Source organism: Pinus tabuliformis, chromosome 6 (assembly GCF_031772625.1).
Source record: "Pinus tabuliformis cultivar Carrire ecotype Pingquan chromosome 6, CPIR1, whole genome shotgun sequence".
Lineage (NCBI taxonomy): Eukaryota > Viridiplantae > Streptophyta > Pinopsida > Pinales > Pinaceae > Pinus > Pinus tabuliformis.
In genome coordinates this window covers 558,679,307-558,967,664 of record NC_142292.1, presented here as the reverse complement: position 1 = coordinate 558,967,664, position 288,358 = coordinate 558,679,307, and the positions used below count along the sequence as shown (strand labels likewise).

The following is a 288,358-nucleotide window of genomic DNA, read 5'->3' as shown; positions in this document are numbered from 1 at the left end:
GTCAGAATCAATTCACAACTTATGGTACACCATTTGAATAAAATCTATTCAGTTAGAAGTCTAACTTTATTACACATGTTTTTAAGGGTTCACCTCTTAGAATGACATTTTGATTATATCCACTATCAACATGTTCCTAGGAATCTTAATACATTAACAAATGCATTAGCCAATTATGTACTGGACAGATATTTGCAACACATGAAAATACACAAACCATCATAATATATTATGGAAGAGAGTAGAATAAAATAGAAGAAATTCATAGGTAGAAAATTGTATATAATGTTTGGTTTTAAAAAAACCATGTCCAAGACACATATGGCCACACGACTTATAATATCGAAATACATGTAGACAAAATATGGTTGAAAAGCTTCCCAAACGACTAGTCCCTATGATTTTCTCAATAGCATATAATCACTCAACCAAATTTATAGAGCAAATGACTGATATGCTTTGGAACTCCTATGGTGTATCTTTGCAAACAGATGGGGACCTTGTTAATCCGAGTGTCTAATATACCACGGTTCAAACCTTCAATATGATGCTTGAACTCGGTGAGTATCTATGTAGTGTCAAGATCAACCATCTCCTCCTCTACCCCTGCAACCTTAGCCTGTACAAGGTGTGGTTGTGCTCATCGATAAATAATCAACTTGCCTAATAGTCACAAAGGTCTAACATCTATTGAAGAAAATGTAACTAGGTTCGGTCTTCATAAATGTACTTTTGATATTTGTATTTATTTAAGAAGATAAATATTATTTTTATAATATATGTCAATGAGTTTCTTGCTCATTGAAGTAGGTCTAGCACATGTTAAAGTGATATAGGTAAATCAAAAGGTCAAAAGAATTATGTTAAAGACCTTAAGGGTATGTTACATTATGTATAAGGGTCAAAGAAGTAACCTTCAAGGAAATTCAAGTCCCCTCCTATGCAAAGGCAGCATCAAAGAGTCTCCTTCAAGCATGTGAGACCACCAAAGAAACCATCTGAAGTAAGCATAAAAAGTCGGCCTAAAAACAGTCTACAAGTCGGCCTTCTAGTCAGCCTAAAAGGAGGGACAGTCCTCTATAAATAGAGGTTGTCCACTCCATTACAACGTCAACCAAGCATCTCTAAAATCTGCGAAGAGAAGAGGCTAGAGAAAGGGTAACAAAGGATGAAGAAGAGGTCTCCTAGGGCAGCGAAGGAAGGAGGAGAAAAGCTGAAGTGAAAAGGACTGTTTCTAGCACACGTGCAAAGAGAGGGTGGTCAAATTTGCGGGTATGACAGCGGGGATAAACAGTCCATAAACTAGTGTTGATTGGGTTTGAAACTAGGCCTACAAGGCCTCCCAAGTCAAGTGAATAAGCCTATCTCTCTAACGAAGGAAAAGGACCCTAAATCTCTAGGGTACCTCTCACACGTGCGAGAATTAGGGCTACAGTGTTTTCACACAAAGGAAGAGAGAAGTGTCAGAAGAAGGAAGAAGTGATAGGGAACGAAGTGCCGGAAGGAGGTGAACAAAGTACCAGCAAAACACAGTGCAGAGAAAAGGAAGGACTTGACTTGTGCTTGGATAATCTTCTATTCAAGGGTCTAGGGTTTGGCATTGATCAAGAAAATAAGCTTCAATAAGAGAAAAATTACTTAAGGGTTTTCCTCTCAAGAGAAGAGAGGTTTTGGCCCTGGCAGAGAAACAAAATCTTGTGTTCTTATTTTATGTTTTTGATAACAGTTTTATGAAGTACACACACATGCATTAATAAAAATAAGAAGAAGATTAAGCTAACAAGAAATTCGAAAAATACTCCACAATTTTTTATCAAGCAAAGAATAATCACACTACACCTAATTGCCCAAGATTCTTCAACATGGTATCAAAGCTAAGGTGACACATCAAGGAAAGGGTAACTCAAGAACACTCATCAAGGAAAGGCATCTACAAGGTTGAAGCATCAAGCCAAATCTACTCAAGGAAAAGAAGGCCTACCATCTATCATTCATCAAGGAAGACAACATAGCAAGAAGAAGATCCTTACACAAAGGCACCTACAAAGAAGAGCAGATCAAAGAGAAACCTACATCATCTACAAGTTACCAAGCCAATATCCTCATCAAGCAAGTCTACTTGGAGAAGGAAACTTGAGAACATCAAGATCCTAGGAAGGAAACCCATCAAGTCTTCAAGGAGAAAGCAAATCCACTATATCTCAAAATCTATTAAGTATATGTCCCCTTCTGAATATACATCAATATATTTTTGCAAGGAAAGCAACAAATTGGTAGGTACCAATAACTTTCTTGCATGGAAGAAGATGACTAATTTAATTCTCAAAGAGAATGAACTTCTAGAACATGTCAAAGGGAATATCACTCTCCTTGCTAAGGAACAAAGGGCCAAGCCTTAGCCAAGTACAACAAGGATGAGAAAAGAGCTCAAAGGATTCTAATAGAATCTATCAAGGACTCTCTCATTCCTTATGTCTCCAAAGTTGAAACATCAAGAGAAATTTATGATAAGCTGGAGAAATGATATCTCTAAGAAATGAATTGTAGAAGATGAAGATATCCAAGGAAGGAATAGCTCCCTACTTCACAAAGATATCTAAGATGAGTGATCAACTTCAAGAGCTTGGGGAAGTCATGTATGACATCGAAATGACAACTGTAGTACTCAATGCTCTACCTGAGGATTGGGGAAACTTCACATCAAGAATATATGCCAAGAAGGAAGAAAACACACTCAGTGAAATGTGGTCTCTATGCAAGACAGAGGAAACCAGACTTAAAGAAAAGGAAGTTGTGGGATCAAAAGAGAAATCATTTTCTACCATGACCAAGAGAAAGAGAAAATTTGGAAATTTGGTCCACAAAGAACAAACAACAAAGACATGTCCAAAATCCAATGCTATGGACGCCAAGAATATGGACACTACAAAAGAAATTGTCCTAAGCTAAAGAAGGACAACAACAACAAAAGAAAGAGGGAAGAAGCTCACATTACTCAAGAGGTGAAAGAAGAATAAAAGAAGCAAAAGAAAGAAGATCCTCTGTATCTCTACTATGACTAAGTCAAACTCTTTACTTCAAGTCTTCTTTCAAAGTTTTGAGTAGGATATGAGCATGTAGGAATAAAATAAAATTGCATGGCCAGAAACATCTTCTAGAATCTAGAAGCATGAAGTACATAGAGTTCTAGATACCCATGAAGAAGTAGCATTTACAATGAGAACAAAATACATGGTTAGAAATATCTTCTAGAATATAGGATCATGGTAGATATATCTCAAAATATTCATGTAGAAGGATCATACCTAGTATAGTACCTCAGCCACGATGAAATAAAATTGATCATGATTAAGAATCTTAGAAGACCTCCATCATCAAAAGAAAAGGAACATTTGCAAGGCAAGGAATAGATCCTATGATCGAATCTTCAAAATAAGGTTCATGAACCAAAGTAGATGTCTCATCGAGAATCCCATTCATGGGATTCAAGAAAAGGATGATATGCAAGCAAGCTAAGATGAAGCAAGAAGGGCCACACCAAGGACAACCAAATGAAGCTAAGATGATCAAAGAAGAATCAAGATGAGGTATGTATGCATCCAATTTTAGTCATGTTATCATTTGTATATTATTGAGTCATGGGAATAGTTCCATAACATGATCAAGTAGGAAAGAATCTCTTTCACCAATGGCATGCTCGAAGGCATGTACTACAACGCAATAAAGGTCAACAAAAGGCTATGCTCACATAAGGAGTATAAGATTGTTGACTAAGAAGCATGAAGAAATGTTGATAGTCCAGGAAGAAAGCAATGAATAAGTGCTCTCACAAGGAGCATAAGGTGGTTGACCAATTTATCCAAAGAGAAGAAAATGAAGAAATAGATCAAGCATGTGAAGAACACCATGATCACCGAGAATCACTATCTGACAAGATACTTTGAATATATCTCTCGAAAGAAGGCATGGCAACTCTGACAAAGGAAGGAAGGACCCTTGACACCTATGAAGGCCTTGGAGATATGAAAGATGAAGATAACTAATTCTACTCTATGAATATGTCATGATGAAGAAGCCATCTAGCAAAAGCACCATTTAATGTTGAAGAAATATTAGGATGAAGTCATGATGGGCTACTAGGTCGAAGCATGTAAACAAGAAAGTACGACGAAGCATCCATGAGAAGAGTATTCCGAAGAATGGACAGATGACAAAGGAGTATCCAGATGACAAGAAAACCACTTTCCACGAAGGAAGCAATGACATAACAAACCAGGAAATAAAGTGATCAATGGATGGTACCCTACCTAGAATAATTTCAAACAAAGACTTCATGACATCAAATAAAGGAAGGAGATCAAGCATCTAAAGGACACACAAAGAAGAAGTTGTTGATGAATGAAAGAGTCCCTAGTTAAGAGGGAGCTCTAACAAGTCCTTGCTCAAGAGGGAATTTTGGATCACCCCTGATTACAAAGGAATGACAATTGTGTTTTTCCATTTGGACCAAGACTAACATCCGTAAGTCTAGATGAAGGCCATGAATGGAAATGTGGACACAAGATAGACACAACATTATTGTCTTCACTTGGGAAGAAAGAATGGGAGGATTCGGTAATCATCTGGCATCCAATACTCTTTGAGTATGTGTAGGGCATCCAAGATAAGATTAGGCAAGAGGACTGATATTCTTTGAGGGCTAGGAACCCAAGACAAGAATAGTCCTAGAAGGTCATACTCAGTGAACACCCGGCTGGGTATGTACCTTGAGAGACAATGACTAAGGTGTCTATAAGTCACTGGTCTCACCAACATTGTGCTTTGTTTTATTATGAGATAGAGTTGTTAGTCAAGGCCTTGTTGTGGAAACAATGTTGGTTATTATGATGCTATAATAGATGGATTGTAAATCTGGTTTCTCTTATGTGAATTCTTCAAGATTGAAACATAGCCAAACACCTTGTAATGTTGTATATTCACCTCCCTAGTTAAGAGGGAGTGTTGAAGAATATGTAACTAGGCTTGGTATTCATAAATGTACTTTTGATATTTGTATTTATTCAAGAAAAGAAATATTATTTTTATAATATATTTCAATGAATTTCTTGCTCGTTGAGGTAGGTCTAGCACATGTTAAAGTGTTATAGGTAAATCAAAAGGTCAAAAAAATTATGTTAAATACCTTAAGGGTATGTTACATTATGTATAAGAGTCAAAGAAGTAACCTCCAAGCAAATTCAAGTCCCATCCTATGCAAAGGCACCATCAAGGAGTCTCCTTCAAGCATGTGAGACCACCAAAGAAACCATCCGAAGTAAGCAGAACAAGTCGGCCTGCAAACAATCTACAAGTCAGCCTAAAAGGGGGGACAGTCCTCTATAAATAGAGGTTGTCCACTCCATTACAACATCAACCAAGGAGCTCTGAAATCTGCGAAGAGAAGAGGCTAGGGAAAGGGTAATGAAGGATGAAGAAGAGGTCTCCTAGGTTAGCGAAGGAAGGAGGAGAAAAGCTAAAGTGAAAAATATTGTTTCTAGGGATATTCACACGTGCAAAGAAAGGGTGGTCAAATTTACATGTATGACAGCAGGGACTAATAGTCCATAAAATAGAGTTGATTGGGTTTGTAATATCCCTCCCCTTAATAATAAATAATAAATAATAAAATAATAATAAATAATAAATAATAAATCACTTAAATAATAAAAATAATAAATCATAAATGATATTAAAAATATATACAAAATAATAAATAAATAAATAATAATAATAATAATAATAATAATGGTTATTCTCTAAATAAGAATAAATAGAAATAAAACAAGAAAAACAGGAAAAAGAAGAAAATAAAACAAGAAAGCTAAAGAAAAGAAAAGAAATAAAACAAGAAAACTAAAAAATCAAAAGAAAAGTAAAGAAAGCTAAAAATCAAAGTCGCATGTAGACACATGGAGTGTGTGCATGTGGTTCCCCATCCAATGTTTGCTCTATTTATTAGAGGGTGAGGAGGATGGAAGGCATTCCATCTTTCCGAGTTTCTATCTTTCATTCTCTTGGGAGAATGATGTTCTAAGACTTAGGAGTCACTGGTAGTAGTATGTTGATTGAGGGCTCGAGGGTGGCCAGTTGTAGCAAATCCTTGCACAATTGAACCTATGGTTGGGTGGAGATTCGTCCCCAAAACCTTGTTGTCATCTGGCAGAATTTGATCACAGGTAATATAGGTATGTGTTTATTTGTTTGATTATGATTTTATTTAAGAAATTGACTTTATATTTACTTTGTACTGTTACATATGGTATTGGAGCAGGTTCAACCCTTAGGGCCTATGGCCATCTAAAATTTTTATTTTGTCAGGATATTTAACTTGACTTGTTTTTGAAGGTAATACAGGATGCTTACTTTTGGAAGGCCGCATATTATTTACATTTTTAACCCAATGTGCACTAGATGATACGAAAATCATTCTTGGTTTAAGGCTTCTCACTATTCATTGTGATTATTCTAATGTTCTCTTAATCTTTACTGGTTTGTTTTTTTTTTTTGAAAAGCTTTAGTACATTCAGTGCTCACATTATCTGAAAGGTGAACTAATCACATTAAATATATAAATCTTGCCGAGTTTTCTTCTCAGATTTCAATGCATAAGAGACATAATTTCTCCTTATGTTGTTTTTTTTTACCGATTGCAATTTATGGACAATAAAGATAGCAGGGGTCGCATCACCGAGTGGTGATCATCGATTCTGTCCAATAAATACTAGTTCTCTGTTCTTTAACTTTTCACCAACTACCACTGGTTGGTCTCAAATAACCATCAACATTGATACAAATCCATTACTATTTTATCTTGTCATTCAAATAATGTGTAGCTAATTTCAAAGGTATGTGATTGTCCTCTTCTCTGTCTAACTTTTGAGCCAATGCACGTCCCTGATTTGTGGGATTATGACATGTATCTGATGTACTAAACACATGCATTGAGCTGTCAAAGCTAAAGCAACAAAAATGGTATCGATATTAGCAACCAGACCAAAATTTTTATTTTAATCTATACGTTCTTTTGGAGTGAATTCCTTAGCTACCAATCATGTCTTGCTTTTATCATCACTTACATAAGCATTTTATTTTCTTTGAAATCCCCACTTGCATCCTATTACTTATTTCCTTGCAGGAAATTATGTTGACTCTCAAGTCTGATTCTTCCAAATAAATTATATTTCTTATTCCATGGACTCGTACGATTTTGAATTGCCTTGCTTCCTTGAAGCTTGCCGTTCTTTTAAATTTGATACTGTAATCGTGAAAGTATAGTTTCCATTGCTAAACTTTGAGAAGATATAGAGGAATGGATTTTGCCTTTGTTTGCTATAGATCTATGAGAAGAAAGTCGGAACTGTTCTAGGCGATGCACATGGCGCCTTTCGTGGATTTGAATATCTTTGAAAGAATTTCAGCCACTTTGACTGTGGATTTGAATCGATTATTCTTAAATTTATCCAGAGGGCGATTTAAGCCGTTTTAAATGGCGGATTTCTGTTACATAGTAGCAATGTCTTCCCAGGGGAATTGCCAACCATTTCCTTTCTTAAGTTTGTTTTTCAGCATGCAAATGGCATCTAAGTTTCCTTCTCTTGAAATGTTGTGTGGTCTGCCAGTTTTAATAATAATAGCCATTGTATAACAAAGATATTAAATAGATTAATACTTTGATCCTTAAACTTTCCAGAATGACCACCATTTCGAACTTGACCCTGCAGTCAGGTGTTTAATCTGTCAGCCATTGTCTCCTGACTGGACAAGACACTTTGCATCGATGCAAAGTGTTTGAGGCATTGCATATGGACAGTATCAAGCTTCATTAAGACTGGGGGTCTCTGGATTCCCGATTCACCTGTTTGAAAGTATACTTGCTAAATATATTTTTTATTGTATATAAATTTAACACTGTAAAACTCATTTTTTTAAATCTCACTAGTTTTTGGTTTCTGCTTCTACTTTTCTACGGCCTTTTCTCGGTACTGTTAATCTCATCGTTCATAGAAATTAAAGGTTTGGATATTTCTAGCAGAAAAGAATAAATTCTTTACAAACTATTTAGTATGTAGAATATGGTACTAATGCAATTGCTAGCTCTGGCACTATCGAATAGTGAGCGAAAACGAAGCCGATCAATTAACCTTCGTGAGGTGGCCCGATGCGATGAATAATGATGTGCTTGAATTCGTCAGCGGGGGTGCAGATTTCTTGACATTATTGTCGAATGGAACAATGGAATTCGCCAGAATGCGCATAGCCATGGCCGCAAGCTTACAATCTAATTGAATAAATGTTGATTGGGGGTTGGGTTTCTGTACACATGCAAGCAATTTTATGTCTTATCCAAGAAATTAATATGGCTAAATGTATTGTAATTTAAGGGATTTGATATGGTGTTGCCTTCGTGGGTGCACTTGCAGGCAGGCCATATAATTAATAAAATGATTTTATTTTGTGTTGGGGAGGGATAACCTTCCCAGTCATCCGATCCGGTTTTGGGTCAGGTGGCGGTGTCTCTTCTTGTTATGGTGTGGAATATTTCTTTGATGGTTTGATTTCACAAATTTTCTTAGAATAGTCATAAGAATCTCAAGATACACTTGTTTAAAAATTTATTTTAAAATAGTACATTTATTTTTTTTACATAAGTAATGATTGCATAAACAGATACTTAACACAACATTTCAATTTATCTTTATCATTAAAGTCATGAATCTGTAGAATTAATATTATTGTGACATATAATGTTTCTTTCCAAAATTCAGTACCTTCTTAACACAATAATGCCACCAATATTCTTAAGCTTTACTCATTCGAATTTTGTTTTATTTTACATTGATTCAATTCTCTAAGTTTTATTCTGACAATATTATTTCTTTCTAACTCATGTTTCTATACTACGAAATTTGTGATAATTTATGGTTTAAGTATTGTAATTCAATTGAGTAACTAAATGTATATTTTAAATTTGGACATATTCTAAATTTATTGTAGCTTTTGGCATATGAGTAAGAAAGTAATGTATAATTTAACTGAATATCACAGGGTAGATCATGGCTCCTAAACGTCGAAGACAAACTTGAAACAAACCTGAGGTAGAAACACCACCTCCCACCACTTCAGAGATAGGAACCTTGGCTGAGCAAGCTATATTACATTCCCTTGGGGAAATGACAAATATCTTTAAAGATTGGGTCTCAAGCCAAGGACGAGATCAAGAAAATGTGCAAAGGGAATTGGAACAAAAACAGAGACAAGACCTAAATTCTCAATTCAATGTCAAAGATGGACAAGAAACACTTGATATTATGAAAGAAGCCAAAAAATCCAAATTACCAGAGTTTACGGGTCTAGAAGGGGGTTCAAAAGCAGAAGCATGGGTAATGGGTGTCAAAAGAGCACTTAGTTTTAAGGCGTACACTTCTAGGGAAAAGGCCCAGATATCAATGAGTCTACTAAAAGGAGATCCCTTATTATGGTGGGTAAATGGAGAAACGAAGATGCAAGTCACCCCAGTGCATGTTACTTGGGAAATGTTTAAGGAAGACTTATGAACTAGGTACCTATCAGAAGAGTACAAACACCAACAAGTAGGCACTTTCCATGAAGTACGACATAATGGTAGATCTATCGAGGACTATGAAGCTGATTTTATTCGTTAGTCCATCACGTGGATTATATGGCTGATGATAAATGTCAAGCTGAAAGATTCTTGCATGGACTCAACCCCTTATTCTGAGCAGAAGTCGCCATGTGGAAACCCACCACTATGGCAACAACCACTAGTTTAGCCAAACAAGTCCTGAGGAAGATAAATATGAAGAAACAAATGGTGGTTGATGAAAATTCAGGAAAGGAACATTCCACAATGAGGCTAAATAAACCTGGGGGGCAGCCATATAGATTCCAGGGAAGACAAAACACTATTTCTCGAATCGCTAGCGCAACTTCTCGACCACCTCCAGGAGGATGTAAGGGTCAACCTTACTTGAATAGTGGGTGGGGTAGAAGATTTGGTGGCCAAGGACAAGTACAATGTAAGAAGCAGGAACAAGTAGAATGTTGGCAATGTAAAGGTCCACATTATAGAAAATATTGTCCAAGCTATCAAACAATAATTAAACAACAAGAATACAAAGCAAAAGGAGGAATACCACAAAACCCACATTGAATTCATGCAGCCACCAACCATCGCCAGGCTGAGCACCAAGCCACTGTAGTAGAGTCTGCAGGTATGATCAATAACATCCCTCTATCTGTGTTAATATATCCAGGTGCCACTGATAGTTTTATTTCACCTTCAACAATAATTAGATGTGGATTGACAACTCATGAGCAAAGTAACTTTAGAATGGTAGAAATGGCATAAGGCTCTCAACAATCAATAGTGTCAATGGTAAGATATTGTAGTGTTAACATTGGGGGGTGTGATACCAAGATGAACCTATATAGTACGACTCTAGGGACGTATGACTTAATTGTGGGATTGGATTGGCTTGAATTCCATCAAGCTATACTGGATTGTTATAATAAGACAGTTCTCATAAAATTTAACAAGGAGAAACCAAAGTAATAAAATGGATTAGACGTGATGTTACGTTGCACCTCATATCAGCCAAGAAAGTTAATAAGTGTATGAGGAAAGGGTGCAAGATTTATGCAGTAGAAATGATTCCTACCAATGAGAAGTCCTCGGATAAGTTGCACCCACTACTTTCTGAATTTGCAGATGTATTCCCTCTAGAGCTACTAGGTTTGCCTCCAGTTCGAGAAATTGATTTCTCCATAACTTTGAAACTAGAAGTGGAACCCATATCCAAAACACCTTATCAAATGACTGTTCCAGAGCTTAATGAATTGAGTATACAGCTCAAAGAACTTCTTGATCAAGGTTTTATATGACCCAGTGTGTCACCTTGGGGTGCACCAGTGATCTTTGTAAAGAAGAAGGATGGAACTCTTAGGTTATGTATTGATTACCGAGATCTAAACAAGGCCACCATTCAGAATAGGTACCCCATGCCTCGAATAGATGACCTCTTTGACCAACTAAAAGGAGCTTCAATATTCTCCAAGATAGACTTACGGTCAGGTTATCATCAACTAAGAATCAAGGAGGAAGACATACCTAAGACGGCATTCAGAACGCGATATGGACACTATGAGTTTATTGTTATGCCATTTGGTTTGACTAATGCCCCAACAACCTTCATGAACTTGATGAACAATGTCTTCCAAAAATATCTGGACCACTTTGTCCAAGTGTTCTTGGATGACATCCTCATTTATTCCCGTAATGAGAAAGAGCATCTAGAACACTTGAGGTTGGTACTACAATGCCTTAGAGAACATAAGCTATATGGAAAACTTTCTAAATGTTCCTTCTTTGAGAAAGAAATTCAATATCTAGGCCATACCATTAGTGGGAAAGGCATTGCAGTTGATTACAGTAAGATTGAAACTATAATGACTTGGCCCACTCCTCGGAATGTCAAGGAAGTACGCAGCTTTATGGGGTTGGAAGGCTACTATAGAAGATTTGTAGAAAGGTTCTCGCAGATATCTAATCCCATCACCAACCTCCAAAGGAAACGGGTTAAGTTTGAATGGACAAGTGAGTGTGAGAAAGCATTTAATGAGCTAAAACATCAACTAACAACTGCTCCAATATTAAAAGTACCCGACATGGACGAGGAATTTCTTGTATGCACGGGTGCATCAGAAGAAGGATTAGGTGAAGTCTTGATGCAAGATGAAGGGGTTATCACTTATGCTTCACGAAAACTCAAGAACCATGAAATCAATTACGTGACTCATGATCTGGAATTAGCAGCGGTTGTAATGGCCTTGAAATTGTGGAGACATTCTCTAATGGGGCATCAATTTGAATTAAGAGCAGATCATAAAAGTCTCGAGCATATCTTCACACAAAAGACCCTTAATGCTCGATAACAATGCTGGAGTGAGCTATTTAGTGATTATGATTTCAAGATATCCTATATAAAGGGAAAGGAGAATAAAGTTGCAGATGCTTTAAGCAGGAGACCTAGACTTCATTCAATATCATCATTAAAGATAGACTTGAGAAGCCGGATTCTAAATCACCTAGTAGGGGACCCGCATTACCAGCAAATAAAATTTGCCTTACAACAAGAGGTACCTGTGGTGACCAAGTGGGAGGAACACACCTTAGAAAATGATGGATTGCTATGATATAAGGGTAGGATTTACGTCCCAGAAGATGATGATCTTCGGAATTTAATAATGAAGGAAGCCCATCAAGCTCCATATGCTGCACATCCAGGAGTCTAGAAAATGTATGTCGACTTAAAACAACTATTTTTCTGGACAAGAATGAAAAAGGATATAACAAAGTTTGTGGCCCGATGTTTAGAATGTCAACAAGTTAAGGTTGAACATTGTCACCCAGCAAGACTTTTACAACTCCATGATATACCGAAAACTAAATGGGAAGTTGTTTCAATGGATTTTGTTGGAGGCTTAACTATGACATCCCAAAGACATGATTGCATTATGGTTGTGGTAGATAAATTAACTAAGAGTGCTCACTTCATTCCAGTCAAGACCACCTTTGAAGCATCAGCTATCACTCAAATTTTCCTAAAAGAAACAATTCGCCTTCATGGAGTGCCATGAAAAATAATATTTGACAGAGACGCACGTTTTACTTCCAGATATTGGAAAAGTCTATCACAATCTATGGGAACACAACTAAATTTCAGTACAACATATCATCCACAAACAGATGGTCAAACAGAAAGAGTAAACCAAGTGTTGGAGGTCATGCTAAGAATGCATGTCATGGACCAACAAAACCAATGGGAGAAATACCTTCCCTTAGTGGAGTTTGCATAGAACAATAGTTACCACAATTCAATACAGGCAGCTCCCTTCGAAACCTTCTATGGAAGACCATGTCGTACTCCATTAAGTTGGGATCGATTAGAGGATCAAGTTATGTTGGGACCTGAAATGCTCCAAGAAATGGAAGAACAAATGGCCACAATTAAACAGAGACTAAAAGAAGCCAGGGATCGCCAGAAAAGTTATGTTGATGCAAAGAGAATTGATCGAAACTTTGAGGAAGGAAGTCAAGTTTTTATTAGAATCAAACCCTTTAAAATTCCCTTTAGGATGGGTAAGGGAACAAAGCTATTGCCTAGATTTGTTGGGCCATTCACGATCCTAGAGAGGATTGGACCAGTTGCTTACAAGCTCGAGCTGCCATTCCATCTAAGAAGGATGCATAATGTGTTTCATGTTTCTATGCTTAGAAAATATGTACCTGACCTGTCCCATGTTTTGAAATTTGAAAAATTGCAGGTTTCCAAGGAAGGAGTCCTTCAGGTCGAACCATTCTATACACTGGACCGTCGAGTTTGTCGATTCGAGAACCGTGAGTTTGAGCAAGTCAAGGTCCAATGGGACCAATATAGCCCAGGGTTAGCTACCTGAGAAGATGCAAATGTTATGTTTAAAGACATTCCTTATTTACTTCATTAAAATATGTGGTAATGCTTATTTAGTTAAGACAGATACTTTTTAGTCTAATTGACTGATATGATATAATGATGCACATGTGGTTCTTATAGTGATAATGTATCCTTATGATTTTCTTAGGATTTATGATGCTACAATATGAGGTTTATTGACATGTGGTTCATCTATTATGTAATATCTTTGATGCAATATGTTCATATCATAAATTAAGATGATGAAGCATGTAATAGTTGCATACAAATGACATGCATGAGCACGCAGTTTATCATTTTGTGATTAACAATGATGAATGTTCTCATGATGACATGTAAGACTTGGAATGTGGATTATTTTCTATGATACTATGATGGTATAGCTAATGCATTGCTGCATGTTGAGATGTAATGATCGACAGGACTCCACATTGGGCCGTGAGGGCCGGTTTATTTGGTGATCTCGTGCAAGCCCATACGCATGAGGGAGAATAAGTAACACCATATGGGCTAGGGACAGAAATCAATCAACACTACATATGCCAGTGGTTCCTTTGTCTTGTGTATAGCTCTTGATGGATAGCTCTTTAAGGGCTATGGGACCATCTTGAGGAGGCCATGTGCCTGATGTTCTAGGCTAGGTGCCTGTTATTGGATTGGGATGCCGAAGTCTAGAAGGGATGTAAAGGACTTCGATGCCTAGGGCTATGCGCCTTAGTAGTTGTGGAGGGAGTGGCCCAGCCTTGCGAGATGCCCGGAGTCATTGAGTACTGTACCGGATGCCTGCCTTGGGGCAGATGATGTTTGAGTCAGGGGCCAGCCTTGGACTAGGATACAACCCAGGTCAGGCTTATTCCTGGTGTCGAAAGTGGGAAAAAGGACAGAGATTCCTTGAGATTTCCCGGGGTGTTGGGGACTTTCGATGCCTGCTGGTTATACTAGTTCAGTAGAGGGTGTTGGCAACATGCAGTAAATAAAAATAAATAATAAATAATAATAAAAACATAACTTCGGGATGAAGTTCCTTAAAGTGGGAGAGTATGTAATATCCCTCCCCTTAATAATAAATAACAAATAATAAAGATAATAAATAATAAATAAATAAAAACATAAATTCGGGACGAAGTTCCTTAAAATGGGAGAGTATGTAATATCCCTCCCCTTAATAATAAATAATAAATCACTTAAATAATAAAAATAATAAATCATAAATGATATTAAAAATATACACAAAATAATAAATAAATAAAAATAATAATAATAATAATAAATGGTTATTCTCTAAATAAGAATAAATAGAAATAAAACAAGAAAAATAGGAAAAAGAAGAAAATAAAACAAGAAAGCTAAAGAAAAGAAAAGAAATAAAACAAAAAAACTGAAAAATCAAAAGAAAAGTAAAGAAAGCTAAAAATCAAAGTCGCATGTAGACACATGGAGTGTGTGCATGTGGTTCTCCATCCAATGTTTGCTCTATTTATTAGAGGGTGAGGAGGATGGAAGACATTCCATCTTTTCGAGTTTCTATCTTTCATTCTCTTGGGAGAATGGTGTTCTAAGACTTAAGAGTCACTGGTGGTAGTACGTTGATTGAGGGCTCGGAGGTGGCCAGTTGTAGAAAATCCTTGCACAATTGAGCCTACGGTTGGGTGGAGAGTTGTCCCCAAAACCTTGTTGTCATCTAGTAGACTTCGATCACAAGTAATATAGGTATGTGCTTATTTGTTTGATTATGATTTTAATTAAGAAATTAATTTTATATTTACTTTGTACTGTTACATGGTTTGAAACTAGGCCTACAAGGCCTCCCAAGTCAAGCGAAGAAGCTTATCTCTCTAGCGAAGGAAAAGGACCCTAACTCACTAGGGTACCTCTCACACGTGTGAGAATTAGGTTGCAGTATTGTCACACTAAGGAAGAGCAAAGTGCCTGAAGAAGGATGAAGTGTCGAGGAACGAAATGTCAGAAGGAGGTGAACAAAGTACTAGGAAAACATAGTGCAGAGAAAAGGAAGGACTTGACTTATGCTTGGATAATATTCTAGTCAAAGGTCTAGGGTTTGGCATTGATCAAGAAAAGAAGATTCAATAAGAGAAAACTTACTGAAGTGTTTTCCTCTCAAGAGAAGATAGGTTTTGGCCCTGGAAGAGATCCAACATCTTGTGTTCTTGTTTTATGTTTTTGATAGAAGTTTGATGAAGTACACACACATGCATTAATAAAAATAAGAAGAAGATTAAGCTAACAAGAAATTCAAAAAAGACTCCACAAATTGTTATCAAGCAAAGAAGAATCACACTACACCTAATTTCCCAAGATTCTTTGACAACTTCTGCATGGAAAAACCAATAGATAGTCTCTGATACATAAAAAACATAAAAAATTGTAAAACCCAAAATACCAAAATTACTCAAAATTACTTTGTTTTACCTGCATCATTTTATTGATGGCCTTCGGTTAAGACAAGCTCCGGCTTTTCGCGGAAATCAACTCTAAAATATGGGTAGTCATTGATCATAATTAGATGCTTCCAGTGTTCCACAAAGACTCCGGGATGGGGAGACGTACAAGAGGACATGTGGGAGTACCGTCAAATTTTAGAAATTTAGGGGGGATAGGGGGGACGTCTCGGTATATAATTTTTTTTTTCTTTTTAAGATATATATATATATATATATATATATATATATATATATATATATTTCAAATTCATATTCGATAATGAAAGAATAAATAGAATGATACATACATAATTGAATTAAAATATTGAAATACATTGATCCATGCTCATCATCCTTACTAATACAAACATGATTCATCCATAAACCATGAGATTCAATAATGAAATACTCTAATCCATATTCATTATTCATTATTCACCATTCTAGAATCTACATTGATTTAAAAATTAAATTCATCATTCATCATTCATCATTCTAGATTCTAAATTTATTTAAAATTAAAACTCATCATTTATCATTCTAGAATCTAATTACTAATAAGCTAAATAGACTATACTAGATACTGAAATCTAAAGACCGAAATAGTAAATTGATATAACTAAAACTCAAAAACAATGGAGTGATGAGTCTAAAAGTCACTCTAAAGTACACAAAGGGCTTGGTGCTCTTGATTAAATACTAATTCCATACCCTTGTACATGACAAAATGCAATGGAAACATTGAAATCCATTGAATCCTGAATTCCTGAAAAGCTGTTAAGTCTGTTGGATTTTGAGCGAGATCTAAAATTATACTTTCTCCATATGAAATCCAATGAGGTCGGAACCACTCTCAAACATCCCGAGTCATTTCATGGTAATGTTAAAAATTTAAGTAAAAGGATGAAAATGAAAGATAAAGGAGAATGTCACTTTTACTTAAATTTTTAACATTACCATGAATTGCATAGCATTAGTAGGGAAATATGGTAAAATACTAGGTTTTCCCTGTCATAAATCATTGTTGACAAGCAAATTTAAGGGGGGACGCATAGCCCATTTTGAGGGGGGGTTGCCCAGGATTCCCCCTTTTGGGGAGTCGCATCCCCCATACTAGGGAAACATCCCCCCCGTGTCTCCCCGCGTCTCCCCAAAAGGGGGACGTGGGGAAACATTTCCCCAGACATCCCCCCATCCCGGGTGCATGGGGTGCGAAGGGTGCGTGCACCCAACCCTGGGGGACGCATCCCCGTGGAACATGATTCATACAAGGCACTATAGGTCTAAAAAATTCACACGATATCTGTTGAGGATGAATTAATGGTATCCCCTCTTAAGAAAAGGATACAATGATAGAACCATATCCGAATTTCTTCAGTCGTCCTATATTTGCCCGATTGATTTATTCCTTTAGGTTGAATAAAACCCCTTCACACTAGTTAAATACTATAGGCTCCAAGCACTCTAATGTGTATTGCATCTGGGTCTTGGTGTCTAAATGTAAAGCAGCACTGCCAACCAGACGGGTTATAGTCAAAAGGATTGTCCTAAGAGGAAGATGTACAACATCCTTTATCTCAAGTTTCCCATCCTTGGTTATTTCAACATGAGGTCAACAATCAACAACAATGTAATCCTTAAATGTATACCCACCTCTCCTGAATCCAAATAGTGAAATGGGAGCTCCTCTCTATGACAAAATTTTCAAAAAATAGATGTCTACAACATCTATTGTGACAATATGTACCCCAAACCTAAAGTATTATCCCTGTGTGTCCCAACATCTAACAAAATACTCCAATAAATCTAACAAGGCCTTCATGTGCAGAATCATGAAAAACTTGAGAAGCCCACAATTTCCCAAGGCCTGAACTGTTGTTGGGTCATTAGCGACAACCATGTCTTGAGATTCATGCTCTCTTTCTCTCCATGTTAAATCCATTCTAATCTAGTAGATATCTGCAAAATAACATGGAATAACATATAGAATCAGCAATTTGAATTTTTTTAGGAGAAGTCACTTAAAATCAAATTATCTAAATTTTTGTTGCACCCATTGCACTACCTCTTCTTAGACAGAGAGACCCATCGCACTCACTCCCAATGGTGAGTGCACTAGGTTGCCTTTCTCAATGTTAATTTTATTAACCCATCACACCTCAATGAAGAGAAAAGATAGATCTCTTACTTGGAACTAACAGTACTGGAAATGGTCCATCAAATTGGTCGCAATCAGCTGCTGAATATTGAAGGTAAAAAACCCACTCAGAGCTCACTCAACTTGGAAAAAAATGAAAATCATAAGAAATGAATCACATTTTCACTTTTTATGGTCAAAATTAGTCATTATTTTAGTATTTTTTAATATTTTGACCTAATTTTTACCACGTATCATGTATTTTTAAAATTTTTGTGTTGTTCTAAGCAGTTTAAAAGCTAATTGGAGGATGCAATGTATATTATAAGTTAAATACAAATCATTTTTATGAATGAGTACACTTTTATCGCTTTTTCGGGCTCGTTAAACTTACAAAAAAGGAACCCCCTAGAGTCCTCTTTGAGCTCTTTTTAGACTCCCAAACATGAAAAGATTGTCGAGCACTTGTCTTTTGAAAATCATTAAAGTAAATGAAAAGATGTCTGCCCAGTTGAAGTTTAACCCTTTTCTAGACTGGGATGGACTATTTACGAAAAACGAATACTTTAGTCAAACATGGTTCAAAGGTTCTCTTGGGTATTATTTTACGCCTTTTCGGGCCCAAGAGACTAAATTTACAAAAATGAATCTCTTGGAGTTTTCTTTTTCACCTCTTTTTCAAAATCTCTAAACATGAAAAAAAGTTGAGTTATGCCTTTGCTGGACTTGTAAAATTGTTAAACAATGTTGGACTCGTCAAGCATGATGAGACCGAACCACTCCTTCTCAGGGTTCGTTAAAAATACTCAGAGGGATTCATCTGAAGGATGAACTTATAGATCAAGCATATGTTATCCTCCTCAAGCTTGTCAAAAATAAAGAGGTACTGGCCAGAAATGGTTGGGAAATTGGGAAAATAAGGAATTTACCTATTAATAGCAACGAGTTTCTCTTGAACATGATACTCTTTCACTTCATCTCCATGACTACTTTGGGTTGGGGATATTATTTCCTCATTATTGATCACACCTTCATCATAGGTCTTTGAGTTAATGTTATCAACTCCATTCAGTGTCACTGATATGTTCAAGAGAAATTCCACCCTCAGTTGACATCTGCTACAATACCTTAAGCCTTACTTCATGTCTGCCTCTCCTGAACTAGCTTTACATCATCACATTCTGTCTCAAATATTGATACATGTTTCATGTCATTAATGGGGGAATACATTAAGGCACTCCCGCGATGGGTCACTTTCTGTCGACATCAACACATTATCCAGGAAGTTGATTTAGAAACTCCCTTCATTGCCTTGGAGCTTGCATACCTCAATGGAAAGTTTCCTTGTTTTCAACCACAGGTTTTCATCCCTAGCCTTCAACCAGAAGATTATATGTGATGTTTGACTTCAGCTCTTTTATTCACATCGCATAGATTTTACTCTATTTCCTTGAGTATCATTATCATTATCAAAGGTTCTTCTCGCGTCCGTTAACGACTTACATCATTGGTCAGTAATCAGATGGTGTCTACCATGTTCGACTGCAACACATTTATTCACATGTTTAGGCTCATACTATCGAGTGATGAGAAAGAAGACCCCAGATCTGGTTTCATCCATCCAGGCTGCAATTTCATGATTCATATCAAATCACAAAGTATGATGGCTATGATCATTCAGAAAGTCATCCAAGCATGGGTCCACCATTCATCAGTGGAAAAGACTTTTTTTGTCATTGTAATTGTAATATTGGCTTATATCCTAAGTATGCATTAGATAAATTTTGAGGTCTAAAATGGGCCTCCTAAGGAATATTATAAAATAATAGTGGAAATTATAAAATAAGATTAGAACACCTCATCAAGTTTTGGAGGGAAAAAGGAAAAAACTACATTTTCAACGCATATTTTCAACTTATCTCCCTATGGTTTTACTAAAATTTTGAGTGGGAGAACTCGTTGGATGGAGAATTTAATTTTGCATCCATGGAGTACCCATGTTGCATACTTTTGATGCACCCTGCTATTATACTACACGAAAAAATGTGAAATACATGAAAAAACGTGATTGCAATCACATGTTTTCATGTATTTTACATTTTTTGTGTTGTAGGGTCCATCAAAAGTATGCAGCATGGGTACTCCTTGGATGGAAAATTAAATCATACATCCAACGAGTTCTACCACTCGAAATTTGAGTAAAATCGTAGGGATATTGAAAATACGAGCTGAAAAAAGTAGTTATTTATTTATTTATTTATTTATTTATCTTTATTTTTATTTTTTACTCCAAAAATGGTGAATCATCCCCCATGGTTGACATTATCATATTGAATCCTATTAGATCTTATAAAGTTTATTTTTATTGTACATTTTTATTTTGAGGCCCATTTTTTTACCTCAAAATTTCTCTAAGGGGTATACCTACCTCAGCAATGATATCATGATGATTATGTATTGTAACAGATGATTATCTTAGCCAATGTTTTCTTGATCCAAACTTGTTTCAAGGTAAATCAGTTCAGTCCTCAGCCACTGCTTCTGACTTTGTACTTTAGGGGGCAATCTGTAACAAGTAATTTTGTAACATCTTCTCAAGTAATTTTGAAGTCATCCCTTTGCACAGCCTTAAGAATTATCTCTCCAAAAAGTCATATAATCTTGGGTTGATCAACTTAAAAACCTCATTTTTGGACCCATTACACTTGTCTTCTAGGAAACCTCCACCATTTCATGTAGAATAGTTGAGCAACTACGTTGTCCAGTGCATGTTTCTGTTGTTTCAGGTGCTATGGTTCTAGAATTTTGGGAAAAATAAAACATAATTATGAATCTTCTCATTCTAGAAGCTTCTAAGGTGGTTTTAACCATTTACTATTGATTGAGATCTCAAATTCCTACTCTAGAGGTATTATCTCTTATCCCTATAGCTTATCCCCCCTCATATGTTGATCTAAATCCTAGATTAGTATCCTAAATTACCCTATTTACCTTATAAATTCACTGCCTCCCATAGAGTCTAGGTTGGCTTTTGGAGAATCTTAGCTATGCCCTGATACTACTACCTTTTATCTAAGGATCGATTATCATCCTTGAGTTGTGATTGACGACTTTCTTTGTGGCTAACGAAGGACAATTTTAGCAGGAAACATTTACATAGTCAAGATCTGTAAAAAGGTTGTGTTGTCACTGTGACTATGACCCTCCAAAATTTTTACCTAAGTCAATTTTTGAGCCTAAATGAACTGTTGTTTCAAGCCCCTTAGTTTCATCGCGTTGTTTTTTTATTATTATTACGTTTTCTCATAGTGTTGCATCCTCCTAAGTCAAGGTTTCCTAAGCGTCATCATCTAACCTTTAGAAGCGCTTGTGTTATCTTGTTCATCGTTAGGTGGACTCATGAATTTTCTTGACTTAGAAACTAGCCTTTTCACCATGCACACACACAAAAATAAATCAAAAGCACAAAAAATCAAACAAAAGCAAGAAAATCACCCTTAAAGGCAAAAGACGAAGACTTGCTCTTGTGTTGAGTGCACTCATTCGGGATGAAAAAGTGCACCCTCCTGGAGTACATTTCTTCATGCTTAGAAAGTTCACCCTCCTTGAGCACATTCCTTCAACACAAAGACATGCACCCTTTTAGAGTGCATGCATGAGCTCCCTTGTTGCATGTGGGCGCACTCCTAGAAAATAGGATCCCACTTAACTTCTTAATTAACTCATTCAATTATTGACAAGTGGCGAGCATGCATGAAATGAATTTTCACATAATCTCTTTTAAATTAAACCAACTAATCATTCATTCTCATAATTTCTCATCTGGGTTGTGTGCACATCTGTGGATCAAGAAACTCTTTGTCAATCTGCGTTACAAGTAAGTTTTGCATGTTGAATCTATTGATTTCCTTTCATGATTTTGTTGTCAATTTTGCTTTCCTTGTTGGCGTTTTTTTGTTTTTCAGTTTATTTACTGTTTTTTTGTTCAATCTTACAACTACGTGTTAATTTGTTGTCGTATACTGAAACTTTGCATGTTCTTTGGATCTTTACATTCTAATCATGATTGTGACAACATCCCTAAAAGATTGTAGATATTTATTCTTCTCATTTCTATCATGAAATATTGTTTCTAGACTTGTCTCTGAGCTTTTTTGTGATAGAGTGCACTTCTGGATCCCGAAACCCGACTAACTCAAAAATTGTGCCCAGAAAAGTCAAATTGTTTTCTTGAGCACACTCCTTCGTCATGAAGAACTGCACCCTCCTTGAGTGCATGAGTGCACCCTGAAGGCTTCAATGTGTTCCCTTCATCTCTTCAACATGCGCCAATGCACCCTAGTTTTCCTTAAGCACATGAGTGCACCTTGAAGTCTTGAAGGCCCGAAGCTTCATTCCTTTGTCTCTTCGAAGTGTGCCCTTTCGTCCTTTTTGTCTCCTTGAGCAAATGAGTGCACCTTAAAGGCCTAAATGCCCGAAGACTCATTCCTTCGTCTCTTTGGAGTGCGTCCTTGCACCCTTGATGTTCCTTCTATTTCTTGAGTGCATGAGCGCACTTCAAATCCCTGAATAACCCTTGAACTCCCTTTGTGCTTTGAAAGTGTGCCCTCCCTATTTGCATGTAGATTTCCTACCCATGAAAGTAGTTATGATTCGTTATTGATAGGATTGCATGTTCAGTTAAATTTGATGGTTCTTTGAATATGATTTTCAAAGATGTTACTGCAACAGAAAGAACATATTATAAATCTAATCTTGTCAGCATGAGTGTGCTTCCACAAATAGGTGTTCGATTTACGAGTATTGTCGCACTTTCATCATTTGTTCAAGCCATGCCTCATGCTACATGTAAATTGGCCTCCAAAGAAGCCTCAAAAGAAAGCACTAAGGAAGCAATTGAAGTGACAAAGCTAACCATTCCCATCTATGCAGATACATAGTGCTTCATTGGTAAGTCTATAGAAGTCACATGGAAAAGCATAAAAGACACCTTCATGCAAAAACAATTATCTGAAAACTTGGAAGACTAATGGAAGTATACATAAATATCAAGTGGTCCATGATACACATGATTTCATGTAGATTCCTATTCATCATGTTGTCACATTTTTAGTCTATAATTTTTTAAAGCACTGACAACAGGAGTGTCAACATTATTGTATTTTTGAAAATTTTAAAAATGCACTGATAGAGCACACGTCTACATATGAACAATCATTATCAAACAAGTGTTGAGGAGTCAGATGGTGAGGACACATGATCCATTGTTGAATTCTTCCGCTGAGAGGTAATGTGGGTTAAAAGATCATGATTACGTGTAATTTTTTTTTTCAAATCAGTTGTCAGTTCTTTACAATTATGTACCACTCGACATGCCCTGGAGTAATTTACCTCATATGGTAAGACCCGTATAACCCATGATTGAGTTGTTATATTTCATGTGCTAAATGAATGCGATTGTTAAATTGTCCCTCGAAACCAAGGATCAAATCACAATCCTATTTCCTATGCTTTTGCTTGGCAATAAGAAACATGGGAAGGAGCAGAAAATTAAACAGGAATGAGCCTAGGGCTTCCGACCTTCTCAAGATTTATCTAGAAATTCAACACCAATTTTGGGAAGCAAGCTGAGAGAAATTTTACAGTCGTTGTGCAGGTTACCCTGATGAATTTTCTAGAGTGTTTGCTAAAGGTTTGTTGGTGGAGTTCCATTTCAGGTCACAGAGGAGCTAATTCCTAAAGTCACGGGTTTTCCTGCAGGTGGAGAGAGAGATTGTAGGATCCATGTTTTGGTTCACATTGATGTACCCTTTTTTCTAAAAGATGAATTTAAGGAGATGAATTAGTGTTCAGGGGTTCAAAGGTCCTACTTAAAGGATGAGTGACATTGTCTCCTACATATTACTCAGTCATACTTCACCTACGAAGCTACAATCATGTCAACCTTTATCATTTCCGATTTTTGGCTCATATAGCATGTCAGTTGAGAATCAATACTCCCTATTTTCTGTTGGAAAGTCTGGAACATATGTCTACTAGAGTCAGAGCAAGAACATATGCATCCTCCCAATTTATACATCATACGGGTCTAATAAAATTGTTAATTGAAAGACAGTTAAGGAGAGCTGGAAGGACCTGGGAACACTTTTTGTTTTGGGGAGGGTTTGAACTTCAACCTACAAAACCAAAAAGGGGTAGGAAGAAGGGTAGTAAAAAGAAAGTTAAACAACCACACAATCCTGAGAAGGGTAACTCATATGTATAGACAAGGAACCAACAAAAGGTGGAACCAGATCCTCTTTTGGTTCCTGAATTACCCGGGGTTTATACCAAGAGAAGTGATAGGCTAAGAAAAATAGAGGACGCTCCTCCTCTCATTGTCCCCTACCTGTAGAAAAATAAGTTAGTAAGCAAACAGAGAAATCCAAGGGAAAAATGATTGAGCCCAAAGAAGAGCAAAAACTAATAGATAAGGAACCCGCCTTGGCAGAGATGTTTAAGGATAGAAAAAGACCCCACACTAGGCCATGCAAGAAGCTGAAACTAAATGTCAAGTTGAAACAAAATCTTGGGTTAGCAACGGAGATCATAGATGTAGATAAAACTCCTCAATAGGAACTAATCATAAATCAAGAGAAGGCCACAAGCTCAAAGAGACCAAAGAAAACCAAAGAGTCAAAGAAAGGGATCATTGTCTAGGTTCAGAGGAGTAAGAGACAGAGGAGGACAAATGTTGACATATTGTTGGTGGTAGCTAGTACACTTAGCTAGTTTATTTTTGACCACACAGTTTTGATTGCCCACTATTAAAGTGAAATTTTGATCTTCAAGCTGATAACCCGTCTATCATAATTTCACATTGTTTAAAGTAGAAGAGCACTAGCATTTTTATTGTCAGTGCATTCTTGGCAATCAGTTCTATAAAATCGTTGACAACCAGCCCTTCAGCAATATTGTTTATATTCTGGATTCAAAAGGATAATAGTGATATTGTCATCACTATCATATCAGGAATCCTTAAGGGAGGAAGTATGCAACAGGGGATATTTTTGGACGAATGATGAGGCACGAGTTCCAGCAAATTAGACGATGGATCAGTGATCCGTTTTTGACCTAGTTTTATATCCATTTTTAAATCATGTTGTTATATTTAGATACATATAGGTTTGAAGAAATGTATTATGTACATGTGTTTGACATGTACACTTTCCTTTTTAGAAGATTGTAATTAAGTAGATGCTAGAAACCTATTGTAAGTTGTAATCTTTCTATAAAGACAATATATATAGAATGAAGAAGGGTTGGAATCATTTGAAAGAAAGCCTTCTTATGTACTATGTGTTTATGTAATCAACTAATATTGCAACAGTTTATGTGAGCAATTTGTAGAAATTCTTGTGTTTGCAATTCCCTCTATGTTTCTAAGTTTCATATCCTCTTCAATATTTGAATATCAGGTTCTTGAATTGGAATTCATATCTTTGTGCTCGAAATTCTTTTATTCATATATGTATTACTTTTTTTCACCTAAAGATCACATTAATTTCTTTACTATTCTTCGATTGAGTTAGACTCCATGCCCAACGGTAAAGTCTTTCTACAGAAAAACCAAACTTAGTTTCTTTCTCAATTAACTTGGTCATAGAACATATTACAAACCTTCTACCATTGTGACCTTGGGTGGCTGAGTTTAGGGAGAGATCCCTCTCAATATTAAACAACCATCTTTAAACCTCAAAGAAGCTTGAGGTTACCTTAGGTTTTTTCCCCATAGCCAGGGTTTTCTCTAAGTGACAATATTTTGGTGTTGTTGTCGTGGAATGAAAGATACTTTCTCCCCGAACAACTTGATTTCTAAAATTAAATCTTTGAGTAAACAAGGACTTGAATATCAATTTGGATGCAATATTATTACTTTTACGACTCCACTTTGAAATTTAACGTGATCCTATTAACGAAGTTCTGGCTCATAGAGGGGTTTACACTCAGAGGAACCCTGATCCAAATCCACTAGATATTTTTTCAAGTCCAGAGAGGTTGTTCAGGAGAAGAATAAAATCTCCAAAAAAATTAGGTATGGTTCATTTAGAGAGGTCATATTCATTAACTAAAAAGTTTGAATCTATTGATGATATACAATTTGACACCAAATTTGAAAGACTATTTATATCTAAGTCCAAAAGCAATCTTTTAGATATTGTATTTGATGAGACTGAATTTGAAACTTTTATTTCTAGTTTTGTTAGTCAAGAATTAGATTTGTTGCCACCATATCAAGAAATTTGGTTTCAATTTCAAAAGTTTTAAAAGATAGTTCATGAAATTCATATAGCTACAGCCAAGTCCCCAACTTTTCCATTTTTTATCCCATCATTCTTTGCCTCAACTAGTCCTTTGGTTTCTATGGGATTTCATACTCCTATCTCATTAACTATCAAAACAAAGACTTCATTACCATTAGCATTTGATTTCCAAATCCATATTGTCGGTTCAGCCTCATCTCACACAACTATGGGTTCTAAATACACCCCTCTTGATCTCCCAACCTCGCTACATGATATTCCTTTGAACTACGTACAACATTTACTTAAATTTGATGGTACAAGACCCCTCACAACTCAACAACATGTAGACAAGCTAAATGATTTCATTGATCTAGAGGAGGTAGATCATGAGGATGTTAAGCTTAGAATTTTTGCACAAAGTCTATTAAGGGAGGTTAAGAAATGGTTCAGAGCTTTACCAGTAGCAAGCATTTCTAATTTCCAACAGTTTGAAAAACTTTTCCTCACTAGGTGGGAAGTGAAGAAAAATCCTTTGTAAATATTAGCAGAATATGAGCATCTGAAAAGGAAACCAAGGGAGACAGTTCAAGAATTTATAATAAGGTTCAATAGAGTTTAAAATTCGATCCCTGCGAAAATAAACCCCCTGGTTTAGCTCTACTACACTATCCCGATGGTTTTGATGTTGAACTAGCCTATCAGCTCAGAGAGAGGAATCTTGGTACTTTGGAGGTGATGCAGAACAATGCTATAGGAGTAGAAGCAAATATGATGGCTAAGAAAGAAAAGTTGAAGATTGAGAGAAGAGTAGAGTTCAAGGAGGAATCATCTTCTTCACTGGACATGAAATTTGATGTGATGTTAAAAACAAAGGAAAATCTAGTTGACCAAGTAACCCCTCCAGGGAGTGACAATTAACCTCAGGTGCAGAACTTGAATTTTAGGAGACCACAAGGCCCTCAAAACTACCTAAGAGAACAAAAATGTCCTCAAGATCAACAAGTTGTTTGGCCTCCTTTTCCAGAAAGCTATGTTGATGAACATGTCACTGAAGAAACATATTAGCAGATTGGTTGTTTTGATGACAAGGAAGCATAAGTGTTTGTTACCAAGGAAGAGCATGATAATTTTGTCGGGTCCTTAGGAGAAAAAGATAAAATTCATATATGTGATTCAGAAGTTTACTAGTAGGGTTATAATAATGCAGTAGCATATTTTCAAAAGAAATATAATCTCAGAGGTCGAACTATCCCAATTAGAGCTCCACCACAAAAAAGAACAACATGAGAGAAACAAGTTGAACCAAGAAAGGAGATACTTAAAAGACTAGAGGAGCCTAAAAAGGATGTTCCAAAAAGAACAGAAGAAACCAATAAGGAGGTGAAAGAGATAGAGAAAACACAATCAACATTCAATTTGGAGAGTGAAATTGGTAAACTAAAAATTCCTATCCCCTTTGTTGAACTTTTGAGAAATGAACAGTATAGGAAACAATTTTTTTCAATAGTTAAAAATTCAGAAAATAATCAAGTAAATATCAATTCACAATATTCTTTCAATTTGGATGATGATGCTCTTGAGTTTGCATTTGGCCCACATATAACTAGTATAAATGATGATGTCCCTCATTCTATGTTAGCCTAAGTATTCACAACATTATCCTTCATAATGTTATGTTGGATTCTGGAGCTTCGCAAAGTGTGATGCCTAAGGAAGGAAGGTTGAGTGTTTAGGGTTAATAAAATATCTAGTGGTAACCTTGGCACAAATACCTACGTAAAGAGTGATGATGGACATAGTGACAACAAATATTCCAACAAGATTCGGTATGTTATTTTCCCAGTCTTAGTCAACCAGGCTAGGGGGAACACTGCAAATGGACATGTCTTATACATCAATTCCACTATTTGGTGAATTAAAGAGGTTATACAGAGAATTCCAAATGGCTTATATGGTCAGCAGTCGAGATAAACTAAATAAGAATCCCATTTATGCAGTGGATACATAGGTTGGAACTCATATTTTCTTTAATGACTAGTGTTTTGATGGAGAAGTGTCATAACATGTTGAAGGTAGTTTTCAATACGAATAATTTCAGGAAACTTCAGATGAAAGTGTATGGAATTTAAATTTTGATGGTTCAACTTGTGTGAAAGGTTTCAGAGTAGGAATTTGGATCATTCCACGAGACCTCACTAGTCAGCTACATTCTTTCAAGCTATATTTTGACTGAACAAATAATGTTGCAGAATGTTAGAGTCGGTCTGGTCAGTCCTCTGTCAGAGATCAAAACTCTTTATGCATTTCATTTTTAGGAGTCCCGCTCCATTCACTCAGCTGCATTCCGCTAGGGGCATGCCATAATCTGACGGAATAAAGGTCATTGCTAGTCATTTCCCTCCATGACCGGCTCCTGCTGGCTTAGGTCTTTTGTCAATGATCAGCAAAGTCCATGACAGTCAAGGTCTGGTCCTTTAATGGAAAAAAGTCATTTTCGATCATTAGGTCTAGGGATTAATCAATTTGGTCTTTAAATATGTCCAGTAAAGCCATGCAGGCCAGAGTGAGGCCCTTACAAAGTAATGATTCAGAGAGTTTCATCGTCATATTGATAAACTTCGACTGTTCTTCAAAACTTTGTTTTGAAGAAAAGTCAAACAGTGTCATTTGTGATAAAAAAATTCAAAAGGTCGCCAATTGATTTCTTCATATGCAGGCATGGTTTCCGTGGCCAAATGTCCTGTCGTGCAATCCCTGCAAAAAGTGCCGAAAATTTCATCATTTGAGCTAAAATTTCAAAGGGAAAGTGAAAATCAGTGTTGCTTTAAGTCAGTGAAAAAGTGTCAAAACATAACATTAGAAAAATGGGTTTTTGGAGAAGAAAAAATTTAACCCATGACTTCCAAGTCTTTATATACAAGTTTCCACCAAAATCAAAGTCATTGTGCAAATTAAGTGCATAGGGAAACATTGCAAAGTGTTTGAGTGTGCATCGTGAGTGTTTGCAGCAAGGTTGGAGGTAGTTTTCAGGGCGCGACGCATATACACAGGGGTGTGGCACACACAGAGGGCGCAGCGCACACAGAGCCACCCCTCAGTTCAAATTTTAAACGCGCGCGGTGCACACCCAGGGCACAGCGCACTGGGTTTTGCGCACGGTGCACACCCACAAAGGGCCAGAACCATGCCAAATTTCCTCAAACTTCTTGGGAAGCCCCTCAAATCGACAGGTAGGCTCTAAATCTCGATGGCTCATGTATTTTTGTGAAGGTTATGGTGGTCCATGGCTAGTTATAGTGGCAACTAAAATTCATAAAACTAACCACTAGAAAACACCAAATCCATTGTTGCTAGGGTAGCATAGTTGTGGTATTGAGGCCAAGGTTCCATTTTCACCCACCATTTTTCCCTCACCTACCATTTTTCCCTATCCTCCCTTTCTCATTTTTCCTATTATCCCTATCCTAAAACACTACCAAACCCTATTCTCTTTCCCCTCCTCTTATTTGTCAATATAAACCCCAAAACCCTACCCTATCAAAATCCCCAAACCCCCTACATATCCCTAAACAAACTTCTTCCCATAACCACTATTCCCTTTTGTTTCATTGTTCCCCTTGGTGGCAGATATCACAAAAGCACCCTGCTTCACACCATCATCAAAGGGCAGCCTAAATACAGTACACACAGCAGTCATGGTGTCATAGCATTCATCAGAGTATGAGATGGAAACACAAAGTGATTTATCCTCAGAAGAACAGGCTCCCAGGAGACATCACAAAAGTGGAAAACATGTTAAGGATGAGTCAAACACCCTCACAGAATTGCAGGCATGCCCTCTTGCTATGTCATGTTTCCAGCATCTACCATGTTTTGAGTTTTGTCAAAGAGTGGCTAATGTTCGAGTTCATCATGAGTTGGCCCATCTTTTTGTGCTTCACCTACATGGAGATCATTCTATCTTGGCCGGGGTCACCTTCACACTGACACCCAAAATTGTCTCATTAGCAACCGGTATACCGAATGTTGGAGAACCATGGCACAAGAAACAGAAAGTTGAGCGGCGGCATTATGAGCCTTACATTAAGGCCAGTTGCTTGAGGCACCTCACAAGAGTCTTTCCATTCAGATATTTGAAATATGAATATGCTCCACTCATGAAGTTGATCATGAAGTACTTCAGCTGTGAGGGGAGGTTCTCTCGTCTATATGCCTATCACATCAGGTTGCTCATGCACTTTACCAGGGTATGGATGATGAACATCCCATTTTTCATTTACATGAACATAGAGAGGATGAACACCTTCATGTAGCACAAGACCCCTCAGTAGCAACTTAACAGTGTTTATCACTTTTCTCTTATTAGGATTTTGGTGGATCATCAGCTGGGATTGCAGGGCATTGCTTGGGAGGACTTCATCTCCCATGACTTCTTCAGCACTTCACAGGTATTATCAGAGGTTAAGCAAGAGGGTGAACCTTCTCATCGGTATGAGCGCCATGAGACTGCTAGTGTGCCGGTTTTCATTACATATCAGAAAGGCACCCGACGTTTGTTTGCAGCGGCAAAGCGAGTGTTATCTCCACCCGGGGTGGAAGGGGCCTCGCTTCCTCCATCAGCATCACAGGAACAGGACAAAGGCAAGGAGCCAATGCAGGATGAGGGGCCTTCAGGTGAGCCATCAGGTGAACGAGAGACCGAATTTGTTCTCCTTCATGATGATGAGACAGATACAGAACCGACAAGTGCACAGCTCAAAGAGATCATCCAAGAGCAGCAATCAGAGATCGAAGCCTTATCCCTTGACTTGGAGAGGGCTAAGTGGAACATGAAATATCTGGAGCAGAGGAACAAATAGCTTGAGGATCAGCAAGCGATCATGGAGCTACAAAACATTCGTGAGCATTGCCAAGATGCACAAAGGAGAAGAGTTGAGCTCACGTCATTGGAGCAAGAGATCAATGAGGATCGGGAGGCCAATCTTGAGAGAGTTAACATGCACTTGGAGAGGCTGCTGGACAAGGCCGACAAGGACCATGCATTGTTGAGACACATGGCTTTCCACTACATGGCGCGAAACAAAGTATGCAAGGCTCGGATCAGGAATTTGAAGGCGAAATTAAGGAAGGCAATCAAGAAGCAAAAGAGGCAAAGGGAGCTCGATAGACTTCAGATATTGGCCAAAGCCTCTTTGGCCCAGCATAGCACCTCATAAAGGATCTCCAGCCCAAATTTCAAGAACTTTGGGGCAATTTTGGTCACATGGCAAATTTTTGGTCACAACATAGGTTTTTTCTCCCTGTGTGGCGCAGCGCTTAGGATTGGGAGCTCCAAATCACAAATGGTTTGAATTTTTGGATTTAGCATGCAAAATCATGACTACTGGTGCTTGGACAAGAAATTTTGGCATGATTTGAGTCTCCAGGAGGTCAAAAACACTCAAACAAATGACCTCTCTGCCCCTATTTGGACACACAGGAAGCATTCTTGGGAGAATGAAGATTTGGAGGGTCAAATGAGCACCAAATTCAGAAATTCCACTTGGGTTGGAAAGTAGACAGGCCAGGATTTCTAGCAAGCACACTTGGGCACAATTTTGACTCCTGTAGGTACCTCAAAACAGCCTCCAAAGTGGCGCGGCACATATAGAATTTAGCGCGGCGCATATAGGGAAAAAGACCAATTTCACCTCCATTTTGCGAAATTTCGATTCACGACTTTTCACAAGTGGGCCCTCTCATCTACACTTCACTTTTTTGGCACCTAAGGTGGAATTTAAAGTATTTTCACTCCATATTGGCTTCTATCCAAGTGGCAAAGGAACGCAAACAGTGACCCAAGCCATTTGTCATGTTTGTAACGATGCACCTATAGCTAATGATTGGCTTTCCACCTCCATTTTGTAATGATTCGAGTAACTCCCCAACCCTCGGGCGTTCTATATCTTCATGGCACATTCTATATATTGTATGCAAACTATTTGCAAAGGGTTGGTTGGCTTGTAACTTCTGGGAGACTGTGGGAAAGAAACTATGTTTCTTCTTTGTATATTTTGACAGAGGATTAATGAAAGGTAGCGGCTCTGTTTCATGAGATTCATGTGGTTGTGAGTGTAGAAAATGTGTCTCTTATGTTTCATATGTATTATGTTATGTTTCACAGTTCATTTCATATTCATTTCCAGTGAAATTTTCTAAGTCATATAAGGTAGAATTCATTTATATTGCTCTGCCTGTGGGAAAATTTCATGTTCAGTGTTTTTCTTCCGTTGAAAAGGATTCATGTACTTATGCCCTTTTCACTCTCCTAAGCAATCTCTCCATTCCACGTTATTTCGAACTAAATTGCTATACTTTCTGCCGGTCTTTCCTCACGAAATAATCTGTGCCTTTGTATTAAATTCTCTGTTCATTGCTGTCCGTTGGTCCCATACCATCCCAGAAACTCAGTCATTCATAAAAAATTGTTTCTTGTATCCATATTCACTTACTATCCTAAGATCAATATTTCACTGTAAGTCATCTCAGACCGTTTCGTTTATCTATGCACTGAGCGTGACTCGAAGAGAGCCCTCTCCTGTTCTAGTAGGGCTAGCTACCAGACTGAGCGTGGTTTGTGATTACCCTGAATTTTGCCTTCCTTCAGCCTAAGGCAAATTTAGGTGCTAACATAGTGGCGACTCCACTGGGGACGAAATTAATCCCCTTACTTCTTGATAATTCTAAGCTTTCAGATGATAAGTTTAGGATTTGATAGGCTGAGTAAGTTGTTCATGTCCTTCTGATTTTTTCGAAAATAGCACGCTGGCTTCAAGACGATATACCAAAGCCAATCCAGATCCGGATCCTCCTCATATTTACAAAAACCCCAACTTGATTCCAAGACTCCTTCGTCAAGAGAGCACTATAACTCCCGTGTTCAAATCCCATTCCTGTCCTGACATTTTTGAGTATCTTGAAGAGCTTGAGTTTGATGAGCAGTTTGAACTATCGTTGTTCGAGACCAAATCCGAAAGGGCTGTTGACTATACTGTCCTCGATCCAAAATTTTTTGTAGACCTAGAAACCAAAAGGGCTAACCGGTCAATTGATAATTATATTGTGAGATAGCTTCAAAATCCAATTGCTAGCCCCTTACAAACTGTGCACACTCCTCCAAAACCTCCAAGGCCAAATCCACCAAGAGTGATGGCTGCCCGTTTTGCACCCCTGGTTCTGCCTCAAGTTCTAGATGATATGCCCGCAAATTATCAAAGAAAAATCCCATTTTTTATGGCACTCCTAACAGCATTACTGCTCAGCAACATGTGGACAGAATGGCAGATTTCTATGAGCTTCATGAGATCAATGCGGAGAATGTGGCAATGAGACTCTTTGTACAGACATTTGCAGGTGATGTGAGGAAATGGTTCAGAGGTTTGTCGACGGAAAGTATCGCTACCTTGGCCGACCTACAAAGACAATTTTTAAACCGATGGGAAGTGAAAAAGAATCCTCTTCAAATTTTGGCTGAATATGAGCAAATCAAACGAAACGCTGGTGAGTCGATCCAAGACTATTGCGTTAGATTCAATTCAGTTTATAACGAAATTCCAGATCATCTAAGGCCACCTGTGGAACTAGCCATGGTGAAATTCCCGGATGGTTTTGGTGCTGACATGGCTTATCAATTAAGAGAGAGAGAACCGGCCACAATCGAAGACATGCAGAAGATAGCGGTTAGCGTTGAAGCAAATCTATTGTCCAAAAGAGCTAGAGCGAAAGCAGAAAAGAAGGTCACAGTCAAGGAAGAGTTTTCCTCGATGGATCAATTACTAAAGAAAGTAGAGAAGATGCTTGAAAGGGTGAAACTTGAAAAACCGGAGCCACAAGTTAGAAATCCTAACTTTCGTGGTCAGCAACAACCACAATATAGAATAAGACAGAGAGATCAGCGAGCCCAAGAGCAGATAGCACAATAACCAGTACAAACAACTTTGCAGCAAAATTTTGTGCATGGACCGGAATCAGATGAGGATGGGAATGTAATAGGTGAAGAAAACCACCTCTTTAATCCAAATGATTTGCCTATTTATCTCACTGAGGAGGAGGAGTATGCAGAAAGTTCGGCTGTACACAAAGATGTAGACTTCATTCTAGCAAACGACACCGTCTTGGAGGAAGAATCAGATGAGTACCAAAGAGGCTACATGAATGCTCTGTCCGCCCAGCAGCAGCGATATTCACTTAGAAACAGAGATGTGTCGGTCAAAACAATTCAGAAAAGGAAGGATGTTGAAGTTACACAAAGGAAAGGAAAGGAGGTGGTTGGTCCGGAGAGCAGAAAATCACCATCAGCGGAACAATAACAACAGCAAGTTGCATCGAAAGAAAAGGAAAAAAAAGAAATCCCAGTCAAAGAGGTAGAAAATATTCCGGCTTTTAATTTAGAGAACGAGATTTCTAAATTGAAAGTATCCATTCCCTTGACTGAAATAATGAGGAACAGCAGTTATAGAGGGCAAGTATCTAAAATGTTGAATTTGGACCCAATGTCCGACATGGTGAATGTTGAGGACGATCAACCTGAAATGAATTTTTGTCCAGCATCGAATGGTGAGTCTCCTGATAGTGATGTGCCACCCTTTTATATCAGTTTAAGGTTGCATGATTTTGTGTTACATAATGCCATGTTCGATTCCGGAGCTTCTCACAATCTCATGCCCAAGGCTATCATGGATAAGCTTGGTCTGGACATCACCCGGCAATACCATGATCTCTATTCGTTTGATTCCAACAGAGTAAGATGTATAGGACTCATCAAAGACTTGGTTGTGAGTCTGGATCAGCTCCCAATGAAGAATGTTTTGATGGATGTTGTTGTAGCAGATATTCCTCCCAGGTTTGGCATGCTTCTTTCCAGGTCTTGGGTAGCGAAATTGAAAGGGACACTACAACTAGATTTCTCCTATGCAACGATTCCGGTGTTTGGACAAATGAGGAAATTGTATCGGGAACAAAAAATGAAATACATGATCACAAGCAAGGAGAAACCAATAAATCATCCAATTAACTATGTACATACAGATTTAGAGTCTTTTGTTTTGTATTCAGATAGTTTCAATGATATAGATAGTCAGTTAGTTGAAGCAGATGATATTCCGGAAATAACAGAAAATTTCAGAGAAATTTTAAAGAAAGAAGGACAAGAACAGCAGAACACTATTGGGCAATCAGCTGAAAGTAATGGACAGCAAGCAGACAAGGCACAACAAACAGATTTCTAGCACTTGCAAGAGGAGGAAGAAGGTTTGTGGACCATGGATTTCGATGGAGCAGTGGGAAATGATGGCGTTGGAATTGGAATTTGGGTACGCAGTCCTTTCTCTGCCCCGAACAAAGTGCCTAGTAACGTGCGGGTATGCTCTTACAAGTTGGCTTTTGAGTGTTCAAACAATGAAGCTGAGTATGAAGCTCTGATTGCTGGCCTAAAGATTCTAAGAAAGTTGAATGCTAAGAGGATTTCAGTATATGGCGACTCTGAATTGGTAATTAAGCAGGTCGGAGGCGAGTATCGAGCAAAGCATCCTAGGATGCGGGCTTACCGTAATGCAATTCTAGACATCCTAAAATTATTTTCAGAATACACCTTGACATGCATGCCTCGTATACAAAATAGTATTGCTGACGCTCTTGCCAAGGTAGCAAGTAGTTTGAAGATCCCAATGAACTCTAGCAATAAATGTGAAATCCATGTCAAGCATCGTCCGACTGTCCCAGACAATCAGAGATATTGGCAAGTGTTCCAAGATGATAAGGAGATTGATGATTTTCTGCAAAACAAAGGCAAGTTCAAAGAGACCTCAATTGATGTATAAAATTACGATGGTAAAGGTAATGGTACAGATGAGGTGCAGATCAATGAAATGGATGTGTTGCAGCTGAAAAATAATGTTATTCCTAAAGGCTTAATACCTTTAGAAGAACTTTTTGATCAAGATGATGTAGCCCGCAAGCCAACATTGCAGCCAACAAAGAAGGGTGTAGAAGAGGTCAACATCGGAACAGCTGCTAATCCTAAGTTGGTAAAATTGTCCAAAACATTGCCGCCAAAGATCAAGGACAAATACATCAATTTTCTAGCTTCATTTGCAGATTTGTTTGCTTGGGACTATTCTGACTTAAGGACATATGATACCAATATAATTCAGCACACTATACCCATCAAGCCCAATCAAAAACCATTCAGACAGAAGTTGAGAAGGCTAAATCCAAAGTTGCTGCCATCTATTGAAAAGGAGATAAACAGGTTGTACAAATCAGGGATCATTGTTCCCATCAGATTTTTAGATTGGATCTCTAATTTGGTGCCCATACGAAAGAAGACAGGTGAGATTTGCTTATGCATTGATTTTAGAAATCTCAATAAAGTTTCGTTGAAAGATAATTATCCACTGCCCAAAATGGACCATATACTTCAGCGAGTAGTGGGAGCATCTCGTATGTCACTACTTGATGGTTATTCCGGATATAACCAAGTTTCTTTCCATGAAGATGATCGAGACAAGACAGCGTTCACCACTCCATGGGGAACCTTTCATTACGCTAAAATTCCTTTTGGTTTAAAGAATGCGGGTGCCACATTTCAGCGTGCAATGGACTTGGCTTTTGCAAATGAGAAGGATGTCTTTTTGGTTTTGTACCTGGACGATTTGATGGTGTTTTCCAAATCTGATGAAGAGCACATGTACCATCTAAAAACTATCTTTCAAAAGTGCAGAAAATATGGCTTGTCGCTGAATCCGAAAAAGAGCTTGTTCGCCATGGAGGAAGGCAAATTACTCGGGCACATTATCTCAAAAGATGGCATTCGTATTGACCCAGCACGTGTGCAAGCAATTCAGCAAATCAATCTGCCCGGAATAAGAAAGAGATACAATCTTTCAATGGTAAAATGAATTTTCTACGCCGCTTTGTACCTAATCTTGCTGAGCACCTAAGAGAGATGACAAACATGCTTAAGAAGGACAGCCAAGTGAAGTGGACGGAGGAGGCTGTAAAATCTTTCAATTTAGTCAAATTGGCTCTTTCTTCAGCTCCCATTCTAGTCAGCCCGGACTACACTCAGGATTTCATATTGTTTTCATTTTCTTCGGAGCACATTATGGCAGTTGTATTATTGCAGAAAAGAGATGATCATGAAAGACCCATTGCATTCTTCAACAGAGCTATAAGAGATGCAGCCTTAAAATACAACATCATTGAGAAGCAAGCCCTTGCACTTGTGAAGGCATTGAAAGATTTCCGGGTATATATTCTACATTCTCATATTTTGGCCTATGTTCCTAACGTTGTTGTCAAAGATGTTTTAGTGCAGACCGATCTGGAAGGAAGACGAGGCAAATGGGTTGCAGCCTTGCTGGAATATGATGTGGAAATAAAGCCCACGAAGCTGGTTAAAGGACAGGGATTAGCAAAGTTAATGGCCGAATCAAACTTGCACGCCTTGGACATAAATCTGATCGCTGCTATGTCCGATGAGAATGAGGAAGGATCATCAATTCAGGTATCTAAAATGTTTGCTCTCTCTCCGTGGTATTCAGATATCATATATGTGCTTAAAAATTTGTCACCACCGCCCGGCATGACTAGAAACAAAGCTAGAACTCTCAAACTAAAGGCTGCCAAGTTTTGCATTCTAAATTCTGCACTTTATTGGAAAGATCCCGGTGGTGTTCTTTTGAATTGTTTGGTGGAAGAAGAAGCAAAGCAGGTCATGGAGGACTGCCACCAAGGAGACTGTGGTGGTCACCTTTTTTGGAAGTCAACAGCAAATAAAATTCTGAGAGCAGGATACTATTGGCCAACATTGTTTGCAGATGTATATAAGTTTGTCAAGCGTTGTCATAAGTGTTAGATTTTCGAAGGAAAGCAGAAGTTACAGCCTTTGCCACTTAAGCCTATTGAGGTGAGTGCTCCTTTCCAGCAATGGGGATTGGATTTCATTGGTGAAATTCATCCCGCTTCTTCCAGTCAGCATAGATGGATCCTCATAGCGACAGATTATTTCACGAAATGGATCGAGGCAATTCCCACCAGGCAAGCTACTGATGCGGTAATCATTTCATTCCTTGAAAATAACATCTTGTCTCGCTTTGGTTGCCCGAATAAGTTAATCACTGATAACGCAGCAGCTTTCAAATCAAAAAGGATGGTAGAGTTTTGTCATAAATATCACATCATTTTGGGTCACTCAACTGCCTATCATCCGCAAGGCAATGGATTGGCAGAGTCTTCGAACAAATCATTGGTCAACATCATCAAGAAGCTGCTGGAAATAAATAAGAAAAGCTGGCATAAGAGGTTGGTCAATGCACTTTGGGAAGATTGGGTCAATCAGAAGAAATCCATTGGTACATCACCGTTCAAGCTTGTTTATGGAGTTGATACAGTATTTCCTACCTCTCTCGCTACCCCGGTAGTCAAACTTCTTCAGGAGGCTCGCAGTGAAGAAGATCCCATGCAAAGAAGGTTGAATCAAATGGTCCACTTGCAACAAACCAGAGAAGAAGTTTTCAAGAACACATCCAAATTGCAGGAGAAGATCAAGAAAATTTATGACAGAAAAGCAAAGGCGGATAAATTTCAGTTGGATGATGTGGTGCTGAAGTGGGATGCAAGGAATGAGGAAAAAGGTAAGCACGGTAAGTTCAAGAATCTTTGGAAAGGTCCTTTCAAGATTGCAGCATATCAGGGTCAAAATGCCTTTCTTCTGAGGGAAATGAACGGGGAAGATTGTCCAGGAGGGCCGATCAATGGCCGGCTGCTCAAGCAGTACCATTTCTGAGTATATTAACGTCGCTTCCACTATCATTGTAAATACCATTTTTATTTCAGTTTGGTTTCAGTTTGTCAAGTTAGTCTTCAAGTCATTTCAATGTCAAGTTTGAGTCAATTTTTTGGTCATTTTAGTTTCATAAATGAGTCAGAGTCCTGTGTTGTTTGTCGAAAAAATGACTCCATAGTCCAATGGATGAAGGCACTATCTAGCTCTTCCAGAGATCTGTTGTTCTTGGCACCTCCAAGGAGCTACCATCCCCCATTGGAGCCAATGTTAGAGTGGGTCTGGTCAGTCCTCCGTCAGAGATCAAAACTCTTTATGCATTTCATTTTTAGGAGTCCTGCTCCATTCACTCAGCTGCATTCCGCTAGGGGCATGCCATATTCTGACGGAAAAAGTCATTGCTAGTCATTTCCCCCCATGACTGGCTCCTGCTGGCTTAGGTCTTTTGTCAATGATCACCAAAGTCCATGAGAGTCAAGGTCTGGTCCTTTAATGGACAAAAGTCATTTTCGATCATCAAGTCTAGGGATTAATCAATTTGGTCTTTAAATATGTCCAGTAAAGCCATGCAGGCCAGAGTGAGGCCCTTACAAAGTAATGATTCAGAGAGTTTCATCGTCATATTGATAAACTTCGACTGTTCTTCAAAACTCCGTTTTGAAGAAAAGTCAAACAGTGTCATTTGTGATAAAAATTTCAAAAGGTCGCCAATTTATTTCTTCAGATGTAGGCATGGTTTCCATGGCCAAATGTCCTATCGTGAAATCCCTGCAAAAAGTGCCAAAAATTTCATCATTTGAGCTAAAACTTCAAAGGGAAAGTGAAAATCAGTGTTGCTTTAAGTCAGTGAAAAAGTGTCAAAACATAACATTAGAAAAATGGGTTTTTGGAGAAGAAAAAATTTAACCCATGACTTCCAAGTCTTTATATACAAGTTTCCACCAAAATCAAAGTCATTGTGCAACTCAAGTGCATAGGGAAACATTGCAAAGTGTTTGAGTGTGCATCGTGCGTGTTTGGAGCAAGGTTGGAGGCAGTTTTCAGGGCGCAGCGCATATACACAGGGGCGCGGCACACACAGAGGGAACGGCACACGCAAAGCCACCCCTCAGTTCAAATTTTCAACAGGTGCAGCGCACACCCAAGGCGCGGCGCACTGGGTTTTGTGCGCGGCGCACACCCACAAAGGGCCAGAACCGTGCCAAATTTCCTCAAACTTCTTGTGAAGCCCCTCAAATAGATAGGTAAGCTATAAATCTTGATGGCTCATGTATTTTTGCGAAGGTTATGGTGGTCCATGGCTAGTTATAGTGGCAACTAAAATTCATAAAACCAACCACTAGAAAACACCAAAGCCATTGTTGCTAGGGTAGCATAGTTGTGGTATTGAGGCCAAGGTTCCATTTTCACCCAGCATTTTTCCCTCATCTACCATTTTTCCCTATCCTCCCTTTCTCATTTTTCCTATTATCCCTACCCTAAAACACTACCAAACCCTATTCTCTTTCCCCTCCTCTTATTTTTCAATATAAACCCCAAAACCCTACCCTATCAAAATCCCCAAACCCCCCTACATATCCCTAAACAAACTTCTCCCCATAACCCCTATTCCCATCACATTACTCCCCTCCTAATACTCCCTTTTGTTTCATTGTTCCCCTTGGTGGAAGATATCACAAAAGTACCCTGCTTCACACCATCATCAAAGGGCAACCTAAATACAATACACACAGTAGTCATGGCATCACAACATTCATCAGAGTATGAGATGGAAACACAAAGTGATTCATCCTCAGAAGAACAGGCTCCCAGGAGACATCACAAAAGTGGAAAACATGTTAGGGATGAGCCAAACACCCTCACAGAATTGCAGGCATGCCCTCTTGCTATGTCATGTTTCCAGCATCTATCATGTTTTGAGTTTTGTCAAAGAGTGGCTAATGTTCGAGTTCATCATGAGTTGGCCCGTCTTTTTGTGCTTCACCTACATGGAGATGATTCTATCTTGGCCGGGGTCACCTTCACACTAACACCCGAAACTGTCTCATTAGCAACCGGTATACCGAATGTTGGAGAAACATGGCACAAGAAACAGAAAGTTGATCGGCAACATTATGAGCCTTATATTAAGGCCAGTTGCTCGAGGCACCTCACAACAACATTTCCATTCAGATATTTGAAAGATGAATATGCTCCACTCATGAAGTTGATCATGAAGTACTTCAGCTGTGAGGGGAGGTTCTCTCGTCTATATGCCTATCACATCAGGTTGCTCATGCACTTTACCAGGGTACAGATGATGAACATCCCATTTTTCATTTACAGGAACATAGAGAGGATGAACACCTTCATGCAGCACAAGACCCCTCAGCAGCAACTTAACAGTGTTTATCACTTTGCTCTTATTAGGATTTTGGTGGATCATCAGCTGGGATTGCAGGGCATTGCTTGGGAGGACTTCATCTCCCGTGACTTCTTCAGCACTTCACAGGTATTATCAGAGGTTAAGAAAGAGGGTGAACCTTCTCATCGTTATGAGCACCATGAGACTGCTAGTGTTCCGGTTTTCATTACATATCAGAAAGGCACCAGACGTTTGTTTGCAGCAGCAAAGCGAGTGTTATCTCCACCCGAGGTGGAAAGGGCCTCGCTTCCTCCATCAACATCACAGGAATAGGACAAAGGAAAGGATCCAATGCAGGATGAGGGGCCGTCAGGTGAGCCATCAGGTGAATGAGAGACCAAATTTTTTCTCCTTCATGATGATGAGACAGACACAGAACCGACAAGTGCATAGCTCAAAGAGATCATCCAAGAGCAGCAATCAGAGATCGAAGACTTATCCCTTGACTTGGAGAGGGCTGAGTGAAACATGAAATATCTGGAGCAGAGGAACAAATAGCTTGAGGATCAGCAAGCGATCAAGGAGCTACAAAACATTCGTGAGCATCGCCAAGATGCACAAAGGAGAAGAGTTGAGCTCACGTCATTGGAGCAAGAGATCAATGAGGATCAGGAGGCCAATCTTGAGAGAGTTAACATGCACTTGGAGAGGTTGCTGGACAAGGCCGACAAGGACCATGCATTGCTGAGACACATGGCTTTCCACTACATGGCGCGAAACAAAGTATGCAAGGCCCGAATTAGGAATTTGAAGGCGAAATTGAGGAAGGCAATCAAGAAGAAAAAGAGGCAAAGGGAGCTCGATCAACTTCAGATATTGGCCGAAGCCTCTTTGGCCCAGCATAGCACCTCATAGAGGATCTCCAGCCCAAATTTCAAGAAATTTGGGGCAATTTTGGTCACATGGCAAATTTTTGGTCACAACACAGGTTTTTTCTCCCTGTGGCGCCAAGCTTAGGATTGGGAGCTCCAAATCACAAATGGTTTGCATTTTTGGATTCATCATGCAAAATCACGACTACTGGTGCTTGGACAAGAAATTTGGGCATGATTTGAGTCTCCAGGAGGTCAAAAACACTCAAAAAATGACCTCTCTGCCCCTATTTGGACACACAGGAATTAGTCTTGGGAGAATGAAGATTTGGAGGGGCAAATGAGCACCAAAATCAGAAATTCCACTTGGGTTGGAAAGTAGACAGGCCAAGCTTTCCAACAAGCACACTTGGGCACAATTTTGACTCCTGTAGGTACCTCAAAACAGCCTCCAAAGTGGCGCGGCACATATAGGGAAAAAGACCAATTTCACCTTCGTTTCGCGAAATTTCGATTCACGACTTTTCACAAGCAGGCCCTCTCATCTACACTTCACTTTTTCAGCACCTAAGGCAGAATTTAAAGTATTTTCACTCCAGATTGGCTTCTATCCAAGTGGAAAAGGAGGGCAAACAATCACCCAAGCCATTTGTCATGTTTGTAACGCTGCACCTGTAGCTAATGGTTGGATTTCCACCTCCATTTTGTAATGATTCGAGTAACTCCCCAACCCTTGCGCGTTCTATATCTTCATGGCACATTCTATATATTGTATGCAAACTATTTGCAAGGGGTTGGTTGGCTTGTAACTTCTGGGAGACTGTGGGAAAGAAATTCTGTTTCTTCTTTGTATATTTTGACAGAGGATTAATGAAAGGCAGCAGCTCTGTTTCATGAGATTCATGTGATTGTGAGTGTAGCAAATGTGTCTCTTATGTTTCATATTTATTTCGTTATGTTTCACAGTTCATTTCATATTCATTTCCAGTGAAATTTTCTAAGTTAGATAAGGTAGAATTCATTTATATTGCTCTGCCTGTGGGAAAATTTCATGTTCAGTGTTTTTCTTCCGTTGAAAAGGATTCATGTACTTATGCCCTTTTCACTCTCCTAAGCAATCTCTCCATTCCGCATTATTTCGAACTAAATTTCTATACTTTCCGCCAGTCTTGCCTCATGAAATAATCTGTGCCTTTGTATTAAATTCTCTGTTCATTGTTGTCCGTTGGTCCCATACCATCCCAGAAACTCAGTCATTCATAAAAAATTGTTTCTTGTATCCATATTCACTTACTAGCCTAAGATCAATATTTCACTGTAAGTCATCTCAGACTGTTTCGTTTATCTATTCACTAAGCGTGACTCGGAGAGAGCCCTCTCCTGTTCTGGTAGGGCTAGCTACCAGACTGAGCGTGGTTTGTGGTTACCCTGAATTTTGCCTTCCTTCAGCCTAAGGCAGATTTAGGTGCTAACACAGAATACGAAGCTCTAATCATTGGGTTGAATTTTTTAAGAGAACATAAGGCGAAGAGAGTTCGTATTTTTGGAGATTCAGAGGTTGTTGTTAAATAGGTCAAAGTCATATATCAAACTAGACACCCAAGGATGAGGGATTATCGAAATGAGGTATGGGACATGTTTGCTAATTTCTTTTTGAAAGCCTGAAATTTCTCTTATTTCTAGAGAAGAGAATGAAATTGAAGATTCTTTAGCCATTGCTGCCAGCGCCTTTAGAATTACCATTTACCCAAACATAAAATATGAAATTAATGTGAGACACAAACCTTCTATCCTGGAAAATACTAAACATTGGCAAGTTTTTGAGGATGATCAGAAAATTAGAAGATTTCTAGAGAGGACTAATGAATTTATTAATACTCCAATTGATAAAGATGATGATGAAACCACAGCAAAAAAATCCAGAGGCAACAACCTGCTTAAATGCCATCGCTGGACAGGATATCATTCAACTCAATAATAACATAATCCATAGGGGTTTAGTTCCTTTAGAAAAAAAAATGACTCAAATGATGTGTCTATCAAACCTATAATTTTTCCAAGTGATGGAGAAATAGAGGATTATAATTTAGGGAAAGAACACAATCCAAAAGTAGTCAAGGTTTCTAATACTTTGAAAATAGAACAAAAGCAACAATATGTAGATTTGTTGAAGGAATTTTTAGATGTATTTTCTTGGAGATATGAGGATCTAAAATTTTATGATAAGATTGTCATTCAGCACACCATTCCACTCAAAGAAAATGAAAATCCCTTCAAGCAGAAATTAAGAAGAACCAACCCTAAGTTTATGCCATTAATTGAAAGGAAGTTAAAAGATTCTTAGCCATGAAGATCATTATCCCTTTAAGATTTTCAAATTGGATAGCTAATTTGGTCCTAGTAAGGAAAAAAAGTGGGGAATCAGGCTCTGCGTAGATTTCAGGAATCTAAACAAATTTTCTTTGAAGGATAATTATCCTTTACCCAAGATGGATCACATTTTGCAGAAAGTGGTTGGGTCTGAAATAATTTCTATGCTTGATGGATTCTCTGGATATAATCAGATACTGGTAAATCTGAAAGATCAAGACAAAATTACCTTCACTACACCGTGGGGTACATTCATGTACTCAAAGATGCCCTTTGGGCTCATGAATGTCGGGGCCACTTTCCAACGAGCAATGGATATAACATTTGTTGATGAAAGAGATAAGTTTGTTGTAATATACTTAGATGATATTACAGTTTTTCAAAGTCTGAGTCTTCTCATTTAAAGCATTTGAGAATAGTCTTCACAAAATGCAGAAAATTTGGAGTTTCATTAAATCCGAAGAAGTCTCATTTTTCCATGAATGAAGGGAAGTTACTAGGCCATATATTGTCAAAGGAAGGTATTAAAATTGATCCTAGCAGAGTAACAACTATACAGAATACTTAACAACCAAGAAACAAGAAAGAAGTGCATTCATTCCTAGGTAAGGTAATTTTTTTATGCAGTTTCATTCCTAATTTTGCCAAGATTCTGAAAGTTATCACAAGCATGTTGAAGAAAGGCATTGAGATTAAATGGACTGATTAGGTTAAAGAATATTTTAATGACATCAAGAAAGCTCTGGGCCAAGCTCCTTTTCTCACTAGTCCTCATTTTTCTAAAAAAAATGTGATATTCTCTTTTGCGTCCGAGCACACCATCTCGAGTGTCTTGCTTCAGAAAAATGCAGAAGGCCATGAACATCCCATTTCTTTTTTCAGCAGAGCATTGAGAGATTCTGAACTCAAATATGATATAACGAATAAACATGCATATGCATTGATAAAATCACTCAAGGATTTCAGAGTTTTTGTACTTCATTCTCATATAATTTCCTAGGTACTAGATGGTGTAGTAAAAAGTATTTTAATCCAGCCTGACAGTGCTAGTACGAGGGGAAAGTGGATTATCAAAATGCTGGAATTTGATCTAGAAATCAAGCCCAACAACTAATAAAGGGACAAGGCTTAGCTAGACTAATGACTAAAGCAAATCTCAGGACTTTTGGGATCAATCTGACTATGGAATTATCAAACAAAACAGAGGATGAAATAATTGTACTAGTGGATGATTGTTTTAAATCTTTTTCATGGTATACTGATATTGTTTATACTCTGCAAAAAGTGTGGGCTCCACCAGGAATAAATAAAACTTGGGTTAGGTTCCCAAAACTTAAATCTGCTAAATATTGTATGCTAGATGGTTATTTGTTCTAGAAAGAACCACGAGGTATTTTACTGAATTTTTTACTTGAAAATGAAGCCAAGAAGATGATGAAAGAATTCCATGAGGGGGCATGTGGCGGTCACAATTATTGGAAAGCCACTGTGGACAAAATATTGAGAGAAGGGTTTTATTGGCCTACTGTTTTTTCTGATGTTCATAAGGAAGTTGTAACATGTCATAAATGTAAACTATTTGAAGGAAAATCTAAGTTGATGTCTCTACCCTTAAATTATTTCTATAGAAGCATCATTTCAGCAATGGGCCTTGACGTTATAGGCGAGATTCATCCAGCATATTCAGTGCAACATAAATGGATATTGATAGGGACTGACTATTTTACCAAATGGATTGAGGCTCTCCCAAGCAGGAAATCTATTGATCTTATTGTTATACCACTTTCAGAAAATATTCTTTCCAGATTTGGTAGTGCAAAAAGAATCATCACTGATAATGCTCAATGTTTTAAATCCAAAAGACTGATAAAATTTTGTGATGAATATAATATAAATCTTAGTCACTCTATAGCCTATTACCCTCAATGTAGTGGACTAGTTGATTCATCAAACAAGAGCTTAATCGAAATCATCAAGAAATTGTTAGAGGATAATAAAAAAGCTTGACATACAAAGGTTAATTTTTCCTTGTGGGTAGATAGGGTCAATTTCCTTGTGGGTAGATAGGGTCAATTTCCTTGTGGATAGATAGGGTCAATAAAAAGAGATCAATTAGTACCACTCATTTTCAGTGAGTATATCGTGTTGATGCAGCTTTCCCAATTTCAATTTGGATACCAGTTATGAGGTACATACACCAGCTAGGAGAGGAATTGAATCTTCTTCAAAGAAGAATTAGTCAAATGATAGAGGTGCCGGAAAACAGAGAAAAATTATATGCACAATCTCAAGATCTCCAAGAAAATATGAAGAAGGTATTTTAAAAAAAGACAAAAGAAGATGATTTTAAATGCCTAGACCTAGTTTTGAAATGGGATGCACACAATGAGGAGAAAGGTAAACATGGGAAGTTCGATCATATTTGGAAGGGCCCTTATCAAATTGCAACTTAACGTGGCAAGAATGCTTTTATTCTGAATGATTTAAAAGGATATCTATTGCTTCGAGGTATAGTCAACGGGTTGTTTTTGAAACACTATATTTCTTGACAAAATCGCATTCCACTGTGCCATTGTATATATCCATGTTATTTGAAAACTTGTAAGTGTGGATAAACATTTTGAAGGACTTGAAGCCCAAGGAGAAGGCCCTAAGGTTCTGATAAGTGGTTATCAGATAATAAAATTGTTTTACCTTAGCTATTTTATTTTTCAATTCCAAAAGAGTTTATAAATAATAGTTTTGAAAAATGGTTTTCTTATTGAATAAGAGTCAGTCAAAAGTATTTCTTTAAAGAAAACTCATTGTAATAAATAGGAATCTGGTCTATGGGGTTCTTGTTGCCATCCATGATCGAAAACATCCCCGTGGAGCCAGTTTTTATCAAATTTTTAGTCTAGAAATTTTAAAGCACTAACAATGGGAGTGTCACGCAAATTTGTAATAAACACGGTCAAATCCCTGAAAATAGGAGTCTCAGCGTTATTGTATTTTTGAAAATTTTAAAAATGCACTAACATTCAGGACATCAGCGCCAAAAGGAGAAATTCAATTTTTTTGTCTTATATCCAAATTGCATTGACAGAACACACATAAGAAAATGAACAATCATTATCAAATAAGTGTTGAGGAATCAGATGGTGAGGTCACGTGATCAATTGCTGAATTTTGCCGCCGAGAGGTAATGTGGGTTAAAATATCATGATTGTGTGTAAGATTTTTTTTTAAATTAGTTGTCAGTTCGTTATAATTATGTACCACTCAACACGCCCTGGAGTAATTTACCTCATATGGTAAGACCCGTATAACCCATGATTGAGCTATTAGATTTCCTATGCTAAATGAGGATGGGTTGTTAAATTATTCCCGGAAACCAAGGATCAAATCGCAATCTCGTTTCCTGTGATTTTGCTTAGTGGTGAGGAACATGGGAAGGAGAAAAAACTTGAACAGGAGCGAGTCTAAGACACCCAACCAACTTGAGATTTATCTAAAAATTTAGCAGCAATTTTGGGAAGTAGGTTGTGAGCAATTTTTCATTCGTTGTGCAGGTTACCATGATGAAGTTGCTAGAGCATTTGTTGAAGGTTTCGATGGTCATCAGGTGACTGTTAGGGGAGTTTCATTTCAAGCCACAAAGGAGCTAATCATTGAAGTCATAGGTTTTCCTGCATATGGAGAGAGAGATTTAAGGAGCCATGTTTTGGTTGTCATTGATGTACCCTTATTGATTATGGAAAGATGAATACTAAGTTAACCCCAAGGTTTTGTGGGCCATTTGAGATTGATGATCAGGCAACTCACGTGGCTTATATACTTGCTCTACATTCTTCTTACAATGTGTTTTGTGATTCAATTTTGAGAAAATGTGTGCATGATGCTTCACATGCAATTGATTGTTTTTATTTGTAGGTACAAGATGAGGGTGTGATACAAATGAAGATGGTACAAATCCTATACCATATTAATCTATAAAATCATACCATGGATCAAATTAAAGTTCAAATGGGATATATAGGATGAGGAAAAATCAACTTGGGAAGATAAGGAAATGATGATAAGGGCACATGAAAACCTCTTTAGTTTACTCCTAGATGATGCTCTTTTAAGGGAAGAGTATGTAATATCCCCATGTTGACTAAGTTGGTTAATGGTTCTTTGTGATAATGCATAGATAGATATATTGTTGATTGTAGTGCACTATTAATTTGCATCGATGCATGATCCATGCTACTAAAAGAAAAAATAGGCTTTATAGACACATGCAGGATCTCTCTCTCGAGGTAGTGTTTTTATACTTATGTTGTCTACCCTTCTTTGTTTTGTTACCCTAGAATATCATGTACCTTTTTGGTAGTTCACTCCTTTGAGTTGATCTTAGTAACTAAGTCAATATCCTTGAGTTAATGTTATTTATTTATTATTAAAAACCTTTTACTTAATCAAATCCTTAAACAAAGTATAAATATTGTTGTTTTATCATTGTTGACAAAGTTAAAGACAATCTCTCCCTTCTTTTGTGTTTATTCGTATTCCATTTTTTTGGAGGTCTTGGTTATCTAAAGTGATGGGCACCTAAACTACCATATTTTTGCACCCATCCTTTGACTTTTTTAATCACTTTTGACCATCACCTGAGCCATCCTTTTTGTCTAAACCTATGCATAATTATCTATTTTTCTTAAGGTATGATTTTTCTTAGTTCATGTCATTTTAATGGATTATGCTAGTGTAATTCAAGGAAAAACTAAAACCTTTACACTTATTAATGAAGAGGCATTGAGAATTGGTGCAAATAAGGTTAAAAGTGTTTTCATATTTGTTGAAACATTGGCTGCATTGTTGCGAAACCATTTTACATTGTTGTGACATTGGGCACAATATTGCAATGCCAATTGAGCTACAACAACACTAGTTTTGTTTCTGCGACACCATTGTTGCAACACCAACCATGTTATTGCAACACCATTCTACATTGTTATGACACCTTTCTATGATGTTGTGACACTAACGGGATTTTTTTTCAACGTTGATGGTTTACAGTTGTTGTGACACAAATTGTTAATTGTTGCTGCAAATTCGAATACAGTGGATTCACATTGTTATTTTATGTTTCCATTACACTAGTTGGGACAATGATGGATGCACCAAAAATACTAATCAAGTAACATAGTGGACAATGGGAGAGGATAACAATGCAGTGATCCAACTCACTCAATGAAAACTACCCTTGTGAACACAAAGGTCAAATTGGAGTAAACGCCAAAGACCATATCTATACTCTCGCCAAGCTTAGTCTATCTCTTAAGAGCAACACGAGGATCTCAGATCCTCATGGTTGTTATCAACTCTTTCTTGCTCAGAATAAGAAATGTAATGTGTATAAATACTACTATTCAATTTGAGTGAGGGGACAATTGGAATCATTGTGAATCAATGGTTAAGGAATCGTATTCAAAACTCTATTTCTTTAATAGAAGGCATTAATTTGGTTCTTGTAGCATTTTCCTTCATGAAAGAAGAATTGAATTCAGATTTTGATTGATAGTTTTATCCTAGTACTTTGTGAGTATTGCGGCATTGTAATATAGGCATGGTTTTTAAAATTGATTTAGATGTCACTAATTATCTATTGTTGAAACAATAGATTTAACACTATTTCAATGTACAATTCCTATGCAATTGATTGTTGTTCATTTATTTCTACAATATTAACACATTGCTAACGTTTGTGTGTGTGTGTTCATATTGTTTCTCATATGATTTGGTTTATTACAGTTGTGTTGAAGATTGATTATATGCAAATTTCTCCATTTGTTCACCATAAGATTGAGCATGGAAAGACTATATTCTGATATAGTCACCGCTTAGATCTGCAACATAGTTAGATTCCATTTTATGAAATTTTTGTTTCATCAAATAGGGTGTTGGGACTCAAAAATGTCATATTTTCATCCACCTTTTTCTTCATTATTCCTTACATTTCATCATCCCATTAACCTTTTATCATATCATTTTCATAAATACATTTGGGTTTCACCTTCTTATTTTCCATTTTATTCATTTTTGTATTACAAGTGAATTTATGATTAAATATTAGAAATTATACATATTTTTATATATATCTCAAGAATATGTGAGTTTTGTGATGTGTAGGAAATATGTGAAGAATTAATATCTCCTCCACCATATTAAGGAGATAATTATGCAAGCCAATTCCTAAGGAGAAAATCATGGAGGATTTGGTTGACATATCCTATCCAATTCCTAAGGAGAAAATCATGGAGGATTTGGTTGGCATGTCTTATCCAAGATATGTGAGAGATTTATGGAGGATTCAAAGGGATCATATTTTGTAATAATGGGTAAGTAGTTAAAAATGCTTGAGAGATTTGTGGGATCATATCTTGTAATAATGGGAAATTAGTTGAGAGTGCTTGAGAGAATATTGGATATGTAATTATGAGAAGGTTATCTTCCTCATGTATATAAGAGAGTGCTCTCTCTTCATTTTAATAAGGAATAAGGAATAATGAATAATGAAAGGGAATTCTTAGTTTTTCATCTTTTATTGTTATGCTTTCATGATTTGTAATTTGATTCTTGTAATATAATTTGAGATAATTTTATTGTTGTGAGCTCACATATGTTGTTTGTCATTCAATTCTTCACATGTTGTATTGCTTTTCCTTTATGCAATTTCCTGCTTTCATAGTTAATGTTTCAATGCCTTCTTAGATTAATTTGATTTCAGTAATTTAGATTAGATTAGATTAGTTCCACTTCAGTCCTGCATATATAGTGCATGTGTCTCGTAAGTCTACGGACCTCGGATTGACAAATTAAATAGTTGGGCAAGTACTACAACAGAATTAAACGAACATAGTTTCACCCAACATTTTGGCGTCGTTGCCGGGGAGGCACGATGGATTGAAGTTTAGTTTGATTTTTCATGCAAGTGTGTTTAGACATGTTCCTAACTCCGAGGTGTTAAGGTGGTAAGACGTGGGGAACAGCCTACGCATCACATTCGAGATACCGTAATGGGCTCGACCTCTTATGGATCAGGGCATGTAGGGTGTGTTTACATTTATGCAAGTGTGAATTTCAATTTCTGCAAGTGTGTTTGATTTTCGCAACTGTGAAGAGTGTTTGATGAATTCATGGTTCATGGTTGTAATTGAAGAATTCAATTACTAAATTAATGAGCAGTCCTTGTAAGAGGGTTTAATTGAGTATTGAATTCAAGATTATTTCTGTGGTCCTTTTGTTTTTAATTCAATTTTTAGTGTGCTGATTTTCTTTTTTGTTTTTAGAATCTCTTTCAACATGATTTAACAATGAGTTTCAGCTTGGAACTACTCACTCAGATCCTAGCAGAAGTCGGGATCTCTTCTTCCCTGGAAGAGGAGATCTTGACAAGAATTAAAGGTTCAACTACTCCCCAAGAAATAAACAAAGATTCAACATCTGAAGAATCCTTTGTATCTCATGGTGAACAATCATTCGAACAGGAGATCGAGGAAGAAGAACAGCAGATCGGAGAAGAAGAACAGGAGTTACAACATGATCTGAGTGAGACAAATTGTGCTTATCAAAGCTTTATCGAACAATGGTTCCAGGTAAGTACTAGATTAGATTCATCTTTTTATTTTTTAGTTGATTTGCAGTTACAACAACTAGACTCATCCACTCTCGAATATTTTCATTTTTCATTTGAAAAATTGCTACTGAATCTATTGTTGTTACTGCTACGTGAGTGGCTTCATTGGAAGTTTAACTACACGTAACTAATTTGTAAATTCTAATTAGTATAGAGTAGGTAGGCTTTCATTTTGAGTTTTCAGTTTTGCTTTTACCTAGAATAAGTATGCTCTCCTCCTGCGTCTTTGTACGATCTCGAGGATTAGAAAATAGGAATGATTTAGACTAATTTCAAGAATAAATTCATGTTTTGCAATATGCTTCATCACAAACATCTTTCAATATGCAAATCATTATGTCCATTTGTTAAAAAAAAAAAATAGTTTCTTTCTCAATTTTAGTTTTTCATTGATTAAAAAAAAAAATTTAAATTTAAAAACTAACCATTTTTGTTTTTGTAAAGATAGGGTTATTTTCATTTTATTTTTTTTAGACTTTTAATAATCAAAAAAAAAAAAAAAAAAATTGATTTTGAACTTCAGGGTGATCTGTTGCAAGGGACTGAGGGCCTGAGGGTTCTTCATTGAGTCCTAGTGTTGAACCGCCAATTCAGTAGTTGGTTTACGTCTTTACAGAGAAAGCAGCGAGATAAGTCCTACCCCCCCTTGCTTGGGGTTACGCTTTCCCTTCAAGATCTGAAGCTTTACCACTAGACTGAGCAGCTCCGGAATCGAGACTCATACCGCAAATAAATAGGGAAAGAACCAGAACCAGAATCAGTCCGTCCTCGGCTCCCCCACCTACCCCCAGTATTCCTCTCTCTCTCGTTACGCTCCAAACATCCCTCAAGTGGGTAACCGATTGCGCATCTCGGTTTTTGGATACGTTCAGCCCGCCTTTCACCTTATACATAGGCTGCCCATATACGTGCCCATCTCGTCCACTGAGTCCGCTGACTCCCGGGAGAGGGGAGCGCAGCCCTCGGCCTTTCAAACGACCACACTCACCAAATCAGGATCGAAAGGCAGAATTCCCTAAATCGAAAATAAAAAAATCAAACACCCATGCAATTTATGGATTCGCCTTCCTAAATTGAGAATAAATGATTATGATGTTGCTTATTAAAAATATCCCTTCCTTGCTGGCTACGAGTTTTTCTCCATCGCTTCTAAGCATTCTTATCATGAGATATACACAAATCCAGTAATCAAACTACCATAGCATGCTCTGTGATCTGATATGAACTGACTGAAGAAGTGTGTAAGCAGATCATTGGGAATGAAGCGAGAAGCAAGGAAGGCAGAGGCGCTATCAAAAAGGAGTCCAGATGCTTTACGCTCAAGTCCTAAAAGCTGGAACGTGAGTCACTATAGAACCCATACCAAACGCCTTCGTCATCCATTTGGGAGATCAGGTGCAGGTTGTGAGCATTGGGAGATTCCAGAGTGTTGTGCATCGAGCAGTAACCCACTCTTCCTCTGCGCGTATATCCATTCCTACGTTCCATCCCCCTTCCATGGATTCCTTCGTTGCTCCTGCAGCGCCCTTGATTGATGATAAGCATCCCGCTCTGTACCGAGGATACAAGTATGGGGACTTCTACGAAGCTTGGTCGAACAAGCCACCAATGGGTAAGGTTCTGTTGGATCACCTCAAGATTGAATATCCAAAGAAAGCTCGTTGAGTTGATTTCTGGTCTGCGCAGGATAGTTACACAACCGGTAGTTTTCGTCTCCAAGCCCTTGGTCATTTTTTTATTAGGGTAGGTTTTTGATTATTTTTGTTTTTCATCAATAAATAACACAATCGACATAAATAATAAATTAACCACTTTTGTTTTTTAATTTGTTATTTATTAACATATGATATTAAATATATATATATATATATATATATATATATAGATATATATATATATATATCAAATAAAATTTCCCTCATTCATTCATCAACTCACTACTTGTTCCCTACCAAATACAATGCCTTTTCGAATGATTTCAATCAATTTTCCTGCAAACAAATAAAAACATTTTGAACAAGTATTGCACAATCAATGAGTACAGTGCATGGGGACATGCAATATTTCTAGTTGGGGGGGAAATCAAAGTATGTTGGATTTTTTTGTGAATTTGTGGGCAAGAGTTAGGATGCACATACTAACAAGTGAAATGAGATTGGTGTTATGTGTAGGTCAATGAGAAGCTTATGCAGAAAGCTCAACATTCCAATGCAACACCCTTTTCATCCACAATTAGTGTAACTTCGAAAAATAATTAAAAAAAATGGACATTTCATAAATTCTTGAAAATGCGCTAATTTGTTTTTGAGTCACTTCATACAGGAATGATCGATGGAGATGGCACACAAAGGTGACAATTTTTATGCAGGAATGGTGCTAAAAGTTGAATACAATCTAATGCAAAAGTGATTTTTCGAAATCACAATGAAACATGCATCATTGGACGCTTGAAGGAACTAATTCTTCACTGAACATATCATGACATTTTCCACTACACAAATATCCTTTTGCGTCATGACTACTCACCTTTTTTTTTCTTCCAAACGCCTAGACCATCCCTATGTTGCAGCCCATCTTCCATTTCCTTATCTTTCACGACTTCATGCACGCCTATTTTTCTGAATCGCATACATCCCTTTATCCTTTTTAGTTTATTTTTGCCTTCTAGTTTTCCTTCTGAATAAAACTCATTCCCTTTCCATGATTACATTGCGTTGTTTTCCTCGCCATGATGATCCACACTGCTTGACCGTGAGTTCCTTCCATTTATAGTCCTACCAAATATTTTTGTACAAACTCGCGTTGACTGATGTGGGATTCCTTAAGGTCCACCTTTCAACAAGTCTTGCCCCATCGACATCAGCACCTTATCTAGGAAATAGACTAGAGTTCCTTTTGAGTACCTAGAGGCTTGCATGCCTTAATGGCAAGTTCTCTCGCTGGCGATCATGGGAATACATCAATGTCCCTTGATCTTCAGATCTTACAAGTGGCTCGACCTCGACACATCCATTCGCACTTCGCAAGATGTACTTTGGTACCTTGGCACCCATTGACATCAATGGTGAGTTGCCTCGCATTGGTTAACGGCATACATCAATGGCCGGTAATCCAATGATTTCTATTCATGCTCGACATCGACACATTCATTCGCATGTTTAGAATTGTACCATCGAGTTCGTAGCGGGTGAAGACTATACACTTTTTCATGACTCCCTTAGCAGTTATAGCAGTATGCATTCTGATCTATGAGAGTACCACAGCTCCACTTTCAGCATTTATCTTTTCCATGATTCAGCATCAGCAGTTCAGATTCCTTCATTTCCCAGGATCCATTAACCACAACATCAGTCACATTTTCCTGATCCAGCAGCAACAGCAGCTACATTCCTATTGCATAGTTCATCATTCTTGAGTAAGTAGAGGTATGTTGTTTTCTAATCTTTAATCATGCAATTCCTTATATGCTAACTTGAATATTTTGGAAAATTCCCTCACCATGCTACATTTCCTTTCATGAGCCATGTCAAGTTGCATGCGGACATGTAACCAATTCAGTTGAGGGAGGAAGAACTATATTCACTACCATGATTCCATTTCTTCACCACTATCACTCCATTTTTCTCATTTACCATTCACCAACATTTATTTCCCAATGATACTTTGTTGCACTTTGCTTCATACGCAATATTGGCATGCTTCATTAATATTACAAAAGGGATTTCTTATGCACATCATGATTTCCAGTGAGTGTTTACATTATTATTGAAGAAAAGAGAACAGAAAACGAAATGAATGTTGTTAACACAAGAACCAACCATAAGAAAATGTAAATTGTTACTCATGTCTTTCACATATCCTGGAAACATTCATTATTAAAAGACATCATCATGTAAATCCAAAGTTCAAAATTCCAAACGTTCTTAAAGAGACCCATGCATGGTTGCATGAGGACATGCAACAATTTCAGTTGGGGAGGATGTTGGGACTCAAAAATGTCATATTTTCATCCACCTTTTTCTTCACTATTCCTTACATTTCATCATCCCATTAACCTTTTATCATATCATTTTCATAAATACATTTGGGTTTCACCTTCTTATTTTCCATTTTATTCATTTTTGTATTACAAGTGAATTTATGATTAAATATTAGAAAATATACATATTTTTATATATATCTCAAGAATATGTGAGTTTTGTGATGTGTAGGAAATATGTGAAGAATTAATATCTCCTCCACCATAGTAAGGAGATAATTATGCAAGTCTATTCCTAAGGAGAAAATCATGGAGGATTTGGTTGGCATATCATATCCAATTCCTAAGGAGAAAATCATGGAGGATTTGATTGGCATGTCTTATCCAAGATATGTGAGAGATTTATGGATGATTCAAAGGGATCATATTTTGTAATAATGGGAAAGTAGTTAAAAATGCTTGAGAGATTTGTGGGATCATATCTTGTAATAATGGGAAATTAGTTGAGAGTGCTTGAGAGAATATTGGATATGTAATTATGAGAAGGTTATCTTCCTCATGTATATAAGAGAGTGCTCTCTCTTCATTTTAATAAGGAATAGTGAATAATGAATAATGAAATGGAATTCTTAGTTTTTCATCTTTTATTGTTATGCTTTCATGATTTGTAATTTGATTCTTGTAATATAATTTGAGATAATTTTATTGTTGTGAGCTCACATATATTGTTTTTTATTCAATTCTTCACATGTTGTATTGCTTTTCCTTTATGCAATTTCCTGCTTTCATAGTTAATGTTTCAATGCCTTCTTAGATTAATTTGATTTCAGTAATTTAGATTAGATTAGATTAGTTCCACTTCAGTCCTGCATATATAGTGCATGTGTCTCGTAAGTCTACGGACCTCAGATTGACAAATTAAATAGTTGGGCAAGTACTACAACAGAATTAAACGAACATAGTTTCACCCAACACAGGGTAACAACACATTACTTCTAGGAAAATTGAAGATAGATTAGTTTGTTGGTTTTCTTTTCATTCAATTGGGGTAGAAACTCCTTGCCTCTAGGTTAGTTGAATGTACTTTAGACTGTTGATATTTCCTTTTATTCAACTGGAGTAAGAATTCCTTTCTTCCAGGCTAGTTGTATCTAGTTTAGTTTGTTTTTATTTCTTTTGCTTCAAATAGGCTAACAACGCCTTGCTTCTAGGCCTAGCTGAAGTAGTTTTCCTTGCTTGTAGCAAATTTATGTTTTTTTAGCCTTAGTATCAGTGACCTTGTTAGAATATCTTGTAACCATTATATTGTGTTTTTTCATTCTTATTGCAACTTCAAAACTAGAGCAGTATAGATACATATTGTTTTGGTACAGACAGTTCATGACAATTCACAAGTATAATATGAATCCTTCATTTGACAAGTAAAGGAATGATCTTTCTAGTTGTCTTTTGAAAAAATTAAAAGGTAATTAAAGGCTTGTAAATTTTGGTTATGTTGTCTAGGCACTGTTAACAGTGCAATCTTTTTTTGTTGTTTATAGTCTTTAGTAGCACATTTTGACAGTTTTTTTTACCTATGTTTTTCGTTGGTGTGTTTACTCCATGTTTGCATTCAATTTTTTCCAATTAGGATGTTTTTCAAAGATTATGAAAAGAAATAGAGACCCAAAAGGTTGATTTAATGGCTTTGTGAAAAAACCCCCCACAAACTAACATTGCAAGGAAATTAACTCAAGGTGGGGGATCTAGCTAGCCAAGTTACTAGATGTTAACGACCAACTCTCCAGCCAAAAGAAAGCTAGAACCTTCTTTTGTAGAATCAAACCATGCAATCAAATCCACTAGAGTTGAATCCTCAGTGCATGTAGATGTATTGTTTCCTAGAGATTCTGAGGAAAATGGACAATTGAGCTACAATTTTGAGCCACTAAGTAGTTATGCTTCTACCACTCCACCATAACAAGAAGACAAATTCCTATGGAACAGAGAAGAAATGGAAAAGGGTGAAGTCATTTATGAGGTGAAAAAGGAATTTTTTCTTTGACTTCCCAATTAGGGAGACAGATGGGCTAACTCAAATGAAGAATATTTCACACCCCGCTCTACCAAATTTTCATGGCTTGGCCATCGAGGACCTAGATACATTTTTGTTTGAATTTGACATCCTTTATAGGAGGTATGATTATTTCTATGATGCCCATAAACTAAATTTTTTTCCTTCAACTCTAAATAATTCTTCTCTTCGATGCGTTATGGGGCTTGGTGGGGACTATATCAACACATGGGCTCAAATGAAATAAAATTTCCTCAAAAAGTACCAGTACTATTGCAAAGATAAATAAAAAAGAGAGGAAACCTTCAAGATGGTGCAGAAAGAAGATGAGAGTTTGGAATATTATGTGGAGCACTTCAGCTACAATATACAAAGGTCAATACAAGGTGAACTAGGAAGATATACAGTATGAATCTTGCTATTAGAAGGAATCGGGAATGGTTGGACTAACATCCTTAATCTAATGAGTGGAGGTGATATATACCAACATGACTATGAAGTCATTTGCGACTTATGCCGGAGGTATTCCATAGGGACTTCATGGTCAACAAAAGGGCCAAGAGGCATATTGTCAAGGACTAATAAGACATAGTGGAGGAGTCATTTGAGCTGAAATCAAGAATTTATTGGAGAATTCCAAAGTAGATATACTTAGTTCGCTAATCTCCCAATTAGATACAATGCAATTGAAAATGAAAGGAGAAGAGGTAGAACTATCTTTAGCTATTTTTCCCAAGATGCAGAAAGAAGCACCCATTAAAGGAGTGTCCTCTCATTCATATCGAAGTCTATGGGATTTGTGAAGAAAAACACTCCACTAGTTAGTGCCCTTTCTTATTTGGCCTAAAAGCGGTATATTAAGAAACAAATAGATAATTTGATCAATTGTGCCTTATCACACAAAAGCGAATATGGAAACTTATGACAAAACGTATGTCTTCTAACCAATATCATTATTTAAATCCTTATTATATTAATGTTATATGCAATATCCTCCTCAACAATGGTATCCACCTAATCCTTCTAATCCACAATGAATGCTCCCCCACCCCATCATTCCCATACAATCCATGAAAACAAGGATAGAGTAGCCTACCTTTTTGGGAACCTCAAAAATCATTACTCCAATAACCTACAACACCCCAACCACAAATACAACTCCAACAACCTAATGCACCTCCCCCTCGACCTCAACTCCCTACACAACCAATCCCTAACCCCAATAATAAATTAGAACAACAATAATATGTTGTTGGGATTCCATTTTACACCACATAATCTATCTATTTCCTAGAATGCCAAGAGATACTCTTAAAATTTAGGAATACCATAAGTCAAAAAACCTCTCTAGTAACCATAGAAGACTATGACGAAGAGGCTCCAAATGAAGACCCTGCAGTTGAACAACACCCCACTTCTCCTTTGAAAGACCAAAACAAAAATGAGGGACAGGGTCCACCTTTCCCGTAAATATTAAACATAAGCAACCTTTTGGAAATACTGAGAGGGGGGTGAATCAATATTTCACTTTCTCTTGTAATTTAGTATCAAAAGAATTAACCAATAACATCACATCAAAATAACTTGAGATATACATAAATAACTTATTTATATTACAAGGGAAGCTACAAATTTTGGTTTTACCAACTACAGCCAAAAGGGCTACAACCCCAGGTTTACTAGCTCCCACTAGAAGGAGGTGACAACCTCCTTAAAGAAGCTAAAACATCCTTGCTTAGCACCACCCTGCCACCCTATAGAATAAAAGATAAAACAAAAACCTCTTGAGCTCTTGTACTAGGGATAATGACGAAAATATAATATCTTTAACTCATTGTTATATCTTTAGGTTTGTTTCTTTGTCATGTTTTCAATCTGTGAATACCTTCAAGAGTACATAGTTCAAAGAGAAAGTCTATTTCATACCTCAACACAAGAGTCATGTTACTCTTCCTTGATTTTTCCTCACAACTTCTCCAATATTTTCTCCAAAACTTTTTCAAGCCTAGTTCAAGAATTTTGCTTCAAGACTTTCTCAAAACTTCATCAAGATCCTTGAAACTCTATTAGATTTGTGCTCAGCATTAGTCAACTTAAAATATGCCTTAGAACTTCAGATATCTACCTTAGGGAACTATCTTGAAAGAATGTCGATATTAGTCTCAGGTTAAGATCAGTTTTTTCCTTAAACTTTGCCTTGGATTGGCCTCTAAATCAGCCTCAAATTAGTCTCTATATCATATTTTTCTTGGGTTTCAATCTGCCTCAGGTCTCAAATAAGCCTCTTAAGGCACCTTAGAATAAGAGTTGAACTAGGCCTCAGGGAGGCTAAAACCGCTGCCATAGAAGGGCCACAAAGGAACCTCATAATTTCCCTAAATAGGCCTGAAATATGCCTCGGGTATAGGTCCAAAAAGGACCTCAACAACTTACATTGGGCCTTAGATCCATGTTTTAATAGGCCTTAGGTTAAGGCCAAATTAGGGCCTCATTCAAACTCAGAAAAGGGCCTCAGAACTTAGACTATCTCAGAGCTTGGACTACCTTTAATTCACCTTTAAATTAGTCATTAAAAAATAATGAATAACGCCTTAAAAAATACAAAATAAACCAAGTGAATAGCCACATATGATGAACCAAAACAAAGATCAATTTAACCCTAATCAGTCCTCTTCATGACCCTTTCGCTCCTTGTTTTGAGTCTTGGTCTACTTCAGAATCAGTCCTGCGTCAAATTCTTTAAGTTTATGCTAAAAATGCCCACAACTAGGGCATATTTATATTGATTGAAGAGGCCTATTATGGGGCCAACTTGATCCTAGATGTGTCTCAAATTTTAGGTTGACCAAACTTCATATGGTCACATTTAAAAATTAATTTTGTCTCAACCGTGAGGAGTTAGAAGGAAATCCATATCTCGTTATAAAGATCTCAATGAGAAGTATAAGACAGTGTAATCAATTCTTGTGTTTTCCTTGATCCAATCCACCAAAATATTGATTTACTTCTAGGGATGCTTATGGCACTTTGACATCATTAACAACTTTCTTCCAGCCATCTCCCCCTTTGCCATTAATGTCAACACTCATGATCCCCCTATCATCATGCCCCCCATATCTCCTTGCTTCACTTCCTTTCTCTCCATGTTGCACTTCCTTCTCTCTCACTCTTTGACATCAACGGAAAAGGGTGAATTATTTATTTAGGGTTTCTCCCCCTAAACATATGGCACTCAACAGGACAGTATGTATATATTGTTTGGTTTTCTTGTGGTTGTTGCAACCAATCTTCCTGAATCTTCTCCTTTGATTTCACACTTCCAAGAGTCAAACAAGAAATTATACCCCTAATCACAAATTTTTCTGACACTAAGAAGATTGTTCTTCAAATCCTTAACTAGAAAAACATTATGTGCTTTCATATGTTCGCTTTCAAGACTTACTACACCTTTTTCAAGTATATTAATAAAGGATTTATCTCGAAATGCAACACTGGAAATTTTTCCTTTTAGGCTAACAAATTTGTTTTGATCTCATGTCATATGTGTCAAGCATCCACTATCTATGTACCTTTCATCTTCTTCACCTTCAATGATCAATGTTGGATTGCAATCTTCCTTCTTTTTCCTTTCTCATTTGATAGCTAGCTTCTTTGTCTTTATGGTTGGAGCATTTTCAATCCTACAATCATGTGCCATATGACCAATATTACTGCACCTGTGGCATGCAATGTTCTGACTCACTAGTGGTTCAAATTGATTGTAGTTTTTGTGGTAGATCCATGAAAATTTCCTGATCTAAGCTCATTTCTTGCAAATCTGTAATTATTCCTGCTTCTTACATAATTTTATCGTGTATTTATTTTACAATGGATTGCTTTATGGCAAAAATTTCCACAAGAGTAACAATGACCAAAAAAAATGTTTTCATGCCTAGGATAGTACGATGATCTTTTGAAATTATTTTTTTTAGAGGAGGTTCAATCCATTGTTGATCAGCAGACCTTCTTGAAGTAGCAACATTTCTAGAATCCATTGAGTTTCTTCCTTCGGAGACTTGGAGCTTGTGTCTTATTTGCTTGAAGATGCACCTTCATAGCTAAAACATGTTTTATTTCCTAGAGATATTTGACAGCTAAGAATGTTATCCAACACTAGTGACTTGTTTAGTTTCTTATTGAGCTTATCAACTTTAGCTATAAATGACACTTCTTCAAGCTTCTTACAATCTTCTTCTTTCTTCTTCATTTGGATATTCATTACTTCCTCAATTATTTTTGCTTCTTCAAGTTGGACTTTTAAGGCGATATTTTCTTTATCATGCTTCTCAAGTAATCTTTTCAATTCTCTATTTTTGTTTCTAAGCCTAGCATTTTCCATTTCATTATTCTTCCATTTTTCTTTAAGATATTCATCTTATTGTTCAGACTTCGAATCATTTATGATTCCCCATAAAGGATCTATTTTTATATTTGGTTCTTCTTCATCCTCTTTTTCATCATGATCATTCTCTTTATTTTCTTGGGTTATGAAGAGAAATTCTCTTGCATCGCCTTCTTCTGCGCGACTACTATCTTCTTTAGAATAGTTTTCTTCTTATGGGACCTTTTCTTTTTCCGAAAAGGACATTTCTTAACATAATGACCTATTTTGTCAAAATTGAAACATTTAAAAGGTAACTTACCTTTGTATTTTTTGGTTCCTCTTTTAAGCTTCGTAGTGAAATTTTCTTCTTATACATTTGATTCATCTCTGTGTGTCTTCTAGCCTAATTTCCTTGTTTCTTGTCTTCTTTGTCACTTTAAATGTTGCTTCTCTATTTGATTGTCTATCTTTTGTATCTATTCTCATTTTGTATGATGTAAGAATGTTATGTAATTCTTCATTGTCATCATGGTCAAGTCCTTGGTTTCTTCTATAGTAGATACCTTGGCATCATATCTCAAGGGAAGTGATCTCAGTACCTTTGGTATGATCAAGGAATCTTTAATTTCTTCTAATCCTCTGATGGAGTTGACAACTCCATATACTCTAAGTAAGTCACAATATCTTCTTTTTCATCCATTTTCATATTTTCAATTTGAGCTCTATACTTTAGAAATTTGACTTTCTTGACCTTATCATCACCTTCATAAAGATTTTTAAGTTTATCCTAAACATATTTGGTTGTGGTGCAATTCATTACCTTGGTCTTAACAATTCTTGAAAATCCACTTGTGATGGAATGAAGAACTTTTGAATTTCAATCGAAGAACTTATTCTCATCAGGATCAGTTGGAGGAATTTTAGGAACTTTGTAGCCATTTATGATGGAGATCCAAACATCCACCCCCATAGCCTTCAAGTAGGTTTCCATGCAACTACTCCATAATTAATAATCAATTCCATCAAACATCGGAATTTTCCTTGAATATATGCCTTCCGTATGATCCATGCTTGTTTATGATCTTCCTTCCAATAATTATATTATTAGAGGGCAAACCCACTCTGATGCCGATTGTTGGAAATACTGAGAGGGGGAATGAATTAGTATTTCACGTTTTCTTACAATTTGGTATCAAAAGCATTAACCGATAACATCACATCAAAGGAACACAAGATGTATATAAACAAATTATTTGTTTACAAGGGAAGATATAACTTCTAGATTTACTAGCTACAACCAGAAGGGACACAACCCCAGGTTTACCAACTCCCACTGGAAGGAGGCGACAACCTCTGGAAGGAAGCTACAACTACATTGCCTAGCACCACCCTACCAACCTATAGAACAAAATATATAATAAAAAAAACATATTGGGTTCTCGTACTAGGGATAATGATCCAAACACAATACCTTTCAATCATTGTTATATCTTTAGGTCTCCTTCTTTGTCGTGTTTGAAATATGTGAAGAGCTTCAAGAGTACATAGTTCAAAGAGAAATTCTATTTCATACCTCAAAACAAGAGTTCCAGTACTCTGCCTTGATCCTTCCTCACATCTTCTCCAAGATTTTCTCCAAAACTTTATCAAGCCTACTTCAAGACTTGCTCAAAACTTCATCAAGATCCTTGAAACTGTAATATATTTGTACTCAGCATTAGTCAACCTGAAAATATGCCTTAGAACTTTGGATAGCTACCTTAGGGAATTGTCTTGAAAGGAGGTTGAAATTTATCTCAGGTTCGGATCAATTTCTACCTTAGACTTTGCCTTGGATTGGTCTCCATATTAGCCTCAAATCAGTCTCAATATTGGATTTTTCTTGGGTTTCAATCTACCTTGGGTCTCAAATATTCCTCTTAAGGTGCCTTAGAAGAAGAGTCGAACTAGGCCTCAAGCAGGCCGAAATAGTGACCACAGAAGGGTCGCAAAGGGGACTCATACTTGCCCTAAATAGGCCTAAAATCTACCTCAAGTACAAGTCTGAAATGGGCCTCAAGTAGCTTGAATTAGACCTTAGGTGCAGGATTGAATGGGCCTCAGGGCGGGCCAAATTAGGGCCTCGATCAAACTTGGACAAAGGCCTCAGGACTTAGAATATCTCAAATCTCGAACTACCTTTAATTCACCTTTATATCAGTCATTAAAAAACAATGATAAATGCTTCAGAAAAGACAAAATCACCTCAATGAATAGCCATAGATGATGAACCAAAACAAAGATAAATTTAACCATAAACATTGCTCTCTGTGACCCCTTCACTACTCCTTTTGAGTCTTGGCCTACTTCAGAATTGTCTTTCCTAACATGCTCTAAGTTGATGCTAAAAATTCCCACAACTAGGGCATATTTGTATTGATCGAAGAGACTTATTATGTGGCCAACTTGATCCTATATGTGTGTAAACTTTTCAGGTTGGCCAAACTTCATATGGTCACATTCAAAAATTAATTTATCCTCGACTGTGAAGAGTTAGAAGGCAAGCCATAGCTCATTGGAAAGGTATTGATGAGTACTACAAGATAGTGTGATCCATTCTTGTGTCTGTGTTTCATTCAATCTAACAAAATCTTGATTTACTATCGGGGCTGCTTGTGGGACTTTGACATCAATGAAAACTTTCTTCCAACACAACCCTCCTACTCAACCATAATTTGACTTTCTATGGGAACTTAAAAATGTGTGTGTTTGAGTACCCCTTTTCTAATCCATCAAATATGTCCTAGTGTTGTAGCTGCTACAACCCCCCCTCCCCCCCAAAACAAATTTTCCATGCTTTGATTTTGGAGCCTCCCTTTGGTCATAAGAACTGTCGTTTCAAGTTGTGTCAAATTTTCTTCTTGAAGTACTAAGTTTCACAACCACTCACTCTCTCATGCTAAGCTTGTGATATATTAATTTTGAATTCCTTTAAATAGCTACTAAACACTCCATGACGACACTTAGTCCTTGTCGATAGTAGTTTCATAGATTCTAAATATAGACAAAGCATTTTGTGAAAACAAGCTAAGATATGCCTTGATAACATTGACTGCATGCCTTGATCTGAGGGATTGGCCACCCACCTATCCCATTTGGACCCCCACAACTGTCTCTTTCAGCTTTTCAGTTTCCTTAATTATAGCGCAGTTTACTATTTTTAGCAGTTTTTCGGGTCCTAAACTTCCGGAGCCGTTTTGAGGCCCTAAACGACGTTTTTTGGGAAATCTACCTCCGCAATTTTTTAGATAAAAAATCATCTTTTCCGTCGTATTCCTCGGAGAGATCTTTCCAACGGGCTATCATGCGCGTCAAACGGAGATCGTATGCCAAAGTTACGACCCCGAGAAGTTGATGTACCAATTTACCCAAACGGGGCCCATAGTTTGGCGTTTCATCTTCTAGGGTTAGGTTTTGGAATGTTAAGGGTTTTCCATTGTTTCTCAATAATAAATAGGCCTTCGAGCCTCATTGTAAAGACAGTTCGAAACAGTTCAGAGGCATGTAGCCGACACATCTCTTCTCAGAGATAAGCTACCATCACCCTAGCTGGGTTATTTCTATTTGTAAGCATATTTCAGTATTCTCCATTAATGAAATGAAGTATTATTTCCGTTGCATCTCTGTTTTTATGGTTATCGCATCTCTGTATTTATGGTTATCTCTGTAATCTATTGCGTTCCTGCTTAAATCCGGATCAGTGGTATCAGAGTTGTCTGCTTTTTCTCTGTTTTTCTTTGCATGTCCCCAACGAGGTCGGGATATAAGGAGTTAGGGCTTGAATTGGTCGAACCTTTGCAAGGCCAACCTCACAAATCTCGACGACCTCCCATGGCGGATGAGAAGAAAGACGAGGGGGCAGGAGATCCTATCAGAATCTTGCTCGAAGAAGCCCTCGAGCCGCAAAGGAACGCGATGATGGATAGCTTTGCGCAGATCCTTCATTGGCTACCCAGAGGCGACGCATCGGCTTCCAACAGCTACTCTGGAAACACCACACCGTTTAAGGTACAAGTTAATTTTGAAATCCCCATCTTCGAGGGTCAAATAGACACAGATGCCGTAGATAAATGGTTAAATCTGCTAGATGGGTATTTTTCTGTTCATGAATTTTCAAGTCGGGAAAAGATTGTTTTCGCTCTTCTCAAAGCAGCCCCCCACGTCAAGGACTGGTGGGAAACATACTGCGAGTAGAAGGATGAAAGTACAGGCTCACTGTTTTCAGCCGCCCCCACTTGGAATGACTTCCGGCATGCCATCAAGGAGCAGTACTACCCTGTCAAAAGCTATGAGGACAAATACATCAAATGGACCACACTGCTGCAAGGACGAGACCAAGATGTACCAAAGTTCACAAATATTTTTCATACCCTTCGCACATAGTTGGGTATCAAAGATTCTGAGTTGCATCTGGTACTCAAATACCGCGGCTACTTACACAGATACATCCAGGAAGAGATGGAGTTCTTAAACATCTCCTCACTCGGCACAGCATACCAATACGCTGTAAAAATCGAGCAAAAGTTCAAACAGAAGAAGTGAGACTTTGGATCTGCAAATTCGAAGCCCAAAGGACACAGCCAAGGCGGGGTGACCCAAGACAACCCCTCTAAGCTGTAAGAAAAGAACAACACCACAAAGCCGAAGAAGGACACAGGAAAGTGGTGTGATTTCCACAAGAGTCCCACTCATAACACAAGTGAGTGTCGGACCAAGCAGTCGCTGGTGGCCGAGTTGAAGGCTTCCGAATCAGATGCATGTTCTGACTCTGAGCCGGAACCCGACAAGGGGGATGGCAAAGGGAAGCAAATCATTGATGCGGATCCTAGTGCCACTGTTGCCACTGCCAAGATCCAGAAGAATGAGCCCGAAGAGCCAGAGGAGGGGGAACGTCTTTTCCACTCACAGATGTGGGTGAAGGGTTCGCCGCTGCAATTCATTGTCGATAGTGGCAGCCAAAAGAACCTCGTTTCAGCAGAGGTCGTGAAGCGATTGGGCCTACCAACTATGCCACACCCACAACCGTACAGTATCAGGTGGCTTCACGAAGTACGAGATCTCAAAGTTCACCAGCAGTGTCGCCTTCCCTATAGCATCAAGCCCTTCAAAGATGAGGTATTGTGTGATGTTACACCTCTTGATGTTTGTGATGTACTATTAGGCCAGCCATACTTATGGAGGCGACATGCTGTGTATGAGTCAAGGCCTCGCGCTGTCATTATTTCTTTGGATAATTCATTATACAGGATACCAGAGGTAGCTCCACCTACCACCACCTCTTTGATCACTGCTAAGAAAGGCAGCAAGCTCATCTCACAGACTAGGAAATTAATTTTCTTTCTGGTTCGCTCCCAAAGTAAGGGGAAGATCGTTGCTACATCCATGACCCCCGCAAAGGGTTCCTCCACGCAGCAGCAGCAACATAGGGATACAGTCATGACAGAACACAGGAACAACTTCTCCTTACCCAGAGGGGTACCACACAAGTTTTAGGTGGGCGAAAAAGTTTGGTTACATCTGCAGAGAGAACACCTTACCAGAACCCATCAGAAACTCAGACCGCTTCGACATGGTCCTTACACCAGTGACAAGGCTGTGGGCAACAATGTTTTGAAGCACAACATTCCTCCATTCCTTCGCTTGCACCGATTGTTCAATGTGGACCATCGCCGACCATGCTTCCCACCATTTCTGGACACATCAGAGATTGCAGAACAGCTCACTGGAGACCCAGCTCAGCAAAAGCTTCCTCATCTCAAGGAGGAACTCAACGCAATGGGGACCACTGCTTCCTAAGGGGGGAGGAATGATCCAGGTGTATGTTGGTGGCCACCCACCTATCCCATTTGGACCCCCACAACTGTCTCTTTCAGTTTTTCAGTTTCGTTAATTATAGCGCAGTTTACTATTTTTAGCAGTTTTTCGGGTCCTAAACTTCCGGAGCCGTTTTGAGGCCCTAAACGACGGTTTTTGGGAAATCTACCTCCGCAATTTTTTAGATAAAAAATCATCTTTTTCGTCGTAGTCCTCGGAGAGATCTTTCCAATGGGCTATCATGCGCGTCAAACGGAGATCGTATGCCAAAGTTACGACCCCGGGAAGTTGATGTACCAATTTACCCAAACGGGGCCCATAGTTTGGCGTTTCATCTTCTAGGGTTAGGTTTTGGAATGTTAAGGGTTTTCCATTCTTTCTCAATAATAAATATGCCTTCGAGCCTCATTGTAAAGACAGTTCAAAATAGTTCAGAGGCATGTAGCCGACACATCTCTTCTCAAAGATAAGCTACCATCGCCCTAGCCGGGTTATTTCTATTTGTAAGCATATTTTAGTATTCTCCATTAATAAAATGAAGTATTATTTCCGCTGCATCTCTATTTTTATGGTTATCGCATCTCTATATTTATGGTTATCTTTGTAATCTATTGCGTTCCTGCTTAAATCTGGATCATTGTGGGACTTTGACATTAATGAAAATCTTCTTCCAACACAACCCTCCTACTCAACCATAATTTGATTTTCTAGGGGAACTTAAAAATGTGTGTGTTTGAGTACCCCTTTTCTAAGCCATCAAATATGTCCTAGTGCTGTAGCTGCTACAACCCCCCCCCCCCAAAACAAATTTTCCATGCTTTGATTTTGGAGCCTCCCTTTGGTCATAAGAACTGTCGTTTCAAGTTATGTCAAATTTTCTTCTTGAAGTACTAAGTGTCACAACCACTCGCTCTCTCATGCTAAGCTTGTGATATATTAATTTTGAATTCCTTTAAATAGCTACTAAACACTCCATGACGACACTTAGTCCTTGTCGATAGTAGTTTCATAATTTCTAAATATAGACAAAGCATTTTGTGAAAGCAAGCTACGATATGCCTTGATAACATTGACTGCATGCCTTGATCTGAGGGATTGTGCAATCCTTTGTGACAATCAACTATGCAACTCCTTATCGAAGTGAACTACGCATCCCCTTGAGACAGGCACTTGCGCAATCAGTTGTAAAAGAAAATTGCACACTTCCTTGTGGCAGTAACTGTGGACTTCACTGAGACAGCTAATTGCGCAATCCCTTGAGCCAGTGAGTTGTGCAGTCCCTTGAGCTAGTGAGCTACGTAGACCCTGAAGATATTCAATTGTGCATTCCTTGAAAATAGGAAGTGTACATTTCCCAAAGATAGCCATGTGCACTTCTAGTTGGCATTGTGGCACATGTTTCCAAAATGATTACCTTACATGTGTTTCTCAATTAAGAATAGCTCCTTGATTTTAGGCATGCACGCCCAAAACCCTAACCCTAGCTTCGTGAGTTCTCACCTATATAATAATCCATCCTAGACCTCATTCTCACACTTATCTTCAGAGATCTACTCATTCTCGTGAGCATAAGGATATTTTGGTCTCAATTGCACTTCTTTTTTGGGTAAGTTTCTTAACTATCGCTTTTTGTTGCTTTTGCTTTCGCTTTTGTCACTTTTTCTTTCACAAGTATCATTTTTTCCTACTTTCCATATAACAAGTATTGTTTTTCTATTATTAGCTTATGCATGTGTCACTCTAGTCTTTTCCACTTCTTTTCTAGTGTTGCTTCACATTCCTTGTGTTTTCTCCTGCCAACAATAATTGTTGTTGGGTGTATTTATGCATGCATGTCATTTTCCATTCATTATCTTTCTTGCTAGATATGAATACTTATTTGAATGAATCTCGAGCCAATCCACATCATTCCTCCCTTCAATCAGCAGATCTTGAACCTTGTCTTCTATCGTAGAAAACCGCGTAGATCCTAGAGCCTCCTTCTCTCTCCAACTACACATTGAGCAATTTCAGTGAGCAAACGTTCACTCTTGTCCTCTGTAACTGCACACTGAGCAATCCATGGGCCCAGTTGTGCATTCCATAATCCCAGCTAGCAATGAGACCCCTGTTAGGATATTCCGACACATAGGATATAGTTAAGTTCAACTTGGTCTAGTATAGAGTTAGGTTAGAGTTAGGTAAAGTGTGTTTCTTTACCGTTGTACATTTTGTAACTTACAATCCGACGGTCACGATATGTAGTGATCCGACGGTTCACTCTCACCTCGGTATTACCGACACTTGATCCGTGGCTTGACACCCGATTGGTCCATGAGTTCTATTTAAAGCGCATGAGTGGCTCATTGATTCTGGAGCCTCTTGTCACATGGCCAAAAACCAAGCCATGTTTTCTTCTTTAAATGATTGTAACACCAAAAATATATATGTTGGTGATGATAGATCTCTTAATGTTGTAGGGACTGGAACTGTTCATCTAGACAATGGTCAGTTCAATGATGTATTATGTGTTCCAAACTTATCCTGCAACCTTCTATCTGTCTATCAGATAACTCATTCAGGTGAAGGTAAAATTGTTGAATTTTCACCTCATGATGTTGTAATCAAGGATCTAAAAGATCCTAAACAGATTCTAGCTACTGGTCTTGCTGATGATTCCAAAAGGTTGTATAAGTTTCACAACTTTGGGTCATCCCATCTTCCCTCAGTATTTGTTGCTCATAATGATGAAGTGAGCAAACTTTGGCATGAGCGGTATGGTCACTTAAACTATCGCTCCCTTCAGCATCTATGTAAAGAAAACATGGTGACAGGTCTTCCTATGGTATCTTGCAAAGATGGTGTTTGTTCCGGATGTGTACTTGGAAAACATCATCGGGACAGTTTTGACAAACGTGCCTCTTGGCACGCCTCAGCCCCTTTACAGCTTGTGCACAGTGATTTATGTGGTCCTCTTCCTGTTGCTTCATTCTCTGGCTGCAAGTACTTCTTAACTTTCATTGATGATTTCTCCAGACGCACTTGGGTATACTTCTTAAAACTCAAGAGCGAAGTATTTACCACCTTTTTGGCCTTCAAAGCATTCGTTGAAAAACAATCTGGACATCAAATTCTTAAGCTAAGAACTGATAATGGTGGAGAATATGTTAAAAATGCATTCATCAACTTTTGCACCGAAAATGGAATTCAAATGCAACATACTGTTCCATACACTCCACAACAAAATGGTGTAGCTGAAAGGAAAAATCGCACCTTAAAGGAAATGGCTAATTGTATGCTGCAATCTAAAGGACTCAGTCTTAGTTTTTGGGCCGAAGCAATTAATTGTGCAAATTATATAATCAATCGCACTCCTACTAAGGTTCTAGAGAATATCACTCCAGAAGAAGCCTGGAGTTCCATTAAACCAGATGTAAGTCACTTTCGTGTGTTTGGAAGTGAAGCATGGGCCCATATTCCAGATGAAAAGCATAAAGCCTTAGAACCTAAGAGTGAGAAATGTACTTTTGTTGGATATTCTGAAGATGTAAAAGGCTATAGACTTATTCCATTTAAGTCCAAAAATGTTATCATTAGAAGAGATGTAAAATTTGATGAAAATAAATCGGCCTGCGAGCCTAGTCCGGCGGATGTGCCACCTCTTCCTATCTCTTCTATCTTTGAAAACATTTCTTCTTCTGATGATGAAAGCGAGGATGATAATCCTTCCCCACCTTCTCAGGATCCTCAACTTCCAAGATGGGTCCGTGCTACTCGGGATGCAGCAGGTGATCTTGCCGGTGATCCTACAGATCAGCGACGTACACGTTCTCAGTTTGAAAGAGCCTCTTCTTTACTGGCTCAAGCTCCAGTAAATCATGATCCTGACACTTTTGCAGAAGCTTCAGGCCATCCACATTGGGAAACAGCTATGAATGAAGAATATCATTCATTGATGACAAATGATACATGGGATCTTGTTCCTCTACCAAAGGGACGCAAACTTGTTAGATGCAAATGGGTTTACAGAACCAAGTATGGACCAGATGGGAAAGTTGATAAACATAAAGCTCGTCTAGTTGCTAAGGGCTTTTCACAGGTTGAAGGCATTGACTACACTGAAACCTTCTCTCCAGTTGCCAAAATGAACTCTATCCGCCTTGTTCTTTCCCTTGCTGCCTCTTTAAAATGGGAAGTCCATCAAATGGATGTCAAATCTGCCTTCTTGCATGGTGACTTGCAGGAAGAAATCTATATGGAACAACCCATTGGCTTCATACAAACAGACTCCAGCCTCGTTTGTCGACTTAAGAAATCCCTTTATGGCCTCAAGCAAGCTCCTCGAGCTTGGTATGCCAAAATGGATAGCTTTCTTTTAGAATCTGGCTTTTCTAGGTGTCATTCTGACAATACTGTCTACACCAAGAAAGTGGGCAACTCTCTCATCATCCTTGTTCTTTATGTTGATGATCTTATTCTTACTGGTAGTGATCCCAACCTTATAAACCATGTGAAGTCCAGCCTTAAAAAGAAATTTGAAATGACAGACTTAGGACACTTACACTATTTTCTCGGTCTTCAAGTCTTGCAATCCCAAGAGGGTATTTTCCTTTCCCAGTCCAAGTATGCTTGTGATATTCTTCGTCATTTTCACATGGAAGACTGTAAGCCAGCCACTTCTCCCTTTCAGTCTGGAGTCAAACTTTCAGTCTCTTGTACTTCTCCTGAAGTTGATGCTACCTTATACCATCAACTTGTCGGAAAACTCTTGTATTTAACCCATACTCGTCCTGATCTTTCCTTTGCTGTTGGCCTTGTTGCTCGTTTTATGCAAAACCCCCGTGAAAGTCATTGGAAAGCAGCTAAAAGAATACTTCGTTATGTTCGAGGTACAGTACAGTTTGGGATTCATTACAGTGCCAAAGCAGCTCCTCTGTTAGTTGGTTTCACTGATTCTGATTGGGCTGGTGACCTTGATGATCGGAAGTCTACTGCCGGTTATGTCTTCACTCTTGGTTCAGGACCTATTACATGGGCTTGTAAGAAACAGGCTGCCATTTCTCTTTCATCAGCAGAAGCAGAGTATCGTGGTGCCGTGGAAGCTAGTAAGGAAGCCTTGTGGCTTCGTCAGATCCTATCAGAGTTTGGCTTTGAGCAGCAGCATCCAACCACACTTTGGTGTGATAATCAAAGTGCCATTCAGCTATGCAAAGATCCAGTCCAGCATCAGCGCAGCAAACACATTGAACTACACATGCACTTCATCAGAAAGCTCATTCATGACCATGTTCTTGAAGTGCAATATTGTCCAACAGATGATCAGGTTGCAGACATCTTCACAAAGGCTCTCACAGAGGCGAAGTTCACTAAACTTCGATATATGCTTGGAGTTCAGGAAGTTGTCACTAAGGGGGGATAGGCTCTAGTGCCTTCTTCCTTCTCCTATTGTGTCATATTTGTAAATCCTTCAATCCTATCCCAAGTTGTTCTTAAGGGGGGATGTTAGGATATTCCGACACATAGGATATAGTTAAGTTCAACTTGGTCTAGTATAGAGTTAGGTTAGAGTTAGGTAAAGTGTGTTTCTTTACCGTTGTACATTTTGTAACTTACAATCCGACGGTCACGATATGTAGTGATCCGACGGTTCACTCTCACCTCGGTATTACCGACACTTGATCCGTGGCTTGACACCCGATTGGTCCATGAGTTCTATTTAAAGCGCATGGAGGGTCATTGTTCGGGTAATCTGTGCATGAGAGAAGCTTATGTAAATTTTCATTCTTTGATTAATAAATTGTCTGTACCCACGTTGGGACAGGCCGTGGACTGTTTCCCTCCTTGCACTCTGAGGGTTTTAACCACGTCAAAAATACTGGTGTATTGATTTGAGATCTGGTTGTGAGCGGTGTCCTCTTGGTATTCTTTCTGAGGAACTTACCCTGTAAATTCCTACAACCCCTCCTGCCCACCATCACTACAAATTGCTCAGTAAGAAGCCTCTCTCTCCAGCAACAATTGTGCATTGTGTAGTCTTAGTTCGCAGTCTCTCTCCTTTGTTGTCAAGCCTTGCACAATACCCTCTCAGACACTGCATAGTGTGCATTTCCAGTGACCAGTAGAGTCACTATGCCTCTCTTGTGCTCAAGAATTATGAAATCCCCCTCTCAATTGTTGTCTTCTGCTACTAATTGATTGGTAGAATAGTTGATCTTTTGTGGAACTAACTTCTTGTTGCCATGAGTGCATATGTCTCGCCAGGTACTTCTGATCTATATCACATCAGTCGTTCATCATCCACCAGCACCATGCCTCTAGATAAAAAGAAAGGAACATCAAAGGAGGTTGCAAATAGAAGTACTAAGGATGCCATGGATACCTTGACTGGAGCACCCGTCTTGTCAGACACTCAATGCATTATTGACAAAGATTCTTTTGTTACATGGTTGACAATCAAAGATGTATTCAACACAAAGGAGTTCCAAAGGATCTCGAAGATAGGGAATTCTATGAGAATATCAAGTAATCAGGGTTCCACAAAGTTGCTTATAGGTATCTTGCACTACCTTGTGTTGATGCCAGCAAATGGATACTGCAAAGTCTAGACACTAAGAACATGGTGCTCAATAATGTTAGTGGGTAACAATGTGTCTCTTACCAGCCACATGACTTTCACTTGTACTACAAGTTACCCAAGCCTAAGAAGCACTTGAATTTCTAATTTTATGGAACTTGGGGTTATTTGAATACCATAGAAGTGATAAAGTTATGGTGGCGGGAACCACCTAAGTTTCGCCAGAAGCCAGATGGTATCTATAGGACTAAGTCTCTCAGAACAGTTTATTAGTACCTGATGGCTATGGGTTGCAGGATATATGGGCCAAAGAACACTGAAATTTTTTACAAAGGTTGGATATTCATGTTGTATCCCCTTGTCACTGAAGGGAAAGTATTCAATTGAGAAAATATGTTATCCTAACAGCTGAAGGTCAATTTGAATAAGGTGAAAGAACCACCACAGGGAAAGCAACCACAGTTCTACATGTTTGCCTACTTATTGGATGGCATTTGTGTCTACCATGTGTTCCCGGATCAAGACTGGAAGTGGACCCCAAGAGAAATCCCTATCAATGTACATTGTAGAGTAATGTCAGAATACAGTTACAGAGTTGTTTAGGAAAATCTTGTTGAGCACTTCTTCATGGTACTTTATCAAATGGTCTTTGAAGAAGAAGCCCCTTGTATGCCCCATGAGGCTAGGAAACTAGTTGCAGAGATATCAAATTGGTTTGCTTCGCCTCAAGGCACATACCTTAGAGTGTTTGGTTCTCAGAGGCCTCCACATCTTTTGCCAAGGTATGTGACTGATAAAGTGGTCATGCAGGAGGTCAACTACCAACTTAGCATAGGTCTATCTCATTTATTGCAAAAGAAGAAGAAGGCACCTTAGCCTTCCTTTCCTCTGCAAGTGGGATCTTATGAGCTCAAGAGCCTAAAGGTTGTAGAAATAAAAGCTAAGGAACTTATCAGCTTTAGGTTTAGTGAGATGAGCTTCCACATATATGATCCCAAAAGAGTGTGCAAAAAACATTGTGCCAAGTTTCATTTTCTGTGGCCATATGAGTCTTACTGCCAAGAAGAGTTAGAAAAGATAAAGAATTGGTATAACAGCTCTTGAGCACATGCACCGGGAAATGAGGTAGGCCCCCCCAATGCAGTTCATGGGCAGGATGTTGTCCAGGAAGGGAATCAACATGAAGTGCCCACTCTGGTTAGCACTGCCAAGCCTAAGAGGAAAGTTGTACACAATCCTAGAGCAAAGAGGAGCTGCAAGTTTAAAGAAGATCATATTATTCTTAAAGCGTCCATTGTAGTAGAAAAGAGGAGAAAGGAATCAAAAGAAGCAAGGAAGAAGCAGTAGGAAGAAGAAGAGAAACAGGAGGAGGAGCATAAACAAGAAGAGGAACGGATGCAGAAAGAAGAACAAGATATGCAATAGAGACGGGAAGAGTTGAGAAAGAAAGAAGAACAGGATATGCAATAGAGAAGGGAAGAGTTGAGAAAGAAAGAAGAAGAGGAAACTAAAAAGAAACACCAAGAGGAAACATGGCAGAAGCAAAGAGAAGAAGAATGACAGAACCAAACATAAGAACAACAACAACAGAAGCAATTTGAAGATGAAGAAAGTAGGAAGAAGAAGGATGAGGATCTTGTAAAGGAAATATAGGAAGAGATGTAGGCCCAAGACATAGAGGTTGAACGAGAGGAGGATAACCAAGAGGCAGGCATTGTTCTTATTGTAGAACAAAGCAACAGTCATCCTTCACCTCCCCAACATGACAAAAGAAAAGAGAAGAAGAATGACAGAACCAAAGAGAAGAATAATAACAACAGAAGCAATTCGAAGATGAAGAAAACAAGAAGAAGAAGGATGAGGATCTTGTAAAGGAAATAGAGGAAGAGATTTAGGCTCAAGACATTGAGGTTGAACGAGAGGAAGATAACCAAGAGACGAGCATTGTTCCTATTGCAAAACAGATCAACATTCATCCTTCAACTCCCCTTACTGGTGGCCACATCCCATTTAGTTAGGTGGGAATATCTCCTCCAAAAAATGATCTGGTCATGGATATTTCCAACCTTACCTTTGATCAATTGAAGAAAAAAATAGTGCAAGAAAGGTGGAAATATTTTCCTAATGACTTGTTTCATCTTGTTTCTATACACACAGAGAGGGTAATTGTTCCCAATACCAAGAAGAATCTGAGAACAGTCGCAGCAGCAAATGAAGATTTTACATAGGCTACAAAAGTAAACATTGATTTCTTGATAAAAGAAAATTAGCAATTGGCAAAGGATTTAGCCTTTGCAAGGCAACATATTTATCATCTCCTCGTCGAGAATCAAAGGTTGTCTTCCACTAATTCTAACATGGAGGAGTTATGGATAGCAGTATATGAGGAAATCCAATCATTGGGAGACACTATGAGACAGTTGTATGAGGAGATCATCACCCTTCATAAGGCGATGGTGCCCTTGCATGAGATGAAAAAGCAATTGCGAGATAATGTGAAATTTTTAAAGATAGTTCATGCAGCAACTGATGCAATTCAAAAATGGGGCAATAAGTATAGAAATGCACCATCATAGTTGGTCAGAAAAACAAGGCAAGAAGCTGAATTGGAAAGAGTCGAGGTCGGGATGCTTATACAGGTGTTAACGATGTTGGAAATTCATCAACTAATGGGGTATCCCCAGTATGAAGCCCCAACTAGACCTCACATTGTTTGGAGTAGGAGCCCCAGCAAGAGTATCAGTTTGGCCACCATAACTCAAAGGTCTTCCTTGGCTTCATGAGTAACATAACAAATTATACACATAACATTTGAAACAAACAAGTAAGTTAACATTGTGAATCACACATTTGCATTTCATAAAAGGATACTTCCACGAGAGGGAAAGAGAGAGTGAGCCTCTAGAAGGAAAGTAATAGTACTATCCTAAGAGAGACACACAAGAGCAAGGAAATATTCGTTAATTAACCTACAAATTAGTTCACAAGATAATAATGATTCAAGAAAGAAAATACAACACACATTCAACAAGATGAATACCAAAGCCAATGAAATAGTTCATTTTCTTTAGTACGTATCAACACAACATATACCAAAAACATCTAAAGAATAGTCTTACAACATTCATGATACATGCATGAAAGTGTGTCGACTCAATGAGCTTCTGATAATTAGGTGAAATTTCCAAGTACACAATTACAATGGTGAGGCACTAGCTCCAATAGTGGAACATTAAGTCACTACTTGCTCCTCTAAGGAATGATCTTCTCTCCTATGCCAAGCTAGAGGAGCCAAAGCTAGCTCTCAAAATTCTAAGCCTCCAAAATCCCTTTGCTTGAGTTATGAGGGTGTATTTATAACAAGAGGAATGACCTTTCACATCCCCATGACTCTTGGACTCCTAAGTGACCTTTGAACTTCTATTGACTCTTTGGTCCACATGTGACTTTTCATATTCCACATGTGACTCTTGGAATTCCACACATTTACATTTTTTCATTTTTTGAAAATACATAATTACATTCCACAACATGTGGGAAAATACATGGACAACATAGGACTATGTGATGACACTTTGAGAGGCCATGAGTTGGCCACTATGACATAAGACTTCATTGTGATGTATACATGCCAAGTGCCTCTGCTTGCTACTGTGTCTTGTATTCTTGATGATAGTTTTGATTTGTAATTCATCTTCACCCTCCAAAGGATCTAGATCAAAGATGGAACCTTCCAAGAAAACATGAGATGCCATCATTCTATCATGGTCCAAGATTTATTCAGGTCTTCATGATGGTTCTTTTTTGTGCTTCTTCTCTGCAAGTGCCTCCTTGTATCCTTTCCTTGACATCTTCCTTGAGCATAACCTTTCCATGTTGAGATGCTACACCTACCAATGAATTTTACTCATGACAAAGCAAGATCAGTCTGGAAATCATCTATTCTACCCCTACTTTGCTCATGGAAGAAGTTGATTGTGATGGGCTTGTTTAGGAGTTGAGAGAGAGAGGTTAGCGGGGAATTCCGAGTTGATATCAATAGTGGCTGAGGGGTGACACCACCACCAATTGAAACTACACAATGCGCAACAAGGAGGGTCTCTTCATGGTCCAGCATAGTGAGTGAGTGCAAGAGACAAGGTTGATGAGCCTACTGACTAGAACTGCACAATGCGCAGTGCTCAAGGGACAGGAAAGTAGTGACTGCAAAAGTAAGCTTCAAAGTGACTAACGGATGACCTCACTGCGCACTGGAATTGTGCAATGCGTAGAAGGAGGCAAGTCAAGATAGGGTATGGCAAAGTGAGGGGTTACAATCGGCAAAGGAGACAAGGCAAGACATTGGAACTGCGCAATGCGCAGTACTTAAGGGGAAGACTCCTATGCTCGCATAGTTGAGAGATGCAATGGGATAGACATGGATTGATTTCCCACTCGATATGTGCAATGCACAGAGGGAGGCTCACTTGAAGACAATATTATGCAGTTGGCTGATGCAAGCAGTAGAAATTCAAGTTACTTTGTCAGGGAAGATCTCACTGCACTGTGAAGGAGAGGGATCCTATCTATTGTGCATTTTATCCTTGCAAGGGGATGGAGAAGGCCCTGGTATCAACTAGAAGTGCTCCATACACTATACAAGGCAGAAATGATCAAGTTTTGAGTGTTGTAAGTCAGTGCAAGAAATAAGGGTCCAGTGGCTACGCTTTGAAGTTCCCCAATGTGCAATGATAGGAGTTGTCTCTGAGAAAGGCTCAGTGCATAAGTCTAAGAGGTAAGATTTCATTAATGAGGCTTTTGAATGGGTAGTGCTCATCACCTGGTGGAGGGTTGGTTCTTTTCATAACTCGCACCTAGCAAGAGGACCAAGAAGAGCTCCATAATGACTAAGTGTGGTATCAGTGGAGTAGGAGATGAAAAGGCATTCGAGCAAGTCCAAAACATAGATCACACACATGAATTTCATTGATAAAATCTAGGGGAATGCACAGGACTCATGATCAACAATCACACCTTGAAATTATAGCAAAGTGATACTTATTTCTAAGTGTGACAGTTGAAATGTAGCATTGTGACACTTAGAATACAAGTTGCGACAGAATGTCAACTACAACCAGAAAGTGCACTAAGTTGTAGGAATCTGTCTAGTGCATATTCTTATGTTATATAGGACCATCTAACGTGGAAGAGTGCGCTAGAGCTTCCTCTAATCATGCGCAAAGATGCAACACACAGGAGTGGGAATAGTTAAAAGAGACACTTGCGATAGTAAGAAAAAGTGAAAATGACACTTACAAAAGTTGGGGAGATTGAAAGTGACTCATTCCAAAGAAAAGATAAAGTGAAAAATACACTTGTTAAATCGAAATCAAGAAAAAATGACAGTCACGAAATTGAAAGCAACACTTATGAAAACAAAGGTGCACAAAAGAGACAGTTGAAACAACTAACTGGAATAGTAGTACAATTGCGACCAAAGTGAGAGGGACTATCATATGATATTGTGTACTGAATTTCGTCATAGGTTACGCAGTTTACTGTGTTGAACATTGTGCAATAATTATTCCTAGAGAGTGCGCAAGCCTTATTTTCAAAAGTTGCACAGTGCCTATCTAAGCTTGCATAGAAAGAAACTCATTTATGCATTCATCAAGAATTGAGCATGTATGAGCAAGTGACTTTGACACTTAGAATTTGAGAAGAATACTTGAGCGCTTAGCAAAGCATCAACCGACCATGAAGTAACTATGATTCACATGGAATGACAGATCATAAGATCCCCAATACGCTCCAAAATTCAAGTGTAGGCAAAATTTTGGAGGGTGTTTGTCGCAGCGACAACAATAGGGTAACAAATATCTCAACACGTATGTGGTCGACATTATGTCTACCTACTTGCAATTGTATCACGGGTTACACTCCTTGGTAAGAGTGCAAAAAATACCTTTCGTTGAACCATTTGTGGTAACAAAGGGAAGAAATGATATCAGGCAAGAGATTTAATATTTCTTGAGCAACTTGAGGCAGGTGTCTAATAAAAAAGATCTATAAATCACATGGCAAAACATTCAACAGTATGTAGATAGACCTACCAAGTTGAATGTGAAGTTGTTCTTATTATGAAATAATGTTCAGACCAATTCCAAAACCATCTATCCAGACGCAATGGAGGCAAGAGTCAGATACAAAATGTACCTCCCAACAAAGTTTGAGGACATAATAGCGTATTACAAGGCTTGGTATCAATATGTCATATTAGAACTACAAGTAGAGGTTGTCAAGCTATAGTTTCCTCAAGCTCAAGAATAATGTATTAGTTTTGTCTAACTAGGCTCTAACCACATTTTTTCTTATGCGATTATGTATTTCGAAAATAATAAGAAATGTAAATGTAAGTAGAAGTCCAAGAGTCAAATAGGGAACATGAAGAGTCATTAGGTAGAATAAAGACAAAAGAAGCTCAAGAGTCATGAGGGAACTCAAAGGTCAAAAGAGGAGGTGAAAGGTCACCCCATTGGTTATAAATAGACTCTCATAACTCAAGCAACAAGCTTGGAACTTAGGGTTGGTAGCCTTGGCTTCTCTAGCTTAGCATAGGAGTGAATATCATTCTTTGGAGAAGCAAGTGGTAACTTCATGTTCCACTACTGGGGCTAGTGTCATATAATTGTATTATGTACTTGAAACTTTCACTTAATTATCATAAGCTCTCAGAGTCTGCACACATTCATGCATGTATCGTGGATGTTGTAAGACTATTCTTTATATGTTGTTGGTATATGTTTTTTCATACATGCTAAGGTCAATGGACTACTCGTTATCTTTAGTATCTATCTTATTGAATGTGTGTTGTATTTTCTTTCATGATCATTATTATCTTGTGAATTATTTTGTAGGTTAACTAACGATTCTTTCATATATGTGTGTACGTCTCTTTTAGGATAGTACTATTACTTTTTTCTAGAGGCTCACTCTCTTTTCCTCTTACATGAAAGGACCTCTTATGCACTAGAATTTATATTCCAAAAATTTTACTCACTTCTTGTCCCCAAAGTTATGTGAATTCCTTCTTATGTTGTTTATTGCAGCCAGGGCACATCTTTAAGATCACCAATTATGGAAACCGACCTATTTTCTGGTTGGGACTCCTAATCCAGCACCGTCAATAGGATTTGGCACTAAAAGGAGGCCCAGATGACAAGTTGATATCGTGAATTCTGGTTTCTATCTTTCGTCTTGAATGGTTTTCTCCCAAATCATAACCCGGGGATGTTTTTCTAAGACTACAAATCTGAAATTTCCTGCCCAGATAATTCATAACTTGTCAAATTTAAAGTTTAACAGCAAGGAAAAAACAACCATTCTTGACCACACCCTTCGCTTTCTTGAATTTTGTGATTCTTTTGAGGATAATTGTGAGGATGTTGCTTGTAGGTTGTTTATTCTCACTCTTGAAGGTCGAATCAGACAATGGTGTTATACATTGTCGACCGCTTCCATTCATTCTTTTAAACAACTTGTCATGGAGCTTCACCAAGATTTTGATAGGTATGATTATCAGAGTGTATATAAGAATATTATTCACCTTAGAATGAAATCTGATGAATCTATACAAGATTTCCTTGACCGCTTTCTTCATTTTTGCTATGTGTTTTTTGAGAAAGACATGGATTGGGACTTTATGAATGAAAAGTTTCAATATATAGTGTGGATTTTTTTGGAACCTTTTGAATCTGAATCTTGTACAAGCCTCCCAGCTTTTCTTCGCCATGGAGCACTTAATTCCAAAGGAAGAATCTAATCCTTCTTGCATTCCTTCTCCCTCTATTATTTCTTTATCAAAAGAAGTAGACCCAAAGCACCAATGTTCAAGTTGGAAAACTTGGAGATCAGATTGTTGACCCATCTGTCCCATATTCATCTTCCATTCATAATCAAGATGTTAATCCATGTTTGATAAATTTTAAATCTGATTTGATTGACGACATTACCTCTTCAAGATACACCTCTTCTTCTCCATTAGCTATCTTCCATGATCCTCTTTGCCTTGATCTACTCGATTAACCTTTTTTACCAATTTCTCTTGATTCTTATGGTGATTAAATACAAGATGGTAATGATGTTCAAGCAAAGGAACAAGAGATTCATGATATCTCTTATGATGATTGTGTGTGGGCCTCAAATTGTGAACAAGAAATTGTCATTATAAATGATCGTTCATTTGATTATTCTTTCCCCTCTTCACCATTAACACACTATTCACCATTTCCTGATATTTTTAATGAATCTGCTACATCGGTTTTCCCTTTAAATGATCTTTTATCATCTTAATCACAATCAGGAATGGTGTGGTGTTTCTTTTCAATTAAAAGAAGAAAGGGTGGAATCCATTGTTCATAATTTGTTGTGTTCCTCATCTTTAATATGTGAAGGAGAGTATATAACTTTTTATGCACAAGTGAATTTCCATCTGATTCATTCAACCATGAAGGGTCCCTGGACTTAAATGTCAAATCTGATCCAGCTAGTAGCATTCCCAATGTATTTATTGATACATCTAGTGATGATTTTGCACCTTCATCAATTGATCTTTCCAAGCCACTAGTTTTTGATGATTCACCATTCGAAAGTTTGGAAACTTGTTAAGAAGTCGAGGCACTTCAACCCTCGTTGATGGTTATGTCAAGATCTCACGATCTGGGAAAGATATACATACAAGGTTAGATCAAAATCCCCTCGCAGGATAATCTTCTTGATTTGGTTGATTTGACTAAACATGTTGAAAATGCATCTTTAATTTAATCTCAAGATTCTTCACTTTGTTGTTTGTCATATCATGATTTCATCGTCGAATGGTTAGAAGAATATTACTTGGTAAGCTCTTTCACTCATAACAAGATTTGATCTTTCTTGATGTTTTCCAAGATCAAAGGTATGAATGAATGCACTTCCATAGGAAGTTGTTGAGATTTGTGTAATCATCAAGGCATAATAGTAGATTGTTTAGCTCAAGCTTTCTTGTCATACTTTTCTGTTATTGTGTCTAGCCTTCAAGTCTTGGAGAAATTCCTATCAGTTTATCTTTTCTCTTTTACATTGTGCTTAACAATGTTCCTTACCGCTCCTACCCTCGCCGTCGCAGGTCAGGAACTGATGCTATGGTTACATTGGAAATATTATTTTACATAATCCTGACTTCCCTTCTGTTAGTTTAGGAGTAGATTTAGTTTAGCTTTCTTTCTTGTTTTGTTTTGATTGTCGTTTCTTTTTTTCTCCTTTTTTCGCTCTTTTATTTTGATTTTGTTTGTACTAAGCTCTATGTGAAAGTCATTTTGTTTGATTTAAAAAAAGGTGTGGCTAAAGTTCAAGAGGACATTGTAAAGATTGTCAACACAACGATAACTATTGAACCTCTTCTTTGTCAAGGTATTTTATCTTTAACAGTCCATGATTCTTAGATGGAAAATATGTTTCTCACCCAATGAAAGCCTTAGTAGATCAGTGACCCCTGTGTATGTAATAGGATATTCCTCCTTAGGTTGGCCTTTTATATGTTTGGTTGCTTTTAACACATTAACTTAGTCAAGTAGAGAAGGTAAGGAGGAAACTTAAGCGAGCTAAACTACATCACAGATATATATTTTCATTAGGGGACTTTTGAGGTCTAAAATGGGCCTCCTAAGGAAAATTTACACCAAAATAAATTTTATAAGACCCAGTAGGATTCAAGATGATGATCTCAACCATGGAGGGTGATTCCCCATTTTTGGAGTAAAAATGTAAAAATAATAAAAATAATAAAACTACTTTTTCAACTCGTATTTTCAACTTACCTCCCTAAGGTTTTACTCAAATTTTGAGTCGGAGTACTCGTTGGATGCAAAATTTAATTCCTCATCCAAGGATACCCATATTCCATACTTTCGATGGACCCTGCTACACGAAAAATGAGAAATACATGAAAAAACAGGATTGCAAGCACATTTTTCATGTATTTCTCTTTTTTCGTGCAGTAGGGTCCATCGAAAGTATGCAACATGGGTACTCCTTGGACGAGGAATCAAATTTTGCATCCAATGAGTGTTTCCACTTAAAATTTGAGTAATCCCATAGGGAGATAAGTTGAAAATATGAGTTTAAAAAATAGTTTTTTCTTTTTTCCCTCTAAAATTTGATGATGTAATATAATCTTATTTTATTATTTCCACTATTATTGTATAATTTCCTTAGGATGCCCATTTTAGACCTCAAAATTCCCCTAATGAAGAGTCTCTGTAAAATAAGGAACAACCTCTCTTGCTCGTTAAATAAGTCAGGATCACTCTTTCGCTCGTGGCAATATAAACACCTATAAAATGCCTATAAGCATAAAGTTATAAAATAAAAAGTGGGTGAAAGAAGAGAAAGGCTTCCTCGGAAGAGAGGTGAAGCATGCAACTTCATTGGGGTACTAAATAGGCTTGTTGGCAGCGAAGCAAAGCTTTTGATTCCTTGAAGTGACTCTATTGTGGTACTGAACAAGCCTACTGGCAACAGAGTAGCACTAGAGATGTTATTAAAACTCTAACATCTTACACTCACACTTTTACATACTCCTAACCCCTAATTGAAACAACTGAAGTTTGATTAGTTCTATGAAAGTGTTAAGTCAATGAAAGGGATGGAATAGACTACCTCTATAATCGATCTAAGTAGAGAAACTACAGTGATCTATGGTTTGAAACAATACTTCCTAAATGTTATACTTGGTGTGCAAAGTTAGACCCTAACAGAGAAGTTGGGTGTTGTTGCTGCTACAACCCCCCTGCAAAATTTTGCCCATGCTTTGATTTTGGAGCCGTCGTTTCAAATGGTGTCAAGTTTTCTTCTTGAAGTACTAAGTGTCGTAACCAATCACTATCTCCTGTTAAGCTTGTGATATATTAATTGTGCATTCCTTTAAACAACTACTATGAATTCCATGATGACACTTAGCTCTTGTCGACAATAGTTGCACAATTTATAAAGATAGACAAAGAATTATGTGAAAACAAGCTAAGACATGCCTTGATGACACTAATTGCATGCCTTGATATGAGGGATCGTGCAATCCTCTGTGACAATCAACTGCGCAACTCCTTGTTGGAGTGAATTGTTCATCACCTTGAGACAGGTACGTGTGCAATCAATTATGGAAGCAAACTGCGCACTTCCTTGTGGCAGTAAATTGCGCACTTCACTAAGACAGCTAACTATTCAGTCCCTTGAGCTAGTGAGTTGTGCAGTCCTTGGAGATGGTCAACTTCGCATTCCTTTAAAATAGGAAGTGAAAACTTCCTAATGATAGCCATGTGCACTTCTAGTGGGAATTGTGGCACGTGTTTCAAAATTGATTACCATACATGTGTCGATTAATTAAGAATAGCTCCTTGATTAGGCATGCATAACCAAAACCATAACCCTAGCTTTGTGAGTGCTCACCTATTAAAGAATTCATCCTAGAGCTCATTCTCACACTTATCTTTGGAGCTCTACTCATTCTTGTGAGCACAAGGATCTTTTGGTGTCAATTACACTGCTTTTCTAAGTAAGTTTCTTAATTGTCGCTTTTTGCTTCTTTTGCTTTCGCTTTTGTTGCTTTTTCTTTCGCAAGTGTCATTTTGTCTTTCTTTTCATATAACAAGTGTCGTTTTTTCCATTATCAGCTTCTTTATGTGTCATTTTAGTATTTTACACTTCTTTTATAGTGTCACTTGCATTCCTTTTCTTTTCGCCTGCCAACAATAATTGTTGTTGGGTGCATTTATGCATGCATGTCATTTTCCTTTCATTATCTTTCTTGCTGGATATGAATACTTGTTTTAATGAATCTCGATCTAATCCACATCCTTCCTCCATTCAGTCAACATATCTCGAACTTTTCCTTCTGTCGAAGAAAACTACGCAGATCCCGAAGCCTCCTTCTCTCTCCAACTGTGCATTATGCAATTTCAATCAGAAAAGGTTCCCTCTTGTCCTCTGTAACTATGCACTGCACAATCCCTAGGCACAGTTGTGCATTGCACAATCTTAGCCAGCAATGAGGCCCCTCCTCCCCTCTATCACTATGAATTGTGCAGTAGGAATCCTCTCTCTCCAACAACAACTTTGCATTATGCAGTCTTAGTTCACATTTTGTCTCCTTTGTTATCAAGCCTCACACAATCCCCTCTCAAAAATTGCGCAGTGCGCATTTCCATTGACTAGTAGAGTCACTCTTCTTCTCTTGTTCTAAAGCATTGCAGAATCCCCCTCTTTGTGGTTGTCTTTTGCTAGTGATTGATTGCTAGAAAAGTTGATCTTTTGTGGAACTAACTTCTTGTTGCCGTCAGTGCATCTATCTCACCAGGTACTGCAGATCTGGATCACATCAATATTTCATCATCCGCCAGCAACATGCCTCCAACTACAACGAAATGAACATCGAAGGAGGTTGCAGATAGCAGTACTGAGGATGCCATGGACAACACCTTGACAAGTGTACCCATCTTTCCAGACACTCAATGCTTTATTGACAAGGATTATAATGTTACATGGTTGATCATCAAAGGTGTATTCAACACAAAGGAGTTCTCGAAGGATCTCGAAGATAGGGAAGCCTATGAGAATATCAAGCAATCAGGGTTCCACAAAGTTGCTTTCAAGTATCCTGTGCTACCTTGTGCTAATGACATCAAATGGATATTGCAAGGTCTAGACACCAAGAACATGGTGCTCAATAGTGTTAGTGGGCAACAACTTGCCTCTTACCAACCACATGACTTGCACTTGTACTACAAGTTACCCAAGCCCGAGCAACACTTGAATACCAAATTTTATGCAACTTGGGGTTATTTGAATACCAGAGAAGTGAATAAGTCAAGGTGGTAGGAACTAGCTAAGTTTCGCCAGAAGCCAGATGGTACATATAGGACTAAGTCTTTTAGAATAATTTATTAGTACCTGATGGCTATGTGTTGCAGGATATATGGACAAAAGAATACTAAACTCTTTGATGAAGGTTGGATCTTCATGCTTTATCCGCTTGTCACAGAAGGGAAAGTATTCAATTGGGAAAATATGTTGTCCCGATAGCTGAAAGTCAATTTGAATAAGGTGAAAGAACCGCCACAGGGCAAGCAACCACAGTTCTACATGTCTGCCTACTTATTGGATGGCATTTGTGCTCGCCATGTGTTCCCAAGTCTAGACTGGAAGTGGACCCCATGGTAATACATATGATGATCTTTGAATAAGAAGACCCTTGCATGTCCCATGAGGCTAGGAAAGTAGTTGCGTAGATAGTAGATTGGTTTGCATCACCTCAAGGCACATACTTTAGAGTGTTCGATTCTCATATGCCTCTACATCTTTGCCATGGTATGTGACTGATAAAGTGATCATGCAGGTGTTCAGCTACCAACTTAGCACAAGCCTATCTCAGATGTTGCAAAAGAAGAAGAAGGCACCTTGGCCTTCCTCTCCTCTATAAGTGGGATCTTATGAGCTCAAGAGCTTGAAGGCTACAAAAATAGAAGTTGAGGAACTTATCAACTTTATGTTCAGTGAGATGAGCTTCCATAGATATGATCTCGGAGGAGTGTGCAAAAAACATTGTGCCAAGTTGCATTTTTCCTAGCCATATGATTCTTACTGTCGAGAAGAGGAAGAAAAGATAAATAGTTGGTATAACGCCTCATGAGAACATGCACTAGGAAATGAGGCAGACCCCTCCAATGTAGTTCAAGAGCTGGATGTTTTCCAGGAAGGGAATCAGCAAGAAGTTCCCAGTCCAGTTAGCACTGCCGAGTCTAAGAGGAAAGTTGTGCACAATCCTATGGCACGAAGGAGCCGCAAGTTTAACGCAGATCCTATTATTATTAAACTGGCCATTGCTGCAGAAAAGAGAAGAAAGGAGTTGGAAGAATCAAGGAAGAAGAAGAGAAACGGGAGGAGGAGCAGAAACAGGAAGAGGAATGGATGCAGAAAGAGGAACAAGATATGTAGTAGAGACATGAAGAGTTGAGAAAGAAATAAGAAGAAGAAACTAAAAAGAAACACCAAGAGGAAACATGGCAGAAGCAAAGAGGAGAAGAGGAACGATGGAAGTAAAGAGAAGGAGAAGAACAATAAAAGCAATTCAAAGATGAAGAAAGCAAGAAGAATCAAGATGAGGAGCTTGTAAATAAATATAGGAAGAGATGTAGGCCCAAGACAGAGGTTGAACGGAAGAGGATAACCAAGAGGTGGACATTGTTCCTATTGAAAAATAGATCAGCAGTCAACCTTCACCTCCCCTTACGGGTGGTCACATCCCATTCGGTGTGATGGGAATATCTCCTCCAAAAGATGATTTGGTCATGGATATTTCCAATCTTCCATTTGATTAGTTGAAAAATAAGTAGCAATATTTGAGAAAATCAAATCATTGGGAGACACTATGAGACAGTTGTATGAGGAGATGATCACCCTTCATAAGGCAGTGGTGCCCTTCCATGAGATGCAAAAGCGATCATGAGAGAATGTGAAAGTTTTAAAGACAGTTCATGCATCCATTCATGCAATTCAAGAATGGGGAACTAAGTATAGAAATGCACCATCATAGTTGGTCAGAAAAACAAGGCAGAAAGTTGAATTGGAAAGAGTTGGGGTCAGGATGCTTATACAAGGTAACAAACAACTCAACAGATCTGCCTACTCACAATTGTATCATGGGTTAGATTCCTTGGTAAGAGAACACAAGATATCTTCCATTGGACCATCTACGATAACAAAGGGAAGAAATGTTAGCAAGCAAGAGATTGAAGAATTCTTGAGCAACAATGACACAGGTGCCCAATCAAGAAGATCTAGAAATCACAAGGCAGAACATTCAACAGTGTGTAGTCGGACCTGCCAAGTTGAATACGAAGTTGATCCTGTTGTGGAATAATGTTCACAACGGTTCCAAAACCATCTATCCGGATGCATGGAGGCAAGAGTCAAATACAAACCAGATCTTCCAGCAAATTTTGAGGACATAGCAGCATAGTACAAGGTTTGGTATCAATATGCCGCATCATAACTACAAGTAGAGGTTTCCAAGCTACAGTTTCCTCAAGATCAAACATAATGTATTAGTTTTATCTTATTAAGATCTAGCCACATTTTGTCTTATGTAATTATGTATTTCGAAAATAATAATAATAAATTAAATATAAGTGGAAGTCCAAGAGTCAAATAGGTAATATGAAGAGTCATTAGGTAGAATAAATACTAAAGAAGTTCAATCATGAGGGAGCTCAAAGGTCACAAGAGGAGGTGAAAGGTCACCCCATTTGTTATAAATAAACCTTCATAACTCAAGAAAAAGGCTTGGAACTTGGTATTGGTAGCCTTGGCTTCTCTAGCTTGGCATAGGAGTGAATATCATTCTTTAGAGAAGTGGTAGCTTCATGTTCCACTATTGGGGCTCATGTCATATCATTGTATTCTGTACTTGGAACTTTCACTTAATTATCAAAATCACTTAGATTCAGCACACTTTCATGCACGTATCATGGATGTCGTAAGACTATTCTTTAAATGTTTACGGTATATGTTGTTTCATAGATTCTAAGGTCAATGAACTACTTCGTTAACTTTAGTATCTATCTTATTGAATGTGTTGTATTTGCTTTCATGATCGTTATTATCTTGTGAACTATTTTGTAGGTTAACTAATGATTCTTTCATATGTGTGTGTGTCTCTTTTAGGATAGTACTATTAATTTTCTTCTAGAAGCTCACTCTCTTTTCTTCTTACGTGAAAGGACCTCTTTTGCATTACAATTCATATTCCACAAATTTTACTCACTTGTTGTACCCAGAGTTATGTGAATGTCTTCGTATGTTGTTTATTGTAGCCAAGGCACATCTTTAAGATCACCAATTATGGCAACCGACCTATTTTCTAGTTGGGGTTCCTACTCCAAATGATGTAAGGTCTAATTGGGACTTCATATTGGGGAGACCCTCTTCCTTGTTGTCGGGATCCAGCATCGTCAACACCTGGTCTACTCAAAATATGTTAGATAATTGTACTTACGAAGACCCAATAGAAAGAGAAAATATCCCCAAATAATACATATGATAGGGCGACTAACAACTTAATACTTGGAGGGATTTCCACTGCAAAGTATTCAGACCTAGTCAGCCCCATAGTCAATGTTCAAATTAACGAAACCATTAATTCTAACACATTGATTGACTTAAGGGTCATCAAAACCATGGAAACATTATGGTTGGCATGCCTTAAACAAACGCCTACAGTGTTACAACTGTGGATCATTCCATTGTAAAACCAGAAGACATCCTAGAGGACATAGTAATATATGTAGATTTGTAGGAATGCCCAGTTGATTTTATGATCCTACATCCCAAACTCTCTTTGGGAGGCTACCCCTTAATTCTAGGATGACCACAGCTAGCAACCATCGATGCCTATATTGGTTGCAGATTAATGAGCATGGCCATTTCTCATCAAAAAACAACAAATAAACTCATTATGTACCCTCCATCCAATCCTACAATAAAGCGAAAAACACCTATTTGGGTAGGATATGGGGAGAGTAGTGATGATGAGGTTATCCAACTAGTACTTGTGGTAGATCAGCATCTTGTTGTCAGAGAAAATATGGAAGGTGAAAAAATCAATGACACCATAGCCTCTATCTCATCATCTTCACAACACAACCCTAAACAAATTCCTAGTATACATACTCAAGGAAAATTCACAATGGTTGATGTACCATCAACGCCACAAAAGACACCCATTAGAAATTCTTGATTCCCTCCTCATCGAACATGTGGAGATTAGTCCAAGAAAATTTCTCAACATCAATTGCAAAATTTTTGAGCCACAAAAGAAAAAACCCATTGAGGCCCCAAAGAAGATCGGAAATGCTTTCAAAAGAGACTACATATATATGAAGGGAATTCTCCTATATTTGTGTACACATCATATATGCATCAAAGAAGAGCCTAGACCCATTCGTGAACCACAATGAAGGATAAATCTGACTTTGAAAGAGATAGTTAAAGAAGAACTCCAAAAATTACTTTCTACAAATTGTGTGTACCCTATCTTTTATAGCCAATGGATCTCTCCTCTTGTCATTGTCGCTAGAAATAATGGAAAATGGAGAATCTGTGTTGACTAAACAAAGTTACCCATAAGGATCATTTTCCTCTTTAACGACCAAGTGTTGGACAGGTTAGCAACGAAAAAGTACTTCTCTTTCCTCAAATGGTTTAGTGGGTACAACCAAATCCAGATCACTCCCAAAGATCAAGAGAAGACTAACTTCACCTACCCATGGGTAACATTTCCATATAGAGTATTTCCATTTTCACTCTACTGTAGAAACTAGGTTGTATATTTGCAACTGCTCGTGAAGTTTTAATCAAAATCACAAGACACAGATCTACACTACAGCTCTGCAGACATTAATTCACAATTTGGAACAAAAATTCCAGACATGCAAGAAGGAATAACACACATGCAACAAGTATTTTTATCTAGGGAAAGAAATTTACTAAAAACCCCAATTCCTCTTGCATTAATCAAATGAAATAGAGATGTATTACAATTGTTTTATTCAACTAAGCTCACCCTGCAAGTGCACAACCTATCTCTCTGCTCACTGAAGGCCTCTAACCCAGACTTAGTCAAATTTTGCCTCGGCTTAAGCTCCTATTTCCTTGTGTTATTCCTTGACTATGTAGCCCCTATTATTTAGGAAATTCCCTCAATTAAATTGTGCAATTCTTTTAGGTTGATCATCTGACTACATGCAACACCTGTACACTCAAAACTAGACTACAATTGATGTTACACTGCCTTGGAATTTCCACCTCAACTAGATAACTCAAATTCTTTGAATGCACGAGCTATTTTAGATTGATTGATCAGTTAACTAGATGATCACTGATTTTAACTAAAGTCCCACTGCTTAACTGACCTTCCACTAATTCTTCCAAAAGTTGGAACTAGTTTAACTGAGAAAACAACTTTGAGAAAACTGACCTTGATTGCTACAAATTAGCAATCACACATGCAGAATGGAATTCTAACTCCTCCAATTCTGATTATCACAGTTGGATCCATCATCTGACCAAACAATCCAACAAGTATCTTTCTCATCCAGATCACTTCACATGTTGCTTGACTAGCAGCCATGTATTCTGCTTTTGTCGTGTTGAGTGCCATGGATATTTGCTTCCTGTTGCACCAAGAAACCATTGCGAAACCAAAACTGAAAATTCCACCTCATGTATTGTTTCGGTTTCATGGACTCCCCGCCCAATCTACATTGGTGAAGCCACATAGCTTCACTCCCTATGATCGTTTGTACCATAGTCCAAACTAAGAAGTGCCTATGAGGTATTGTAGATGATGCTTAGCTGCCCTCCAAAATAGTTTGGTTGGCCTAACCATAGCTTGTCTCATTTGGTTGACTGCATAGCACATATTTGGTCGTGTGTTCACAAGATGCATTAGTGAACCCACCAATTGTCGGTAGACAGTAGCATCCACTTCCTCACCTAAAGTGGCATCCTCTTTCCTCTAGTTGGTGACTAGAGGTGTCTCCATGGGTTTACAACTCTCCATGCAAAACCTCTGAAGTATCTCATTAGCATACTTGCCTTGAGAGACAAACAGTTCCCCATCACCTTGCCATACTTCCAATTCGAGGAAGTAGTTCATGAGACCCATGTCCTTCATTTCAAACTCTCTTGCAAGGTCCTCCTTGCAAGATCTAATCAGCTGCTCATCACTAGTTAAAATCAAGTCATCAACATATAAGACAATAATCAACAATTTACCTTCTACCAAAATATGATAGAGGTTTGCATCTGCTTCACTTTTGGTGAAGCCCAAACCGGTGAGATAGCTATCGATCCTAGTGTAAGCATGGGGTGTTTACTTGAGACCGTACAATGTTCACTTGAGTCTCCACACATGAGACTCCCTATCAAAAGTCTCAAAGCCTTCTGGTTGCTTGATATACACCTCCTCCTCGATAACTCCATTGAGGAATGTTGTTTTTACATCCAACTAGTGGATCTTCCACCCTATCTGTGCAACCAAAAAAAGAATTGATATGATGTATGAGTACCTTGCTACAGGAACACAGGTCTCCTCATAGTCAATCCCCTCAACTTGAGAGTATCCCTTGGCCACAAATCTGGCCTTGTACTTTTCTGTGTTTCCGTATATTGCATGTTTTACCTTGAAGATCCATCTCAAACCCGCAACTGATTTATTTGTTAGTCTTGGAGCCACTTCCCAAACACTATTCTTTACAATGGATTCATATTCCTCTACCATTGCATCAACCCATACAAGATTCTCTATTGCTTCCTCGAAAGAGGATGGCTTAGTCTCTACAAGCTCAATCATTAGAGCCATGTAGCCATTGTACCGATCTGGTGACCGTCTTTGCCTGCGTTGATTTGAAGGAGCATCCACATTCTCCCTCGTGTCCTACCCAAGTCTCTCAACTTCCTTGGTCCTTTTCCTGCCTTCTCTAAATGGTTCTTCTTGAGTGGTTGTCTCCACTCTCTACTCCTCAACTTGTGGTTGCTCCACAACTTCTTAAGGTCCCTCCTTTAAATATAAAAGCTCCTCTTCTAGTGGGATCTGAAGCTCCCTCTCAAGAGAGCACCACATTGATTTGTCTACATCAAAATTTACATCCCTTCGCACAACTGTCATTATGAGGAATGGAAAGTACACAAGATAGTTGTGAGGATTTTTTGTGTAACCCACAAATACCCCAAATTTTGTTGTCGACTCTAGCTTCTTCCTTGATTCTTTCGAGTCATGGCAATAAACAGAGGCTCCAAAAATCCCGAAGTGCAACACATTTGGATTCCTCCCTAAGAAATCCTCCTTCAATGTAATCATGCCAAAAATACGATGAGGACTCTAGTTCTGCAAATAGACTATTGTGTTGCATGCCTCGACCCACAAATGCAGAGGTAGGCCTTGATCATGCAACATCGCCCTTGTTGCTCCCATAATGCTATGGTTCTTCCTCTCAGCCACCCCATTCTGCTATGGGTTGTGGGGTGTTGTCAACTCTCGTCGAATGCCTTCTTTTGCACATAAATTTTTAAACTCATTCAACACGTACTCATCTCCATCATCGCTCCTGAGACCCTTACTCATCTCCATCATCGCTCCTGAGACCCTTCACCTTCTTGCCTGTTTATTTCTCAACTAGTGCCCTAAATTCTACAAACTTGGAGAATGTCTCATCCTTCTTCCGCATGAAGGAGATCTGTCACTTCCGTGAGAAATCAACAATAAAAATGACAAAATGTGTGTGCTTGGCAATGGAGCCTGTCGAGAAAGGTCCACATACATCAGAGTGGATCCTTTCAAGGATTTCATGTGCTTTGTTGTCCCCGTCATGGAATGTGGATTTTGTGTACTTCCCCAAAGTACATCCTTTGCATACATCATGCTGCTCAAGTGATCCTCTACGGAGGCTTGTGGTTATGATCTAGGTGGATGTTGGTGGCCACACACCTATCCCACTCGGAGCCCCACAACTGTCTCTTTCAGTTTTTCAGTTTCCGTAATTGTAGCACAATTTACAATTTTTAGCAGTTTTTCAAATCCTGAACTTTCGGAGCCGTTTTGAGGCCCTAAACGACGTGTTTTGGGAAATTTGTGAGCAACATTGGTCCATGGGTCCATGGACCAATGTTGCTCTTCCCAAAGTTGTAGTGCTCAGATAGATCTTTCTAACGAGCTATTATACGCGTCAAACAAAAATCGGGTGCCAAAGTTATGACCCCGGGAAGTTGATGTACCAACTTACCCAAAACGGGGCCCACAATTTGGCGTTTCATCTTCTAGGGTTAGGTTTTGGGATGTTAAGGGTTTTCCATTGTTTCTCAACAATAAATAAGCCTTCAAGCCTCATTGTAACACAGTTCAGAGACATGTAGCCACCACATCTCTTCTGAGAGATAAGCTACCATTGCCCTAGTTGGTTTATCTCCATTGTTGTTTGTAAGCATATTTCAGTATTTTACATTAATGAAATGAAGTATTATTTCTGCTGCATCTTTGTGTTTATGGTTATCTCTGTAATTTGTTGCGTTCCTGTTTAAATCCAGATCAATGGTATCAGAACGGTCTGTTTTTTCTCTGTTTTTCTTTGCATGTCCCCAACGAGGTCGGGATATAAGGAGTTAGGGCTTGAACTAGTCGAACCTTCGGAAGACCAGCCTCGAAAATCCCGACGGCCTCCCATGGCGAATGAAAAGAAAGACGAGGGGGCAAGAGATCCTATCAAAATCTTGCTCGAAGAAGTCCTCAAATGACAAAGGAACGTGATGATGGACAGTTTTGCCCAGATCCTTCAACGGCTACCCAGAGGCGACGCATCGGCTTCCAACAGCTACTATGGAAACGCCACACCCTTTAAGGTACAAGTTAATTTTGAAATCCCCATCTTCGAGGGTCAGATAGACACGGATGTCGTAGATAAATGGTTAAATTTGCTAGAAGGGTATTTTTTTGTTCATGAATTTTCGAGTCGGGAAAATATTGTTTTTGCTCTTCTCAAAGCAGCCCCCCACATCAAAGACTGGTGGGAAACCTACTGTGAGCAGAAGGATTAAAGTACAGGCTCACTATTTTCAACCGCACCCACTTGGAGTTCATTCTGGGATGCCATTAATGAGCAGTATTACCCTGTCAAAAGCTATGAGGACAAATACATAAAGTGGACCACGCTGTGACAGGGAAGGGACCAAGATGTGCCGGAGTTCACAAACATTTTTCATACCCTTCGCACACAGTTGGGTATCAAGGATTCTGAGCTGCATTTGGTACTCAAATACCGCGGCTGCCTACACAGGTACATCCAGGAAGAGATGGAGTTCCTGAACATCTCCTCGCTCGGCACGGCGTACCGATACGCTGTCAAAATCAAGCAGAAGTTTAAACAGAAGAAGCGAGACTTTAGATCTGCAAATCCGAAGACCAAAGGACAAAGCCAAGGCGGGGTGACCTAAGACAACCTGTCGAAGCCGCAAGAAAAGAACAACACCACGAAGTCGAAGAAGGACACAGGAAAGTGGTGTGAGTTCCACAAGAGCCCCACTCACAACACAAGTGAGTGTCGAACCAAGCAGTCGCTAGTGGCCAAGTTAAAGGCTTCAGAATCAGATGCATGTTCCGACCTCGAGTCAAAACCTGACAAGGATAATGGCAAAGGGAAGCAGATCATTGATGCAGAGCCCAGCATCACTATTGCCACCGCCAAGATCCAGAAGAATGAGCCCGAAGATCCAAAAAAGGGAGACTGTCTTTTCCACTCACCGATGTGGGTGAAGGGTTCGCCGCTACAATTCATTGTCGACAGTGGCAACCAAAACAACCTCATTTCAGTAGAGGTCGTGAAGTGGTTGGGCCTACTGACTATACCACACCCTAGTCATACAGTATCAGATGGCTTCACCAAGGACGAGATCTCTTAGTTCGCCAGCAGTGTCACCTTCTCTACAGCATCAAACCCTTCACAGACGAGGTATTGTGTGATGTTGCACCTCTGGATGTTTGTGATGTACTATTTGGCCAGCCATACTTGTGAAGGCGACATGTTGTGTATGAGTCAAGGCCTCGCACTCTTATTATTACTTTGGGTAATTCATTATACAAGATACTAGAGCTAGCCCCACCTACCGCCACCTCTTTGATCTCTGCTAAGAAATGCAGCAAGATCTTCTCCCAGACTAGGAAATTCATCTTCTATCTAGTTCGCCCCCAAAGTAAGTGGAAAATCATCACCACATCCATGACCCCTGTGAAGGGTTCCTTCACACAGCAACAACAGCAAAGGGATACAGTCATGACAAAACACAAGAACAACTTCTCCTCACCCACAAGGGTACCACACAAAAGCTTCAAGTGGGCAACAAAGTCTGGTTGCATCTGCAGAAAGAACGCCTTACAAGAGCCCATCAAAAGCTCCGACCACACCGACATGGTTCTTACACCATTACCAAGGCTGTGGGAAATAATGCTTTAGAGCACAACATTCCTCCATTCCTTCACCTGCACCAAGTGCTCAATGTGTACCGCCCTCGACCATGCTTCCCACCATTACTGGACACATCCGAGATTGCAACACAGCTCACCAAGGACCAAGTTCAGCAGATGGAGGAGCTCAACGTAATGGGGACCATTGTTGCCTAAGGGGGGAGGAATGATCCAGGTGGATGTTGGTGGCCACCCACCTATCCCACTTGGACCTCCACAACTGTCTCTTTCAGTTTTTTAGTTTCCGTAATTGTAGCACAATTTACTATTTTTAGCAGCTTTTCAGGTCCTGAACTTCCGGAGCCGTTTTAAGGCCCTAAACGACGTATTTTAGGAAATCTGGGAGCTCTTCCCAAAGTTGTAGTGCTCGGATAGATCTTTCTAACAAGCTATTGTACACGTCAAACAAAGATCAGGTGCCAAAGTTACAACCCCGGAAAGTTGATGTACCAACTTACCCAAAACGGGGCCCACAATTTGGTGTTTCATCTTCTAGGGTTAGGTTTTCGGATGTTAAGGGTTTTCCATTGTTTCTCAACAACAAATACGCCTTTGAGCCTCATTGTAACACAATTCAGAGGCATGTAGCCGCCACATCTCTTCTCAAAGATAAGCTACCATCGCCCTAGCTGGTTTATTTCCATTATTGTTTGTAAGCATATTTCAGTGTTTTGCATTAATGAAATGAAGTTTATTTCTGTTGCATCTCTATGTTTATGGTTATCTCTGTAATTTGTTGCATTCCTGTTTAAATCTGGGTCAGTTTATCTACTTGTTGATCAGCAAAAATGTCCTTTGTCAACATTAGGGGAGACCACCCAGTCGAGAACTTAGAGCAGCTCATTTTCCGTTGAATATGGTGGTTTCGACTGGTTATGGGTCCAATTACCTTGTCATCTAAGACTAACTTAAAACTAATCTAGTGCTAATCTAACCTAAACTAAGAGTTAATCTATCCACATCATACTATGTTACATTTCCTTTATATCGATCTTTAAAGATGTAAGTTAAAGGAATAGATCAACACAAAGGTTTGATCGAATTAAAGGTTGATCAAATCGCAATTAAATGATTTACTTGCCTCTTTAAGAGAGGACTTGATGCAAAACTAAGATGTAGGTGTAAAACTAATCTAAAACATGAAATCCTATCTCAAACTAGAATGGGATAGCTTTCTCCTAATCCAAGAGCAAGATAACTAAAACAGGGAGAAAATTGGTTTATGAGTGAATTCAGAATTAATATTCGATTATGATTCCAAAATAGTTTGTAAACTCATAAAAGGTTCAAACAACTATGTAAATAAATCTACTTTAATAAATAATTATTAAGGTAAGGCCATCTACAAGCCTGAATTCATATTAAACATAATTCATTATAAAATTTGTATTAATCAAAAGAAATAGTTCATTTCAATTAATACACATAAAATAAAAATACACCTGTAAATGAATAATAAATAGTTATCATTCATCACAATTATAATTCAATGAATTAAGTATGATTTGGATCTCATTCTACCTCTTGGAGATAGCCCCTACAAGACTTCAGCAGCATATCACAATATGACTCAACGGTAGTGTTAATAATCAAAGAAACATACTACTTAGAATGGATATCAAAACCAATTATAAAACTTCGACAAAATTATGAAAATTCATCATTCTGGTAATAGTACACAAGAATGGAAACTTATTAAACAGCGCCAAAATTATATTACAAATGCACAGTCTTGGAACAACTCAGACCCATAGTAAAACTGCCTACAATAGTGCAAAGCAATTATAACAGAGCCAAAAACCCTCTTTCAATCTCTACAATAACTCTCTATGTGCTAAACAATAGTGTATAAGCACAAATTAAATCATAGCAGAGACCCCCTATGGTGGATCGCAACCTCCCTCCTTTGCATCAAATTCAGGGGTATTTACACAAGATTTACAGAGCTAACAGTCTCCCCCTTATATCTCTCAACAACTGAATCTGGAGGTTTTCTTCAGCAGGCCAAAAACAAATTGTTTTAGTTGAATACATGCCAAATTTGGGAAATCGTTACACCAGTCGAACCAATTGACTTTATTGTCGAAGGATCCATTAGTCGTTATTGGTCATGGCATGCTTTAGTCTCTGTTGCAACAATCTTCCCAGTTTAGAATTGCATCGTGTCACATGGAAGAGTCTTTGGAAATCACGGATCGAATTGATACTTCCTCCCTATCGACCCTGGGTTCATCCCTGTTTCAATCAATCAGAGCTTATTAGTTCTATTATTAAACTTAGCCGAAAACTGAATCGAAATCTAAACACAACAAACTTCCCGCAAAACCATTGAAAATAGGGTTTTCAATTATTATAACAGCGGCCCCATATGGAAGTGACAAGTGGCAAGAGCCGAGTGGTATCGGAGGTAAGCTCATCGGAACTTTTAACATAGCATACTCTGCAAAACTTGCGATATATGGAAAGTTCATATAAGAAGTGGATGCGATATTATATTCAACTCCCTTTAATAACTTTGTTGGGTCCATTATATCGGAGGTTTGTATCGAAGATTTGATATCGCAGGTTTTACAATTTTTACCATTTAAAAGTTCTGATATACAGGCGAACACAATATTTCGATTAGACAATCGTTAATACACATATCGGGTCCGACTTATTGAAGCCTAGAAAATATCGACAGTCGGAGAGGGAGGCACATTGAGATATCAGTGATCAGAGAGATATGAAAATCGGAGATCGGAGGGATGTGATTTTCGGAGATCAGAGGGATTGGCATTTCGGAGATCATAGATCTGGGAAATATGATATCGAAACATTGGATATCTACAATTCCGTAACTTTTAAGAAGTGACACATAACAAAAACTCTTATATGAGGGAGCAGAGGAGGGTTACATGGTATGTGGGTCCAACAGATACTTCAGCCACTTTATAATATATATCACCGAAACCTATATATGTTTGTTTGTATTAAAGCCATTTCTCATATGGTTCGGAGTTTATATTTGTATGTTTATTAAAAAGTGTTAAGCCACTGTATTATGAATCAGAGTTTTGACATCAAGGAATTCTAAAAGGGAATCTATGTTATGTGTTTTAGAAAACATTTAAAAATAAAAAATAAACACATCATGACATCAAGCAAGCAACCTTATCTATCTATCTATATATATATATATATATATATATATATATATATATATATATATATATATATATATTACAAGGACAACCATTTACAAAAACTAGTGGGAAGATTTCATTAATCAATTATAAATGACCTCATAACTTTATCCTAAATCACATGTTGAGAATAATATAACTTGTGTTAGCCTCACTCAAAAGTGTATGAATGAAAATATAGAAGATTAATTTTCTACGATTGAAGTATTCAATCAAATATTTCATCACCATCAAAAACAACATTCTACAATTAACATACCACCACCTTCTGATTTTCATTCCCATTATTTTTAATGATTTTTGAAAGAAAAATATAATGGATGATATCACATATGTTTATAAGTTCCACATTATGTGTAGGAACTTTCAATCATCATAGTTTTTTTATGATATCACTCTTATTAATGTTTATAGTATGTGATACTTTTCAAATCACCCCCCTTGTGGAACTTTCAATCATCATAGTTTTTTTATGATGTCACTCTTATTAATGTTTATAGTATGTGATACTTTTCAAATCACCCCCCTTAAATATATTCAACTAGGAATTTTCATTCATCATGATTTCTTATATCACTCCTATCAATGTTGATGGCATGGGGTGCTCTTCATTCACCCTCCTCGAAAGATCCAACCAAGCAAACCGAGGAAGTTCAATAGTGTGTTCCTCATATCTAACCTAAGACAATACACGTCCAACTAGGGACGTGTTTGTATCCCATGTATTGGACACTTATGCTAGGACACATGTCCAACATGTGTTTTGTACATGTCCTAAAACAAGGTGTGTTTGTTTCAAACACATGTTGGACGTGTCCCACATCATTTTTTATTGTTATTTTATCACTTTCAACTATAGAAAAGAGCTCTCACAGTCCCTCATTGTGTAGGCAAAGGGTAGGACACATGTCTAAAATGTGTTTGGTACATGTCCCAAAACAAGGTGTGTTTGTGTCAAACACATGTTGGGCACGTGTCTCACATAATTTTAATGTTGTTTTATCACTTTCAACTATAGGAAATAGCTCTTACAGTCCCTCATTGTGTAGGCAAAAGGGTAGGACACATGTCTAACATGTGTTTGGTTTGGTATGTCCTAAAACAAGGTGTGTTTGTGTCAAACACGTTGGACACGTGTCCCACATCATTTTTTATTGTTATTTCATCACTTTCAACTATAGGAAAGAACTCTTACAGTCCCTCATTGTGCGAGCAAAGGGTAGTTGTGTAGGCACAGGGTAAAATCAAAATTTGAAAGGATTCGAGTCTTTCATTAATGTTCTGATTTCTATTAAAAATGGATTTTATGTCTATATTTCATTTTTGTCATGTAATTTGTAATTTTTGGAACCAATGTGTCAACTGTCAGATGCTCATATTTCCACGTCCTTGTGTTATGTGATTTGGTTTCTAACTATAAGAACACAAGGTTATAACCCAAATGCTGTTGGAAAGCCCGTTCAAGATACTTGAAGATTAATTGCACAGTCAAATAAAGTGCATTCAACCTTCAGTGCTATAAGATGGACAGCTTCTCCAAAAGTGTTGACACAAAAATTGATACAACAGCCTGGCAAGGGATATTTGCTTCAAATTGGCAGAGAGACTGATATTGAAACAAATCTATTTCCCTGTGTGGAGCAAGTTAACATGTCAAAGAAAAAGAAAACAGATTTTAAGAAAGACACCCTTGATTCAAACAGGCCCATTGCTCAGTTAGAGAGGTAGTTACAGATAATGCAATATGAACGTCCCCAATTAAGCACCCTCATATTGAAGGAATGTTATGGGAGACCCATAAAATAGCGCTGATCTAGGGAAGATGACACGAGATCTTAACCTAAAATGACGGCCACCTTAACTGCTGTGGACTAAACCATAAAATGTACAATAAAACTATTGTAATGTAAACTGCCTAGAAAAGAATTCCGCATACATTGTTTAAACAGCTCCTCTGTACAGATTATACGTGCAATAAACGTTTTGCTTATGCTTCAAAACATAATCTACGTCATATTTCACATTAAACTCAAAGATAACTTGTTGGACAGCATAGGATTTGTGTCTGACAAAATAGCAATCACATAAATATGAAGAGAAAGAAAAGTGGGTGATGCTGCAGCAAATACGAACTCAGGGAGCCAAGGTAGGCTTCCTATATTACAAATACCACTCGCTAAAGGCAATCATCTCTTATCACAACATTTTATAACACCTTAGGTTGGTCATTTTGATTTAACCAACCACCAACCTTAACCTTTAAATGTTTAAACAGCAACAAATTTATTAACCACTAAGATTAATCTCTGCTAACATAAAGCTCACACGATATGAAAATTACGTTAACTTGGAGTTCCATGCTTGCTCCAACAACAAAATAGCTCAATAAAGTGGCCATACATTCACATGACATTATTGAAACAAAGTAAACTTAATACATGAGTAAAATAGATTCTCTACACACCTAAACATATTATATATTTATATGTAATAATATCATCTGTACAAGAACCCTTGTACAAGTCCAGACTGCGAAGACCAAATTCAATAATATAGTCGACGAAGGCAAAGCATCATAAATACTTATACAAGAGGAACATATCTGACATCCATTACAGATTTCTGTTTTAGTGTTCCATCAGCAAGTTTGTCTATAATCATCAGGGACTGCATCCAAAAAATGTGTAATCACATTAGCCAAAATGAAAAAGCACGTACTCTGGAATTGACAAAGCCTAGAAAGTATTCTTATAAACCCATAATCACATAAACTTACATCAACAACTGGAATCACTATTCTTCCTCCTGGCTTTAGCTGATTTACCAGAGCCTCTGGTACTTCTGTGGATAGAAATGCTTTTCTCAGGGTAAGATATTGCAGGAAAGAAGTATGAGATAAGCATTGAAGATAACTATACAAAATCACAAGATGGAGATTACCTGAAGCTGCTGCACCTACATGGATAGCATCATAAGGTGCTTCATCTGGAAAACCCTTCTTCCCATCACCCACTTGTCACATGTCCAGAAAATGTGATTAGACAAAAGACAAAACTAGAAGCAATTAATAAGACGTTTATTGTGAACAACCATTACAATCATGCAAAAAACAAATGCTAGAAGAGGTTCTAGCACTCAAGTAACAGTAACTATAAATATAGAGATCTTTAGAACATGTACAACACTCTTATAATCGTGAATTCTCAATGTATTAATGAAAAAGATAGTTAACCAATCTGGTCTCTGTCATAAACCAACGCTAGAAGAGATTCCAGATTTAAGTAATAGTTAATAACTATAAACATATATCTTTAAAATGTGTACAACACCCCACAATTTCAAAATCCCAGATGTCCTAATTAAATGAAAGTTCATCCTTTTTTGACCCAGTAGTTTTGCCTGCCAAATGCTCATCGATTCTGCTGATTGTCTTGAATTTTTGGATAATAACTTAATCTCTCAAAAAGTTATTTACCCCTGCATTTTAGTTTCCACCCTTAAAAAACTGCCAAGCCATGCCAGCTAGTTACTATTACTAGGAAATCAAGTATCCCCTCTATAGTTAACAATTTTCATTAAACACTTACACATCCATCCCATCCATAAAAAATAAACATCCCCCCAACTTAGAGGTGACTGACCAAAGATCATCCAAAAAAAGGGTCATGAAGAAAAATAAATAAAAGGAGTACGAGCATTAAATTAGATCAAGCCAAACAAAAGGCTATAGAGGTGAAGAAAAAAATAAATTAAGCAAATAAAATAAACTACTTCACTATGCACACCCTCCTCCCCCTCCCATCATTCAACTCCTAAGAGCAAAATGCATATCTAAAGAAAAGGGACTTAGAAAAAATTAAAGAAAATCAAAAGAAAAAATAAAAGGGGAAGTGTGTAGGCTGAAGAATTAAAGGCTCCCTCTCACAAGGATTTGCAAATAAATGAAAACTCCTAGCCACAATCGAATCAGTTAGTTGAACCAGACTTAAACCCTCAGCATCATATACGATCTTGGAAATTAATTCATATGTTACCCTTATATCCCCTTTCATAAAATAACACCATCCACCTACTTTAACTTAGAGGACTTGGGTAATGCCTTATGTCCTAGCCCAAAGAAAAATGTTGTTGCTTGGAGTAGAGCAGCAAGGGTTTTGCTTGCCTAGGTGCCAAGGCTTGCAGAGGGGCCCACAAGACAGCCACTTAGCAGATTATTAATTTAATTTACTATTTCCTAATGTGGGACTTAGGAAAAATTTAAAAACCTAAAGTCAACAAATGATTAGATCTCAGCCTTTCATTATGAGTTAATCTTAACCATTGAAGATCATGGAGGGACCCAAGTCGACTTATTAGGGGGAATAGGGCGCAGAAGTGGCCAGTTCGATTTAGAGCATGGATTCTGGAATGTGTGCGTTAGCTCGGCAAAGGAGATTAGGGATTCAGCAGTTTAGCAACCAAGTGAGAGGAAGACAGGGTCACACAGCCTCTATCTCAGCTCAGCATCAGCACGTCGAAGGGCATAGGAGGGTCGTATAGCATGTAGAAGTCCGCAGGAAGTTGTACTGCACAGTTCGTACAGGTCGAGTCACTTGCAGGGGGGTAAATCGATTTTCTTGGGAGCTGTTCACAGAGGGGTTTTTGTTGTAAAAGGGAAATGTTCCCTTACTGTAATAAATTCTGAAGATAAATTCATTGAAGCTAATAGAGAAACCCACAGATAGAAGGTTTTCCCCAGATTTGGGATTTCCTAGGTATATACGGTGTTTTATGTATAGCATGCGTTTGTCTTCAGTTTTATTTAATTCCGTTGTGCATGCTATGGTTAAAAAACTCAGTAGTGTTTGTGATTTAAATTTCAGAACAACAGTTTAATTGTATTTCTAGTTACATGCTTAGAAAATCATAAATCAATCACTGGGTTTTAAGGAAAACTAACATGGTATCAGAGCATAGCCTCTGATTGAAGAACAGGCACGTGTTTTATCTTTAGGAGCAGCTTCAATGTTCAAAGGGAGCAAGTGCACCAATTCGACTTGGCCGCTAGGGTTTCTGAGCAGTTCGACTCAGCATAATGGCACACTAGGGTCTCAAATTTGAGGATAAGTTGAATGGAACGTCCAACTTCTACTCAGGGCATGAGAGGATTGGCATGGTGTTGGAGGAACAAAGGGTATGGGAGTTTGTGGATAATGTCCCAGTTGCCCCCAATGACCCTTAGCAGTTGGCTCAACATAACAAGAGAGATGTCAAGGCAAGAAGAATCATCTTGGAAGGAGTCAAAGACCACACTATTCCTCACTTGACTGGAAAGTAGACAGACAAAGCTATGTGGACAGCCATTATTGACCTCTATCAGGGTTCGAGCAAAGCCAGAAAGTTAGTATTGAAGGATAAACAAAGGACCGTCAAAATGTCCAAGTTAGATTATGTTGTGTCTTACCTCACCAAGTTTACCCAAGGGACAAGCTAGCTGGTTCGGGCGAGACAGTTATAGATAGAGAATTGGTGAGTTTTTCCCTAATGGGTTTCACCAAAGCTAGGAAACTTTTGCAGATGGAATATGTGCCAGGGAGGAGCTTCCAGACTAGGAGCAATTATGGGGTGATTGTGTCCAAGAAGAAATTCGCAGACATGCTCAGTCAGGGTCTTGTACCAAGATAGAAGATGAAAAGAACTTTGACCTCGCTGGTAAAGGGGCAAATTGGAGGGCAAGAAGAACAGTGGTGGTGGTGAGCTCAGCTACAAGGGAGAAAAGAAGAAGAAAGATCTCAGAAAGATCAAGCGCTTTTCATGCCACCAATTTGGGCACTATGCTACTAAGTGCCCTGAACAAAAGAAAGGGTCGAAGAAGGACCTAGTAGCAACCTCTGCAAAGATAGATGAGTTCTCTTCTCTTTGCACTTTGAGGAGTTCTCACTTAATGCTTGCATGGAAAGCACAGTGGCTACCAATGTATAGTACATAGACAGCGTGTCCTATCATATGACCAGGAGCAAGAGCTACTTCAACAAATTGATAGAAGACATGCATTTCCATATCGAGAAGGGTGATGATGGGAGGTATCAAGCTGAGGGCATTGGTACAGTCAGATTTGAGAGGGCGTCAGGAAACACTCTATTTCTTAGATATTTCCTTTACGTTCAAGGGCTCAAGAAGAACCTCATTTCAGTTTCAGCACTAGAGATTAAGGGGTACCAAGTGACCTTTAGACAGGGTAGGGATTTCATAAAACCCACAGACTCCAACGTGGCTAAGCAGATTGGGGCTAGACAGAAGAACCTATATAGTTTGTTGTTTGAGACAGCTGCAGCATTCACCAGCATGGACAGTCGTGACTCAAGCAAGGAGCTTGGGGATATAGCATAGGTGCATGGGGCATCTTCACCATGTCGCGCTAAAAATTCTCAAAGAGATAGTGACGAGGCTACCACAGTGCAACATGGACCACCATGAGGTGTGCAAGGGCTACACACTTGGCCAAAACCTCTTTTCCTAGCAAAGACAACATGACCAAGGGCATCTTGGACCTTGTTCATTCAGATGTAGGTGGTCCCTTCTCTTCAGTATCTCTTAGTGGTTATAAGTACTATGTCACCTTCATAGACGATCACTCAAGAAAGACTTGAATATTCTTCATGAAGAAGAAGGATGAACTCTTCTCAAAGTTGCAGGAGTTTAAGGCTTTTGTTGAGAACCAGACTGGCAAGAAAATCAAGGTGCTAAAGTCAGATAAAGGTGGGGAGTACACCTTAAATGCATTCAAGGAGTTTTGTGCGAAGGTGGGCATGAGGAGGGAGCTTACCACACCATATAACCCGCAGCAAAATGGGGTGGTGGAGCGGAAAAATAGGACCATAGTTGGAGCGGTCGAATCAATGTTGCATGACCAGGGGATACAAGAAATACCAAATTTTCTTTGGGTTGAGGCATGCAATACAGCAATTTTCATGCAATATCGAAGCCCACATAGTGTTGGGGCAAGTTACACCAGTGGAGGCCTTTATAGGCAAGAAATCAAACATGTCACATTTCCGAATATTTGGCAATTTGGTACTGTCATGTACCAATAGAGAAGAGGTCGAAGTTGTAGGCCGTAGAAGAAGGGCATTTTCATGGAATACATTGAGACATCTAAGGCATACAAGGTATATGTACCAACACTCAAGAAGACATTCATCAGGAGAGATGTGAAGTTTGAGGAAGAAAGGGCTTTGAAGAAGTCCTTAGAGCGTGAGCAAGCTACAGCGCAGGAGCAGCACGCTCCCAAGCAAGAGGTTCATCAAGCACCTTAGACTACAGCTATACACATTGATGGGCAGGTCGAGCAACATGAGGATGAGGAGGACATGCAGGTGGAGGACAAAGTCGAGCCCACTCAGGCCGTGACTCCCAGCACAGAAGAAGGAGATCAAGATGGGCAGAGCAATTGATCCAAGAGGCGCAAGAATGAGTGGGAGATCCTAGAACATCAGTTTGATAGAGAAAATAGCCACTCATGAAGGAGTTGTTGGATGTCAAGCCTTCCAGCTACTTGGAGGCAACCACTTAGCAGGTGTGGAGAGATGCCATGGTGGAGGAGTATGCCTCCATCACGAAAAATGATGTTTAGGAGGTGGTGTTGAGGCCTGAGGGAAAATCGGTGGTGGGCTCTCACTGGGTCAAGATCAAGCATGGGGTTGATCGAAGAATCGAGAAATTCAAGGCAAGATGTGTGCCCAAGCGATTCTTGCAGGTAGAGGGCATTCACTAGGACGAGACATTTTCCTTGGTGGCTAGATATTCGTCTATGAGGATCATTATAGCCATTGCAGCTTAGATGGGGTGAAAGATTCACCAAATGAACGTTAAAACATTGTTCCTCAATGGAGTTGACGAGGAGGAGATTTATATTGAGCGGCTAGATGGGTTTGAGACATGCAACAGGGATACTCACATGGGAAGACACAAGAGAGCCTTGTATGGGCTCAAACAGGCTGCACGGGCATGGTATGCTCATATTGACAATTACCTTCAGGGATTGGGCATCGCCAAGAGTGAAGCAGACCCCAACCTCTACTACATTATTGTTGGAGGTGAGCCACTCATTCTGGTGTTGTACATGGACGATCTGATTTTGACAAGAGCAGATAAGCTCATCCAGGAGTGCAAGAGTGATCTTGCAAGCGAGCTTGAGATGAAGAATATGGGGCTAATGCATTATTTCCTTGGATTGGAGGTTTGGCTAGGAGATGGGAAGATCTTCTTGGGGCAAGGCAAGTATGCTCTAAAGATTTTGAGGAGATTCCACATGCAAGATAGAATGCCCATGACATGCCTCTAATCACAAACTGGAGGAACGTGAACACATCTAGATCAAAGTGAGTATACCCCACGCTCTACCGGCAGTAGATAGGGTCGCTTATGTATTTGATGAACACGCGGCTAGACATGTTTTGTAGTTAACTCTTTGAGCCAGTTCATGGTCAAGCATACTAGGCTGCATTGGGTTGCTACCAAGCACATATTGAGGTATCTCAGGGGCACTGTAAATTATGGATAGTGATATAGACAAGATGATGGGGTGAGGCTTGAGGACTTCACCAATGCAGATTTGGCAAGGAGTTCCACAAACAGGAAGAGCACATTGGGTTGCACATTCAATGTTGGATCAGCAATTGTTTCCTGGTTCAGCGAGAAACAAAGATCTTGAGCTCAGCAGAGGTCAAGTACATGGCTTCCAACTTGGCAGCATGCGAAGCTATTTGGTTGAGAAAGCTGCTCGTGGGCTTGTTTGGACAGGAGCTAGAGCCCACCATGATCCACTGTGACAATCAAAGCTACATCAAGCTCTCTAAGAATCCAGTGTTTCACAATCGCTCAAAGCACATTAGGATACGCTATCATCACATTAGGGACATTGTTTAGAGAGGTATAGTTAGACTCCAGTACATACCAACAGAGGAGCAGACAACAGACATTCTAACCAAGGCTTTACCAAGGGGAAGATTTGTTTACCTCAGAGACAGGTTGGGTGTAGTGCAGAACACCTTCCTCTCTAAGAGGGAGTGTTGATTGGAGTAGAGCAACAAGGGTTCTGCTTGCCTAGGTGCCAAGGCTTGCAGAGGGACCCACAAGACAACCACTTAGCAGATTATTAATTTAATTTACTATTTCCTAATGTTGGACTTAGGAAAAATTAAAAAGCCTAAAGTCAACAAATGATTAGATCTCAGCCCTTCATCATGAGTTAATCTCAGCCATTGAAGATCATGGTGGGGCCCAAGTCAATTTATTAGGGGCGATAGGGTGCAGAAGTAGCCAGTTCGATTTTGGGCATAGAATGTGTGTTAGATCAGCAAATGAGATTATGGTTTCAGCAGTTCAGCAACAAGTTCAACGATCAAGTGAGAAGAAGAGAGGGTCACACAACCTCTATCTCAACTCAACATCAGTGCGGTCATACAACATGCAGGAGGGTCGTACTGCGCGGTCGTACAGCACATAGAAGTGCGTAGGAGGTCGTACTGCACAAACAGTACAAGTCGAGTCACTAGCAAGGGGTAAATCAATTTTGCTTGGGAGCAGTTCAGAGGGGGTTTTGCTGTAAAAGTCAAGTGTTCCCTTGCAGTAATAATTTTTGAAGATAAATTTGTTGAAGCTAATACAGAAACACACACAGATTGCAGGTTTTCCCCAAAGTTGGGGTTTCCTTGGAATATCCGGTGTTTTCTGTGTTGCATATGTTTGTCTTCAGTTTTATTTACTTCGGTTATGCATGCTATGGTTAGAAAACTCAGTAGTGTTGGTGATTTAAATTTTAGAAAAGTATAGTTGTATTTTTGGTTACATGCTTAGAAAATCATAAATCAGTTACTGGGTTTTAAGGAAAACTAACACATGCAATAGGGGTGAGGTTCTCCCCCTTAAATAGTTCTTTAAAGTAACATCAACTAAGTTATTTGTGTTAATGTGTCTTATCTATGTCAATGCCTAACAACTAGTTGAAGTTGGAGGTGCTATCACAGGTTTGGAGTTGTGCATTGGAAAACATGTAGCAAGCACCACAATACATGTATAGCACCTCGGGATCTATGTTCCTACATTGGAATCCATGTATCTACATGTTGAGATTTGGCAGCTTAAGTAGAAAATCCCTTCTTTGTGAAGCCTTGCACACCCTCTGGAGACCCTTGGAAGAATTTAATTTGCACACGGGAAAATTATTATTTTAAAGTTGGACCATGTCACATCAATAAGTACAAGTTGGCCTAAAGGAGGAAATTCGACCTCATCAACCACATAAATATGCTTAAGGTCACATCACCTGGAGGCATCATCACACATTCATTTATTCTCTTGATGGGTTCGTACAAGTCTGAAATTGCAGGGCCCGAGCTCACACGTGGGAAGGAGAGAAAGTGTTTTTTGTTGACCAGTGTTTGGGATGATTTTGACTTGCATTGACTTGAGGAGTTTTGACTTCATTTGACCTATTCTTGAATCTGTCTTGAGAGGCCAGGTTGACTAGCACTTTGACCGAGATTTTATGTGCACTTTGAACAACCTTGACTGCAATTTTTGGGCTAGGGCTTCTGCATGTCAAACTTTGACTTTGACCAAATCTGTGTGCAGAGCTCAAGGGTTGTTTTGACCAGATTTGACCAAGCAGAAGAGGCAACATCCTTCAACTATTTCACCACATTTTTTAGAGCACTTCAACCATTTACTATTGACTGGTTAGGGCAGCATTGACTGTTGTTGACTTTGACAATAAATTGCAGAATTAAAGTGTCCAGATTTGACTTTCTTGCTCATATTTGACCGGATCTAGACTGGTTGATTTGGCTAGTCAAAGGGTTTGACATTTGACTCATTATTGATGTATTTGGACATCTATCTCTACTGAATATTTGATGACAATCTAATAGAAGAAAAATTTGGAAAGGGTTTCCCCCCTTGTGGGGGTTTTCCTTGATCTTTGACCAAATCACTTTGTCTCCGTTGTTCTTGGTTGTCTTATATTGTGCATTTGGTTTATTGTTCTATCTACAATTGCTTATTGTTACTGAAGATTGAAGATAATTGGATAAAGTGATTGCTATTGAAAGACGAAATTGTTAGAAATGATTGTTGCAGCATAGAATATTGGACAATTAACACTACATACAACCATATCTAATCGCATTGAGATACATGTCAAAGTTTCTTGAGATGCATGCCCATGCATGGGGATCTGTGTCAGCTAACTTGGACAACGAGTAGACTACCACATCACCACCAGAGGTCTACATCAAGCTTTGTGTAAACTCAACATCATATGAGCATCATTGTATTTTTTATATATGTATTTTGGCACATGCATGAAGTCCCCTCTTTGATGTATTTGTGTTCACACATGAAATTTTATTTGATGTAATTGTGATATACTCAATCACATCCATGTGTCAATTCAACTAGTCACCACTCTCTTGCTCGTTACACTTCTAGAAGCTTCTAAGAAGTGATTTGACCATTTCTTCATGAATTATTACTTCTAGAGCTTCTAGAAAGGGCAACCAACTTCAGGGGCAATTATCTTTTGACAAAGTGCTCATAATTCTACCAGATCAGCACCATTGGATGAAAATTGACTATAGGAATCCCAAAAAGGGCTATAATAAATAAATAAATAAAAATTGACCAAACTACATTGTTGTAAGAAATGTGATGTGAAAATTATTGTGTGATTTGATCGTTTAATGTCCACGCACGTGGACCATTTTTAAGGTAGTGCTTCACTATTTTTCGTTATTTTTTGAACTTGTCTACCTCACAAATGTGGACAAAAGATGGTTGGAAAATTACTTGTATTGAGCACATTGTATTCTTTGGGCACATCAATTGTAGTTGGTGGTTTAGAGGCCTCCTGCTATAAAGGGCTCTCTCACCCATTTCAAAAGTTGGAGATTAACAAAGAGAGTTTCTTTGCCACAAGATCTTGGTTAGAGTTTTCTTATTACCTTTGTTCTTTTAGTAATTTTCAAGGTGAGTTCCATGAGCATTTTTCATGGCAAGGAGCAGTATTGGCAAAATATCGGCAAGGGTCCTGAAAACAACTTTTTGGCAATACTGGAGAAAAAATTGGCAAAATATCGGAAAATATCGACAAACATAAAAATGCATAATATATTTATCCATTTTTTTCAGATTTTTAAACATATAAAGCAACAACAACATGAAATAAACACATTGGCACATAAATATGAAGAAAGCAATGATCTCTATGAAGTAGTGGATGTCAAATAAAAAGAATACATCAAAGGTGATCCCAAATCTTGTTGATCCTTGATAATAGTCCAATCAAGGACTCAAATGTGGAAAACCAATACAAAATAACATCACATATATAAAAGCATCTCCTGATCATGAGTTATAGGTGGCAAAACAAACAAAACTAGTAGCTAGTTATCTGAGATCAATGCCCTCTGTTGGAAGAATCACCGCACCTCTATGGAATCCGTAATTTCCACCTTGGGGATCCTAGTCACTGATTTGTAACGTTTACCAACACCTGCGGGTTTTGGTGTAATGGCAAACCTCCACATGGTATCAGAGCCTGGACCCAGGTTCGATTCCCCCGAGTTGTGTTTGAGGGGAGGTGTTGGAAGAATCACCACACCTCTATGGAATCTGTAATTTCCACCCTGGGGATCCTAGTTACTAATTTGTAACGTTTACCAACACCTGTGGGTTTTGGTGTAACAGCAAACCTCCACACCCTCTCCCCCTTTTACGGGAAAACATGATGGGTTGTTTGCCAGGCCTACCCCTAGCAGTAGAAGGCCCATTATTAAACACATTGGCACATAAATATGAAGAAGCAATGATATCTATGAAGTAGTGGATGTCAAATAAAAAGAATACACCAAATCTTGTTGATCCTTGATAATAGTCCAATCAAGGACTCAAATGTGGAAAACCAATACAAAATAACATCACATATATAAAAGTATCCCCTCATCATGAGTTATATGTTGCAAAACAAACAAAACTAGTAGCTAGCTATACGAGATCAATGCCCTCTCCCCCTTTTACGAGAAAACATAATGGGTTTTTTGCCAGGCCTACCCCTAGTAGTAGAAGGCCCTGGCCCTGCACCTAATTTTAAATGATGATTGTTGGGTATGGATTTGTGCTCTCCTATAAATGTAGTAGATGGCGTTGTCATTTAGGCTCCCACATGCTCCTCCTCCTCTTGCTCCTACTCCTCCCCCAAGTCCTCCTCCTCTTGTTGCCCCTATACTAATGGTTCCTCCTCTAACCATGTAGGTGACTCCTCCATGATGGGAACCTCAGACTCTGTTGAAGAATGTGTAACTAGGTTTGGTCTTCATAAGTATGAAATGTATTCTTGTAAATAATAAAATGAAAAAAAATTATTATTGGAGCATGGGTTTCATGCTCAAGTTCTTTTATTTTATAGGTCAAGCGCCCATTGAGTTCTTCTAGGTTAAAGAGTCATTGTCATATATTGAAGACCCTATGGGCACATTGTATCTTGTAAAGAAAAAATTATTTTGTCTTTGAAGTGTCACAATACCTCCAAAGATCAAGTCGGCCTAAGAAGCAGACAAGTCGACCTACATGGAGAGCCACGTCTACCCCTTGGAAGAGCCTATATATAGAAAGGAACTTGTCCCCCATTAGACACATTCACTCAACTCATTCTATGCGAAAAAGAAGAAGAGAAGAAGTCGAAAAAGAGGGTACGAAGAAAAGGAAGTCGAAGAAGTCGAAGTGCTAGATCTCTCTCTTGAGAAGGTCGAAGTTAGGGTTTATGCGTTGGGACTATCTTTTGGTTCGATCTTGGAAGAAGAAGAGAAGGTAAGGCAAGTGAAGGTCTCTTAAGGTGTCTAATTAGCCCTAAGACTCAAGGAAAGGCAAGCGAAGGGAGGAGAAGGCTATTCAAGGGAGATCAAAGTCTCCAAGAGAAGAAGCAACAGTGGTCGTGAGCCAAAATTTTGGATCTACAGTGGGAGGTCAAAGTCACTACAGCAGGAGGCTGAGTTGATCTTGATCTTGGAGGGTATTTGTCTAAGTCACTAGGTCATGGTATTTGTCAATTGAAGAATCTATAAGAAGAGAAGAAATTTACAAGTTTCCCCCTCAAGAAGAGGGGTTTTGGCCCTAGCTTGCAGCCTATTTACTATGTCACTGTTCTTATTGTGTTGGTAGTTGTTTGATGTATCGTACATTGTAATAATAAGAAACAAAGATAATAAGTAAAAAGGTAACACAAATTGTTATCAAGTTAAGAGAATTAACCTACTCACTGCCCTATTGAATTCTCAACATGGTATCAGAGCTAAGGTCATCTAAGGGCATCATGAAGATCTCCTCCACAGTGAAAAAAGTTCATCAAAAAGATTGCAAGCCATCTCAAGAAAGGCATTAAGGAAGTGTGGAATTTCTTATTCTATACAAAGAAGGCATCAATCAAAAGGGATGAAGGTCTCTTCTCGGCTCTCTCTGGTGCATTACAAGATGAAGATGTTTAGGTAATTTATAGTGGTGCATCAAGACACATGACTAGCCACTCCAACCAATTGAAGACCTTATCAAAAGGAAAATTTGCTTATTCAGTGGAACTTGGAGATAACAAGAGCTATCCCGTGAAAGGCAATGGATCAACCTCTTATAAAGGTGGAAGATGGAAGCAACTGTTAGGATATTCCGACACATAGGATATAGTTAAGTTCAACTTGGTCTAGTATAGAGTTAGGTAAAGTGTGTTTCTTTACCGTTGTACATTTTGTAACTTACAATCCGACGGTCACGATATGTAGTGATCCGACGGTTCACTCTCACCTCGGTATTACCGACACTTGATCTGTGGCTTGACACCCGATTGGTCCATGAGTTCTATTTAAAGCGCATGGAGGGTCATTGTTCGGGTAATCCGTGCATGAGAGAAGCTTATGTAAATTTTCATTCTTTGATTAATAAATTGCCTGTAGTACCCACGTTGGGACAGGCCGTGGACTGTTTCCCTCCTTGCACTTTGAGGGTTTTAACCACGTCAAAAATACTGGTGTATTGATCTGTGATCTGGTTGTGAGCGGTGTCCTTTTGGTATTCTTTCTGAGGAACTTACCCTGTAAATTCCTACATGGTATCAGAGCTATTTGAGGGTCGCGTCCGTTGGTGATCCAAATCTGAAGCCGGTAGAACTGCATGCGGCTGTCGTTTCCTAGATCTGCTGTTTCTGACTGCTTTCGGGCCGAGAGGACTGCTCTGTTGCGTTCGGAGCATCTGTTCCAGTGAGGAACCCCTTTCGTTTCACGCGAAAAGGTTTCCGGTAGCCCTAGCTGCGTCATTTTTCAGATCGGGAGGTATACAGTGTTTTTTGCAGTTTACTGTTATTTTCTCTCTGCTTATTTCGGTCTCAGTTTATTTAGCCTTTTTTTTTAACCGGATCTATACCTTTCATTTCTGCGTATGCTCTTTGCCCTGCGACTCTGTGCGATCTGGGCAAATCAGAAACAGAAAGGAAGGATTTTTCTCATGCGTATGCTCTTTTCCCTGCACCTTAGTGTGATCTCGGAAAATCAGAAACATTGAGAAAAATATTTAGTTTTTCGGCTAAAGCTAACTTTGAGATTTTTTTTAAAATTTCTAGTTTTTTGGCTAAAGCTAACTTCGAGCCGCAAGGTTCGTTTTTCTTTGCATATTCGTGTTGGGTTTTGTGTTTTGTGTTTTGTAGGGAAAAAGAGCTTTCTCAAGGCAAGCACGCAAACCAAGGCCCCCCCCCTCTCTCTCTCTCTCTCTCTCAAATTTTTTGTATAGATCAATTGGTTCAAAGCTATTTTAAGAGAGTAGAGGTCTTGGGTTCAAGTCTCCATTTTGTGGGGGCGTTTTTTTTCATTCCCGCACATTCGCGCACTTTGCCGGCAACGTCAACAATTTTTTTTCAAAAAGCCATAACTTCTTCATCCGGAAGCCTTTTTCAGAGCCGTTTTTTTTAAAACCGCCTATTTTTTCGAGATCTATCCATTGGAACACTTACTTTCAGCATCTTCAGCTTCAGTTTTTTTTTAAAATGGAAAGTCCATGCCAAGTCATTCTTGACAGCACTAACTACTTCCAATGGGTAGCCTACATGGAAGATTTACTTAGAAGTAAAGGTCTCTTCAGAATAGCCACAGACCAAGAGAAGAAACCAAAAGATGAAGACAAGGCTGCAAAATGGGAAAATAGACAAGATCAAGCACGTGGTTTGATAGGGATGTCTATTTCTCCTGATCTTAGATTCCACATTGCAAAACTTGAGACTCCTCATGAAGCATTAGAAAAACTCGCTAAAGTTTTTGGGATTAAAAATGAAATTAGAGCCCATCAACTTGAAAATGAGTTGCTTACTTTGGATCCTAATAATTTTTCTTGCATTGAAGATTTCTTGTCCAAATTCAAGACCCTTAGATATCTCTTGGAAGGTGTTAAAGTTAAGAAAGAAGATGGTAACCTTATTTATTCCATCCTTACTAAGTTGGGACCAGCCTACTCTGTATTTGTTTCCACTTTCCATTCTACAAGGGAAGCTTTCATTTGTCAAGGAAAAGACTACAAGGCCCCTTCCTTTGACTCCTTTTGTGATTCCTTAATAAGAGAACAAGAAAAACTCTTACACCTTGGTCTTCTTAATCTTGGAAACTCTTCCACGAAAGCGTTAGCCGCCCAGCAGCAACCAAATTCAAAGAATCCTAAGAAGTCATATCCTCAAAAGAATGGTCCTAAACCATCTCAGCCTCAAAATGAAAGATCATTTCAGCAAAATGATAAGACCAATAAAAACAAATGGAAGAAGACTGATAGACATTGTAACTTTTGTAATCGAGATGGCCACTTAGAATCTAAATGCTTTAAGAAGATGGAAGCCTTGGAAGCCGCAATGAAGAAACATAACATCCATGTGGAGCCTACTTCAACTTCAACTTCCGGAATGGCACTTTCTGCATGTCGTTGTCAATCATCTCAGTCTGGTTATGCATTAAATGTATCTTCTTCTTCTTCTCATTCTCATGAGTGGCTCATTGATTCTGGAGCCTCTTATCACATGGCCAAAAACCAAGCCATGTTTTCTTCTTTAAATGATTGTAACACCAAAAATATATATATTGGTGATGATAGATCTCTTAATGTTGTAGGGACTGGAACTGTTCATCTAGACAATGGTCAGTTTAATGATGTATTATGTGTTCCAACCTTATCCTGCAACCTTCTATCTGTCTATCAGATAACTCATTCAGGTGAAGGTAAAATTGTTGAATTTTCACCTCATGATGTTGTAATCAAGGATCTAAAAGATCCTAAACAGATTCTAGCTACTGGTCTTGCTGATGATTCCAAAAGGTTGTATAAGTTTCACAACTTTGGGTCATCAAATCTTCCCTCAGTATTTGTTGCTCATAATGATGAAGTGAGCAAACTTTGGCATGAGCGATTTGGTCACTTAAACTATCGCTCCCTTCAGCATCTATGTAAAGAAAATATGGTGACAGGTCTTCCTATGGTATCTTGCAGAGATGGTGTTTGTTCCGGATGTGTACTCGGAAAACATCATCGGGACAGTTTTGACAAACGTGCCTCTTGGCACGCCTCAGCCCCTTTACAGCTTGTGCACAGTGATTTATGTGGTCCTCTTCCTGTTGCTTCATTCTCTGGCTGCAAGTACTTCTTAACTTTCATTGATGATTTCTCCAGACGCACTTGGGTATACTTCTTAAAACTCAAGAGCGAAGTATTTAACACTTTTTTGGCCTTCAAAGCCTTTGTTGAAAAACAATCTGGACATCAAATTCTTAAGCTAAGAACTGATAATGGTGGAGAATATGTTAAAAACACATTCATCAACTTTTGCACCGAAAATGGAATTCAAATGCAACATACTGTTCCATACACTCCACAACAAAATGGTGTAGCTGAAAGGAAAAATCGCACCTTAAAGGAAATGGCTAATTGTATGCTGCAATCTAAAGGACTCAGTCTTAGTTTTTGGGCCGAAGCAATTAATTGTGCAAATTATATAATCAATCGCACTCCTACTAAGGTTCTAGAGAATATCACTCCAGAAGAAGCTTGGAGTTCCATTAAACCAGATGTAAGTCACTTTCGTGTGTTTGGAAGTGAAGCATGGGCCCATATTCCAGATGAAAAGCATAAAGCTTTAGAACCTAAGAGTGAGAAATGTACTTTTGTTGGATATTCTGAAGATGTAAAAGGTTATAGACTTATTCCATTTAAGTCCAAAAATGTTATCATTAGAAGAGATGTAAAATTTGATGAAAATAAATCGGCCTGCGAGCCTAGTCCGGCGGATGTGCCACCTCTTCCTATCTCTTCTACTTTTGAAAACATTTCTTCTTCAGATGATGAAAGCGAGGATGATAATCCTCCCCCACCTTCTCAGGATCCTCAACTTCCAAGATGGGTCCGTGCTACTCGGGATGCAGCAGGTGATCTTGCCGGTGATCCTACAGATCAGCGACGTACACGTTCTCAGTTTGAAAGAGCCTCTTCTTTACTGGCTCAAGCTCCAGTAAATCATGATCCTGACACTTTTGCAGAAGCTTCAGGCCATCCACATTGGGAAGCAGCTATGAATGAAGAATATCATTCATTGATGACAAATGATACATGGGATCTTGTTCCTCTACCAAAGGGACGCAAACTTGTTAGATGTAAATGGGTTTACAGAACCAAGTATGGACCAGATGGGAAAGTTGATAAACATAAAGCTCGTCTCGTTGCTAAGGGCTTTTCACAGGTTGAAGGCATTGACTACACTGAAACCTTCTCCCCTGTTGCCAAAATGAACTCTATCCGCCTTGTTCTTTCCCTTGCTGCCTCTTTAAAATGGGAAGTCCATCAGATGGATGTTAAATCTGCCTTCTTGCATGGGGACTTGCAGGAAGAAATCTATATGGAACAACCCATTGGCTTCATACAAACAGACTCCAGCCTTGTTTGTCGACTTAAGAAATCCCTTTATGGCCTCAAGCAAGCTCCTCGGGCTTGGTATGCCAAAATGGATAGCTTTCTTTTAGAATCTGGCTTTTCTAGGTGTCATTCTGACAATACTGTCTACACCAAGAAAGTGGGCAACTCTCTTATCATCCTTGTTCTTTATGTTGATGATCTTATTCTTACTGGTAGTGATCCCAACCTTATAAACCATGTGAAGTCCAGCCTTAAAAAGAAATTTGAAATGACAGACTTAGGACACTTACACTATTTTCTCGGTCTTCAAGTCTTGCAATCCCAGGAGGGTATTTTCCTTTCCCAGTCCAAGTATGCTTGTGATATTCTTCGTCATTTTCACATGGAAGACTGTAAGCCAGCCCCTTCTCCCTTTCAGTCTGGAGTCAAACTTTCAGTCTCTTGTACTTCTCCTGAAGTTGATGCTACCTTATACCGTCAACTTGTCGGAAAACTCTTGTATTTAACCCATACTCGTCCTGATCTTTCCTTTGCTGTTGGCCTTGTTGCTCGTTTTATGCAAAACCCCCGTGAAAGTCATTGGAAAGCAGCTAAAAGAATACTTCGTTATGTTCGAGGTACAGTACAGTTTGGGATTCATTACAGTGCCAAAGCAGCTCCTCTGTTAGTTGGTTTCACTGATTCTGATTGGGCTGGTGACCCTGATGATCGGAAGTCTACTGCCGGTTATGTCTTCACTCTTGGTTCAGGACCTATTACATGGGCTTGTAAGAAACAGGCTGCCATTTCTCTTTCGTCAGCAGAAGCAGAGTATCGTGGTGCCGTGGAAGCTAGTAAGGAAGCCTTGTGGCTTCGTCAGATCCTATCAGAGTTTGGCTTTGAGCAGCAGCATCCAACCACACTTTGGTGTGATAATCAAAGTGCCATTCAGCTATGCAAAGATCCAGTCCAGCATCAGCGCAGCAAACACATTGAACTACACATGCACTTCATCAGAAAGCTCATTCATGACCATGTTCTTGAAGTGCAATATTGTCCAACAGATGATCAGGTTGCAGACATCTTCACAAAGGCTCTCACAGAGGCGAAGTTCACTAAACTTCGATATATGCTTGGAGTTCAGGAAGTTGTCACTAAGGGGGGATAGGCTCTAGTGCCTCCTTCCTTCTCCTATTGTGTCATATTTGTAAATCCTTCAATCCTATCCCAAGTTGTTCTTAAGGGGGGATGTTAGGATATTCCGACACATAGGATATAGTTAAGTTCAACTTGGTCTAGTATAGAGTTAGGTTAGAGTTAGGTAAAGTGTGTTTCTTTACCGTTGTACATTTTGTAACTTACAATCCGACGGTCACGATATGTAGTGATCCGACGGTTCACTCTCACCTCGGTATTACCGACACTTGATCCGTGGCTTGACACCCGATTGGTCCATGAGTTCTATTTAAAGCGCATGGAGGGTCATTGTTCGGGTAATCCGTGCATGAGAGAAGCTTATGTAAATTTTCATTCTTTGATTAATAAATTGCCTGTAGTACCCACGTTGGGACAGGCCGTGGACTGTTTCCCTCCTTGCACTTTGAGGGTTTTAACCACGTCAAAAATACTGGTGTATTGATCTGTGATCTGGTTGTGAGCGGTGTCCTTTTGGTATTCTTTCTGAGGAACTTACCCTGTAAATTCCTACAGCAACATACACCTCAAAAACACTCTATTTGTTCTAAGTTTGCATAAGTATTTACTTTCTATTTCAAGTCTAGAAGATATAGGTGATAGAATAGCCTTCATTAATGGAAAGGTTGTTGTCTAGGGAAAAGACTCAAGTACAAATCAAGCCAAGGTCCACTACCTTAACTCAACTCATCCTCCATTAGACACATTCACTCAACTCATTCTATGTGAAAAAGAAGAAGAGAAGAAGTCGAAGAAGAGGGTATGGAGAAGAGGAAGTCGAAGAAGTCAAAGTGCTGGAACTCTCTCTCTAAAGAAGGTCGAAGTTAGGGTTTCTGCGTTGGGACTATTTGGTGGTTCAATCTTGGAAGAAGAAGAAGGTAAGGCAAGCGAAGGTTTCTTAGAGTGTCTCATTAGCCCTAAGACTCAAGGAAAGGCAAGTGAAGGGAGGAGAAGGCTATTCGAGGGAGATCGAAGTCTCCAAGAGAAGCAGCAACAATTGTCATGAGCCAGAATTTCGGATCTATAATGGGAGGTCGAAGTCACTATAGCAAGAGGCCGAGTTGATCTTGATCTTGGAGGGTATTTGTCTGAGTCACTAGGTCATGGTATTCATCAATTGAAGAATCTATAAGAAGAGAAGAGATTTATGGGTTTTCCCCTCAAGAGGAGGGGTTTTGGCCCTGGCTTGCAACCTATATACTATGTCATTGTTCTTATTGTTTTGGTAGTTGTTTGATGTATCGCACACTATAATAATAAGGAACAAAGCTAATAAGTAAAAAGGTAACACAAATAGTTATCAAGTTAAGAGAATTAACCTACTTACTGCCCTATTGAATTCTCAACATGGTATCAGAGCTAAGGTCATCTAAGGGCATCATGAAGATCTCCTCTACAGTGAAGAAGTTCATCAAGAAGATTGCAAGCCATCTCAAGAAAGGCATTAAGGAAGCATGGAATTTCTTATTCTCTACAAAGAAGGCATCAATCAAATGGGATGAAGGTCTCTTCTTGGCTCTCTCTGGTACATTTCAAGATGAAGAAGTTTGGGCAATTGATAGTGGTGCAACAAGACACATGACTAGCCACTCCAACTGATTGAAGACCTTATCAAAAGTAAAATCCACTTATTCAGTGGAACTTGGAGATTACAAGAGCTATCCCGTAAAAGGCAATGGATCAACCTCTATAAAGCTGGAAGATTGAAGCAACATACACCTCAACAACACTATTTGTTCCAAGTTTGCATAAGAATTTACTTTCTATTTCAAGTCTAGAAGATAAAGGTGATAGAATAGCCTTCATTAATGGAAAGGTTGTTGTCTAGGGAAAAGACTCAAGTACAAATCAAGTCAAGGTCCACTACCTTAACTCAACTCATCCTCCATTAGACACATTCACTCAACTCATTCTATGTGAAAAAGAAGAAGAGAAGAAGTCGAAGAAGAGGGTACGGAGAAGAGGAAGTCGAAGAAGTCCAAGTGCTAGATCTCTCTCTCTTGAGAAGGTCGAAGTTAGGGTTTCTATGCTAGGACTATCTTGTGGTTCGAACTTGGAAGAAGAAGAGAAGGTAAGGCAAGCGAAGGTTTCTTAGGGTGTCTCATTAGCACTAAGACTCAAGGAAAGGCAAGTGAAGGGAGGAGAAGGCTATTCGATGGAGATCGAAGTCTCCAAGAGAAGCAACAACAGTTGTCGTGAGCGAGATTTTTGGATCTACAGTGGGAGGTCGAAGTCACTACAGCAAGAGGTCAAGTTGATCTTGATCTTGGAGGGTAGTTGTCTGAGTCACTAGGTCATGATATTCATCAATTGAAGAATCTATAAGAAGAGAAGAGATTTATGGGTTTTCACCTCAAGAGGAGGGGTTTTGGCCCTAGCTTGCAACCTATATACTATGTCATTGTTCTTATTGTTTTGGTAGTTGTTTGATGTATTGTACACTGTAATAATTAGAAACAAAACTAATAAGTAAAAAGGTAACACAAATAGTTATCAAGTTAAGATAATTAACCTAATTACTACCCTATTGAATTCTCAACATGGTATCAGAGCTAAGGTCATCTAAGTGCATCATGAAGATCTCCTCTACAGTGAAGATGTTTATCAAGAAGATTGCAAGCCATCTCAAGAAAGGCATTAAGGAAGCATGGAATTTCTTATTCTCTACAAAGAAGGCATCAATCAAATGGGATGAAGGTTTCTTCTTGGCTCTCTTTGGTACATTTCAAGATGAAGACGTTTGGGTAATTGATAGTGGTCCAACAAGACACATGACTAGCCACTCCAACTGATTGAAGACCTTATCAAAAGGAAAATCCGCTTATTTAGTGGAACTTGGAGATTACAAGAGTTATCACGTGAAAGGCAATGGATCAACCTCTATAAAGCTGGAAGATGGAAGCAACATACACCTCAACAACACTCTATTTGTTCCAGGTTTGTATAAGAATTTACTTTCTATTTCAAGTCTAGAAGATAAGGGTGATAGAATAGACTTCATTAATGGAAAGGTTGTTGTCTAAGGAAAAGACAAATATAAATCAAGCCAAGGTCCACTACCTTAATTCATATCGTCCTCCATTTGACGCATTCACTCAACTCATTCTATGCGAAAAAGAAGAAGAGAAGAAGTCGAAGAAGAGGGTACGGAGAAGAGGAAGTCGAAGAAGTCCAAGTGCTAGATCTCTCTCTCTTGAGAAGGTCGAAGTTAGGGTTTCTGCGCTGGGACTATCTTTTGGTTCGATCTTAGAAGAAGAAAAGGTAAGGCAAGCGAAGGTCTCTTAGGGTGTCTCATTAGCCCTAAGACTCAAGGAAAGGCAAGCAAAGGGAGGAGAAGGCTATTTGAGGGAGATCGAAGTCTCCAAGAGAAGCAACAACAGTTGTCGTGAGCCAGAATTTCGAATCTACAGTGGGAGGTCGAAGTCACTACAGCAAGAGGTCGAGTTGATCTTGATCTTGGAGGGTATTTGTCTGAGTCACTAGGTCATCGTATTCATCAATTGAAGAATCTATAAGAAGAGAAGAGATTTATGGGTTTTCCCCTCAAGAGGAGGGGTTTTGGCCCTGGCTTGCAGCCTATACACTATGTCATTGTTCTTATTGTTTTGGTAGTTGTTTGATGTATCATACACTGTAATAATAAGAAACAAAGCTAATAAGTAAAAAGGTAACACAAACAGTTATCAAGTTAAGAGAATTAACCTATTTACTGCCCTATTGAATTCTCAACAGATTCCAACCTCCCCTTAGACAATACATCAATATTGTCGCTTCACTCGTAGTCGGAGATTGTAATGCACATACACCAAGTCCTTGAGTCATGAGAACTCCAATGTTAATTTTAGATAACAATGGTATGTTCTATGCTTAAGAGCAATTTACTTCAATTTTTCGTATTAGCCCAATATCAATTTCCAAATTAGCAATCACATTAACATGATAGTAAATGCAAATAGAACATAAATAAAAAGCCGAAGACAAGCCAAGACGAGGACACAATATTTGGTGGATGCCAGGGAAAAACCCTAATGTGGGGAAACCCTTTGATCAAGTCTTCTTATTATTCTTCAAAAGTTCAGCAGAGAGAGTACAATATACAAAATGCACTTGCCCAAACACAGTGAAATCTGTCCAGTCAAACTACAGTCAACAGGATGCCCTAACCAAAAAGTCAATGTTGGTCAACTTAGCAGAAATCTTCCTCCAAATCAGCTCAGTCAAACCCAGTCAACTCGGCCTCTAAGGATAGTCTGAATCAGCCAAAAACAGTCCCAAAAATATTAGTCAACCTCGGTCAACGCAGAGTCAAACCTGCAATCAAACTTGTTGCGGTCAACGTTGGTCAAACAGCTCATAATGCCTTGATTTTTGTGCCCAAAAATGCGGCCTGCCCAAACAGAAATAATTCCACAAAAATCGCAGTCAAACAAAGTCAACGTTGCCCAGTCAACATTGGTCAAACTTCCTACAACTTGGTCAACGCTAGAAACAGAAAATCACAGTCAAACTTCGCATGTGTAGAGGAGAACAAAGCTACCCTGAAGTTGTATGCCCAATTAGATGAGGAGAGAGAGATATGTGTGAGAATGAATGATGTCCAAATGAGGTAGATGCACCTTCTATTTATATGCAACGTTGAGGATGAAAAGACATGTCTTTTGGGCTTCTGAGCCTACATTAGTTTGTTGGCCGACCTTGACAATTTGTCCATAAATGAAATAAATTCATAATTCCATTTGTACATGTCAAAATGAGATGATCTTTAGATCAATCCTACACCTCTCAAAAAGAGGAATCCAATAAAAATATCAGTGGCATCATATGAGCTATCCAAGGTGGAGTTTGGCCCTAGTTGCCAAATTTAACACTCCCTCTCAACTAGGAAGAACTCCACCTACCAAATCATCTGTCAATCTATACCATCTCTGACATCCCTATTATACTCTGCTTTGCTCTGTTGAACCATGAAGAAATAATGAAGAAGAAATGATCGAGAATGTGTCATACCATTCTCCACTGACCCGAAGTCAGTCTCCAATAATCGAGAGTGTATCATACCACTCTCCACTGACCCAAAGTCAGTCTCCATTGATCCCAGATCAATATCAAACATCCTAGCATAGGGAGTACGGTAGTACATGATGTGTCCATCAGTAGTACTATGGTCCCTATCCTCATTTCCCTACTCATTGGCCAGATGAGAGGTACTTCCCATGAGTCCCAGACTGCATGGGTAGGATGTATCGGCAGGAGAAGGTGAACCACTCATCCTGCTCATATGCCATAGGAGAAGGTGAACCACTCATCCTATGCATATCTCAACCATCATGGGGTATCACAGGGGAAGGTGAACCACTCACCCTGTACATCGCGCACCACTAGGGGAAGGTGAACCACTCACCCTATGGTCGCTCATCACTCCAAGAAGTACCCCAAGCCCCCTGGAGCTCCTAGAGCTCAATATCCAAATCAAATGGGACCCTCATAAGAGGGTCTCTCCACGACTCCAAGTTGTTCATGGAAGGTTAAGAATTTAACCTTCCCCAGGGGCTTTGTAAGAATATCTGCGACCTGATCATCAGTCCCAATATGAGGGAGCCTTATTGCTCCTTGTTGTACCATATCCCAAATAAAGTGGAACTTGATAGCAATATGCTTGGAGCAGACATGAAACACGAGATTCTCACAAAGACGAATCCCACTTTGGTTGTCGCAATAGATCACGGTGGTATCCAGCACATGTCCAAACATCTTCACAGGATGCCATACCAGCAGCAATATATTGAGCCTCGACGGTGCTCAAAGCAACCAACTTCTGCTTCTTGCTCATCCAAGATATCAAAGCAGAACCTAGAGAAAAGCAACATCCCGATGTGCTTTTACGACATCCCGATGTGCTTTTACGATCCACCACACTGCCAGCCCAGTCAACATCAGAATAACCATGGAGCCTTACATTCCCAACAGTGTATCTCAGTCCATAGGTGATTGTGCCCCAGAGATATCTCAAGAGATTCTTCGCATCAATCCAATATATGTGATGAGGCTTGACCATAAACTGACTCAATGTATTCACTGCAAAACATATGTCTGGACAGAAGTTCACCAAGAACATTAGGGCCCCCGCGAGTTTGACGATACTCAGAAGGACTTCCCAAATTGGGCCCAGCAACACTTCCGCATAACTTCATGAAGTTAAGTTCCATCAAAGTAGTCACTGACTTGCAATCCACCATCCCAAACCTTTCAAGTAGCTTCACAATGTCTTTTCCTTGAGAAAAGAAAATCTCACGTGGTTTTTGCCAGACCTCCAACCCTAGGAAATAATGCATCAGTCCTATGTCCTTCATTTCAAACTTAGAAGCCAACTCCCTCTTACATTGATGAATCAGAGGGTCTGCACCTGTCAGAAAGACATCGTCCACATAAATTACCAAGATGAGAGGTATGTCATTCTCAACCTTAAAGTAAAGGTTTGGATCAACTTCACTTCCTGTAAAACCCAACTTCATCAAATAGTTGTTGATCCTCTCATACCAAGCTTAGGGAGCTTGCTTCAACCCATAGAGGACTTTCTTCAACCTGCACACGTGTCTGACGATATTGAACTTGGAACCCCTCGGATTGTTCTACATAGACTTCCTCCTTAATTGAACCATGCAAGAAGGCAGTTTTGACATCCATCTGGTGTAGATTCCATCCTTGCGAGGCAGCAAGGGCTATAATCGAACGGATGGTGGTATATCAGGCAACTGGTGCAAATATCTCATCATATTCCACACCTTCCTTTTAAGAGAAGCCTCGAACAACAAACCTGGCCTTGAACTTTTCAGCACTTCCATCAGCTCCATGCTTGATCTTGTAGAGCCATTTTGAGGTGACAACAGATTTGTCTTTAGGTCTAGGGACCACGTCCTAGACATCATTCTTCATAATCGACTCATATTCTTCATTCATAGAATCCTTCCAAACTTGGTGCTTCACAACTTCTTTGAATGTGCAAGGCTCAGTTTGAACAATGGTGCTCATGGCAGCTAAGTACCCTTGGTACCTATTCGATTTCTTACTTTCACGAAATGCCCCCCTTGGTGCAATATGTCTCTCGGCATCTTTGAGAGTTTCCCTAAGCCATGAGGATCTCCTTTTTGAGGAGGAGGGTGTGAAAATTCCTAGATCTAACAATCTCAAGAATCCTACTGCAACCAGCTAAATCTACTTCACCTAGATTGTAAATTACATTACAAACTTATTTCAAATTTCTTCTTGAAATATTGAAGCAAATTACTGAAGCAGCCTACACCAAATTAAATATGATTCTGAAACATAGAAATTGAGCAAGGAAATACAAACACATAGGACATCGTTATTTTTGGACAAAAGTCCCCGAAAAAACCCAATGCGAGAAAACCGATGCAGTAGTTCTGAGGGTTTATTATTATTAAGCAGCAGCAAATTCTAAACACATCTTTGAATACCTCTCAGGTTATTCAGTTACAGAGAGAAATATTGGCAGAAAGATTTGTGAGATTACCTCACAGAATCACTGAGAAAATCCCGACTGCTCCGGATACTGAATGAATGGCCTCTGGCATGCCCTACGCTACTCTTCGCAGTCCTCACACAGGCTCTACGTCACTCAATTTGTTGATCAATTTGTTGCCCTAAGTCTCTACTCACACCCCAGCTCCCGGTCTCACACCACAGCTCCCGGCTTTTGAAACTAACTCTCCTCAGCAAAATCTTGGACTCTCTCTCACCCTCTGCGCTGCTTCTGTGTGGCCCTGCGTCAGCCTCTGCGTTTGGGCTACTAGATCACTCTCAGCCTCTCTTTGCTAATGATTCTCCGGCTGAGAAAATTTCTCTCTCTAGAAGCTATCCCTGCCCCTCAACTGCAAGAAAACTCCTCAATCGAATTTTCCTCCTGAGAACTTCTCAATTCATAAAATCGATTTCTTGATCTCTCTTAGTGTGTTTTTCAAATGACCCTCAAGCCCCATCTTATATCTTCCTGTTGGACAACCAACGGCCTAGATTAACTCCTAATCAAAGGCTCAGATCGTTTTGACTTGATCTCCGTCTTTTTCTAGAAGTTACACCCAAAATTAGATTAATGCCCATTAATATTTTTATTTTCCTAAGTTTAGACTTAGGAACTCCATTAAAAATATTAATTATTTTAACAAAATCGTCTCTGGGTGAAATTTCCCAAAACGGTTTTTGGGTTCTTTGGAATGCATGTGCCTAAGCCTCCCTGCAAAATTTGAGGCCTAGAGCACATCCGATCCTACCCCAAATCAACAGAGGGCTCCTGAGGAGGTGGATCAATGGGGTCCATTGGTCCTTCAACATCGGGCATCAGCTCATCTTGCGGTTCTCCCTGCTTTCCTGAATCTGCTTCTTTGTCCTTTCTTGGAATAGGAAGGTTACTAATCTTCCCAAGGGCAACATCTTCATCAAAGGTGACATCATGACTTATCTCCACTTCTCTTTGACCAAGTACATAGATTCTATATGCCTTGGAAGTTTCACTATAGCCCACAAGTGTTCCTTTCTTCCTAGATGCATCCAATTTGTTTCTCTTTTCTTTTGGCACATGAAAATATACGGAGCTACCAAAAATTCTATACGAGAAACATCAGGTTTCTTACTGGTGAAAACTTCTTCGGGAGTTTTGGAGTCCAACGCTTGATGAGGGCATCTATTTTGAACATACACGGCGTTGTTGGTAGCTTCTGCCCATAAGAATTTTGGAAGGCTTTGATCATGAAGCATGGCACAAGTGGCTTCTATAATAGAACGGTTCTTCCTTTCAGCAACACCATTTTGCTCAAGAGCAATGTGGAAAAAGTCGAAGTCGGGATTGAATCAACAAGGGTCCAAAAGTTGAAAAAGTCGTTAAAGTCTGGAGTTTTTTTAAAAATTCAGCAAAAAGTCTCCAAAATTAAAAAAAATATATATATATATATATATTTTCATTTTTTAAAAAATCCCAACTTTTTCAATAAAATCCCGACTTTTTCAAAAAAATCCCGATTTTTTCAAAAAAAAAAATCGTTAAAGAAACTACCTCATTCACGATTTTTTGGAAAAAGTCTCAATTTAATCCCGACTTTTTCGATTTAATAAAAACCGGCAAAAAATCGGCCGATTTAATCCGCCAACCAAAAAAATCGCGTTTTGGGGATTTAATCCCGATTTTTTCCCGACTTTTTCCACACTGCTCAAGAGTATATGCAGTAGTAGTCTCCCTCTTAATGCCATCTTATCTACAATAGTTATTGAACTCATTTGATTCATATTCGGTTCCATTATCGGTCCTCAATATTTTGATCTTCTTCCCGGTTTGATTTTCGACTAAGGCTTTGAAAGAACGGAACCATGAGAATACTTCGTCCTTCTTCTTCAAGAAATACATCCAAGTTTTGCGAGAGAAATCATCCACAAAGATAGCATAATACAAATATCCACCCAAGGATGTCACGGGCATCATACCAGATAGATCATAATGAACCAATTGCAAAATGTCGGTAGTCTTGCTATCACTTGAGGGGAATGGTCCCCTTGTATATTTTCCTTCGGCACATCCCTGAAAAACACCTTCATGTTCTACTTTAAATTCGAGCATACCTGTCACCATCTTCCTCACATTAGGTAGAGCCTTATAATGTAGATGAGCAAACCTTCGATGCCATAATTCGAATTGAAGAGATGTGTCACAAGACATAGCTCCCAATGGGCTTCCTCCAACTTGATATAAGCAATCAACCCTGAATCCAAGAGTAAATGCTTCTTTGAAATTTATTTTCCGAACACGTACCTTTCCATCAATGAATGCCACCTTGAATCCTTTGCCCTCCATCGCCGACATAGATACCAGGTTCTTTAGATTAGGTACATATAGAACTTCTTGTAGATGAATGGTGTTACCTTGATTCAATTGAAGAGTAACATTCCCAACTCCTTTCACGGGATAGGTGGCATTGTCCCCAAGAATGATCTCCAAATTTGTATCTTTTTCTATCATATTTGAAAGAGCTTCCTTATACCCAGTGAAGTGCCTTGAGGCACCACTATCAATCAACCCAAGGTATCCAAAGGAGAGGCAGTAGAGAGGGCAGATATAAGATAAAATTCTTTTTGCTTGTTATCTACAACATTAGATTCATCATACCTAGAGTTTCTTGATCTTTTGGGAGGTCGACCATTTCCATGTTGAGTAGCGGGAGCATTCCTTTTTCCTTTGTTGTTGAACCTGCCATTCCTTTGATTGTTGTTGCCCCTAAAATTGTTGTGGTTGTGGTTGTCATCATCATGAGGTGTATCCCTTGTATTAGGACACTCCCTAGCATAGTGGCCAAACTTGTTACAAATGAAGCATCTTCCCTTCCTTCCATCTTTGAATCCCGACCTTCCTTGACATTGCTTCTTTGAACCTGCATTGTTCTTCTTTTTAGCATGAACGGAGAATTCAGTACGTTCATTCCTATTTGAAGGCATGTCTCTCTCCATCATCCTTGTTTCTTCTTGAGTGCATCTAGTCAACAATTCATCAAAACCTGGAATCCTGTCATTATTGAGGATAGTAGTGTTGAACGCATTCCACTCACGAGGGAGTCCTCCAAGGGCACAATGGGAGTGAGCTCCCTATGAGCAATAACTTCTCCAATTGAAAGAAGATCATTTTTGATCTCGGTAATCCTCACGTAGGATTGGATATCTTCACCTCTTCCCTTCTTTATGCCCTTCAACTTGTTTTTGAGAAAGAGGACTTGGTTTGCATTGCTAACCTTGAACATGCCAACCAACCTGTCATACATCTCCTTGGATGTGTTCAAATCAGAGATGTATGCAACCAAATGCTTGTTAATAGAGTCCCTGATGGTCTTCTTTGCTTTGATTTCACCTTTCTTATACTTTGTCTTAGCGGACGCCAATGCATTTGAAGGAGGTTCAGTGATCTTTCCATGCACATAGTCCATAACATCCTTCTCTTCCAAAGTCAAATCAAGAGACATCTTCCATGCATGATAATCAGACTTATCATTGAGCTTGTCATCAAGCTTGAAGTAAGATGCGGAGGCCATTGACTCTTGTCCTTGTCCAACAAATCTCAATGATTGCTCTTCTCAGTGATTGCTCTTTTCACTCTTGCTTGGGCTTTGTCTTCACCTCAGCTCTAATACCATGTTAATTTTAGATAACAATGGTATGTTCTATGCTTAAGAGAAATTTACTTCAATTTTTTTTATTAGCCCAATATCAATTTCCAGATTAGCAATCACATTAACATGATAGTAAATGCAGATAGAACATAAATAAAAAGCAGAAGACAAGCCAAGACAAGAGGACACAATATTTGGCGGATGCCAGGGAAAAACCCCAATGTGGGGAAACCCTTTGATCAAGTCTTCTTATTATTCTTCAAAAGTTCAGCAGAGAGAGTACAATATACAAAATTCACTTGCCCAAACACAATCAAATCTGTCCAATCAAACTGTAGTCAACAGGATGCCCTAACCAAAAAGTCAACGTTGGTCAACTTAGCAGAAATCTTCCTCCAAATCAGCTCGGTCAAACCTAGTCAACTCGGCCTCCAAGGATAGTCTGAATCAGCCCAAAACAGTCCCAAAAATATCAGTCAAGCTCAGCCAATGCAGAGTCAAACCTACAGCCAAACTTGTTGCGGTCAATGCTAGTCAAACAGCTCATAATGCCTCGATTTTTGTGCCCATTAATGCGGCCCGCCCAAACAAAAATAATTCCACAAAAATCATAGTCAAACAAAGTCAATGATCCCTGGTCAACACTGGTCAAACTTCCTGCAACTTGGTCAACGTTGGAAACAGAAAATCGCAGTCAAACTTCGCACGTGTGGAGGAAAAGAAAGTTGCCCTGAAGTTGTACGACCCAATCAAATGAGGAGAGGGAGATATGTGTGAGAATGGATGATGTCCAAATGAGGTAGATGCACCTTCTATTTATATGCAACATTGAGGATGAAAAGGCATGTCTTTTGGGCTTCTGAATCTACATTAGTTTGTTGGCCGACCTTGACAATTTGTCCATAAACGAAATAAATTCATAATTCCATTTGAACATGTCAGAATGAGATGATCTTTAAATCAATCCTACACCTCTCTGAAAGAGGAATCCAATAAAAATATCAGCTGCATCATATGAGTTGTCCAAGGTGGAGTGTGGCCCTAGTTGCCAAATTTAACATCCAACCCATAAGAGTGTCATAAAAAAGTTAATGAGTCTTGACACATGAGGGTCGTAAAATAGTAAATTACAATAAATGTAATTACTTAGTTGAAGGTTGAAGCTCAAAGTTATAACATGTTGTGCTTCTTTGAGTGTATTTTCTCAAATATACTCCAATTGTGCTCACACCCTAAAGAGCTACAAGTCTGACTCAGGATTCTAATGGCCAATTTATGCAAATTTGGTGCCCTTGCACCATAGCTTCACCACCAAACATCTACAACAAAATAAAAAAAATAAAACTTAAAAGTTGAAAACTTAAAACATAATTAAACTTTCAAACAAAACATAATTGAATTTAAAAATCTAGAATTATAAATTAGTAAATTAAAAATTCTAACGAGTCATGACTTGTCACTTACGTGGCATGAAGGGTCATTTCACGAATAGCATCTTCAAAGCCAAATAACCCATCACCATCCTGATACATATATATCTCGCAATTGATTTGGTTGCGAAGCTCGGGATCAGGTACCATCCTATGAAAACAGGTAGGGAGCCCTTCCATCACCTCACCATCAAAATCAAAGTCACATTTGTATGAAAATGTGGGGTTGAGGAACGATGTCGCTGCATGAATGGGTCGATGAAGCATCCTTGTCCACCAACTATCAATGGTTGCCAAAATGGATTGTTTTTAGTGATGCTAAGAGATAAGTCACTCCAATAAAGACACCTTCTCATAACTTCGTTTGCTTCTTGCTTCTCCTTTTTTTTAACAACTGACTTTATGGAAGGTTGTGCTCTATGTCTAGTTCATGGAACAAAAAATGAAGACCTCCCACCCCTAGTGACATCAGCAGGTGATGCTGTGGAGCCCTTCCCACTACCCTCAGGCTCAATCTCGGAAGCAAATATCCCTAAAGATTTGCCTACACGTTCACAAGCAACTGCCAAGCTAATGTCATATGTCCAAATGCCCACTATCTAAATATCACATATCCCTCGGAATCGTGTTGGTAGAAAGGCAAGATATCATCAAGAAATTCTTCTCAAGCTTGGCAGCAAGCTCATTCATCTATTGAGACTACTACCTACTTTTGATGTTGCATCCCTTTAGCCTTCTTCTTCTCTAGATATTGTGATGTATAATGACCCTGCTAATGACAAATGACGCACTCGATTTTTTTGTTCTTTCCTAGCTGTAAAGTTGACTCCTCAGTCCTTCCCTACCCTTGTTGGGTCCTTTACCTCTGCCCTTATTTGACTGACCAAATAGAGCTAGGTTCTCATCACCACACTTCTTGCTGGACTTTGACTCCATCAGAGTCTTCTCCTCAAAACAATCACCCCAAAGCTTATCAAAGTTAGAAAGGTTTTCCCGCAGATAAATACATTTGACAAATGATTCCCTTTCCTGGCTGTGAGGTTGACTCCTCACTCTTTCTCTTACCTTTGTTGGGTCCTTTATCTCTGTCCTTATCTGACTAATAAAATAGAACTAGGTTCTCATCACCACCCTTCTTGTTAGCCTTTGACTCCATTCAAATCTCCCCCTAGATATAGTCATCCCAAAGCCTATCTAAGTCGAAAAGGTTTTCCCACACACAAATACCTTTGACAAATGTTTCCCATTAGTGCCATGTTCACTAGCTCTACATCTGCAACCTTCTCCCCAACCACTGCAAGCTATCACAATCTCATGTGAGCTTCATAAGGTAACTAGTGGTTGTGTCTACTCTAGCCATCCTTATGGATTTGAGTTTTTTCTGCAATATCATCTTCTTGTTTATTTCTGACTTTGAAAAAACTAACTACAACATCAAAAATCTCCTTCACAGTATTCTTCTCCAACACATGAGCGATTAGATAGTCCTTTATAACATCCAAGATTATCCACTTGGCCTTCACATTCTTCTTGTTGTGAGCTGCCAACTTTCGTGTCAAGTTTCCTTGACAATATACAGAGATCATTGTCTTTTATTAATAGTGTAACCCTCACCTTACATGCTAAGAAATTCAAGGCACCATCCAATTTATCCTCAAACTATAGGTCCGCTACTGCCATATTTAAAATCTACTGCACAACTCCCAAAACAAAAAATAAATCTTTGAAATACTCTTCTTGCTAGTCCTTCCAGACAATAGATAAATTGCTACTAATCTCTGAGAATCTCAATCAGAGATCAATTTCTGTTACCATGTGGAAATTTCAAGCCCTAGATGACTAATGTCATTAGGATCTCAATAAAACAAGTAAATTGCTGAATTTAATTAATGTTGAAATCAAATTTCAGACCACAGCATAAATCACACAATCGCTAGCCATTAAATAGTGAACAATGAAAAGCATAAAAATTACTTCCACACAGACACAGGTAATTAACCCTTCAAATCAGCATTTCATTCATTCGAAAAAACTTACAACGAAACCTCCACACACTACCAAAAAAACAGCACCTACACAAATACCAAAAAACACCCTGAACTGAACTTGTGCAACCTAATTGAGAAAGCACAGCCAGCTGAAAAACCAGAAACAGCAGAAAATTGCTATACTGCCTGTAGGACAGCTTGTAAAGCCCATCTGGATGACCCATCTGTATGACTGTATGAAAATGTCTGCATAATTGTATGGACATCTGTATGACTATATAGAACTGTTCAAAACCTATACTAACTACTACCTGCAGCCCAGATTCACCTTGCCTAAATCCTTACTCTCTCTCAGTTGCTCAATTACTGAACTGCTCATGTGTGTTGAATGCCTCTATGTTGCCCTGTCTTTCTACTTTTAGAGGAGAGTATAATTTTAGGATTTCTCCTAGTCCAATTCATGCATGAGATACAATACCTCCAACTGCTTAAGCCTATCCACACTGAACATCTGCAGAAGTACCTGTCCAAGCTATAATTCTCAACAAAAAGAGTCATCAAGTATTAAGTATAGTTGACGATGTTCATGTAGAATGGAGTACAATTTACGGGAAACGTACTTGGCCAAGGGATGCCCAATCTTGCCAAAAGGGGCCCAACATGTCTATGTTCATCTTGAATAGAATCTCTTGTGCGATGACATTAACAATGTCCATAACAATAGGTCGATCAGCTAAAGAAAGCGCATACTCAGGAGCTAAGGCACACCAATCCTTCCAAGAGCGAGAGCTACAATCCCATAAGTCCCTCCACAAAAGAATGTTTTTCTTACTCAACCATTGTGCCCAAAAGCAAGGAAGATCAGCAACAAGTGTCTTGCACCTTCCAACTCCAAAGAAGCCTTCTAGCCAAATCACATCCTTCTTGACTGCCAGACATCTGTCAGCTAACCAAACCAGCTACCTTCCTCCATGCTGACCCGACACTTTCGAAAATGAAAAAGCCAGCTATATGAAACTCTGAAGAGTTAAGATCATATCATGCAACCTGAAGGCCATCTTCATTCTACCAATGTGCTGATCCAAAAGCTATTGATGCCTCAAAAGGAACAACCATGAAGAGGACCCCTGCAAACAATGAGCCACCCACTTGGCTTCCAAAATGCTCCTCTAGGTCACCACATCAATCAACACAAGACCTCCCTCATCCCTCATAAGATAATTACTTCCATAAGATGTGCCCCTTCTATCGCATGTGAAATTTTATGTAGGATATTGTAAAGGGTGATTTATGTTGTCTGGCATCTAAGGCTTTTCTACAGGTTGTTTGTCTGAGTCCCTTCACCAAGGTCTGAATAAGCTTAATCCAACAAATGCTACCAAAGACTATAGGAAAAGGGCATCCTGTAACCTTGCTGAGTGTCTCCTATGAAATTATGGCTAAGGTTGTTGCATTGTGTGTAAGGGATGTAGACAAAAAAATTATGCATAGGAAGCAAATGGGATTTGGTCAAGGATGCTTTATTCTGCATACAGTGATTCCAGAATGGGAGGTTACAGAGCAGGAAAGGGAGATTGGCCAACCGGCCCTCTTTTTAAAGATCGAATTTGACAAAGCTTGCAATCAGATTGACTGGACATTTATTACTGATATGTTAGACTTGCCTGGTTTTGGTACACAATAGAAGATGCCAATGCCACATAACATCACTACCTCAATAGGAAGTGTGCCTTATCTAGCACATATGCTAAGGACAAAGCATCCACATATAGTAATCCAAGTATCAATCAATCAAAATAAACCGAGATACAACAACAGATTAGAGTTTTACCATGCACCCCACACCACTTGAAGCAAACCCCTAGCATGATGTAAACACTTTCGGGGCAACCCAAAAGCTAATGTTTATTAGCATTGCATAGACAAAGTATTGTTAAGAATCGAGATGCATTACCCTCACTCTATATCACATTAATTCCACTTGCATGCTTTCCTTGATACTCTCATTTGAAATGTCTATAATATGGATCTTCGAAGGCACAAAAAGAACATATTACTAACAAGCATAGAGATCCAAAGATTGCCTGTTCAAAATCAAAGTAGTCTCTTTGTGAAGGAAAAATGGGAAACCATACAGTTTACAACATGATTTTTGAAGCGTCAAGGTTTTCCATTATCTCAGACAATGTGAACTTGGGAAATTTTCAAGGCGTAGTTTTTTGTTGTCACACTTCATTCTAGAGAAATATTCATCTCAAAGTTTGTTGAAATCTTTATCCTGAAGAGAAATAAAACTCATCTTAATCTAGAATCATAAGACGAGAGCATCTTGTAATTTACATGATATCTTCTAACCAAGATTATCCCATAACCAATCCTTACAGAGGAATGATTATTTAGAGCAGCTTAAATCTTTGTTTGAAATAGATGCAATGAACAGAAGCAGCTTGGCGAGAGGCCTTTTCATTATATTCTTTGCCATAATTATTTCCAAGATGAATGCTTTCAAGACTCGTCTATCATCCAAGGACTAACAATCCAATCTAGGAAAAGAGATAATGTGGCACACTTTGGACAAAGTCAGGCATCGGAGGGAGTAGAAAACTGAAAGGTTTCAACTTTCTAATGTCACTCATCAGACGTTACTATAATTATTTTATCTTATCTTACGTAGCAATAAAGTCGCTGCCTACAAAAAGTTTACAGCACCACTACAAAATCAGAATGGGAAGTAAAATTTTATAGTTGTATGATGTTTTTGTAAATTATTTAAGTAGCAGGAAGCAGTGTGAGGTATTTTATGGAGATAACCTGCTAATATGATGCTATCATACAAATGACAAATAAAGAAACAAAATAAAAGAGAGGAATGGATGAAATGCATGCATGCCATATTCCAGGAGGCAATACCATGAATGGAAAGAGCTCCTTTGTCTAACAAATGAGCAGCAGGTCCCTTCTTTATCGATTCAATAGACCTGTCCACTAGCTGAGAAATGTGTTCCACTCCCACAGTTCTTCCTGTCTCTCCAACCTGAGCCACAGTTAAATTCCATAGACACTTGCTAAATAAACTACCTTGGCATTTCTTCAATTAATAGCATAAGTCATTTTATAAGACAGTGCTAGCATGACTTATTTGAATTTTGAACTCATGCAGTTGTAAAATTTAAGCCATGCCAAATTTTATATAATGCTGGAAAAATCCCAGAATTAGAAGACATGACCAGAGAAAGAATTAATAGTAAATACCATAAGTGCAAAAACGGCAGCTAAGTACCCAGAACCAGAGCCAACATCAAGTACACGATTGCCTGGCTTAAGATGCTCTGACAAATAATCAAGACAGTACGCATGCTGCATTCATTAATACAAGCAAAAGCATGTCAAGTTTCAGATAAGAAATGCTCTTGAAACAGACAATACATAGCACAGAATACAAAATAACTAAACTCATACAGTTACAAAATGAAAAGCAGTTCAATCTGAAGAAGAAACACATATCTAAGGGAGTCCTAAGCAGAAATAAATAAATAAACATATAAATAATATGATACAACTTACTCATTGGGTTTGCAGTGAAGATAGTTAATAGTTACACAACAAGCAATAGTCTTTTTAGAGACAGTAGATAAAATAGCTCACCGGATGAAAAATTCAGACCATTTTATTTCAAATCCAAATAGAAGAGGAATTTGCTTCCTAATCCACCTATGGTACAAACGACAGTTTCATATTTAGGATGCAGATATGGGACCTGTCTAGAATAATGTTGCACGACTCATACTCGGCAAATACTGAGCTGCCATATCACTCGCCGACGCAGGAAATAGCTAAAATACAAAAAAATATCTCATTTTTTGCATAAAAGATAAATGAATGGCATTTCCAACACATACAAGTTATAAAACTATGGTTTACACAAGAATTCATAACATCATCTCATAAAATATGATCATATAGAATAACACAATTGATATTTGTATTCAAAAAATTTAAACACAAACTGAAAAATAAAATCACATACGGTAGCAACTTGCAAGTTCTCCACGAGTCATAACATAATTAGAAAACCAAAACTAGACTCCATGTGCACTGTCATGTCTCACGCATCAGCACAAGAACGCCTAGAATAAGCCCTCAAGGAACTGGTGCAAACATCAGTAGGTTGAAACAACAATTGTGAGGCAGGTGTGTTTGGATTTTCCATTTGAGAAAATGGCAGACTAGAGGGATCTTGTGTCTCCTCATCAAGCTAACTCAAATCATCAGTGGGAAACTCCTCCACAGCCCATTCGGGCTCTAGATCAATGTCATCCAATACAATTGGATCTAAATCCTTTTAATGCATTTGTTTAGTGAGCAGCTGAAGGTTGTAATAGATGTAGGCCAGCTTCTACAACCACTCACGCTCCGACCTGTTATGCTTTTTGCTATGGATGTGCTCAAACACTGACCAATTGCGCTCACATCCTGAAGCACTACAAGGCTGGCTTAGAACTCTGATTGCAAATTCTTGCAATCCACAATCTATCTACCAATTGGCCGTAAAAACACCAAAAAAGTTCAAAGTGTTGCAAATTGCAATGCTTTATAGAATTTAAAAATTGAATCTTACATAGCAAGAATTGAGCTAAATCCAAACATGCCAGATGATTCCTTGTACATGTCTCATTGCAAACTGATTTTGTCTCCAATTTCTTGGCTTGAGAACATCCTTTCAATGTATATTATAACACCTCTCATCACCTTGGGATCATTTTGAATATTAGACCCCTCATTATAGAATATGCTTGGATTTAGATATGCTCCCATTATATGCAATGGTGAATGTAGCTGTCTGTCCCACCTGGAATCAATAATTTCCCATATAGGGAGATATTTAGATGAATCCCCCCTATAAAAAGCCTGATGACCTCATTTGCCCTATCCATGCCCTCATAAATGTAGCCCATTGGAGGCTTGCCCCTATCCATGATCCTCAAGACTTTCACAAGGGGCTTGGTTAAGCTAGCAATCTCAATAACTTTCTCCTACAAGTCCTCTTTGAAGAGAGACACCTTCATGACCATGGCATCTGGTTTTGTTTTATCTTTCCAAAATAGCCTTTGTTGGCTACAAAATATCCATCTCAAAGCTTGGTACACATTCAGAAGGCAAAGGCAGAGGAAATTAACGGCAAACCGTGTGACAGTGGGCCGATTGAGCTCACCCTCTGTGAATTCTTCTCATAAGACTCAGCACCCAAGCATGGTTATAAATGTACTTGGTTATATGTTTGCACTCTGCAACAACATCTTGCACCCACAACAACTTCCTAGTGTTCTCCAAAACCAAGTCTATGCAATGGGTAGCACATGGGCTCCAAAAAGTTGTAGGATATTTTTTGGTTAGCATTCCTTCAGCTGTGACATAATTTATAGCATTGTCCATGATTACATGGACAACATATTTTACCACAACTTCCTCTAAAACCTCTAACAACATTGAAAAAATCAGAATTACATCCTTCACATGTGAAGATGCATCAGTGGACTTTAGGAACATGGTTCCTTTAGAGCAAGCAACAATAAAGTTGATAATTGTTCTACCCCTTTGATCTGTCCACCCATCTAACATAATTGTGCACCTAGTGGTCTTCCATGAGTTTTTAATGGTCTCTAGTTGTGCCTTGACGCATTCAAACTCCTTATTAAGGTCTTTCTCCCTAAGTGAATTATAAGAAGGTGATTTGTAGCCAGGGCCAGCACATGCAATTGCATCTACCATGGGTTGAAAGAAAGGTGACTTTGCATAGTTAAATGGGAGGCTATCATGATACCAAAACCTCCTCACTACCATATCTGCCTCCTTTCTTTTTTCATTAAAACTTTCCAAGCTTGGCTGAGATCCCGGACCAATGCAAGGAAGGAAGAAAGGAGAGGTTATATGAGATGCATTTCCTGCAACATTTGATGAGCCAGTACCTGTAGGAACATGTTGACCCTGTGTCTGTGTCTGAGATCCTCCCATTGCTACAGTTTCACACTTCATTCTTGCTCTCTTAGCATTTGTTCCTGAATGGCATCCAAATTAGCTTGCATTTTGGCTATGACTTTTGGAGGGCAATGATCATAAACTGCCACATCTTTACATATTATTCTAGTCAAGTGGTGTTTCAATCTGTGTATGCCCCCAGACACTACATGGCACAAAAATTACATTTGACACTCGCATCAGAACTGGAAATTTCACGGAAACCATATTCCTAGGCTTCATCAAGAGACCTTCTAGACTTTGATTTCGAAGCCATGAAATTTTTGGATCAGTATGACAATCTAATTTTGGAAGGAAAAATTATATTTAAAAAAAATAATTATGGCTGAGCCCTGCAACAAGAAACGCAACAAAAAAGGCCCCATAAAGGCCTGTAAGAGCAACAGTGGGCCTACCTTAGGGCCGTAGAGGCCGGCGGAAGGTGTTGATTTTTGTAGCATCAGATGTGTTCTAGCCACAAAATTTTGTGGAGAGGCTAGAATACATGTATTCTCCAAAATCCAGAAATCATTTCTGGAAATTCCACCTAGAGATGACTTAATTAAAATAATTAACTTTTTTTTAATGTTTCCTAAGTCTAAACTTAGAAAACCTAGTTAATTAAAGGGTATTAATTAAATCATGGTGAGAATCTTCTAGAAGAAGACATGGAACGATTTCTAGTTAATCTTAGCCATCGATTATGTTTTAATCTTGGTCGTTGGTACTCCAACAGAAGATTATAAGAAGTTGATGGGTTGACAGAGAACACACCAGGGCAGATACTCAGTTGCTCAAGCAAATCGATTTTCTCAATGGTTGAAGTTAGGCAAGAGAAAATCGAGTCAGAGAATGAGTTGCAGGTGGGAGAGAGAGGGCATCAACAATAGTCTGAGAGTGCGGGACAAATCTAAAAGGGGCAGCGCAGAGGAGGGACGCAATTCATCAACGGAGAGGAGTGACGCAGGCACTATAGTCACTGCGTAGGGGGTGATGCAGAAAGGCTAGTGAAAGGGCAGAAGGTCATCTTTGGGGTCAAAAAACCGTTGTGAGTGTGAGAAATTCAACAGTAAATTTCTCTCAGTGATTCTTCCTCTATTTTGGCTATCTGTATCTTGTACAGAAATTATTGCTAAAGATTAATAAAAGAAACCCTCATTTGCTGCACCGGTTTTCCCACATTGGGTTTTCCCAGGGACAATTGTCCAAAAATAACATTCATTGTGGTTATATATGTGCTAGTATTTTTCCTTGTATTTATTTTCCGCTAAATTTTATTTGTGAAGACTGCAGTGTATGTATTTCGATATTTGCCGTAGAAAACAGCAAATAATTCGTTTAAGTAATTTAACAAATAGGAGAAGTATTATCAGTTGCTACAGTAAGATTCAGGATCACCAAATTTTCATGTGGTATCAGAGCACTGGTAAAGCAAGAAGAGCTCGGTTGCAAAAGGAAGAAGGATTTCGAAAGCACTATGTAGGCAGCAGTTCGAAACCCCAGAGAGGTTGTGCAATCCATTGGCTAGGTAGGCAAATTTTCATGGAAAATTAATTCTCTGAGTGAGTCGACAGAGAATAACATTTTCCGGATCGAGATTTGTTAGAGGCAGAAGAAGCAGTGTAGCAGTTTCCATGCAAAGTAGGACATGTATTTTTGCAGTTGCGAATTCAGTGTTGGGAAGGAAAAATAGCACAGGAAGTTACGGATAATCAAGAAGCCTCAGAATTATCTTCCAGATTGGAAGATGAGTTTGAGTGTCTATCAAGACCGACAACTGCTAGTGTCTGGTATATTGATAGCAGAGCATCAGCTCACATGACTAGAGTAAGGGAATATTTCTCAGGCTATCAAGAGGAGCAATTGGACTTCCAGATCACTATGGGAAACAGAACTGAGTGTACTCCAGTAGAGAGAGGAGCCATAGATTTTCAGTTGAAAGCAGGAACCAGCACTAGCGCCACAAATGTATTGCATGTGCCAGGATTGGGTATGAACCTAATTTCATTGTCCCAATTGCAAGACAAGGGGAATGAAAGTATATGTCAAGCATTCCACCTAGAAGAAGGTGAGACAGATTGGAGCTCGAAGCAACAGGCTATATAGATTGTAGATCGATTCTCCAATGGCACTGATAGGCAATGATAACAACAATAGGAAGGAGTTGAACAAACTACGGCACAGGAGGATGGGACACTTGCACCATGAAGCACTTAGGATGCTCATAGAGACTGTAATAGGAGTTCTATCTCTCAGCATCGAGCACGATGATCTATGCCGAGGATGTGTACTTGGGAAGTACGCAAAAGCAGTGTTTCCCAGAAGTGACAACAGAGCCAATGGCGTGTTGGGATTGATACACTCAGATATTTGCGGCCCTATGTCCACCAGAGCTCTTAGCAGTGGCGAGTATTTCATCACCTTTATTGATGACCATTCCAGAAAAACCTGGATCTACTTCTTAAAGACCAAGGATGAGGTCTTTGATCGATTTCGAGAGTTCAAGGCTCTCGTAGAAAACATGACAAGGAAAAAGATCAAGGTACTACGTTCAGATAATGGTAGAGAATACACGGATAAATACAGCAAAGGCCATGTTGTATGATCAGGATTTGCCTAGATTTCTATGGGCAGAAGCATGCAACACAACAATGTACATTCAAAACAGGACACCTCACAGAGCTTTGGGGAAGAAAATGCCAGAGGGAGTCTTCACCGAGAAGAAACCTAAGGTAAGTCATTTGAGGATATTCGAGAGTGTGGCCTATTGTCACATTCCAGATGAGAAGCGCAGTAAGTTGGATCAGATTGCAGAAAAGGGGTATCTCATAGGATATAGCGAGACCTCAAAGGCATATAGAATCTATGTTCCTAGCAGCAGGAAGATTGTAGTGAGGTGAGATGTAAAGTTCATGGAAGACAGAGCTTTCAGAAGATCTTGAGAGATGCCTGCAAGTGATCAGTCATCAAATGTTCCATTAGTCCAGCAGCAATAGGGGCCGTAGCTAGAACAAGCAGGGGGATAGTCACAGGATTCGAGTACAGTGAATAGTACCAACATCTCCTCAGTAGCAAGAGATCCAAGAAGTTCTTAGCAAACAGATCAGCAAGAACAGGTGGAAGAACAGATTGAACCTCCCACCACTAGTGGTAGGACCAATCGGGAAGTGCATCAAACCTTGAAGGACGCAGAAGAGTTTGCCAAAGTTCCTAGAACCGACAAGAGGCAACATAGGCAGCCTAACAGATACCAGGCCTTGGTGGCTCAAGTTGCAAAACCTCCAATTTTCAGGAAGCCGCACAACATCAGGTATGGGTGGATGCCATGGTAGAAGAGTACAGTTCTATCATGACAAATGATGTTTGGGAGGTGGTGCCTAGACCAGAAGATAGATCAGTTGTGGGTTCTAGATGGATCTACAAGATCAAGTACGCTGCAGATGGCAGTGTAGAGAAGTATAAGGCTAGATTTGTGGCAAAGGGATATGCACAAAAAGAAGGAATAGACTATGAGGAGACCTTCGCCCCAGTTGCCAGATATGCCTCTATCAGATCCAACAAATCCCTAGCAGCGCAGATGGGATGGGAAATTCACCATATGGACATCAAGACAACACTCTTGAACGGGGTGATAGAAGAAGAGGTGTATATAGAGCGGCCTGAAGGCTTCGAAACTCATGAGAAGCGCACTCATGTATGCAGATTGAGGAATGCCTTGTATGGACTCAAGCAGGCACCCAGGGCATGGTACGGTTGGATTGACAGTTACTTGCAGCAGTTGGGATTCATCAAGAGTGATGCAAATCCCAATCCCTACTATCTGATGGTGGAGAATGAGCCTCTCATTCTGGTTTTATATGTAGATAATTTGTTTTTGACAGGATCATCAAGGCTCATAAAGTACTGCAAAAGGAACCGTGCAACAGAATTCGGCATGAAGGATATGGAGTTGATGCACTATTTTTTGGGGTTGGAAGTATGGCAGAAGAATGGGGAAATCTTCCTCGGACAAGGGAGATATGCTACAAAAATTCTGAAGAGATCCATAATGCAGGATTGCAAACCCATGACACCCATGATTACCAACTGGAAAAGGATAAATGCCTCAGGGGACAAGGAAGGCGACCCCACCTTGTACAGACAGCTAATTGGGTCACTCATGTATATGGTCAACACCAGACCATACATTTGTTTCATTATCAATACCCTTAGTCAGTTTATGGCGGAACCGAAAAGGGTACATTGGGCAGCAGCTAGGCACATCCTCAGATATGTGCATGGAACAGTCAGACTCGGGTTGAAATATACTCGAGGAGATGAAGCCAAGTTGAGCAGATTCACAGATGCAGATTGGGCAGGTAGTTCAATGGACAAGAAAAGTACCTCCGGGTATTGCTTCAGCGTTAGATCAGAGATGATCTCTTGGTGCAGTAGGAAGCAGAAGTCAGTAGCACTGAGCTCAACAGAAGCTGAATATATGGCAGCCAGCACGGCTACGTGCGAAGCCATATGGCTTAGGAAATTATTGGTGAATTTGTTCAAGAAGAAAATGGGAGCGACCAGTGTTTACTGTGATAATCAGAGTTGCATAAAACTCTCTGAGAATCCAGTATTTCATGATAGGTCGAAGCACATTGATATCAGATGTCATTTCATCAAAGATTGTGTTCAACGTGGGGCAGTCCATGACCAATGCCACCCTCCCTCTTCGGGATCTAGACATCAACACACAGGCTGGCTAGATGTCCTCCCAAGCATCCGCCACTGGATGCTTCAACTCTACTAATAAACTAGATATATCCATTTATCCAAGCATGCTTCACAAGTGATCATCTTTCTTCATGGAGAGATTTACCTGTACAATAACCCCCATCAGTAATAAACTTTCAAACATACAAGTAAACACAAACCATCAGGGTCCTCATTCATTTGGATGTTGTTTGTATCATCATTGAGTTATTCGAATACATCTTGTTGAAAGCTTTCTTCTACCACTTCAACAGCACCCAATGTAGCCTCAGTACTTCTCAAGTATTTTGTTTGCAACTTCATGAATCATGAACATTTATCGATAGTACTTTTGCTCACTTCAAAGTTCAAAGTATTCACTATCATAATCTCAACTAGGGAGATATAGTCTTTCTTCTATCCAGACTCCCTCTTAACTTAGGGAGACCAACTACTTTCTTCTTCTATGACATCAGAGAAGCTTCAACCTTTCATAACTTCATCAAGGTCATCTTGATCATGCTCATACAGACATCATGTGTACCTGCAAAACTTTAATAGCAAGTACAACCAAATATATATAGAAGCATGAAGTTAACAGTATCAAAGTTATGTTAATATAATGGAACCATCAAAACAATCAAATACTTTAGACATCAAATACCTAAACCTAGTTAGGAGACATACTTCTAAACTTCAACTTCTTTGCTAGGGTTTGGTCACAAACCCTAGACTACATCATAAAGTAACTCAGATCAATATCATTCTATCTAGGGCCTCAATATTACTTCCAAAGATATGAGGCAGTCTCTTCTATAATTATTGCAAACCCTAGATTTTATTTTCAATACACAGCCCTAGATATCAGTAGTTCAGTCAAATAACAATCCTATTATGCATCTAATGTTTCAACAATGTTAGACTTCACTAAGGTTTGATGCAAATCTTAACTAAATCATATCGAAAACAACATCATCATATCCTAGAATATCAATCTCTACTAGGGCTTTGTTATACACCCTAGAATTTACATGAGCAACAACAATTAGGTTAGCATACTCGAATATACATATCTAGGATTTCATAGCCATGCACAAGCATACAACAATATCTACTAGGTAAACCCAGGACACAATTATCAATACATTAGGGACATCATTCCTAGGGCATCATTCCTAGGATCTTACTCGAGCCCTAATTCATCAAACCCTAAAGATCTAGGGATTCAATATATAACTTTAGATAGCAAACCCTAAAGGACTAGGGTTTATTATAACAATACCAACACTCTAAACAAGAGGATAGAATTTCTAGACTTCATCATTAACTAGTTTCATAACTACAGACATACCCTTAGGTTAGGGTTTTATAGAGAACCTTCTAGGGTTCCATACGAATGATCAAAATATAATGAGGGTAGATTCAATCTAATGATTAATCACACAAACAAGAATCTCTTATGATTCAAAACCCTAGACATAACAATGATAGTAATGTACAGCAAAATTTAAAAGAAGAATGATTTGTACCATTATATAAAGAGATCTTTGTAACAAAGCTTAGGCTAATACATACCTCGAGTTGTTCCTTAACAAACCTTGTATGACATTAAATCTTGAAGGGCAGAATTTCTTCCATGCTTCAAGTCTAACCTTTGAAGTCTCCCCCATAATCCTCGAGTATTCACCAAGCTTTACTAACACGGAAAATATAAAAGGTTATTAGCATATAATTCAAACAAGTCCTGTGAGAAGGAAACCAAACATAAAAGATAAGACAAGGAGTATGATACTTATCTATGGTAAAATGGTGAGGGCTCCCTCTTAATTCAATCTTGAGGGATACCTACAACTTTATCAAAATAAAAGATGTTCTAACAAGACCTGTTAGACCTACAAATTCTAGAGATCAAAACATAAAGGAAAACAATGCAAAACTTGGAATATAAGGATAAGAGATAGTGTCCCTAAGAATTCCTAGCGAATAAGTCTTTGACTTCGGATTCTTGCATCTTGTTCTTCTTTGGCGGTCCTTCATTAGCAACATTTGCATGTTCCCTTTCTCTCTTGTTATTTCTTGGATTCTCAGGACAATGACTGTGGTAATGTCCTATCTTGTGGCAATTGTAACATTCAACCTTGGATAGATCCATTTTCTTCTTTGGTATTTTGAACTTCTTGAAGGTTCCCTTCTTTTTGTGATGAGCAAAGTAAGCATTCGAGGTGTTTTCTTCTTCATTCCAATTTTTGTTGTTTACCATCAATATTATGGCTTCTTCTTGGCTACATGAATTCTACATTTGTTCAAATGTTAGCATATCCTTCCAACTGTTGAGTCATGATGCAAAGGCACTCCAAGATTTAGGTAGTCCTGGAAGGAAAGTAACTACGAGCTCCTTTTCTGCGACAACTTCATCTACTGCTTGGATTTCATCCCCGATTCTAGATATCCTTATAAAGTATGATGAAACAGTATCATCATTTGTCATTTTGATAGTTCTTAGTTCATTCTTGAGGCTTGCTATTTGACCAATGTTCTTGATTGTGAATAACTTGGAGAGAGCCTCATACATTTCTTGAGCAGAATTTATGTTGGATATGTATGGAATTAAGTTATCCTTAACTCCATCCACTATTAGATTCATAGCCACGATTTCAAGTTCTCTAAACTTCACTTTATCTGCATTACTTGATTCATCAGTAGGCTTCTTGACTTTTCCTTGAACAAGATCTAAAACTTTATTCTTTTTGAGAATGAGATCTATTCTCTTTTTCCAGGCCCTGTAGTTGGAGGCTCCTTCTAGTTTGTTTTCTCCCTTCATTGAGTTTGTCATTGTTCCTGTAAATAGTAGGCTTGTCTTCTTGTGTGATCTCCCTTTTAATGTCCCTTTTCTTGATCTCCTTTCTCCTCAATAGATTCTTTAACTTGCCTTCTTCTTCCTTCTTCACCTTAACTTTGATACCATGTTAGAAAATGTCTTTCGAAATAATCACATGATTAGGATTTGGTCGATGTTTCGAACCAAATAATGTGGTTCATCCTCAGGACAAGGTGAAAAAATCAATCGATCTTCACAAATAAATAGCATGGATGAATCATTGCCCAGAGTTAGTCGTTAGTAAATTAGTTAATAAGGTAAAAAAATAGTATTTTAAAATTGGTTGTTAGGAGTTAATTAATAAAAATATAAAGAAGTTGTTAGGAATAATTATATAAAAAATTAATATTCATATAGTGAGAATGATTCATAAATTAAATTAAATAATACTATATGGGTTATTTATTTTAATAACTCTGATACCTAGGACAAACCCTAGAAGCACTCAATGGGTGCTTGACCTATAAAATAAAATAACTTGAGCATGAAACCCATGCTCCAATAATAATAATAACTTCTTTTTCATTTTATATTTACAAGAATACATTTCACACTTATGAAAACCGAACCTAGTTACACATTTTTCAACATTCCCTCTTAACTAGGGAGGTATTCATAAGAGGTATAGGGTCATTCTCAATCTGAAGAGATCTCATAAGAAGAGTTGGATTGTTAACCCATTTGTCTAGCATCATATTAACAAGCACTGTCACATAGCAAGGCCTTGACCAACAGCTCTATCTCTCCACAAGATCAGAGCACAATGCTAGCGAGACCAATGATGTATAGACACCATCATCATTGTCTCCCAAGGTACATACTCCACACGATTTTTCACAAAGTATGACCTTCCATTGGACTATTCTTATCTTGGGTAGCTAATCCTCAAAGAATATCAGTCCACGACTACTCTTATCTTGAATTCCCTACCACATTCTCAAAGAGTATCGAATGCCAGATGGTTACCCAATCCTATATTCTTTCTTCCCAAGTTAAGACAAGCATGTAGTGTCTATTTCTCCCTCTCAATTAGGGAGGTCAAATCAACCAAACCAAGCTTGTCCTTTAAGTATACAAGCTACTTGTTCGAAAGTGATTTCGTCAATATGTCAACTACCTGTTCATCAGTGGAGATATATCATATAGTTGCAGCACGCCATTTTGTACTAGCTCTCAAATATAGTGATACTTGTTGTTGATGTGCTTTGTCTTTCCATTAAGCACTGGATTCTCAAACAAATGAATACAACTGGTGTTATCACAAGTATCACTATAGGGTTCATCGGTCCTTCAAACAAGTCAGATAGCAACTTCCTTAACCATACTACTTCTCTGCTTACTTCACATGTTGCAACATATTCAGCCTTAACACTACTCAAAGCAATGGTCTCTTGCTTTTTGCTCATCCATGAGACCATGGAGGATCCTAAACTAAAACATCCTCCTGTAGTGCTTCTTCCATCTTGTTCACTGCCTCCCTAGTCGAAATTTGTATATTCAATCAATTGGACATCATTCCTTCTATCATATTTCAAACAGTGGTTGATCGTTCCTTGCAGATATCTCAAAACATGCTTTGCTACTATCTAATGATCATACTTTGGCTCCACTTGGAATTGACTGAGTACATTTACTGCAAAACATATGTCTGGTCGAGTATTCACCAAGTACATCAATGAGCCAACAAGTTGTCTATACCTGGAAGGATCCACAGGGCTTGATTCAGAACTCCTTAATCTCTTCAAGTTTGTGATCATCGGAGTGGTCATAGGTTTATAGTCCATCATGTCGAACTTCTTTAGAATCTCGATCACATACTTTCCTTGACCCAAATAGATTTCATTCGGTCCTTGCCAGACTTCTAGTCCCAAATAGTAATGCATCAGCCCAAGATCCTTCATGTCAAATTCTGTTGCCAGTTTCTTCTTACATTCTTCAATTCGATCTTCTACACATGTCAAGAGAAGATCATCTACATACAGAAGAATAATTACAAGTTCATTATTTACAACCTTAATATAAAGGTTCGAGTCAGCAGAACCTTTTGTGAAGCCTATTCTTTGTAGGTATGCATCCATTCTAGCATACCATGCCCTTTGTGCTTGCCTAAGGCCATATAGTGCTTTCCTTAATCTGCAAACATATGCCTTCCTATCTTTGACTTGAAATCCCAAGGGTTGTTCTATATAGACTTCTTCATCCATGGTGCCATTCAAAAACGCAGTCTTGACATCCATTTGGTGGATGTTCCATCCCATCAATGCTGCCAGAGAGACTAATGAGAAAATCGTTGCATATCTTGTTGTTGGAGCAAATGTCTCTTCATAATCGATGCCTTCAAGTTGAGAGAAACCTCTAGCCACAAATCTTGCTTTATACTTATATATACTTCCATTAGCTACATGCTTGATCTTATAGATCCACTTGGAAGTACCATTAGCTGCATGCTTGATCTTATAGATCCACTTGGAAGTAACCACAGATTTGTCTTCAGTCTTAGGTACGATCTCTCAGACTCCATTCTTCAGTATAGATTGATACTCTTCATTCATGGCATCCTTCCATTCTCGATGTTCTACAGCCTCTTCAAAGGTGGATGGTTTTGCTTCTATTAATTTTGTCATGTATGCAGCATACCCAGAATATTTCTTGGGTCTCTTACTTTCTCTAAATGATCCTTGTGCTGCCCCATGACCTTCTGCATCAAGTAGTGTGGATTTCAACCAATTAGGTCTTTTCCTTGTTTCTGGAATGACCACGGGTTGAATAGGTTCACTAGGCCCTTCTTCTTCATGGTGTGATTCTTCTCCTTCCTTGTCAACTTCTTCCTCAAATATCGGAAGTTCTTCATCATCAAAATCTATAGAAAGTTCTTTTGACTTCTTGAATGCTATACTCTCATCAAATATGACATCACGACTAACTTCAATGTGATGTCCATCTTTCATATAGATTCTATAAGATTTTGATGAGTTACTATACCCAACAAATATACCTTTCATATCGGAAGGATCCAGCTTCTTTATTTTGTCCTTTCGTATATGAATATATACAGGACACCTAAAGATCCGAAGATGATCTATAAACGGCTTCTTTCCAATGAACACTTCTTTTGGAGTCTTGTTATCTAGAGATCTGTGAGGACATCGATTCTGAATGTAGACAGTTGTCTTTGTTTGTTGCCTCTCCCCATAGAAACTTAGGTAGATCTTGATCGTGTAACATTGCTTTAACACTTTCTTCAATAGATCTATTCTTTCTTTCTACGACTGCATTTTGTTCGAGATTGTATGGGACTATCATCTCCCTCTTAATCCCAGACTCCTTACAGAATGCTATAATCTCTTTGGATGTATATTCTCTTCCATTATCAAATCTTAGTGTTGTCGCACAGATTGTCACGACAACGCTCAGACCAGGGGCTGTCACCCTGATCCCCGATCTCTCCGTTTAAGCCTGTCTCCAGCGGCTAAGGGGGGTAGACCCTATGGGAAAATGGATGACCAACTGGGGACCAGTTGGGTTGGGAGACACGAGGAAACAAGCACTAAATTGATATTATTAAATTAATAGACCAGTGCCTTACGAAATGATTAAACGATTATTTGTCGAATGCTGCAGAAATATGAACTCATTAACAATCGTTTACCATCAATCAACCCAAACAAATATTAACTTTTATCAAATGCGAGAAAATGCTTAATGGCTTAATGATACTGCAGCAATTAAAATTTCGAAAGATAAAGTGCGTTAAACAACCACGCAAAATGCTTTAATAGTGATCCAGCAATTAAAACTCAGTAACGATATTCCAAAAATGCTTGAAATAATCACGTAAAATGATAACCGGAGATCACATTCATGTAGTTAATCTTCAGATAAACATTAAAGCATGTTAAACATTAATTCCCACATTAAAATTTTAGCCTCAGCAGAAGAGATAAAACATAAGAAATTCCTAAGCCAAGACTGAAATTTGCAAAAAATTTCCCAAAATATATTTTTTATGTTTTTCAGATAAAACAAGATTTAAAACTAAATGAAACTTTTAAATCAAAAATCTAAATAGTATTAAAATCTAAACTAAATTAAAAGAAACCTTTTAAATTTTTATTTTTTATTATTATTTTCTTTTCTTTTTTTAATTTTTTTTATTGTTATTAAAAAAAAAATAAGACAAAAAATGAAATGAACTAAGTCTAAAAGCTAAAACAGAACTTACGCTTCAAACTAAAACTAAACTAAACTTTTATAACTAAAGACTATATAACAAATGGAATATTTACTGACATACCTTATATAAAAAAGAATATACGCTAAACTAAATTTAAACCAAAAACTTAAATGAAATCAAAACTGAAACTACATAAAATTTACATGCTACCCTAACTTACGGTAACTATGAAATCGTTTGCGTGAGTTTTGTTTTTTTTTTTTTTTTAGTGCATGATTTTAAAATTCAAAATTAAAAGATTTAAACAAAACCTAAAAAAATTGATCTAATCCAATGTTACTTGGGAGCGGGAGCGGGGAGCGGGAGCGGAAGCGGGAGCGGGAGCGACCATTTTCAGAAGCTCCCGGTTTGGGAGCGAATCCAGGAGCGATTTTTTAAAAATATATATATTTTTTATATATTTTAATTTTTGATACATATATGTCAACAAAAACATGTAGAATGATGAAATAGAAATAAAAAACATAAAAAAACATAAATTGATCATTGAACCATATCACATCAATCATCTAGAAATTATAATCGTCATCAACCATGTCCACAAGTTAGTAAAATACATATTACAACTGCAACATATTGAGTCTTATAAATCATGATTCATCAAATTCAATATTAAAGTTTCAACTTCAAGCTTTCAGAATTGAAAATTCAATAACATTTATCATCATTGATCACCAAAGTTGTACTTGTAAGCCAAGTTTAACCATTACAAGAAGTAATATCGAAGATATTTCTAAGTCCTAACTTCTAACTGTTAACATGATATGAAATGTTAAAAATTTATAAAATGAAACATGAATAATGAGATGAAATGAAACAACTTTAGTCTTTCACAAAGCATCATATTCATAATTCACAATCATTACCAATGAGTTATAATTGCCAAGGCCCAACTTCAAACTTCAAATTTTCATTGTCACAGTGATATAATGTTTACAAAAAATATCATAATGTCATAATGATATGAAAGAGTCAAGAGTCAAGAGTCAAGGACTCAAAACTCAACAGTTATGAAAACCAAAGTCTAATAGAAACTAAAAAAGACAAGTAAACTGTAAATCTACAAGTGGCCCTTGCCACGAGAGTCTCCAGGAGTATAAGTAGGTCGTGGTGGTCTTCTAGGAGTCTCCCGCACAGACCGACGACCAGAACTAGAGCCTCCACGCGAGGGTGTCGATGGAGGTGGCGACAGCAATGGAACAAGACTCGGGCCCCGAGCACTGCTACTAGTACTGGATGGTGGAGGTGGAGGTGGCATGGCTGCTGCAGCTGCTTTATTTTCATCCCTTACAAGCTCCTCTTCTAGTTCTTCAATATGTACAATGACATCCTCCAAATTGTCGTCCTCAGGGTGATTGTCCCAAATTTTATATGTGGGATCTTCATTAGCCCGATCACAGTAATGGCTCAACAACCTCAAGTTGTAGTGCACATAAACCAAGCTTTCTGCTCGGTTTTCGTTGAGTCTGTTTCTTTTCACATTATGTATATAACTGTAGGTGCTCCAACACCTCTCTGCAGAAGAAGAATTTACAACCTGTGAAAGAACTTTTTTTGCCAATTTTGGCAAAAGTCCGTGGCCGCCATATGTTTCCCACCATGTGAGAGTCTCAAATTTATCTCTGTCGTCCATTGCATGGAAGTTACCATACAAACCACTGCCACTGAGGTATTTGCCTATTTCAAGGCGCACAGCTGCACATTCCTCCCTGTCAGGTATCAATTTTTCTAATGCTTCCAAATATCCTCTAGTTACCTCTTGATCTAAGTGGGGTTTGGTCCTAACCCCACCCCTTGCTGCAGGTTTGCCCAACCAAGATGAAGAGTAGTATTTTGGCGTAAGGATATACGCCAAGCAATGTAGTGGAACATTAAGCTTATTCCACCGTTCACACACACAATCATGAATTAGTTTGTACAAGTTGGGATCTCTATTATGAACAATATCTTTTATTTGCCCCAACATGGTATCCATTTGCTCATACACCTCGCCAATCACTGGTTTGTCTGTATCTGCAAACCGAATCATGTGATAAATTGGCTTGGTGAAATCCAATACCTGCCTCACACTTGTCCAAAACTGCCCATCAAGAGCGGCCTCCTCCACCATTTCAAAACCTCCCATGTCAGCTGCATTTGCTGCCCTTTCCTTTAATACCTGCCAATGTGGACTTGATACCATGCTAGCTAATGCCTCTCTTACCTTCACAAGGCGCCTGAAGGTGAGGTAATAGCTACAAAATCTTGTCTTCGCAATCTTCAGCAACTCCAATCTCGAGTGATTGCGGAAAAGGCCATGGGTATTGCTATGATTTGTAATAAATTTTATCATTTGTTTGCCTTTCTTGTACAAATCACCAATCCATTTGTATTGTGCAATTTTGTTTTTGACAATATCATGCAACAAAAGGTTCAATGTGTGAACCAAACATCCAGACCAAAATATGTTCGGGTATTTATCCTCAATAATTGCTCCCGCTGCCTTACAATTAGGAGCATTATCAGTGATGACTTGGATGACATTGTATGGGCCAATACGCTCAATTGTTTCAAGTAATGCTTCTGCAATGTTGATAGCGGTCTTGAACTTGTCTGAGTAATCATGTGCAGCTAGAAAGATGGGACCACTAACAAACACAGCAAGAACACTTATCAATGGCTTTGCCTTTTACATTTGTCCATCCATCAGATACAATGGACACCCCATAGTCAGTCCAAGAACTTGTCATTTTATTCAAAGAATGTGATATTTTTGCTTTTTCATGATCAAGGCCAACGGTTCTTGCCTTGTCATACCCAGGGCTCTATATCCTTTAGGGGCATCATTTATGGCAGAAACCATTTCGTGCCAATAAGGTGAGCGTAGAACATTGAATGGTATCCCACATGCATAGAGAAACCTGTAAACTTTTGAATCCACATCATTCCTACACCCCTCATCAAGGAAATCTGATATGGTTCTACGGCGTAAAGATGATGACCCTGTGCCTCCATGTCCATATCCACTGCCTTGGGAGGATGCTGAAGGAGTTCTTTGTGAGCTTGGTTCAAAGAAACCCCTTGATCTTTTTGTTCTGTATTGGGCTTCCTCCTCTTCCTTTATGTATTTGGCTCTATCTGCTGTTGACACCGCTGCACAAGTTTTGATTCCTATTTGTTTCTCTCCATCCCATGGCCTTTTCCCGCAGAGGTGTCTTCTAGCACGGGTGTATGAACCTGTGTAATCAGTGTTGCAATGGGGGCAATGAAATTTAGTGGTTCCACCCCCTCTCCCTGTTTCAGCCCTTTGAACATATTTCCACAGTGGAGTTTGGTCTTGTTTAGTTTTTTGAGGGTCATGTTCACCCTCCTCCACCTCCTCCTCACTGGGGTTTTCACCAATTTGACTTCCTCCGGCTTCTTCATCCACCTCTTCAGTTTCAGGCCCCCTCCGTTTCCTACTCTCCACCACCATAATAACCATAAAAGGGACCAGGAAGAGGAAAATGCCAATAAATATCCCCAGGTCCATGGTGTTTGATGTTTGTAGGGTTTGAGTCTTGAATCTGCAAATTAATTTAGTTTATTGGGATTAATTCATTTAATTTATTAATTTAATTTAAATACATGATCTTTAAACTCAAACAGTTAAATTAAACTAACCAAATTAACTACCTAACCAGCTAAACTAACTAAATGATTAAGTTACTTACCTCTGCAGGCTTGCTCCTCGCTCCTTGGCACTTGCTCCTCGCTCCTCAGCTCTGGCTCCTTGCTCCTCAGCTCTTGCTCCTTGCTCCTTTGCTCTTGCTCCAGCTCTCAATCTCTTGCTCAATGAAGTTGAAATGAAATTTTTTTGGCCCATTGGGCTTATAAAATAAAATAAAAAATTCTAAATTTTTTTGAAATTTCGGGTCCGGCGGATTTTTTTTCCGCCGACCCGCTCCCGGCCCGGCTGAAATCGCTCCCGGAGCGATTTTTAATGCCCGGGAGCGATCAGGGAGCGATCGCTCCCCGATCGCTCCCCGATCGCTCCCGGGCATTAAAAATCGCTCCGGGAGCTCGGGAGCGATCGCTCCCGAAAATCGCTCCCGTCCGGGAGCGATTTTGGGAGCGCGCTCCCGAGCCGCTCCCGCCCGGAGCGCGGTTCGGGAGCGGGTTCGAGGGGGGGAGGGGGGCGCTCCCCCGCAACATAGATCTAATCTAAACTTCTAATTTTAAAATCTAATGCAAACATTTGAATTGAAACTAAAAAAATTTTACCTGACGCCCACGAGAAACCCCTAATCCTTACCCACGTCATGAAGCTTCAACGATTTCTGCGTCGAGCAGGTGCAGGCCCACGGAGTTTCGGTGCAGGTGATGCATGGCTGAGGGTGAGAATGTAACAACGCAGAAGTCTAGAGAAGTGGATGGGCGTCTTCAAAAAATAAAATCCATGTTTGCTTTGCCTGTTGTTTGCAGGGTCTTACAGGTTCACGCCTTATGCAGGTTTGGACGTTGGACAGCGGAGGGAGAGCAGAACGCTGGTTCGATGGGTTTCACGTAGGAGAATGAGCGTTCGACAGCAGAATAAACAACGCTGGCAGCTCGACGAGGAGCAATAGACACGGCTGAGACAGCAGTGTGTGCTTTGCAGGTGCGTGGAGTGAGCAGAGATGAAGGGAGCTGGATTAAGCGTAGAAACAGTGTGGAGCTGGAAGGGTTTTGACAATTTCGTTTGCAGGGTTGGAGAAATAATACAGATCAAATGGAGCAGCGTGATGGGACTGGAGCCATAAGGGCAGATGAATGGATGAATTCTTCTCGATGATTTGGTGGATGGGCGATGAGAAGAGCCAGACGGCGACAACTAAGGATAGCTGGGGGATTTAAAAAAAACGATTTTTGCAGTCCTCGGAAAAATATTCCAAACCCCAGAAGCTGATATTCACTCTTGTGCTTTAGAATTATCAATGAAACCGATGTAAGATTTCTTCCAGATCTGAAAACAATTGAAATTGAAACCCTTGGACAGCAAAACAGCTTAGATAAACCTCGGAAATCTTCAGAAACCCTGCAACCTGGAATGGAAAATCACCCAAAAATAATATGTGCAGAAAACGAAACTAAAACCCTAGATCAGCTAAACAGCATTTACAACTTTTGACTCTTAAACAGCCAGATTTATCAATAATCAGCAGTAATATTATCAAAATTCCAGATTTACTATGAAAAACTTCAGAAATCTCTCATGCAATTCAGAAAAACAAACTTAAATGATAAACCTAGGATCGAAACTGGCTGGGCTCTGCAAGAGAATGCTTGCGGGAGTTGGCTGGTTCAGCCGAGAACTTCCCCAAACGCCCACTAATCTTCTCAATAAGGGTTTCCTGCACAGCTCACTTCAACCATCAATAAAGAGGGAAAAAACAATACTAGATTCCAGATACAATGGAGATACTTGCCATTATTTCATAAATCTTATTACCATTCAAACCCTAGTAAGTGAACAAGATACATGTGTTCAACAATACTCCAGATCAAGCTATTACTAATGGCTGAAAAATGAAAATATGCAGAAAATAAAACAGCTCAGCATTTCAGGAGAGTAACACCAGCAAGATTTCAACCTCAAAGTCTTTCTTTATTAGCACCAGAAAAAAAGTTTACAAGAGAGCTTTCTTCAACACAAGACTCACAGATCGAATCTCATCTCAAATGACCCCTAGCACCCTATTTAAAGGAAAAATTCCCAACAGCTAGTTCGAGTGATCCATGTCAAAATGATCTCGACTGTCGAGAAGGATCAAGATATCTCTTAATCTCATCCATCGAATTTTTAATGCATTAAAAAATTGAAATTATGCATTTATTTACTCAAAAATATTATTATTTTATTATTTTTAAGTTTTTATTTTATTTTATTATTTTTTATTGATTTTATATATATGTTCCTTTTTTATTGTTTTTTATCTTTTCAATTTTTTAATTTTTAATTTTTAATTTATTTTTAAATGGATCCTCGAACTTAGCCTTTGGAAAAATCACCTAGGACCTAGGACTTAGGACTTATGAGGGGATTAAAACATTTTCTAACCCTCAAGACACTTACATCATGACTTTTACAATTTTATATCTCAAGGGGGAAAACCCATTTGACATAGACCCTCATAAACCACCCAATTCTGCGACACAACTATAATCTAGCAAATTAACACTCTAGGATTCCTCTAAGATTCTAATGACAAAATTCATTCCGGCTTTGGAGTTAGGTTGAAGGAAAACTCTGCCGATCATGGATCGGTGAGACAAAAAACCTTCCGGAACCTAGATTATCACTAGAAAATTAGGTCCACCTAGGCAATTTACATACATGACTCATATCTGCTGAGATTATTTACAATTCACACATGCAAACTGGGTTTACAACATAATATGATCAAGTTGACGATGACTGTCGATTAAGCGCTATCCCTTTTGCGAAAAAAGTGGGTGTACTGCTATGGGAAGTTGACACGTAGTGGTCAACATCTGGCTCTACTTGGGGACACGTTGCTGCACTGCAGGAATGTGAGAATCCAAAATCTACATCCACGCAACACACAACAAAATAAGTAGCGTCCATTCAAAAATCATCATATAACATTTAAGCACATGAAAGATAGAAGCTCTTCATTTATTAACAAGGGAAGTAAATCTAATCCTAAATCAGAAATAAAATGTTGAAATGACAAGGAGTAGGGTTAGAAATACAATACAAAGGATGCCAATGGCATCAGATGTGTTCAATATAGTGTATACTGAGCATTTGCCTGCTTTCAGGCAAATCTGTCGGCTGCTTGTCGGATGTGCCATGTCCAATTCTGCATATGGTAGGACTTTTTCCTATCCGAAAATCAAGCTGCTCGCGGCCGTCTAATACATCAAATCTTCTTCTCGTTTTCTTTCTCTTGCGCCTTTTCTTTGTGGCAGGCTGTATCACTAATGACGTGAAACTTTCTGTTTCAAAGCTCTTAGATGAAGTATGTAAGATATGTGTGACATGTCTTTCTTCATCTTGCATCTGATCTTTATCGTTTTTAATTTTATCTGGATCACCTTCAATTAACCACCTTTCAATCGAACCAATGACCTCCTCATAATAAGATGGAGCTTGTTGCAGCAAATGAGAAGGCTCCTGATCTATTGATGTTTCCTGGTTTCTTTCATCCTTAATCCGCTGTTGAAATTTATGTACCTGTATTGTAATGGCATTTATCTGGCTAGAGTGTTCAACTTTCATAGCACTGATTTCCCTAGCATGATCTTCTTCCATGGTCAATAACTTTTTCTGAAGACATATCTGATTAGCTTCCATATCTTTTATTACTTTATCGTCTTTTTCCTTTATGGTCATCAAGCAATGCTGCATAGAGTTTATCTCTTCCTTATGATTTGCTTGCATGGTAGCTAACTGATTATTATGATCGAATGTCATGATAGTCATTTCTTCATCCATAGTTAATAACTTGTTTTGCATAGAATTAATTTCCCTATCATGATTAGCTTTCATGGTCGTCATATTTTCCTCTAAGCCTGATAACTTGCTTTGCATAAAACTAATTTCTGTGTCATGATTAATCTTCATGGCCTCAATTTCCTTAGTATGCTGATTTTGCATGATCTCCATCTCCCTATTACGTTTTTCCAGGTGGGTGCATAAAGTTCTCACATCATTGGCGTAATTAGTTTGATTTATCTCCATATTTTTTACCAGCAGCATTAGTTCTTGTATAATTTGCTTTTGATTTTCCTTTTCACTGTCATTTGTCCCTGCTTTTCCACTATCATGGATTTGATCTGCAATGGTACAGGTGGATGGCACATTCTGATATGAAGCATTGTCTTGGAATCTTTCACCGACAGCTGAACCTTTCATAAGATTACTTTCATTCTGTTGCACAATTTTAGGGGCACAAGGCGAGCTATCTGGATTACCATATCTATCTTTAAAAGCATTGACAATGTCTTGTAAAGAAGTGAAAGAATCCTTAGGACAATTGTTAAACCAATTCAAAGCATCACCCTCTAAAGAAAGGAGAAAAAAGACGCATTTTGACATCTTCATGATTATACTGAGGGGATCTACAATATATGATCATTATACGAGTAAACAAGTCTAGATGTCTTTTAACAACGACTGAATCACCACTTAAGAACAAAGGTAATTTAGAAATGGCCACTTCCGGTAAATCATGGAGATCATCAGTGAAATGACATGGTTTAAACGAATAATCCATGATGAATAACGAGGGACCAAATGGATGATAGAAAGAGATCTCTGCTCAAGAAAATCAAGAGATGAAAGAAATGGAGTCGCCACTTGAACAATGAATCTAATTCTAGGATCCAAAAAAAAAAACCAACAAACAGATATGAGGGAGGCTTCTTGTCTGGGAAAAGTAAAAGAAATGGAGTCACCACCCAAACAAGAAATGAACCGAAGAGTAGTTGCTGATATGATGAAAGATAAGGTGATGAAAAAGATCCAAATGATGCCAAAAAATGTTGAATCTGCCAGCTCAAATGAGAGATGAAAGAATGATGAAAAATGAGAAGATGAATGTCGTTGAAACGCCGAGAATAAAATGTCCCCGGCAACGGCGCCAAAAAATGTTGTCGCACAGATTGTCACGACAATGCTCAGACCGGGGGCTGTCACCCTGATCCCCAATCTCTCTGTTTAAGCCTGTCTCCCGCGGCTAAGGGGGATAGACCCTATGGGAAAATGGATGACCAACTGGGGACCAGTTGGGTTGGGAGACACGAGGAAACAAGCACTAAATTGATATTATTAAATTAATAGACCAGTGCCTTACGAAATGATTAAACGATTATTTGTCGAATGCTACAGAAATATGAACTCATTAACAGTCGTTTACCATCAATCAACCCAAACAAATATTAACTTTTATCAAATGCGAGAAAATGCTTAATGGCTTAATGATACTGGAGCAATTAAAATTTCGAAAAATAAAGTGCGTTAAACAACCACGCAAAATGCTTTAATAGTGATCCAGCAATTAAAACTCAGTAACGATATTCCAAAAATGCTTGCAATAATCATGTAAAATGATAACCGGAGATCACATTCATGTAGTTAATCTTCAGATAAACATTAAAACATGTTAAACATTAATTCCCACATCAAAATTTTAGCCTCAGCAGAAGAGATAAAACATAAGAAATTCCTAAGCCAAGACTGAAATTTGCAAAAAATTTCCCAAAATATTTTTTATATTTTTCAGATAAAACAAGATTTAAAACTAAATGAAACTTTTAAATCAAAAATCTAAATAGTATTAAAATCTAAACTAAATTAAAAGAAACCTTTTAAATTTTTATTTTTTATTATCATTTTCTTCTTTTTTTAATTATTTTTTTTATTGTTATTAAAAAAAATTTAAATAAGGCAAAAAATGAAATGAACTAAGTCTAAAAGCTAAAACAAAACTTACGCTTCAAACTAAAACTAAACTAAACTTTTATAACTAAAGACTATATAACAAATGGAATATTTACTGACATACCTTATATAAAAAAGAATATACGCTAAACTAAATTTAAACCAAAAACTTAAATGAAATCAAAACTGAAACTACATAAAAATTACATGCTACCCTAACTTACGCTAACTATGAAATCGTTTGCGTGAGTTTTTTTTTTTTTTTTTTAGTGCATGATTTTAAAATTCAAAATTAAAAGATTTAAACAAAACCTAAAAAAATTGATCTAATCTAAACTTTTAATTTTAAAATCTAATGCAAACATTTGAATCGAAACTAAAAAAATTTACCTGACGCCCACGAGAAACCCCTAATCCTTACCCACGTCGTGAAGCTTCAACGATTTCTGCGTTGAGCAGGTGCAGGCCCACGGAGTTTCGGTGCAGGTGATGCGTGGCTGAGGGTGAGAATGTAACAACGCAGAAGTCTGGAGAAGTGGATGGGCGTCTTCAAAAAATAAAATCCACGTTTGCTTTGCCTGCTGTTTGCAGGGTCTTACAGGTTCACGCCTTATGCAGGTTTGGACGTTGGACAGCAGAGGCAGAGCAGAACGTTGGTTTGATGGGTTTCACGTAGGAGAATGAGAGTTTGACAGCAGAATAAACAACGCTGGCAGCTGGACGAGGAGCAATAGACACGGCTGAGACAGCAGCGTGTGCTTTGCAGGTGCGTGGAGTGAGCAGAGATGAAGGGAGCTGGATTAAGCGTAGGAACAGCGTGGAGCTGGAAGGGTTTTGACAATTTCGTTTGCAGGTTTGGAGAAATAATACAGATCAAATGGAGCAGCGTGATGGGACTGGAGCCACAGGGGCAAATGAATGGATGAATTATGCTCGATGATTTGGTGGATGGGCGATGAGAAGAGCCAGACAGCGGCAACTAAGGATAGCTGGGGGATTAAAAAAAACGATTTTGCAGTCCTCGGAAAAATATTCCAAACCCCAGAAGTTGATATTCACTCTTGTGCTTTAGAATTATCAATGAAACTGATGTAAGATTTCTTCCAGATCTGAAAACAATTGAAATTGAAACCCTTGGACAGCGAAACAACTTAGATAAACCTCGGAAATCTTCAGAAACCCTGCAACCTGGAATGGAAAATCACCCAAAAATAATATGTGCAGAAAACGAAACTAAAACCCTAGATCAGCTAAACAGCATTTACAACTTTTGACTCTTAAACAGCCAGATTTATCAATAATCAGCAGTAATATTATCAAAATTCCAGATTTACTATGAAAAACTTCAAAAATCTCTCATGCAATTCAGAAAAACAAACTTAAATGATAAACCCAGGATCGAAACTGGCTGGGCTCTGCAAGAGAATGCTTGCGGGAGTTGGCTGGTTCAGCAGAGAACTTCCCCAAACGCCCACTGATCTTCTCAATAAGGGTTTCCTGCACAACTCACTTCAACCATCAATAAAGAGGGAAAAAACAATACTAGATTCCAGATACAATGGAGATACCTACCATTATTTCAGAAATCTTATTACCATTCAAACCCTAGTAAGTGAACAAGATACCTGTGTTCAACAATACTCCAAATCAAGCTATTACTAATGGCTGAAAAATGAAAATATGCAGAAAATAAAACAGCTCACAGCATTTCAGGAGAGTAACACCAGCAAGATTTCAACCCCAAAGTCTTTCTTTATTAGCACCAGAAAAAAAGTTTACAAGAGAGCTTTCTTCAGCACAAGACTCACAGATCGAATCTCATCTCAAATGACCCCTAGCACCCTATTTAAAGGAAAAATTCCCAACAGCTAGTTCGAGTGATCCATGTCAAAATGATCTCGACCGTCGATAAGGATCAAGATATCTCTTAATCTCATCTGTCGAATTTTTAATGCATTAAAAAATTGAAATTCTGCATTTATTTACTCAAAAATATTATTATTTTATTATTTTTAAGTTTTTATTTTATTTTATTATTTTTTATTTATTTATATATATGTTCATTTTTTATTGTTTTTTATCTTTTCAATTTTTTAATTTTAATTTTTAATTTATTTTTAAATTGATCCTCAAACTTAGCCTTTGGAAAAATCACCTAGGACCTAGGACTTAGGACTTATGAGGGGATTAAAACATTTTCTAACCCTCAAGACACTTTACATCATGACTTTTACAATTTTACATCTCAAGGGGGAAAACCCATTTGATATAGACCCTCATAAACCACCCAGTTCTGCGACACAACTATAATCTAGCAGATTAACACACCAGGATTCCTCTAAGATTCTAATGACAAAATCCATTCCGGCTTTGGGGTTAGGTTGAAGGAAAACTCTGCCGATCATGGATCGGTGAGACAAAAAACCTTCCGGAACCTAGATTATCACTAGAAAATTAGGTCCACCTAGGCAATTTACATACATGACTAATATCTGCTAAGATTATTTACAATTCACACATGCAGACTGGGTTTACAACATAATATGATCAAGTCGACGATGACTGTCGATTAAGCGTTATCCCTTTTGCGAAAAAATGGGGTGTACTGCTATGGGAAGTTGACACGTAGTGGTCAACACTTAGTATCTTGATTCTTCTTTCCATAAGGTTCTCCACTGCAGCCTTGAATTATTGAAATTTTGTAAATACTTCATCCTTAGTTTTCATTAAGTAAACCTAGGTCTTTCTTGAATGATCATCTATGAATGTGACATAGTATAGATGGTCTCCAAGTGATTTTGGAGTCATATGGCCACACACATAAATGTGAATGAGATCCAAGATTTCTTTTGACTGCAAAGCACTGCATCCAAATGGTCTCTTGGTATTCTTGCCCAGTGCCCATCCCTTGCAGACACCTTCATGATCTTCCCTTAGATTTAGGATTCCATCTACTATGGAACTTAAAGTTGGAATTATTTTGAAATGTACATGACCAAACCTTTGATGCCAAATTTCACATGGACTAATCTCAATGTGAACTAGGGCTTGGTTTACAGGGGATATTAATCTGTAAAGCCTTCCTTCTCGTATAACAATAACTTTAGCTTGATCTATGCTTGAGTCTTTTCCCCTATTGAAAAATCTAGGGCATTAGCATTAGGTGATTTCGCTTCTATTAGTGGTTGCTTGTGAATGCATTTTACCTCTTTAGATTAAGGTCTTCTTCTTCTTAGATTATTAGTTTTCTTCTTCATCAAACAGTAACCAATGCATGAACATATATAGACGAGACACAGAATGTAGGCTATCAGCAAGGGCCAAAACCTTTGAGAGGAAAACCCGCACAAATTCTTCTTATACAGATTCCAATTGACAAATACCAAGACCAAGACACTAGACCTATTTAGCCACTCCAAGACCAAGCCACTAGTTCTGCTCTTTTCTTCTTCTTGACTCCATTTCTGCTTCGACCTTCTTAGCACCAAGACATAGTTACCATCGAGATCTTATCTTTGTCTGTACATTGAGATCTTTAACTGATGAGACCTTCTCGCTGTCAGAAAACTTACTTCTGTGATGGCACCGAGACTTCTTCTTTAAGATAGCACTAAGGCCTTCTGGAACAACATTGATGTCTTTTACTGTGGCAGCGATACCTATCTGAGTTCCTTTTGTGACATGCTCGTCATTATAATCTTGATCCGAATTGCAAAGGGTAATTTGAAGTCTCATAACGGAACCGTGTTTCTCTTCTTCGCATCTCAGAACTAATCCGAACTTCTGTGTATATTATTAGAACAGGAGAAAAAAAGGTCCTTGTTGTCCCTTCGTCACTACTCCATCCGAACTTTCTTCTGTACTATATATCCGAACTTCTCTTTGTCTTATTCACCGGAAATATCAGAGAGATACTTCCGAAATTCATTATGTTGTTATCCATCCGAAACTACAGAGGTATACGAAATTTTGATTGTGGATATCATCCGAAAATCTCAAAAACAGATCCAAATTTTTCTGTGTAAATGCAAAGAGCCTAGCTGTGTATTTATAGTAGTTTGTCTCCATAAATAAGCCGACATGATCTATCGAAGGGATGTGTCCCTTTAACTGTGAGCCAACATGAGTTTAATTTATTCATTTGGAGGCCGAATTGAAGAGGATGGCTAGTGCTTGTCGTTGGAGGGCTATCTAAACATTTTGTAGACTCATATACATTGATATATCCCCAAGAAGGGTTCTTCATACATGACATACACTCTTTGACTTTTAATGACCAATCCTAAGGCTCTCAATGGGAGCCAACTAAAATAAAGTGCTCATGAAACCCATGAAGAAAGGCTTACAATAATAATTTTATTTTTCTTCATTACATTATTTACAAGGGTCACAAGTACATGTCATTATGAATATCGAACCTAGTTACACTTTTCAACACTCTCTCTTAACTAGGGAGGTATTCATAATGGTACTTGGTCATTCTCAATCTGAAGAATTTTCATAAGAAGAATCGGATTGGTAACCCATCTGTCTAGCATCATATCAACCAGCATTGTCACATAGCAAGACCTTGACTAACAACTCTATCCACGTGATCATAGCACAATGCTGGCGAGACCGATGATTCATAGACACCAAAATCATTGTCTCTCAAAGTACATACTCCACCCGGGTGTTCACAGAGTATGAACTTTTTTGACCTATTATTATCTTGGGTAGCTAATCATCAAAGAATATTAGTCCACTACAACTACTCTTATCTTGGAAGCCCTATCTCATTCTCAAAGAGTATCAGATACTAGATGATTACAGAATCCTCCATTCTGTCTTCCCAAGTGAAGACTAGAATGATGTGTCTATCTCTCCCTCTCGATTAGGGAGGACATATCAATTCCAATAATGGAATGTACTCATTCCTACAAAAGGAATGTACCTAAGCTCCCTCTTGGCTTAGGAATTTCCAAGTTTCTTCCAAGTAAGAAACTTGTTTTCAGGCTCCCTCTTAATTAGGGACCTACAACAACTCCTCAACCAGCTGCTTGAAGAGCTCATTCCTTCGATGTCATGAATTTCTTTGTCATAGAGTCTTCATCTTTTGTATCTTCTTCATAGGGCACAAACCATCCATCACTTTCATCCATGAGTCAGTCATGTCATCATTCTTTTCATCAGAAAGCGATCCATCAGTCTTCATCTGGCCTTGCTTCATGTCATGCTACCTTCTTCATGCCATATTTTTCTTCGAAAGGATCTTACATCCTTCTACATGGTCCTCTTGGAAGACAATTCACAGTTCTTTGCTTTGGAAAACTTGCATAAGCCCATCCAGATATTTGTTCAAAAATAAGAAATGAACACTTAAATCAAAATTACCTTTGTGATGGTCTTTTATCATGACATCTTCCTGTAGGTATCAGCATCGTGCATACATGTTGACACATCTCCCAAAGATATCCATTGTCAAGGGCCTCCATCCTTTTCAAACTTCCATCAGAGTCTTCATATCTTTCTGGGAGATTTCCTTGTCAAATCTTCTTAGTCTTTTGGATGTTGATTGCCTTTATCACGGTTGTATATCTCATGATCTCTTGCTTCCTTACTTCACACATTCCATTCCCAGGAGCTTCCAATCAGAGTTCCTTAATTGTAGTCAACCACCTCATAATTCATATGAGGACATATTATGTTGATTTCATCTAGTGTGACCTATGCCTTCCTGCATCCTTTCAAAGGAGGAGATATTTTTCCCTTGATCATGCTTCTCAATGTAGAAGTAGTGATCCATGTCACCTGCAACCATACGACATGACATTATAATATTAAATACAAGCATACATACCTCACTTACCTTGAGGTCATCTAGGCTTCTTTCAGCAGTTTCCTTGATTGAAAAGATCTTCAACCCCTTTATCTGCTACATCTCTTATGTCATCATACCATCATCCCATGAACTCCACAAGTTGGAGTTCCTGATGAAAATACTTGCTTCCTCTCTAGATCGGTGAACCCTTCGATGAGGATTCCAACAAAAAAGCTTGAGGATCTTGTATATCCCTACCCAACATATGTTTCCTTTTTGACTTTATGCATGATGAGCCTTGTTGGAATTTCTAAGTCTAACTGTTATAAATCCTTCTTGTACTTTCTGATTTATTTCTTCCTACTTGTTCTGTTAATGAACAAGTTATTTACCATGTAAATACTGAAAATAAATACAAGTACAGTCTCAACACATACAGATCATCAACTGAAGGAAAAACAAGCACACAAGTGACACCATTATTTTTGGGCTAATGTCCCTGGAAAAACCCAATGCGGGAAAACCGGTGTAGCTATCTGAGGGTTTTACAATCTGGGTGCCAGAAATGGCTCACCCAAGAGAGAATACCCTCGACAGTAGTACCTCTCAGTCGGAGATAGATATCAACCCCAATCTGCCCCACGAAATCTCCCAATGTCAGCCTCTAGGGTCTGCGTCAACTTCTCTGACCCAGCGTTAGCCCAACGTCAGCCTATTTGGCCCAGCGTCAGCCTCTCAGGGCTCTGCGTCAGCCTCTGGAGCCTCTGTCTCCCACGCTGGCCCTCCTCAGGCTCTACACAGCTCCTGGCTGCCTCTGCATGGCCTCTAGCTACATCTGCGTGGCCTCTAGTTGACTCTGCGTCAACCCTCTCCCGGCTTCTGTGCTGATGATCCTGGTACTATCTCTGTCTCTTTGCTACTGCATTCACTGCCTCTCAGCTGCAACTCTGATCACTCCTTCGATTTCCTCAGCAAGCCCTGCCCCAGAAAATTGAATTCTTGATCAACTCGGTGTGTTCTCCAAGTGACCCTCAAGCCTCCTCTTATACTTTTCTCGTTGACAATTCAACGGTCGAGATTAAGTCCCTAATCAACAACTAAGATTAGATCTGGCTTGATCCATGACTTTTGGACCATTCTAACTCAGTTTTATATTAATTCACATTAATATTTTATTTTCCCTAAGTTTAGACTTAGGGACTCCATTAAAAATATTAATTATTTTAATATCTCCCAAACTAGTTAGATTCTGCCCAAACCATTTCTGGGTATTGGAGATCTCATGTGCTTTAGCCTCTCCACCAATTTTCGTGGCTAGAGCACATCCGATGCTACCCCAAATCAACAAGCCTTGTGTTAGATGACTTCTTCCTTTCCTTGAGTTTGCAATGAGGTTCCCAATGATTCCTTATGGTGATGTCACGAGCTCTTGTTTCTAATGTTTCCATGATGCCACGATGCATCTTATTATTTATTATAGCCATATCCTATAAAATATTTAGGAGCTATGACAAGACCTTTTGTGAGGGAGACTATCTCAACATAGTAGAGATCTCTTACTTCCTCTTTTCTTGGACTTCTTCTCTTCAGCTCCACTTCTTTGGTGATATGGGCTTCTTCTCTTCCTCTTTTGATATTGTCTCTTTAGGACAATCTTTTCTGTAATGTCCATAATTTCTGTAATGTCCATAATTTTTACATCCATAGCATTGAACCTCAGCTATGCTCTTTTTTCTTTTCAAATTTTCCAAACTTCCCTTTCCTTCCTGCAAAATGTTTGAGTCTTTTAACCTTCAACACTTTTGCCCTCAACTTGTCTTATTTTATCTTGCATAGAAACCACAAGTTGTCGAATGAGGTAACTTTCTTATCCCCATGGACATTTGTTACCTTGTTCATTAGTTAGTGCATTTGGAACAATGATGATTATCTTCTTATCATCTCTCCCAGGTCTCGCAGTTGAGACCTTATGAAGATATCCATTTATTCTTTGATACCTTCAATTTTGTGTAGATTAGATCTAAGTCATGTGACCTCCTTTATGTCATCTTCAGAGAATATTCTTACAAGCTTATCATATACATCTCTTTGATGTCTCCAATATTGCTATATGAGGGGTCCTTTCATAAGAATCCCCTTCCATGAATTCAGAGGAGACCTTTTTCATTGATGTGTTCAATGACTTCACTTTCTTCGAGGACTATGTCTATCCTCCTTTTCCATGCAAGAAATTTCGGTGTCCCACCAGCTTATAGATCTCCTTGCAAACACGAAGTCATTTTACCAAATTGATTAAAGAAAGAAAAATACTTACTTGACAAATGAAGAAGAAATCTTCAACTTAATCACTTTGATGATGGTTGAAGAAGATGTATTAGTGCACCCTTTTGGATGATCTTCTTCTAAATGAAAAAGCCTTTCCTCAATTAAAAAGACAACACCTTTTGATCTAGCTCCTTTTGATGATGGTGATTGATGAGGATTTCTTTATTGCTTCCTTGGATGATCTTCTTCCAAATGTAAAAGCCTTTCCTCAATAAAGAAGACAACGCCTTTTGATCTAGCTACTTTTGATGATGGTGATTGAAGAGGATTTCTTTTTTGCTTCTTTGATGATCTTCCTCAAGGGCAAGGATAGGATCCTTGCTTCAGTGAGAGGGAACTTGCCTCATAGCTTTGAGATGATGATAATACCTTCTTGCATTCAATATACTTCAACTACTTTGGTAGTGAATGAGTGCAGATCATAATTGCTTCTAAGGTTTCGACTTTCTTAAAGATGATGTGATCTTCATCTTTAAAGTCCTTCGAGCTACTTTGCCTTGTAAATAACTTGATGATGACTAGAGGATCCAAAAACTTTTGTTGTTGTAGATTGCTTCTTCTATCTAGGGTTTTATTCTTCAATGTAGATCTTGATCTTTTGCTTTGATCACCTTCGACTTGCTTAGATGCCCTTCCTTTGACTTTAGCACCTTACCTCTGATACCATGTTGAGAAATACAGGGTATTAGCATTAGGTGATTTCGCTTCTATTAGTGACTGCTTGTGAATGCATTTTACTTCTTTAGATTAAGATCTTCTTCTTCTTAGATTATTAGTTTTCTTCTTCATCAACCAGTAACCGATGCATAAACATAAATAGACAAGAGACACAGAATGTAGGCTATCAACCAGGGCCAAAACCTCTCACTCTTTGACAGGAAAACCCGCACAAATTCTTCTTATAGAGATTCCTATTGACGAATACCAAGACCAAGACCCTAGACCTATTTAGCCACTCCAAGACTAAGCCACTAGTTTTGCTCTTTTCTTCTCCTTGACTCCATTTTTGCTTCGACCTTCTTAGGACCAAGACATAGTTACCATCGAGATCTTATCTCTATCTATACATTGAGATCTTTAACTGATGAGACCTCCTTGTTGTCAGAAACCTTACTTTTGTGATGGCACTGGGACTTCTTCTTTGAGTTAGCACTAAGACCTTTTGTAACAGCATTGATGTCTTTTACTGTGGCAATGACAAGACCTATTTGAGTTCCTTTTGTGACATGCTTGTCACTGTAATCTTGATCCGAATTGCAGAGGGTAATCTGAAGTCTCCTAACGGAACTGTGTTTCTCTTTTTCGCATCTCAGAACTAATCCAAACTTTTGTGTATATAATTAGCCCAGGAGAAAAAAAGGTCCTTGTTGTCCCTTCGTCACTACTCCATCCGAACTTGCTTTTGAACTATATATCTGAACTTCTCTTTGTCTTATTCACCCGAAATCTCAAAGAGATACTTTCGAAATTCATTCTGTTGTTATCCATCCAAAAGCATTGAAAGGTATGTGAAATTTTGACTGTGGATATCATCCGAAAATCTCAGAGACAGATCTGAATTTTTCTATGTAGATGCGAAGAGCCTAGTTGTGTATATATAGTAGTTTGTCTCCATAAATAAGCAGACATGATCTATCAAAGGGATGTGTCCTTTTAACTGTGAGCCAACATGAATTTAATTTATTCATTTGGAGGCCAACTTGAAGAGGATGGCTAGTCGTTGGAGGGCTATATAGACATTTTGTAGACTCATATACATCAATATATCCCCAAGAAGGGTTCTTCATACATGACACAGACTCTTTGACTTTTAATGACCAATCCTAAGGCTCTCAATGGGAGCCAACTAAAATAAAATCACTTGCTCATGAAACCCATGAAGCAAGGCTTACAATCATAATTTTATTTTTCTTCATTACATTATTTACAAGAGTCACAATTACATGTCATTATGAAGCCCGAACCTAGTTACACTTTTCAACATCCCCAAACAACTACTTTTCCATCAATGAAGGCCACTCTATCTCCTTTGTCTTCTAAACTCAAAATAGAAAGTAAATTTTTGTGCAAACCTGGAACAAATAGAATGTTGTTGAGGTCGATGTTGCTTCCATCTTCGAGTTTTATGGAAGTTGATCTAATGCCCTTCACAGGATAGCTCTTGTTGTCTCCAAGTTCCACAGTGTAAGTGGATTTTCCTTTTGATAAGGTTCGGTGGGAGTGACCAGTCATGTGCCTTGATGCACTACTATCAATTACCCAGATGTCTTCGTCTTGGAATGTATCAGAGGGAGCCAAGAAGAGACCTTCATTCCTTTCATTGATTGATGCCTTCTTTGACGAGAATAAGAAACTTTGTGCTTCCTTGATACCTTTCTTGAGTTGCCTTGCAATTTTCTTGATGACCTTCTTCATTGTAGAGGAGATCTTCATGATGCCCTTAGAGAACCAAAGCTTTGAAACCATGTTGAGAATTCAATAGGGCAATGAATATGTTAATTCTCTTAACTTGATAATTGTTTGTGTTATCTTTTACTTATTAGCTTTGTTCATTATTATTCTAATGTGCAATACATCAAACAGCTACCAAAATAGTAATAACAGTGACACAGTATATAGGCTGCAAGCAAGGGCCAAAACCCCTCCTCTTGAGGGGAAAACACGTAAATCTCTTCTTTTCATAGATCTTTCAATTGACGAATACAATGACCTAGAGACTAAGACAAATACCCTCCATGATCAAGTCTACCAAGGCCTCCTATGGCAATATCTTCGACCTCCCAGTAGATCTGAAATTCTGCTCCCCAGCAACTGCTACTACTTCTCTACGAGACTTCGATCTCCCTCTAATAGCCTTCCTCTTGACTTCGCTTGCCTTGTCTTGAGTCTTAGGGCTAATAAGATGCCCTAAGAGACCTTTGCTTGCCTTCCCTTCTCTTCTGCTTCCAAGATCAAACCACAAGAGATCCCAACGCAAAAACCCTAACTTCGATCTTCCCAAGAGAGATAGATAAGGCCCAGAAACACTTTGACTTCCTCTTCTTCACACTTCCTTCTTCGACTTCTTCTTCTGCTTCTTCGCATAAGAGATGAGTGAGTGAGTGATCCAAATGGAGGATGAGTTCCTTTATATATAGGCTTCTTCAAGGGTGGACGTGGCTCTTCATGTAGGCCGACTTGACAGCTCATTAGGCTGACTTGATCTTGGAGGTATTTTGACACTTTAAAGACAAAATAATTTTTTCTTTACAATTTACAATGTGCCCATAGGGTCTTCAATATATGACAATGACTCTTATACCTAGGACAAACCCTAGAAGCACTCAATGGGTGTTTGACCTATAAAATAAAAGAACTTGAGCATGAAACCCATGCTCCAATAATAATCATAACTTCTTTTTCATTTTATATTTACAAGAATCCATTTCACACTTATGAAGACCAAACCTAGTTACACATTTATAGTGCTTGTAGGCTTCGATGAGCTTGCTCTTGGAGGATTGTTCTTGGTCTTGGAGGGTTGTTACACACTGTTGAAGACTTGTATACATTTACATGAACTCATGAAGAGTTTCTTTACATATGACATGACTCTTTGACATATAAATAAAATCCTAAAGACATCAAGAAGAAGTATTTTACCTAGTGACACTTCTTGCTCATGAAACCCATGAAGCAAGATATACAAAAATAATTTATTCTCTTTATTACATCATTTACAAAGATCATGTCATTATGAAGAGCAAACCTAGTTACATTTTCTTCAACACCTTCGACCTTGTTCCTTAAGAAGATCAACCTATTTCATGCCCATATTAGTCCCTCAAGCATGCAGCTAGCCTCCTACTCCTACTCGAACTTGCACCAAACATAAGAAGACCCTCAAACAGTCCCTTTCACCTTCGGCCTTGTCCTTTCTTAGTTGCGGCTACTTCATATGCTCTCCAATATGATGAATTGCACTTGGATTATGAGAATGAGGCTCCTCCTCTTTTCTTATTTATATGACTCCTTGTGGTGACATCTAGCTCTTCCAAAGGGTCTCCTCAAGTCAAGGCCGACTTGTCTTTTGTGACACAAGCCCACAAAACAACACATAAAATTTAATTTCTCCACAATGAAAATGACTCTCTTGGTGCTTGAAGCAACCCCTTGCTCCTCTAAGGGTGCTCTATCATCTCCAAGTGCCAATCATCAAAACTCTCCTTGGTTTTGGGCCCATTCCATTGGGTGAAAAACCCGAACCTTGGGTACTTAGCCAACAAATCCCGTTTATGGTGCCAATTCCTCCATAACCATGTTACCCTAGGGTTTGGAGTACCTCCAAAGCTACCAATCTCAAGTGTTGTTGCATCATCTCGAAGAGACCTTGTTGAGACTGCTAGTCTGGCTAGTAACAAAATGGAAGCCTATAAATAAAGGAGAATGTTGTTGAAATATGTAACTCGGTTCGGTCTTCATAATGACATATGTAATTATGATTTTATGTATTTAATGAAAAGAGAATTAAATTTATTGTGAGTCTTGGAGGACAGGTTTCATGCTCAAAAGAATTTATTTTATAGGTCAAGTACCCATTGAGTGCTTCTAGGTTTGTCATAAAGTCAAAAATGTCATTGTCATGTATGAGAGACCCTTCTTGGGCATGTTAAATATTGTAAAAAGAATTTATTTGAGTCAAATTAGAGTCAAAAGACCCTCCAAGACCATGTCAAATGTGCAAGCATCAAGTCGGCCTCATGGAGCAACAAGTCGGCCTAAGGACACTTCAATTCGGCCTAAAAGGATGTGTCAAGAAGCCTATATATAAGAGCACTCGACCTCATTCAAGACTCACTCACTCGCATCAAGAAGAGTTCAACCAAGGTGAAGAAAAGATCCTAATACCCAGCGAAGGAAGGGGAAAGAAGAAGAAGCATTTCTGATCTGTTTTTGGGCTACAATTCCTCCACATGTGCGAATATTAGGGCATCATTTTGAAGCAGCAGAAGTCGAAAATTGCAATCACTAAAGAGAGTCGAAGTTGGGTCAAAGAAGGTCATACTAGCAAGCCGCATTGTCAAGGAAATGAGTCTAGGTCAAGTGAAGTCAAAAAGAGGAAAATTTGTCCATATTCCAGCCACACGTGTGACCTAGGGTTTCTGCAGAAGAGGCTGAAATTGCAAGTCTGCAACAGCTAGCCGAAATTCTGAGTTAGGGCTGAAATCTGAAGTTGTGGTACAAGTTTGACCAGCGTTGACTTGGAGAAGGAGAAGTTCATCTAGAAGAAGCATTGACTTGGTCTTGGAGTGGTTATTGGTCAAGGGTCTAGGTCTTGGAATTCGTCAATTGAAGATTCTATAGGAAAAAGAATTTTGCGAGTTTTCCTCTAAAGATTGGAGAGATTTTGACCCTGGTTGATCGCCTATATCTTGTGTCCTTTGTCTCATAATTCATTATGTTTTGGTAGCTGTTTGATGAAGAGAACACAATAACAATCAAGCTTAAGAAGAATATAATCAAGAAAAATAGAAAGTCTCCACAAGCAGTTATCATAAGCAAGAGAAATCACCTATACTGCTGCCCCTAGATTTCTCAACAAATGCCATTTGCTAAAGGTATAGTTGAAAGATTGGGAGTTCCCCTCCAAGCTGCACTTGAATATCTTTGGAAGAATTGGAAGAACAGGTTCAATGTGAGGTTTTTCCATCTCTTTATTCTTTTCATGGATGAATAGAGTTTTTCTAAGAAAAGGTATGGGTTTGTTGATGAAATAATCTTTATAGAAGAGCAAGTTAGTTACAAAAAAGAAGATTAGGGTTGAGGTTGTTACACCCTCCCTAATCCTTGATGTAACCTTGAATTATCAAAGGATTTTGCTGTTGTAATTTGCTTGCTGGGCTTGTTTCACTCCATTTCTATGGGTTGTCTTGGCTGAGGAGGAAGGTTAGGTGTGACATATTCGGACCTCCTGATATTGTTGTGAAATCAGATTTAATGGCATGATGTATTGTTGGCTATTCATCCAGGAATAAGGCTGCCCTCCTTTGTCTACTCCATCTCAGGTTCCATATATGGCTGTCCATATCTTGTCTGTGGTTGCACGTTATTGGTTGGCTATTTTCATAGTTTTCACAGTGCAGATTGTTTAGAGACTTTCACTTTATTCCTGCATAATCTGAAAATCTGTTTTGCAATAATTATGGTACATCTATGATGTCTTAATTACATCTTTTCTGCTATATATTAGAACCCTCTTGTTCATTGATAATGATTCCGTAGTGCAATTGGATAGGCACTAGTCTTGGTAAAATCCACCATCCCTTTTATTCTAAAGAACATCATTAAAAAAATCTTCTCTAGGGTTCCCCACCTTGTGCTGAAAAGAACCAACCTGAACCGAGAGAGTTGTTGTTGTGACAATGGGCAACCTCCCTAATTTCCTCCAGCATTGCACTTGGTTAAGGGACTTTTGAAACATTTAAAGTGCAGATATGGGATGTGACATATGTCAATGCTTTAGACATACTATTGAAAATGTATGAGCCCATAAACCACCTGATGCATGCATACATTGAGGAGGATCCTCCGACTCCCCGACAACAAGCACTGCATGATGGCAACTGATGTCAAATTGGCATTTTATCTGAGCAATTCAGCTCATGTCAATCCAGTATACTCAGCTTGTTATTCTTTCTGTTGTTTATGTAATGAAGATATACTTGTTTTTTCTGTATGACAGTATGGCTGCTGCATTTTTAGGCAATATATCTGAGATGTATGTATCTTTTCATGTTTCTGAAAAGCCAATCACAAGTAAAATGTACCCTATCTCTAGTATGTACTAATTTTCCAGATTACTGTAAATAAAACCTTTTTCTTACCCAAAAGACCACGATGAATCAATGCAAAGCTAATTCAGTATAAGACACCACACCTCATAGAAAACTCACCATATGCGGAGCGGATATAGTCGCATTGTAACCTGGCACCAAGAACACATATTTCATAGTAAGACCTTTGAAGTCAAGAACAAAATAAAGAATAGTGGTATATAGAAGTGCAGGATCCCCTTGCATATGTTAAAAAGAGAATAGATACCAAGTACAAATGAAACTTGCAACTATATATCTCCAAGTAATGTACTTCCAGTTATCAACAACAAACAATATTGCACCCTTCTCCACATGCCAAAAGCAATGATCATTACTCATAATCTGATGTAATTATGAACCATCGGTTTTCCCAAAAGTGCATCAATAGAAGAGCCATCTTATAACCTATGAGCCTAACATATGGATATCAAGAACTCAAACATAAAATATATTAAAGCTAGAAGAAACTAACACATGGATGGAATGCTAGAGAATGACTAAGCTAGGGCAAGTTGTCTGGTAGCTATTAGCCACAAAAATAATGCAGACACACCTCTATCACTAGATTTAACCGATAAAACATTCTATAGAATTATTGAAGCTCTATTCAAAATTATGTCCCAACTACCTAGTTACTATACATTGTTGTCAATGGCAGACCTGGCCATGACATTACTTAAGCATAAAGATATCTGTTAATCAACTGGTTAATACAAAAATTTTAAAATAGTGCCACGCATATTGAACCAAAATAGATTGTAGATAGAAAAGTGTATGCACACAATTTGAAGTACATTTCTTTCAGGGGTTACACATCAATAAATAGAACCTTTTGGCAACTAAATAATAAATACCATCTTACACATTGTGCTCTTTCTTCTATCATGCCTGCATTCTTTCTTTCTGTATAATTATAAAACCTAGAGGTACAAACACTTATCATATAAAATAATTCAACTCTCAATCATTACTCAATTGACACTGCTAACCCTTAGTAGAAATGTCGTCAACCAAGAGAGAAAAATATAAATTAACTCACACAATATATGATTACAATGTTGAGGACATCATATACATGTCCCTTGTATCCTTACCTAAGGGTTATGACCCTTAGTACCATTGGAAAATCAAGGTATTTGTAGATTAATGTTGATTTTCCTTACTTGATACTTACTTGTGATATTTGTTGGCCATTATTATTTAGTTTTACTTCTTCATCAATCAACTACCAAAACATGAAGATCACAAAGACACAAAGAACACGATATAGGCTACAAGCCAAGGCAAAACCCCACAATTGGGGAAAACGCAAAAAATCTTCTTCTTATAGAATCATATCAAAATGAGACCTCAAGACCCAAAGACCAAGAACTTCTCCAAGCACCAAGTCAGCCCTCCAATGAGATCTCTTCCAAACAAGTCAAAGTCTACCAAAGTCAACGAAGGTCAAACTCTCCAAAATCTGCTCTTATCAAAACTTTAGTCCTGTAACTTTAGGTCTGTAATTCGGCCTGCAATCTTCAACCCTGCCACAGCTACAAAAACCCTAGCATCTTTGCACGTGTGAGAGAAAATAATCAAGAAATCAGATTTTCCTTCTTCTTTTAGACTTTCTCCTCCTTCCTTGTCCTTCGCTCTTCTTTCTTTCTTTCTTGGTGCAGAGATCAAATTCTGGAGTGAATCTCCAAATAGGTCGAAGTCTCTTCTAATATATACCCTTCTCAAGGAGTCGAATAGGCCTCTCCTAGGCCGACTTTTTCTAGCAGGGCTGACTTGATCTTGGGAGACAAAAATGACTTTCTAGACTCAAAAATATTTTTTCTTTCTTGTTACAAATTACCCAAATGGGTCTTATACATATGACAGACTCTTTTGACTCATTAAACCCTAGGAGCATGAAGAACATGCTTGACCTAGACTTGAGCATGAAACCCGTGCTTAAATAAATTATTTTTCTTCTTTTACATAAATACAAATTGATACAAGTATAAAGATAAATATTATGACCAGACCTAGTTACTTTTCCAACACTCCCTCTTAACTAGGGAGGTATTCCTAATGACTCAACAAGTCTATCTTAAGTTGAAATATTCGCATAAGAAGGGATATGGATTGATAAGCATCAAAAATGATAGTATCATCATAGTCAGCGTTGTCACATTACCAAGGCCTTGACAAGTACACTCTATATCTCCATAAGATCTAAGCATAATGTTGGGAGGCATTCCATAGGACACTATATTGTCTCACCAAGGTACATACTCCACCTAGGATACCTAGAGTATGTCCTCCACTGGACCATTTCCCTCGAGGAGATGGCTGTCTAAGATGCTTATTCAATCCACCATTCTCTTTATCCATGTCCATGTACTTGACTTAGGATCTCCATCCTAATCCATCACAGTACTTGACACAAGGAGAACCATGCTTATTCAATCCATCATTCTCCCTATCCATGATGCATGCACTAGACTTGCGGCAGTTAGTCCTGGCCTAGTACATGACATAGGGAGAACCAATGTCCAACCTTACTCCCTCTCAACCTGAGAGGAGAAATCCATGCTTACACCACCCTCTCAAATAGAGAGAGTCCATCAACAAGCCTCAACTTGTGTCAGAAGTACTCATACTTCCCTTACATCAGCTACCTACAATTGTTGTAGCTTCCTAAGCCAACCCTCTTATCACTAAGTTTTCTCAACTTGCAACTTCTTGAACTAGGGCTCCAAATTTGCCTCCTAATAGTCTATGATCATGTACTTGAGGTCTTCACCTACTGCATCCAGAATTGTGTCCAACATTACTTCCTACTTCCTGCACTACTTCCTGCCTTGAAGATAGTCCATCACACAGTTCCTTCAACTGACTAATTATCACAGTACAAGGTTAGCCAATCTATTGTTCATTCAATCTTGAACACAACTTGGTTGACCTTTCCAATCAATCTCTATTAGTGAACGCAGCTCCATAAACTCAAATAATTCTACCCTCTAGCTGCAATTCTTAACTTTCCAAAACTGCCAACTCTTATGGTCTTCAAATAAACCTTCTTGTCAGTCCTCTTAGATGACTATCCTTAGGCTTTCTATACACATCCCTTTAATTGTCCTATTGTTGCTTCAAATTGGCAGTCCTTAAGGCACCAATCAAACAGCATTTCAATATTGACTTGGTTGTTCCAATTTTACTATCATAAGGTCTTCCAAGCACAATCCACTTGATAGTGAATGTCCATTGCTTCATTGTCCTTAGAGTTTTCTTGCACTCATTGTACAAAGAGCTTCTTCAAGTATGCTCTCTAAACAATCTCAAATCTGAGCCTGCACCATTCAACCCTGTCTAGGGCTTCCTAGTACCTGCAAAACACAATAGAAAACCCTCACCAAAGAACCCTCTTCCTGTGCAGTTGCCACAAAGAGATGTGACCTTGTTTTGGAAGGCCTATTAGGCAACTCGACCTCCAAAACAGACCCTTCTTTCAACTTGCAATTACACATAAGTTTCATTCCTTCTTGACTGTGAGAATCCTCCTCCTTTTGCTCAGAACCAGCCCTCTAGACTTCGGCCAAATGTCCTTTTCCAATTGTCAATTTATATCTGATTCACTAGCCTACTTAGGCTGCCACTTCTTCCTTCAAGGGATCAACCACTAGACCTTCAAAATATTGCGTCTCCTAGCAGACCCATCGTCCTCAAATCTGCACCTAAGGCATAAGAGACACCTACTTGCTGCCCTCCGAACAGCCACAAGATGTCCTCCAACAATCTGTCCTAACTAGGGCAACTCATCCACTAGCAAACAACATTAACTCAAGAGGATAACATACCTTGTTTTGCAAACTTTTGTTGCTCCTCTTGACCTCGGGTTCTATGCAAATTTGTGGTCTGGTTAGGGCACAACAACAACCCTAAAATCTGCTCCAAAACCCTGCGTTCTTCTATTTAAGCCCTCACACATGCGTTGTCCCTTGCTGTGTATGCGGCCTGAAGTGAGACACCTTCTAGGCCTCTCAGCCCTCCCAAACAGATGTGTCATCCACCTGCAACCAACACAGAGATCTACAGCCCAAAAAAGAAGAGGAAACACCTTAAATGTTGCACAAGACTACCCAGATTTCTCCTCCAATTCCTCGTCTTGCAATTTATCAAACTCAGCCTTCAAGCTGTCATAGAAATCACCCGAAGCAGAAGTATATTCCTTCTTCGCTTGAGCTTCTCTGAGTCTTGCATTAGCCTCTTTCGTATTACCAGCATTATATTACAGTAGTATATTATCTCCTTTCCACAGAACTTCGGAAAGTATGATTTTTGCAGAGCTCGAATAGCTCTAGACAGAAGATGAAGAATAGAACTAGTGGAATTCAGATCATTGTACAAGTGTAGCATCTTAACTCAGATCATGCCTCTGGAATTAATTTGCTTCACTAAACCTTGGACAAACTTGGATCACAAACTCGCATGCCAAGAACAAGAACTCACATCACTGTTTGCCAACTATACTTCAGATCTTTTGTCAGATAATGATGATATCGGATCACTGTTGTTATGGGTTCTGAAGCTGGATTTTTAGCTTCATGGATCTTGATCCATAAATAGTTTCATCGGTATATGCCACAGTGCTTCGCATTCCTTCCAAATATTTATAAGTCCAAATTACTCATAGGTAGGTCTATTCTTTATAGACATGTCTTGATGCTTTTCAGAACTTGGCTCAGTGTAGTAGTTCAATGAAGAGTAATTCACATTCCATCATATCACAAAAAAGCGAGATATGCCACAGGGCTTGGATATAAATCATATTGTCATGCCCTCGAATTATAAAAGTGAACCAAGAAAGAACCTTGTATCAAAGTGGGAGATCAATGCAACATTTTCAGGACAACTTACATCACTGATTTAGACTTGAATCAAAACTTCGAATAGTTGATCCTGAACTTCGCATCTTAGTCATATTTTGTGGACGAGGTAAGTTGAAAACCTTTGCATTGTTGTCATAGAGAAATATGGATGACAGTATAGCATATCTCGATCTTCCCTAGATAGATGACTTCAAACTTTCATAACTAAGCCAACAATATGTGATCTTTTGGCTTTCTTCTACCAACCTTAGCTTTGATACCATGTTGGAAAATCAAGGTATTTGTAGATTAATGTTGATTTTCCTTGATAATTATTTGTGATATTTGTTGGCTTTTTATTATTTAGTTTTACTTCTTCATCAAGCAATTACCAAAACATGAAGATCACAAAGACACAAAGAACACAAAATATAGGCTCCAAGCCAGGGAAAAACCCCACAATTGGGGAAAACCCGAACAATCCTCTTCTTATAGAATCAGATCAACATAAGACCTCCACAACCGAAAGACCAAGACCTTCTCCAAGCACCAAGTCAGCCCTCCAATGAGATCTCTTCCAAACAAGTCAAAGTCTACTAAAGTCAGCAAAGGTCAAACTCTACAAAATCTTCTCTTGTCAAAACTTTGGTCCTGTAATTTCAGGTTTGTAATTCGGCCTGCAATCTTTGGCCCTGCAACAACTGCAAAAACCCTAGGATCTTCGCACGTGTGAGAGAAAATGATCAAGAAATCATATTTTCCTTCTTCTCTTTGACTTGCTCCTCCTTCCTTGTCCTTCGCTCTTCTTTCTTTCTTTCTTGGTGCAGAGATCGAATTCTTGAGTGAATCTCCAAATAGGTCGAAGTCTCTTCCAATATATACCCTTCTCAAGGGGTCGAATAGGCCTCTCCTAGGCCAACTTTCTCTGGTAGGGCCGACTTGGTCTTGGGAGACAAAAATGACTTTCTAGACTCAAAAATAATTTTTTTTCTTGTTACAAATTGCCCAAATGGGTCTTATACATATGACAAAGACTCTTTTGACTTATTAAACCCTAGGAGCATGAAGAACATGCTTGACCTAGACTTGAGCATGAAACCCATGCTTAAATAAAATTATTTTTCTTCTTTTACATAAAATACAAATTGATACAAGTACAAAGATAAATATGAAGACCGAACCTAGTTACTTTTCCAACAAGTATGAATAGCTCAAATATTTGTTAATTTTTCATCAAGATTTGTTCTATGGTGCAACTATTACTTCAACAATTTCCAACAGCATCCAATTTACAATTTCTTCTTCAATTAACTAATGGCAGTAAAGCAATAGTAGATAGAACATTTATACAAATGCACAATGAAAGACAGCCAAGAGACAAGAGATAATATTTAGTCAATGACCAAGGAAAAACCCCAAAAGGGTGAAAACCCTTTTACAAATCTTCTTCTATTAGAGTGTCTTCAAATGTTCAATAGAGAGAATACATCATCCAAGAGTCAAAGTCAAACTTTGACTAGCCGATACCCAATATCCAACCAAGTCAATATGCCAATCAGTTTATCCAAAATAGAGACAAGAGAGAGAGAGAGAGTCAACAAAAGTCAACTCTTGAGCAAATTTGTCCAAGTCAACAACAGCAATGTGTGCCCTAACCAATCAAAAAAATAGTCCTCCAAGAGCTCGGTCAAAGGTCAAAGAATTTGGCCTTCTTTGTTAGTCAACCAAGAGTCAAAACAGTGCAAATTTGAGTGGGCAAACTTGGTCAAAACAATGATGTAGCCTATGGTCAAAGTGCCCAAACTTCCTCAGTTTTTGTGCCAAAGAATGCAGCTTGCCCAAACAAAGATACCCTCAAAAGATTGAACCAAAATTCTGCCCAGAAATTCAAAGTCAACGTTGGTCAACACCGGTCAAAGTTGCAGTCAACTTCATATTTTCAACCCCCTGTGATTTTCGTCCTCCTTCTCCTTCATATGTGTGAGAGAAGCTTGCAATTCTTGAGTTGTACGAACCAATCAAAGAAGGAGAGAGAAGAATGTGTTGTGTGATGAAGCCAAATGAGGAGCACTTAACTTGTATTTATAGGCATTGAAGGGATGTTCATTTTGCTTCCAGGTCAACCTGAACAAATGTGCCAATGTGGGCTTTTCATCAAAAATATATTTTTCCTTGTCCAAATTGAGTGCTTCAAAAGTCAATTTTGGTCCTCTCAAAAAGAGGAATTTAATGCAAAGGTTGGAATTTGTCACTGAGCTACCAAATTAACACTCCCTCTCAGCTAGGGAGAAATTCCAACTGTATCATGTGATCATCATATGTATCTTGTCATCATTTCATGTACATCCCATCTCATATTTACTTGTCTTTGCTCATCTCATGTTGAACACTCTCGAATCTAAAGAAGAAGAAATGTTGTAGGGGAGCTCCAGCTACCACCCTGACTCTATCACCATCGGGGAGACTCTGCTACCACCCGGAAACATTATCATCATCGAGGAGCCATAGCTACCACCCAAAACTAAAGACAATGGGCGAGATCAACCTACCCCAATGCATAGGGATCACACTCTATCCCAAAGTCCCTGACAATAGGTGAGATCAACTTATCGGAGGTAAGGATCACACTCTACCCTATTGTCCCTGATCATCCATCTTAACCCTCAAGATTCAGATGGTAGAACACTTGCATCCACCAACTTGGGCGAGATCCACCTATTGCAAGGGGTAGGGATCACACACTATCCCAAGTCCCTCATCCCATTGGCCAAATGGGGAGCCTATCCCACAGAGTGGGTAAGAGTCTAAGACACTAAGACATACTCTGACTAGGGGAGATCTCTAGCCTCTACACCCTATCAGTCAGAGGTCCCTCATCCCTAGGAGCTCATCCACTCCATTCCTCGTCCTCGGAGCTCAACCAAGGGGGAAGAGCATTGCTCAACATTCTTGATCAACCCAAATCCTTATCCGAAAGGGTCATCTCAACCAATCCAAGCTACTCTCTGAACCAGTGTTACTTGGGAGCGGGAGCGAAAGCGGGGAGCGGGAGTGACATTTTCAGAAGCTCCCGGTTTGGGAGCGAATCCCGGAGCGATTTTTTAAAAATATATATATATATATATATATTTTATATTTTTTTAATTTTTGATACATATATGTCAACAAAAACATGTAGAATGATGAATTAGATATAAAAAACATAAAAAAACATAGATTGATCATTGAACCATATCACATCAATCATCTAGAAGTTATAATCTTCATCAACCATGTCCACAAGTTAGTAACATACATATTACAACTGCAACATATTGAGTCTCGTGAATCATGATTCATCAAATTCAATCTTAAAGTTTCAACTTCAAGCTTTCAAAATTGAAAATTCAATATATAACATTTATCATCATTGATCACCAAAGTTGTACTTGTAAGCTAAGTTTAACCATTACAAGAAATAATATCTTAGATATTTCTAAGTTCTAACTGTTAACATGAAATGAAATGTTATAAAATGAATTATGAATAATGAAATGAAATGAAACAACTTTAGTCTTTCACGAAGCATCATATTCATAATTCACAATCATTACCAATGAGTTATAATTGCCAACTTCAAACTTCAAACTTTCATTGTCACAGTCATATATTGTTTACAAAAAATATCATTATGATATGAAAGAGTCAAGAGTCAAGAGTCAAGGACTCAAGACTCAACAGTTATGAAAACTAACAGAAACTAGAAATGACAAGTAAACTGTAAATCTACATGTGGCCCTTGCCACGAGAGTCTCCTGTATGAGCAGGTCGTGGTGGTCTTCTAAGAGTCTCCTGTATGAGCAGGTCGTGGTGGTCTTCTAAGAGTCTCCTGCACAGACTGACGACCAGAACTAGAAGGCACATGCCCTCCACGTGAGGGTGTAGATGGAGGTGGCGACAACAAAGGAACAAGACTCGGAACTCGAGCACTACTACTGGATGGTGGAGGTGGCATCGTTGCTGCAGCTGCTTCATCTTCATCCCTTATAAATTCATCTTCTAGTTCTTCAAGATGTATAGTGCCATCCTCCAAATTGTCATCCTCTGGGTGGTTGTCCCAAATTTTATATGTGGGATCCTCATAAGCCCGATCACAGTAATGACTCAACAACCTCAAGTTGTAGTGCACATAAACCAAGCTTTCTGCCCAGTTTTCACTGAGTTTGTTTCTTTCACATTATGTATGAAGTTGTAGGTGCTCCAACACCTCTCTGCAGAAGAAGTATTTACAACCTGTGATAGAACTTTTTTTGCCAATTTTGGCAAAAGTCCCCGGCTGCCATATGTTTCCCACCATGTGAGAGAATCAAATCTGTCTCTGTCTTCCATTGCATGGAAGGTACCAAACAAACCAGTGCCACTGAAGTATCTGCCTATTTCAAGGCGCAACGCTGCACATTCCTCCCTATCAGGTATCAACTTTTCTAATGCATCCAAATATCCTCTAGTTACCTCTGCATCTAAATGGGGTTTGGTCCTAACCCCACCCCCTAGTGGAGGTTGGCCCAACCAAAATGTAGAGTAGTATTTTGGCGTAAGGATATACGCCAAGCAATGTAGTGGAATATTAAGTTTATTCCACCGTACACACACACAATCGTGAATCAGTTTGTACAAGTCGGGATCTTTGTTATGAACAATATCTTTTATTTGCCCCAACATGGTATCCATCTGCTCATACACCTCGCCAATCACTGGTTTATCTGTATCTGCAAATCGAATCATGTGATAAATGGGCTTGGTGAAATCCAATACTTGCCTCACACTTGACCAAAACATACCATCAAGAGCGGCCTCCTCCACCAGTTCAAAACCTCGCCTGTCAGCTGCATTTGTAGCCCTTTCCTTTAATACCTGCCAGTGTGGACTTGATACCATGCTAGCCAATGACTCTCTTACCTTCAAAAGGCGCCTGAAGGTGAAGTAATAGCTACCAAATTTAGTCTTCGCAATCTTCAACAACTCCAATCTTGAGTGACTGCGAAAAAGGCCATGGGTATTGCTATGATTTGTAGTAAATTTTATCATTTGTTTGCCTTTCTTGTAGAAATCACCAATCCATTTGTATTGTTCATTTTTGTTCTTAACAACATCATGCATTAAAAGGTCCAATGTGTGAACCAAACACCCAGACCAAAATATGTTGGGGTATTTATCCTCAATAATTGCTCCCGCTGCCTTACAATTGGGAGCATTATCAGTGATGACTTGGATGACATTGTATGGCCCAATACAGTCAATTGTTTCAAGTAATGCTTCCGCAATGTTGATGGCAGTCTTGAACTTGTCTGAGTAATCATATGCATATAGAAAGATGGCACCACTAACAGACACAGCAAGAACACTTATCAATGGCTTGCCTTTTACATTTGTCCATCCATCAGATGCAATGGACACCCCATGGTCAGTCCAAGAACTTGTCATTTTATTCAAAAAATGCGATATTTTTGCTTTTTCATGATCAAGTCCAACGGTTATTGCTTTGTCATACCCAGGGCTCTTGTATCCTTTAGGGGCATCATTTATGGCAAAAACCATTTCATGCCAATAAGGTGAGCGAAGAACAATGAATGGTATCCCACATGCATAGAGAAACCTATAAACTTTTGAATCCACATCATTCCTACACCCCTCATCAAGGAAATCTGATATGGTTCTACGCATTAAAGCTAGTGACCCTGTGCCTCCATATCCACTGCCTTGGGAGGATGTTGAAGGAGTTCTTTGTGCTTGCGATTCTGAGCTTGGTTCAAAGAAACCCCTTGATTTTTTAGATTTGTATTGGGCTTCCTCCTCTTCCCTTGTGTATTTAGCTTTATCTGCTGCTGACACAGTTGCACAAGTTGATTCCTATTTGTTTATCTCCATCCCATGGCCTTTTCCCGTAGAGGTGTTTTCTAGCACGGGTGTATGAACCTGTGTAATTATTGTTGCAATGGGAGCAATGAAATTTAGTGGTTCCACCCCCTTTCCCTGCTTCAGGCCTGTTAACATATTTCCACAATGGGGTTTGGTCTTGTTTAGTTTTTTGAGAATCATATTCACCCTCCTCCAGCTCCTCCTCACCGGGTTTTTCATCAAATCCACTTTCTCCAGCTTCTTCATCCCCCTCTTCATTTTGGCCCCTCCGTTTCCTACTCTCAAGTACCATAATAACCAAAAAAGGGACCAAGAAGAAGAAAATGCCAAGAAATATAACCAGGTCCATGATGTTTGATATTTGTAGGCTTTTGAATCTACAAAATTTAATGGAAATGGGAATGAGTCTTGAGAAAATTAAAAATGTATTTAGTTTTACTATTTAGTATTTAGTTTTACTATTTATTAATTTAATTTATTTAGATTCATGATTCATTTACTAAATAAGTTATACATTTACTAAATTACTAACTAAACTAAACTAAATTACTAAGTAACTAAAGCCTAAACTACTAAATTAATAAGTTACTAACCTCCTTGCAGGCTTGCTCCTCGGCGCTCGCTCCTCGCTCCTTTGCACAATCTCCTTGGCTCTCCTCAACTCATTCAAGTCACAATGAAATACAAAATGCCCCCCAAGCCCTTATAAAACCAGCGTCCGCGATTTTTTTTTGCCTTTTTCGCACCCGGTGGCACGCACATCGCTCCCGGAGCGAAAATTAAAAGCCCGGGAGCGATCAGGAGCGATCGCTCCTGGGCTTTAATTTTCGCTTTGATCGGGAGCGCTCTCCCGCCCGGACCGCGGATTGGGAGCAGGTTCAGGGGGGCGCTCCCCCGCAACTCTGCGTTGAACACAAATAACTTCCCTTTCGACAAAGCCTTCGTGAGGATATTGGCTATCTACTCATTTGTCGAAATGTGTAGGAGTCTCACGGCTCCTCTCTGCACCATGTCTCGGATGTAATGATATTTGATCTCAATATGCTTGGACTTGTCGTGGAACACAGGATTCTCTGACAAATGAATCCCACTCTTGTTGTCGCAATAGATAACTATTGTGTCCAGGACCTACTCAAATAGCTCTCCAAAGAGCTTCCTCAAGCAAACTACTTCACAACTCGCCAAGCTAGTTACAATATACTCGGCCTCAGTTGTGCTAAGGGCTACAGACTTCTGCTTCCTACTCATCCACGATATCATGACAGACCCAAGACTAAAACAGCATCCGGAAGTACTCTTCCTATCGACAACACTACCAGCCCAATCTACATCTGTATATCCATGTAGTCTAACATCTCCAACATCATATCTCAATCCTAGGTTAATGGTCCCATGCAGAGATCTCAATACATGCTTGGCAGCGACCCAATGAACATGGTGAGGCTCAGTCATAGAGTGGCTCAAAGTGTGACTGCAAAGCATATGTCAGGACGAGTGTTCACGAGGAACATCAGAGCACCAATCAGTTGTCTATACTTAGAAGGGTTTGCTAGATCTAGTCTGGCAGCCTCTCCACATAGCTTCTTGAAATTCATCTCCATAGGTGTAGGCAAGGACTTGCATTCAACCATGCCAAATCTCTCTAACAGTTTCACAACGTATTTTCCTTGTGAGAGGAAAACCTCACCCGATCTTTGCCAAACCTCAAGTCCCAGGAAATAGTGCATCAAACCAAGGTCTTTCATCTCGAATTCAATAGCCAACTCCCTCTTACATTCAAGAATGAGAGGGTCTGCACCTGTCAAGAATAAGTCATCAACATATAATACCAAAATGAGAGGCATACCTTGGACCACTTTGAAGTACAAGTTTGGATTGGCACTACTCCTTGTGAATCCCAGCTTCATCAAGTAACTGCCAATGCGGGCATACTAGGCACAGGGGACTTGCCTCAATCCATAAAGAGCTTTCTTCAATCGGCACACATGGGTCTTCTTGTCATGAACTTCAAATCCTAGAGGTTGTTCAACATATACTTCTTGAAGCAAACCATGCAAGAAGGCAGTCTTCACATCCATCTAGTGAAGAGTCCAACCCTGACTAGTTGCAAGTGCAACAATGGATCAAATGGTGGTGTAGCGAGCAACTAGAGCAAATATATCATCATAATCCTCTCCCTCTTTCTGGGAGAACCCTCAGGCTACGAAACTTGCCTTGTATTTTTTAATGCTTCCATCAGCCCCATGCTTGATTTTGTAGAGCCATTTTGAAGTCACCACAGATTTCCCCTTCAGTCTTGGCACAACGTCCCATACATCGTTATTCATAATAGATTTGTATTCTTCGGCCATAGCATCCTTCTAGACTTGTTCTTTCACAGCTTCTTCAAAGGTGGGAGGTTCTGCTTGAATCATATTGTTCATTGCCACCACATATCCTTGGTACCTACACAGCTTCTTGCTCTCTCTAAAGGTCCCTCTGGCAGGAATGTGTCTCTCAGCATCTTGTAATGTGTCACGAAGCCAAAGTGGCCTCTTCCTGGTAGGAGGGTCACATGGAGGAGGATCCAAGGGGTCCATGGGCTCCATGGGATCATCAACAATGTCTCTCTCGGATTCAGGCATGGACGGACCTTCTAGAATATCCATATCATCATTCTTCTTCTCAGGAGGAGGAGGCAGAGGAAGGTCGGCATCTTCATCGAATGTTACATCCCTGCTAATTTCAACCTTCCTTTGACCAGGAATATATATTCTAAATGCTTTAGAATCTTCACAATATCCAACAAATGTACCTTTTCTTCCAGTGGCTTCCAGCGTATTTCTTTTGTCCTTCGGCGCATGGAAATATACAGGGAAACCAAATATACGAAGGTGACCAATGTCGTGTCTGACACTTGTGAGTACTTCTCCGGGAGTCTTGTTGTCCAATGCTTGATGATTTGAACATATACCGTTGTATTTGTTGCTTCTCCCCAAAGGAACTTCAGCAGCTTTTGATCATGGAGCATGGCTCAGGTTGCCTCTACAATAGACGTGTTCTTTCTCTCAGCTACTCCATTCTGTTCGGGATTGTAGGGCACAATAGTCTCCTTCTTGATACCTTCCTTCTTGCAAAAGTCTATGAATTCATTTGAGATGTATTCCCCACTGTTGTTGGACCTAAAGATCTTAATTTTCTTCCCTGTTTGATTTTCAACCAAAGCTTTGAACTCCTTGAACATTTCGAAGGCCTCATCCTTGTGCTTCAAATAATATATCCATGTATTTCTTGAGAAATCGTCAATGAAGGTAATGTAATAGAGATGGCCACCAAGTGAATGTACGGGCATCGGACCACATATATCAAAATGAATGAGATGGAGGATGTCTTTCGTCTTAAGTCGCTAGAGGGGAATGGTCCCCTTGTCTTCTTTCCACAAGCACAACTTGGACAAACTCCATCATGTTGAGCTTAAACATTAGGAATCCCATAAACCAACTTCTTCAATTTCAGAAGTGCTTCATAGTGAAGATGGGCCAGCCTTCGGTGCCACAGCTCGCTTTGATGATTTGTATCATGGACCATTGCTAGAAGAGGTCTTCCAATGACTCTATAGAGTCCTTCAAATCTAGATCCCAATGTGAAAGCATCTCTCATAAAGGATCCAATAGGCCAAGTAAGTACTTTTCCTTTAAAGAAAGAAACCCTCATTCCTTTGTCTTCTAAAGCATATATGGATACCAAATTCTTCTTCAATCTCGGCACATACATCACATCATGAAGAAAAACAGATTCCCCAGAGTCCAAGTGAAATTTGATAGACCCAAAGCCTTTGACAGGATGAGTGGAGTTATCTCCAAGAATAATCTTCAAACTTGACTCCCTCTCTACCAAATTAGAGAGAACTTCCTTATACCCAGAGAAATGGTGAGAGGCCCCACTATCAACCAACCAACTATCCCAAGCATCCGGAGGAGAGGAACTAGAAAAAGCAGAAATAAAGATATATTCATATTGATTAGTAGCATTGCTTTCATACTTGGAATTGCTTGACCTCTTTTGTGGATGATAGCCTTCTTTACGATCATCGAAAAAGTCTCTTCTTCGTCTATCACTCCACCTTCCATCTCTTCCATCATCTCTTCTATCATATGAATTGTTGTTGTTGTAGCCACGGTTATTGTTGTAAGACCCTGAAGTGTTTCTTTTTGTAGCATCTCTCTTCTCAGGGCAATATTGAGCATAGTGACATTTTCAATGACAATTGTAGCATTCAACATTTCTATCTCATCGTCTTCAGTCCTTGGAGTCCCAGTTGGCTTGAGGAGGTCTTCTAGAATTAGATGGCTTTCCCTTTCCTTTTTTCCTGTTCTTCTTCTTCCCTTGAGCAATGAAGGTTGTAGGCTCTTCTTCATTTAGCCTTTTAATTCCCCCCCTAGATATCATCAATATTTCCTCTTAATTGCATAGAGAAAGTAGCCCATCAAAATTATGGATCCTTTCCCTATTGTTGATAGAGGTAATGAACATGTCCCATGTTGAAGGAAGACCACTAAGGACAATCATCACCAATTCCCTGTCAGGTACAATTTCTTGAGCAATCCGAAGTTGATCCTTGATTTCAGTGATTAAAATGAAGAATGATTGTATAGTCTCCCCCTTTGCACATCTTAGATTCCTTGAGTTGATTTTTCAAATCCATAATGTGGCTCAAATTGTTCACTTCATACATGACCACAATCTTATCGTACATTTCCTTGGATGTCTTCAATGAAGAAATATAAACAAGTAGATGATCTCTTAAAGAGTCAATAATGATCTTCTTAGCTTTGATCTCACCTTTCTTGTACTTGGATTTGACAGCTTAGGGAGAATTTCCAAGGGTGTTGAAATCTTTCCTTCCACGTATTCCAAGACATCATACTCATTCAAGGTGACATTAATCCTAGTCTTCCAAGCTGCAAAGCCAGATGCATCAGCTAATTTTTCATTATCCTTGAAGTATGAGGTAGACATTTTTTTACCAAACCAAAATTCAGCTGCTAGAAGATGGATGGTCTTGCTCTGTCTCTTGGACTTGTCTTCACCTCAGCGCTGATACCATATTAATTTTTCATGAAGATTTGTTCTATGGTGCAACTACTACTTCAACAATTTCCAATAGCATCAAATTTACAATGTATTCTTCAATTAACCAATGACAATAGAGCAATAGTAGATAGAACAATTATACAAATGCACAATGAAGACAGCGAAGAGACAAGAGACACAATATTTGGTCAATGACCAAGGAAAAACCCCACAAGGGGGAAAACCCTTTGCAAATCTTCTTCTATTAGATTGTCTTCAAATGTTCAACAGAGAGAGTACATCATCCAGTCAAACTTTGACTAGCCAATATCCAATATCCAACCAAGTCAACGAGCCAATTAGTTTATCCAAAATAGAGACAAGACAGAGAGAGTCAAAAGTCAACTCTTGAGCAAATATGTCCAAGTCAACAACAGCAATATGTGCCCTAAACAGTCAACAAAATAGTCCTCCAAGAGCTCAATCAAAGGTCAATGAATTTGGCCTTCTTTGCTGGTCAACCAGGAGTCAAAACAATCCAAATTTGAGCAGTCAAACTTGGTCAAAACAATGATGTAGCCTACAGTCAAAGTTTGCACTAGGTCTACGGTCAAAGTACCCAGACTTCCTTGGTTTTTGTGCCAAACAATGCAGCCTGCCAAACAATAAATACCCTCAAAAGATCAAACCAAAATTATGCCTAGAAAGTCAAAGTCAACATTGGTCAAAGTTGCAGTCAGTGTCAGATTTCCAGCCACCTGTGATTTTCATCCTCTTTCTCCTTCGCACGAGTGAGAGAAGCCTGCAATTCTTGAGCTGTACGAACCAATCAAAGGAGAGAGAAGAATGTGTTGTGTGGTGATGCGGAATGAGGACTTGACCTATGTTACCGTATCCGTCAGCCCTAATGGTTGGATCCACGGATCCCCGTATCGGAGACGGATTCGGATTTGGATCCGCCCAGATCCGCCTAGCATCTGTCCATGTCTAAAATTGTTTGACATCAACACAAAATTCCAAGTCAACGTACGTATCACGTGATAATGTAAAGAAAAACCAATGTAGCGAATAATCAACAAGGGAGTTCGCTGCAATAGTTCATTAATTTTTTCTTTGGTTGATGATGCAGGAGCATGAGGCTTGAAGACAAAAGACTTCGAATTTTATTCCAAAAATACAAAAAAAGTTTACAAGCAAAGGAGTGGGATCCTTTCACTGTCACTTTACAAAGCTTTCTAGATAGGATTTGAGCTAGAATTCATGGATTTGAATTATCTTGTAATTAATTCAAGGATGTAGACTTAGTTGAGATTCGTGAGGAGAATATTATGCAGATTAGATATTATCTAGGATTAGATAGATTTGATCCATTGATTGAGGATCTGATTGTTGTATGTAATGGTATTTATGTAAGTTTTGAATGAGTAGAATAGGATTTGGACAGATTTTGACAGATTTTGGCTGTGGAGGATTGGAATGTAAAATTTGGAATTTCTCTGTATTTCTGGGTATACTGTGTATGAATGGTCAAATCCCAGAGGTTTTAATTTCCTTCGAAATAATTCTGAGTGTTGTTGATTTCCAGTTTGGCCCCTTTAGAATTAGAGTTTTGTATAATCTTGTGTTATCGCATCTAAATCTTCATTCACTGTGCATTGAAACCGGGATATATTCGAAATCGCAGAGTTAGTTAGCGATATCCTAAATATGATAGATAAGAACTAAACTAGGTGGAAGTGCTAAATCTTGGCGGAATGAGGAAACCCTGATAAATTCGCGAGAAACCCTGGAAAAGATTTGAATCATCCGATCGACAAATCCAACAAATCTAATGGTCATCGCATGCCAACAAGCGCATGTGTTAGTCAAAATAGAAAAGTGGTCTTCGTAGGTGTAAGTTGTATCTCGCGCGGTCTCAAGGTGGTAAGTAGTATTCTAAATTTTCACGTGATTAGCTTTAGTAGCCGACACGTAGCACAAAAAAACCACTTTTCTCGCGTGCTCTCGGCTTGTTATACATCGTGCAAGTTTCCACGCGAGATTATGCGACAGCCGTTGGATCAAGCAGGATTAATCAACAATGGAGATCGTCCAGCTAGTTGGCGAGCGGGTGAAGCGATAATCGTCGAATTGAGGAGTGAGATCGATGGTAAAGATTTAATGCGCCAAAGGTTTGTGGAATTTCGGACGCAATAAGGATATGAACTGCAATTTTACTTCCTTTTGATTCCATGGGAAAAGTGGAAGTTTGCCATATTCCGGGTAAATAAACAATTCTACTATTTAAGCAGAATAACTAAAATTGGAGGTTGATGACTGATACTCCAAAGGAAACCCGAGAAGAAGTTCCACCCGAGCTAGAAGGAATCGTTTCTAGTTTTGAATGATTATCCTTAACCAGACCACCATTAGTGGTATCAGAGTAGCCTACTGACACTAAGCAGGATCTCAAAGATCTGGAAAAAGAAATCCAACATGGCTATCAGAGTTGGAGGAAGATGTGGCAGGTGGTCGAAGAAGAGGAAGACCAATGGCAAATGTTGAAGTGTTGGAAGTTATGCAACAGATGCAAGCTAGATTGGAAGCAGTGGAAATGGGAAATCAAGGAGATGGAGATGTTGGAGATGTCAGTGAGCCTGAAGTTGAAGCTGCAGAAGAAGAAGAACCTGCAGAAGTTACTCCTGAAATGAGATTCTTTAAATCAGTGTTGGGTTCCACATCTAAACCCAGACTTGAGGGTACAATTTATACAGGAGGTTTAAACCCTGAGGAGTTGATAGACTGGATTAATGACATGGATAAATTCTTTGATTATGAAGAAATGGAAGAAGGAAAGAGAGTGAAATTTTCTGCCACAAAATTGAAAGGACATGCAGCACTTAGGTGGGATGGAGTGCAGGCAGGAAGAAAAAGACTTGGTAGGCAACCAGTTAAAAATTGGAACAGGATAGTGGCAAAGTTGAGAGGTAAGTTTTTGCCAAGTGATTATCAACAGTCGTTATATAGACAAATGAAAGAATACAGTGAAAGAATACACAGAGGAATTTTACAAAGTGAGCATAAGAGCTGGACAAATTCAAGATACAGACGAGAAGGTTGCAAGATATATAAATGGTCTCAGAATGGAGATCCAAGATGAGATAAGTGTGCTGTCTCCTAAAACAATAGAAGAGGCTTATCAGATGGTATTGAAGGCTGAAGAAAAACTCATAAGGAAGCAATATGCCAAAATTAGAGGTACTTTCCAAAGAAGAGGAAGCCAAGGTGGTAGAGGAAGATCTACAGCACCTAGAGATAGAGCTAGCAGCAGCTCGAATCAACATAGACCCACAGAAGTTGATGCAAGTGGCAGAAGGAGTTTTTCAGAGGAAGAGGAGGCAGAGGCAGAGGAAGAGAAATCAGATGTTACAGATGTAACAAGCTGGGACACAGAGCCTATGAGTGCCCAGAAAACATAGGAACAAATCAGAGAAATGTAATTGTTGCTCAGACTGAAGAGGAAGTAGCAAAGGTGCCAGAAGAAGAAAATGTACCAGAGAAAGGGGAATCTTTGGTAGTTAACAAAGTTTTGTTAAAGCCAGCAAAGGAAGTTGTTGAACCAGCACAGAGAAAGACTTTGTTCAAGGTTGTGTGCAAGGTTCAAGGAAAACATCCAACACCTTACAAGGTGTCATGGCTTCAAAAAGGACATCAGTTGTTAGTGAAGGAACAATGTGAAGTGGAGTTGCAGTTGGGCAGATACAAAGACAAAATTCTGTGTGATGTGATGCCTATGGATGTGTGTCACATATTGCTGGGAAGACCTTGGCAGTATGACAGAGGAGCTATGCATGATGGAAAAAAGAACACATACAAATTTGGTAAAGATGGTATTAATCATACATTGCTACCTATGGAAGAAGAGGATGCATCAAGGAAATCTGATCTAAAGACTCTATTGTTGAGTGGAAAAGAATACTTGCAGCAAATTGAAGAGGATGAGGTAAATTTTGCATTGATTTGCAAACCTAAGGTAATAATTACTTCCACTAAAATTTCTGATTTTCCAATTGAAATTCAAGAGATGCTGGAAAATTATTGTGATATCATTGTAGATGATTTGCCTAATGAGTTACCACCCATTAGAAAAATCAGTCATCATATAGATTTGATTCCAGGGGCAAATCTACCAAATAAAGCAGCTTACAAGATGACTCCCACAGAAAATGAAGAAATCAGAAAACAGGTTCAGGAACTATTAGATAAAGGACTAATTAGAGAGAGTTTGAGTCCTTGTGCAGTGCCAACAGTGTTGAGTCCAAAGAAAGATGGAGGCTGGAGAATGTGCATTGATTCAAGAGCAATCAACAAAATAACAATCAGGTACAGATTTCCTTTACCTAGAATTGAAGATTTGATGGATTGTTTAAGTGGAGCAAGATATTTTACAAAGCTAGATTTAAAAAGTGGTTATCATCAAATAAGGATTAGAGAAGGTGATGAATGGAAAACTGCTTTTAAAACAAATGAAGGACTGTATGAATGGATGGTAATGCCTTTTGGGTTATCAAATGCTCCTAGTACATTTATGAGGCTTATGAATGAAGTGTTGAAAGAATTTATTGGTAAATTTGTAATAGTATATTTGGATGATATATTAGTTTACAGCAGATCTAAAGAGGAACATATAAGACATCTGAATTATGTCTTACAGAAGCTGAAACAAAAAAAGTTACTGCTAAATTTAAAGAAGTGTTCATTCATAAAGGAAGAGTTGGTATATTTGGGCTTTGTTGTTTCCACTGATGGATTAAAGATGGATCCAGAGAAGATAATGGCAATCATAGAGTGGCCTTCATCGAAAAGTGTTTTTGAGGTCAGAAGTTTTCATGGTCTTGCTAGTTTTTATAGAAAATTCATAAGGAATTTTAGTAAGATCAATGCTTCTATTATTGACACTATAAAGAATGATAAACAGCGATTTAAATGGACTGTTGAAGCAGAAAATAACTTCCATCTATTGAAAAGAAAGATCACTAAAAACCTATTTTAATTTTCCCCGATTTTAATAAACCTTCTCAAGTGAAATTTGATGCTAGTGGAGAAGCTATTGGCAGTGTTTTAAGTCAAGAGGACAGTCCTGTAGCTTATTTCAGTGAAAAACTGAATGAGTCAAAGAAGAAATATTCTTCTTATGATAAGGAATTTTATGCAGTTGTGTAGTCATTAAAGAAGTGGAAACATTACTTGATGTCTAAGGAGTTTGTACTTTATTCAGACAATCATGCATTATAGTACATTATGCAACAGCCAAAGCTTGGTCAGAAACATGCAAAATGGGTAGAATATCTTCAAAGTTTTAATTTTGTATTGAAGCATATAAATGGCCAATCAAACAAGGTAGCAGATGCCTTAAGCAAAAAAAGCATTTTAGTTTAGGAAAATCAAATTCAAGTGTTGGGTTTTGATTTTCTTAAAGAATTGTATGAGAAAGATTTAGATTTTAAAGAGACATTTGAAGCTTGTAAAAATCTTGTTTTGTTAGACAAAAGTAAGTGGCTGGATTTTTTCTTGCAAGAAGGATTGTTGTTTAAAAGAAATCAGTTGTGCATACCAAATTGCTCTATGAGGGAAAATTTAATCAAGGAGAAACATAGTGGTGGACTTGGAGGGCATTTTGGTGTAGACAAGACTTATGAGCAGTTGAAACGGTTTTATTTATGGCCGAAGATGAGATCTGAAGTGAAGTATGTTAAAAATTGTAAAGTTTGTCAATATGCGAGCCAAAACACAGGTTTGTATGTTCCATTACCTATTCCAGATAGACCTTGGGATATGGTAAGTATGGATTTTGTTTTGGGTTTACCAAAAACTCAAAGAGGAAATGATTCAATTTATGTTGTGGTTGACAGATTTTCTAAAATGGCACATTTTATTCCATGTTATAAAACCAGTGATGCTACTCACATTGCTAATCTGTTTTTTAAGGAGATTGTAAGGTTGCATGGGTTACCTAAGAGCATTGTTTCAGACAGAGACACCAGATTTGTTGGTCATTTCTGGAGGACCTTGTGGAAGAAACTTGGTACTAAACTGAGTTTCAGTTCAGCTTATCATCCTCAGACTGATGGACAGACTGAAGTTGTAAACAGAAGCTTGGGTAATCTTCTGAGAAGTCTTGCAGGTGAACATCCAAAACAGTGGGATCAAATTTTGGCACAGGTTGAATATGCTTATAATGATTCTCCTAACAAGAGTACAGGGCAGAGTCCATTCCATATAGTTTATGGAATGCACCCAAGAGGAGTGTCTGAATTAAGAGACTTGGGAAAAGTTGAAATGAGAAGTGCTAAAGGAGAAGACTTTGCTTCAGAAATTCAAGCAATACATGAACAGGTAAAACCGCGGTTACAGGATAGCAACATAAAGTACAAGAGCAGAGCAGACTTGAAGAAGAGAGAAGTTAATTTTGAGGTTGGAGATTTGGTTTTAGCACACATGAGGAACGAAAGATTTCCAAAAATGGAATATGACAAGTTAAACTTTAAGAAAATTGGACCATGCAAAGTCTTGAGGAAATTTTCTGCAAAATGCATATGAAATTGAATTACCCCCTGACATTGGAATATCTCCAATTTTCAATGTTGTTGATTTGTACAGGTATGAAAGTGGAAACGCAGATGATACAACAGAAGACCAAGAAGAACAAGAGGTTGATTGGGTAAAACAGTGACCTACAGCAAAGGCATTGCAACCAGGAAAAAATTTTAAATAAGAGATTGTTTAAAAAGACAAGAGGACAAGAGTATTTTTGTTATTTGGTCAAGTGCAAGGATCAACCAATTGCTGATGCTACCTGGATGATAAATGCCATGCTACAATAGTTGGGCAGTTCCGTAGAAGAGCTCATGGACAGAAGCCCATGAAGAATTTTGTCCTCAGGAGTCTGATATAGGAGCATGAGACTTGAAGACAAAAGACTTCGAATTTTATTCCAAAAATACAAAAAAAGTTTACAAGCAAAGGAGTGGGATCCTTTAGTTGTCACTTTACAAAGCTTTCTAGATAGGATTTGAGCTAGAATTCAAGGATTTGAATTATCTTGTAATTAATTCAAGTATGTAGACTTAGTTGAGATTCGTGAGGAGAATATTATGCAAATTAGATATTATCTAGGATTAGACAGATTCGATCATTGATTGAGGATTTGATTGCTATATGTAATGGTATTTATGTAAGTTTTGAATGAGTAGAATAGGATTTGGACAGATTTTAGTTGTGGAGGATTAGAATGTAAAATTTGGAATTTCTCTGTATTTCTGGGTATACTATGTATGAATGGTCATATCCCGGAGGTTTTAATTTCCTTCAAAATAATTCTGAGTGTTGTTGATTTTTAGTTTGGCCCCTTTAGAATTAAAGTTTTGTATAATCTTGTGTTATCGCATCTAGATCTTCATTCACTGTGCATTGAAATAACCAGGATATATTCAAAATCACAGAGTTAGTTAGCGATATCCTGGATATGATAGATAAGAACTAAACTAGGTAGAAGTGCTAAATCTTGGCGGAACGAGGAAACCCTGATAAATTCGCGAGAAACCCAGGAAAATATCTAAATCATCCAATTGACAAATCCAACAGATCTAATGGTCATCGCATGCCAACAAGCGCATGCGTTAGGCATAATAGAAAAGCGGTCTTCGTAGGTGTAAGTTGTATCTCACGCGGTCTCAAGGTGGTAAGTAGTATTCTAAATTTTCACGCAATTAGCTTTAGTGGCCAACACGTAGCACGAGAAAACCACTTTTCTTGCATCCTCTCGGCTTGTTATACATCATGCAAGTTTCCACGCGAGATTACGCAACAGTTGTTGGATCAAGCGGGATTGATCAACGGTGGAGATCGTCCAACTAGTTGGCGAGCGGGTGAAGCGATAACCATCGGATTGAGGAGTGAGATCGACGGCGGAGATTTAATGCACCAAAGGTTTGTGGAATTTCGAATGCAATAAGGATATGAACTGCAATTTTACTTCCTTTTGATTCCGCGGGAAAAGTCGAAGTTTGCCATATTTCGGGTAAATAAACAATTCTGCTATTTAAGCAAAATAACTAAAATTGGAGGTTGATGACTGATACTCCAAAGGAAACCCAAGAAGAAGTTCCACCCGAGCTAGAAGAAATCATTTCTGGTTTTGAACGATTATCCCTAACACTTGCAACCAGACCACCAGTTGACCATGTTATAAATTATAAGCTACAATCATTTAGATATTCTAATTAAGTTTTATTTTTATTTAAAGTGTAAAAAAGTGAGATTCATAAAGTAAGTTCCATAAAGTAACTTTAATGGTCAATTAATTTAAATATAAAGTACTTTTAATGATTATTTAATTTAAATATAATAATTGTTAATGGTCATTTAATTTAAATATAAAGTAACTTTAATGGTCATTTATTTTAAATATAATAATAGTAATTAATATTTGAATATTATGATACATTAATTTTTTATATTATTAAATTAATAATTATTGAATTGAGACTTTTGTGATCCATATCAAATTTTTGAAGAATTCTTCGGCGAAAATCACATGGAGAAATTTTTGTCGACGCGTTTTAAACCAACTTGTCCTGACAATGAACCACACTGGTTGGTTCGAAACGCGTCGACAAAAATTTCTCCATGTGATTTTCGCCGAAGAATTCTTCAAAAATTAATAATTATTTTAAAAGTATTATATAGAAGTTTTATATTTTAAATTTTAAATATAATTTTTTATTTTATATAAATTTAATTAATATTTATCAATAATATATTAATTATGATATTATTTATCTAACAAATACTTCTATAAATATTATATATAAAAACTATATATTTAAAAAGTAATATATGTTTTTATTTTTATTTTTTTTCATATAAATTTAATGTTTAAAAATTATAAAATATTTTATATTGTTTGTACTTGCCGTATCCGGATCCTGGCTTTTCAAAAAATTGGCGAATCCGTATCCGAATCTGAATTCGATCCGTATCCTGATCCGAATCCTGGTAACTTAGGACTTGACTTATATTTATAGGCATTGGAGGGGTGCTCATTTTGCTTCTAGGCCAACCTGAACAAATGTGCCAATGTGGGCTTTTCATCAAAAATATATTTTTCCTTGTCCGAATTGAGTACTTCAAAGGTCAATTTTGGTCCTCTCAAAAAGAGGAATTTTATGCAAAGGTTGGAATTTGTCACTGAGTTGCCAAATTAACAATATTATTTGTTATTTCATCAGTAATTGTTGTTTGTCATTATTAGTAATAGAAGTAATAGTAAACCATCCAGAAAAAACCTTAAACCCTCCCCCGTTCATGCTCAATGCATAAATGATGTCACTGATGCTTCCTGTAGCCAATAACAAGACAAGAAATGAACTAGCCAGGGTAACTATTGTTTTGAAGAGAACTTTAGCAGTAGCCAAGGAATTCTACATTCAAACTCTGTGCACAGCAGGTCCTCATTAATAAGAAATACATGTCATTTTACTAACAGAAGATCAAAAATATTGTCATTTATGTCACTGAAAGAGGTTAGTGTTTAAAATTTTAAATTGTATATTTACCATATAATTTGTCATGTAGTCTGTTATATTATTTGTATCTTGTACTCTGATTTCCCCCCATAGAATTCCATAAAGTAGTCAACAGATTTAGTGCATTGATGAAAAAGTTCTGATTCTAAAAGTACCTATTCAACAACCTTATATGTCCTTCATTATATTTCCAAACCCCAGTAAAATGGCAAATTACTTCCTATTAATTTCCTTACTGTTAATTTATTTAAATTACAGATTATTGAATAAAATGTGCTACTAGGATTTTTTTAATTGATTAAATAAAATAACTAGCGGAAGCAAATGGAGCCAATTTCACAATAACACACAAAATATTTCTGCCCTTCAAATCTGATCCTCGTTAAAACTAAAATCTAAGGATACAAGGGTTCCCATCCTGGGAAAATGCCCCAAACAGAAATAACGAAAAATTGCCCAGGAAGAAACCTAATCTGCACTTTTTGCTCATTATACAACCCTCGTATGGCCTGTCCCATACATACAGCTCTTCTGCCGCTGCTTCTACATCATACGTACATCCTGCATCTATACTCACACGGCCTGTACGATCTTGTACGGGTCTGCTGCCACTTGTGCGGCCCTGGGTTGTTGTTACTTGTGCTGCGTACGGCCTGACACATGCTGCCTGCAAGCTCTCTAGCTGCTGCAAAATTGTGCCCAAAAAAATCTAGTATGACCTCCCAGCTATATGGCCTCCACTTATTTTCTGAATCTGACTTTCTCCATGATACTGCACTGTTTTCTATCTCCCTTAGCCTGAAAGTGACTGGATGAAGATCCTTTATCACCCTTGCTGTGTTCTCCTTGAATCACTGTCCTCCGTGACTCAATCACTCAATTTGTTTTGAGTGTCTTTCCTCTTCACCCAGCCTTACTTTTATAATTGAGTTATGACAAAGTCCATTAACCATTATTTCCAAAGTGATTGATGGCTGAGACTAAATCTCACCTCGTCTAAGATCAACAGTCAAGATTCATGTAATTCACTTATGTAAGAACCTTTATACTTCATTAGATTAAAATCACTATTATAAAAAGAACTTCACTTTAATTATTCTTTTAATTAAAGTGAATTACTAAGGTAAAGACTTCTGGACGACTTCCACACCTCTTAACACGTAGAGTTGTGCAAGGTACCTATCTAATGCTACAAACATCAACACTCCTTCTTAGAGAGGAAATAACTTCTTGAAGAGCCACTTGGAATTGTCTTTCCCTCTCGACACAATGTCCCACACATCCTCTTCCACCATGGCATTCCTCCAAACCTGCTAGTGTGTTTCTTCTTCAACAATGCTACTCATTAATGCCATGTAGTTCGGAAACTTCTTTGAAGGCCTACTCTCCCTAAATGTACCTCGCAAGTACCACAGCACATGCTTTGCTACCACCCAATGAACCTATCTCGACTCCACCATGAACTGGCTAAGTGTGTTCACAACAAAACAAATATCTGGCCTAGTGTTGACCAAATACATCAAGGAACCTATCCGCTGCCTATACAGTGTGGGATCCACCTATTCACCTTCAAAAACACTCAACTTCTTCATGTTAGTGATCATCAATGTAGACATAAGCCTACAATCTTCCATCCTAAACCTCCTCAAGGTCTCAACTGCATACTTGCCCTGCCCAAGGAAAATCTCTTATAGACGGAGCCACACCTCCAATCCCAAAATGTAGTGCATCATGCTAATGTCCTTCATCTCGAACTTTGAAGCAAAATCCTCACACATCCCTATGAGCTTCTTCAATTTTGTCAAGAAGAGATTGTCCACATAGAGTGAATTACTAAGGTAAAGACTTTTGGACGACTTCCACACCTTTTAACACGTAGAGTTGTGTGAAAGTTCTTACCTAATGCTACAAACATCAACACTCCCTCTTAGCGAGGAAGGTACTTCTTGAAGAGCCACTTGGAATTGTCTTTCCCTCCAATCTTGACACAATGTCCCACACATCCTCTTCCACCATGGCATTCCTCCAAACATGCTAGTATGTTTCTTCTTCAATGATGCTACTCATTAATGCCATATAGTTCGGAAACTTCTTTGAATGCCTACTCTCCCTAAATGTACCTCACAGGTACCTTAGCACATGCTTTGCTACCACCCAATGAACCTCTCTAGACTCCACCATGAACTGGCTAAGTGTGGTCACAGCTAAATAGATATTCGGCCTAGTGTTGACCAAATACATCAAGGAACCTATCAGCGGCCTATACAATGTGGGATCCACCTATTCACCTTCAAAAACACTCAACTTCTTCAACTTAGTGATCATCAGTGTAGACATAGGCATGCAATTCTCCATCCTAAACCTCCTCAAGATCTCAACTGCATACTTGCCCTACCCAAGGAAAATCTCTTATAGATTGTGCCACACTTCTAACCCCAATAAGTAGTGCATCAAGTTGATGTCCTTCATCTCAAACTCTGAAGCCAGATCCTCACACATCCCTATGAGCTTCTTCAATTTTGTCAAGAAGAGATCGTCCACATAAAGTACCAAGATGAACAGCTCACCCTCAACAATTACAGAGTACAAGTTAGAGTCCGCCTCACTCTTGGTGAAGCCCAAACCAAGAAGATATCCATCAATCTTGGTGTACCATGCGCACAGAGCTTGCTTCAACCCATAAAGGGCATTCTTCAACCTACATACATGAGACTCTCGTCCATGAGCCTCAAAACCCTGAGGTTGCTCAATATACACCTCCTCAATCACCCCGTTGAGGAAAGCAATCTTCACATCCATCTAATGTATCCTCCAACCCATCTCTCAAGTAATGTTTTGAAAATGTAACTAGGTTCGGTCTTCATAATTATCATTGTACTTGTATCAATATGTATTTAATGTAAAAACAATAAGGAAAAAGAAATTTGTATTATTATTATTATTTTCTAGTCAAAGCATGTTCTTCATGCTTCTAGGATTTATTTAGTAAAAAATAAAAATTTGTCATGTGTCAAAGTCCCATTTGAACTATTTGTAAGAGAAAAAAAAAAATTTGAATCAAAAGAGTCATTTTGTCCTCCACAAGACCAAGTCGGCCTAGAAAGGCACCTATTCGACCTCCTGGATGTGTATATATAGAGAGCAATTCGACCTCATTGGAGCACCAATTCATCTCATTGATTTCTATGCCAAGAAAGAGAGAAAACTAGCAAAAAAGTCAAGAAAAGAAGAGAAAAAGTCAAAGGAGAGAAAATTTCGTATTTTATGCCCTAATTCAGCCACATGTGTGAAATTTCAACTCTGTTGTAGAGGCTGAAATTTTCAGAAATACTGCAGGGCCGAAATTTCAGCGTTTAACTAGATTTGAAGAGCATTGACTTTGTTGGATTTGACTTGGTTGAGGAAGGTTTGAAGGAGGGCTGACTTGGGTTATGTGGCAATTCTTGGTCTTGGTTTTTGGGTTTTGGATATCTCACTTTGATCTGATTCTATAAGAAAAGACGTTGTTTGGGTTTTCCCTCTTGTAGGGTTTTGCCTTGGCTTGGAGCCTACATCTTTGTGTTATTTGTCTCTTGTGATTTTCATGTTTTATATATTTTGATAATTTTTTGATGAAGAGAACATAATAATAAAAATAAGAAATCAACAAATATTCACAAGCAATTATCAAGTAAGAGAAATCAACCCTTATTTGCTAGCCTATTGGTTTCTCAACATGGTATCAGAGCTAAGGTGAACGAAGGACAGCTTGAAGATCACTTTTGTTGGCATAGTTAAAGGCATCTCTACAATAGTCATCTCACTTTCAAAACATATCTACATCAGCTACATTGGAGGATTCTACTTGCAGCAGCTATACTTCAAGAAGAAGAAGGCATAAAGGATCATCATCATTTGCAGTCATCACCTTGAAGAAGATCATCCTCTTTGTAGCAGCAATCTCTCTCTTTTGACTCTATTGGAAACCTCTTGTTCATCACTCATCATTGAAGGAATCATCATAGCAGCTTGAAGATCTTATTGTAGCAGTCCTCCTTGAAGACATCACTCTTGCAGCCACTACTCAAGAAGCATCATCATTACCCTTGGAAGAATCATCATCATCCTTGAAGCACTCCTATAGCAGCATACACTCCTCCTTTGACAAGTAAGTACTCTAGTATACTGCATGTCTCAAGCTCCTACTCAAATGGCATCTATCTATAAGGAAGGAAACAAACTTGATGGAGCCTCTAATTTCAAGGCTTGGAAGAAAATAATTGATTTGGTTCTCAAAGAAAATGATGTCATGATTTTTGTTGAGGGTAAGGCTCCAACACCAGACAAGAACAATGCTCAAGAAGTAGCCAAGTACGATAAGGGTGAAATAAGGGCTCAAAGAATTCTCTTTGAATCTATCAAAGATCACCTTATCCCCTTTGCTGCAGATTTAGCCACACCCTAAAGAAGTATATGACAAATTGGTAAGATTATACTCTGTCAATACTACAGGTCAGAAATATCCTTAAGAAATCAACTCTACAAAACAAGGTTATCAAAAGATGAAGATTTGGCCTCATATCTTGTGAAAACCTCAAAATTGAAAGATCAACATCAAGGGCTTGGAGAAGTTATATCTAACTTGGAATTAACTACTTGTGTACTCAATGCTCTACACCAGCATCTACTCAAGAAAAGAAACTCCAATATTTGAAGAAATTTGGGCACAATGTGTTCTAGAAGAAGCAAGGTTGAAAGCAAAGAACGAAACCGAACCCAATGTTGAAAATGCTCAAGCTTTTGCTGCCAGGTCAAGGAAGAAGTTTGGAAGATTTGGAAGATTTGAACCCAGTCATAGATACAAAAAACAATAACAACAGTTAGACACGTGGAAAACGAGATGTCTAAAATACAATGCTATGGTTGCAATGAATATGGACATTTCAAAAGAGATTGTCCCAAAGATCCTAAGAACAAGAAGAACAACAAAAGGAAAGAGAGAAGTGAAGCTCACATTGCAGAAGATGAAGAAATAGAGAAGAAACACCGAAGGTTGAAGATCATAAGAACCTCTACTATTGAAGACAAATACTAGGCTTGCAAGTAGTTCGTTTTCACTTTCATTAGATGGCAGTTAGAGTAGCAGCTACAGTTGTACTTGTATAAAAGAGTCTTGGGATTCGCAAATTATAGTGTCATGGAAGAAGCATCTAGCATCGAAAGAAATAGAGTCTACATGAAGGACATTCAGTTGCATATCTTCACAAAAATTCAACACATTATCCAGTTAGCCAGAATATAAGGGTTTGAGTCATCTAGAAGATTGTCTACACATCATTCCACAGTCACAAGTACTCTACAGTCACCGAAGCAGTCAACCTTATCACGAAAATCTAGAAGCAGTCACTTAGCAAGCAAAGACTACGATAGAAGCAGAACTAGAGCAGAATCATGGTCATTATGCAGCAGTTTCAAAGTTTAAATATTTTGATAGAACGTAGCAGAAGTCTATGAAAACAGCATTGTAGCAGCCTAGAAGTATGAGAGCATAGTCTAGAAGCAGCAAGGCATAAATGAGGTTACTCTCTCATCACTAAAGAGGAATCTCATCATTATACATTTTCAAGAACATCATCTTCAAGGAAGTTTAAAGTAATAGTTTTAGTCAAAGAAGTCAATCAATTGGCAGTTTGAAAGGAAGAAGTACAGTTACCATGGAGGAAGTTTTATAATCGACCATCTCAATAGAGGACTCATTTCTTAAGAGGGAGTTGAAGGAAGAACATGATTCATTTAGATCAGAAATATACTTGGGCAGAAAATAGCAAAAGCATGATATGTCTTGATCAAATAGTTGAAAAGGAAAGTCAAGATCCTTCTAAGTGAATATTTGACATATGGCAGCATCACACATCATTGGCAGAACTTCTGACACTACCATTGGTCATCGTGATTTCTTGAAGAATGTGTAGTTAGTTAATGAGAATGAAATGTCGACTTCAGAGGGAGTTAAAAGCAGAAATTGATTTGAAGAATCTTACAACAACACTAATTGTTTTGGCAACTCTGATAATAAGGAATGACATTAATAAAGTCTGAGATATGGTATGGCTTCCATGATGAATTCATAGCAGAAGTATGTACAGTGTACACTATTAGGACAGAAAAATGCAGTAAATTGATGCATGAAGTCATGTGATAGTTTGATGATACGTTGGATTCGATCTTGATGGAGAAGAAGCCAGAAGAGGAAGCTATGATTAGCTCTACAGTGATTGGTTTGACAGGTACTATTGCTACTGATGATTGGAAGCTGTTATAATCTCTTGGAAAAGCGCGAAAGCAGAATCTTGCTACAGTACAAAGAAAGAAGAAGTGAAGGCTTGTGCAGTCAGCTGTGAAGAAGTTTGGCTCCGTAAGATGTTTGAAGAATTACTTGATGACATGTTGGATTCAAAGCTAGATGAAGATTGTCAGAGAACCAGGAAGCTTGAAGCTTGTTATAACGTGATGCAGATGGGAGCCAAGGCAGATACAACAGATCTCTACAAAAGAACATGTAGCCGATGAATTAATGAGAACTATATGAGACAAGCTTAGGATTGTGGTTGTTCCTCCCTGTTTGAGAGGGAGTGAGGATTTCTTCCTTGGTTGAGAGGGAGTGAGAAAGGACACCACATTCTCCATGTGTCATGCACCATGGCCAGGACTAACAGCCGTAAGCCTAGTGAAGGTACCAGTAGGGAGAATGGAGAATTGGATAAGCATCCTGGCCCAATACTTCTTGAGGATTTGTATCCAAGATAGGAGTAGTCCCAAGGACCGATACTCTTAGAGGAAAGGATATCCAAGATAAGAGTAGTCCTAAGGACCGATATTCTTTGAGGATCTGTGACATCCAAGATAAGAATAGTAATAGTCTTGTAAGAACATACTTGGTGAACATCTGAATGGGGTATGTGCCTTGAGAGGCGGTGGTGGTGTCCAAATTTATGCTTCCCAGCATTGTGCTCTGATCTAATGGAGAGATCGAGCTCGTAAGTCAAGGCCTTGCTATTTTTGACAATGATGGTTATGATGATGAAGATGGTTATCAATCATAACTCTTCTTATGAAAATATTTTAATTTGAGAGTATCCTAGTATCTTGTTGAGGCATTATGAATACCTCCCTAGTTAAGAGGAAGTGTTGAAAATGTAACTAGGTTTGTCTTCATAATTACCACTGTACTTGTATCAATATGTATTTCATGTAAAAACAAAAAGAAAAAGAAATTATTATTATTATTATTATTATTATTATTTTCTAGTCAAAGCATGTTCTTCATGCTTCTAGGGTTTATTGAGTCAATAAAAAAATTGTCATGTGTCAAAGTCCCATTTGGACTATTTGTAATAGAAAGAAAATTTTGAATTTTGAGTCAAGAGAGTCATTTTGTACTCCACAAGACCAAGTCAGCCCAGAAAGCCACCTATTCGACCTCCAAGAGGCTAGATGTGTATATATAGAGAGCAGTTTGACCTCATTTGAGCACCAATTTATCTCATCAATTTCTGTGCCAAGGATGAGAGAGAAAACCAGCGAAAAAGTGAAGAAAAGAAGAGTGAAAGTCAAAGGAGAGAGAGCCATGGTCAAAGGAGATTTTTTTGTGTTTTTTGCCCTAATTCAGCCACACATGCGAAATTTCAAGACTTGTTGGGGCAGAAAATTTCATAACTACTATAGGGCCGAAATTTCAGAGTTTGACCAGATTTGAAGAGCGTTGATCAGCATTGACTTTGTTGGATTTGACTTGGTTGAAGAAGGTTTGAAGGAGGGCTTACTTGGGTCTTGTGGCAGGTCTTGGTCTTGGTTTTTGGGTATTGGATATCTCACTTTGATTTGATTCTAAGAAGAGAAGTTGTTTGGGTTTTCAACTTTTCCCCCCTTGTGGGGTTTTTTCCTAGCTTGGAGACTACATCTGTGTTCTTTGTCTCTTGTGATCTTCATATTTTATGTGTTTTGATAATTGTTTGATGAAGAGAACATAATAATAAAAATAAGAAACCAACAAATATTCACAAGCAATTATCAAGTAAGAGAAATCAACCCTTATTTGTTAGCCTATTGGTTTCTCAACACAATGGACATAGTTGCTCTAATGGATGCATATTTGGAGATAGGTGCAAATGTCTCCTCGTGATCCACTCCATCTTGGTAGGAGAACCCTCTCACCACTAACCTCGCTTTGTACTTCTCGACACTGCCATCAGTTGCATGTTTGATCTTGTAGATCCATCGAGAAGTGAACATTGACTTCCCCTTTGGTCTCAGCACTATGTCCCATACATCATTCCTCATGATGGAGCTATATTCCTCCATGGCATCCCTCTAGACCCACTATCTGTAGCCTTCTCAAAAGTGAAAGGCTTGAACTCACTAATGTTGCTCAACAAGGCCAAATAACTGGAAAAGCTAATCGGTGGTCTACTTTGCCTAAAAGTGTTATTGGGGATGTTGAGGAGCATGTGGAAGCACCTAGAAGCACTTTTAAGCATAGTAGAGCTTGAAGAAACATCTCGCTCCTCCTCCAGATCTATAGGTTCTGTCCTTGTTATTGGTGTTGTTGGTCCCAGCTCAACCTTAAGAACCTCTTGTTCCTGATCCACTACCCTTGTTGGCTCTCTCTCATGAGATCTCCTAAAGGTTTTGCTCTCATCAAATATGACATCTCGACTGATTATCACTTTCCTTTGTGTTGTTGCCTTAACCCACACCTGGGATTATCGCAAAGAAAATTCTTAACTCCACTTGGTGTGTCCCTGGGGGCAAGCTTCGAGTTGAGGTTGTCACTCAATTCTCAACTTCTCCGTCTAGCCTTACTCCTAGTGAAGCCAAGGGTGGTGGACCCTAAAAGATATCTAAGGCACAACAATCTAAGTTAAGTTCTAGATGTTAGTAATGATGATCAAGAGACAATTCACTATATAACATCAACACACACTCATGAGCATATACATCAACAAGACTGAATATGACAAGATATTCAAATTAAGACCAATGCCAAGATATAAGTACCCACTAAACAGATATTCCAAGTAAAGATAATGATTCTGAAAAGGAAAGCTCGAAAAGAAAATCTTGAAATAAAAATGCCACAAAAGATAAGTGCTTCCAAAGTAAAATGGAAAATGTTACTTAGCAAGTATAACAACTTGGAAGATGCTTGAGAATGAAATAAATGCTCAATATGATACTTGAAGTAAATAAGGATTGCTCGAAAGAGATAACACTTGCCAACTGAGAGCATATGAAACACAAATTCAAATATCCATCCTGCTTTGTAGTGTAGTGAAATTAAGGTTAGTCATATGACCTAAAGCAATTTTTAAAACAGCTCACTTCTCCAAACCTTACCCTCGCGCAGGTCTAGATCTCAGGCTAAGGAAGCAATAGGGGATGGAGGGTCTCTAATGTCTACTTCAACCAACTTAAGTTGGAGGTAAATTGTTACTGCAAGAGATGCCAATTTGCTAATGAAGTAAATAAGGATTGTTGATACTTGAAGTAAATAAGAATTGCTCGAAAGAGATAACACTTGCCAACTGAGAGCATATGAAACACAAATTCAAATATCCATCCTACTTTGTAGTGTAGTAAAATTAAGGTTAGTCATATGATCTAAAGCAATTTTTAAAACAACTCACTTCTCCAGACCTTACCCTCGCGCGGGCCTAGATCTCAGGCTAAGGAAGCAATAGGGGATGGAGGGTCTCTAATTTCTACTTCAACCAACTTAAGTTGGAGGTAAATTGTTAGTGCAAAAGATGCCAATTTGCTAATGAAAGATTGCTTGCAAAACAGATAATACTTGCAAGTAAATGGAAAGCAACCTAACGAGAATTGATTAATTAGATCAATGAAATTTTGAATCTCTCTCAGAGTTACCTAGAAAGCACTAATACCATGTTAAATCTCCCAATACCAACCGAGATTTATTTTCTCATGGCAATTATTTATTCTTGGTAATTTATTTAATTAACAAAATAAATCCTGAATTACCAAAAAATAAAATCAATGGTAATTTAATATCTAGAAATATATATGCAACGAAAATAAATCAGAGAGATAAATCACACATTGCAACAAAAATAAATCCACAACAATTCTATGGCATTTATTAATCTGGAAAATCTAGGTTTCAACCCACAGAGAATTTACAAAGAAAAATATAGTGATTGGAACCTACAATTGGACCCATTGGAATAATTTGGCCCAAGAAAAATTAGCCAAATGGAAATTGACCTCAGAAGAAATTCAACCTGAAGCAAAATCAGCCCACCTCTCACTAGAAAATTAGCCTCTGTGCCTAGCTCTCACTCAACCTCTACGCACTCATATACGGCCCTGGCAAATAAGCCTCTGCAGTGTTGGAAAATGCAATGTTGTGACGTATTAATTCAAATTTTCCTTAACCTTAATACTTGCTTGTGAACTTTATTATTCTTTTTGTGTTTCTTTATTAGATCTTCTTCATCAAACAAATATTAAGAGCAAAATAATAAAGACGATGGACACAGAAATTAGGCTCCAAGCCAGGGCAACACCCCTCCAAGGGGAAAACCTAGAAACTCCTCTTCTTATAGACTATGCTTCAAATAAGACAACAAAGACCCAAACCCTAGACCAAGTCCTCCTCCAATTACCAAGTCAGCGCTTCCAAGAGAACCAACTTCTAGCTGCAACTTCGTGTTGGGGTTTCTAAGTCTACCAGTTAGAAACCCTCCATGCACTTTACTGATTTATTCCTACCTACTTGTTTTGTTACTTAACAAGTTATTTACAATGTAAATATTGAAAATAGACACTAGTGCATGCTCAACATATTACAGATCAACAACTGAAGGAAACAGAAACAATCACACCAAATGACACCCTTATTTTTGGACCAATGTCCCCGGAAAAACCCATTACAGGAAAATTGGTGCAGCTATCTGAAGGTTCTCTTATTAAGCAATTTCCGAATAATCCTTCCGACAGCTCCTCAGCTCCAATCTGCCCCAGAAACCCCAGCGTCTGTCTTTCTGGACTGCGTCAGCCTCTCTTTGCCCAGCACTGGCCTTGCGTCACCCTGAATGGGTCTACGTCAGCCTTATGGCCCTCTACGTCAACAACGCTGGCCTCTCTGAAGCACTACGCAGCTCCCAGCTGCCTTTGCATGGCCCTGCGTGAGCCCTGGCTGCTACTGCGTCACTCTCTCTGGCTCCTGCATTGCTCTCCCGTCTCTGCCTCTCTGTCTCTCTGTACTCAACGCCCCTCAGCTGCAACTCCGATCACTGATTCTAGCTCTCTTAGCAAACCCCGCTCTAGAGGATAGAATCATTGATCATTTGGTGTACTCTCCAAGTGACGCTCAAGCCCCCTCTTATACTTTTCTCGTTGACATATCAACGGCCGAGATTAAGTCCCTAATCAATGGCTAAGATTAGATCTGGCTTGATCCATGTCTTTTGGACCATTCTAACACAGTTTTATATTAATCCACATTAATATTTTAATTTCCCTAAGTTTAGACTTAGGGACTCCATTAAAAATATTAATTATTTTTATATCTCCTGATCTGTTTAGAATCTGCCCAAACCCTTTCTGGGTATTGGAGATCTCATGTGCCCCAACCTCTCCACCAAATTTTGTGGTTAGAACACATCCGATGCTACCACAAATCAACACTCCCTCTTAGCGAGGACTGTGCTCTAGCAATACTCCTCACTGAGTATTACTCTGATCATCCAGCATCGGTCCCTGTGCTGATGCTAGGTCTATTGCCCACCATCCTCTGCACTACTATATCCTGTACTGCTGCCCATGGTTTTGTCACTGCCACTGTTGCATCTGTACGACAGCGCCCTCTGCATCCGTTCTACTGTTGGTCCTTTCTCCCAACATTGCATCTGCACTACAACTCCTCTCATCATGCTGCATCGTGCTGCCCATTGCTGCACTGCAACTCGGTTACTGAGAAGTAAGTAACTCATCTCCCAACTCTGACCTCTCTGTTGGGCTAGAGACACTCGTGATGTTGAAGCACCCTCTACCGTTGACAAGTGCTCCCTCTCTAACCTCTGCACTGCTGCAACAACTCCTTGCATCTCACACCGTTGCACACCTCTCTGTGCCATCCTGCACTGGTGCAACACTCCCGTGCCTCTCGCACTGTTGCACATTGCTAGCCTTGCGTTGTCCAAGGAATCCTGCACTGTAGCTCTCTTTGTCGCTTCGTCCGCATCCGTCTCTACCCACATCTGCCAGTCCTGCTACTCCTCTTCGGAGCTCCCGTAGCATGGTCTAATCCAAGAGGCTGGGTACCTCGAGGATCCTGCCCCTCATCGCCTGCAGCCTGCCCGACTACAACTCATGTCTCCCCACTTCCGCTCAAGTGGCGTGTGTGCACTCATGGCACAGTCATCGTCTATCTCCACTTCCTTCTCTGCCCTTGCTGGCGCTGCCTTAGTCTCGAAAGACTCTCCCTTACTCTTCTTCCTCGGACACTGGGTTGCATAATGACCCATCTCCCCACAGTGGAAGCACTTGATCTTGGAGAGATCCTTCTTCTTCCACTTTTCTTGCTTTCCCTTAGAGGATAGGGCAACATCTTCCTCCTCCTCCTTTTTGACTTTGATCCCCTTACTGCTACTCCCTGCCTTTGACTGTCGTCTGATCTCTTCTTGGCGAAAAGCCGCCCACATCTCATCCCAAGGTGGAAGTGTCCCTCTGCCTAGTATACTCTGAACAAATACCTCCCAGTCTTCTGAGACTGCATTCAGGGTTGTCCTTACCATCAATTCCTAATCCGGCGTGGCTTCTATCGCAGTTAACTAATCTCGGATCTCATTCAGTCCTCCGAAGACGGTGTCAATCAGTTCTCCCTTCTCCTCAGCTGATTTTCTAGTAACATCCTTCTCTGCACAGAAGTATGTTGGTACAATTTCTTTAGGACCTCCCACATCTCATTTGTCGTTTCCTTCTCGGCAATGTGTGGTACTACATGGTCCTTGACCCTGTCAAGGATGATGCTCATGGCCCTCGCCATTGCCTCCTCGTACTTGTCGTTCTTAGCTGGGTCGACTGGGATAGCTATCATCTTCAAGGAGAAGTGCTTTGCACGATTTCTGTCAATTACGGATAAGATTTTGGCCTTCCAGACTACGAAGTTTGACGCTCCGTCCAGTCTATCCTGGTCTCTTACTCCGTGTAGTGCCATGATGCTCTTCTACTTCCCTCCTAGAAGTTCTCGATGTGACTCCCTCTGAGTCTCGATTTCCCTCCTAGAAATCCTTCTGCCGATGTCGAGATGCCCCCTACTCTGATTGTTTGTGCAACCGCACCATTGATCCAGATTTCTCGTCTAGAAGCCCTCGGTAGCAACTCCCTCCTCTTGGCCTTGCCCTATCAAGTACTGTTCTGATTACAGTACCTCACTAGCTCTACTCTGCAACGTTCCCACGGCCTTCTAAACTCCAGCAACCTGAAGGTGAGAGCTCCTAGGCTCTGGGCAATCCCGGCACCAGCAACCCAGCCTCCTCAGCCAACTGCGTCAGCCCTCCTAGCTTCTGTGTGGCTCTACGTGAGTCTCCCTTTGCCTCCCTTAGCCTCTGCGCTGCCTCTTCCTGGCTCACCCTTGATGACGCAAGCACTGCATCACCCTTCCCTTGTTGCTGCTCTGCTAGAAACAGCTTCTGTCACTCAGGACAGTGGTTTTCTGTTGCTATTGCTCCACTCGATTGATGTCCTCAATTCTCTGTGATCTGCAACCACCCTCTGATACCATGTTGGGGTTCTAAGTCTACCAGTTAGAAACCCTCCATGCACTTTACTGATTTATTCCTACCTACTTGTTTCGTTACTTAACAAGTTATTTACAATGTAAATACTGAAAATAAACACTAGTGCATGCTCAACATATTACAGATCAACAACTGAAGGAAACAGAAACAATCACACCAAATGACACCGTTATTTTTGGACCAATGTCCCCGGAAAAACCCAATGCGGGAAAACTGGTGCAGCTATCTGAGGGTTTTCTTATTAAGCAATTTCAGAGTACAATCTGGGTGCCAAATCCGGCTTACCCAACAGAGAATTTCCTTGGCAGTAATACCTCTCAGTCTGAGACAAATGTCCCGGCTGAAACCCCGGATAATCCTTCCGGCAGCTCCTCAGCTCCAATCTGCCCCAGAAACCCCAGTGTCTGCCTTTCTGGACTGCGTCAACCTCTCTTTGCCCAACGTTGGCCCTGCGTCACCCTGAATGGGCCTGCATCAGCCTCAGGAGGGCCTGCATCAGCAACGCTGGCCTCTCTGAAGCACTGCGCAGCTCCCGGCTGCCTCTGCGTGGCCTTGCGTGAGCCCTAGCTACTACTGCATCACTCTCTCTGGCTCCTGCACTGCTCTTCCGGCACTATCTCTGCCTCTTTGTCTCTCTGTACTCAATGCCCCTCCGATGCAACAACAATCACTGATTCTATCTCTCTTAGCAAACCCCACTCTAGAGAATAGAATGACTGATCATCTGGTGTACTCTCCAAGTGACCCTCAAGCCCCCTCTTATACTTTTCTCGTTGACATATCAATGACCGAGATTAAGTCCCTAATCAATGGCTAAGATTAGATATGGCTTGATCCATGTCTTTTGGACCATTCTAATACAATTTTATATTAATCCACATTAATATTTTAATTTCCCTAAGTTTAGACTTAGGGACTCCATTAAAAATATTACTTATTTTAATATATCCTGATCTGTTTAGAATCTACCCAAACCCTTTCTGGATATTGGAGATCTCATGTGGCCCAACCTCTCCACCAAATTTCGTGGCTAGAGCACATCCGATGCTACCACAAATCAACACTTCGACCACAACTTCTGCCCTGGAATTTCGGCCTTGTAGCTACTGTAGAAACCCTAATCCAGCTTCTTCAAGAATTCTTCCTTGAGCGAGATAGATCTTCCCAAGGTCAACGAGGTTAAGATAGAGTATTATTTCCTCCAACAACAAGATCCTACACTTTGCTCTCTCGCAATTCAAACCTGCAGTTTCGGCCCTCTATGTAGCTGCAGAAACCCTAGACTTTCGCACATGTGAGAGAGATTAACCCAAAAACAAGATTTTCTTCCTTCTTTTCTCCTCCTAGACCTTCGCTCTTCTTTTCTTCTATTTCCTAGCTACAGATCTAAATTATTTTCTTGAGATCAAACTTGTTGAAGAGTCAATGCCAAATGAGGTTGAACTGCTCCTTTATATAGCATTTCCAAGGGGTCGAATTCCCTCCTTTAGGCTGACTGAAGCTTCCAAGGCCGACTTGTACTTTGGAGGTTTCCCAAACTTTCTAGACTCAAAAAAAATTATTTTACAAGACATGTTTTTCTCGGAAGGGTCTTATAAACATGATGTTCACTCTCTTGACTCATGATAATAAATCCTATGACCTAACAAACCCTGGAAGCATGAAGAACATGCTTTTACCTAGAAGACCATCAATAAAGGACATGAAACCCATGCTTTACAATAATAACTTTTAATTTTCTTCTTTTGTTTGTTACATAAGATACATATTGAAATGAGTACAACAATAATTATGAACACTGAAACTAGTTACATTTCCAACACTCCCTTTTAACTATGGAGGTATTTATAATTGTACAACCAGTACAACATCATTCTCAAACTAAAGAGTTCTCATAAGAAGAGTCAGATTGATAAGCCAACTATAAGCATCATCATTATAACCAACACGATCACGAAGGTCTAACTTGACAAGCTCAACTTCATTAGAGAGCATTATGTTGGGAGGCTTTACGTGTGATATTGCACTACCTCTACAAGGCACATACCCGATCCGGATGTTCACAAGGTATGTTCTTTTAGGACTATTCTTGTCTTGGATTTCCTTTCCTGAATCCTCAAAGAATATTGGTCCTCTTTGACCACTCTTATCTTCGACACCTATCCTATCCTCAAAGAGTGTCAACCCCTTTCCGTTCTTGGATGTTATATCCTCAAGGAAACCATAGATGCTTATCCAACCCTCCACCACTCTCTCTCCAAGGCCTTCACTTACACTTACAGTTGTTAGTCCTGGTCAAGTGCCTGACACATGAAGACGAGAATGCACATGTGAGGTCCAACATCACTCCCGCTCAACCAGAGAAAATATCCATATTCTCCTTTTGTTTAGAGAGTAGATTCTTGCTCCTATTTTAGGTAGAATCCTTTGCTCCCTCTCAAAACCAAAGGAGATTCCAGACTTCCTTTCTATTTGGGAAGTCAATACCACAAGCCTTATAGCTTGTCTTTATAAGAGTATCAGCTACTTGTTCTTCATAGCTACATGGCTCCCTCTTTTCTTCGCATCGAGCTTGCTTCCTTCTGAGGTATCATGGAGCCATATTTACTCTTCAATCTTGTGACAGGATCTAGGTCATCTTTCTTGCTCATCACTTTCATCTTGACATCATGGATGAAGGCATTATATTGAGCCTTTCCAAACTTCAAGTTGATCATAGCTTCTGCATGAAAGTGATCTTCCTTGTTGACCTTCAGGTTATCTTCTCACACTGCTACCTTTCAATCTCAAGATGAATATATCTTGACTTCATAATTGCTAGGTATCCTATGTTGAGCTTGCCTCAACATTCTTCATATATTCCTGCAATATCCTTCCAGGTAGCAAAATAATATGTTAACCTGATAACCAATAATATAAAATTAGACTTACCTCATCATGATAACCTTCTCGTCCAATCAACATCCTTTTAGTCCATCTCCACTCAAATCTTCCTTCATGTATGAGAGTGCCCAAGGGTCGAACTTGATTACCAAGTTAGAATTATTTCTTTTGGAGATTACACTAGAAGTCTGGATGTTAATCATTATTCTATATAATTTAGAGAAAGTCTTAATTCTTTATTCATCCTATAATAAGCCAAATTCTTCCTTTTTAAACATCACATAATCATACAAAGCATGTTATAAGATTTTGCATATATGAATCTTATCCAAGAGTTACTTTCAATACGCATTCCTATGCTTCTTATTTCATCATCTAGTTATATATCTCACAATAAGCCTACATCCTGACCCATTGCATTCCTTCATCCCTTCAAAAGTGTTGTTTCCATATTATGGAATGTGCTAACCTCATCATAATGCTTCTCCCAAGAACCTCCAAAATAATGGTTCTTACAGGATCATTATGATCCACCTTAGCAAGATGACTTCCTCTAACATAATGTTAAATAATGCCTAGATGAACAATATGCAAAATGATCTATCTATCTTTAAAAACTAGATGATTTCTACAAAGAAACTTAACCAAGTAAACTCTAAGTATGCGACTATCACATGCTTCTCTCTATGATGCTAAACATAATCAAGATACTTCTAGAGTAAACAACAATGCATATTATCCTAAAGGAAAGATCAACTTTACAAAGAAACTAACAGACAGGATGCCTTCTTTAACAATAAAGCTCTTTCGCATCTTCTTTCTTCGGCTTCTTCTTAGGTTCTCCCACTTCTTCAGCTACATGAGCCTCGCTTCTTTCCTTTCTTTTGTTGTTCTGCTGGTTTCAACAGTCCCTCTTAAAGTGTCCATACACATTGCATTTAAAGCATTGAACCTTGGACATATCTTTCTTCTTAGAATTCCCAAACCTTCCCTTCTTCAACTTCTTGACTTAGGCTATAAAGGCTTGAGACTATTCATCTGATCCAATGTCATCCTTTACCTTTATCCTAGTTTTTTCCAAAACGCATTGAGCCCACAACTCATCAAAAGGAGTGGAGTCTTTCTTAGAGTAGATACTTGTTGCAAAGCTGCTCCATTCTAATGGCAATGCATTTAGTACACATATGGTCATTTCTGAATCATAAATTGTCTCTCCAAGCCCCTACAAGTTATCTCTTTATTGAGAGATCTTCATTAGAAAGGATGTCATGTCCTCATCCTTTGATTTCTTCATTCTATATAGCTTGTTCCTCAAAGACATTTTTTGTCTTGATGTACTTACAAAGTACAAATTCACTAGCTTGTTATACATGTCTAAGAAACCTATGTGGAGTCCTATTTTTCAGAAATACTACAATGTTGCATGCCTTTGCCCACAAGAACATAGGCAATCCCTGATCATGCAACATGACCTTGGCCGCTCCAACTATACTGTGGTTCTTCCTCTCAGCCACCCCATTCTGCTGAGGGTTATGGGGTGTTGTCAGCTTTCTCCTAATACCCTCCTTGGCACACAAGTCCTTGAAGGCATTGGAGACATATTCCTCATCGTTTCACTCCTCACTGCCTTGATCTTCTTCTCGATCTAGTTTTTCTACCAAGGCCTTGAACTTCATGAACTTGGTTAAGACCTAATTTTTCTTCTTCATAAGAAATATCCAAGTTTTCCAAGAATAATCATCAATGAAAGTAACATAAAGCCTGTGTCTCATAAGGGATGGAGACGAGAAGGGCCCACATACATCTGAATGCACCAGCTCCAAAATCCCTTTGGCTTTCTTGTCTCAGCCCTAAAAAGAAGTCTTGGCATATTTGCCAAGTGTGCACTCCTTGCACACATCATGTTGATCAAAGCTGCACATAGGTAATCTTGTGGCTATATGTTGAAGAATCTTCAAGGCACCATGATGTAAGTGTCCCATGCACCCGTGCCAAAGTTCTCCAATGTCTCTACTCCACTCACCACCTGCCATGTTGCTCAAGGTTGCACATATCTCAACCTGCAGCTTGTAGAGATTCTTCATCCTCAAACCTATTTGCTTCACTAATCCAGAAGCTAAGTGCTTGAGGTATGCCTTACCTCTGTTGAAGATGACATCATAGCCCTTGTCCTCAAGGGTGGCCACTAAGACGAGGTTATTCTTCAAGCCTGGAACATAGAGGACATCTTTGAGATGGAGAGAGCTCCCAGACTCCCTCTCAAAGCTGATAGTACCAACTCCCCTAGTCATGTACTTGCTATTATCTCCTAGCTTAATATGAACCTGCATACCCTTCTCCTCCAGTTGGCTGAAATACTCCCTGTTCCCGATCATGTGGAAGGACGCTACGAAATCAATATACCACATGCTACTGCCCACTGATCTTTCCATGCAAGCTATCAATGAGAAGTTTTTCTTGAATTGAGAAGCAAACCCATCTACCTCAACTGATGCAGCAACATGATCCTTACTGGATCCTTTCTTTCGATTTGGACACTTAGTAGCATAGTGCACAAACTCATGGCAATGGAAGCACTTGATCTTGCTCAAATCCTTCTTCTTATCGCCCTTCTGACTGGACTCTGCCTTCCTTTGATTTTCTCACCCTTGGCTTTGTTGCCTTTACCTGCCAAGGTAAAGTTCTCCTCGTCCTCTGTCTTTGTTGATCTGCCATCTCTAGTACCTCTCAAGATTTCTTCCTACACGCAGCCACCCCTCTAGAATGATCCTCCTCCCCTTGGTGTCATTCTTATTATGTTGAATCAATTGTTGGGGATATTGAGGTGGAGCTAAAGCATTCTTTATAAACTCTCCCACCCCATTATCTTCCATCACTACTGTGATCCTCTCCTTCCATGAGTAGAAGTTAGAGGCTTCCTCTAATCAATGATTTTCTCTTAGTCCTTGGAACACCATCCTCCTTGTCCAACGAACTACTATTTTACAAAACTCTAGCGCAAGCCTCCTTGACTTATCTACGTTTGTCACAAACTAATCAACTTGGTGTTGGTCTTTATGTTGATCTCTGCTCTGATACCATGTGCATTTTCCACGAAATTCTGCAATTGCTTAGATGAATAATCTGAAACTAAACTTTCTTTCAGCAAGACACAAAATTTCTTAACAATAGATAAGCAACAGAATAAAATGCAAAGATAAAAAAACAGTTACACAAATTGAACACACTAATTTTCTCAGGAAACCCAACAAGGAAAAACCTGTCTCCTTGATGTGGTATTTTATTGATTGAGCAAATAGATCAAATACGAAGCAATATGTCTCTTGAGAACACAGTTGTTCTCCTATTGGTCTATCCTAGGCTTTCCCTGAAAATCCTTGATCACAGCTCCTAATCCTTTGTGCACAACCAGGCCCTAATTCCTTGTGCACTAGCCCCTCTCCTTACGCACAAAATCTCCTTGTTTGTAGCACAGTAGGCTCCTAAATTCATGCGCACAGGTTCTCCTATTTTGTAGCGCAAATTTCCACAATCTATGTGCACTTGTTACTCAAGGATACACACACCACAAGCAAGGAGCTCACACACAATCTTGTGCACTCAATAACGAATAAATTATGTGCCTTTGTCCTCTTTTTATTGATTCGATCCATGCTAAAATTAGCAAGTTACAAATTTAGAACATGAGTTGTAACTTGTGATTGACTAGTTAACTGAGTTTAATTGGTTCTCTAACTCATCTGAATTCACCATCTCCATGAACTCCCTTCATGATCAAGGAAAGATAAATCGCGGTCTTTCTAGCTAAGGCACAAGCTAGAGAAGACCTTCCACGCTACCATTTTCAACATAGTTACAACACTTACGACAACAGCAAGGGCATGGAGAGGATGAACGAGATAGTTGGGATGATGTGTTACTCTCTTGACATGGCTTGGTGATGTGGGTGTCCCTTGAAGCTTTGATTTGAAGAACAAAGGAGCTGGAAATGAAGACCAACTTCATCCAAGTTTTCCATCACTCTATCTATTTGGGGGTTTAATGACCAAAATTTTGGCTTAAATAGTCACTTACATGATTCATGGAAATTTGTTGACCATGCGCCTTCATTTGGGACATTGTTGGAGATATCGGACCATTATATCACTTTATTTATGGAGTTAATTAAAAGTGACAAATATTAAATGAGGACGATGCACAAGTCAAAGGATCAAGCTAGCCATTACTCAAATTAAGGAGATGGACTTCTTCAAAGGACCATTGAGAAATATTATTCCATTAATCAAGGAAATGATTAACCTTATCTAAGTTTTTTGTCACTCTATTTATTTGGGGCTTTAATGACCAAAAATTTGGCTTAAATGGTCACTTGCATGATTCATGGAAATCCCTTGACCCAAGTTATGACTATGGGCCTTCATTTGGGACATTGTTTGGAGGTATTGGACCATCATATCACTTGATTTACTGAGTTATTTAAAAGTAGCATATTAAATGGTGACATTTCACAAGTCAAAGGTTCAAGCTAGCCATTGCTCAAATTAAGGAGATGGAATTCTTCACAGGACAGTTAAAAATATTATTCCATTAATCAAGGAGATCAACTTCTTCAAAGTGGACATGTTTGACCTCATTAAGGGAACGTTAAGCATTTTCTCCAAGAATTAAAATAGTTATTGACTTCTTCTTCCCTAGTTGGATGGATCGATCCAACTTTGTGGGAGTTATTATTTGTAATGGTACATGTGGCATTGACCACCTTTATTTGATTGATTTTTAGTTGTAGAAGCAAATTAGAACTAGAATTTCCTTGCTAGGTCAAAGGAAATTCCACAAGTAGTATTATTTTAATGTAAAGGAAGCTCCTTACCTCCTTTACATAAAGGAAGGGCTTCCTCATTTGTAAATTCATGGTTGGATAGTGAGAGTATCCCTCTCTTGTGGACTTAATGAAAAAAAATTGGTGCCATTAAGGTTTCAGGTTTATTATGTAATATCTAGTAGGGGTTTTCTTTCTTGGTTCTATCTATAGTATCGCATGGTGGTTTAATTTGTAAATGATTCAAGAGTCAAGACCATCACAAGGCATAGTGAGATTGATCCACCGAGGGAGAACAATTACGCGGAAGGGGGTGTTAAAGACAGAAGTCTTCACATCCCCTTTGTTGGTGTGAACTTATTATTGAGCCTCTTTGCTACGCAGATCCTTAATAAACACTTAGTTTGTTTTACACCATAATTGACCCTTGGGCTAAGGGCAATCCTATTAAGGAATCCTCTAGTGGGTTATCGTCGATCGACCTTTCAGTTTACCTTGATTGGTCAAGAAACTAGCCATCCTTAGATACTAGTTTCTCCTCCCCAATACATTTTTCAGGGCAACTGACCTAAGAAGGGTCATTCATCTTGATATCCTTTCATCCTAACTTCCCTTGACTTCATTACCCTTGAATGTTTGCACTAATCTGCACATCCCCCCATCACCAATATTTCCCTTTTACTTTCAAAAAACGCAATTCATACACTAGCATTAATGGTGATCTCACAATGCTCCTTATTGTTTATGCCCTAGTGATTTTTAAGAGAGCCCCCTTGAAGTCGAAGAAAAGTTAGACTAAAGAGGCAAGGTAGGATGTTCAGGTGATAGTGGGTGACCTATTGAGGCTCCACTTGGATTGTACAATTTGAGCAGTAACAGGAAGAAGCACAAGGTTTTAAGAGTTATGATGACCTAAATCTCTAAGGAGATTCGCTTTAATAAAAGCGAAATTGATTGTCCAAATCAAACCTAGATGAAGTTGAGGACTCTATTTGATAAGATTGATGAAAGTTGGGTTATGCAAATTAAGAAAGAGTTAATCTCTTTTAATTCTCTCTTTTTTGGTGAGATTGAAGACTGTTTAGCTCTTGTGAAGGAACTTAAGTTGAAATTGGGTATGGAAAGGATTTTCTAATGAAATATAGTTCGCATATAGAATTGATCTTGATGAATCTGAAGACACCCTATAATGTATTATGTTTGACATATCATGCAAGTTAGACTTCCAAAAACAAAAGAAGATAGTAAAGATTATACCTTTGATTCTTTCTATGGTTAGCTAATTAGGGCACAAGAAAAGTTGTTGAATGAAGTTAAACATGAGTGTAAACAACAAGCCCATGTCCTTGGGGGCAAAGGTGAATGGAACTATAGAGAAGGAAGTCAAAAAAGCAATCAAGGGAAAGGTCATGTAAGGCACCATGATAACAATTATGTTGACCAAACTGACATGAAGAAGCCATGGACTAAGAAAGGTAAGAAGAAGAGACATACATTTTCATATTATGGAAACATGGACATGTAGAGAAGGTTTTCTAGAAGACAAAGATTTTGCTCGAAGAAGACCAAAAATTTTGAAGTTAAGCTCAAGGAGCTTGAAGGTGAGTGATTGCCCAATCGACTAATCAACTAACTTATAGCATCATCTTTCAAATGGTAAGGGAGATAACTATACTTTCTCCATTAGTATTTCTCATGCATTGCATGCTCACACTTTTAAAAATGAGTGGATAGTTGACTTTGGTTACACCCATCATTAGGCTAAGGATGTTTCTTTCCTTTCTTCATTAAGTTAAGCTACAAAAGAAGAAATATGTGTTGCAGATAATTATGCACTTAACGTTGTTGGTCCTTGCAGTGTTGAATGTCAAATGGTGCGATCATTAATTTGTAACATGTACCAGTTTGAGTGTCAATTTCTAGTCTAAACCCCAATTAACCTAGACTAGGAAGAATGTTGAACTTTGGCCTAATGTGGAGTACCTGGAAGGTATGCTTTTGACAAGCAATCTAGTGGTTTTTCAATAATAATTGTAACCTTTTCTGCATTAGGAATTCAAAGAAGACAAAGGATTTTGATAAAATGTGCAAAAATAGACAAAGGAAGCTCAAGTGCTAATAATTGACGTTTTCTATGCAGGAAGACGTGCAAGCAAGGAGTTCCCGTCCAAAAGCGAGAAGCAGAGGAAAAATAACTGTTGTTCCTCCAGTAGGGAACCGGATGCGGACACGATCAAGCAAAATCGGAATTGAATAGTCCAGGAAAAGAATGCGGGATACCGGCTCGGCGAACGCAAGAAAGATTGAACGATTAGCGAATCCCTATCCTGAGGGATCGCTACTTTACTTATCTCTGATTATCTAGATATCTCCGTCATTTCTTTTATATAATGGCACAACATCATTAAGCGAAGAGATGACTGTTTTTGTAATTTTACAGTTCCAGAACAAACTTTAATCATTGAGTCTCACTGAGACCTGATTTTGTTATACTTTTGTGGATGCGATTAATATAAAAGACTTGGTGTTTATTCTGTCTCTGCGTCTGGAGTAATCTAAGGTGGTGTACCATTGGCAGCTAAGGGCCCGACTCCGAAGGACACTTGCTTTTGTATCATTATATGGTGATTTGTGTGTGGTTTGTTTATCCTTATTACTTAGCAATCTGATGAATTCTTTATATGATACGCTATGCTCTGTTATGATCAATGAATGAATGATTTTTCCATGTAAGGACTCTGCACTGTATAATTGGATTCGCACAAGGTCAAATTGCATCTTTACTCAGCCATTTCTGTAACAGAGTGCTGGTATGAATGTTACTGTCATTGGATTTATGTGAAACAATATTTGTGGGATTTGAGAGTAGCGTCATTCTGCTTAGAAACATAGTTGTATCATTCAATACTCTCAGATTGCTATATTAATGTAGGACATGTACATACAGGTGATGGTTGTTGTTTCGTAAATTATTAAGGATTGTTGTTCCATTTGATTATTGCTGTTCCATTTACTGTTGTTCCATTTGATTATTGATGTTCCATTTACTGTTGTTCCATTTTACTGTTGTTCCATTTCCGTTTTGTTGTTCCACTTTACTTTCCGCTGATTTATTTACCTGCCTTTGTTGTTTTGGTGTGAGAGAAGGCCTAAGGCTGTAGTGAGCCTCAGCAAGACGCTGCTTAGCTCCCAGACCTATAAGTCCATGCTCTAATTTCCCTTCTTTAGTCAGTTTCTAGAGGGATGGGTTATCGCTTCCGTACCCTTGACTGATCAACTGCTTTGTGTGATTCCATCTTTTGGGTTAGTTTAGTTGCAGCTTAGCATCTGTTTTCCTTTGGATCTTATGAACACTGTACTACTAAGCATTACTCGGACAAATAGCCTCGGATTGAGCTACTTCTTGCAATAACAAAACGTTCCCGGATTGACTTATTAATGTGGAATAATTAGCGGTGTGAGAGACCCTAGTTACAGCTCTACATTTTGGCGCCGTTGCCGGGGAAGGAGTATAGCCATTTGCCCTTTACAGAGTAGTGCGCAAAAGCTGCTAGGGGGGAATTGGACTTTAAAAACGGAAGGTAAGAACCTGCGTACGGAGAATGTAAAAGCCCTGCTCCACCGTCCGCTCTCTTAGCAGAATTGTTGGTTGAATAGGATTTAGTAGTTTTTTAGAGTGCATGACTAAGCAGAAAAAGCTAGAAAAGAATATCAAACCTCCAGTCAAACCTGAAAAAGCCAAAGGACCGGTGACCCTTGGCCGAACAACCTTCATAGACGAAATCTATAAGAAAACTGAATCTCAGCCGTCAGTAGGCCTCAGAAAGATTCATTCTAAGCAGCCTACTAGTTCCCTTCAGGCTACAGCATCACCATCTGGAGCCTAAGCTGAGGTGCATAGTCAGACTGATGAACAGAACTTCCAAGAAATTGAAAATTCTGTGTCGGAACGGCTACAAGAAGGGAATTTAAGCAATCTTTGTGAAGGAGAAGGGGAAACAGGGGAAATAGAGGAACCAAGGTCTCCTCCTAGGATAATCCAATTGTTAAATAGCCCAGATAGGGGGAGCGCGGCCAAGGTTAACATTGAAGGCACCCCATTCCCGCAGATAGAAATCCCAGATAAGGGAAGTGTCATTAAAACAGTTCCTGCCAAGGCCGTCCCTTCTCAACCTAGGAATACCCTCCTAGAAATTCCGGAAGGATATTGGCACATATTTGATCCAATGGCGCAGAATCAGCCAAATACTCAAACTTCTACATTGCAATATCCTATAGTAGATTCTGCTGCAAATGCACCCATGAAAGCAATACCTCTTCAACACATCCCGACGTTTCATGGACTTACATCAGAAGACCCCGATGCATTTTTATTTGAATTCGATGTGCTATGTAGAGGGTACGATTACACCACTGACCCCCAGAAATTAAAGTTGTTCCCCTCCACTTTAAAAGGAGCAGCTCTGAGATGGTTCATGGGTTTAGGTGGTGGAGTCATAAACAATTGGGAGCAAATGAAAGAATCCTTTCTAAAAAAATATCAGGATTATTGTAGGTCGAGAGAGCTAAAAGATGAAATTTTCCAAATGACGGCCAGACCAAATGAAACTTTAGAAGAATACGTAGAACGCTTCCAGTATAATTTACAGAGATCCCCCTATGCATCACTACCTCTGCGCGATAATGTGCTGAAAACTGCATTGATTAGAGGAATGAAAGAGCAGTGGATTGAAACATTGAATATCATGGGAAAAGGGGATATCTACCAAGAGAATTTTGCCGATATCATTAATTTATGCATCAGGAGTTCAAGAGGCAGCACAAGAATAAAATCAACAGAATATGATAGGTTTGTTAAAGACAACAAAATATCAACAGAAGGGGTAACACGTGTAGAACTAGGGAATTTATTAGAAAATTTTAAAACTGATATTCTGGGGACATTAACTACTCAGCTTGATATTGTGCAGGCTAAACAAAAGCAAATGGAGGCAGAGCAAAATCTGGCAATTTTCTGCCCCCGATGCAGAAGAAAACACAGCCACAAGGAATGTCCGCTAGATACAGTTCAAACATGTGCTATCTGTACGAAAGACCACCTTACTGAGAGCTGCCCCTCACTTCCTAGATTGAAGGCAGTATACAAGGAAGCAGAAGAAGAATCAGAACCAGCATACTTTGTTAACCAACGTCGCCAATGGCAACCTAGGCAATCTGGTATGTTTTCGGACCCAACTTCTTCTTTCCAGCCTCCGCAGTATAATGCTCAGCAATATGGTATGTGGCAAAACCAATCTACACCCCCAGTCCCGAATTGGTCATCACAGCCATTTCCTTCTCCGAATCCATGGATGAATCAGACAAGCCAATTCGGATGGCCAAATTTCCCTTACACCCCACCATATTGGCAGAATAACTCATACCCTCCACAATGGATTCCCCCTACTTCACAAGGTTCACCCTGGCAGACAAATTGGCCAAGATCGACATATCAGTCAACAGGAACTATTCCACTCCCTCAACCGACTCTGCCAGCCTTACAACAAAACCCCCAGTCTAATCTGAGGCCGCAACTCCCAGCCCAACCCAATCCCAATCCTAATAATAGACCAGTCCAATCCCTCCAAATCATAGAAACATCAGAAACTGGATCTGACCTAAGGGAGTGCAATGACCTTCAGTTACGATTTTGACGTATTATAGAAACAGAGGGAGACAAAACAGTTCACATTGAAGATCAGTTACCAATAGAACAACCACCACAACAAGAGGGTGTAAATAAAGAACAGACCCATCAACAAGCAAATACATCCTCTCCTCCTTTCCCGGAACGATTAGTCATACCACGACCAGTACAACATCCAGACTTTGACATTCTAGGAGAGTTACAAAACTTGTACATAAAAATTCCATTCCTCCAAGCTATTCAAGATATTCCTATATACGCAAAAACTATAAAAGAACTGTGCATAAAAAAATCGAGGAGGAATATAACCACTAACCCAAGAGTCCAAGTAGTCGGCACCTTATCTGACTTATTATCAGGGAAAGAGACACCTATCAAATACGAAGATCCCGGAAATCCAATTGTAACTGTCCAAATCTATGGCCAAACCCTGACTAACGCTTTAGTTGATCTAGGAGCTGCAATCAATATTTTGACAACCTCTACCTGCCAAAAACTTGGCATCACATCAGTAGAACCTACTTCTACTTTGCTAGAATTGGCAGATCGATCTGTAGTTCGACCAGAAGGCACTCTATATGATGTCATGGTTTCTGTAGACTCCTGGGAATATCCAACTGATTTCCTGATAATTAATCCAAAAACCCGACTGGATGGACATCCGCTAATACTAGGAAGACCTTGGCTTGCTACTGCCGATGCCTACATTGGTTGCCGGCAGGGAAACATGACTATAACTAAAGGACCAGATGTTAAAAATCTAGTTCTATATCCTCCAGCACAGCCAAGCCTACCAATGATTAAAACCAATCAGTATCCTGCGTCATACCTTACTAACAATATCAGATCCCCATTGACTGTACAGAAGGCTTTAGATTTTAAAGATCAAATAGAAGATGATGCCATCAATAACTTCATTAGTCAAACTGAATTCAGATCTCACACACAGTGTTTTATGATAGAGGCAGCATTTGATAATGAGCTAGAGGAAGACCCTTTGAAAGACGCACATGACCAAACAATACCAGTGACTGTTGTTGCCAATAGTAAAGTAGTGGAAATTGAACCTGGTAAGGCCCTAAATATCAACGCCAACCTTACACCAGACCAAGAAACAAAGCTTGTAAATCTGTTACGAAAATATCAAGGAGCATTTGCGTTGGATTACCCTGACATGAAAGGGATCGATCCCCAATGATGCACCCACCACATCTACATAGAAAAAAATGCAAGACCTGTTCGTCAACCGCAAAGAAGACTTAACCCCCATCTAAAAGAGGTAGTAAAAGCCGAACTTCAGAAACTTTTAGATGTTAATTTTATCTATCCCATCTCCAACAGTAAATGGGTCTCTCCCTTGGTGGTGGTACCCAAGAAAAATGGAAAATGGAGGATTTGCGTAGATTACAGGGAGTTAAATAAAGCCACGTAGAAGGATCACTTCCCTCTCCCGTTTATAGATCAAGTATTGGACACTTTGGCGGGAAAGAAATTCTTTTCTTTCCTGGACGGCTTCAGCAGATATAACCAAATCCAAATTGCCCCTGAAGACCAGGATAAAACTACCTTTACTTGCCCTTGGGGAACGTTTGCCTATCGAGTTTTGCCCTTCGGCCTATGTAATGCCCCTACTACATTCCAAAGGGCTGTCCTTAGTATCTTCGCAGATCTAATAAATGACGGACTTGAAGTGTATATGGACGACTTTACACCATATGGAGATGATTTTGACCCAGCTCTAGATACCCTGGAAAAAGTCCTACAACGTTGTATCGCTACCAGACTTTGTCTGAGCCACGAAAAATGTTACATGATGATGACAGAAGGGCTCATTCTAGGGCACTATATCTCAGCAGCTGGCATCCAGGTAGACCCGGCTAAAATCCAGATTCTTTTGCTTATTCCTACCCCCACTACTCAAACGGAGGTACGCAGTTTTCTTGGATTTTCTGGGTATTACAGACGATTTATAGAACATTACTCACGTATTGCTGCACCTCTATATGCTTTAACTGGCAATGTTGATTTCTTGTGGACAGAAAAATGCGACCAGGCTTTTAAGGAATTGAAGAAGCTTCTATCAACAGCCCCAGTCCTTCGAGGACCCAACTGGAATTTGCCATTCCAAATCTCATCTGATGCCTCGGATACAGCAATTGGTGCAGTTCTAGGGCAAGAAGAGGATAAGAGACCATATGCTATCTACTATATCAGCAAAAATTTATCCTCTGCCGAACTCAATTATACTGTTACTGAAAAGGAATTCCTGGCTGTAATACATGCTGTTAACAAATTTAGACACTATATCACAGGCTATCCCGTTGTGTTATATACAGATCATTCTGCTATCAAATATTTGGCAAATAAACCTGTTACAAAAGCTAGAATAACGAGATGGTTGATCTTATTGCAGGAGTTCGACATCACAATCAAGGATCGACCTGGCAAGGAGAACCCTGTAGCTGATTTCCTCTCACGAATACCGAAAGCAATTGAAACAGCAACAGTGGAAGATCAATTTCCTGACGAGCACCTGTTTGTTGTTGTTGTTCGAACACCCTGGTATGCTGATGTCGCCAATTACCTTGCAGTCGGTAAGCTACCAAAACACTTAACCCCTCAGGAACGCAAGCAGATTGTTCAGAAGAGCACTCGGTTTTCGTGGATTGGAGGCCATTTGTTCCATACAGGGGCAGACATGCAAATCAGAAGGTGTATTCGAGAAGACAAAATCTTCGACATTCTAAAGGCTTGCCATGACGGGCCATGCGGGGGGCATTTCGCTGAAAAACGAACAGCACATAAAGTATTGCAGACGGGATACTATTGGCCTACAATTTTCAAGGATGCGAAAAAATTTGCACAAGCCTGTGACAGCTGCCAGCGAGCAGGAAGACCTGGCCAAGCCGATGAAATGCCTCTGAGACCACAATTGGTCATTGAGCCATTTGAACGATGGGCTCTGGACTTCGTTGGGCCCATTAATCCACCATCAAATCAGAGGACATACATTCTGGTGGCGACAGACTATGTTACTAAATGGGTCGAGGCCGAATCATTACCTAGGGCTACAGAAGACTCTGTGATACAATTCTTGTTCCATTTGTTTGTACGTTATGGACTTCCGAGAGAACTAATCACCGATGGTAGACCACAATTTGTTGGAAATAAATTAGCTGCAACACTTAACAATTATCATGTCCAACATAAGATCACTACCCCGTACCATCCGCAGGCAAATGGGCAAGTAGAAAGTAGCAATAAGGTAATAGAATCAATTTTAACAAAGACCATTGCATCGCATAGGCGTGATTGGGCCACTCGACTACCCGAGGCACTGTGGGCCTACAGAACCACATGGAGAAGTACTACAGGCTATTCACCTTATCAATTAGTGTTTGGAAAGCAGCCAATTTTCCCCATAGAATTCGAAATCCGAACGCTACGAACTGCACAAGAAGTCGGCCTAGATCTGAGTGAGGCACAAATCAATCGATTACAGCAGATTAATGAATTGGACGAAATCAGGCTCTCTGCATTACAAAATACAACATTGATTCAACAACAGCGAGCTAAATGGCATGATGCACTTATCAAGAATAAAGTCTTTCATGAAGGAGACTGGGCTCTGTTATACGACTCTCGGTTTCAGGACTTCCCGGGGAAACTCCAGACTCGATGGTTAGGACCATACGAAATCCAGAAGGTACATGACAATGGGACTCTTACCCTGATCACAATTGACGGTTCTGGATATGCATTCAAAGTAAATGGCCACCGAGTTCGCCTTTATCGAAAGCCACTCACTCGGGAATCCTTCTGTCAGCAGCTACGACAAGATACTGATATGGAAATCTTAGGAGAGGAAGCGAAATCTTCCTCACCTATAATTTAAAGAAATTCATTTTTATAATTTGTACATAACATCTTGTATATATGTTTCCTTGATTTTTTTTGCTGTTCCTTTGCGAAAAGGAACAGCACTTGTGAGATTTTGCTGTTCCTTTGCGAAAAGGAACAGCACTTGTGCTTTTTGCTGTTCCTTTGCGAAAAGGAACAGCACTTGTGAGATTCTGTTGTTCCTTTGCGAAAAGGAACAGCACTTGTGCTTTTTGTTGTTCCTTTGCGAAAAGGAACAGCACTTGTGTGTTTCTGGTGTTCCTTTGCGAAAAGGAACAGCACTTGTGTGTTTCTGCTGTTCCTTTGCGAAAAGGAACAGCACTTGTGCTTTTTGCTGTTCCTTTGCGAAAAGGAACAGCACTTGTGTGTTTCTGCTGTTCCTTTGCGAAAAGGAACAGCACTTGTGAGATTCTGTTGTTCCTTTGCGAAAAGGAACAGCACTTGTGCTTTTTGTTGTTCCTTTGCGAAAAGGAACAGCACTTGTGTGTTTCTGCTGTTCCTTTGCGAAAAGGAACAGCACTTGTGTGTTTCTGCTGTTCCTTTGCGAAAAGGAACAGCACTTGTGCTTTTTGCTGTTCCTTTGCGAAAAGGAACAGCACTTGTGTGTTTCTGCTGTTCCTTTGCGAAAAGGAATAGCACTTGTGAGATTTTGTTGTTCCTTTGCGACAAGGAACAGCACTTGTGCTTTTTGTTGTTCCTTTGCGAAAAGGATCGCAAAGGAACAGCACTTGTGTGTTTCTGCTGTTCCTTTGCGAAAAGGAACAGCACTTGTGAGATTTTGTTGTTCATTTGCGACAAGGAACAGCACTTGTGCTTTTTGTTGTTCCTTTGCGAAAAGGAACAGCACTTGTGTGTTTCTGTTGTTCCTTTGCGAAAAGGAACAGCACTTGTGCTTTTTGTTGTTCCTTTGCGAAAAGGAACAGCACTTGTGTGTTTCTGCTGTTCCTTTGCGAAAAGGAACAGCACTTGTGCTTTTTGCTGTTCCTTTGCGAAAAGGAACAGCACTTGTGTGTTTCTGCTGTTCCTTTGCAAAAAGGAACAGCACTTGTGAGATTTTGCTGTTCCTTTGCGAAAAGGAACAGCACTTGTGCTTTTTGCTGTTCCTTTGCGAAAAGGAACAGCACTTGTGTGATTTTGCTGTTCCTTTGCGAAAAGGAACAGCACTTGTGTGATTTTGCTGTTCCTTTTCAAAAGGAACAGCCTTTGCGAGTTTCTGCTGTTCCTTTGCGGAAAGGAACAGCACTTGTGTGTTTCTGCTGTTCCTTTGCGAAAAGGAACAGCACTTGTGTGTTTTTGTTGTTCCCTTGTGAAAAGGAACAGCACCTGTGTGATTCTGTTGTTCCTTTGCGAAAAGGAACAGCATTTGAGTGTCTTTGCTGTTCCTTTCTCAAAAGGAACAGCATTTGCGATTTTCCGTTGTTCCTCTCAAAGAAATGGTATCCTACGAATGAATTCTTCTCTCAGGAATGCCATCGACATGTTTTTGCCCTTATGGAGGATGCTTTGCCCCCATGTTCTCCTCAATCTTGTAGATACAGCAATGAACTTATGCGGTGAACATAAACCATGATATACCGAAATCAGCACATCATAAATCGCTATCACTATGAAGCCAGTATGTATAAGAGGACAAGAGGAGGGACGTGAACTTTTCATCTTCGTTGTCATTGTCATTTACCGGTACCATTGTCATTGGTGATCTTTATCATGACGATTCTCCTAAAAATCTTTCTTGATCATTACTTAGGAGTAAGAACGAATGATTTATATCTATCTGTTGGGATCATAAGACTTCTTCCACCATTCCCCGCTCTTAAGGAGTGCGGAACCACCCTTATGTGAAAATAAACAAGAGAGGTGCTCTGCAAAAGAAAACAAAAACAAAATATGAAAACTGTCAAATGCAGGATAGGGGGTCTCCTTAAGAGTCGGCCTACCATGATCATAAGGATGGAAGCGAAGTGGCATTCCCATAACGGCCAACACACCAGGGATATGGTCCGAAGGTAAATTAACAAGCAAACCTTGGAACAGGGGGTCTCATCGCGAGCCGCCCTGACCACGTTTCGCACCTACCTTGTGAATGGCATTATGACTATCTGGTCACCAAGCCAGCATAATGGCCTGCATTTTGACAAAGCACTCTTCAGAATATACACAAAGGATCATGGTTCCGGAGGGTGAAATAAACAACTCTGCCAAGGTTATGAACACCTGTTGGCAGCAGAGCTCTGTTAATGGCATAGAAGTCGTAATAATTACACCAACAGGTATGATATTAAATTTTTCTGTCTCTTATCCTTTGAAAAGATCATATGTCACACCCGATGTATATATCGCATGAATATTTATTACCACCAATCATGGCAACGGAACTGACGGTGACCACTGGAGACTTCGTACGCTTGACAGACGTCCCATCCCCTAGCTCCTCATTATATCACGCAGGCTCTTATATAAAACGCGATCTACCTTTTTGCCTCGGTTTCGGCATTTCGTTGTTTTTCTAAAACATGGCATAATTTCATATGCTGTACTTTATGATTGGACCTCCGACTGGCTGCTGCTCCTCTCTTTGACGGCTGGGGACAGCCTATCAGATCGCGGGGGGGAGGTAATCTCATTACTCCATGATTACGTGGCTGCACACCATTCGGGCGAGATAATGTACGAAGGAATGACATGGTTTAACGGTATGATGCTTCCACTCTACGGAAATTGCCATCCACGATCTTTTTTTGTTGCATGCTCGGTGATCTTTTCCAAAACTTGGCAACGATCATCCTCTCTGCGTCGCAAACACCGCAAGCAGTTGCTGTTCCATTTCTGAGTAGAATCATGGGCGGAAAGACGGTCCGAAGCGAACCTCACAAGCTGACAGTTTCCGCTGCTGCTCGCAAAATCCTGGAAAACGTAGGATGGTTGAATTACTTCAGCCGCCTGCAAGAATCAAATGAAGTCGTGGCGTTGGAATTCCTGCAGAATTTGCAGGAAAATTACTCCATAGTAGGAGGAAAGCGGATAGCGGTTACAGAGGATATCATCGCAGAAGTCTCAGGATTACCAGCTGCTGGACCCATATGGACGCCGAAGAAGGAAAGATTACAAAAAGCTATGGAAATTTTCCAGGACGAAGGCCAAAGCTTGACAGTCAAAGGGAAAGGAGTTCTGCCGGCAACACTAGGGGAACCCTGGACCGAGCTAGCGAAGACAGTACAAAGTTATATCACCTGCGAAGGGAGGAAAGACGTGGTAAGACCTCGTCACCTGAAACTTTTAGCTATTTTAAAAGGAAAATGTTCTGTAAATCTCCCTGCACTTTTAAATTCGCTACTACATGACGCGGCCCAAAGCCTGAAGAAGGCCCAGCACATAGATGCAGTCGTTAGCCACCATGGGCTGATTCGGTTGATAGTGAGCCACAGTCTCACCCAACAGCAAAGCACTTGGGAGGAACTGGTCGCAATAGTCGAAGGAGGATCGGCTGCACCACCCCCAAAACCTGAACAGTCCTCTAGCACGCCGGAACGAGTAGAGAAACGCAAGAAGTCAGCAGCAGAAAGACATGCTGCTTCAAAACGGAAACAACCTTCCGATACGCCAGAACGACCAGAGGAACCCACAGAACCTGCTGGCACACCCGACCAACCTGAGAGACCAAGGAAGTCAGCTCGGCTGGCCCGGATACGAGGAAGGTTGGAAAGAATTCAGGGAACAACGGCCCAGCCAATTGAAATTGCGGACGAACCTCCAGAACCAGAAGGAGGACCCTCCGAAGGAAATGTTGAGCAATCAGGGCCCGGGACTGGCCAGCCGGAAGAGGAAGAAATGGCCACCGAACAGAATAACCAAGAAGATGAGCACTCTGAGGAAGAAAGGGTTACCGAACAGGGCAATCAAGAAGAAGAAATAGCACAGCCAGGGGGTAGCCCGTTGCAGGACCCTGTAGGTGAGGAGGAATTGGCAGCAGTTCTGGCCAATATGGGGGAATATGGTCAGCCCTCCAGCACAGCAGGCGTCCCTGACAGTCCCGCAGAGGAAGAACTACCCGAGGAAGTACATGCAGAAAAGGCAGGAGAAGAAAACCTGCCTGGTTATGATAATGAAATTGAAGACAACAATCAGGGACAGTCTGTCCCCAGGACGCCGGAAGATATCCCAGATGAAGAAGGAGCGGGCTTAAGGGCCAAACCCTCTGCCGAGGCAAAGGAAATTAAGAAATTAAGAAAGAAACAGCAGAAGTTGTTGGGCACTATAGCTAGGCTCCGGCAGCGAATTCGAATTCTGAAAGCCAATTTGAGAATACAAAGGACCACAAGGAAAAGGAGGAGGGCCACTACAGCAAAAACCCCGAGGACAAGAACCCATTTTGTTGGTCGAAACCCCATCAGGAGACCTACTGCCGTGGAACAGTCTGTTGTTCCAAATAATAATGAGGAACAAGGTGCTGTTCCAAATAACATAGAGGAACAGACTGTTGTTCCATCTGACCCTGGAGAACAAACTGACATTCCAATTAAGGGAGAAGAACAGCAAGATGTTCCAATGGCAGAGGGACCTCAGCAACCTTTCATTCGTGTCAAGAAGGAGAAAGAGAATAAGGAGATCCAAACAGAGGCACCACCCTCAGGGGTTATTCGGGTTCTGAACTCTAAACAGCGCAATAAAAAGTTTCAGGCAAAATTCCCGACCTCTACGGCTCAATGGAAAAAGGATCCAAAAACGAGAAACTTGCACAGGATGATGAAGCAAGCCCAACAAGAAGCTGAACAACTAAGAGAGCAAGCAATCCCCCGGGAGAAATACGAAGAATTACAACAGCAACTTCGGAATATTAGTCAATCTGAAAGCCAAGCCTTTGAGGGGTGGCAGAAGGAACAAGAAAAGGTTGCTAAGGTAACTCGTCGATTAGATAGTGTTGTTAAGCAGATGGACATTGTGTGTTCCTTATATAATGACGTTTTGACTTGTAGGGCCCCTGCTAAAAATTATGCTTTATTTTTGCTTGAAAGATATTTGAGATTGAAAATAAAAGTCGTTAGGGCAGGAGCACCTATCCACATCAACACTGTTAATGATTTTATAGACTGTTGCAAGCATTATGGGGTTAAGGTTCAAAGATTATTGTGCGAGTTTTACTTGCACAACCTTGTGCTAGACCAGGAAACTGATTTAAATCCTGGCCCTTTTGTTGGCGATATACAATTCCAAGCCTTCATCTCATTTGGGGTTAATCAGCTGAAATGGCTCAGAGCTTATAACACCTTTCAGAGACAAGAAAATAGCCTAGACTTGTGGATACGAGCTGAACCTAGAGACCCAGTGACGCTATGGAGAGAGCATAGGAGTCTTATGAGGATCCCAGGTGTCATTGAGATAATAGGACCCATGCACGAAGACTTGATCCGAAATGGTCTGGAATATTTCCTGACTATTAAAGATCTTGCCCTCGATGCTGCAAAATTTCGATACCGGACCTCTAGTCCAAGTATCCAGCTCAGGGAACCATTCAAATATGAGAATTTCGAGCTGGCTGCAAGCCGGTTGAACCTTTATGCGGAACGGATTCTGCAAGCAGGGCCATCCTGGTTGGGTTATCGATTTCGCAGTCCAATTATTTGGCACCCTGCACCCGGATATCAGGCCTTGTATGAGATGCCTGCAGATCAAATAGATCAGTTCTTTGATAATCTAGTTGCTCATCACGGTTGTCGGCCTCCTCACAAGATCCCTTCTCCGGCCTATTCTCTCACCGCCTTGCATGTCAACTACAATGTTTTCATGAGGCCATGAAACAGGGTAAGCAAGGGGGTGTGTGGAGTACCTGGAAGGTATGCTTTTGACAAGCAATCTAGTGGTTTTTCAATAATAATTGTAACCTTTTCTGCATTAGGAATTCAAAGAAGACAAAGGATTTTGATAAAATGTGCAAAAATAGACAAAGGAAGCTCAAGTGCTAATAATTGACGTTTTCTATGCAGGAAGACGTGCAAGCAAGGAGTTCCCGTCCAAAAGCGAGAAGCAGAGGAAAAATAACTGTTGTTCCTCCAGTAGGGAACCGGATGCGGACACGATCAAGCAAAATCGGAATTGAATAGTCCAGGAAAAGAATGCGGGATACCGGCTCGGCGAACGCAAGAAAGATTGAACGATTAAAAGATCCTGAGGGATCGCTGCTTTACTTATCTCTGATTATCTAGATATCTCCGTCATTTCTTTTATATAATGGCACAGCATCATTAAGCGAAGAGACGACTGTTTTTGTAATTTTACAGTTCCAGAACAAACTTTAATCATTGAGTCTCACTGAGACCTAATTTTGTTATACTTTTGTGGATGCGATTAATATAAAAGACTTGGTGTTTATTCCGTCTCTGCGTCTGGAGTAATCTAAGGCGGTGTACCATTGGCAGCTAAGGGCCCGGCTCCGAAGGACACTTGCTTTTGTATCATTATATGGTGATTTGTGTGTGGTTTGTTTATCCTTATTACTTAGCAATCTGATGAATTCTTTATATGATACGCTATGCTCTGTTATGATCAATGAATGAATGATTTTTCCATGTAAGGACTCTGCACTGTATAATTGGATTTGCACAAGGTCAAATTGTATCTTTATTCAGCCATTTCTGTAACAGAGTGCTGGTATGAATGTTACTGTCATTGGATTTATGTGAAACAATATTTGTGGGATTTGAGAGTAGCGTCATTCTGTTTAGAAACATAGTTGTATCATTCAATACTCTCAGATTGCTATATTAGTGTAGAACATGTACATACAGGTGATGGTTGTTGTTTCGTAAATCATTAAGGATTGTTGTTCCATTTGATTATTGCTGTTCCATTTACTGCTGTTCCATTTTACTGTTGTTCCATTTCCGTTTTGTTGTTCCACTTTACTTGCCGCTGATTTATTTACCTGCCTTTGTTGTTTTGGTGTGAGAGAAGGCCTAAGGCTGTAGTGAGCCTCAGCAAGACGCTGCTTAGCTCCCAGACCTATAAGTCCATGCTCTAATTTCCCTTCTTTAGTCAGTTTCTAGAGGGATGGGTTATCGCTTCCGTACCCTTGACTGATCAACTGCTTTGTGTGATTCCATCTTTTGGGTTAGTTTAGTTGCAGCTTAGCATCTGTTTTCCTTTGGATCTTATGAACACTGTACTACTAAGCATTACTCGGACAAATAGCCTCGGATTGAGCTACTTCTTGCAATAACAAAACGTTCCCAGATTGACTTATTAATGTGGAATAATTAGCGGTGTGAGAGACCCTAGTTACAGCTCTACACCTAATAGATTTGATGTGAAGGATATTGCAATGAATTTATTGTTGCTGTTGAGGGTATCCTTAACCGTAAAGACGGATGGTATAAGTTCTATGATTTCCCTAAGAAAAATTCAAGACTAACTACACTGATGTTAGTTTTCTAATACTCAGGCACCTAATTTGAAAAGTATTTTGAGATGCAAGAACTAGAAACTGAACTGTGAAATTCACATATCAAATATATAGAGTATTCTAACGAAATTGCAATGGAAAATAAAATCATGAAAATAGAAGTACACAATTAACAAAACACCAAAAATACACAGGAAACCGCAATTGGGGAAAACCTGCTAATCTGTATGTTTTATTGATCTGCTCAGAAAAAATCTCAGTAATTAACTACAAAGCATTAGGAAAATTCCCTTCAAACTCTTTGTTCTTCAACACAATATCCTACACACCCTAGACCAATTCAGCCTTGGGTATATTTTTTAGGCTAGAAATTTTATTTAAATTTCTCTAATTCTCCCCCATCTCCACCCCACCCACATAAATAAATAGGTTTTCTCCAATATTCGCTTCCACCCCCCACCCTCATCAGTATGCTTGGGTATATTTCTTGAAACATAATCATGTCTTTGAAAATTTAAAGGAATTTAAGGTATTAGCTAAAAAAAAGGGGACCACCCTGGGAAATGTCTGAGATCTAATAATGGGGGGGGTGAGAATGTGGGCAAGGACTTTGAGAACTTCTAGTGACAACACGAAATCTCTTGAGAAAGATCTAGCCCTTATAACCCTCAACTAAATGGTGTTGCTAAAAGAAAGATTTGAACCTTGGTCAAAATGGCACAATGCTTGATTCAAGCCAAAGGTATGCTGACTAGGTTCTCGACAGAGGTTAACCACTAACCAAACTATATGTTGAATATGATTCCAACCAAAGTTGTATAGTATATGGCTCCTCTTGAGAACTGTAGTGGAATAAAACCCTCAACAAAGCATTTCAAAATGTTTGTATGCATAGCTTGGGCTCATATGCCAACTAACAAGTCAAAAAAGCTAGGCGTGAAGAGCCATGCTTGAATTATATGGTGGGCAACTCTAATGAATCGAAAACCTATAGGTTGTTTGATCCAATCAAAAAAGAAGTTATTTGTAGGAGGGATGAGCAGGTTTATGTTTGGTTCTATTACACTCCTCTTCTAGATTGTCAAGTAGTAGCAATCCATTTAAAATTTTGTTGAATTTTGAATCAAATGACTATTACACAACATCAACCGACACGTTAAGCAGCTTGTCCACTAAACAATCAACTCATGTGAAAAACCTAACTTATAGTTGACCTTCTACACCAAAGTCAACTACAAGCAATGAAATTTTTTATCATTTGACTATGAACTCTCACGGTGAATTTGATGCAAGAACTCCTTCTACAGGGGATGTTAGACTTCCTTGATGGGAAACTATGACAATTGAGGAAGTTAGTGTTGATGCAGGTAATGTGAATGACTCAAGGAAAACTAGATGATAGAAACAATATGGTAGTGTTGCTTTAATGGTACGTGTCAAGGGCATTTGATCTTCATACATATGCAAATGCACATAATTGACCTGAATGGGAAAATGTTATGGCTGAAGAGTATAATTCTATGATAAAGAATGAGATTTGGGACTTAGTTTCCCGACCACAATGAAAGAATGTGACAAAATGTCAATGAGTTTGCAAGACTAAATCCACATCTAAAGGTGTTTGATCTGTATGTGAATGCTTGAAGATTTTTTAACAATTTGCAAGTGTAATGATCAAAGTTTTTTTTTAAACATTTATGTCAATTTCCTTAACAAATTAACAAGCTTTAAATCAATTTGCAGAAAATAAAGAAGCCATCAATACTATAACAACAAAAACAAAACAACAAATGATAAAGGAGTTCACCCCTCTCTTGGGCTACATCTCCTAGTCCAACTTCCAATGTTGGGCCTCTTCCATTATGCTCAAAAATATGTGTTTACATCAAGTTACAGTGCTCAAAATGCTGAAACAATAGCTCCAATGGCTCCAAAACAGTCAAAAACCCTTGTTTTGGTTCTTTCTGCACCTCATTTGGTCAAAAACTGAGAAAGTTATGCTTGTTTTCTCCTTTTACCCAATTCTACAGCTAACCATCCTACAATTCGGCCTCAACCTGGCTCGTGTGCCCCAAATGCGGAACCGACACAGAAAACCTGGCACAATTCCTGATTGGCAGACGAAATTGTAGGACTGTTAAGGGCACCATTAAGCCCCCAGTCCCGAAAATTTAGGTCACGTGGCAACCATATGACACATAGGGGGCGAGTTTTGGGGCTACTGTCTAGCCCCTTTCGCTGGCGCGCGCTCCCGAGCACATGGTGGTCGATATGACTTGGGGCTCGCCCCGTCCTGTCCGTCGCGCTCCTGGTTTTATGCGAGGTTGATGTGACCGTAGGTTGGCCCCTTGTGGCTTCCGCGCTGATGGTCACGTTGTGGGTCTATATGACCCGGGGCTGGCCCCCGTGCATTGGCCCCCTTCCAAACTCCGCTCAGACTCCTTTGTGTGGTCATGTGGGAAGGTCATAGGACTTGGGGCTAGCCCTTGTGGCTGGCCCCCTGACTTTTGCTCCCAATTTTCGCATTATGGGTGTATGCTACTGCGGGCTGTGACCTTGGGGCTGGGCTAGGCCCTAGCCCTCGCCCACCCCCACCAAAATGCGCCAACCCAAACATTAATATAATGCTTTTGACATTGTATAACAAGAAACAGTCATGGCGCATTGGTGTGGCCTTTGGTTAGTTGGAACGAGGTCACAAATTCAATCCCCGGGGATGTTGTTCAGCCCTCACCCAAATTTTGGCCACCCTGAGGAGGCCACGTGGCACTCCCTCACTAGCCACTTTACCAAACCACAAGCCAATGAAAAATTACCATGTCATCAACCAATCACACTGTTGCGCCACGTGTTGACCAACCATTGGCCGATGGAGTCCAGTTAGCAGTACAGATCGCTGACTGGGCATACCTACAACTCAAATTCCAATTTTTAGTTGTTTCCCAAAACAATCAAAACACATTTTTGGGAGCATCCGATATCGGATTTGAGTGAAACGAGTTGTGTTGGATTCAAATCGTCGAGATATCCAATCATATAGGTTTCGAGCTTTGTCGCACACTTTTAATTTTGAGCATTATTTTCATCCACCGAATCACTCCTCCCCATTGGAAGCTTTTGGACCTCCAAAATCTCTTTATTACTGAACAAATAGATGAGGGTACAGCTCCCTCACCCTTCCAGTCTCAATCCACTGAAATTTGCTTGAATTTAACAATTTGAGCTTTTCATGAGAATACATCATTTTCCTTAATTTTGGAGTCCTTGTCTTGCTGTCATAGATGACATCTTACTGCAATTTCTCAGAATATGCAGAACAGCGAACTAACTTTGAAGAAATAAACACATTCCCTCCTCAATCTCCAATCAAAGGAAACCTAAACAATCTCAAATTCTTCTCGCCTTGAACATTGTCGTCATGACGATGCATACCATGTCTAACCTTGTACTTAGCTCGACTCTTGACCAAATGTGTTTGCCATCGCCATGCACCATCCCTTTTCAAAGCCAACACATTCTAAAACCCACAAGAAGAAGTTTTGGAACCAATGTCCTCTTTGTCAAATTGCTTTTGCATTTGCTTTTTGACTCTTGCACTCTCTAACACTGGCATCTTGTTTACACCAATGTTCAACAATGATGCATGTTGCTGCAAATTTACTTCAATTTGTTTACCTCTTTTAGAAGGCAACATGTTAGACTCCTGAAACAACTTATCACATGAATTAGCAACATCTATGAAATCAAATTTCACATTTGCTTCATATCCTTGAAAGGTTTTACATTCATCAACATCTTCATGTTTGAACATTAACAATGAAAAATTCTGACTAGCATTAACAATTCTCTTCATTTGTCCCGCATTCACAAGAGATGCATTCAACTTCTTGTTGTGTGCTCTAACAATATACTCAATCCCATTCTTGAACAAATGATATTTGTTCTCATGGCGATGAAAAATAGCTCTCCTATCATATAGATATGGGCTTCCCAAAACAATACCACATATATCAATTGGAATTACATCAAGCTCTACCTCATCTAGGAAGTTTGCAATGATTGCAAATCTAAGTATGCATTTCTTTGTCACCTACAATTTTGCATTCTCACATACCCAACCTAAAGGATATGGTTTAGGATGAGGAATGGTTTCTAGATTCAACTTCTTGACAATGTCTTCTGAGATAAGATTTGCTTGTGAACCACTATCAAACAATGTATCTATCTTGGTATGTTTTGAAATAACTCTAATATGGAAAAGCTCTATTCTTGTTTTTTTATCTTGAGTTTCTTTGAGACAATTTGAAGAACTAGTACTTGCAATGTACTTACCTTTCAAACCCATGGCTGTGATATTTGTTTCATCTCCAAAATCTGAACCTAAATCATGTTGTGTAGTTGCAGTTGTCTTCTCCTTCTCCTTGTTCTTAAACTTTTTGGGTCTCATTTCTGGATGAAGTTTCCAGCAATGATCTTCATCATGTCCATCTTTGGAACAGTGTTTACATGTGAGTTTGTCTTTCTCCATCTTGATGGCAGCATTCTTCTTCCCCTTTCCTTTGAACTTACCTTTTCCTTTTTCTCCAAACTCAAAGGAACTCTCACTAGTTTCTTTAGAAACATTTTTCCCTCTTGCCTCTAAATGAGTTGCCTGAACACAAACTTCATTTAGTTTCGTAGGGTTAAACATGAGAATGGTATGTCTCAAATAACTATGCAATCCTCCAATATATTTGAGCAAAATATCTTGTGAGGACAAATCTATACCCAAAATCAAAGCCCTTTTTCTAAGCTCGAGTATAAGATTGCACATTTTGCCCCTTAGCTTGCCTAAAGTTCTGCCAATCCATAATAGCTTTCTACATGTATGCTAATGGATAAAATTGCCTTCTTATTGCAACAATAAAATCATTCCAAGAGGATAAAACCTTACCATGTTTCTTCATGTCCTCTTGAGTTTTGGCTTCCCACCAAATTAGTGTTGCACCTTCCAATCTAAGAGAAGCAAGCTGAATCTTGGTTTCATCATCTTCAATTCTTTGTATCCTACAATACACTTCAATCTGACGAATCCAATTGTCTAATATTTTTGCATTTACCTCTCCATTGTACATAGGCAATTCAAACTTAATATCAAGCTTAAGCAAAGGAGTTTTACCATGACCTCTTAGGGAACTTGGAGGTGTTTTTGAAAGGGTAGTAGCAGTAGAACATGAGGCTGAAGATGAAGATGAGGATGATGATGAAGGTGAAGGTGGTGATTTGTCACCATTCCCTCCATTTCCTTTTGGAGGCTTGTGTCCTTTTCTCCCGTGAGATTTTGAGCTCTCTCCATAAAATCTGGAATTCCTCTCCTCATACAAAACCTTAACCATCTCTGACATCTCAAAGAATGCTTTTCTGAAAGTTTTCTCATCTTCAAACATCCCTTCAGTACCCTCTTCATGTGCCATAACTATTGAAGCTTGAGGTGTGTTTGTTCTCCTTGAAACAATTTGAGATATTGGCTCCACAAGTTCTCCTTCTCCTCTTTTGAGCTTCAACCTTGTAAGCATCAGAAAAACAACTTGCAAACAAATCAAATCTTCACAATAACTTGTGCTCTGATACCCAAATGATCTATGTGTGAAAGCTTGAAGATTTTTTAACAATTTCCAAGTGTAATGATCAAAGTTTTCTTTTTAAACAATTATGTCAATTTCCTTAACAAATTAACATGCTTTAACTCAAATTGCAGAAAATATAGAAGCCATAAATACCATAACAGCAAACACAAAACAACGAATGATAATGGAGTTCACCCTTCTCTTGGGCTACATCCCCTGGTCCAACTTCCAATGTTGGGCCTCTTCCATTATGCTCAAAAATATGCGTTTACATCAACTTATAGTGCTCCAGATGCTAAAACAATAGCTCCAATGGCTTCAGAACAATCAAAAACCCTTGTTTTGGTTTTCACTGCACCTCATTTGGTCAAAAATTGATTCTACTTTTACCCAATTCTGTAGCTAACCATCGTACAATTCGGCCTCAACCTGGCTCGTGTGCCCCAAATATGGAACCGGTGCACAAAACCTAGCACAATTCCCGCTCAGCGGGCGAATTGTAGGACCATTAAAGGCGCCATTAAGCCCCCAGTCCTGAAAATTTAGGTCATGTGGCAACCATATGACCGCGTAGGGGACCAAGTTTTGGGGTTGTAGTTTGGCCCCTTTCGCTGGTGCGCGCTCATGGGCACATGGTGGTCAATATTACCTAGGGGTGGCCCCCGTTAGTTGGACCCTCCTGTCCGCTTCGCTCCTGGTTTTATGCAGGGTTGACGTGACCGTGGGCTAGCCCCTTGTGGCTTGCACACTGATGGTCACGTTGTGTCTATATGACTCGGGGCTGGACTCGTGGATTGGCCCCCTTCCAAACTCTGCTCGAACTCCTTTGCATGGCCATGTGGTGAGGTCATAGGACTTGGGGTTGGCCCTTGTGGCTAGCCCCCCGTCCGCGGTCCTATGGTGCAGAGGTGGCCAAGGACTAGGGCTTAGCCCAACCCCCCCCCCCACCAAAAAAAAAAATGTGCCAATCCAAACGTTAATATAAATTTTTTGACATTGTATAATAAGAAACACTCATGGCACGTTGGTGTGGCCTTTGGTTAGTTTGAACGAGGTCACAAGTTCAATCCCTGGGGGTACTGTTCAGCCCTCACCCAAATTTTGCCCACCCTGAGGAGGCCACATGGCAATCACCGGTTGGCCCATGTGGCACTCCCTCATTGGCCACTTCACCAATCCACATACCAATAAAAAATTTCCATGTCATCAACCAATCACACTGTTGCGCCAAGTGTCGACCAACCATTGGCCGATGGAGTCCAGTCAACATGCCCAGTCATGGTCCAATCAGTAGTACAGATTGTTGACTGGGCATACTTGCAACTCAAATTCATTTTTTTAGTTGTTTCCCAAGACAATCAAAACGTGTTTCTGGGAGCATCCAATATCGGATTTGAGTAAAACGAGTTGCGTTGGATTCAAATCGCCAAGATCTATCCAATCGTACAAGTTTCAAGCTTTGTTGCACACTTTCAATTTTGAGCATTATTTTGATCCATTAGATCAGTGTTGTTGATAGGCATAAGGCTTACCTATGAGTAAAATGTTTTTCTCGACAAAAAATTATAAATTATAATGAAACCTTTGCCCTTATTGCAATGACGATTTTGGTTAAGTTTATTTATTCTTTCACTTACCACTTGTTTTGGATGGGAGGTACATCAAATGCACGTCAAGAGTGCTTTCTTACATGGTGATCTCACCGAGGAGATTTATATGTAACAACCCACTAGCTTTGAGTAGGATGACCAATATTATGTGAAAACATCAAAAATCCTTGTGTGGTCAAATAGACCAAACCTTCCCAATCTTGGTTTCAAACATTATGCATCAAACAATAGTATCTTTTATATGTAAATGATGATATTCTAATAGTTGCATATGTTAAAGATTTAGCCATTATTACAAGTAATGATAGCTTAATTTTGTATTTAAAGAAATAGTAAATAGATAAACTTGAAATGACCAACCTTAATCTATTGCATTTCTTCTGGGCACCCAAGTTTTGCAAATGGTTGATAGTATCTTTACCTCTTGACCTAAATATGTTTTGGATCTATTACAAAAGTTCAAGATGGAGGACACAAAAACATGTGCTACACCATCTCAATCTAGAGTGATGCTAACCAAGGAGTGTGAATCTCCAAAAGTTGATGTTATTCTCTATAGGTGGCTTGTTGCTAGCTACATTTGGTTAACTCACAAATGACCTAATATATCATTTGTTGTTAGTGTGGTCTCCAAGTTCATGCAAGATCCAAGAGAGACCCACTTGAAAGTCACAAAGAGGATTGTTCAGTATATCAGGGGTGCATATTAGCTTTGGTATAAAGTTGCACAAGAATATGAACTAGTTGGTAAGCGATACCAATTAAAATTGGGTTAAAGATCAAGATAACAAGAAGTTGACTTCAAGTTGTGTTTCATCTTACTTTGATCTAGACACATAGTCTAATCTTGTAAAAAGAAGATGATGGTTTCCCTATCAACCAGAAACGTTGCATAGAGAGGATAAATTAATGTTAGCACAGAGGCTATGTCAAATCATAACCTACTAGGTGAGCTCTAATTTCCTTTTAGGAAGCCGCTATAGTATATTGTGACAAACCCCCCCGGATCCGGGTGTTGGACAACATATCCCAGGCAATAATTGCCCTCATGAATGACCCCCACAGCTCATCTGTCGCAAATTTTGTTGACGCTATTGGCAGACCTTCCACAGCGTATCGGATTTGGAACAGGGAGGAGGTGGCAAGCCCACCCTCCCCTGGCATTTATGGTGCATGACATGTCAGTACACTCGCCCTGCCGCCTAGCGAGAGGAACTCCAAGGTATAATGCTCGGCTCCGGGGGCATTTGCAATTCATCTACGAGGTAGCCCGAAGTTGGAGTAGGAACTCAGGTGACGAGAATTGCAATAGAATCCAAAGCAGTTATGGTGCAAGAACGAGGTCGCCCCTGCAAAGGAGGTCAGGGAAGGGGAAGGCCTCCTCTCCCACCCTGGCACAGACAAGGTGACGAGCGCTTCGACTGTAGCATCCCTCATCGCTACCGCAGAATGGTTGTTGAAGTGGAGGTTCAAGAGCTTAGAGTCATGGGAGACCACCTCTGGGCACTACGTAATCTCCTCGGTCACCACTTCAAGGACCAGGAGGATGTCAACATGCTACTGGAGGGAAATGTGCTCAACATGGAATTCCACATGCACCATGCCAAAGTTGCCAAATGTCGAATTGCAAAACTCTTGGGCATGCAGCTCCAGGGCTCTGTGTCTCCTTCGACGAACACAGAGGATGACTCCCTTTTGCTCTCTCTAGCTTAGAATAATGCCCAGCATGACAAGCTCCGCAGCCTTTCGCCAAGGCATTGGCAGACCCATAGTAACTCGAAGGTTGTTCCAGTTGTCTTGGGCCCCACTAGCAGCAAGAGTGGCCAAGTTAGCAGCCACAACATCTCGCCTTTTCCACAACAATCAGCACAACCAACATCATCTAGTCAGTCAGCTTCCATAGGGCACCTCCTTCTTGATGATGCAAAATACTACAAGCCCTGCCCAGTGGTCCAAGAAGACCCTCCAAAATGCTAGTTAGGCGAAGGTCGTCTCTCAAGGTAGTAGCTCCTTATGTGGCCACAATGTCTCTCTACACTTGGATACCTCAATATTTTTGTCTGCTTTGTTGCTATGTACTTGCCAGGAGGACCTCTAGTTTCTCCTCTGTGGGGAGAGGCTTTCCCCTGCTTTTCTAAACTCTATTTTGTCTAACAACATCAAGCTTCTGAACATGGTTGGTTTTTGTTGAGCCTCAAAGCTACAATGTATGTAATTTTTGTACCACAAGTGTAATACCAAGGCTTTTTACTTACAAAACAAAAGGGTATATTATGACAACGAAAGCAAAAAGTAGACAAAAACCTTATCAGTCATAGTAAAATGAAGCATGTGGAGCTTAATGCCCATTATTTGATATCTAAGTTGCACAAAATGTAGAAATGTGTACAAGTTTAAAAAACAAGAACCCTTGGAAAAGTTGACCCCCGCCCAAACAAGTATGTTAAGGGGAAAACAGTATATGAGAAATGCAAATATATATAGCCACAAAGGTTAGTTCAAGCATCATCAACCAAACATGAGATCTCTCACCCTAGTTGGGGAGGTCACAAATTCAACTCTATCAATCCTTTTAGGGTTATGCGCTTGGAACTTGGGCATCAATTGTTTACCCCATCTACTATCCATAGATCCTGAGCAAGTTCTCAAAGGATTTTCTACAAGGTTTTCCTTGGAAAATATATATACCTTGAGGATTTTCAGCATGGTTTTTCTTAGAAGACTATATATATATATATAGACACACACACCTTGAGGATTTTCCGCAAGGTTTTTCTTTTTATTAAGTAGGTTTAACAACTAATTAGATGTTTTTATTAATCATTATTTAAAGAATTTTAATCTGCCCATGGATCCCACACCCCTCATGGGTGCTTGGATGGGCCCACAACCTTCAAAAAATCTACCAAACATCAAGTGAAACTCATTGAAATAGCCCCAAAATGGCACCAACCATACCATACATCATTTCCAAATATTGAAACACCATATGGTTCAGCTAAGGCCATTTGGTAGCCGTTTTGGCATTTTGGGGGATTGCGAGTACTAGAATGCTAGTGCTACCTATGTAGGCACTTCCTGCAATAGAATTTGAGACAGGTGTTGTGTCTCTTGTTTATTGTAGGACATGATCAAATGGTCAATATCTTTACAAAACCATTAACAAAAGCTAAGGTTGTGAATCTTCATACTATGCATGGGGTTTGAGATGCTATAATTAAGGGGGGGTATATAGGGAGAACTCCACCTCCCGAATATCCAAAGAGTTGTGTTAAGTTGTTAACAAGTGGGTCTTATAATAGCAGGTTCAACACACCTCTAGATCTTCTAAAAATAGTCAGTGGACAATGGAAGGTTGACTAGGAAAGTCAATTGGTCAATTAAACCAACTAAAGGTAGTCCCAGAAAAAAGAATGATTGGTACCTAGGCCAAGACAAAAGAGATGGAGATAAATATGTCCTTAACGTGATCAAAGTTGAGTATGTCCCCCTTATTCTACGGGAGTTAGTTAGTTATATTTTGAATTATATATAGATGATCATATGGATTCAATGGATAGTGGAAGGTCATCTGGGGAAGTTGACTAGTTGATTAGACCAACTAAATGTGATCCCAAAAAGGTTGATTAGTGCCCAAGTTGAGGCATAAAAGATGGAGATCTAGACATGCCTAAGGTGATCATGTTGACTATGTCTTCCTTATCCTACGGAAGTGAATTATATTTTTAATTATATATAAACGATTCTTTGAATTGGTCTATCAATCAAGCTTTTTGTTATTCCTATGTTGAGCTATGCTAACTGGTGCTTCAGTGCTGCTCTTTTGGAATTTGTAGTTCTTCACTTCTACAATTACTTGGTTTTCCAAAACTCATGACCCTCTTTTAAAATTCGCTGTTCTTCACTTCTACAATTACATGGTTTTCCAAAACTAATGACCCTCTAATACACATCCTTATCCACTTTTACTCATGTTTTTTGGAAAATAATACTTATAGAAACTTACGGATGTCCCTTTTACTAAGTTGTTGCATCGTGAAGGGGGTATCTATGCCATCAAAATCACCTAGGCTTGAACCCAGCCTCATTCACAAGCACTTGGGGGCTTTTGAACCAGGACCTCTGCATTAATACTAGCCCAATCACCTCGCTGCTTGCCACTAGGCCACACTCTCATGGGTTTTATTCACATTTTTAATATTGGCATTGGGCAACATTTAAAATGGTTCTAATGTGGCCATTAGGACTGACATTAGCATCCTAATTCTACCAGCTTAGAGGGATTTGGTTTTGGTTTTGTCTGCCAATGGATGTGTCTGGCGTTGGCCCAAGCATTTATTTATGCTGCTAATTTGCAATTATATATTTTGTTTGAATCAATAAGCTATATTGATAAAGGCTTCACCCATGTTTGTATTAGCAGTTTTAGGAGACAGTGTATGACATGATTGTTACTGGCTTAAATATTCAAAACAACGTAATAATGGGGTTTATGATATATAAATAAATATTCTGTTTTCAGGCAGGAAAACAATGAGGCTATGAGCTATTTTATGAATGAAGAATCTAAAAGCTGCAATAGTAATGGCATTACCTATAGGCTGTGGAGAGTCAATATAAGCACTTCTCCGATCTAGAACATAATCTGCTCGATCAATTTGTATCATGGCATCAGCTGCAACTTTCGAGTGAAGGATTCCATATTCTGCCAAATCAGAAAAAGCTTAATGAGAAACATCCTAACCTAGCTTAACCAGATAAAAAACATCAAAATTGTCTAAAAACGTTGGTTGTTTTTGGATTGTCAATTACAACAGTTCAATTATGGCAAAGACACATCAACCTTACTACTCATAACACATTCTATCATTCAAACAATATCACTGAATCCCATTAGACTTCCTCAACCAACTTAAAAATTCAAACAACACCCAATAAATATAGAAACTTATGGTGTTATTTTTAATTGAAAAAGCAATTACCTACAGTTAGATTCTGGTGGAGCCACCATCACACTGCTACTCCTACAAAAATCATATTTTGTTCAAAGACGATCACTAAATCTTAGTAAAAGAGGGGAAACGCCTATATCAGTAGATGGTTTAGGCTGATGTTTTAAGGACTAATAACGTGTTCAAATTTTCTTCTATGAGAATTGAACCTTTCATGAAATATCGTGTTCCACCAAATAAGAAACTCGTGTTGTACTGCTTTTATAATCTTACATGTATATGTCATTAAGACAGACACAATGCAGTAACCACCATGAAATTTTTAACAACATATCTATGGCAGACACTCAAGCCATCACATCTAATGAAGGTTAAAAATATTCTACACAACAGTAACGAAATCCCAATATATTGTGAACTACATGTTACAATATAACTTGAAAAAGCAAAGCCAAAAAAGCAAAATTAGTCTAGCAGATTTTTTGTTGAACAGTGGAGCGTTGCTTACTTATTGTGGAGTTGAACAGAGATGCAAACAATACTGAACAGTCACTAGAACATCTATCTAGGGAAACCCAACATAAAACGTTGGACCTGGATTAAGGAACTTCAAAATTTCATAGCCTTTGAAGCATGGAAATCCGGTTATTCTGGTCATCTCCTCTAGCCAAACCACCAGGCAAACCTAGCAAAAGCCCTGAGCTGGGCCTAAGGAACAGGGTTGGCCTAATTGTGTTTTCTAATTTTTCCCACAACTAATATCAAGTTTGATTCACAATACTAATACACCCAAGACTAGAATAGCCTCAAGTCATTCTAAATCATATCACAAAGATTTACAATGTGAACAAAGCCTAACTATAGCCGAAATAAATGAAGTTGGCAATTAAAAACAAGGATCCCAAAAATATTAAATTGACCATAATTAGGAAATAATCCGAAATATTTGGGGAAAAAAATGCCTGTATTCGCATGCCCGTAGTGTTATATAAAATATTTGAGATTATTTTACATAATAATTTCTTTGCATGACGATTAGTCAGTAATAGTTATGTTAATCAGAGATTAGTTCATCTATGGTCTTAATAATTTATTCATTAGAAATATCATAATTAATAATTATCTTGAACACAGAAAGACACAAAGCCTACTTAATGTTATACAATCTTACCACTGCACTACATAGTTGCTGCAATTACATATGATAGCAGTCATGATCGTGCGAGGACTAAAACACACAACCTTAAACAGCCACACAGTATATGACTTCAACAAAACCTTAAGCAGCCACACAGTATATGACTTCAACGCCTGCAACAAATTCAATGCATGGACTGGGAAAATTCAAATACCCAAGGACAAATAGGAGTCAGGCCCAGCAGTCTCATTGATTTGATATACTTTTCCAATGTGACACAGTCCTGAGAAGGTAACTGTAAAAAGAAGAAAGGGAAAGCATATGCTATACCAATAATAAAATTAATTTTATTGGTTAAGAGCAAAATTGTATAGATCTTAATTTTATTGGTTAAGAGCAAAATTGTATAGATCCATTTAACCTCAGATCTATCATCAATTAAAAACGAACAAAAAAAAACAAGTTTAAAGCTCTTAGCACATAAAAAGTCCAGGGAATCTATTCTGATTCTGTTTCACATTATTTTTTGTTACTTTATGTTTTAAAGCTGCCACATGCATTCTTCATGAACAGAAGGAAAGGAAAGGACATAAATTTTTTAGTCTGACCTGAATACCATCAACACTTTTACATGAGTCAAGGGCCCAGGAAGCAGGGATTCGATTACCCAGGGAGCTGTTCGAGACATCATACGGCATATCCCTCGAGATACAAGCTGGTCAATATCACTTCCATTTCAACAAGGAGTAACAACTTTAAAAAATGAAACAGGCCAGAGATTCTAAAACAGAGGACCTCTAAAGAATACTTCAACAAATCTTAGTTTTGGGCTTACTGTACACTAAAATAAATAATTTAGCTTCGAGAAAAGCAAAAAAGAAATAACCAGACACCAAAACGATCAAACATACACACAGGGTCAAAGAATTAGAATGTAGAATCCAGAATTCCATAACGGAGACTGCAAATGGTATGTTAAATTCTAGAAAAGGAAACCCCTGGCCCCTATATCCCACTAATAAACGCTGAGACAGCACATCCATAAAAACCCTGAGGATTTTTCATCTGTCTTTGGCTTCAAACAGCAGTAATCAAAAAAAATTACAGCTTAAGCTCTTTCAGTATGTAAAAGCCATAATTCAAACAGAAACTATTTAAATTTTACAAAACAAGTCGAAGACCAGGAAACAATAATCACTTTTAAGTCGGTCTATGAGCTTGGAATTTGAATTCCCATCTGTGGAGGGGCTGATCCCCATGGTCATTAATTGTAGAATTTGGCCTTCAGCAGAAATAATGAGATTAATATAGATTATTAATAATAATGCAACACCGACCATGTAATTTGGCAACCATGTCCTTGTTGGTCTTGCCATGACACGTCCAGCTCATCTCGGAGATTTAATTTCGAAGTCTTCTAAATACTTCGGGGGCAGATTGCTCAAATTGGTCTCAAAAATCACTGTCACTATTCGAAATCAAGGCGTTTCGGGGCTTTACACTTATCAGAAGAACTGTAATGGCGTAGGTTGGATGGATTTATGCAGGGCCGTACTAGGGTTTAGAGCAGCAACGAACTTATGTAACAGATGAACGTTCTGGTCCATCCGTTTCGAGAATCTATCAAAGAAGCGCAAAGAAAGCGTGAAATTCCCGTTTGCGTACTTTTAACGCACGTTCGGTCAAAAAGAAATTAGCGGAGGTTAACTAAAGGCCTACGGGGATATTTTTCCAGGCATATTTGGTTAAATTTTAAAATCTGATGTTTAATCACGTTGAAATTACAATATTCTATCTTAATCTTCTTCTTTTTCCTTTTTAAAATGAGGAGTAAGTCCTTTTGGAAGCATTATATTAATCCCACAATACAATACAATATATACAAAGTGCAATGGTTACAATAAATGCAACGGCAGCGCATCATGTATCTGTGGGTCGAACCCGGGCGGGGAAGCAAATAGCGCGTCGTCCCAGCGACGCGGGATAACACCCAGGGACTATCCTATCTTAATCTTCATGGAAGATAAATTCTTAAAAACCAAAGATAAATTCTCAAAAACCAATAATCAAGTTGAGATGTATATTATTAAAGATATCACTGTTATGGAAGATCCATTACTTATGATTCACTATCTCATTAATAGGAGTTGCTCAAAGATAACTCTCTTGCTTTGGTGCTTCAAAGAATTAGAAAATTGGTTGCATGCTTTCATACCAATGTGCTCTATGGTATTTTCAAAATTAATCACATGGATGTTGATCTGCAAGCAAATAAGGTCAGCGCTTTGGAAGAGACAATTAGAAATTAATGACTCTAGCAGTTATTGTCATATCCCCTAAAGTTATATGGATCCTAGGATCTTGTACCCCCCTTGGTCCCTCCCCTATTTGGGATACAGTTTTTATGATAATATCGTAGCCCTGCCCACCCAATTCTATATATCCCCCTTCACCCAATTTTCCCTATTCAAGGCTCTTCATAAACTTCGCATCTATTTCGTTGGATCAAAGGTATTGTATTAGAATTGGGTTTATCATCCTCCATGATGTGGCATCGTATGGAAAACGTCATCATCCATTTGGCTGCCCTCTATCTCGCATGCTTGGTATCACTGCAATCATATATCCTGGCCTTGGAATTGCCTTCCTCTCAAACTCATGATGGCTCTCTCCGAGAGGCGTACTAGGAAATTTATTATTCAGTTGATGAGGAATGTGTGGATTGACAAGGGAAACGAGTGATAAATCCAGCCTTCGCCTTGCCCATGTTCCATTCATATTTAAGTTTGCATTCAAGTTTGCTCCATCATCTTCGTGGTCTGCCAACTTGTATGTGCTTTTGTATTTAAATTTAATTGTGGCATCCATAGGTCCAAATTTTTGGCAACTCTATGGAGTGCTCTGCTCCTCGTATCAGTCACTCCTTCTCTGTGTGGTGAAGTTGTGGGTTAGACACTCCAATTCTTGGGAATTATAGAGGACAGACTCACTGGCTCTTAAACAACCCCGACAACACCTTGGCTACCTAATTCTAGAGTCCTTTGGCATGTTTTGGCCCTCATCCAAGAAGGTAACTCTCTGCATTCTGCTTTCAATTTGGAACTTTGCAATCTCTATGGTTTGGATGGAAATTCGAGTGAAGAAGGCTCCTCCCTTTGCGCTCTGGGTTTCAACCTCTTGGGTTTATTGAAGGGATTCGAGGCTATGTTGGACATCATTCTAGCAGTACCTTGGCTACCCATCTCAGGAGCCCTTTGGACAGTTTTGGTTCGTGGGCAAGGAGGTAAATCACTATCTTTTGTCTTAAAGTTGAATTTTGACACCCACTGTGGTTTGACTGGGATTTTGTATGTCCATCATTCTTTCATTTATGCTTTGCGACTCAATAATTTGAGGTTTGTGAAGCGGTCTACGACTCAATTGGTGAAGCTTGCACTTGAATTCCTCTGCTCCCAAAACCTTCTAGCCAAGCATCTTCCTCTTGTGGTCAACTTGGGGCGCCCTGGGTGGCATCCTTCTTGTATTTGCATCTACTATGGTCTCTATCTGAGTGCTCTCATGAATTATGACATTAATTCGGAGACCTCCTCAGCAACAAGCCCCTCCAGATATTGTTTGTATGCTCATGATGCCCTCCATAGAGTCGATTATGATTTGCAAGTAAAATTCTACCAATTGTATCATTCACAGTTGAAACTCACTAACTAGTTGTTGGCTCTCCAACATCATATCTCTCGCCTAGAGGATGAAATGGATGTGCTCTGGGGCATAATTATGGAATGTAAACTCAACAGAGATGTTCCTGTAGGCCAAGATCAGCTCCAGGTGGACCTAGGCGAGCGAGACATTGACCTCAATAGGCCAGCGATGGAAAATGACTACTTTTCATTTTGATGACTAGACAGTCTATGTGTATTTTGCTCCTTCTGCAATTTTGTAAACTCTATGTAAATGGGCCTATAGTTAGTCTACTAGCATCTTTCCATGTAATGGACTTGTAGTCACTTCAAACTCTGGTTTATCCTGAAAATTAGCATTATAATCTCCCAAGTATTTGTTGCGTCTCGACGCAAACTTAATACCAAAAGTACTCGTTTTTGTTTAAAAACAAAAATTACAATTACAATCTCATATTGCTAGAGCTATGATTTAAATGTTTGTGAAAAATATAAATTTGGGATTTTGAATAATTAAGTATGCCTATTATTAATCTTTATTTCATAATATTTTTAAAATATATTTTAATAAAAGAGTTGTTTTAATTATTTAAAAAAAATAAATCATATTTTAAATCATTAATAATTAAGTTAGGTAAAAAAAAACTATTTAATTGAATATTATAATTAAATGGTTGGTAGAAATATTGTTATCTTATTTACCTAGGTAATTCTTGCATGTGACATGTTAAACTCCTAATAAATGTTTATTATAATGATTCCAAGTTTTATTATCTAAGGAGTCCCTACAGAATCTAAACATGTGTATTCCTCATATGGAATATAAATCAATTTCTCATGAAAAACAAGTCTAAATACGCAGTGTTGTTGCGTACCTTCCTCTTATGCAAAAAGTAATTCACAATCGAAATTATTGATGGAAGAGATAACCTAGGTAATTCTTGCATGTGACATGTTGAACTCCTAATAAATGTTTATTGTAATGATTCCAAGTCTTATTGTATAAGGAGTCCCTAAATAATCTAAACATGTATATTCCTCATATGGAATATAAATAAATTTCTCATGAAAAACAAGTCTAAAAATGCAGTGTTGTTGTGTAGTACTTGCCTCTTATGCAAAAATTAATTCACAACCGAAGTTATTGATGGCAAAAGTTTTGAGAGAGAGAGAGAGAGAGAGACTTAAGAAATGGCATTATGTTGTGCAAAGTTATGACACTTGGTGATCCAGATTTAAATAGGAAAGCAACAAATTACAGATATAACCATACGTACAGAGATGCAGTAGAAATAATACTTCATTTCATTACTGTAAAACACTGAAATATGCTTACAAACAGAAATGGAAATAAACTAGCTAGGGCGATGGTAGCTTATCTCTGAGAAGTGACGTGGCGCATACATGCCTCTGAATTGTCTTACAATGAGGCTCGAAGGCCTATTTATTGTTGAAAAACAATGGAAAACCTTAAACATCCAAAAACCTCACCCTAGGAGATGAAGCGTCAAACTATGGGCCACGTTTTGGGTAAATTGGCACATCAACTTCTCGGGGTCGTAACTTTGGCATATGATCTTTGTTTGACGCGCACAATACCTCGTTAGAAAGATCTATCCGAGGACTACAACTTTTGGAAGAGCAACATAGGACCATCAACCTATGTTTCTCTCAGTTTTCCCAAAAAACGTCGTTTAGGGCCTCAAAACGGCTCCAGAAGTTCAGGACCCGAAAAACTGCTAAAAATAGTAAACTGTGCTACAATTAAGGAAACTGAAAAACTAAAAGAAACAATGTTGGGGGTCCAAGTGGAATTGGTGAGTGGCCACCAATATCCACCTAGATCATTCCTCCCCCCTTAGGAAGCAATGGTCCCCATTACGTTGAGTTCCTCCATGAGATGAGGAAACTTCTATTGAACTTGGTCCCTGATGAGCCACTTGCCCTGGTGAAGGAGTTGGCCTGCTTTGACAACTCGATACAATTGGATCTTCTGTTGGCGAGTGTGCTTGATCTGTGTGTCCATGATCTGATCAATTTCATCTTGTTCCATGCATTCTGGATTTAACTTTGTAGGTGTGAGTTGTTCTGCAATGTCAGATGTGTCTAGTAATGGTGGAAAGTATGGCCGAAGGCGGTCCACATTGAACATTGGGTGCAGGCCAAGGAATGCGAGAATGATGAGCTCAAATGCATTGTCTCCCACAACCTTGGTAATAGTGTAAGGACCATATCAGAGTGGTATGGGTTTCCGATAGGCTCCGGTAAGGCGTTCCTTTTGCAAATGCAACCAGACTTTGTCGCCCACCTGAAACTTGTGTGGCACCCGATGTTGATCATGTCGTTGCTTGTACTTGGCATTTGATTTCTCCAGAATGTCGTGGACCTGTTGGCAAATATGTTGGATGTGCTCAATGAAGCTATTTGCCTTATCTGGTTTGGGCCGGGCATGAGCTAAATCTGCTTGAATAGCTACAAATGTCATGGCCACATCAATGGGACATAGTGGCTGGAATTTCAAGCCCACTTGAAAAGGGTTTTGGCCAATCGAGCTATGGAGAGCTCGGTTTATAGTTGTGCTGAACATAGGGGAGGCTCTCATCCCATGTGCGTGGATGCTTTAAGTTGTACATGCGCAGAATGTGTATGATCATCATGTTGACAACCTCTATATGGCCATCAATTTGGGGATGGAAGGCTGCAGACTTAGTGAGTTTGGTGTCCAGCATCGACCAGAGACTGGATCAAAATGTACTAAGGAACCTGTTGTCCCAATCTAAGATGATAGACTGGGGGATCCCAAAGTGTACCCACACTCATTCAAAGAAGAGTTTAGCAGTGGCTTCTGCTGTGATATTCTTCTTGTAGGCTGCCATAATGGCCATCTTCGAGAACCTGTCGATGACCACAAGAACAGAGTTGTTTCCATGCTTAGTAGAAGGAAGGCCCGACATGTAGTCCATTGAGATGGATTCCCAAGGTCGACTAGGGGTAGGCAGTGGGGTATAGAGGCCTTACTTCTTGATGGTCAATTTGGCAATGGCACAGGTAGTGCATGATCTGATGTACTTCCCGACATCCTGTCGAAGATTCGGCCAATAGAAATACTTTTGCAGAACTACCACCATTTTCTTGACCCCGAAATGCCCAGTGGCCCGACTGTAGTGTGCTTCCCAAATCATCTTGGCATGCTCACTTGAAGGAACAAAAAGGTGACCCATGTGGCATAACAGGGCATCCTAGAGGTGAAAATCTGGAACATGCTGACCCTCCAAGAGTGTCTGGTATGTGTGGTCGAATTCCGGGTCGCTTTTGTAGAGAAGTGGCCAATCAGAAGTCTTGTGCCCACAAGAGTTGAGCACGGTGGTTAACACCATGATCGGTGGTCGATTGAGGCAATCTACAACATTATTGGTGTTGCCCTTCTTATACTTGATATTCAAATGGAACTGTTGCAGGTATGTGGACCACTTCTGATGGCGATCATTCTGCAATTTCCCTTGGGTATGTATGAACTGTAGGGACCGGTGGTCTATGTGGATGACCATTTTCTTCCCTAAAATGTAATGCTTCCATTGTCGGCAAGCCTACACAATGGAATACATCTCTTTGTCATAAGTGGGATACTTTTGAACTGTGTCTAAAAGTGGCTCACTATGATATGCCACTGGATGCCCATGTTGAGTAAGGACTGCCCCAATAGCATAGTTAGAGGCATCTGCCTCGACCTCAAATGGTTGTTGCAAGTCTGGTAATGCGAGCACTGGTGTCGAGCAGAGGCGATGTTTGAACTCTGTGAATCCCTTATGTTGAGATTCATACCAAAAGAATTTTGCTTTCGCTCCTCCCTTGGTGACTTGACTCAAGGGCCAAGTGATATGAGAAAATCCCAACACGAACTTGCGGAAAAAGTTGGCAAGACCCAGAAAGTTGCGGAGCTCTGTCAGAGTGGTTGGAGATGGCCAATCCCGAATGACTTGGATCTTGGTTGGATCCACATGCAAGGGGTTCATCAATAATGTATCCCAAATACTGAACCTGGGTCATGCCAAAAGTGCATTTCTCCAAATTGGCACATAACTTGTATTGTCGCAGTGTTTGGAGAACCTGTCGGATGTGGTGGAGGTGCTCTTCCCAACTCTAGCTGAAGATCAAGATGTCATCCAAGTATACCACCACAAATGAGTTGGTGAATGGCTGCAAGATGTCATCCATTAACCTCATGAAGGTTGTAGGAGCATTTGTCAACCCGAAAGGAATAACCAACCATTTGAAAAGGCCCTAGTTGGCTTTGAAGGCAATCTTCCACACATCAGAGGGTTCGATTAGTACCTGGTGATATCCTGACTTCAAATCGATCTTGCTGAAATATTTTGCCCCATTTAGTTGGTCCAGGAGGTCATCAATTCGCACGATCGGGTACCTATTACAGACAGTGATCTTGTTCAGCGCCCGATAGTCAATACAGAGTCTCCAAGTCCCATCCTTCTTCTGCACCAACACGATCGGGCTCCCATAAGGCGATGAACTCGGACGAATGTGACCTTTCTACAATAACTCCTGAATCTGCCTCTTGATTTCATCGTTCTCCAGAACAGAGCGCCGATAGATTGGTCCATTGGGCAGTGGCACACCTGGGGTCAGATCGATGGAGTGATTGACCTGACAGTGTAGAGGAACCCCTGCAGAGGAGGTGAAGATGTCCTCGTACTCCTCCACGACCTTGTCCATCTGTAGTTGTCGTACGGAGGGGCCCTATCAGGAGGTCGTGGCCACCATCTTCTTCTTTCCTTGAGGGCGTATCATCAGGAAAACAAATTTCCCGATTTTGGAAATGAGCTTACTACATTGTTTTGTAGTAACCAAAGAGATGGAGGTAGGTGGTGCTACCTCCGGTATCCTGTACAACTTATTTCCCAAAGTAACAATAATAGCACGAGGCCTTGATTCATACACAACATGTCGCTTCCACAAGTATGGTTGGCCTAATAATACATCACAAACATCAAGGGGAGCAGTGTCACACAACAGGGATTTATGTTATATGGAAGGCGACACTGTTGGCTCACGTGAAGATCCCGTCCTTGGTGAAGCCACCTGATGGTGTACAGTTGTGGATGTGTTGTGGTCGGTAAGCCCAACCGCTTCATGACCTCTGCCGAAATGAGGTTATTTTGGCTCCTGCTGTCGACAATGAACTGTAGAGGGGAGCCCTTTACCCACATCTGGGAGTGGAAGAGGCATTCCTCCTCCTCTGGATCTTTAGGTTCCTCCTTCTGGATCTTCGTGGTGGCAACGGTGGCGTTGGGCTCCGCATCGATAATCTGCTTCCCTTTGTCATTCCCCTTGTTGGGTTCTGACTCCAAGTCGGAACATGCATCTGATTTTGAAACCTTTAGCTCGGCCACCAGTGACTACTTGGCCCGACACTCACTTGTGTTGTGAGTGGAGCTCTTATGGAACTCACACCACTTTCCCATGTCCTTTTTCGGCTTCGCGGCTCTGTTCTTTGCTTGCAGCTTTTGCGGGTTGTTTTGGGTTGCTCCGCCTTGGCTTTGTCCTTTGTTCTGCGGTTTGGGGGCACCTTTCCCTTGCTTTGGATTCGCAAATCCAAAGTCTCACTTCTTCTATTTAAACTTTTACTCGATCTTGATGACACATCGATATGCCATGTCGAGCGAGGAGATGTTCAGGAATTCTATTTCATCCTGGATGTACCTGTGCAGGCAACCGCAGTATTTGAGTACCAAATTCTTCTCTGAATCCTTGATACCCAACTTTGTGCGAAGGGTATGGAAAATATTGGTAAACTCTGACATGTCTTGGTCCGTTCCCTGCCACAGCGTGGTCCACTTTATGTATTGATCCTCATAGCTTCTGACAGGGTAGTACTGCTCCTTGATGGTAGCTCGGAATGAATTCCAAGTGGGTGCGGCTGAAAACAATGAGGCCATACTTTCATCCTTCTGCTCGCAGTAGGTTTCTCACCTGTCCTTAACGTGGGCGACGTCTTTGAGAAGAGCGAAAGTAATCTTTTCCCGACCAGAAAAATACCCTTCTAGTAGATTTAACCATTTATCTATGACGTTTGCATCTATCTAACCCTCAAATATGGGAATGTTAAAGTTAATTTGTACCTTAAAGGGTGTGGCGCTTCCAGAGTAGCTGCTGGAAGTAGATGTGTCGCCCCTAGGTAGCCGCTGAAGGATCTGGGCAAAGTTGTCCATCATTGTTTTCCTTTGTCGCTTGAGGGCCTCTTTGAGCAAGATTTTGATAGGATCTCCTGCCCGCTCGTCTTTCTTTTCATCCGCCATGGGAGGCTGTTGGGATTTGCGAGGTTGATCTTGCAAAGGTTCGACTAGTTCAAGCCCTAACTCCTTATATCCCGACCTCGTTGGGGACATGTAAAGAAAGACATAGAAAGAGCAGACCGCTCTGATACCACTAATTTGGATTTAAACAGGAACACAACAAATTACAGATATAACCATACATACAGAGATGCAGCAGAAATAATACTTCATTTCATTACTGTAAAATACTGAAATATGCTTACAAACAGAAATGGAAATAAACTAGCTAGGGCGATGGTAGCTTATCTCTGAGAAGAGATGTGGCGGCTACATGCCTCTAAACTATCTTATAATGAGGCTCGAAGGCCTATTTATTGTTGAGAAATAATGGAAAACCCTAAACATCCAAAAACCTAACCCTAGGAGATGAAGCGCCAAACTATGGGCCCCGTTTTGGGTAAATTGGTACATCAACTTCCCGGGGTCGTAACTTTGGCATATGATCTTTGTTTGACGTGCACAATACCTCGTTAGAAAGATCTATCCAAGGACTACAACTTTGGGAAGAGTAACATACGTTGGTCCGAGGACTACAACTTTGGGAAGAGTAACATACGTCGGTCCATGGACCCATGTTGCTCCCAGTTTTCCCAAAAAAACGTCGTTTAGGGCCTCAAAACAGCTCGGGAAGTTCAAGACCCGAAAAAACTACTAAAAATAATAAATTGTGCTACAATTAAGGAAACTGAAAGAAACAATGGTGGGGGTCCAAGTGGAATTGGCGGGTGGCCACCAATATCCACCTGGATCACTTGGTGAATAGAAACTTTTTTGGATTTTTTTATTTTTTTTATTTTTATTTTTTAATATAATCTCTATATCTCATAATTCAATTTAAAACCACATAAAAATGGTCATCAACCAATTAGAAGAAAAAACAATTTACATTTTTAAAAATGAAAAATTTAGTGTTGTGTATTACAATATTTTTTTACAATATTAAATGTCAAAGGACTTTGATCGAGGTGTTAGAAAATGCACCTCAGCTAATGAGCGACAGACTAGCCACCCCATCGTCACCCCAAGTTTGAAATGAGGAGGGGTTGTGGCCAATCAGACCCATGCTTTCACATGTTCCTTAAACTTTATGACTACTTAAATGATTTATTGTGGTAATTCCCCCACTTCAGATGCATTGTTTCAATGGTGAGATATAGTTTGGGCGAAGGTGACGAGATTGTGGGAAGGTCCTGGCCTTCCTAGCCAATCCCTTGATCCTCAGCCCAAGTCTATTACTGATTTTGCAGTCTACTCAGACAATTAGTCAACGTTTTTGGAAATATTTTTGTGTGGGCCCAAAGATTTCTTCATGCAATTGGATTTTCCTCAACACATGCAACCTCCTTCTGGCTCCTTGTTTCAGGTTTTCCCTATGGTATATTTTGGTTTGTCTCTAGTGTAACAGGTGCTTGGAATTCTCTTGGGGATGGGGATTTCTTTCGGTTCCATGGGAAGGAGCCTCATATCATCGTTTGGACAAGCAAGGCTTTTTGCCTCTTGTTCAAGCATGTTTCTTCTTTCACCCTTATTCCTTTCGCCTACCTCTACTCTCCCTTTTCTCCTACTTATCAATTAATTATTGGCTTTGTTTCCCGATCTTAGTTCTATGGGTCCCTACCTATATTTCTTGCTCTTGACTCTTGTTGGTGTGTAGCTTCTCTTTGGTTGCACCTTCTTCTCCTTCAGATGTTATTTTGTGCTAGCACATGCACCCTATATGGGGATTTCGTGGACGCGGTCTAGATCATAGGTCCAAAGCTAAAATTCGGGCTCAGTCTACTGTAACCTTATTCCATTCCTACTCATATCCAAGAAAAAATTTGTGACCTTAAAACAAGAGTCACCCAGGACAAACATGTGTAATCGGATTCAAAAATCCAGTAGATAGCCACTAATTAGCAAACAGACACAAAAAAATTATGGGGTCGTTGCAACCAATACTTCCATTTGATTACACTTTACTGGCAGATGAAAATGGTGTTGGGTCAGGTTCTCCAAAAGAAATAATAGGACCACAATGAGATCATTGTATTCATTAATGATATCCAACACGTCCAAAAGCACTTGTGCACCTGTCTGGTTAGTTTGGATGTTAATATAGGTGGATATTGGTTGCCACCTACCTATTCCACTTCGACACCCAACACTGTTCCCTTTCAATTTCCTGATTTCCAACATAGTTTCCTATTTCAGCAGGTAGTTTTTTGGGTCCTAAACTTCTGGAGTCCTTTTGAGGACCTAAATGACATTTTTTGGCAAACAAGAAAATTCAAGGTCGAAAGTTTTTTTCCTCGGATATACCTTTCTAATGGGCTATAGTGCGCGCCAAATGGAAACTGTATGCCAAAGTTGTGACCTCAAGAAGTTGACGTTCCAACTAACCCTGGTGGGTCCACAAGCTTTTGGTGCTTCATCTCCTAGGGTTAGGTTTTTGGATGTTTAGGGTTTTCCATTATTTCTTGATGATAAAAAGGCCTAAGAGAGTCATTGTAACTCGGTTCAAAAGGCATGTAATTGTCACATCTCTTCTCATGGATAAGCTACCATCACCTAAGCTAGTTTGTTTCCTTTCTACATGTAAACAATTTTCAGCAATTGATATTTATTAATTGAAGTTTTGTTTTGTTGTATCTTTATGTTCTTGTTAAATATGTATTTCCCAACTTATGTCCCAATTGAACGTTCTGGTCCATCCGTTTCGAGAATCTATCAAAGAAGTGCAAAGAATGTGTGAAATTCTCGTTTATGTACTTTTAACGCACGTTCGGTAAAAAAAAAATAGCACAATTTAACTAAAGGCCTACGGGGATATTTTTCCTGGTATATTTGGTTAAATTTTAAAATCTGAGATTTAATTACATTGAAATTACAATTTCATATCTTAATCTTCATGGAATAATTGAGGATAAATTCTCAAAAACCAATAACCAAGTTGAGATGTATATTATTAAAGATAAGGGGATTAAAGATATCATTGTTATGGGAGATTCACTACTTACGATCCACTATCTCATTAACAGGAGTTTCTCGAAGGATAACTCTCTTGCTTTGGTGCTTCAAAGAATTAGAAAATTGGTTGCATGCTTTCATACCAAGGAGTTCTATCGTATTCTTAGAATCAATCACATGGATGTTGATATGCAAGCAAATAAAGTTTGCAGCTATTGTTCTATCCCCTAGCAATTATTGTCCTATCCCATAAAGTTATATGGATCCTAGGATCTTGTACCCCCCTTGGTCCCTCCCCTATTTGGGATATAGTTTTTATGATAATAACCTAGCCTTCCCAACCCAATTCTATATATCCCCTTCACCCAATTTCCCCTATTCGAGGCTCTTCATAAACTTCACATCTATTTCGTTGGATCAAAGGTATTTTATTAGGATTAGGTTTATCATCCTCCATGATGTGGCATCGTATGGAAAATGTCGTCATGCATTTAGCTCCCCTCTATCTCGCATGCATAATATCACTATAATCATTTGTCTTAGCCTTGGAATTTCCTTCCTCTCAGAATCATGATGCCTCTCTTCGAGAGGTGTACTAGGAAATTTATTATTCAGTTGATGAGGAACGTGTGGATTGACAGGGGAACGAGTGATAAATCCAGCCTTCGCCTTGCCTCTATTCCATTCATATTTAAGTTCGCATTCAAGTTTGCTCCATCATCTTCGTGGTCTGCCAACCTATATGTGCTTTTGTATTTAGATTTAATTGTGGCATCCATAAGTCCAAATTTATGGAAGCTCTATGAAGTTCTCTGGTCTTGGTATCAAACACTCCTTCTCTATGTGGTGAAGTTGGGGGTTAGACACTCCAATTCTTGGGAATTATAGAGGACGGGACTCATTGGCTCTGAAACAACCCTGACAACACCTTGGCTACCCAATTCTAGAGTCCTTTGGCATGTTTTGGTCCTCAAGCAAGAAGGTAACTCTTTGCATTATGCTTTCAATTTGGAACTTTGCAATCTCTATGGTTTGGATGGAAATTCATGTGAAGAAGGCTCCTCCCTTTGCGCTATGGGTTTCAACCTCTCTAGTTTATTGAAGGGGTTCGAGGCTATGTTGGACATCATTCTAGCAGTACCTTGTCTACCCATCTTAGGAGCCCTTTGGACAGTTTTGGTTCGTGGGCAAGGAGGTAAATCATTGTCTTTTGTATTAAAGTTGAATTTTGACACCCTTTATGGTTTGACTGGGATTTTGTATGTCCATCATTCTTTCATTTGCGCTTTGGGATTCAATAATTTGAGGTTTGTGAAGTGGTATAGGGCTCAATTGGTGAAGCTTGCGCCTGAATTCCCCTCATCCCAAAACCTTTTAGCCAAGCATCTTCCTCTTGTGGTCAACTTGGAGTGCCCTGGGTGGCATCCTTCTTGTATTTGCATCTACTGTGGTCTCTATTTGAGTGCTTTCATGAATTTTGACATTAATTTGGAGACCTCTTCAGCGACAAGCCCCTCCACATATTGTTTGTATGCTCATGATGCCCTCCATAGAGTCGACTATGATTTGCAAGTAAAACCCTGCCAATTGTATCATTCACAGTTGAAACTCACTAACTAGTTGTTGGCTCTCCAACGTCATATCTCTCGCCTAGAGGATGAAATGGATGTGCTCTGAGGCATAATTATGGAATGTAAACTCAGCTGAGATTTTCCTGCAGGACAAGATCAGCTCCAGGTGGACCCAGGTGAGCAAGAGATTGACCTCAATAGGCTAGCGATGGAAAATGACTACTTTTCATTATGATAATTGGACAGTCTATGTGTATTTTTCTCCTTCTACAATTTTGTAAACTCTATGTAAATGGGCCTATAGTTAGTCTACTAGTGTCTTTCCATGTAATGGACAGGTAGTCACTTCAAACTCTGGTTCATCCTGAAAATTAGCATTATAATCTCCTGAGTATTTGCTGTGTATGGGCGCAAACTTAATACGAAAAGTACTCATTTATGTTTAAAAACAAAAATTACAATTACAATCTCATATCACTAGAGTTGTGATTTAAATGTTTGTAAACTAGAAATTACACCAGATGTTGCAAAGGAAACGTCGTAAGGCATAAATTCAAGAAGCATTATGACATATAAAAAACCATTGAAGATAGAAATTAGTAAACAAAATGTCATTCAAAGGTAAAAATTAGGTTAAGAAGGTTCAGGAACTACAAGGGTAGAGCTGCCTCTAAACAAGAAGCCTAACTAAGGTCTTCTTCCTATTTCAATTTACCAAAAAGGCTAATGTCCATTAAGTTAATACCACAGACCTTGGGTGTGTAAAAATACTCGATTGTGTTTCTCAACGTGAAGAGAGTTACTTGGTGACGTGGATGGCCCAACTTTTCTATCCAATGTGGGTAGAGTTGCCCCACCTTCCATGCAATCCTGACCATTCCTCGAAGCCATTTTCTACATGGATTGGAGGGTTTACCTGCCATGAGTCTTCACAAATTTTAACTCAACTTTGTTGTCCAGTGTGGGTAGAGTTGCCCCACCTTCCATGAAATCCTGGACTTTCCTCAAAGCCATTTTCTACATGGATTGGAGGGTTTACCTGCCATGAGTCTTCACAATTTTTAACTCAGCCCTAGAAAGGGGTTTTCTTCTTCAACAACCTTTCCAAGTACTAGAAGGAATTTGTCTTCCTCTGGGAGGGGGATAAGATGCTGAAACAATAATTAGTGAAGTACAACCACCTCCCAACTACATGCTTTTAGTGTAAAGTCTAGATGACAAAATCTAGGACTATCAGCTGATGATGGCCCAGCATACCACCTGCACACAAAGTCTTGAACCTGTCACCCAAGATATCCAAGCTCAAAGTGGTTCTTCAACCCTTAATAAAATTGACAGTGAAAGGGAGAAAGTAGTTTGGAAAAAAAAAGAATAAAAATAAAAATGGTTCTTTAAAGGCTCATGTTGCCAAAGCCCAGGGCTATCAGTTGATGATGGCCTAGCATACCACCTGCACACAAAGTCTTGAACCTGTCACCCAAGCTATCCAAGCTCAAAGTGGTTCTTCAACCCTTAATAAAATTGACAGTGAAAGGGAGAAAGTAGTTTGGAAAAAAAATAAGAATAAAAAGCAAAATGGTTCTTTAAAGGCTCATGTTGCCAAAGCCCCTACTGCAGGTGTCTCCAATAAGCGCCCACCCAAAAAAAATGGCTCACCCCACCTTGATGCCTTCCTCACAATGTGATGGTCATAGAGCTTGCTCTCTGCCCCTCTGCTCAACCCATTGATTAAAGACTCAACTAATGGTCTTCTAAAGAGGCCAATATCACCACCTTGGACCATTGATTTGCATAAATAACTGAAATTCAAACCCCTACAGATTTTGGAAGGCCTTAAAGATAATGAGGAGGAGATGGCAGACATCCCTGCCTTTTCTCAATGAAGTTACGTCATGGAACATCTAGGGCATGTCTGACTTCACAGAAAACACACATTCTAGTTCAAAGCTCGCTTAGCATTGAGTGAGCTTCTATTTTTGTCTACAAGAAGTTGAAGTTACAAAGTCAAAGAACAAGATGGATTGGAGGATTTACTTGCCATGAGTCTTCATAAATTTTAACTCAACACATGTGCATGAACAAACGAACATTCTTGTGGGCACATGATTCTAATGGCCCCAATGCCACTTTTCGGGTCATCATCTACATTCTTGTAGGCACATGATTCTAATGGCTCCATTGCCACTTTTCAGGTCATCATCTTCATGTGAGTGCCCTTAGTGGATTCTCACTTGTTTTTCAATTGTGCATAATCATTCTTAAGGTCTCATTATAGAATTTCTCACAACATTTCTTCATACACTTTATGCAAGGTGTTTTCTCATTAGTCTACATAGTTTATTTCATTTTCCACACATGAGTTATGTGATTCCACAACTACTTAACATTTGATTTGTGGAAAGCTAGTGCAAGAAAACCCATGAGGTGTAGACCAACCACTTGGTGTCAATGGGGTTTAGTCATCTCCAAGTTTGGGGTTCAAACCTCATGGGGGGGATCGAGGATGAAAGCCACTTTAGAGGAAGATATTAATATACCTTATAAGTAACTTTATTTCTCTTTTTCAATTTTGTCTAATTATTTTATTTAATCATACATTTTTCTATAATTTTATTAATTATAATATTTCTCATATATATAATATTATGATAATACAATTTTTATTTTATATAAAGTAATTCAACAACTATCTAATTAAGTTATTACTTTTTAAAATATTATATTATTTTTAATTTATGAATTTAATTATAATAAATTTAACTAATTATTAAATTTTACATTCAAAGAAATCAAAAACTTATAAGTTATATTATAATATCATTTTTTTTGTTTTTCGATGTAATAACTCACAAAAACTCATAGTTTATTTATTATTTTTTTAATATATCTCTACTTTTTCAATTTAGTAATAATTATTATTAATTTACAATAATTTAAAGAAATAAAAACTTTATAATTGAGTTACTAATAAATGATAATTACATAATATTTATAATTTATTTAAACAAAATTTTAAGTTCTTTTACTTCAATAGTTATAATTGATATCTAGGGGTATATCTCTTATCTCATAAACGATGGGCTTTAAATAAAAGCATGTAGGCTTCCACATACTATTTAGTATTTAGCTTAACTATAACTTTAAAAATAGATTATTACTATTATTATTAAAAACATTTGAATCTTAAAATAACATCTATAAAATAATAATTTATTTAAACTACACATTTTCTAAAATATATTAGTTTTCACTAAATCAACACATATATTATATATATAAATATTCTATTATATTACACTCATAATAAATTTTCAATACAATTAATAATAAAAATAAATAATTATACATTATCAAAACATTATCATTACAATATCCAAACTCTACATTAAATATCAAATAATTATCTATATTATTTAAAACATAATAATATATTTATATAAATAAATTATAACAATTATTTATATATATTATAAATAAATATGATATTTGCACTATATTTTTTAATTAAAAAACACAAAACCTAAAAAATTATATATGAATATGATATATACACTATCATTTTATTAAAAATCACAAAACTTAAAACTTAAAAATAGTCAAAATTGTGCTATTATTTTTACAACTTTTACCAAATCCCCGTAACAAATTACAAGCAAAGCCAATCCTTTTACACAATAACTTTCTTATTATTTTAAGACAAATAGATTTATATATACGTTTACTCATTTATATGTTAAAACCGTTGCCTAGAACCCATGGGTGACGGAGGTATCATGGCTGGCTTTTGCCTCGATCCACACTGGGGTTGCCCGCCATTTCATTTGTCACTTGGGCATTCAAACCTGTATTCGCCGAAGTTGCCGAGGGGAGTGACTAAGCACCAAAATCAATGCAAAACCTTATCTGCTCCCAATTGCATACAATGAAGCAAAGAGAGTCGAATGGCCACAATGAACAATGCAACTGCCCCGATTGCGAAGACGACACCTGTAGCAGCAACTCCAATGATCAAAATTGTCGAGATTTTTTTCCTTGCAGAGGCTGTAGGAGCGGAACAATTTTGCTGGCCACAATGAACAATCCAATAGCCACAATTGCGAAAACAACGCCTGTAACAATCCAATGCTTCGTCTAACAACTGCACCATCTTTTTTATGCTGCGACTTGGAAAACAATTTTCTCTGTAACAGGCGAGGCCTTTCAAATGGGGTGATATCATTGTGTTTTCAGCGTGAAAAAAGCGGTATGTTGATTGTATTAATAAAAAATATAAAAAAAATCGTGTACAATATTCGTGATACGTCAACAGTTCTGATAGGAGAATTATGAAACCATGGAACGCATGGTGACGAGTATATGAAGCTAGACCAAAAAACTGAAACATAGAAAGTGGTGACAATAAACAGACTTATTTGTGGGAATTGTTGGTCCATAAAATAGTATAATTAACAGCATATGTGATAGTCATAGGTAGGAGGATAGAAAACTTATCTGATTGACATCACAAAATTTGGAAATGTGTACCCGTGATAGTGAAATCTTGGATCTGGCAGGCGCAGTTGTCCACAGTAATCTGCAGTCTCCATATGCCCGGCGGTGATGTGAGTCCCTGCTTAGACAGAGAGTCTGCTCTTCGATTTTTCCCTCTGGGAATATGGGAAATGTTGTAGTCCGTCCTGGTGCGCCACCAATCCATAATCCAGTTTAACCAGCCTGAAAGATGTATATTTCTAATTCGGCTTTTGGATAGCACATGATCGATGGTGACTTTGGAGTCTCCATATATGTGGAGGTATTTGATGCCAAGGAAATCAGAGAAAGCAATGAGACCAGCGAGGGCCATAATCTCTGCTTTGCTATTTGTACCAGGACCTCCTTTCCAATAGATATCATATGATTGACCTTCTTCCGGAATAATGTGTATCCCATAGGCACAATTGTTCCGCTGGGCTGCACCATCAAAAAAAGCAATTGGATAATCATAGAGATCATTATGTATCAGGTTCCTTCGTTGTTTGACTGTGGGTTGTTGTGGCTAAGCAATAGCTTCATATAACGAAAGTATGGATTCATAGACAGAAAAAATAGGGTCCTTTATGGATTCAAAAATTATATGGTTTCACCATTTCCAGATGGTCCAAATAGTAACCAAAGGAAGTGGCCTCCACATGTAGCGCATGTTGCTCCATGCATAAAAGGCATCGCAGATGGAAGGGGCGTTGACCATATCGAAACCAAAACGTGAAGCCAAGAGCTGCCAGATTCTATTGGATTGTGGACATTGAAGAAAATTGTGTAGGTTATTTTCAGAATTTATACCACAGAGTGAACAGATAGCAGGCCCATGCCACTGACGCTTCTGTAGATTTTCCCAGGTAAGGTTCCTGCCATAAAATACCAGCCAAGCGAAAATAATAATTTTTGTTGGGCAGCCCGATTTCCATAATGCAGGCGGAAATGTCTTTTCGCTCGAGTCCCCATTCGAGAGTAGAATCTGAAGGTAAATGTGCCTGGCGCTTACCACAGAATATCCGCCAAGACCTCTCCAACTGATACTGTCTTTTTCCATCGATCGATATATGCCGGAGAAAAGTAAGGACTGGGCGACGACGTTCCATTGTGTAGCCAGAGCCTCGAGGAGATTTAAATCTGCAGCGGATTTCCATATCGAGGAACCACCGTCCTATCTTTTAATAACGCTAGCCTAGAAAAAATATCCCTTGTTGTGCAGATGTCTCAGAAGTTGAGGAGAGATATGGATCGGCCCACTCATACCAGCAAATTCATCAATGCCGATGATGATCTTGGATCCTGAATGGAAATTCCAAATCAAGTTTTTTCGGACAAACGGAAACATTCTTTTGAACCCCCTCCAGATGATAGAACCACTGTTGGCACCGAAAGTGGATTGTCTGTACCAGTATATAATGTCGTGACCATACAAATATTTGGCCTTGACAGTTTTACTCCATAGTGATTCCCCCGAAAGTGTATTCCACATGGTTTTACACAGCAGCGCTTTACGGAAAGAATGTAAATTCATTAAGCCCCAACCTCCCATGGATTTTGGGCGGGACAACTTTTCAAGTTTACATAGATGAAATTTGGTCTTTTCCTTATGGCCGCCCCAAATGAAATTTGATATCATGCTGTTTAGACAGTTGATAATAGAAGACAAGATATAGAATAATAGAACCCATAAGACCATGATTTGGACCAACACGGCTTGGGCAAGAGTGGCACGTCCTTCGATTGACAAACTTCTGGATTCCCATGATGATATCTTCCTGTAGAAACAGTCTGCAATCCACGACCAGTCAGACCCTCCCCGATAGGCATCGCCTTGATGTGGAATAAATCAACAAGGTATGTGATCACCTCTCCATTCGTATCAGCTACGTGGAAAGATGACTTAGTGTCGTTTATGTATAGGCCGGTGGCTCTCTGGAATCTTTCTAGTGTATAGAAAAGACATTCCCAAGTAGATCTGCACAGCATGGCCGACAAGAGGATATCGTCCACAAATAGGGAGTGAGACATGGAAATCTCCTTGCAGATTGGAAGAGGCAGATATCTCCTTTGTTGGATAGCAATTTTAATGTGTAAGCTCAAAGTTTCCATGACCAGGATGAAGATAAGTGGAGATAGGGAGCAGCCCTGGCGAAGTCCCCTGGCCGATTTGAAAAACGGAGTTGGCTCACCGTTAATGAGAACTGCAAAATTTACATCCACAATACAGGCCATGACCCATCGAATGCATCTGACATCAAGCCCTATCTTTGCTAGAAGACATCTTATAAAAACCCAGCTCACACAGTCGTATGCCTTCTTTAAGTCGATCTTTAATAGGGCCGCATCAAGTTTCCTGCAATGCATAGAGTGCAAGCATTCCTGGGTGAGAGCCACCACGTCAAGAATGTTTCTGTTTTTTAGGAAGCCGTGTTGTTCTGAGGACAGGTGCTGAGAAAGAGTATCCCTGATGCGCATTGCAATGATCTTTGAAATGATCTTGTACAATACGTTGCACAATGATATGGGCCGGAAGTCAGCAAAGGTGGATGTGCATATTTTCTTAGGGATAAGGGCAATAAATGTAGAGGAAATCTTCTGACTGATGGTGCCCCGCTTCCTCAAATCCTCGACCATCTTGAGGATATCATCCTTAAAAAGATCAAAGAAATGGATGAAGAAATCGATGGTCCACCCATCCGGCCCGGGGCACTTATCCTTCTGAAATGATTTTTCTTCTTCAGTAACCTCAGCAAATAGTGCATTGTTCCGTGCTTCATCAAACATAATGGGAAAAGGATCTATGCCCCACATAACATCCTCAATATCGGATGCAGATACAGCACTGTAAGCCCTTTTAAAATACTTAACAGCTTCCCCGGAGATGGCCTTCTGCGTGGAGAGTGTTCTTCCCTGTTCATCCTTGATAGTCCAGATGGCATTTGTTTCTCTCCTCTTATTTGCAAATCTGTGGAAATACCTGGTGTTTTTATCACCTTCACGAATCCATAAAGCTCGGCTCTTGAGTCTCCACGTCTCTTCTTCTTGCTTTAATATCTGTTGTTTTCTTTTTTCTAAAGCCCAGATCCGGATTCTAGTGGAGGTCGCCAAGGGGGGATTTTTAAGGAGGGCATTCAGTTGTTCTAATTCCAAATTTAAATCCGTTAGCTCCTTTTTATTAGACGCAGCCTTCGCCTTTTGCCATTTCTTAACCTCCATACGAAGAGCTTGAAGGCGGTCGATGAAACTCCAAGGAGATTCAATAGGCAGATTGGTAGAATGCACCCAAGTATCCTTTATAAATGTGTTGAAACTGTCATTGGCTAACTAGGTACGATTGAATTTGAAAGGGTATCTTCCACGGCGCTGCTCCTGTTTCCATTGTATGATTATGGGCTGATGATTAGATATAAAGGCTGGGAAAATATTCATAGATGGCGGCCCATATTTATCAAGCATTCGCTCATGTAACATGAATCTGTCGATTCTTTTTGCGAGATAAGCACTGTTGGACCGTCCATTGTCCCAGGTAGGACCATTATCAACCGGCAGAAGATCAATGAAATTATTTTGGAAAATGGATTCCCGGATATGTCTTCCCATAGGGTCGAAAATCCTGCCTTTACCCCATATCTCGTCACAACAAAGAGCACAGTTAAAGTCGCCGCCAATAATCAATGAGTCAATCTCAAGAAGTTCAGAAGAAAGCAGATAATTCCATAATGGAGTCCGATGCCTGTAAGGCGCATATATATTCAATATGTGGATGGGTTCATGGGACCCCCAAACATGAACCAGCACAAGGATGCCAGCAAAGCATTGAAAGGCAGCAGCAGAAATCCATCTGGGGTTCCATAATACAGCCAAACCACCTGACATGCCCACAGCGTTGGATGCAACCATGTGCCAAGACGGGAGCATACGTCTGAAGTATGAGATGGTTTGAGCACAGTCATGCATGGTTTCCTGAATGAGAATCATACTAGGATTCGAGGAAGCAAAAAGATGTTTGAGGGCCAAGAATTTCGGTTCATCACCAAGGCCTTGAATATTCATGGATAGAATATCAATCATTTTGGATCCACTATGCGCTGGCATGCTCTAAGAGGCCCAGGTGGAACATAACAATATTCTTAATCTCAACAGCTCCTGAATTTGAGAATGAAAGACCGATCCTAGGGTCAAAATTAAGAGCAAGATTTGAGGCAATTCTATGCAGCGAGAAAAACGGTGAGGAAAAAAACATAAGAAACTAACATAAGCTAAGTATTATGTTTTTTATCCTAACTATTAATTTAAGGGTCTGGAACTTTTCAATCGTCTAACATCTGATCAAATGGTTCAGACAAGTACACGGTGGCAGTTGGGAGAGTTGATTTTAGAAGGGAACGCCTTACTACGTAAAAATATAAATTGGGATTTTGAATAATTAATTATTCATATTATTAATCTTTATTTCATAATATTTTTAAAATAGTTTTAATTATTAAACAAAGAACTCTATAAAAAATCATATTTTAAATCATTAATAATTAAGTTAGGTAAAAAAAAAACTATTTAATTGAATATTATAATTAAATTGTCAATTAGATGGTTGGTAGAAATATTGTTATCTTCTTTACCTAGGTAATTCTTGCATGTGAAATGTTGAACTCCTAATAAATATTTATTATACTGATTCCAACTTTTATTGTCTAAGGAGTCCCTAAGAATCTAAACATGTATATTCCTCATATGGAATATAAATAAATTTCTCATGAAAAACAAGTCTAAATATGCAATGTTGTTGTGTACCTGCCTCTTATGCAAAAAGGAGTCCCTCAAGAATCTAAACATGTATATTCCTCATATGGAATATAAATAAATTTCTCATGAAAAACAAGTCTAAAAATGCAGCGTTGTTGCGTAGTACTTGCCTCTCATGCAAAAATTAATTCACAACTGAGCATCACCCGATGCAATGAGTGCTAAGTGAACTATTCAAAAATCATGAGAAATTAGTCAGTTACGACTACCTCTCATGGAAATGGTCATACGTGAAATGACTTACTTAATGCAGTTGAATCCCAAAAATGATATCTAATATAATGCACTGCGTAAACCCCCATACTTAAACTGAAGTTATTGATGGAAAAATGTTTTGAGAGAGAGAGAGAGACTTAAGAAATGGCATAATGTTGTGCAAAGTTATGACACTTGGTGAATAGATTTTTTTAAGATTTTATTTTTATTTTTTAATATAATCTCTATATCTCATAATTCAATTTAACACCACATAAAAATGGACATCAACCAATTAGAAGAAAAAACAATATACATTTAAAAAAATGAAAAATTTAGTGTTGTGTATTACAATATTTTTTTACAATATTAAATGTCAAAGGACTTTGATTAGGGTGTTAGAAGATGCATCTCAGCTAATGAGCGACAAACTAGCCCCAAGTTTTAAATGAGTAGGGGTTGTGGCCAATCGGACCCATGCTTTCACATGTTCCTCAAACTTTATGACCACTCAAATGATTTATTGTGGTAATTCCCCCACTTCATATGAATTGTTTCAGTGGTGAGATATAGTTTGGGCGAAGGTGACTAGAGTGTGGGAAGGTCCTGGCCCTCCTAGCCAATCCCTTCATCCTCATCCCAGGTCTATTACATATTTTGCAGTCTACTCAGACAATTAGTCAACATTTTTGGAAATATTTTTGTGTGGGTCCAAAGATTTCTTCATGCAATTGGATTTTCCTGAACACAGGCAACCTCCCTCTGGCTCGTTGTTTCAAGGTTTCCCTATGGTATATTTTGGTTTGTCTCTAGTGTAACAGGTGCTTGGAATTCTCTTGGGGATGGGGATTTCTTTCGGTTCCATGGGAAGGAGCCTCATATCATCGCTTGGACATGCAAGGATTTTTGCCTCTTGTTCAAGCATGTTTCTTCTTTCACCCTTATTCCCTTCGCCTACCTCGACTCTCCTTTTTCTCCTACTTATCAATTGATTATTAGCTTCGTTTCCCGATCTTGGTTCTATGGGTCCCTCCCTATATTTCTTGTTCTCGACTCTTGTTGGTGTGTAGCTTCTCTTTGGTTGCACCTTCTTCTCCTTCAGATGTTATGTTGTGCCAGCAAATGTGCCCTAGATGGGGCTTTGGTGGACACGGTCTAAATCATAGGTCCAAAGTTGAAATTCAGGCTCAGTCTACTATAACCTTATTCCGCTCCTACTCATATCCAAGAAAAAAATTGCGACCTTAAAACAAGAGTCGTCGAGGACAAACAGGTGTAATCAGATTCTAAAATCCAGGAGATAGCCACTAATTAGCAAACATACACAAGAAATTTTTGGGGTCGTCACAACCAATACTTCCACTTGATTACACTTTATTGACAGAGGAAAATGGTGTTGGGTCAGGTTCTCCAAAACAAACAATAGGACCACAATGAGCTCATTGTATTCGTTAATGATATCCAACCTGTCCAAAAGTACCTGCGCACTTGTCTGGTTAGTTTGGATGTTAATCTAGGTGGATATTGGTTGCCATCCTCCTATTTCACTTTGACCCCCAACACTATTCCCTTTCAATTTCCTGATTTCTAGCACAGTTTCCTATTTCAACAACTTTCTATTTTTGGTAGTTTTTTAGGTCCTGAACTTCTAGAGTCGTTTTGAGGCCCTAAACAACGTTTTTTGGGGAAACAAGTAAATGTCAAATCGAAAGTTGTTGTCCTTGGATAGACCTTTCTAACGGGATATCATGCGTGCCAAATGGAAACTATATGCCAAATTTGTGACCCTGAGAAGTTGGCATTCCAACTAACCTTGGTGGGTCCACAAGCTTTTGGCGCTTCATCTCCTAGGGTTAGGTTTTTAGATGTTTAGGGTTTTCCATTATTTCTTGATGATAAAAAGGCATGAGAGCCTCATTGTAACTCGGTTCAAAAGACATGTAGTTGTCACATCTCTTCTCATAGATAAGCTACCATCACCTAAGCTAGATTGTTTCCTTTCTACATGTAAACAATTTTTAGCAATTGAAGTTTTGTTTTGTTGTATCTTCATGTTTCTTGTTAAATATGTATTTCATTTTGTTCCCTCATAAATCGATATCAGTGGTATCAAAGCGGTCCGCTCTTTCTTTGTTTTTTTTATGCATGTCCCCAACGAGGTCAGGGTATAAGGAGTTGGGACTTGAACTGGTTAAACCCTTGCAAGACTAGCATCATCATCAACTCCAACGACCTCCCATGGCAGAAGAAAAGAAAGACGAGGGAGTAGGAGACCCTTTCAAATTGTTGCTCCAAGAATCACTCGAGCGACAAAGGAACGAGATGATGGATATTTTTTCCTAGATCCTTTGGCAGGTATCAACATGGAGAGCATCTTCATCCAACAATCACTTCAAAGGTACCACCCCTTTAAGGTACAAGTTAATTTTGACGTTCCTATATTTGAAGGCTAGATAAACGCATATGCTCTAGATAGATGGTTAAATTTGTTGGAAGTATATTTTTCCGTCCATAATTTTTCTTATAGTGAAAATATTACTTTTGCACTCCTCAAAGTCACCCCCCATGTTAAGGACAGGTGAGAAACTTACTCTGAGCATATGGACGAGGAGGAACCCTCACTACTTTTAGTCGCACCCTCTTGGAATTATTTTTGAGATGCCATCAAGGAACAATATTGCACTGTAGGGAGCTATGAAGATAAGTACATAAAATGGACCACACTACAGTGGGAAAGGGACTAAGACGTGCCAAGTTCACAAAAGTTTTTCATACCCTACGATACCCTACGCATGAATTTGGGTATCAAGGTGAGCAGCATTTGGTACTCAAGTACTGTGGTTGTTTGCACAAATACATCCAGACATAAATGGAGTTCCTGGACATATCCTCGCTTAGCATAGTGTACCAATATTTTGTTAAGATCGAGCAAAAATTTAAATAGAAGAAGCGAGACTTTGGATCTGCGAATCCGAAGGAATGAAAAAACACCTTCAAATCATAGAGCAAGGGACAAAGCCAAGGTGGAGTGACTTAATACAACCCATCCAAGCCACAAGAAAATAATAACACCACGAAGGCAAAGAAGGACACGGGAAAGTGGTGTGAGTTCCACAAGAGCTCCACCCACAACACAAATGAGTGTCGCGCCAAACAATCACTAGGGACTGAGCTAAAAGCTTTGGAGTCAGATGCATGTTCTGACTCTGATCTAGAACCTGACAAGGAAAACGACAAGGGGGAGTAGATTATTGATGCACAACCTAGTGCCACTATTGCGACCAACAAGGTCTAGAAGATTGAGCCCAAAGATCTAGAGGAGGGGGAGCACCTCTTCCACTCATACATGTGGGTGAAGGGTTGTCCAATACAATTCATTATCAATAATGGGAGCCAAAAGAACCTCATGTCAGCAAAGGTTTTTAAGCGGTTGGGGCTGTTGACCACACCACACTCGCAACCATACACCATCGGGTGGCCCCACTAAGGACGAGATCTTTGCGTTAGCCAGCAGTGTCGCCCTCCCTACAGGATCAAGCCCTTCACATACAAGGTATTGTGTGAAGTTGCTCCTCTTGAAGTTTGTGATGTTTTATTAGGCCAACCATACTTGTGGAAGCATCATGTTGTGTATGAGTCTAGACCTCGCACTATTATTATTACTTTGGGCATAAAACTATACAGGATACCAGAGGTAGCCATACCTACTGCCATTTCTATAATCTCTGCTAAGCAACGCAGTAAGATCATCTCTGAGACTAGGAGATTTGTTTTTCTTTACGATTCGCTCTCAAAGTGAGGGGTAGATCATGGCCACATCCATGGACCCCATAAACGGTTCCTCCATGTCGCAGAAGCAAGTTGATAAGGTCGTGGAAGAGTATAAAAACATCTTATTGTTGGAAAATGTTACTATGTTCGTTGTTCAATAATTTAATTGAGTCATTATGTAATGTACTTGTCAAAAGAATAAAGAAAATAATAATTATTATTATTATTTGACTTATTAAAGCATGGGTTTCATGCTTGGGTCACCATGTTTTAGGTCAAAGTTCCCATCGAGGACTTCTAGGATTTATTCTAAGTCTATAGAATTATTGTACATTTAAAGAGACCCTTGTTGGGTTTTTGAATATGTAAAAAGGTTTATTATTTAGTCAAATATGAATTATGGAACCTCCACACTATGTTGGCCCAAGGGAAGATCAAGTCGACCTAATACCCTATTTGACCCCACAAGAAGCCTATAAAATAAGGACATCGAATTCATTTGGTGAATCACTTTTTCATCAAGTTCGAATTCTCTCTACTGTGCAGAAGTGTGAAAATCTTGTTGTTGGGTAGAACTGTGAAGTGGGTAGTTGGGAAAGTCTATTGTCGGGAAGCCAAAGTGAATGCGAGTTTGGATGAGTCTAAGGAGTCAAGGAAAATCGAAATTTTGGTGGTGATATCTCTCTGTTTCATGCTTTGGATTGGGGGCCAAAATTTGTTAGCTACTGCAAGTTGCTGCATAGTCGAAGTTGTTGGGAAGAGGTAAATCTTCTGGAGGCTAACTTGGTGTGGAGGGAAGGTTTGGTCTTGGTCTAGGGTGAAGATTCTCAAAGAATACTATTGAAAGGAAGAATTACTCTGACTGGGTTTTCCCTTCGAGGGGGGTTTTGCTTTGGCATGTGCCTACATCTTGTTTATTGTTTTATTTGTCGTTGCTTTTGGTGATTGCTTGATGAACTAAAGAAAGAAGATATAAAGAATCGTAAAAATAATAAACATCACAAGTAATTATCAAGATCAAGAAAATATTTACTGCCTTTCTGATTTTCCAACACTTATCCTCACCCACAAGGGTACCTTTGTAGTATCAAGTCAATGATTCGATCGATTCGACTCCTAGAGCACCTCTTCCCAATGGGCAAATATATCAACACTTTCTTTTATAAAATGAGGAAATCAAGTGACAAATCCAGGAATTACTACAAAAATGGCACATCCGACCAACTTCATCACCTTGTGGTAGCCGAATTGTACTCGTACAGAAGGATGGGACCTGGAGACTCTTCATTGATTATTGGGCACTGAATAAAATCACTATGAGGAACAGGTATCCGATCCCAAGGATTGGTGACCTTCTTGACCAACTCAAGGAGGCCAATTACTTCAACAATATTTATTTGAAGTCTGGCTATCACCAAGTTCCAATAGAACCAATGGATGTATGGAAGATCACCTTCAAATCCAAGGAGGGTCTTTTTGAGTGGTTGGTCAAGCCCTTTGGGTTGACAAATTCCCCTGCAACTTTTATGATATTGATGGATGACATCTTGTGTCCTTTCACCAACTTGTTGGTAGTTTTATATCTGGATGGCATCCTCATCTTCAACAAGAGTTAGGTAGAGCACTTGCAACATATTCGACATGTCCTTCAAACCCTTTGGCAACAAAAACTATGGGCCAACTTGGAGAAATTCTCCTTTGGCATCAACGAGGTCCAATATCTAGGCTACATCATTGATGAGCAAGGTGTGCATGTGGATCCAGCCAAGATCCAAGTCATTTTGTATTGGCCAAGCCCGACAAATATAACAAAGATTCACAACTTTTTGTGTTGGGGTTCTCTTATATCACTTGTCCTGTCTATCAAGTTACTAAGGGCGAAGAAAAAACATTATTTTTTTTGCCTGAGTCCAAAAATAAGGCATTCGTTGAGCTAGAACACTACCTTTGCTCTGTTCCAGTACTTACATTTCTAGACCTGCAACAACCATTTGAAATTGAAACAAATGCCTTTGACTATGCTATCGTTCTCACCCAACAAAGGAATTCAATGGCCTATCACAGTGAGGAAATCTCCAATATGATTCAGAAATACCCCAAGTATGATAAAGAGATGTATTTTGTCGTGTAGGCTTGCTGACAGTGAAAACATTACATTCTGCAGAAAGAGACAATCATCCACGCATATCGCTAACCTCTTCAGTTTATACAAACACAAGGGAAGTTGTAAAACGATTGCCATTGGGAATGGTCCACATATCTTCAACAATTTCATTTCAACATTAAATAGAAGATTTACAACACCAATAACATTGTAGATTGCCTCAGTCGGTCCGCAGTTGTGGCACTGACTACTTCTCAACTATTGTGGGCATGAGACTTTTGGATGGTCGCAATTGTACAAAAATGATCTAGAATTCACCACTGCATACTGGATGTTGATGGATGGCAAGCAAGAACCATACTTCCACCTCCAAGATGCATTGTTATATTACACGGGGCACATTTTTGTTCCTTTAAGAAAGCGCGCCAAGCTAATTTGGGAGGCGCACTATAGTCGGGTCATAGGACATTTTGGTCTAGACAAAACAATGATAATACTGTAGAAGTATTTTTATTATAAAAAAATCTGACAAAATGTTGGAAAATATATCATATCCTACACTTCCTGTGCCATCGCCAAGCCAACCATTAAGAAGCAAGGTCTATACACTCCTCTGTCTATTCCTAATCATCCTTGGGAATACATCTCCATGGATTATATGCCTTACCTTCCTTCTACCAAGCATGGTAATGACTATGTATTTGTGGTCGTTAATATATTTTATAAGATGGTTATATTAGCGGCTTGCAAGAAGAGTATCACATTGGAAGACATTGTCAAACTCTTCTTCGAACGAGTGTTCGTACATTTTGGGATCCCACAAACCATTATATAAGATCGAGACAACGGGTTCCTGAGTGCATTTTCGTCGAGCCTTTGGTCATTGCTAGACACCAAGCTCACCAAGTCCACTGCATTCCATCCCCAAACTAATGGCCAAACAAATGTTATCAATCGGATGATAGTACACATACTATGCATGTACAACTCCAAGCATCTACAAACATGGGATGCGAATATTCCCTATGTGCAACACATCTATAATATAGCTCTTCATAGCTCGAGTGGCCACAACCCCTTTCAAGTTGGCCTGGGATTTCAACCATTATGCCTGATTGATTTCGCCATGCCTCTTGTGACTATACAAAAAGAATATGCACACATACATTCTGAAACTGATAAAGCCACCAGGTTTATTGAAAACATCCAACACATTCAGCAACAGGTTCTTGATATCCTAGATAAATCATATGGCAAGTATAAACAAAGTCATGATTAGCATCGAGTTCCACATAAGTTTCAAGTGGGTGACAAGGTGTGGTTGCATCCACAGAACGAACACCTTGCTGGAGGCCATCAGAAGCTTTGACCACTTCGATACAGGCCTTACATCATCACCAAGGTTGTGGATGACAATTATTTCGAGTCAAGTATACCTTCATTCCTTGGCCTGCTCCTCGTATTCATTGTGGGCCGCCTTCAGCCATACTTTCCACCATTGTTGGACACATCAGACACGATTGAGCAACTGACACCGGTAGAGCTCAATCCATGTTGCATCTAAAATGCTACAACTGACCAGGTCATGGACATAGATTAAAAACACTCTCCCATAGAGGATCAAGTTGTATCAGGTTGTCAAATTTGGCCATCTCCTGCACCAAAGAAAGTGGCTCTCCAGGGACCAAATTTAGCAGAAGTTTCCCCATCTCATGGAGACACTCAATGCAATGGGGACCATTGCTTCCTAAGGGGGAAGGACTGATCGAGGTGGATACTGGTGGCCACCCTCCAATTCCACTTGGACCCCCAGCATTATTCCCTTTTAGTTTCCTGATTTCCAGCACAGTTTCCTATTTCGACAGTTTTCTATTTTTGGTAGTTTTTTGGGTCTTGAACTTATGGAGTCATTTTGAGGCCCTAAACAATATTCTTTGGGGAAATGAACAAATGCAAGATTGATGGCATGTGTTTGTAGTCAAAAGTTATTATCCTAGGATATACCTTTCTAATGGCCTATCATGCATGCCAAATGGAGATTGTATGCCAAAGTTGCGACCCCGAGAAGTTGACGTTCCAATTGACCTGAGCGGGGCCCACAAGATTTTGCCGCTTTATCTCCTAGAGTTAGGTTTTTGGATGTTTAGGGTTTTACATTGTTTCTTGATGATGAAAGGGCCTGAGAGCCTCATTGTAACTTAGTTCAAAAGGCATGCAACCGTCACACCTCTTCCCGGAGATAAGCTACCATCGCCCAAGAAATTGTTATTTATTAATTGAAGTTATGTTTTTGTTGTATCTTTGTGTTTCTTGTTTAAATATGTATTTCATTTCATTCCTTCATAAATTTGGATCAGATTCCTGACTTGGGCACATTGAAGATCTCTTGAAAAATGACAACCAATCTAATCTAGATCCTAACATCACAGCTTTGGCTCCAGCGTCATCTTCCTATGAATTCTAATGACTCGGGTTTCCTGAAGATTTCCTTTTTGTTTTCTACTCGCAAGTTATTTACCTTCTTGGTTCTACAACCGGGTATTACTTTTCCAGTCAACAACTCATGTCCTTTATCATGCTTGTTATTGGTGGTGAGTATGAATACACAATACACTTTTTTTTTTTTAGCTAGATTATAGATAGAGTAATAGTTTTGGGTTTGTACAAAAAACTGAAGCTTTATATATACTATAAGTGGTTTGGTTTCCCTTGTTGAAAATCTTGACAGTAGGCATACACATTTGTATCTTCTATTAAAATAAATATTAAATGTCAAGAGATCTTACCTTGAGTG

At 39.0% G+C, this 288,358-nt stretch overlaps 2 protein-coding genes across 3 annotated transcripts; both read right to left on the bottom strand.

The window, feature by feature from the left end:
- Positions 1-103,911: 103,911 nt before the first annotated feature.
- Positions 103,912-257,282, bottom strand: LOC149259735 (protein-L-isoaspartate O-methyltransferase 1-like). 2 transcript variants are annotated; one of them, XM_089419079.1, is made up of 8 exons: positions 256,967-257,282; positions 254,134-254,244; positions 178,562-178,593; positions 139,496-139,600; positions 139,154-139,277; positions 104,474-104,545; positions 104,310-104,374; positions 103,912-104,200 (listed from the first exon to the last, which is right to left on the bottom strand). In XM_089419079.1, the coding sequence occupies exons 1-8, from the start codon at positions 257,019-257,021 to the stop codon at positions 104,117-104,119; spliced, it is 648 nt and encodes a 215-aa protein (XP_089275205.1). In that variant the 5' UTR covers positions 257,022-257,282; the 3' UTR covers positions 103,912-104,116. The 2 variants fall into 2 exon arrangements, with proteins under 2 accessions (XP_089275205.1, XP_089275199.1); XM_089419073.1 differs by lacking the exon at positions 256,967-257,282 and adding an exon at positions 256,828-256,960.
- A 20,733-nt stretch (positions 257,283-278,015) lies between these two features.
- Positions 278,016-278,591, bottom strand: LOC149259734 (uncharacterized). The gene has a single exon (XM_089455071.1). It carries the CDS (start codon positions 278,589-278,591, stop codon positions 278,016-278,018), a length of 576 nt encoding a protein of 191 aa, XP_089311197.1.
- Positions 278,592-288,358: the final 9,767 nt, after the last annotated feature.

Excerpts from the sequence above, each read along its gene's own strand:
- LOC149259735 (XM_089419073.1), bottom strand. The coding sequence starts at position 256,894 with ATGACCATGGGGATCAGCCCCTCCACAGATGGGAATTCAAATTCCAAG. Across the intron at positions 254,245-256,827 it reads GCTCATAGACCGACTTAAAA|AATATGGAATCCTTCACTCG; the intron begins GTGATTATTGTT and ends CTGATTTGGCAG. Across the intron at positions 104,201-104,309 it reads TAGTGATTCCAGTTGTTGAT|TCCCTGATGATTATAGACAA; the intron begins GTAAGTTTATGT and ends TTTTGGATGCAG.
- LOC149259734 (XM_089455071.1), bottom strand. The coding sequence starts at position 278,591 with ATGGTTGCATCCAACGCTGTGGGCATGTCAGGTGGTTTGGCTGTATTA.